At 42.9% G+C, this 288,358-nt stretch overlaps 1 protein-coding gene across 1 annotated transcript; it reads right to left on the reverse strand.

The window, feature by feature from the left end:
- Positions 1 to 48,016: 48,016 nt before the first annotated feature.
- LOC146811155 (uncharacterized) lies at positions 48,017 to 231,773 on the reverse strand. The gene is made up of 9 exons (XM_085618218.1): positions 231,578 to 231,773; positions 228,494 to 228,579; positions 214,162 to 214,227; positions 204,624 to 204,683; positions 160,315 to 160,365; positions 151,559 to 151,612; positions 121,903 to 121,965; positions 102,448 to 102,517; positions 48,017 to 48,212 (listed from the first exon to the last, which is right to left on the reverse strand). Exons 1-8 carry the CDS (start codon positions 231,624 to 231,626, stop codon positions 102,491 to 102,493), a joined length of 456 nt encoding a protein of 151 aa, XP_085474344.1. The 5' UTR covers positions 231,627 to 231,773; the 3' UTR covers positions 48,017 to 48,212; positions 102,448 to 102,490.
- Positions 231,774 to 288,358: the final 56,585 nt, after the last annotated feature.

A 288,358-nucleotide genomic window follows, 5' to 3' on the forward strand; every position in this document is an offset into this window, starting at 1 on the left:
TGCACCCACCCCTCCTGTCTCAGGGCTCTGCTGGGAGGACTCTGCACACACCCCTTCTGTCTCAGGGCACTGCTGGGAGGACTCTGCACCCACCCCTCCTGTCTCAGGGCACTGCTGGGAGGACTCTGCACCCACCCCTCCTGTCTCAGGGCTCTGCTGGGAGGACTCTGCACACACCCCTCCTGTGTCAGGGCACTGCTGGGAGGACTCTGCACCCACCCCTCCTGTGACTGGGCACTGCTGGGAGTGATAGGCACCCACCCCTCCTGTCTCTGGGCACTGCTGGGTGGACTCTGCACACACCCCTCTTGTCTCAGGGCACTGCTGGGAGGACTCTGCACCCACCCCTCCTGTCTCAGGGCACTGCTGGGAGGACTCTGCACCCACCCCTCCTGTCTCAGGGCTCTGCTGGGAGGACTCTGCACACACCCCTCCTGTGTCTGGGCACTGCTGGGAGGTCTCTGCGCACACCCCTCCTGTCTCAGGGCACTGCTGGGAGGACTCTGCACCCACCCCTCCTGTCTCAGGGCACTGCTGGGAGGACTCTCACACACCCCTCCTGTGTCAGGGCACTGCTGGGAGGACTCTGCACCCACCCCTCCTGTGACTGGGCACTGCTGGGAGGACTCTGCACCCACCCCTCCTGTGACTGGGCACTGCTGGGAGTGATAGGCACCTACCCCTCCTGTCACTGGGCACTGCTGGGTGGACTCTGCACACACCCCTCCTTTCTCAGGGCACTGCTGGGAGGACTCTGCACCCACCCCTCCTGTCTCAGGGCACTGCTGGGAGGGGACTCTGCACCCACCCCTACTGTCTCAGGGCTCTGCTGGGAGGACTCTGCACACACCCCTCCTGTGCCTGGGCACTGCTGGGAGGTCTCTGCACACACCCCTCCTGTCTCAGGGCACTGCTGGGAGGACTCTGCACCCACCCCTCCTGTCTCAGGGCACTGCTGGGAGGACTCTGCACCCACCCCTCCTGTCTCAGGGCTCTGCTGGGAGGACTCTGCACCCACCCCTCCTGTGTCTGGGCACTGCTGGGAGGTCTCTGCACACACCCCACCTGTCTCAGGGCACTGCTGGGAGGACTCTGCACCCACCCCTCCTGTCTCAGGGCACTGCTGGGAGGACTCTGCACCCACCCCTCCTGTCTCAGGGCACTGCTGGGAGGACTCTGCACCCACCTCTCCAATTTCACAATATGTACGCTCATGACATGCACGGATGTGGGTACGCTCCATGCATTCGAGGTGGAGGTACGTGTCGTACTTACACTGTTGGGGTGGGGGTACGCTCCATGCATTCGAGGTGGGGGTACGTGTCGTACTTACACTGTTGGGGTGGGGGTACGCTCCATGCATTCGAGGTGAGGGTAGGGGTCGTACTTACACTGTTGGGGTGGGGGTACGCTCCATACGTACGCGGGTGGGGGTAGGGGTCGTACTTACACTGTTGGGGTGGGGGTACGCTCCATACGTACACGGGTGGGGGTAGGGGTCGTACTTACACTGTTGGGGTGGGGGTACGCTCCATGCATTTGAGGTGGGGGTACGGGTCGTACTTACACTGTTGGGGTGGGGGTAAGCTCCATGCATTCGAGGTGGGGGTACGTGTCGTACTTACACTGTTGGGGTGGGGGTACGCTCCATGCATTCGAGGTGAGGGTACGGGTCGTACTTAAACTGTTGGCGTGGGGGTACGCTCCATAGGTACGCGGGTAAGGGTTGGGGTCGTACTTACACTGTTGGGGTGGGGGTTCGCTCCATACGTACGCGGGTGGGGGTAGGGGTCGTACTTACACTGTTGGGGTGGGGGTACGCTCCATACGTACGCGGGTGGGGGTAGGGGTCATACTTACACTGTTGGGGTGGGGGTACGCTCTATACGTACGTGGGTGGGGGTAGGGGTCGTACTTACACTGTTGGGGTGGGGGTACGCTCCATACGTACGCGGGTGTGGGTACGGGTCGTACTTACACTGTTGTGGTGGGGGTACGCTTCATACGTACGCGGGTGGGGGTAGGGGTCGTACTTACACTGTTGGGTGGGGGTATGCTCCATACGTACGCAGGTGGGGGTACGGGTCGTACTTACACTGTTGGGGTGGGGGTACGCTGCATACGTACGCGGGTGGGTTAGGGGTCGTACTTACACTGTTGGGGTGGGGGTACGCTCCATACGTACGCGGGTGGGGGTAGGGGTCGTACTCACACTGTTGGGGTGGGGGTACGCTCCATACGTACGCGGGTGGGGGTAGGGGTCATACTTACACTGTTGGGGTGGGGGTACGCTCTATACGTACGTGGGTGGGGGTAGGGGTCGTACTTACACTGTTGGGGTGGGGATACGCTCCATATGTATGCGGGTGTGGGTACGGGTCGTACTTACACTGTTGTGGTGGGGGTATGCTCCATACGTACGCAGGTGGGGGTACGGGTCGTACTTACACTGTTGGGGTGGGGGTACGCTCCATACGTACGCGGGTGGGTTAGGGGTCGTACTTACACTGTTGGGGTGGGGGTACGCTCCATACGTACGCGGGTGGGGGTACGGGTCGTACTTACACTGTTGGGGTGGGGGTACGCTCCATGCATACGGGGTGGGGGTAGGGTCCGTACATATCCATCCCCACGCTATGTGATGCTTGTGCGGCCCGTACCCAGGCCTTTGTCACGTGGGTACGAGCCGTCCCGCCATTGTTGGGGTGCCGTGGGTGTGGGCGTGGTACGACTCGTAACCAAGCTCTTCAGGCGTGGGTACGGGACGTACATGTCTGGTTGTGTTGCCGGTTCGCGTCGTGACGGACTTCCGTTGTGGCGGTCGCTGGCTTAGCTGGACACGCCCCCACCCCCTCGTAGTGACCAGGGCATGGGAGTCAGGTATGTCCAGGGCATGTGTGCTGTGTGACTTTGGTGGGGGTTTGTGGCCTGCCCTGGTCCTGCCACCCCCACCCCACCCCACTTTCCCCCCTCCCTTAGTTGTTCTGACCTTCTGCGGCGTCTGCGTCCGAACCTGTAGAGGAGGTCGACTGCTATGAGGGCCGGGATGACACGTAGGTTCGGGTCCATGTCTGTCCGTCGCATACGGGTCCTCCTTGTTCGCGTCGTCCTGTCTGTCCGTCGCGTACTGGTCCTCCTTGTTCGCGTCGTCCTGTCTGTCCGTCACGTACTGGTACTCCTTGTTCGCGTCGTCCTGTCTGTCCGTCGCGTACTGGTCCTCCTTGTTTGCGTCGTCCTGTCAGTCCGTCGCGTACTGGTAGTCCTTGTTCGCGTCGTCCTGATTTCCCGGCAGTTTTTGGCCAGCCGGAAAATAATCACCGTGCGGGATGACGTCGGTGCGAATCGTAATTCCTGGTTCGTGAATGGCAGGCTGCGAGCGTCCCGACGTCAGGTCGGCGCTTTCCCGGATCGCATTTGTAGGTTTATTTTGTTCGGTCAGGGTTTTGTAGGATTCGTACGGAAATGGTGTTCCCGTGCGAATCGTAATTCCATGTTTGTATATTTTTACGACCGGGTACGCGTCGGACGGAGAATATGCTCCGTCCGACGGTTCGTACCCGGTTTTTACCGGATCGTGATCGGCACCCTAGTTGGAGACCCAATGCTCTTGAGAAATAAAACCAGAGTTTCACAATTAACCTGAATGCCTTTTCATTCACGCACTTTCACAGGGAGAAATTTAGTACATTCACACAGAATTCTGTCTTTTCCGAGAACAGCAAACAGTCTGTCCTACTACAGAATTATGACACTCGTTAACAAAGTAGCACTTCCCTCTACGTTATCCTTCTAACAAGCTTAGGGAGCACCTACTACCTTTTCAGTGATAAGCATTATCAGAGTACCTTCTGGACTCTTGTTACTTAAGACCAAAATTTCACAGGTGACCTTCGCTACCATACACTCCTCTCATACAAGAATATCTCTAATGGCAACACACGACGATGTCACCAAATCGAACCCAGACAATGTGTTGTGCAACTTCAATCGTCACACGTTTTCCCCGTGTACCTACGGGCAACAACAATTCCGTCTTTCCCGAGAGCAGCGCTTACCTCTGCTCTACTACGGAACCGTTACAAACTTCTGACTTCCTACATCCCAGAAGCCGTCAAACAACATAGAACTCAAAGTAAATCAACATAGAGTGTTAATACATAAACCATTAACAATCAATAATCAATAATCAGTAAGCAATGTGCAAGCAATAATCACCAAACCAAAACAATAAAAACCATAACTCTGCTACCAGAAAAACTGTTGCAGCGCGGAAACCTGGGTAACGGGATTCAAGGCGAAATCCGTACCTAAAATCCTCCTTTCATCACAGTCCAGACGTCACGTCAACACATTCACTCATTCAATCACTGGTGGGGCCCATAACACCAAAAACATTCACACTTCACTTCTTACTGGACCTTCTTACTGGACTGCACTGATAGGAGAGATAAATGTTCCAAGCGCTGACATGGAAAGAATACCTTATGACCTATGGAGAGATAATTATTTACACATCTATACACTAATATTCTTATTTCTACACCTTAAACCTCAACATTAAGATACTCCTCCCACATGATCGATGGATCATTTAGTTAGATTGGAGTGATGATTTATTCCCACTAAACATACTCAAAGATCCTGATCTATCTCTTTTCAACTAATGACCAGACACAATTTCTTGTTAATTAATACTTTTGTTTATCTATTTAATACAAGAATTTAGTTCCATCTAATAAATGTATTAATCATTACGCAAATCACAGAACACCATATTTGCCTAATCTGGCAATCAGTCGTCCTCTAAGTCATCAAAATTTGTTGTCAATCAGTCAGAATTCGAAAGTTCTTCATGCAGCTGGCTACAGTCCCAAAGATTGGGTCAAGGACCAGAGACGTGCAAGCATCAATCAGTGCTCATAGAATTTTGGTAGTCCTTAGTTCATCAAGAAATTGGGCAGCAACTCAGTCTGTCAAAGATTCAGGAATGCAGCCGTCACCGTCGTCTCCGTCAGCAAAGGATAGTACGAAAGCAGTAGTGTGGAAATGTGGATTTTCCTGATCAGTTATGTCCCCTATCTTGGACCCCAACGGTTCTATATGCATGTTACAAGTACATGTATGTTCCCTCCAGTTCCAGTTTCTAAGACGCAAACATATGTGTGTCTACCGTCGACATGTTCTCTGTCAGATCCGCCATCACAGGGCTGGATATTCGATTCCTAAGTATGAAAGGCCACCGACTTTATATGGCTAAGTTACTTCATTTTTACAGTTCAGGCAAGTAGGCCCGATTCTGTCCTCAAGCCTTTCCCTGCTCTCTGTCTCTGACAGCTTCAGCTTGAGCTCGCATCTGTATCCATGAACTTTGTCCTACTCCCTGTGCAGCTAACGGTGCCTGCCTCGGCCAGTTTTCGCCTGTCTGCCAAGAAGTTGTATTTCACCTTCGAATTATCTATTTTGCTCTTCAGCCGATGCATTCCTGTCCAGTGATTTAGGTAAACATTTCCTTTAGCTCACAAGCAAAGGACTCAGCCTTTCCGTCCTCCTGCAAGTGATTCATAGCCCTGTTGCCATGGAAAGTTTTCTATCCCTCGCATCTCATATAGACACTTAGACGCTTGTACACGCACACAGTCAGTATAGAATAGATTCTGTCCGAGAGTCTCTTCCTTGTGGATAACATAGTTCTTTAAACATAGGATGTTAGATATGATTTGGGATTAGGTTGACTTGACCCCCCAGACTTCTCGTCTCCACATGTAGAGCTAAATGTCAAGTCCCCTTCACCCCCTAGTTGCACGTCAATTACACGTCATGCTGCCGCGCGCGCATCTATGCCAAGTATTATCTTATAGATCCACCTATGTCTGATAATTCTAACCAATCATGTTTCTTTTATTCCTTATTACGCCTAGTTTCGATTATGTCACTGTCATGTCACTTTTCTTATCAAATGTTACGCCTTCTACATTCGTTTCATTGTAATGCAGTTATTATAAAAATGCATGTATGTCAATAAATTATTGTACTTCACTTCCTGAACCCTCGTGGTGACGGAACCTGAAGGCCGCGACTCGAGTCGGCCATTTTGAATGGAATAAAGCCCATTAGAAAACCTCTTATACCACGGATTCTGCCTCTTGTTATTTTGAGCTATTTTTACTTTATTTAAGATCCCGTATGAAATTCAGTCCGGTATTTTTATTTACCACATAATGGCGCCCGAACAGGGACACTTTCTCATCTCACGCGCCGGCGGTGCGTTGCAGGCCCGGTCTCCTGCCACAGCTGGACGGACCATAAACGCGTACCAGCAGGATTTCCTGTAAGCTCCCTCCGGTCAAGCGGGGGCGACTGAGGCTGCGATCAACCCAGACGAGGCGGTGAGAAGTGCGAAGTATCCCGACCAGAGCCTAGCTGAGAGAGCAAGATCCGAGGTATACAGAGGCCCACCAGGTTTTTCGAAATCCCGATGTCCAGAGGGTCCGATGTCCGCAGTTATCGAGTCCTGTCCATTCTCTGAGGCCTTCCGTTTCAAGGAGCTACTCGGTGAGTACCATCGCCGGGGAGGCGTGTTGACGCGCACATAGGTTGTGCCGGTCAAGACGGATTTGGGTACACAAATCCGGTCTGCACTGTTTAGCAGTGTATATGTACTGTTTAGCAGTATATCAAGTATTCCGAAGTATTCAGTTATTGTCAAGAATTCAGCGTGGTGATTAGTTAGGCAGACTGTCATCATTGTCGATCATTGTTATAATGTTTAATGTTTAATGTTTAAAGTATTCAGAAAATGTCTTGCATATTGTGGTATGAATGACTGTTCATTGTTCACTGTTCATTTATTGTGTTTTTCGTATTAAGTAAGTTCAAGAGTAAGTATCAGATCAGTTGTAAATATGCCGCTCTTCTCGAAGTTAAGACAGATTACTACCAGAAAAGGGGTGCTTGAAGAAGCAGTTCCTATTCCTCCTAGGGACACTCCAGGGCATTTTATGTACCATAAACATGGCTTAGATGCCATATTGTTTCTTGATCTATGGGTAGATTATACCAAAGGATTACCGGAAAGTCAAAGGTGGCCCGCAGCGGGAACCTGGGATGCAGAGTGCATCATGAAAGTGGAGGAAGAGTTATGGAAAAGAAAGGTCAGACAGTCACAGAAAGACGCTGTTGAGTTATGGCGTAAAGAATCTCATAGACGAACAGAAAAAGCACGTAGACAAGAAGAGAGGAGTAAAGAAAGTTCAAATAAAGTTCAAGAAAATCTATTAATTGAGGAAGGTATCCGAGTGAAATCAGAACAAGTGAATAGACAAAGAAATGCTCTTATGAATGGTATGTATCCCCTTCTAGCCGAAGGACTACCTAAGGCTGCTCCAGAGATGCCAAAAGACTTGCCACCCCCATTATTTCCAATTAAGGTACATCCAAAAGGGCATCCCAGAACCGCAGAAGATGTTTTTCTTTCCTCATATCTAGACGACGCAGCTCCCGAGTATGCTAACGCCACACCACATAGACCGTCTGGCGGAGGGGTTCAACGTCAGGATCAGGTATCTGTCCCCGTGCAACAGCAAGTCCCGATACAAGCTTCGGCAAGCACATCTGTTTCCGCATCTGTCTCCGCAGTCGATCCTATAGGGGTATCAACACCCATAGTTGCTGTGTCACGTTCCACGAATCCATTCACACCCGACGCCCCAGATGGGGCCACGGGAGGTGCTAGCAGTACCTTTACACCACCCAGAATAAATAAACTTGTTTTTCAAGAGTCAGCGCATTCACGTACACCTAAATTCGTAAGTGAACGTACGCTTAAAGAACTCCTTGTAAATTGTAGGTATGACCCAGTGGTTGGTAAAGAGGACGAAATGGTCCTGGCATCATTACGTATCAGGCGAGCCGCAGAGTATTTAGCAAGGTTACCAGGAATGACTACGCATCTAGATAACATATATCATTTTGTTCAAACAGGACGAGATCCAGGATGTATTAACAGAGCTATGGAATTCCAGAAAGTAGAGATACAGGGGGAACTGTTACGTTTCCTCATAAACTGTGTAATCAGAAATCAAGATCGTCCGGGGGTAGACCCGAATGCAATGCTTATTCTTACAAGATGGAGTCAGAATATATCAGAAGGGAGACACGATAAGCAAAATTGTATAATAGCCATGTGCCGAAAAATACGTAAAGAAATAGAGCGTATTCATGAAGAAAGATAGGGAACAGACGAGTTTGAGCCAGATGAAGTGTCCGAATCAGGGAATTCCGCAAGACAGTCAGAGACCATAGCCTATGTAGGCAGAGGAAGATCCTGTGAAAATACTAGATGTTTTTCTGATCCCATACACTCTGTATGTCCAAATAATAGCAGAACGTATCCGACGCCTGTAATAAATCTGAAATCTCCTGAACATTCGTTTCAAGCCGCAGATAAAATACTACGAGAACGAAGAGGTTACCACCTCCTCGATTCCATGGATGAGCAAGAATTAGCCAGATCAGCCGTTCACTGGATTGACAGTCCTGAAAAATACGGTGATGAGACCGTAGCACACACGTTTTTTAACCTCAGTACAGATGAACAACGTTTAGCTGGAATATATATGATTCAGCAACTCCTCATATTATATAAGAGCCAACATGCTGACCCTGGTCCTTTACCTGATATATTAACGGAACTACTCACGAACAGATGGAGAGGTTCTAGTAACAAGCTAATTAAAGAGATATTAGTGTCACGTAAGCAGTATGTCCTTTTTGTAAGTCCGGATTCTCTCTCGCTGCCCCACAGAGAAAGAGCGCCGTACTATATGGATAGACAAAATCCCCTACGAGAAGTGCACCCAATAAAAGGCGAAGACAATGAGTTTCACCGTGTATTTGTTTACACACCCATATCAAAAATGGAATTATTAGAAATGAAGAAAGTAGTACCTAGTCACGACAAGGACCCAGCGGGTTTCCACCGAGAAATTAAAGACATGTTACTGATGGGAGAATACACCTTTCCTGATATTATGACGATATTAAAGGTGCTTTTGCCTGCTGGCATTTATGAAAAACTGAAAGAAAAAGAGTGGGAAGTAGGAGACCAAAAGATAGACTGGACAGCATTAGCAGAGGAAGAAAGGGGCCGAGCTGCAGGTTCAGGGCTCGGGGATAAAGTTAAACTATTACCAGGTTTACTAGTTCAGGTACTGCCACGTTTATTAACTACAAAAAAGGAAGATTGGGGTGCAATCACAGCCTGTAAACAAAAGCAAGATGAAGACACAAGCGATTATTATGCTCGATTTGAAAAATGTTTTGGTATAAATAGTGGTATAAAAGCAAGTAGTGACTCATATCCACATTTATTTGTGACAAAATTAGTGGAAAATGCATTGCCTCCAGTAAAGAATAGAATATTGAAATTCGAGAGTACCTGGCAAAGTAACACTCCGTCGCAAATGCTACAAATGTTACAGTATCATCACAATAGAATTAGGGATGAACAAGAACACGAGCATAGACGCATGAAGGATACAAAAATGAAAATGCTAGTTTCTCAGACAGTACCAGCAGATGGTCACAAAAAGGGTGTGACACATTCTGGTGATTCTGCAGTTCCTGTAAAAGGAACCTGCAATTACTGTAAACAACTAGGCCATTATGTACATGATTGTCCAGTCCTGAAACGTAATATAGCTACAGGTATTGCAAAAGAGAGACCACGATTAGTTAGACAAGATCAGAATGAACAAGGAGCTATGCAGCATGGACAGTCCATGCCAGTTCAGCAACAGTCCATGCCAGCCTCACAGCAACCCATACAGTTTGTGCCAGCTGCACCACCGTTGCCTGCTACTGCCACACAAACCACAACACGACAAATGTATCAGACTGCACAGTATGAATACCCTGAGTATCAGCGTTACGCATGAACCAGCCTAGAGAGGGAAGTTGACTTACCGCTTATCGAGATTCCTGTAGATCAAGAAGGACCTTATGTACATAGTGAATTATTAGGTCAAGATAGAAAATTCTTACTCGATACAGGGGCAAGTCGAACAACAATAAAACGTAGTGAAGTTCCAGGGGCACCCCTCTCAGGCTCTCAAAATGTTTCCCTTGGTTTTTCGGGAAAACCTATTGTTAATGAAGTATCACAGCCTCTACCACTTACGATAGGACCTTTGACACGAACTACAGATTTATTGCTTACTAAATCATGCCCAGAAAATCTGTTAGGAATTAAGACTCTGAAAGCACTAGGAGCCATAATATGTTGTTCTCCGGAAGGAGTAAGGTTGTTTTTGCGTGATTTTAAAGGTCACTATGTGTCTAGAGACATGGATCCCCGACTACAGACTTTACCAGCACATCTATGGGCACAAGGCCCTACGGATGTTGGCTGCATGAACATTACACCCTATCGAGTCACATTGAAAGCAGGAGTGGTACTACCACGAATGCGACAATACAAGTTACCGCATGATGCTGTAGTGGCTTTGCTGAAAATCATTGATGAGCTGATTGCCCAGGGAGTAGTTGTAGAAACAGACTCCAATGTATGTAATTCACCGATAATTCCGATTCTTAAACGAACTGATCCTACTGCCCCACCAGTATACCGATTGGTTATTGATTTGCGTGAACTAAACAAGTGTATTGTACCACAATTCCCTGTGGTCCCTGATATATCATCATTGTTGACAGCAATTGATTCCGAAGCAACATTCTTTACTGTAATTGATCTCAAGAATGCCTTTTTCAGCGTCCCAATAGATCCGGAAAGCCAATACTTGTTCGGATTCAGTTTAAATGGGCGCAGCTTTAAATTCTCACGCGCTCCCCAAGGATTTACAGAAAGCCCCAGCATCTACAGTCAAGCACTGAAACGAGAACTTGACAGTATCCACATGCCAGTCAATACTGCACTGCTTCAATATGTCGATGATCTGCTGATCACCGCGAGAAGCGAGTCAGAATGTGAAAAAGCTTCTCTGACAGTTTTACATTTCCTAGCCGACAAGGGGCACAAGGTGTCCCCTTCTAAGCTGCAATTCTGTGTTCAGCGAGTTATTTATCTTGGTCACTCGCTGTCCAAGGAGGGAAGGCAGCTTACACCAGATCGCATCCAGTTAATTGCTAACATGTCAATACCCCAGACACAAAAGGAGGTGCGAGCTTTCATAGGCCTCACTTCATATTGTAGGCAGTGGATCCCTCAGTACGCATTTCTAGCAAAACCACTCATTCAGTTAACCACACAGGAGGCAGCCACATCGACTGTTCTCCCTTGGACTCAGGAACATACACAAGCTTTTGAAAGCCTAAAGGAAGCTTTATGTCAAGCACCTGTTTTAGCAACACCATGTTATAGCAAACATTTTACACTCTTTGTTACAGAACGCGAAGGTACTGCCTTGTCAGTACTCACTCAGGATCAAGCAGGATCACGCAAGCCATGTGCTTATTTTTCCAGTACATTAGATCCCGTAGCTCAGGCTTTGCCTGCATGCCTGAAATCAGTGGCAGCGACAGCTTTAGCAATCAGACAAAGCGATGCCATAGTATTAGGACACCCATTGACAGTTCAAGTACCACATGCAGTAGAGGTTCTTGTGAACCGAACACAAACACAACACTTGACCATAGCAAGACTTACCGGTTATGAACTGACATTGTTTCAACCACACATAGAGATCCGACGGTGTAATACATTGAATCCTGCTACACTATTACCTGTAATTGGAACAGACCCACTAGCTCATGATTGTGTTGAAATCATTGAAATAAAGACGAAACCTAGACAAGACTTGACAGACGTTCCATTGTTAGATCCAGACCTGACGTTGTATGTAGACGGATCATGCATGAGAGCAAGTACAGGAGATTTAGTGGCCGCGTATGCAGTCACAACAGACACTGAAGTTATTGAGACACATTGTATAGATACTCTGTCAGCCCAAGCAGCAGAACTTATTGCTCTAACGCAAGCCTGTATTCAAGCCACAAATAAGAAAGTTAATGTATACACTGACTCACGTTATGCATTCGGAGTTGTACACGACTTCGGCGTGCTGTGGCGAGAGAGAGGTTATCTAACGTCCCATGGTGCCCACATTCAGCACGGGCCCCTCATTCATGCTTTGTTAGATGCAATACATCTACCCACTGCTATATCGATTATGAAATGTAAAGCACACACGAAGGTTACTGATACCATTTCTCAAGGCAATGATTTAGCTGACAGAACAGCTAAACAGACTGCTCAGAATCGCACATTAGACATGACAAAGCCAATAGTTCAGACACCAACACAGTGTATGACAATTAAGGATCCCGCACTTGACGTAATTGACATACAGACACATGCCACAGCAGAAGAAATAAAGAAGTGGACTGAACTAGGAGGGATCCAGACAGATCAAGGATGGATGACGAAGGAGAAATCTGTATGGTTTCTCCCTGATTCCATGGTTCAAGCCATTATAGCTACAGTTCACAGTCCAGCACATTTAGGAGAGAAGGCTATGCTAGACAGCATTCAGCACATTTGGTTCAACAAACATTTACGAGCAGCAGCTAAACAAAAAGTTCGTACCTGTATGATATGTTGTCAGTTTAATCCAGGAAAGAGTGTTCCCGTAGAGCAGGGTGGATTTCAGCCTCCTGACCATCCTTTTGAAGTCCTCCAGATGGATTATATTCAGATGGAACGTTGTCGAGGATTCAAATATGTCCTCGTAGTTGTCTGCGCTCTCTCCCGTTGGACAGAGGCGTATCCCGTATCAGATTACACTGCCCCGACTACTGCCAAGCAGCTAGTTCGAGAATTCTTCCCACGGTACGGTTTACCACGTGTTGTATATTCAGATAACGGTCAGCCTTTCTCATCCGAATTAATGAAACATGTCTCACTCTTGTTGGGATATCAGTGGAAATTCCACTGTGTCCGACACCCCGAGGCAGCAGGTCTCGTAGAAAGACATAACCAGACACTGAAAATCAGATTGTCCAAAATATGTAGAGAGAAAGGTGTCGACTGGATAGTAGCATTACCAGTTGCACTCTTTTACATGAGAATGGTAGCACACTCTAGAACAGGGCTATCCCCTTATGAAGTGATCTTTGGTAGACCACCGAATATGTGGGGGACGCCTATACCCCGCAAAATAACTGACGTTGACTGTAATATGCTGACAGATTACCTGGCTTCCTTGATGTCTGCACTACAATCTTCTCGTTCACAGGTAGCTGCAGCCTTTCCCGACACCACTGAGGCGAAACCCCATGACGTTGTTCCGGGTAATCTTGTCTTTGTGAGAAATTTCGACAGGAAAAATCAACTGGAGCCCAGGTGGAAAGCACCCAAGTTGGTCCTGTTGACCACAAGAACAGCCGTGAAGATCGAGGGACGCAAAGGGTGGATTCATTCAAGTCACGTCAAAAAATTTCATGGACTACCTTCAGATATAGACACTGTGCCCTGCACTCCCTCACAGACTGATTCAAAACTTCCTTTTGTTGAACAGAATGACTCTCAGTGCTATAAATTAAAGCTTAGGCCCAAACAGTCGAGCAATTTGATTGTTTAAGTCCTCTCCAAGGTGAAGCGGTTGAATTGTCTCCGACATGTATCCCTTGGACCTGAGTAGAGAAAATACCCGAGAAATGTTGAAACGACAGGCGTATTGTAAATCACTGCGTAGCTACTGTATGAGGACATTATTAATTTTGTTTTTATTGAGTATTTTAGTAATTATTACGAGTGTGATTTTGCACATATATCATCCTATCTCTAGACATGTTTATGGTGTTGCTGCAGAACATTCTTTTAGTGACCTACCGCCACATGAATTATCTTATAGACTTGCGCTGCGCAATAACACCTTCATTAGTATGTTACACCATTCCCATCAGACTAGTAATGCGACCAATTGTTGGGTGTGTGGCCGACTTCCTCCCTATCAGAATAACAAAGGAGTTCTGCCTTTCTTTCCACATCCATTCACACACAATGGCTCCTGTGGAGCATGGTTTAGTTTATTAAATTCCATAGACCCAGACACAGCAGTTTATCAACAACATTGGATATGGGGAAATCTGAATCTAGTTTTATTCAAAGTCTGTCACCCTAATAAGGAGGGTCACCCCAGTAGAACAGGAACTGATTTAGAGAATGAAGTGTATAAATTAGGTAATTTTACGCCTAATCTTATGATTCTGAATGTCAAATCCGAAGTTGAACTAATTCTGCCCACTATGTCAGTATTTCCAGTAAAGGGTGAATTATGTGTGAGAAAAGTTGGTTCCATACATATGGGCCATAGTAAATGTGTTACTACAGTAGAATATAGTGATCAAGGCAAATCTTCATTTAGAGCTTTTCGCCATTCTTACTTCATATGTGGTCAGACGGCATATATGCGTCTGCCTCTAGATTGGGATGGTACCTGTTACATAGCATTCCTTTTGCCACCTGTTTTCCTAGCTCCCCCTGATTATTATCGAAATGTTCATTTAGTACACAATAGAGAGCGAAGAGATCTCCCAGTTGTCGATTATACTGAGACAGCATGGGACAAGTATGTAGATTTCAATAAAGGTATCTTTCCCTATATAGGTACCATATCAAATAGTAAGCTGATACGCAGACTCACCAAGACTCTTGAAGCTGTAGTAAACGAGACTATAGCCGCCCTAGGCAATCTGACAGAGGAACAATCAGTGATGAGAATTGTTGTTCTCCAGAATCGTCTTGTCCTTGACGTCATCCTGGCCGATAGGGGCGGAGCTTGCAGGGTCATCGGATCCAGCTGCTGCATATTCATACCAGAAAATTCGCCATCTGTATATAAAGCTATAACACGCCTTCATAAGATTGTAAGCCAGATACACGAAAATCCAGGCACTTGGACGTGGTCCGGGTGGTTTTTGAGTGTGATATCAGCCTGGGGATGGAGAGTTTTATCCTTCCTAGGTATTGGCCTTCTTATGCTCTTCAGTTGTTGTTTATGCCTGCAAAGTGGACCAGCGATTTGTGGTCTGTGTGCCACATCATGCATTCCATATCACAGGTCTCGTTCAGAATGCCGGAAGGAAGAAGAAATGATGCTCCATGAGCAAATCAATGGAATGATGAAGATTGATGTCTCGTGAAGGGCAAGAAGGGGACAAGGAGGGAATGTGGAAATGTGGATTTTCCTGATCAGTTATGTCCCCTATCTTGGACCCCAACGGTTCTATATGCATGTTACAAGTACATGTATGTTCCCTCCAGTTCCAGTTTCTAAGACGCAAACATATGTGTGTCTACCGTCGACATGTTCTCTGTCAGATCCGCCATCACAGGGCTGGATATTCGATTCCTAAGTATGAAAGGCCACCGACTTTATATGGCTAAGTTACTTCATTTTTACAGTTCAGGCAAGTAGGCCCGATTCTGTCCTCAAGCCTTTCCCTGCTCTCTGTCTCTGACAGCTTCAGCTTGAGCTCGCATCTGTATCCATGAACTTTGTCCTACTCCCTGTGCAGCTAACGGTGCCTGCCTCGGCCAGTTTTCGCCTGTCTGCCAAGAAGTTGTATTTCACCTTCGAATTATCTATTTTGCTCTTCAGCCGATGCATTCCTGTCCAGTGATTTAGGTAAACATTTCCTTTAGCTCACAAGCAAAGGACTCAGCCTTTCCGTCCTCCTGCAAGTGATTCATAGCCCTGTTGCCATGGAAAGTTTTCTATCCCTCGCATCTCATATAGACACTTAGACGCTTGTACACGCACACAGTCAGTATAGAATAGATTCTGTCCGAGAGTCTCTTCCTTGTGGATAACATAGTTCTTTAAACATAGGATGTTAGATATGATTTGGGATTAGGTTGACTTGACCCCCCAGACTTCTCGTCTCCACATGTAGAGCTAAATGTCAAGTCCCCTTCACCCCCTAGTTGCACGTCAATTACACGTCATGCTGCCGCGCGCGCATCTATGCCAAGTATTATCTTATAGATCCACCTATGTCTGATAATTCTAACCAATCATGTTTCTTTTATTCCTTATTACGCCTAGTTTCGATTATGTCACTGTCATGTCACTTTTCTTATCAAATGTTACGCCTTCTACATTCGTTTCATTGTAATGCAGTTATTATAAAAATGCATGTATGTCAATAAATTATTGTACTTCACTTCCTGAACCCTCGTGGTGACGGAACCTGAAGGCCGCGACTCGAGTCGGCCATTTTGAATGGAATAAAGCCCATTAGAAAACCTCTTATACCACGGATTCTGCCTCTTGTTATTTTGAGCTATTTTTACTTTATTTAAGATCCCGTATGAAATTCAGTCCGGTATTTTTATTTACCACAGTAGAGAGAGCAGCCACGGTCGGTAGTAGGAGTAACAGCAGGGCGGTGACGTGGGGAGGGGGAGGGGCAGGGTGGGGGGTAGTAAACTATGGATTACGGAGGTTTACAGGTAAGTTTACATATAAATTAATAAAACGAATTTCGTTGCGTGCACTGCATCGCATTTGGGGATGCAGTGCACGCAACGAAATTCGTTTTATTAATTTAAATAGTTTTTTCGTGATTAGAATGTTTTTATGGTCATATACAATATACTGAATAAAGCTTTTTTGACTTGACTTGACTTAAAATATACCTTTTTGGAGGAACGGACCTAATGTTTTCCTTTTCCGTTGTGGGTCCCTTTGCTTAATAATAATTGTTAACAGTAGCTTTATATACATTTGATCATGTTACTGTTATTATTAATGAAATGTGTAAAGCGCATGTAAACCAAAGTTTTTTGGGAGCTAAATGTGTAAACGGGGGGCAGCTGGGCCCTCCCGCCACATGGCGGTGTGGCACTCCCCCCCTCCCCCGGCCTCTCGGTGGAGGGGGTGCGTCGCGGGGCGATGACGGGCGCAGCGCGCCCCCACCACCGATAGGCTGATGCCTCCCCCGTGAACCGGAAGCAGCTGGACAGCTTCCGGGGCAGGGGGGCGGGTCGGCTGGGGGGCGACCCCTGGTGGCACAGCTCCTTAAGAGGCCCATGGAGCGAGCTGGGTGCCCTCTTGCCCCTGGCTCGCTCCCCGCATACCTCGTGTGCCCCACGTTCGGGGCGTTTAATTTTCTTCCTTTATCCCTCTCCAGGTTCGTGTCGTGTGCGTTTGTGCGCATCTCGTGTCAGCAGCAACAGCGGCGGTTCGGGAAGACGGAGCAGCCCAGTGACTTGCGGAGCAGCTGAGGGCGGATCGGCGTGAGCATTGAGAACGGCGTTGTGGTATGCTGAGTGGTGCATACTCCGGTAAGGTGTGGAGGGGTGCCGGTCGAGCAGCGGGACAGACAGCAGGGTGATTGACGGCCCTTTTTTTGTCGTTTTCACGCGTTGAACAAAGACACACTGTTGAATTAAACGAACGTGCACTGTGAATTTTTAATAAGCTGCTTAACGGAAACGCCTAGCATGATTGGTTAACTGATGGCTGTGAGCGTGGGGCTATTTCTCTTTTTGCATTGCTAGTTTGTGATTCTAGGTTTACTACAGATACATGTGCATCTCCGCCCCAGGAGATGGTCAAAATGTGCTCAGGCCTAAATTGTAGCCTCCCCTTTCCGATGCATAATACAGTTTTTTAGGAATGCTCACTGCTCGTAACGTAACCCCTTTTGTGGTGATTCTTTTGGTTCTGCTTGCCACAGAGGACGCAGTGCTTTATTGCACTCTTAATATGTGCGCGCTTCCACCTTTATCGTGTTGTCTGCGAGTGCCCTAGGGAACCTCGAAATAGTTTAGTTACAAGCGTCCCCATTCCGTAAATCGTTTCCCAGCTCGCTTCTGAGGTTTTGGTCGTTCTGTATTGCAGATTTGCGGTATACACTACTTACAAAGTAGGGAAATAGTACACCCTGCTTCCACTAGTCAATAACAATAAACAAAATAAAGCAGAAAATATTCGTATTGTGGGACTGAAAAACATTACATATGTTTGTGCATCTAAATGGGATGTGAACAGTAAGTGCTCCATGGTAGGGGCTAATAAGACAAATAAGAAGATGACATTCGTTTCTTATGTTTTGGTACTTTCTAAAACTGTTTTTATAATTGATTAGCCTACATCGGCAAATCCAGATTGCTACTTTGATTTAGAAAAATAAGACTCTAGCGAGTAAAGAGCAAGTTAGTTAATCTTTTCTTGTAACGCATGCACTCGAAATAGGTCAACTACACAGATGTAGCCAGCACAAATACTGCATTCAAGTAATTAACCTTTACTTCAGTGGTACAGTCCTCAATTTGTGAAATTAGGTGGCTGCAGATGTTGAAAGGAGCGCCAACAGAGTGGACAGGTCAGGGGCCATCATAGAGTGCCATTGATACTAATTCCTGGAAGAATTTAACATTACTGTGTTTTTGGAAGTTAAGAATTATGTAGATGCAAGCATAAGGGATGGCAGCCAGATCAGAACGATTACTTTCTTTCGTTCCCTTATGCCAGTGCCAATTGGCAAAACCCAGCCGCATTAGAAGAGGTTGAATAATGGGGCCCTGACGTCCCTCTTTTTGAGAACCATTTTCAAGATTAACTTTCTACTGTGAATGAGGGCTAAAGCAAACCATCTTAATTTTAATATTACGCCAAAGTCTCTTTCCTTATCAAGGATATTTAACATATCTGGAACACTCTCTCCGGGTTTCACACAGCATTAATATGACTGCAGCCAGCCCCTTTTCTCCATCAGGCCACAAACATTTATGAAAATGTTACCAGACTTGCAGGTCTAGTGGCTTGAATAATCTACTTACACTAAGTATAATGCCCTTCACCCCTAAACTCGTCTCAAATTGTGGGATCCTAGGCAAAACATGTATTTCAGACCTCCTGTAGATTTAAGGGTGGCAACCAGGGCTCCAGGGGGAGAAAGAAACCTGAATAGACAAGAGGAGGGTTTAGTATCTCACACTCCCATTGATGTCATGGCAATGATTCCCTGGCTGAACAGATACCCAGATCACGCAGCGGCTAAATTACTTCAGGAGGGATTTTCTTGGGGTTTCAGGATTCCGCCAGGAGGGTACACAGGTAGGGTTGAGTGCAGGAACCAACTGTCTGTAAAGCATAACCCAGGGGTAGTGGCGGCAAAAATTAAAAAGAATTACGCCTGGGTAGGATAGCAGGACCATTTGATGAGGTGACAGTGCCCAACTTTGTTTGATCCCCACTTGCTGTTGTCCCTAAAAAGAGAAAGGCGAATATAGACTCATTCATAATCTCTCAGCCCCAAGGGGGGCATTCTGAATGATGCTATAGATGAGAAGGTATGCAGTGTAAAATATGCCTCTTTTGAGCAAGCGGTGGGGTTGCTTAGGGGCCTGGGTTCAGGGGCATTGATGGCCAAGTCTGACATAGAGTATGCATTTCGTTTTCTCCCTGTACACCAGGGGGATCACCGCCTTTTGGGGTTCAAGTTTTATGGGAAGTATTACATGGACAAATGCGTGCCCATGGGTTGTTCGATCTCATGTGCCTATTTCGAGACGTTCAGTTCCTTCTTGGAATGGGTAATGAGGCACGCAACCGGGCATCAGCAGGTCATACACTACTTGGATGACTTTCTCTTCCTGGGCGCGGCTGGGTCTCAGAAGTGTGCGCGGGCATTGCAGGAATTTTGCGTGCTCATGCGGGCTTTTGTGGTCCCGCTGGCGCCGGGGAAGACAGTGGGGCGAGCTACTTGCTTAGAATTTCTGGGCATTGAAATAGACTCGGTGGAGGGTTGTTTCAGGCTCCCGAAAGAGAAGGTGTCAAAATTCAAGGCGGCACTAGGCGCGTGCCTGGCCAAAGAGAAGGTCTCTTTACAACAGCTTCAGGAAACAGTGGGCCAGTTGAATTTCGCATTGAGGGTGATACCAATGGCTCGCCCCTTTTCTCGTTCAATCGCGCAGGCTATGAAGGGCCTGCGGGAAAAACACCACAGCACTAGACTGTCGCTTGAGGTACGCCAGGGCATGCAGATATGGATGGCATTCCTGGAGGACTTCAACGGCAGGGTTGTGTGGTCCGGCCCCCCCCCCACTACTTCAGCAGAGTTAGGTTTATGGACTGACGCTGCGGGGAGTGTTGGGCTTGGTGCCATCCTGGGAACCAAGTGGGTCACCCACAGGTGGCTAGACGAATGGGTTTACAGTGAGTTGACAACCAACATTGGTTTTCTGGAGCTGTTCCCCATATGGGTTGCATTAATGGTCTGGCCAGAACTTCTGTGTAACAAATCAGTGATATTCTGGTCAGACAACATGACGGTGGTGGAGTGTATTAATCAGCAATCGGCACGCTATAGGTTCATACTCTGCCTCTTGAAGGAGATTGTGTTGAGATGCTTGAAATTGAATGTTATATTCAGGGCAAAACATGTACCAGGTGTCCTTAATAATGCAGCTGATGCACTCTCTCGCCAAAAAATGCAGGTATTCAGGGAACATCTTCCATCAGCAGAGCCTACACTGATACACTTCCCATCAGCACTCTGGCAGATTGGTGCCCCAAATTACAGGACCTCGTGGCGGCTAGCTTAGCCCCCAAGACAAGGACAGCGTATGAAGGGGCATTTGGTTCATATTACACTTTCTTGGGGCGAGACTGGGAATCCAAATGGGCTCTAGAGAATAGTTTTACAGATTATCTTGGTAAACTGCATCAGGAGGGTCGCTTAGTCGCAACAGCTAACAGGCATAGGGCAGCTGTCTCCTTCTAAGCACAGGCAAAGGGAGTAAAAGACTCAACTAACAGCTTTGTGGTGCGGAAGGGTTTGAGGGGTTGGCGCCGTTTACAGGGCAGCATGGTTGACACTAGGAAACCAATAGGCTTGGGGAGGTTGACGGCATTATTGCCTGCATTGCATGACGTCTGTAGTTCAGACTGGGAGATACAATTGTTTAAAGCAGCTTTCACATTAGCCTTGTATGGTGCTTTGAGGCTGAGCGAGTTGGTTGCAGCCTCCAAGGCAGATAGGCAGGGGGGTATCCAATTCCTGAACACAACTATACAGGGAGACACATGGTGGGTGACAATTTTGAGATCAAAAACTGATCAGGGGGCATGGGGGGAGACTGTGGTACTGCACAGGGCGAGGGCCAATCCTTGCGGCCTGGTACACCATGTGGAGACTTGCATCAGGCAGCGAGGTGGATTGTTGGGTGAGTCGCTCTTATTACACGCTGATGGCACCCCCTTTAACCAAATACCAGTTCAGAAGAGTCATGGAGTCTATTACCAGGGTGGGCCTTGACCCGAAGGAATTTGGCACACACTCCTTTAGGATAGGCACAGCCACTGAGGCAATCACAAGGGGTCTGCATGTGAACAGTGTTAAAAGAATTGGGAGATGGTTACCCAATTCCAATTGCTACAAATGGTATGTGCGGGTACACATGTTGTAAAGTACCTAGAGCTTTTGCTGACATTGGGTTGTTTTTTCTGGTTTTGCAGTTTCTTCGCTATGTGACGCAGGCGCAGAACTCGCTTCGGGTCATCATCAAGATTCATCGGCGACTCATCGCGGCGTGAACAGTCAGGAACACAGGACGCGGTCAGGCAGGGTTTGGATTGTTGGTCATTCATATGTTAATCGTGCTAAACATGTCTTTTTTACAGGCAAGGGTAGAAGGGAGCTAGAACGCAAAGGTTTGTCCATTTCCTTCTTTGGGAGGGGGGGTCTCTGCCTCAGTCAGTTTCGGGGGTTCTTTGCAGAGTTGGTCGCCCAACATGCAGCACCACCAGCGGTGGTGATTCTTCATCTGGGGGGAAATGACCTTGCTAGGCTGGGTTTGAGGGTCCTCCTGGAAGAGATCATCTCAGCAGCAGGTTGGGTATGGAGGGTGTGCCCTGACTGCACTGTAGTCTGGTCCCAGCTGATACCGCGGCTGCAGTGGCATGGGGGTGATTCCGTCAGGGCATTGAATCACTCGGTAAAGAGGATCAATACCAAGTTAGAAAAACTTTTCCGAACCACGCACTTACAGACCATCCCACATGGGACTATTTGGGGGGATGAATTGTACTTACAGGATGGGGTCCATTTGACTGAGGCAGGGAATACATTATGGTGTGATTATATCCTAGCTTGGTTGAAGGGCTTTGTGAGGTAGGGATGACCTTCAGGCAGGAGTTGTGGGGTGGCCAGATCGACGGGAAACAATGCTGGCCTGTGGCGGTAAGGTCATGATCGGTGAGCAGCAATTTAAGGTCCTAGGCAGGGCGTCACCATCCACGGAGGAGGCAGCCCAGGGGGAGGGGCCACTGGTCCCTCCTAGAACTTCAGGGGCAGGAATATCCGCTAGCTGCTAAAGATGCGGGGGAGGGAGTCACGCTTTCCTTAGGCTGGTAGCCACCCCGCACATACATCATGACGTCAGCAAATGACGCAGAGTGTAAGGGCCCTCCTTGTTGGTTAAATGGAGTTCACGATGCCGGCGGGGTAGGCGGTCCCCTGTCGCGCATGTGCACCTGTAGGTAGGGCGTGGCTAGTAGGACTTGACACCGGTTAGCGACCTTGCCGCCGGGCCAGAAATGTTAGAATGCAAAATTCAGGCAGGATATTAGATTCGGATAGGAAACACGCTGTATTAGACTTTTGTTAAGGTTAGCCTTTGATATTTGTCTTCAATACTGTAGATCTAATGTTATGAATTTTGCGGTTCTTAACATATTTATGTAATGCTGATATTCATTCTTTATTGTTTTGTATAATAAATACGGCCGGGGGGTCCCTGACCCCCCGCCTTCCAAAGACAACTTGCCTATGTCAATCCTTCAAGGTGTGGTGTGGGAAGCTGGGAGGGGAGGGTAGCCAGTCGTGGACCATGTGTAAAGGGGGGCCGCTCGGCCCTCCCGCCCACATGGCGGTGCGGCACTCCCCCCCTCCCCCGGCCTCTCGGTGGTGGGGGTGCGTTGCGGGGCGATGACGCGCGCGGCGCGCCCCCACCACCGATAGGCTGATGCCTCCCCTGTGACCCGGAGGCAGCTGGACAGCTTCCGGGGCAGGAGGGCGGGTCGGCTGGGGGGCAGGCCGACTGGGCCGGCAAACCACTGGTGGCACAGCTCCTTAAGAGGCCCGAGGAGCAAGCTAGGCGCCCTCTTGCCCCTGGCTCGCTCCCCGCATACCTCGTGTGCCCCACGTTCGGGGCATTTAATTTTCCCCACCCACCAGCCCTAAAATACAAGCTACAAAACAATGCTAGTCGAAGGTACTATGTAAGTTGACTTAGGCCTTTTTTCCCGTTACATGTGTAGGAAGTTGACGTGATTGTATGGTTTTACATAGGCCCCCATTTTTCTCCTTGGTCATATCTGAACTTAGGCCTTTTTCCCGTTTTTTAGCTGTGATTGGTTGTGATCAAATATGGATGTTGTGTGTACTTAGGCCTTTTTCGCGTTATAGCTGTGATTATGTTGTCATTAAAAGTGTAATATTGTGTGTACTTAGGCCTTTTTTCCCATTAGTACAGCATGCTTTGTATTACTATGGTCTGGTTTTAGTTAGTGTAGTTGTCCTTTAGCGAGTTCTTTTCCCTTTTTCCCTAGGTTCATCGTCGTATTTATTAGGGTTGGTCAGGTGGTAATGTCATGATCGGTGAGCAGCAATTTAAGGTCCTGGGGGGGCGTCACCATCCACGGAGGGGGCGGCCCAGGGGGAGGGGCCACTAGTCCCTCCTAGAACTTCAGGGGCAGGAATATCCGCTAGCTGCTTAAGATGCGGGGGAGGGAATCACGCTTTCCTTAGGCTGGTAGCCACCCCGCACATACATCATGACGTCAGCAAATGACGCAGAGTGTAAGGGCCCTCCTTGTTGGTTAAATGGAGTTCACGATGCCGGCGGGGTAGGCGGTCCCCTGTCGCACATGCGCACCTGTAGGTAAGGGCGTGGCTAGTAGGACTTGACACCGGTTAGCGACCTTGCCGTCGGGCCAGAAATGTTAGAATGCAAAATTCAGACAGGATGTTAGATTCGGATAGGAAACACGCTGTATTAGACTTTTGTTAAGGTTAGCCTTTGATATTTGTCTTCAATACTGTAGATCTAATGTTATGAATTTTGCGGTTCTTAACATATTGATGTAATGCTGATATTCATCCTTTATTGTTTTGTATAATAAATACGGCCGGGGGGTCCCTGACCCCCCGCCTTCCAAAGACAACTTGCCTATGTCAATCCTTCAAGGTGTGGTGTGGGAAGCTGGGAGGGGAGGGTAGCCAGTCACGGACCATGAAATAGACATTTCTGTTTACCTCAAGAGGAAAGGAGGGAACATTCAGAGCAATTTAGAGAACAACCATGTTTTAAGATGTAATTTGTGAAGACATTTGTGATATATGGCATGTTACTGGCAACTGTACTGCTCACTTTTTGAAACTGTTTACAAAACATGTATGTATGCACCAAACGTTTGCTTGAGTTTACACAGTAGTCCAGGCGAAGCACTTTTGAAAAAAATGTAACTGTGTCGGACTTTACCTAAATCTATATAAACATTTGTAAAGCTCACGTTCAACCCGAAGGGCATCTCGGAGCTGGGTGACAGATGAGCACTGATGCTTTCCAGACTGGCCGGCTCCATCACCCGCGGAATGCTTGACTTTCAATAGCACTTATCGGTCAGGGTTCTTCCTCGTCTCTACTTTGCAAGCAAACATGTTAGCAAGTGCCTCTGTCGATGCTGCAGCGCCAATGCATGGATGGTGAAAGCGCCTCGTGTTCCTATCTTAGGCAATGTGAAGCGCATGACTTTTAATATGAAAATATAACGTTAGATTTTAATACTTTATGATACAGTGGCAATGCCTTCTTGGTTTTTGTGCTCACTTGTACTGTTTTCTACTTGCAAAAAAGCATTTAATGGTGGCGGTTGTGTTTTTTTGTTGTTGTTCAGCCCATTTTTAGAACCTACTTTAATTTTTCCCGCTCTAATTCATCATCCTGTTCTTATTCCTCTGGTAACAGCTGGATGTTTGAATTTCTTAGCAATAATATGGCAGTGTATATGCTTTTACCTTGCTGTCTACAGATATAATTGAACTATTACCTGTCATGCAGTTGTTATCATAGTGCACACTTGGTAAAAACATATTGTATTCGTATGACGTGCTACATATTGTCATGATCACAAAAGATTTTAATTTGAATATCTAGATTTTGATGAAAATAGGTGTGGTTAATGTCATTCTTTTCCGCATGGTACGGAGACAGTTTAAGCAGTGCCTCTTTTAAGTTTGCTGTTTTAATACACACGTGATAAAAGTGCCTCATCTTGCTTTAGGCACTGTATTTTATCATGAATTCATCTGCTTTATGCCAAGGTCATTATGTTAATCACTTCACTTTAAGAGCTATAACACAATGTTTGTTTTATTTGGCAGTTAGATTTACTCTACTTTAACTAACATATCCACTAATAAACAGTGTGACGGCCAGTCCTATTGGCTGTGCGGTGCAGTTTGAATGTGTTTCCTGGTGTGCAATTGGCTCAGAATCCCCCCAGTAGCTGTGCTAGTATTGTAAAGGTTCTCTGCTCAGTAAGTCCCCAAGTGACCCCAGCAATGTCTGTAGAGCTGAAACTGGCAGAAGAATTCCCGCCTCCACAAGGAACAGTGCTGAACAACCATGATGTATTGGATGGTTTCTTACCACTGATAGTAATATTTTACAAAGTTTGCGTAAAAGTCCAACGTCCGCTCTCAAATGCAGTCTCTGGCTGCTCAGTCTATCCTCCTAGATCTAATAAATGATGGAGTCGAGACAGGGACTGTGATGCTCTTTCTACTTTATTGGAAAAGTGGCACAAGGAATAGCAGAATCACAAGAGGTTCCTAGAGAATAACGTGTTAAGTCGAAGAAAGAGAAATTGATCCCTTGTGTAGAAAGTTGGAAAGGGCCTGTTTCCACCAATCAGCGTTGTTGCAGAATTCATCAAGTAGCATGAAGACCAGGGGCAGTGCTACCCTGCAAGAGAGAAAAACAGACAATGGTGAATAACTTACTACTGTATGAATGAAATGCAAACCCCTCTAAGCAGATCACTGTAAAACCAACTGATGCAGTGATAGCAGACTTCTTTGTGCATGGTGTGTCAACATAAGCTGGCATAATTTTGCCCTTCATCAAGTTGATACATTAGACAGGGAATGACAGTTCAGAGGGGCATTTAACCGGATATCTTAGGGAATGTGTCCTGATCTGAAAATTAATATACCAGCATTTGTATTTGTTTAGATTGATTGATGGCTTGTAGTGGTAGTGTGCATGCTGCCTACTGAAGAGATTGTCATTTTTAGTTCACGCTCTAGCCCTGTGAATGCACACCTGCAAATGAGTGAACTTTGGGTCGTGTGCACTTATGAAACCGGGTTCTTAGTGTGTTTGACTCAGTTCCCTAATAAACATCATCATTTAGGCTTAACCCAATTAAGGTCGCACACACTTACGGGGGGAGGGGAGCAAGCACTCGGTTTAACACACATGGAAGTTGCCTTGAGACTCTTCAGTCTATAAGTGGCTTTTTAAAGTGACAGCCCGCTCATAAAAGCGTGTGTTCAGTCCTTCGCAACATTTATGAACAGGGCAGTGTTCTGTCTGTCCCAGCCCTGAAGAGGTTATATTTATTCACAAAACGCCGCCTCACAGTGACACCTCTACCCTGCAGTTTTGCTTACATGAGGTGAGGAAAACGATTGGGCATGTCCAAGCCATATATTGTTCTTGCCTCTGAGCGATAGTCCGCTGTTGACAGCGGGGTGTGTAATCACCTAACATTTGCGTACTAAGATGGGAAGCTGTGTTATTCTCTGAATTAACCAAGCATCGGGGTGCTGCCTATACGCTCCCTTTTCCCTTTGCTCTAGCCACCCTAGTCAAACACAGCTTCATTTATGATGACACCGTTGTTTCCAACAACAATTCGTGAGGCTCCTAGAGGACACCAATACAACATTGGATACATAAAGAGTATATTCACAAATCCTTTGCAAGATTACTAGAGTCTGTATGTGCACCCCTGCTCCTCAATTAGGTTTTTATTCATTGTAGCACCACATTGGGCAAGACAGTACCTATCATTGCATGTAGTCAGAATGTAGTGTCTTTTTCTGTTTTTCTGTCGTCCATATTTATGGGCAGAGTCTGGACCTATAACACACCGTCAGAGATTGAGCAATCAAGCTCACAGACGAAGAGTCGTAAGTCAATCTACCTACACACACTGAGCGATCCCCCCCAAAAAGTCACTCTCACACTGATCCTGATGAAGACCCCCTGAACCACAAGGGCGACCTAGGGCAAAACAGGTCAACCAACCACTAGGTGCTCTGGATCACTAACACGTCAACTAAAGCTCAATTTTTATTCTTTTTTAATATTATTCCTTTCTGACTAATACAATACTTCCTACCTGAACTGAGGTAAGTTTAACTCACACTTTTCACTATCTACCTATCACTTAAGGCTTCCTAAACCAAACAGTCTCCCTCCTGGTGGAGGACAACAGATTACCTGGAGAACCCAGGTGATTAAGACCCGATAATGACACTGCTCATCTAACTGAAGGAACGGGGTATAAACATAAACTGCACCCTTGACGGAGACATTTTGACTCTGGAAAACTGACACACGTGATTTATTCCCTTTGATTGTGACTTAACCACCCATTAAACAGCAGAACCCTGATGTTGTTGTGGTGGCCATTAAACAGTAACTTTATGGGGCACATGCATCAATGTAGACTTTTGCGGTTCCTTAATTGCGAATATTAAGGAATCGCAATTAAGCAATTGCAAAAGCCAATGCATGTAGGAATCGCTATGAAATTAGCGATTTCTAAACATTCCTTAATTGTGACTCGCAAATTGCGAGTCGCAAATAAGGAATGCCTTCCTATTCATGAATGGGAGATTGCATACGCAATTTGCGAGTACCAATGTTACTCGCAAATTGCGTGTGCAATTTCAAGGGTGCAAGGGAGTCAAAAGGACACCCTGTTGCACCCTGAAATTGACCTGTGCACACATGCTGCGCATACACATGCCCCAAAAGCATGTGTGAGTGTAACCTACAACTTTGAAAAAAGCACTTTAAGGCATTTTTAAAAGTTTTTGCAAATTATCATCAAGTACAAATTGATGGTAATTTGCGCCCCCATTTAGCAAATTTGCAATTTGCTATTCCATCATGCATTGCATTTAAGGAGTAGCAATTTGTGATTCCTTAAATGCAATCGCAATTTAAGAAATCTAAAAAAAATTGCGATTTCTCAAATTGTGAGAGGCTGACAGTTTAATGCATCGCAGAAGCCCTTATTGCGGATGCAAACGGACGATTTTTTGCGAATCGCACAGTTTGCGCTCGCAAAAATGGTTGATGTTGACGTTACATTATGGTATGGTATGTTATTTATTCTATGTATAGCATGTAGGTAACATCAAGTCAGCGCAAGTCACAAAAATTCATATGATGTTGAATTTATATAACATGGAATTTGTATAATGTCACGTGGTTTAATTTGTATAAAAGGTCACGTCACACCACTTGCCTGATGGCAATGATTATGCAAAATAGGAGGGGGGGCGGGCCGACTGGGCTGGCGACCCACTGGTGGCACAGCTCCTTAAGAGGCCCGAGGAGCAAGCTGGGCGCCCTCTTGCCCCTGGCTCGCTCCCCGCATACCTCGTGTGCCCCACGTTCGGGGCATTTAATTTTCCCCACCCACCAGCCCTAAAATACAAGCTACAAAACAATGCTAGTCGAAGGTACTATGTAAGTTGACTTAGGCCTTTTTTCCCGTTACATGTGTAGGAAGTTGACGTGATTGTATGGTTTTACATAGGCCCCCATTTTTCTCCTTGGTCATATCTGAACTTAGGCCTTTTTCCCGTTTTTTAGCTGTGATTGGTTGTGATCAAATATGGATGTTGTGTGTACTTAGGCCTTTTTCGCGTTATAGCTGTGATTATGTTGTCATTAAAAGTGTAATATTGTGTGTACTTAGGCCTTTTTTCCCATTAGTACAGCATGCTTTGTATTACTATGGTCTGGTTTTAGTTAGTGTAGTTGTCCTTTAGCGAGTTCTTTTCCCTTTTTCCCTAGGTTCATCGTCGTATTTATTAGGGTTGGTCAGGCGGTAATGTCATGATCGGTGAGCAGCAATTTAAGGTCCTGGGGGGGCGTCACCATCCACGGAGGGGGCGGCCCAGGGGGAGGGGCCACTGGTCCCTCCTAGAACTTCAGGGGCAGGAATATCCGCTAGCTGCTTAAGATGCGGGGGAGGGAATCACGCTTTCCTTAGGTTGGTAGCCACCCCGCACATACATCATGACGTCAGCAAATGACGCAGAGTGTAAGGGCCCTCCTTGTTGGTTAAATGGAGTTCACGATGCCGGCGGGGTAGGCGGTCCCCTGTCGCACATGCGCACCTGTAGGTAAGGGCGTGGCTAGTAGGACTTGACACCGGTTAGCGACCTTGCCGTCGGGCCAGAAATGTTAGAATGCAAAATTCAGGCAGGATGTTAGATTCGGATAGGAAACACGCTGTATTAGACTTTTGTTAAGGTTAGCCTTTGATATTTGTCTTCAATACTGTAGATCTAATGTTATGAATTTTGCGGTTCTTAACATATTGATGTAATGCTGATATTCATCCTTTATTGTTTTGTATAATAAATACGGCCGGGGGGTCCCTGACCCCCCGCCTTCCAAAGACAACTTGCCTATGTCAATCCTTCAATGTGTGGTGTGGGAAGCTGGGAGGGGAGGGTAGCCAGTCACGGACCATGAAATAGACATTTCTAAGTTTACCTCAAGAGGAAAGGAGGGAACATTCGGAGCAATTTAGAGAACGACCATGTTTTAAGATGTAATTTGTGAAGACATTTGTGATATATGGCATGTTACTGGCAACTGTACTGCTCACTTTTTGAAACTGTTTACAAAACATGTATGTATGCACCAAACGGTTGCTTGAGTTTACACAGTAGTCCAGGCGAAGCACTTTTGAAAAAAACGTAACTGTGTCGGACTTTACCTAAATCTATATAAACATTTGTAAAGCTCACGTTCAACCCGAAGGGCATCTCGGAGCTGGGTGACAGATGAGCACTGATGCTTTCCAGACTGGCCGGCTCCATCACCCGCGGAATGCTTGACTTTCAATAGCACTTATCGGTCAGGGTTCTTCCTCGTCTCTACTTTGCAAGCAAACATGTTAGCAAGTGCCTCTGTCGATGCTGCAGCGCCAATGCATGGATGGTGAAAGCGCCTCGTGTTCCTATCTTAGGCAATGTGAAGCGCATGACTTTTAATATGAAAATATAACGTTAGATTTTAATACTTTATGATACAGTGGCAATGCCTTCTTGGTTTTTGTGCTCACTTGTACTGTTTTCTACTTGCAAAAAAGCATTTAATGGTGGCGGTTGTGTTTTTTTGTTGTTGTTCAGCCCATTTTTAGAACCTACTTTAATTTTTCCCGCTCTAATTCATCATCCTGTTCTTATTCCTCTGGTGACAGCTGGATGTTTGAATTTCTTAGCAATAATATGGCAGTGTATATGCTTTTACCTTGCTGTCTACAGATATAATTGAACTATTACCTGTCATGCAGTTGTTATCATAGTGCACACTTGGTAAAAACATATTGTATTAGTATGACGTGCTACATATTGTCATGATCACAAAAGATTTTAATTTGAATATCTAGATTTTGATGAAAATAGGTGTGGTTAATGTCATTCTTTTCTGCATGGTACGGAGACAGTTTAAGCAGTGCCTCTTTTAAGTTTGCTGTTTTAATACACACGTGATAAAAGTGCCTCATCTTGCTTTAGGCACTGTATTTTATCATGAATTCATCTGCTTTATGCCAAGGTCATTATGTTAATCACTTCACTTTAAGAGCTATAACACAATGTTTGTTTTATTTGGCAGTTAGATTTACTCTACTTTAACTAACATATCCACTAATAAACAGTGTGACGGCCAGTCCTATTGGCTGTGCGGTGCAGTTTGAATGTGTTTCCTGGTGTGCAATTGGCTCAGAATCCCCCCAGTAGCTGTGCTAGTATTGTAAAGGTTCTCTGCTCAGTAAGTCCCCAAGTGACCCCAGCAATGTCTGTAGAGCTGAAACTGGCAGAAGAATTCCCGCCTCCACAAGGAACAGTGCTGAACAACCATGATGTGTTGGATGGTTTCTTACCACTGATAGTAATATTTTACAAAGTTTGCGTAAAAGTCCAACGTCCGCTCTCAAATGCAGTCTCTGGCTGCTCAGTCTATCCTCCTAGATCTAATAAATGATGGAGTCGAGACAGGGACTGTGATGCTCTTTCTACTTTATTGGAAAAGTGGCACAAGGAATAGCAGAATCACAAGAGGTTCCTAGAGAATAACGTGTTAAGTCGAAGAAAGAGAAATTGATCCCTTGTGTAGAAAGTTGGAAAGGGCCTGTTTCCACCAATCAGCGTTGTTGCAGAATTCATCAAGTAGCATGAAGACCAGGGGCAGTGCTACCCTGCAAGAGAGAAAAACAGACAATGGTGAATAACTTACTACTGTATGAATGAAATGCAAACCCCTCTAAGCAGATCACTGTAAAACCAACTGATGCAGTGATAGCAGACTTCTTTGTGCATGGTGTGTCAACATAAGCTGGCATAATTTTGCCCTTCATCAAGTTGATACATTAGACAGGGAATGACAGTTCAGAGGGGCATTTAACCGGATATCTTAGGGAATGTGTCCTGATCTGAAAATTAATATACCAGCCTTTGTATTTGTTTAGAATGATCGATGGCTTGTAGTGGTAGTGTGCATGCTGCCTACTGAAGAGATTGTCATTTTTAGTTCACGCTCTAGCCCTGTGAATGCACACCTGCAAATGAGTGAACTTTGGGTCGTGTGCACTTATGAAACCGGGTTCTTAGTGTGTTTGACTCAGTTCCCTAATAAACATCATCATTTAGGCTTAACCCAATTAAGGTCGCACACACTTACGGGGGGAGGGGAGCAAGCACTCGGTTTAACACACATGGAAGTTGCCTTGAGACTCTTCAGTCTATAAGTGGCTTTTTAAAGTGACAGCCCGCTCATAAAAGCGTGTGTTCAGTCCTTCGCAACATTTATGAACAGGGCAGTGTTCTGTCTGTCCCAGCCCTGAAGAGGTTATATTTATTCACAAAACGCCGCCTCACAGTGACACCTCTACCCTGCAGTTTTGCTTACATGAGGTGAGGAAAACGATTGGGCATGTCCAAGCCATATATTGTTCTTGCCTCTGAGCGATAGTCCGCTGTTGACAGCGGGGTGTGTAATCACCTAACATTTGCGTACTAAGATGGGAAGCTGTGTTATTCTCTGAATTAACCAAGCATCGGGGGTGCTGCCTATACGCTCCCTTTTCCCTTTGCTCTAGCCACCCTAGTCAAACACAGCTTCATTTATGATGACACCGTTGTTTCCAACAACAATTTGTGAGGCTCCTAGAGGACACCAATACAACATTGGATACATAAAGAGTATATTCACAAATCCTTTGCAAGGTTACTAGAGTCTGTATGTGCACCCCTGCTCCTCAATTAGGTTTTTATTCATTGTAGCACCACATTGGGCAAGACAGTACCTATCATTGCATGTAGTCAGAATGTAGTGTCTTTTTCTGTTTTTCAGTCGTCCATATTTATGGGCAGAGTCTGGACCTATAACACACCGTCAGAGATTGAGCAATCAAGCTCACAGACGAAGAGTCGTAAGTCAATCTACCTACACACACTGAGCGATCCCCCCAAAAAGTCACTCTCACACTGATCCTGATGAAGACCCCCTGAACCACAAGGGCGACCTAGGGCAAAACAGGTCAACCAACCACTAGGTGCTCTGGATCACTAACACGTCAACTAAAGCTCAATTTTTATTCTTTTTTAATATTATTCCTTTCTGACTAATAAAATACTTCCTACCTGAACTGAGGTAAGTTTAACTCACACTTTTCACTATCTACCTATCACTTAAGGCTTCCTAAACCAAACAGTCTCCCTCCTGGTGGAGGACAACAGATTACCTGGAGAACCCAGGTGATTAAGACCCGATAATGACACTGCTCATCTAACTGAAGGAACGGGGTATAAACATAAACTGCACCCTTGACGGAGACATTTTGACTCTGGAAAACTGACACACGTGATTTATTCCCTTTGATTGTGACTTAACCACCCATTAAACAGCAGAACCCTGATGTTGTTGTGGTGGCCATTAAACAGTAACTTTATGGGGCACATGCATCAATGTAGACTTTTGCGGTTCCTTAATTGCGAATATTAAGGAATCGCAATTAAGCAATTGCAAAAGCCAATGCATGTAGGAATCGCTATGAAATTAGCGATTTCTAAACATTCCTTAATTGTGACTCGCAAATTGCGAGTCGCAAATAAGGAATGCCTTCCTATTCATGAATGGGAGATTGCATACGCAATTTGCGAGTACCAATGTTACTCGCAAATTGCGTGTGCAATTTCAAGGGTGCAAGGGAGTCAAAAGGACACCCTGTTGCACCCTGAAATTGACCTGTGCACACATGCTGCGCATACACATGCCCCAAAAGCATGTGTGAGTGTAACCTACAACTTTGAAAAAAGCACTTTAAGGCATTTTTAAAAGTTTTTGCAAATTACCATCAAGTACAAATTGATGGTAATTTGCGCCCCCATTTAGCAAATTTGCAATTTGCTATTCCATCATGCATTGCATTTAAGGAGTAGCAATTTGTGATTCCTTAAATGCAATCGCAATTTAAGAAATCTAAAAAAAATTGCGATTTCTCAAATTGTGAGAGGCTGACAGTTTAATGCATCGCAGAAGCCCTTATTGCGGATGCAAACGGACGATTTTTTGCGAATCGCACAGTTTGCGCTCGCAAAAATGGTTGATGTTGACGTTACATTATGGTATGGTATGTTATTTATTCTATGTATAGCATGTAGGTAACATCAAGTCAGCGCAAGTCACAAAAATTCATATGATGTTGAATTTATATAACATGGAATTTGTATAATGTCACGTGGTTTAATTTGTATAAAAGGTCACGTCACACCACTTGCCTGATGGCAATGATTATGCAAAATAGGAGGGGGGGCGGGCCGACTGGGCCGGCGACCCACTGGTGGCACAGCTCCTTAAGAGGCCCGAGGAGCAAGCTGGGCGCCCTCTTGCCCCTGGCTCGCTCCCCGCATACCTCGTGTGCCCCACGTTCGGGGCATTTAATTTTCCCCACCCACCAGCCCTAAAATACAAGCTACAAAACAATGCTAGTCGAAGGTACTATGTAAGTTGACTTAGGCCTTTTTTCCCGTTACATGTGTAGGAAGTTGACGTGATTGTATGGTTTTACATAGGCCCCCATTTTTCTCCTTGGTCATATCTGAACTTAGGCCTTTTTCCCGTTTTTTAGCTGTGATTGGTTGTGATCAAATATGGATGTTGTGTGTACTTAGGCCTTTTTCGCGTTATAGCTGTGATTATGTTGTCATTAAAAGTGTAATATTGTGTGTACTTAGGCCTTTTTTCCCATTAGTACAGCATGCTTTGTATTACTATGGTCTGGTTTTAGTTAGTGTAGTTGTCCTTTAGCGAGTTCTTTTCCCTTTTTCCCTAGGTTCATCGTCGTATTTATTAGGGTTGGTCAGGCGGTAATGTCATGATCGGTGAGCAGCAATTTAAGGTCCTGGGGGGGCGTCACCATCCACGGAGGGGGCGGCCCAGGGGGAGGGGCCACTGGTCCCTCCTAGAACTTCAGGGGCAGGAATATCCGCTAGCTGCTTAAGATGCGGGGGAGGGAATCACGCTTTCCTTAGGTTGGTAGCCACCCCGCACATACATCATGACGTCAGCAAATGACGCAGAGTGTAAGGGCCCTCCTTGTTGGTTAAATGGAGTTCACGATGCCGGCGGGGTAGGCGGTCCCCTGTCGCACATGCGCACCTGTAGGTAAGGGCGTGGCTAGTAGGACTTGACACCGGTTAGCGACCTTGCCGTCGGGCCAGAAATGTTAGAATGCAAAATTCAGGCAGGATGTTAGATTCGGATAGGAAACACGCTGTATTAGACTTTTGTTAAGGTTAGCCTTTGATATTTGTCTTCAATACTGTAGATCTAATGTTATGAATTTTGCGGTTCTTAACATATTGATGTAATGCTGATATTCATCCTTTATTGTTTTGTATAATAAATACGGCCGGGGGGTCCCTGACCCCCCGCCTTCCAAAGACAACTTGCCTATGTCAATCCTTCAATGTGTGGTGTGGGAAGCTGGGAGGGGAGGGTAGCCAGTCACGGACCATGAAATAGACATTTCTAAGTTTACCTCAAGAGGAAAGGAGGGAACATTCGGAGCAATTTAGAGAACGACCATGTTTTAAGATGTAATTTGTGAAGACATTTGTGATATATGGCATGTTACTGGCAACTGTACTGCTCACTTTTTGAAACTGTTTACAAAACATGTATGTATGCACCAAACGGTTGCTTGAGTTTACACAGTAGTCCAGGCGAAGCACTTTTGAAAAAAACGTAACTGTGTCGGACTTTACCTAAATCTATATAAACATTTGTAAAGCTCACGTTCAACCCGAAGGGCATCTCGGAGCTGGGTGACAGATGAGCACTGATGCTTTCCAGACTGGCCGGCTCCATCACCCGCGGAATGCTTGACTTTCAATAGCACTTATCGGTCAGGGTTCTTCCTCGTCTCTACTTTGCAAGCAAACATGTTAGCAAGTGCCTCTGTCGATGCTGCAGCGCCAATGCATGGATGGTGAAAGCGCCTCGTGTTCCTATCTTAGGCAATGTGAAGCGCATGACTTTTAATATGAAAATATAACGTTAGATTTTAATACTTTATGATACAGTGGCAATGCCTTCTTGGTTTTTGTGCTCACTTGTACTGTTTTCTACTTGCAAAAAAGCATTTAATGGTGGCGGTTGTGTTTTTTTGTTGTTGTTCAGCCCATTTTTAGAACCTACTTTAATTTTTCCCGCTCTAATTCATCATCCTGTTCTTATTCCTCTGGTGACAGCTGGATGTTTGAATTTCTTAGCAATAATATGGCAGTGTATATGCTTTTACCTTGCTGTCTACAGATATAATTGAACTATTACCTGTCATGCAGTTGTTATCATAGTGCACACTTGGTAAAAACATATTGTATTCGTATGACGTGCTACATATTGTCATGATCACAAAAGATTTTAATTTGAATATCTAGATTTTGATGAAAATAGGTGTGGTTAATGTCATTCTTTTCTGCATGGTACGGAGACAGTTTAAGCAGTGCCTCTTTTAAGTTTGCTGTTTTAATACACACGTGATAAAAGTGCCTCATCTTGCTTTAGGCACTGTATTTTATCATGAATTCATCTGCTTTATGCCAAGGTCATTATGTTAATCACTTCACTTTAAGAGCTATAACACAATGTTTGTTTTATTTGGCAGTTAGATTTACTCTACTTTAACTAACATATCCACTAATAAACAGTGTGACGGCCAGTCCTATTGGCTGTGCGGTGCAGTTTGAATGTGTTTCCTGGTGTGCAATTGGCTCAGAATCCCCCCAGTAGCTGTGCTAGTATTGTAAAGGTTCTCTGCTCAGTAAGTCCCCAAGTGACCCCAGCAATGTCTGTAGAGCTGAAACTGGCAGAAGAATTCCCGCCTCCACAAGGAACAGTGCTGAACAACCATGATGTGTTGGATGGTTTCTTACCACTGATAGTAATATTTTACAAAGTTTGCGTAAAAGTCCAACGTCCGCTCTCAAATGCAGTCTCTGGCTGCTCAGTCTATCCTCCTAGATCTAATAAATGATGGAGTCGAGACAGGGACTGTGATGCTCTTTCTACTTTATTGGAAAAGTGGCACAAGGAATAGCAGAATCACAAGAGGTTCCTAGAGAATAACGTGTTAAGTCGAAGAAAGAGAAATTGATCCCTTGTGTAGAAAGTTGGAAAGGGCCTGTTTCCACCAATCAGCGTTGTTGCAGAATTCATCAAGTAGCATGAAGACCAGGGGCAGTGCTACCCTGCAAGAGAGAAAAACAGACAATGGTGAATAACTTACTACTGTATGAATGAAATGCAAACCCCTCTAAGCAGATCACTGTAAAACCAACTGATGCAGTGATAGCAGACTTCTTTGTGCATGGTGTGTCAACATAAGCTGGCATAATTTTGCCCTTCATCAAGTTGATACATTAGACAGGGAATGACAGTTCAGAGGGGCATTTAACCGGATATCTTAGGGAATGTGTCCTGATCTGAAAATTAATATACCAGCCTTTGTATTTGTTTAGAATGATCGATGGCTTGTAGTGGTAGTGTGCATGCTGCCTACTGAAGAGATTGTCATTTTTAGTTCACGCTCTAGCCCTGTGAATGCACACCTGCAAATGAGTGAACTTTGGGTCGTGTGCACTTATGAAACCGGGTTCTTAGTGTGTTTGACTCAGTTCCCTAATAAACATCATCATTTAGGCTTAACCCAATTAAGGTCGCACACACTTACGGGGGGAGGGGAGCAAGCACTCGGTTTAACACACATGGAAGTTGCCTTGAGACTCTTCAGTCTATAAGTGGCTTTTTAAAGTGACAGCCCGCTCATAAAAGCGTGTGTTCAGTCCTTCGCAACATTTATGAACAGGGCAGTGTTCTGTCTGTCCCAGCCCTGAAGAGGTTATATTTATTCACAAAACGCCGCCTCACAGTGACACCTCTACCCTGCAGTTTTGCTTACATGAGGTGAGGAAAACGATTGGGCATGTCCAAGCCATATATTGTTCTTGCCTCTGAGCGATAGTCCGCTGTTGACAGCGGGGTGTGTAATCACCTAACATTTGCGTACTAAGATGGGAAGCTGTGTTATTCTCTGAATTAACCAAGCATCGGGGGTGCTGCCTATACGCTCCCTTTTCCCTTTGCTCTAGCCACCCTAGTCAAACACAGCTTCATTTATGATGACACCGTTGTTTCCAACAACAATTCGTGAGGCTCCTAGAGGACACCAATACAACATTGGATACATAAAGAGTATATTCACAAATCCTTTGCAAGGTTACTAGAGTCTGTATGTGCACCCCTGCTCCTCAATTAGGTTTTTATTCATTGTAGCACCACATTGGGCAAGACAGTACCTATCATTGCATGTAGTCAGAATGTAGTGTCTTTTTCTGTTTTTCAGTCGTCCATATTTATGGGCAGAGTCTGGACCTATAACACACCGTCAGAGATTGAGCAATCAAGCTCACAGACGAAGAGTCGTAAGTCAATCTACCTACACACACTGAGCGATCCCCCCAAAAAGTCACTCTCACACTGATCCTGATGAAGACCCCCTGAACCACAAGGGCGACCTAGGGCAAAACAGGTCAACCAACCACTAGGTGCTCTGGATCACTAACACGTCAACTAAAGCTCAATTTTTATTCTTTTTTAATATTATTCCTTTCTGACTAATAAAATACTTCCTACCTGAACTGAGGTAAGTTTAACTCACACTTTTCACTATCTACCTATCACTTAAGGCTTCCTAAACCAAACAGTCTCCCTCCTGGTGGAGGACAACAGATTACCTGGAGAACCCAGGTGATTAAGACCCGATAATGACACTGCTCATCTAACTGAAGGAACGGGGTATAAACATAAACTGCACCCTTGACGGAGACATTTTGACTCTGGAAAACTGACACACGTGATTTATTCCCTTTGATTGTGACTTAACCACCCATTAAACAGCAGAACCCTGATGTTGTTGTGGTGGCCATTAAACAGTAACTTTATGGGGCACATGCATCAATGTAGACTTTTGCGGTTCCTTAATTGCGAATATTAAGGAATCGCAATTAAGCAATTGCAAAAGCCAATGCATGTAGGAATCGCTATGAAATTAGCGATTTCTAAACATTCCTTAATTGTGACTCGCAAATTGCGAGTCGCAAATAAGGAATGCCTTCCTATTCATGAATGGGAGATTGCATACGCAATTTGCGAGTACCAATGTTACTCGCAAATTGCGTGTGCAATTTCAAGGGTGCAAGGGAGTCAAAAGGACACCCTGTTGCACCCTGAAATTGACCTGTGCACACATGCTGCGCATACACATGCCCCAAAAGCATGTGTGAGTGTAACCTACAACTTTGAAAAAAGCACTTTAAGGCATTTTTAAAAGTTTTTGCAAATTACCATCAAGTACAAATTGATGGTAATTTGCGCCCCCATTTAGCAAATTTGCAATTTGCTATTCCATCATGCATTGCATTTAAGGAGTAGCAATTTGTGATTCCTTAAATGCAATCGCAATTTAAGAAATCTAAAAAAAATTGCGATTTCTCAAATTGTGAGAGGCTGACAGTTTAATGCATCGCAGAAGCCCTTATTGCGGATGCAAACGGACGATTTTTTGCGAATCGCACAGTTTGCGCTCGCAAAAATGGTTGATGTTGACGTTACATTATGGTATGGTATGTTATTTATTCTATGTATAGCATGTAGGTAACATCAAGTCAGCGCAAGTCACAAAAATTCATATGATGTTGAATTTATATAACATGGAATTTGTATAATGTCACGTGGTTTAATTTGTATAAAAGGTCACGTCACACCACTTGCCTGATGGCAATGATTATGCAAAATAGGAGGGGGGGCGGGCCGACTGGGCCGGCGACCCACTGGTGGCACAGCTCCTTAAGAGGCCCGAGGAGCAAGCTGGGCGCCCTCTTGCCCCTGGCTCGCTCCCCGCATACCTCGTGTGCCCCACGTTCGGGGCATTTAATTTTCCCCACCCACCAGCCCTAAAATACAAGCTACAAAACAATGCTAGTCGAAGGTACTATGTAAGTTGACTTAGGCCTTTTTTCCCGTTACATGTGTAGGAAGTTGACGTGATTGTATGGTTTTACATAGGCCCCCATTTTTCTCCTTGGTCATATCTGAACTTAGGCCTTTTTCCCGTTTTTTAGCTGTGATTGGTTGTGATCAAATATGTATGTTGTGTGTACTTAGGCCTTTTTCGCGTTATAGCTGTGATTATGTTGTCATTAAAAGTGTAATATTGTGTGTACTTCGGCCTTTTTTCCCATTAGTACAGCATGCTTTGTATTACTATGGTCTGGTTTTAGTTAGTGTAGTTGTCCTTTAGCGAGTTCTTTTCCCTTTTTCCCTAGGTTCATCGTCGTATTTATTAGGGTTGGTCAGGCGGTAATGTCATGATCGGTGAGCAGCAATTTAAGGTCCTGGGGGGGCGTCACCATCCACGGAGGGGGCGGCCCAGGGGGAGGGGCCACTGGTCCCTCCTAGAACTTCAGGGGCAGGAATATCCGCTAGCTGCTTAAGATGCGGGGGAGGGAATCACGCTTTCCTTAGGCTGGTAGCCACCCCGCACATACATCATGACGTCAGCAAATGACGCAGAGTGTAAGGGCCCTCCTTGTTGGTTAAATGGAGTTCACGATGCCGGCGGGGTAGGCGGTCCCCTGTCGCACATGCGCACCTGTAGGTAAGGGCGTGGCTAGTAGGACTTGACACCGGTTAGCGACCTTGCCGTCGGGCCAGAAATGTTAGAATGCAAAATTCAGGCAGGATGTTAGATTCGGATAGGAAACACGCTGTATTAGACTTTTGTTAAGGTTAGCCTTTGATATTTGTCTTCAATACTGTAGATCTAATGTTATGAATTTTGCGGTTCTTAACATATTGATGTAATGCTGATATTCATCCTTTATTGTTTTGTATAATAAATACGGCCGGGGGGTCCCTGACCCCCCGCCTTCCAAAGACAACTTGCCTATGTCAATCCTTCAAGGTGTGGTGTGGGAAGCTGGGAGGGGAGGGTAGCCAGTCACGGACCATGAAATAGACATTTCTAAGTTTACCTCAAGAGGAAAGGAGGGAACATTCGGAGCAATTTAGAGAACAACCATGTTTTAAGATGTAATTTGTGAGAACATTTGTGATATATGGCATGTTACTGGCAACTGTACTGCTCACTTTTTGAAACTGTTTACAAAACATGTATGTATGCACCAAACGGTTGCTTGAGTTTACACAGTAGTCCAGGCGAAGCACTTTTGAAAAAAACGTAACTGTGTCGGACTTTACCTAAATCTATATAAACATTTGTAAAGCTCACGTTCAACCCGAAGGGCATCTCGGAGCTGGGTGACAGATGAGCACTGATGCTTTCCAGACTGGCCGGCTCCATCACCCGCGGAATGCTTGACTTTCAATAGCACTTATCGGTCAGGGTTCTTCCTCGTCTCTACTTTGCAAGCAAACATGTTAGCAAGTGCCTCTGTCGATGCTGCAGCGCCAATGCATGGATGGTGAAAGCGCCTCGTGTTCCTATCTTAGGCAATGTGAAGCGCATGACTTTTAATATGAAAATATAACGTTAGATTTTAATACTTTATGATACAGTGGCAATGCCTTCTTGGTTTTTGTGCTCACTTGTACTGTTTTCTACTTGCAAAAAAGCATTTAATGGTGGCGGTTGTGTTTTTTTGTTGTTGTTCAGCCCATTTTTAGAACCTACTGTAATTTTTCCCGCTCTAATTCATCATCCTGTTCTTATTCCTCTGGTAACAGCTGGATGTTTGAATTTCTTAGCAATAATATGGCAGTGTATATGCTTTTACCTTGCTGTCTACAGATATAATTGAACTATTACCTGTCATGCAGTTGTTATCATAGTGCACACTTGGTAAAAACATATTGTATTCGTATGACGTGCTACATATTGTCATGATCACAAAAGATTTTAATTTGAATATCTAGATTTTGATGAAAATAGGTGTGGTTAATGTCATTCTTTTCTGCATGGTACGGAGACAGTTTAAGCAGTGCCTCTTTTAAGTTTGCTGTTTTAATACACACGTGATAAAAGTGCCTCATCTTGCTTTAGGCACTGTATTTTATCATGAATTCATCTGCTTTATGCCAAGGTCATTATGTTAATCACTTCACTTTAAGAGCTATAACACAATGTTTGTTTTATTTGGCAGTTAGATTTACTCTACTTTAACTAACATATCCACTAATAAACAGTGTGACGGCCAGTCCTATTGGCTGTGCGGTGCAGTTTGAATGTGTTTCCTGGTGTGCAATTGGCTCAGAATCCCCCCAGTAGCTGTGCTAGTATTGTAAAGGTTCTCTGCTCAGTAAGTCCCCAAGTGACCCCAGCAATGTCTGTAGAGCTGAAACTGGCAGAAGAATTCCCGCCTCCACAAGGAACAGTGCTGAACAACCATGATGTGTTGGATGGTTTCTTACCACTGATAGTAATATTTTACAAAGTTTGCGTAAAAGTCCAACGTCCGCTCTCAAATGCAGTCTCTGGCTGCTCAGTCTATCCTCCTAGATCTAATAAATGATGGAGTCGAGACAGGGACTATGATGCTCTTTCTACTTTATTGGAAAAGTGGCACAAGGAATAGCAGAATCACAAGAGGTTCCTAGAGAATAACGTGTTAAGTCGAAGAAAGAGAAATTGATCCCTTGTGTAGAAAGTTGGAAAGGGCCTGTTTCCACCAATCAGCGTTGTTGCAGAATTCATCAAGTAGCATGAAGACCAGGGGCAGTGCTACCCTGCAAGAGAGAAAAACAGACAATGGTGAATAACTTACTACTGTATGAATGAAATGCAAACCCCTCTAAGCAGATCACTGTAAAACCAACTGATGCAGTGATAGCAGACTTCTTTGTGCATGGTGTGTCAACATAAGCTGGCATAATTTTGCCCTTCATCAAGTTGATACATTAGACAGGGAATGACAGTTCAGAGGGGCATTTAACCGGATATCTTAGGGAATGTGTCCTGATCTGAAAATTAATATACCAGCCTTTGTATTTGTTTAGATTGATCGATGGCTTGTAGTGGTAGTGTGCATGCTGCCTACTGAAGAGATTGTCATTTTTAGTTCACGCTCTAGCCCTGTGAATGCACACCTGCAAATGAGTGAACTTTGGGTCGTGTGCACTTATGAAATCGGGTTCTTAGTGTGTTGGACTCAGTTCCCTAATAAACATCATCATTTAGGCTTAACCCAATTAAGGTCTCACACACTTACGGGGGGAGGGGAGCAAGCACTCGGTTTAACACACATGGAAGTTGCCTTGAGACTCTTCAGTCTATAAGTGGCTTTTTAAAGTGACAGCCCGCTCATAAAAGCGTGTGTTCAGTCCTTCGCAACATTTATGAACAGGGCAGTGTTCTGTCTGTCCCAGCCCTGAAGAGGTTATATTTATTCACAAAACGCCGCCTCACAGTGACACCTCTACCCTGCAGTTTTGCTTACATGAGGTGAGGAAAACGATTGGGCATGTCCAAGCCATATATTGTTCTTGCCTCTGAGCGATAGTCCGCTGTTGACAGCGGGGTGTGTAATCACCTAACATTTGCGTACTAAGATGGGAAGCTGTGTTATTCTCTGAATTAACCAAGCATCGGGGGTGCTGCCTATACGCTCCCTTTTCCCTTTGCTCTAGCCACCCTAGTCAAACACAGCTTCATTTATGATGACACCGTTGTTTCCAACAACAATTCGTGAGGCTCCTAGAGGACACCAATACAACATTGGATACATAAAGAGTATATTCACAAATCCTTTGCAAGATTACTAGAGTCTGTATGTGCACCCCTGCTCCTCAATTAGGTTTTTATTCATTGTAGCACCACATTGGGCAAGACAGTACCTATCATTGCATGTAGTCAGAATGTAGTGTCTTTTTCTGTTTTTCTGTCGTCCATATTTATGGGCAGAGTCTGGACCTATAACACACCGTCAGAGATTGAGCAATCAAGCTCACAGACGAAGAGTCGTAAGTCAATCTACCTACACACACTGAGCGATCCCCCCAAAAAGTCACTCTCACACTGATCCTGATGAAGACCCCCTGAACCACAAGGGCAACCTAGGGCAAAACAGGTCAACCAACCACTAGGTGCTCTGGATCACTAACACGTCAACTAAAGCTCAATTTTTTTTCTTTTTTAATATTATTCCTTTCTGACTAATAAATTACTTCCTACCTGAACTGAGGTAAGTTTAACTCACACTTTTCACTATCTACCTATCACTTAAGGCTTCCTAAACCAAACAGTCTCCCTCCTGGTGGAGGACAACAGATTACCTGGAGAACCCAGGTGATTAAGACCCGATAATGACACTGCTCATCTAACTGAAGGAACGGGGTATAAACATAAACTGCACCCTTGACGGAGACATTTTGACTCTGGAAAACTGACACACGTGATTTATTCCCTTTGATTGTGACTTAACCACCCATTAAACAGCAGAACCCTGATGTTGTTGTGGTGGCCATTAAACAGTAACTTTATGGGGCACATGCATCAATGTAGACTTTTGTGGTTCCTTAATTGCGAATATTAAGGAATCGCAATTAAGCAATTGCAAAAGCCAATGCATGTAGGAATCGCTATGAAATTAGCGATTTCTAAACATTCCTTAATTGTGACTCGCAAATTGCGAGTCGCAAATAAGGAATGCCTTCCTATTCATAAAAGGGAGATTGCATACGCAATTTGCGAGTACCAATGTTACTCGCAAATTGCGTGTGCAATTTCAAGGGTAGAAGGGAGTCAAAAGGACACCCTGTTGCACCCTGAAATTGACCTGTGCACACATGCTGCGCATACACATGCCCCAAAAGCATGTGTGAGTGTATCCTACAACTTTGAAAAAAGCACTTTAAGGCATTTTTAAAAGTTTTTGCAAATTACCATCAAGTACAAATTGATGGTAATTTGCGCCCCCATTTAGCAAATTTGCAATTTGCTATTCCATCATGCATTGCATTTAAGGAGTAGCAATTTGTGATTCCTTAAATGCAATCGCAATTTAAGAAATCTAAAAAAAATTGCGATTTCTCAAATTGTGAGAGGCTGACAGTTTAATGCATCGCAGAAGCCCTTATTGCGGATGCAAACGGACGATTTTTTGCGAATCGCACAGTCTGCGCTCGCAAAAATGGTTGATGTTGACGTTACATTATGGTATGGTATGTTATTTATTCTATGTATAGCATGTAGGTAACATCAAGTCAGCGCAAGTCACAAAAATTCATATGATGTTGAATTTATATAACATGGAATTTGTATAATGTCACGTGGTTTAATTTGTATAAAAGGTCACGTCACACCACTTGCCTGATGGCAATGATTATGCAAAATAGGAGGGGGGGCGGGCCAACTGGGCCGGCCACCCACTGGTGGCACAGCTCCTTAAGAGGCCCGAGGAGCAAGCTGGGCGCCCTCTTGCCCCTGGCTCGCTCCCCGCATACCTCGTGTGCCCCACGTTCGGGGCATTTAATTTTCCCCACCCACCAGCCCTAAAATACAAGCTACAAAACAATGCTAGTCGAAGGTACTATGTAAGTTGACTTAGGCCTTTTTTCCCGTTACATGTGTAGGAAGTTGACGTGATTGTATGGTTTTACATAGGCCCCCATTTTTCTCCTTGGTCATATCTGAACTTAGGCCTTTTTCCCGTTTTTTAGCTGTGATTGGTTGTGATCAAATATGGATGTTGTGTGTACTTAGGCCTTTTTCGCGTTATGGCTGTGATTATGTTGTCATTAAAAGTGTAATATTGTGGGTACTTAGGCCTTTTTTCCCATTAGTACAGCATGCTTTGTATTACTATGGTCTGGTTTTAGTTAGTGTAGTTGTCCTTTAGCGAGTTCTTTTCCCTTTTTCCCTAGGTTCATCGTCGTATTTATTAGGGTTGGTCAGGCGGTAATGTCATGATCGGTGAGCAGCAGTTTAAGGTCCTGGGGGGGCGTCACCATCCACGGAGGGGGCGGCCCAGGGGGAGGGGCCACTGGTCCCTCCTAGAACTTCAGGGGCAGGAATATCCGCTAGCTGCTTAAGATGCGGGGGAGGGAATCACGCTTTCCTTAGGTTGGTAGCCACCCCGCACATACATCATGACGTCAGCAAATGACGCAGAGTGTAAGGGCCCTCCTTGTTGGTTAAATGGAGTTCACGATGCCGGCGGGGTAGGCGGTCCCCTGTCGCACATGCGCACCTGTAGGTAAGGGCGTGGCTAGTAGGACTTGACACCGGTTAGCGACCTTGCCGTCGGGCCAGAAATGTTAGAATGCAAAATTCAGGCAGGATGTTAGATTCGGATAGGAAACACGCTGTATTAGACTTTTGTTAAGGTTAGCCTTTGATATTTGTCTTCAATACTGTAGATCTAATGTTATGAATTTTGCGGTTCTTAACATATTGATGTAATGCTGATATTCATCCTTTATTGTTTTGTATAATAAATACGGCCGGGGGGTCCCTGACCCCCCGCCTTCCAAAGACAACTTGCCTATGTCAATCCTTCAAGGTGTGGTGTGGGAAGCTGGGAGGGGAGGGTAGCCAGTCACGGACCATGAAATAGACATTTCTAAGTTTACCTCAAGAGGAAAGGAGGGAACATTCGGAGCAATTTAGAGAACAACCATGTTTTAAGATGTAATTTGTGAAGACATTTGTGATATATGGCATGTTACTGGCAACTGTACTGCTCACTTTTTTAAATTGTTTACAAAACATGTATGTATGCACCAAACGGTTGCTTGAGTTTACACAGTAGTCCAGGCGAAGCACTTTTGAAAAAAACCTAACTGTGTCGGACTTTACCTAAATCTATATAAACATTTGTAAAGCTCACGTTCAACCCGAAGGGCATCTCGGAGCTGGGTGACAGATGAGCACTGATGCTTTCCAGACTGGCCGGCTCCATCACCCGCGGAATGCTTGACTTTCAATAGCACTTATCGGTCAGGGTTCTTCCTCGTCTCTACTTTGCAAGCAAACATGTTAGCAAGTGCCTCTGTCGATGCTGCAGCGCCAATGCATGGATGGTGAAAGCGCCTCGTGTTCCTATCTTAGGCAATGTGAAGCGCATGACTTTTAATATGAAAATATAACGTTAGATTTTAATACTTTATGATACAGTGGCAATGCCTTCTTGGTTTTTGTGCTCACTTGTACTGTTTTCTACTTGCAAAAAAGCATTTAATGGTGGCGGTTGTGTTTTTTTGTTGTTGTTCAGCCCATTTTTAGAACCTACTTTAATTTTTCCCGCTCTAATTCATCATCCTGTTCTTATTCCTCTGGTAACAGCTGGATGTTTGAATTTCTTAGCAATAATATGGCAGTGTATATGCTTTTACCTTGCTGTCTACAGATATAATTGAACTATTACCTGTCATGCAGTTGTTATCATAGTGCACACTTGGTAAAAACATATTGTATTCGTATGACGTGCTACATATTGTCATGATCACAAAAGATTTTAATTTGAATATCTAGATTTTGATGAAAATAGGTGTGGTTAATGTCATTCTTTTCTGCATGGTACGGAGACAGTTTAAGCAGTGCCTCTTTTAAGTTTGCTGTTTTAATACACACGTGATAAAAGTGCCTCATCTTGCTTTAGGCACTGTATTTTATCATGAATTCATCTGCTTTATGCCAAGGTCATTATGTTAATCACTTCACTTTAAGAGCTATAACACAATGTTTGTTTTATTTGGCAGTTAGATTTACTCTACTTTAACTAACATATCCACTAATAAACAGTGTGACGGCAAGTCCTATTGGCTGTGCGGTGCAGTTTGAATGTGTTTCCTGGTGTGCAATTGGCTCAGAATCCCCCCAGTAGCTGTGCTAGTATTGTAAAGGTTCTCTGCTCAGTAAGTCCCCAAGTGACCCCAGCAATGTCTGTAGAGCTGAAACTGGCAGAAGAATTCCCGCCTCCACAAGGAACAGTGCTGAACAACCATGATGTGTTGGATGGTTTCTTACCACTGATAGTAATATTTTACAAAGTTTGCGTAAAAGTCCAACGTCCGCTCTCAAATGCAGTCTCTGGCTGCTCAGTCTATCCTCCTAGATCTAATAAATGATGGAGTCGAGACAGTGACTGTGATGCTCTTTCTACTTTATTGGAAAAGTGGCACAAGGAATAGCAGAATCACAAGAGGTTCCTAGAGAATAACGTGTTAAGTCGAAGAAAGAGAAATTGATCCCTTGTGTAGAAAGTTGGAAAGGGCCTGTTTCCACCAATCAGCGTTGTTGCAGAATTCATCAAGTAGCATGAAGACCAGGGGCAGTGCTACCCTGCAAGAGAGAAAAACAGACAATGGTGAATAACTTACTACTGTATGAATGAAATGCAAACCCCTCTAAGCAGATCACTGTAAAACCAACTGATGCAGTGATAGCAGACTTCTTTGTGCATGGTGTGTCAACATAAGCTGGCATAATTTTGCCCTTCATCAAGTTGATACATTAGACAGGGAATGACAGTTCAGAGGGGCATTTAACCGGATATCTTAGGAAATGTGTCCTGATCTGAAAATTAATATACCAGCCTTTGTATTTGTTTAGATTGATCGATGGCTTGTAGTGGTAGTGTGCATGCTGCCTACTGAAGAGATTGTCATTTTTAGTTCACGCTCTAGCCCTGTGAATGCACACCTGCAAATGAGTGAACTTTGGGTCGTGTGCACTTATGAAACCGGGTTCTTAGTGTGTTTGACTCAGTTCCCTAATAAACATCATCATTTAGGCTTAACCCAATTAAGGTCGCACACACTTACGGGGGGAGGGGAGCAAGCACTCGGTTTAACACACATGGAAGTTGCCTTGAGACTCTTCAGTCTATAAGTGGCTTTTTAAAGTGACAGCCCGCTCATAAAAGCGTGTGTTCAGTCCTTCGCAACATTTATGAACAGGGCAGTGTTCTGTCTGTCCCAGCCCTGAAGAGGTTATATTTATTCACAAAACGCCGCCTCACAGTGACACCTCTACCCTGCAGTTTTGCTTACATGAGGTGAGGAAAACGATTGGGCATGTCCAAGCCATATATTGTTCTTGCCTCTGAGCGATAGTCCGCTGTTGACAGCGGGGTGTGTAATCACCTAACATTTGCGTACTAAGATGGGAAGCTGTGTTATTCTCTGAATTAACCAAGCATCGGGGGTGCTGCCTATACGCTCCCTTTTCCCTTTGCTCTAGCCACCCTAGTCAAACACAGCTTCATTTATGATGACACCGTTGTTTCCAACAACAATTTGTGAGGCTCCTAGAGGACACCAATACAACATTGGATACATAAAGAGTATATTCACAAATCCTTTGCAAGATTACTAGAGTCTGTATGTGCACCCCTGCTCCTTAGTTAGGTTTTTATTCATTGTAGCACCACATTGGGCAAGACAGTACCTATCATTGCATGTAGTCAGAATGTAGTGTCTTTTTCTGTTTTTCTGTCGTCCATATTTATGGGCAGAGTCTGGACCTATAACACACCGTCAGAGATTGAGCAATCAAGCTCACAGACGAAGAGTCGTAAGTCAATCTACCTACACACACTGAGCGATCCCCCCAAAAAGTCACTCTCACACTGATCCTGATGAAGACCCCCTGAACCACAAGGGCGACCTAGGGCAAAACAGGTCAACCAACCACTAGGTGCTCTGGATCACTAACACGTCAACTAAAGCTCAATTTTTATTCTTTTTTAATATTATTCCTTTCTGACTAATAAAATACTTCCTACCTGAACTGAGGTAAGTTTAACTCACAATTTTCACTATCTACCTATCACTTAAGGCTTCCTAAACCAAACAGTCTCCCTCCTGGTGGAGGACAACAGATTACCTGGAGAACCCAGGTGATTAAGACCCGATAATGACACTGCTCATCTAACTGAAGGAACGGGGTATAAACATAAACTGCACCCTTGACGGAGACATTTTGACTCTGGAAAACTGACACACGTGATTTATTCCCTTTGATTGTGACTTAACCACCCATTAAACAGCAGAACCCTGATGTTGTTGTGGTGGCCATTAAACAGTAACTTTATGGGGCACATGCATCAATGTAGACTTTTGCGGTTCCTTAATTGCGAATATTAAGGAATCGCAATTAAGCAATTGCAAAAGCCAATGCATGTAGGAATCGCTATGAAATTAGCGATTTCTAAACATTCCTTAATTGTGACTCGCAAATTGCGAGTCGCAAATAAGGAATGCCTTCCTATTCATGAATGGGAGATTGCATACGCAATTTGCGAGTACCAATGTTACTCGCAAATTGCGTGTGCAATTTCAAGGGTGCAAGGGAGTCAAAAGGACACCCTGTTGCACCCTGAAATTGACCTGTGCACACATGCTGCGCATACACATGCCCCAAAAGCATGTGTGAGTGTAACCTACAACTTTGAAAAAAGCACTTTAAGGCATTTTTAAAAGTTTTTGCAAATTACCATCAAGTACAAATTGATGGTTATTTGCGCCCCCATTTAGCAAATTTGCAATTTGCTATTCCATCATGCATTGCATTTAAGGATTAGCAATTTGTGATTCCTTAAATGCAATCGCAATTTAAGAAATCTAAAAAAAATTGCGATTTCTCAAATTGTGAGAGGCTGACAGTTTAATGCATCGCAGAAGCCCTTATTGCGGATGCAAACGGACGATTTTTTGCGAATCGCACAGTTTGCGCTCGCAAAAATGGTTGATGTTGACGTTACATTATGGTATGGTATGTTATTTATTCTATGTATAGCATGTAGGTAACATCAAGTCAGCGCAAGTCACAAAAATTCATATGATGTTGAATTTATATAACATGGAATTTGTATAATGTCACGTGGTTTAATTTGTATAAAAGGTCACGTCACACCACTTGCCTGATGGCAATGATTATGCAAAATAGGAGATGTCACGACTTGGAACCATTTCTAGCAGGTATAAACAATTTTGTTTTAATTTGATGTTTATTGAACATTTGAAATGATTTATTATTCATTTAGAACAGTGTATATATGTTGTTGTCTTTTTTTATTTTATTGGATGTTTTTAAATATCTGAACAAACTAATTTATTCTGATCAATTTTCTAACAAGACCTAGGCACACAACTAGATAATAAACAGTATGTAATATTATTACAACAATTTGATTCAATCAAGAACGATCCATAATCATGCTGCAGTAGTGTTGCTGTTTCATTAATGCGATTTTCATTAAGCCACAACAGAAACCAGCCAACCCGTGTTTCGTCGCATGTGGAAAGCAATTCCGCGACTTCCTCAGGGCTGAATATTGAAGTCTAAATCTTTGTATTCGCATTGCCGGTGATAATTCCAACCCGACTGGGCCTAAGCAGTATCTGTGCACAGTTAATCTTGAAGGAACGCCGGGCTGCCGGTTCAGAGGTTCTCCGGCATGCCACAGCAGTGTTCTTTAATATGACCAAAGAAGATAGATGTTGACCGCGCTGCTGGTGAAATAGCTCACAGGCTAGCTAGAAAAAAGTCCCAAGGTGCTGGACTCAAGAATTATTATAGTGACCAATGGTGGTGAATTTCGTTAGGTTGAGGGGGAACGTGATTAAAACTGAGATCGCGTCTTTAGGGTAATCCGAAGCGTGTATGCTGTCAACTCCTCACGGCAGTCATCTGTGTTCCGGGTAGTGGACTATATTTGATCTGATCAATGTCTGATGTGAAAGAGTGGTGAAACTCGATTAGTTCATGGAAATTGCCCTGAGATTGGTTAGAGAAATGCTTGCAATCTTTATATTGGCAGTCAGGCCCAAAACAAGATGACTGCTCTTTCTGATGTGACTACCGCAGCCATTCAAACTCAGTTAGCCAGCTCTATGCCTGGGGTCACTGAAAACCACACTGACAGTTCTGAACAGTATCATACAGCCACGGCCCGTGCAGGGCGTGTTGGTGGGGCGGTGACGTGGTGCAGAGGAGGGGCAGGGTGGGGGGTTGCAAAATGCGGCATATGGCCGATTTCAGGTAAGTTACGAAAACATTTAATAAAACGAATTTCGTTGCGCGCGCTGCATCGCATTGCTGGTATCATAGTTGTGTTTTTCTCATCTCAACCACATTTGGCTGGTGTTAACCTCCAGTTGACAACCAGTTTTTGACCAAATTAAGCCTTTCATCTTTCTCTGCTATATACATCAGAAGTTTTGGTCCTATGGAGAAAGGAGCAGTCTATACATTACTTGTGGAATATAGCTAATTTTCACAGCTTTCTGCAAATGCTAAAGGCAAACCTTTCCATACCATCTGGGCACTTACAAACTGGGACACTTACTAGTTGTGAAAAGAGGCATATATGTTGTAGTTCTGAAACATGTCGACTCTGCCTCTTTATGGATGAGTGAAAATGCACTCTATTAATCCTTTGGGTGGTGTACAAAGGCAACAATAAAATTAAATATAATGATACCCCAAACAATTTTGTCCTTACCAACACCACCCGCTTTACTACAGTATTTTGCAGGATAATCTAAACTAGATAATGTTGGTGGGTCACTGATATTATGTTGCTCTCACAGCCATAGATCACCACACCTTAACATATAGACGGTATCCATCATTTATTTTAGTTGCACTTTCAACTTTGGGTTGAGCTAAAGGTGGCTTCAGCATTTGCACTGTGTTGCTGCACACTCTTTCCTAAAGTTGGACTTGTGAGTATTAACAAAAACAGTATACTATATTAAAAATTACCATTGGAAAAATGATCTTGCATGACAACTTTCACAGCAATTATTTTAGAACTTCTCAATGTATCCATTTTATACAGCTGTCAGACGTGTCTGGCATAGACATAAGGTTGGCCGGGTGCGTAATAATACTGTGCTAATGATTTGTTTTTGTTAGCTGATGATTTCAATGCCAACATTTCTGGCCTGCTGTGCTGTGATTCCATCTACTGAGGAAGGATGAGAGTGGAACATACTGGCAACCTGATCAAACAACAGAATACATCACCAAGAAAGGTTTATGATGGACTTTATAGATGTGTTTGATATGATTATTTAATTTAAAAGTAAGAGGCATGTTGAGTGTCCTTTAATAGTCTCTGTGGACAAGATTGACAGAATTAACTCTTCAAAATAATTTCCCACTGTATCAATGAACATAACCTTCTGGCAGTCTCCTTCTAACTTCCACATTCACCCCCATGCTGATTTACCTTTCCCAAAAATTGAAATAATTATTTGATGTGGCAGAAAGTTATAATGGGAACATAAAGATATGTTCCTAGTAACCTAAAATGTTGACAGGGTATATTTTTGATATAATAAACACCTTCCTTGATGAAGGTGTACAGGAATTTAGTACATTGTAGTCTTGTGTTATTTCTTATAAATCCCCAGTCTCTGCTTTGGAGTTGTTTTTCTTTTAGACAAACTTGGAACCTCAACCTTGCTTGAATGTGGATATATATACACACTGTGCTAAGAATAACAAGAGTGGGAGATTTGATTTTGTCCTGGATCTCACTCCTGTACTTTATCCCCAGCGCCAGAAACAAAAATAATGGGGCTTTTCCTCAAGTGTATATTATGCTGCAAGAAACTCACCATTGTTGCTCACTGTCCGCACTTTTATGCATTAGCTACAGACCGGGTCAGATTAGGACCAAAAAGAGGCCCGGGCAACAAAATAAAAGTGACACGCAAAGCGAATCAGATAGATAAAATATAGTGCCACCTTTGGAAATCATGCCAGTTTTGAACTTGTAACGTCATGCTGTATGGGTATTTTGCAAGGTATTGGACACTGCATGCATTTGTGTTTGCTATGGGAAATGTTTGTGGTAATATTAGGGACTATAACGTAAAATCCAACACACAGGGCCATAAAACAGGCCCACAAACAGCTACACAGCCTGCCCACATGCTGATCTGTCAATAGGTCAGTCTGACACTGGCAACAGAGCCACTAGTGTGTGCATTAAAATAACACAACTCGCAAAGACTATATGACGTTACAATGCAAACAATTAAAATGCATACTTTTACAACGTGGTTTTTACATCGCAACTACCATTACATTGCATGATTTTACAATCCCTATGATTACAATGCATTTTTAGAAATTAGATTCACAATGCATTCCATTACAATGCATACCATTACAACACATACCATTAATACTTTTAGGGTAACAGTAGGGTAATTGTTAGATAGTGTAAGGGTAAAAATTACTATTCTCACTCCAGTGAGTGCAACAGTAGGGTAAGTGTTGGATAGTGTAGAGGCAAAACTTACTATTCCCATGTAGCCCAAAACCCATACCTACCCTAAAACAACAAAATTCTCCATTACTTACCTTAAAATGCATTGTAATGGCATGCATTGTAATGGTATGCATTGTAATGGCATGTGTTGTAGTGACATGTGTTGTAATGTCTGCGCTGTAATGCATGCAATGTAAATGCAGATTCACTGTAAAGGTAGTGCATTGTAATGACTGTGTTATAATGGTTGTTTCCCCTCTCAAAATGTGCATCAACATTTCTCTCTAGGCAGATTACATTTTGTTATAGTTGGTGTCACCAGGTGCGGGTAACTCATGGTGTCACCCCCTCACGACTTACCGCATGGACCTCCTCCGCTCCGAGTCCGTCAGTGGACACAGTTGGCAAATAACGGGACCATACAGAATCCTTAGTAACGTTTGTAAATGTAGGTCCTATATTTACAAAATGTGCCTGTTAACAACAGTGTGATAATGACTCATTAATCAGGTTGTACAGTGGGCTGCCTGCTGGTCAACAGTTTATTGGAATTTATAATATCATAGGTATGGTACTTTGTACTGGTGTGATGTTCCCACTATCCAGCAACACTATATATCAGTGGTCGAAGTGGAGGTAAAAAAGTAGGGGAACTGTGGGTGGAGAATCAGAGGGCGGGAATAATCCAAGGATTGGATCAGTGGGCGGAGCCCTAGGTGTGGCCAGAATGCGCAAACATCCCAATTTTTTTTATTTGTTTGGTTTCACTGCCCAGTTTTATCAACCAATGGATACACATGAATATTTAAGGTATTAATGAGTTATTGACAGTAAAACGTATTCACAAAGTGGGATATGCTTTGAATCACAGAATGTCCCCAAATACGATAAAATGTGGAAGCACAAGCCATTTGTCTCCGAGCCATGGAGTTTCTGTCATCAGCACTTCTCCCTTTTCCAAAACAGCAGTTCAAACATGAATGGCTAACAATCCTAGTTTGCAAATGTTTTCTAAATAATAATGGCTCTTCCATATTTACCTCATAATGCAAGATCTGCAGCATGATCTGACCATTTAAACTAATAAATTGTTTGTAGCTCAAACGTATCAAAAGTTAATAAAAAATGTGACTTGTGTTGCTGCGGAGTAAATGACAGTTAATAGCTCACTGTTCTATGTTAGGATTTTAACTTATAAACTGCAAGTAACAAAAGGATCTCTCTGACAAAAGCAGTAGCCCACTGGCCTATTTACATTATGTGCACTTTGTGATCTGCATGGTACATGTTCTTTGCAGCAGGTACATTAACCCTCTGAGCTACCTTTCCATGAGCCAAATCTTCCATTAGACAAAATTCCGATCTCTCTCTAGGAAGAACATTAATAACCAGAGTCATCATGACATTTTTATTGTTACTGAAAATTGCTGGAGGCCAGGAAGGAGGCAGCAAGCGCCTTTAAAACCATAACAGACTTGCAAAAATGATGCCTCCATCTAAAGTCAGCACCTGGTGCGGTCACACCAGTTGCACCGCCCTAGAGCTGGCCCTTCTCAAGGGTCCTGTGATCTCAGTGACAGGGTCATTGTTGTTCTAGGGTGTGCTGCTTCACAGGCCTGCCCGCAAGACTGGAGGTGAACTTCAGTATGAATAGTGGTGGACAAGCCTTGAAGGTTAACCTACACTTGTCATGCTAGGGTCCACCTTCTGGTGCTACGATACCAGGGATTCTAATGTCTTGCGAAGCCTTCTAAGGTCTAGCATGAGATAGTGCTCTCTCAGGAGAGTGGCCTGGTGGACTGGTTATTAAGGCTGAACCTGGTTCCCCAGTTCCAAATTCAGCAGCTCTGGCCATAGTGCCACATCCTCTCCCCCACTGAACACCATACTGCCCCACTGAGAAAATCTCAGACTGCCTTCAACTACAACCCAATTGTTGCCAGCTATAAACACCTGGATGCGGTTCAATTTAAATTACGCACTGGGCAAGAGCAATATGTGGCCTACAAGTAAAAAGTGACAGCATCCTGGAAAAAGCAAACAATCATAGGGAATGCAAAATTTTGCAAACCATGTGAAATGTAAGCAGGAACAACATGGTTACCTTAACGTTTTTACACTCACTGTTCAGAAATCAGTGAGTGCTTTTGCCTGATAAGTTAAGGTCATAACAACAGGGCCCTGAATGGACCTATTTCAATGACCATTGCTTATATCCTTACAAAACGTAAGCAGTATGGTAAAAAAAGACAACATCCCTAGATGCAGAGCAGCAGTACAAATTTTGTTTTTCAATCGTCACATTGCAGTACCTCCAGGATTGGTGCACTAGTTCCAAGCCCTGGGAAAACAAAGCCAAGACAACAAAAATAGCGCTTCACTGCAAACTCTGTAAAAGTGGCGCTAATGTGTTCGGGTGTGTATAAAATCAATCTGGCCAGTTTGCTACCACTCTGTCTTACTTTATTTAGTTATTTATTTTTCATATTTTTAAACTTTTATTCCCGATGCTGCACTTTGGAATTAAATGTCAGAAAAATACGACATTGATTTTCCAGCAAAAGTGATTTTCTTTTTTGGATCCATTTCACAGGGTAGCAAATAAAAGAAAGGAGAGGAAAGAGAGTGAGAACCCCGTCTTGCAGCCACTGTTTCAGTAAGAGAAGAACTGCCGGGCAAGCAGGCGAGAGGCCTCAGCTTGTTCACAAAGCTGCTGTTCCTGAAAGTCGTCTTCGCAGGCCTTCCGACAGCTCAAAAGATGGGCCCACAATTCGGTGATCAGAGGCAGGCAACCTCGCTCCACACTGCCTTCGCCCTCCCCCTGCGCCCTGCTGGGTGTCACCCCATGTGAGGGTGTCACCCGGTGCGGTCCGCACCCCCCGCACCCCCATAGTGACACCGCTGAGAACATCTAAATGCATTGGCAGGATTAAGAGCTAACTTGATGAAGCACTTGACAAGCTGACTGAGTAAGGTGACCAATGGATCAGCCTCGCTGGTCTCGTATCGTCAATATTAGGATGGTAGTACTAGGTTCTTTTAGTGTTTTGATAACTTGAGGTCTTTAGTAATAAAACTGATATGGGCAGGAGAACATTCCTGGGAAAAATGGAGTACACTCATTCTGCATTATTTAGACGGGTGATTTGGGGGGGCGTGTACAAGATGGCGAATGGGATGGTCACTTAGACGCGGGGGAGGAGTATGTTTTGTGACAGGAGGGTGGCCACTAGATGGCAGGCTGGAACCAATGAAGGAACCGGTTGATGGTTGGCCGGGACCACGATGATACTGAGGCATCCGGCTGTGCCCAGCCACACTGTAAAGAGGAGGAGATCCAGGTGGAGGGTAGAGGTGGCAGATTGGGCTTTCTGACAGGTGTACCCTCATCCCTGGGGAATGTGGTGGTCGGCGCACGCTGTGCTGCGGAGCACAACCAAGGAAATCCTTCACCCAGCAGGGAACGCCAGTAGTGGTCGATGCGGGCTTGCCGGCTTAATGAGGCTCCTGCAGGGAAAGTGATGGAGATGGTGACAGAAGGAGCAGACCACCTCCCCGATAGAGTCTGAGTGTAGCATGAGGTGGCTGCAGAAGGTGGGGGCTCTGCTGAAGCCCAGAGGAAAGTGTCTAATTGTTTTTTGCCCTGCTTGCCCTATGGCTGTCCTGCATAACCCGTCACTGGATTCTATCCCCCTCTCAGCTGCCTGGAGGATTGGGGACGCATAGTTACTGTTGCCTGCCCACTGGTCATTCAGGACATCTCCTCCCAATACCTGGTGAGACAGCAAATTGTGAGGTGCGGTGCTGCAGTACCTGGGCTGGCCTGCTGCCTATGGGGCTATATGTACCAACATGTCATCATAGTCACAGAGATTGTAGCTGCAGTTTGGCCCCCCCTTGTGTGCCACAGGACTGAGGGGGGACTTTTATACCCCTAATAATGCAGGTTGTTCTAGCTAGATCTGTATTCCTGGACTCACTAACTATCCTTCGCAAATAGCTAAAGCCCAGTAAGGGAGAGGTGGTGATATCTCACAGGCCCAGGCTGTGGTGGAACTGTCATTGTCCCTGGTTGAGCTCCATTTTCACAGAAGTTCTCAGAACTGCTGGCGGTGGTCAGCAGCCTGAAGTCCTCCATTGAACCAAAACTGGACTCTTTTATAATTGATATGGTGCTTTTGAAGGATGATCATAAAAAACTGAAAGACTGAGTGCAGCATGTGGAGCAGGCACTGGAGATAGCCCAGCCCACGGTCACAGATCATCAAGCACAGATAGAGTTGCTGCAGAAGTAGGTGGCACAACCACCGGCCCGAGCAGATGATTTTGAATGATGCTCACAATGGAATAATATCAGGGTAGGTGTTCTGCTGGAGGGGGCAGAGGAACCAAGCATGGACCTGTACCTATAAACGTGGCCACCCTCTAGCATCAGGCACCTCTGAGACCGGTGGTAGCATTCTTGTGCTGAAGGCCCTGGATGCTGCAGAACAGCAGGATCACTATTTTCCCAGATTACACCATGGATGTCCGCAAGCTGCATGATGCATTTTGTGAAGTGAATCACTGGCTCCGCACACTGAAAACCACGTACACGTTGTTGCTTCCAGCAAGGTTGAGGGTGGTATCTGACACTTAGACATTGTTTTTCACCACTTCTGAGGAAACGTGGTCTTGGCTTGAGTCTAGGGAGGATCAACAATGCACACCTCCATCGGATAATGAAGGTGGCTGGCAGCCCCAGAGGTGCATGAGATGAGCCACTAAAAAAGGTAGCCCGCACGAGGCAGACCCTCCAAGGCGCAGGCTGGCTTGGGCGTAGTGGAGGTGATAGCAGTGGTGGGACAAACCTTGGCCTTTGACCAGATGTACAGGAACTCTGAGGACCTTAATGAGACTCAGCGAGAAGACAAACTGGTGCTGGAGCTGCCGGAGGAATTGTGGAGTGGTCCGTAGATCACCCCACTGACTGTGGACTTATTTCATTCTACTTGAGTATGGTATATGTCTTCTTTTTCTTCTTCCTTTCTTATTCCATAGCTCTTCCTAACCATTGAGCATGCAGTGCAGTGGCATGCGTGCAAGAGTGGGGATGGGGAGGGATAGAGGCAGTGGTTAAAGGGCAGACACTTGCAGTCCTGCACCAATATTTGTGAGCGAGGGTGTGCTTCGACATAATGATGATAGCGGGAGATGAAGCAGCGGAGGCTTTTGGCTGTGTTTGTATCTGGGATAGATTACCACCAGCAGTGCAGAAGCTCAGTAGTAATAGCCAAATAATTACCAGTGTTAAATGGCTGTGACCGATTGAGGGTGCACCCAAGGAGTGGGAGTTGCGGGAAACAGTTCCATGATAGTTGAAAGTTTATTTGTTGGTGTTCATTTGCTTTACTGCTTAGGTCCTCTGTGGTCTTGCTCACTTTTTGAATGATGATTTGTAGCGCCATTACTGCACTTAATAGGGAGAACAAGACCTTCAGAGAATACATGGTTTTGATCTTTAATGTGAGGGGCATGGGAAATGTTACTAAGCGTCATAGGATCTATTTCTACTTGCGGAGGCGCACTGCTCAGTTTGCTTTCCCTCAAGAAATTCACTTGATCAAGGAGAAACTTATCAGGCTACGTAAAAGGTGGCGGAGACAGGTGTTGGGCACCACATATTCAGCATGCGCCAGAGGGAGCTACTATGGGTTGCTCTGGGAGTTCCATTTGTTTTCGGGCACACTCTGATTGATCCAAAGGGCCGTTATGTCATTGTAAAGGGTATGGTGGATGGTGAACCCTTCACATTGGTGGTACTGTATGCTCCTAACTTGGGATAACCCATGGTTTTTAACTGGTTCACTCCTGCAATCCTGCAGTCAGCCATGGGTCTGGCATTGTGGTGTGGGGATTTAATTGTGATCAAGACCTGGTACTGGACAGCTTGATTCCCCCAATACCGGCTGCTCAATTGCACATAAACTCCAGACAACTGCAACAGTGGGCCCATGAAAAGGCAAGCTGTGGATGTGTGGCATACCCTTTATCTTTGCACCATGACGTTTCCTATTACTCTCATCTAAATGTATTCCACACATGTATTCATTTGATGTATGCTAGTAAGGGACTGAAGCTTGCCTGTACAGGGGCCAAATATTTAGCAGGGACATTATTGGACCCATTGTGGGTAATATTTGGATGGGGCTGAGCTCCATCACTGATACCTAAGTGGTGACTGCAGCCCAGGGTACTAGATGATATACCATACAGGACACAGGTGGTAGAACAGATTACTCAATACATCATGGAAAACAAAGACACAGCTACAAATGTAGGAGTAAAATGGGATGAATTCAAGGTAACGATACAGGGGAATGTATGTCATCACATTTCGGCATTAGGAGGAGTTTTCAACGGGAACTACTCAAGCTGGGGGGTCCACTGAGGGAAGCGGAGTAGCGATAGGAATCAGATCCGGAGTGCCTCTATACACTACAGGACATTAGACACTGCAATGCCTCTCTATCTTCAACTGCAGGTAATTCACAAAAATGCAACATGAACTGGGAGATAAGGATAGCAGTTTACTGGACTGGTTGCTTATCTCTGAGTGACCCCAATTTGTCATATGGGCCATCCAAATGGTGAATTCCCAGTTAGCTTCAACAGGGAATGTGAGACATTTTATTCAACAATTTGCTGTGCACAAGTGACAACACACCCCAGCGACATAGTGGCATACCTACGACCCCTTGATATGCCGAGACGTGACCCGCTCTTGAAACAAGAACTAGATGACTCACTGACACTGGAAGAAATTATCCTGGCTATTAACCAGATAGCTAGAGGGAAAATACCTGGCATGGATCAGTTTCTTCCACATACCGGGCGTGGCATGCCCTGTCTGTTGAAAATGTATAGTGGAGCTAAGAAGCTGGAAGATTGTCAGGCAGCATGAGGGAAGCCTTAATAGAAGTACCCCTGCAACCTGGTAGAGAACCCCTGGAGGTAACATCATATAGACTCCCTCTTTACTCAATCTTATCTATAAGGTATTGAGTAAAGCACAATCCAATGGATTGATGCCTATGGTCCACACAGTAATCCACTTAGACCAGAATGAGTTTATTCCAGGCTGGAACACGTTTTTCAACTTGCATCTGTAATTTGGGATTATGGATTGGGCACACCAGACAAATAATCAGGGATTAGGGGCCTCTCTTGACATAGAGAAGGCGTTTGACACCCTGGATTGGAACTGTATACAGGCAGCCCTGGAAAGCCGGGCCTGGTCCAGGAGTTTTGTAACTGAACACAGGTGTTGTATGAACTCCCCATCTCTACGGTACGCAGTAGGAGGCTCGTTTCTGAGAGTTTCAGGATTGAGAGATGCACCAGTCATGGGTGTCCATGTCCCCCCTGATGTTTACCCTGGCCATGGAGCCACTGGTGTTTATGCTCCATAAGGGGGTGCGTGACTGAGGATATACAGTTGGAGGCCATCCTAACATAGTCTCCATTACACGGATGACATACTAAAATATTTGTAAGCGGACTCTTTCATTCTCCCATGTGAATGTCGACTTTAGACACCTTTGACCAAATATCCGGACTGCAAATTAACTGGGGGAAATTATGTCTCTTCCCATTATTGCAGACCCCTGATGCCCCATTGTTATGGAAGTATGACAGAAACTGGTGGAGGGGAACCTGGGAAGGGCATGATCCTCGATGCGACAATCGCTGCCCTTCTGGACACAACAACCTCTATCACTTAGGGTGAGAGATGTCCATTGCTAAAATTTTAGTCCTTCTGTGTCTCCCGTATTTCTTGATAGTGGTGCAGGTGATTTTGAAGAGAGCCTTTTTTGTGGACCTTCAGTGGTTACTGGCCGCCTTGATCTGGACGAATAAAAGGCATAAAGTGAAACTAGAGACGTTATATGCCACACTAGAGGATGTTGGGTTGGAAGCTAGCAGTTACAAGTTCTGTTAAGCCGCAGTCCAACTCCAGAGGCCCCTCCAATGGATACTGGATGAGGCCAACCCAGAACAGCTTCTGACAGGGACTCTGGGGCCTGCTCACCCTTGGAGTGGCTTTTGACTTCCCCCCATACTGCAGTCACCAATATGCCAGCGTGGACTTGGAAGATATATATATTTTGGGGCAAACAAAATATTCCTTATATGCCTGGCCTGCCACTCTGGCCCCTCCCACAGAACAGACACTTAACCAGGACCTTCCCGGTGGACTCTTGTACAGCTGTTGGGTTGAAGACCTCAGGGGATATAATAGTGAATGGTAGTATCTGCACTTTCGAACAATTGATGGCCGGAGATGGACTCGATCCAGGGCTGTTCCTTTTGTACTCTGCACTGAGGAGAGTGGTGGGGAACCTGAGGAGATTGGAGGGGAACCCTTCACAGATTGCTGGCCCGCTGGACCTGATGCTGACATTGACTGGAATCAGACAGGCTATCTCACATACATGCAGGGCACTCAAAGATCACAGCACTGATGAGAGGATCCCAGGGCTCAAGGTCTAGTTGGAGGAGAAATTAAATGTGGAATTACAAGATTCCACATGGAGGAGGTTGGGTTCAATAAAAATGATTATGCCGAACGCAAGGTTTAGATTTACGTAATTCAATTATTTGCACCACACATACCTTTATCCAGACAGAATAGAAAGTGTTTTCCACGGCACTGGGAAGAGGTTTCCTTGATGCCAACAGGTTAATCCACACCTCCTCCAAATGGTATGGCTGTGTCCAACAACTGAGTTCTTCTGGCAGACAGTGTTTGCCTGCGTGTCAGATGCTTTCATGACACTGCTGATGGGTCTCCAAATGTTGACATTGGTATGAGCAAAATGGCATATCACAATGGCATGGAGGAGTGCACTCACCCCTACCATGATTGTGTAGCAAAGGGAAGTGATTCCATGGGCAAATGCAGAGCTATTGGTTTGGATAGATGCTAGAGCACGGGATGGAAGATGTAATGTCAAGGAGCAATGGAATGAGTATTTAGCCAGGCAAAATGTAATTCTTTCCCTCACAGACAATGCTACTACATCTTAGACATAAGGCTGCTTGTTGGCTGTAGCCGTGAGTAATTTACTGCCTATTGGAGTGTTCTAAGGTTCTGACTCCTAATGTACTTTGAGAATGGATGGAGCTGGGCATGAGCGATTGAGCAGAGATGATGGCTTTTTTCATTTTTTTTTCATTTTTGGGATTGTGCTTATCCATTATGTTAATATTGGAATCATAATGGCATGATTGACATGTTCTGATTTTCATGATCCTTATGTTAAGCATCTGCAGGTAATTGTTTTGATGTACAGGCTGCTTGAAACATACTATAACTAAGCTTTAACCTTTGTTTTTTTATTGAATAGCTGCAAAATGTTTCTGGACAAAGCTATACCTCTCTGAAAAGCTCTAAGAAGAGCATAACACTGTGTCAGCAGTTGCTTTTACTCATTTCAGGTTGGCTTGGTTGGTATTTTAGGAATTCAAAACTGTAATACTGTGCCTGGAGTGGTAAAAGACTTGTGTCATTTTGTAGCTCGGCATGGACAGCACTGTGCTAGTCCTATGCTTAAAGACTTTGCTGTAAAAATGGCCATATCTCGGTATGGATGGCAGTGTACTCCTCCCATGCTTAAAGACTTCGAGAGAAAAGCAGACATTTGAGGTGAGCAGATCTAGAGTGTCACTGGTGTTGAGAGTCTTCTATACAGGAGCTGCTTTCCACCTAAACTTGAGAACCACCCAGAGTTCTCTGTTTCATTTCTGCATATATAATATATATATATATATATACACACACACATACACATACACATATATATATATATATATATATATATATATATATATATATATATATATATATATATATATATATATATATATATATATATATATATATATATATTATAAATTCACAGAAAAAACCATAGGATTCAGGGACGTTATATTTAGTTGGATATTTCACTCGTACAAAACCAGAGAAATTTGTCTGTTACAGTTAGTGGAGCTAACTCTAACTCGCTCCCCAGCAATTCACTGCTGATGACATCACATATTACATCACTCATGACATAGTCAGTGACATCACTGATGACATCACTGATGACATCTCAAATGACATCACTTATGGCATCATCCAGTGAATGTGTGTTTCTGTAAAATTTAAATATGTTTTAGATATGTTAATGCCAAGGTGTTTTGAAGAATGAGTTGGCGTATAAGTGTCTGGGTGGAGGATTTAATAGGTGTGTAACTGACTGTATAAGTGATTGATTCATTGTGTCTTACTGAATGCATTGGTTAGTGACTAAACTGTGTGAATGTCTGTATGAGTCTGTCTGTTGTTGTGTAAACTGCTACATGGGTTGGTGAGTACCTACATGAGTGTCTTTATGGGTTATTTATTGGTTGCATGAGTATCTGTAGGGGTGCCTCAGTTTTTGTGTGTGTGGGTGGGTGAGGGTGTGTGATTTTCTGGGTGGGTGTATGGGTTCAATAGTGCATGTGGAAATAGCTGTATGGGTGAGTGAGTGTGTGCATGGGTGTGTCAGTGAGTGAATTGATGTCTCAGTGGTACATGTGTGAGTAACTACATATGTAAAAGGCAGTATATGTGAGTCTTGGAGTATATAAATGACTATATGTGAGAGTGAGTGATTGTGAGAGCGGCGGTATAAATGAGTGTGTGCTTGTGTCAGTGATTGTATAAGAGAGTAAGTATATGTTAGTATCTGTATGAATATGTTAGGTAGTGAATGTATAACTGTATAGGTGAGTAAATGGCAGTGTTATTGATTCTTTACATGACTAGCTAGTTGTGTCAATAACTTTATGGATGAGTGGCAGTGTGTGAGTGTCTGTATAGGTGTATGAGTGCATATGATAGTGCTGTATGGATGAGTGACTGCATGTATGAGTGACTGTATGGGTGAATGAATGAATGTGTGTGTATACCTAGGAATTAGTCAGTGGTATGTAGTAACTGATATTGGTTTGTCTATGGTTTCAAAAATGGTAGTCTGTATTTTACAGTGGCTGTACCAAAGCTTATATTAGGGAGTGAGGAGGTGCATGCAATTATCACATGGATGATGTCATCAGTGATGTCATTTGAGATATCATGAGTGATGTCATCAGTAATGTCACTGACCATGTCATGAGTGATGTAATATTTGACGTCATCAGCAGTGCATTGCGGGGGCACAAGTTATAGTTAGCTCTTCTAACTATAACGGCCGAATTTCTCTGGTTTTGTACGAGTGAAATATATAACTAACTATAACATCCCTGAAACCTATGTTTTTTTTCAGTGAGTTTCTAATGTTTTTTAAATGCTAATTTCTAACTATAACGTCTCTGAAACCTATGGTTTTTTTCAATGAATTTCAAAGGTTTTTTAAATGCTAATTTCTAATTAAAATATTCATTAAACCTATGTTTTTCAGTGATTTTAAATTATTATTCCTTTTTCAAACTGGTAAAACCAGCCGATATCGCCAGTTTTCCAGCAATAGCTTCCGCCAAAAAAATCGCCACAAATGAGATTGACAACTAACGATATGCAGAGTAGGCGTTCCTGTGCAAAAATACCACAAAAACACCACTTCCCGATATTTTCAATGACCAGCCAAATCTGCGATGAGATCCAAAAACAGGCGATAACCAACGTTAGCAGTAAGAATTAAACATCTGCCTTTTACTGGTATAAAGCAGGACGACTACCTACATTGTGAAAGGGAGCCCAGCCCAGAACCAAATCTGAAGAACAAAACATGTCATAGAGCTACTGATCATGCAGCTCTGACACCCAAGAAGGCCACAACCCCTACCACCCACAGGAGCTCCCCCCAGACCACCCCGCCACTACCACTGAGGCAGCGCAGAACAGGACAGCAGGCCTTCCAAAAACGGCATGGCACCTCAGCCACACAATAGCTGAATGTTGGGAGATGTGGCAACTAAGTATGTGTGAAGGACGCAAGTCACCCATCAATAACAATGCACACAATACCAAGTGTAGAGGTGATGTGCTGGACAGACCTCACTATGCAGAGCAGAAACCTCTTCATGTGGACATATGCTGTGGGTGCTTGTAGTGTTGTGGACAGTGGACGCAACAATGATACCTCAGGCAGTGGGGAAGATTTCGGTCATGTAGTTGTGTTGTCCCCCCTGTAAGCGGAAGCAGAGTGGGCTGGTCCAAAGTACGGCACTCCAGCGTAGGAGTGTGAATAAATAGGCCGGGGCTCTAGGCATGGTTCAATTCTGGGAATGCCACAGCAGAGGCCCTCACCCTGCCACGAGGCCGCCAACGTGATCGCCAACCTCCTCCATAAAGGCCCCCTGTGAACCCAGCAGCACAACACCGCAGAATTATGGCTGTACTGACTACTGCCTTCGATGTACAGTGCGGACAGCAGGGCTCACTATTCAGATCAAGTCGCAATTGCAGATGACGCAGTCGAGTAGACAAGAGACATTGCTCACAGTCCGGCCCGCCCGGACACCGCATCATGGCAAGCTGCACACAAAATGAGTGCTTCAGGTGCCACTAACTCTGTGCACAATAAGTCATTGCCACATAGCCTTATTAAGGCAGAATTCATTAGACAAAAGGCATTGTTACTAGTTTGGCCCTCCTGGACCATGCATCCTCGCAGGCTGCGCACACGCTGAATGCTTCTGGTGCCACTAACTGTGCAGTTCAACTCAATGCCACGTGTCTGCGGGCCCTTGTTGACTGCTGCCTCCGGCCTACACTGCGGACAGCAGGGCTTACAATTCACATCGACTCGCGATTGCAGATGAAGCAATCCAGTTGGCAACGCTGGTTGCTTCAGGTGCCACTGGCTCAGTGCACCACAAGTCATCGCCACGTAGCCTTATTAAAGCAGAATTAATTAGACAAAAGACATTGCTACCAGTGCCTCCCGCACACGCATGTTGCTTCAGGTGCCACTAGCTTAGTGCACCACACGTCATCACCAGGTAGCCTTATTAAAGCAGAAATAATTAGACAAGAGACATTGCTACCAGTGCGGCCCGCCCAGACCACGCATCATCTCAAGCTGCACACAAGCTGAATGCTTCTGGTGCCACTAACTGTGAAGCTCACGTGGCTATGGGCCCTTGCTGACCGCTGCCTCTGGCCTACACTGTGGTCATTAGGGCTCACAATTAAAATAGAGTCTTGATACATTAATTACAGAGTCCAGTAGGTAACTAACTATAACGTCCCTAAAACCTACATAATACCCTTTTAGTATCCTTGCTTCAAGAACTTGTTTTATATCAATTATAGCTTTAGTACAATGACCTAATTCATCTTGCAACTCCAAAGGAACACTGAATGGCAGTCTACACTGCAGACAGCAGATCTCACAATTCGAATTCACTTTTCCTTTATTTATTGCAGAGTGAACTGTACTCTATGTTCTCTGATTTTGTCAAGAAGAAGTCACAAAAAGCATTCCTCGATGTCTGTGCTGACTACGGCCTTGGATCTACACTGCGGACATCAGGGCTCACAATTAAGATCGAGTCACGATTGCAGATGGCGCAATACAATAGGCAGCAGACATTGCTCCCAGTGTGGCCTGCCCGGACCATGCATCATCGCTGGCTGCGCACACACTGAGTGCTTCAGGTAACACTAACTGTGCAGTTCAAGTCAACACCAAGTTGCTGTGGGTCCTTCCTGACTGCTGCCTCCAGCCAATACTGTGGTCAGCAGGGCTCACCATTAAAATTCAGTCTTGATTCAGTAATTTCACAATCCAGTAGGCAACTATTACGTCCCTGAAACCTACACATTTCGACAATGTATTCTATACATATTTCATCTTTTGTTCCATACGCCTACACTGCGGTCAGCAGGGCTCACAATTTGAATTGAACCTTCATTTATTAATTGCAGAGAGAATTGTACTCTATGTCCTCGGATTTTGTCAAGAGGAAGTGACAAAAAGCATTCCTCGATGTCTGTGCTGACTACTACCTTCCATCAACACTATGGACAGCATGGTTCACAATTCAGATTGAGTTATGATTGCAGATGACGCAGCCCAGTAGGCAACAGACAATGCTACCAGTGCAGCCCTCCCGGACCACACATCATCGCTGCCTGTGCATATGCTGAATGATTCTGATGCCCCTATCTCAGTGCACCACAACTCATGGACCCTTTATGATACAATCTTTTGTGTATATTTTCAGATCTGCTGCCCCTACCTCAGTGCACCACAAGTCATGGACCCTTTACGATTGAATCGTTTGTGTATTATTTCACATCTGGTGCCCCTACCATAGTGCAGCACAAATCATTGACCCTTTATGATTGAATCTCTTTGTGTGATCCAATGATTACTGTTGTACTTTTTGCCAGCACCAACCATTCCCTGAGGTCTGGCTTACACTCACCCCACACGCATCCATCACAGACATTACTGGACATGTGACCCTGGTAATAAAAATGAGTTGAGCGCACATGCCCGTACCCAGTTCCACTATCTTTCTAACTCAGTCTGTGTGTTCATTATGTATGCATGATGCTGGCCCTGGGCCCTACCACATTACATTGTGCTGTGGACAGCGTACGCAACCATGTTACAGTGGAGAACACTTTGGTTATGTAACTTTGTCTCGGTCATTTTTATAAGTACATGTGTATAGACTGGATCATTACAGTATTGCAAGGAGAGTATATAGTGAATTTATAAGTGCTTAGGGATTTGTGGAGTGATTGGATAAGTATATATGTTGGTGCAGCCTAACCCCGAGCACGATTTGGCCCTATTTGGCTGCCCTCCATGTGCCAAAAACTGAAATTTGGACATTGTATGGCCCTGAATTGCTGCAGCTGCAACACTCCACTGAATGTGCAATAAACATTCATATCCACACAGATGTGTCATGTCCACCATCTTTCATGTGTAGAAGTATGGATGGATGTAGGGTCTGTGATTCCCCCTACCTTCCATGTTGGCCATGTTGTGGGACTTGGGTCAGAGGGTGACACATTGGCACTTGCGACCTGGGTGGAGGCAGCACTATAACAGGGACACCCACATCAGTTGATTCCTCATACAGGCCAGGACGGAACCACGCCAATAGCTCCGGAGTGATTCTTCACTCCCTCACGCAAGACTGGCATAAACCAGGCCAGCCCACTCCGCTTACACTTACAGCGAGGGATGACAACACTACATGGTCCAGGTTTTCATTGCAGTGATCTGCTGGTCACAGGTCTATTTGTCAGTACGCCACAGCCACTCCCTCACGGCTGGTTTACACCCACACCCCACCCGTCAAGGACAGGCATTACAGGACATGTGACCCTGCCAATAAAAAAGACCATGCGCATGAGCTCTACGCCATTGCCATTGTATTTCAGACTTGCTGGCACCGGATGCACTACGGCCGACACAGGCACACCGCCATGGGACAGTAACTTTCGGTGCACTGAGGTAGGGGCACCGTAAGTGCAGAGCGGGTGTGCAGCCTGCGATGATGCTCCGTCCCGGCAGTCTGGACAGGTCAGGTTTTGTGTGCCCTGCTGGACCGCAGTGTAGGCCTGAGCCATTGAACAGCAGGGGCCTATTGCCATGTGGCATGGCCTCGCTGGTCACAGAGTTAGTGGCACCACAAGAGCTGAATGGGTATGCAACCTGAGATGATGACAGGTGCACTGGTATGTCCTCTGCCATGGTAAAATCAAGACACAGCACCAAATGTGAGACCTGGTGGCCTGCGGAGCGGGGCTGCATGATGTGGAGGGTGCCCTGTCCGTGGACCCCAGGCTTGGTGCTTGCAGTGGCACGTGGTGGGCCCTTTTTTCTACACGCAGGTGATGGAGGTGAGCAGAGATGCTTGTTTACGCAGTGGTGGGCAGTCACGTATGGGCGGTGGGAGTGGATTGTGTGCAGCAGCTTGCGTATGCAGGAGCGGGACATCGATGAAGGCGTGTTAAGTTGTATGTACTCTGCCATTACTGATTCTATACTATGTTTCAGATGAGTGAGCTTGAGGGCTGCAGTATGTCTCTGCACGTGGTTGGAGACACACCGGTGGTGGAAAGGTGAGCTGTGAGGGTTTTGTCCGGAGTGATGGCACTCACACTCCCTCTCCACCTCTCCCTTTCTCTCTCTCACACTCTCTCTCTCTCTCTTCCTCTCTCTCACACTCTTTCCCTCTCTCTTTCTCTCTCTCACACTGTAACTCTCTTTCTCTCTGTCTTCCTCTCTCACTCTTTCTTTCTTTCTTTCTTTCTTTCTCTCTCTCTTCCTCTCTCTCACTCTTTCTCTCTCTCTCCCTCCTTTGATGAGCGCGTGACACAGAATCTTATCTTGTTTTTTGTTTTGCAGGCTGCTATTCACAGATTGTCGACCCCCCTGACATGGGTCTCCCGCCATGTGGCGATGACTTAAGTTCCACTGAGTTAGTGCCAACAGAGCTGACCGGGTGTATTGCCTGCGATGATGCATGGCCTCGATACACCATCTTGGCAATCATGACCGGATTTGAATTGTGAGTTCGGCTAGACTGCGTGTACGCCACACACTCTTCGGCGTTGTACATTGAAATGTTCTCGGGCTACTGCGATATCAAGAACCAGAATCAACAGAATCAAATGTGCGACCTTCACGTCATGGGCCCTCTTGGACATACGCCGGTGGTGGAAGGTAAGCAGAGATGCTGGTTTGTGCAGCAGGCAGTCACCTCTGGGCGGTGGGAGTGGATGGTGTGCAGCAGCTTGCGGACGCATTTGCGGGATAGAGATGAAGGCGTGTGCAGTTGTATGTACTCTGCCATTACTAATTCTATACTATGTTTCAAATGAGTGAGTTTGAGGGCTGCAGTATGTCCCGGCACATGGTTAGAGACACGCCGGTAGCGGAAAGGTGAGCTGTGAGGGTTTTGTCCGGAGTGTCGGCACTCACTCTCCCTCTCCATCCCTTCTTTTCTCTCTCTCACACTCTTTCTCTCTTTCTCTCTCTCTTCCTCTCTCTCTCACTCTTTCTCTCTCTTCTTCTCTCTCACACTGTTTCTCTCTTTATCTCTCTCTTCCTCTCTCTTTCACTCTTTTTCTCTCTCTTCCTCTCTCTCTCACTCTTTCTCTCTTTTTTTCTTCCTCTCACACTGTTTCTTTCTGTATCTTTCTCTTCTTCTCTCTCTCACTCTTTCTCTCTCTCTTCCTCTCTCTCTCACTCTTTCTCTCTATCTTCCTTTCTCACTCTTTCTTTCTTTCTCTCTCTTCCTCTCTCTCACTCTGTCTCTCTTTCTCTCTCTCTCTCTCCTTTGATGGGTGCATGACACAGAATCTTATCTTGCTTTTTGTCTTGCAGGCTGTGATTCACAGATTGTTGACCCACCCCAACACGGGCCTCCCGCCATGTGGCGATGACTTAAGTTCCACTGAGTTAGTGCCAACAGAGCTGACCGGGTGTATAGCCTGCGATGATGCATGGCCTCGATACACCATCTTGGCAATCATGACCGGATTTGAATTGTGAGTTCGGCTAGACTGCGTGTACGCCACACACTCTTCAGCGTTGTACATTGAAATGTTCTCGGGCTACTGCGATATCAAGAACCAGAATCAACAGAATCAAATGTGCGACCTTCACGTCATGGGCCCTCTTGGACATACGCCGGTGGTGGAAGGTAAGCAGAGATGCTGGTTTGTGCAGCAGGCAGTCACCTCTGGGTGGTGGGAGTGGATGGTGTGCAGCAGCTTGGGTACGCATTTGCGGGATAGAGATGAAGGCGTGTGCAGTTGTATGTACTCTGCCATTACTAATTCTATACTATGTTTCAGATGAGTGAGTTTGAGGGCTGCAGTATGTCCCGGCACATGGTTGGAGACACGCCGGTAGCGGAAAGGTGAGCTGTGAGGGTTTCGTCCGGAGTGTCGGCACTCACTCTCCCTCTCCATCCCTTCTTTTCTCTCTCTCACACTCTTTCTCTCTTTCTCTCTCTCTTCCTCTCTCTCTCACTCTTTCTCTCTCTTCTTCTCTCTCACACTGTTTCTCTCTTTATCACTCTCTTCCTCTCTCTTTCACTCTTTCTCTCTCTCTTCCTTTCTCTCTCACTCTTTCTCTCTTTCTTTCTTCCTCTCACACTGTTTCTTTCTGTATCTTTCTCTTCCTCTCTCACTCTTTCTCTCTCTCTTCTTCTCTCTCTCACTCTTTCTCTCTATCTTCCTCTCTCACTCTTTCTTTCTTTCTCTCTCTCTTCCTCTCTCTCACTCTGTCTCTCTTTCTCTCTCTCTCTCTCCTTTGATGGGTGCATGACACAGAATCTTATCTTGCTTTTTGTCTTGCAGGCTGTGATTCACAGATTGTCGACCCACCCCAACACGGGCCTCCCGCCATGTGGCGATGACTTAAGTTCCACTGAGTTAGTGCCAACAGAGCTGACCGGGTGTTTAGCCTGCGATGATGCATGGCCTTGATACACCATCTTGGCAATCATGACCGGATTTGAATTGTGAGTTCGGCTAGACTGCGTGTACGCCACACACTCTTCGGCGTTGTACATTGAAATGTTCTCGGGCTACTGCAATATCAAGAACCAGAATCAACAGAATCAAATGTGCGACCTTCACGTCATGGGCCCTCTTGGACATACGCCGGTGGTGGAAGGTAAGCAGAGATGCTGGTTTGTGCAGCAGGCAGTCACCTCTGGGCGGTGGGAGTGGATGGTGTGCAGCAGCTTGGGTACGCATTTGTGGAATAGAGATGAAGGCGTGTGCAGTTGTATGTACTCTGCCATTACTGATTCTATACTATGTTTCAGATGAGTGAGTTTGAGGGCTGCAGTATGTCCCGGCACATGGTTGGAGACATGCCGGTGGCGGAAAGGTGAGCTGTGAGGGTTTTGTCCGGAGTGTCGGCACTCACTCTCCCTCTCCATCCCTTCTTTTCTCTCTCTCACACTCTTTCTCTCTTTCTCTCTCTCTTCCTCTCTCTCTCACTCTTTCTCTCTCTCTTCCTCTCTCTCTCACTCTTTCTCTCTTTCTTTCTTCCTCTCACACTGTTTCTTTCTGTACCTTTCTCTTCCTCTCTCTCTCACTCTTTCTCTCTCTCTTCCTCTCTCTCTCACTCTTTCTCTCTATCTTCCTCTCTCACTCTTTCTTTCTCTCTCTCTTCCTCTCTCTCACTCTGTCTCTCTTTCTCTCTCTCTCTATCCTTTGATGGGTGCATGACACAGAATCTTATCTTGCTTTTTGTCTTGCCTGCTGTGATTAACAGATTGTCGACCCACCCCAACACGGGCCTCCCGCCATGTGGCGATGAATTGAGTTCCACTGAGTTAGTGCCACCAGAGCTGACCGGGTGTACAGCCTGCGATGATGCATGGCCCCGATACACCATACTGGCAATAAAGACCCGATCTGAATTGTGAGCTTGGCTGGACCGCAGGTATGCCACAAACTCTTCGTCGCTGTGCATTGATATGTTCTCGGCCCTTGCGATATAAAGACCCAGAATAAAATGTGCAACCTTCACATCATAGGCTCTCTTGAAAACACGCCGGTGGCGGAAGGTGAGCAGAGACGCTTGTTTGCGCAGCGGCGGGTAGTCATCACTGGGCGGTGGGAGTGGATGGTGTATAGCAGCTTGGGTGCGCAGGGGCAGGCAGTGATGAAGGCGTGTGCAGTTGTATGTACTCTGCCATTACTGATTTTAAACTATGTTTCAGATGAGCGAGCTTGAGGGCTAGAGTATGTCCCAGCACGTGGTTGGAGACACACCGGTGGCGGAAAGGTGAGCTGTGAGGGTTTTGTCCGCAATCTCGGAACTCACTCTCCCTCTCCATCTCTTCCTTTCTCTCTCTCATATTCTTTTTCTCTTTCTCTCTCTCTTCCTCTCTCTCTCACACTTTCTCTCTTTCTCTCTCTGTTCCTCTCTCTCACAATTTCTCTCTTTCTCTCTCTCTTCCTCTCTCTCCCTCTTTCTCTCTTTCGCTCTCTCTTCCTCTCTCTCACTCTTTCTTTCTCTCTCTCTTCCTCTCTCTCTCTCACTCTTTCTCTGTTTCTCTCTCTCTTTTGATGGACTCATAACACACAATCTTACCTTACTTTTTGTCTTGCAGGATGTGATTCACAGATTGTCACGGGATGACACGCCGTGGCTGTACCTACTTTTAATTTGTTGTTTTGTATAAATAAAATGTTTTATATGTAAATCCATAGATGACTATCATTCTCAATTGGCCAACCTCACATGCATCTTGACTTATATAATTGTACGACATCAGCCAATTTGTTATGTTCCAGATTTAGAAAGGTTGCTATCACATTTGTTTGTGAGGGGTGGACATGGGGGGTCGCGACTCCAAACTTTTTTTTTCAAACGTTCATTTTCATTAATTTTCATTAATTTTCTTTTAAAGGGGAAGGGGGCAGCGTGGCACCCCTCCCAGGCCACTTCTGGCCCCAAGGACCCCATCCCCCTAGGGCCTGGCCTCTCTGTTGGGGACTGTGGGGGGAGCCCCAATGTCCCCACGTTCTCCCGGCTCCCCGACTCCTACGGAAGCCGGCATTGCTTTTGGTCAACAGGAGCTGCTAACATGCAGCTTCCCTTGCCCAAAATTAATTCTCCTTCCTTTATTGAAGCAAGACAAGGTTTTCCTCCTCTTGCTTCAACAACGCAAACTAGGGTTTGCTATCACTGGGTGGAAGCCATGGTCATGCCCTGTCATAGCAAATGGCAATGTCCCGGGGATGCACACCCTGGGAAATTGCAGGAGCGGGCCCTGGGAGGTGGCTATCCCTAAGGCCATCAAGCGCTCCAGGAGGGGGAAGGCATGACCCCTCTCCCTCTATTTTCAAAGCCCTGGGAAAGAGGGTGTCCCCGGGTCTTCGGGTGCCCACGAGGCCCACCCTGCATATTTAATTAAAGCCCCGGAGGGTGCAATCCCTGGGACTTGGGGTGGCCTCAGAGGCCCCTGAACAATTACAAAACAAGCCCTGGGGAGGTGTCAATCCCCTGTGCTGCGGGAGGGCCGTGTGCCCTTCCGCACCTAATTTACATGGGAGGTGGTGGTCCCCAGGGCTGCAGAGGCCCCTCAGGCCCCAGCAATATAATTATAGGATTGCCCCCGGAACCTGGCCCAACCGGGGGATCATTTTAATGAAGAGGGAGCCCCCGCTTCATTTTTTTTTTTTCCGGATTTGAGCACGAATGCTCATTCTGATTAATCCTGGGTAAAGCACTACGCTACGCTCGCGTAGTTTGCGAAGTTTGCGCTACTTCGCACTACGCGAATTGCACATAGCACAGTGCAAACACGTGTAGCGTAGGGTTGCATAGTGCAGCGGTCATTTCTTGCTTGCTCGCGGTCCTCAACGTCAAGTTGGCGACCGCGAGCAAGCAAAATGACATCCCGGCGAGACTTTTTTCTTGTTCGCGATCAGCAACCTCAAGTTGGCGATCGCGAGCGTGGAAAATAATCCTCCTGGCGAGAATCTCAAGGCGAGGAGGTCAGGTTTCTCATTGCGAGTGGTCGCGTATGCTCGCGACCGCTCGCGATGAGAAACTACCAGTCCGCGTTGAGAAAGCTGCCGCTCGAGTAAAAATCTACTCGAGCAGCAGAAAACTACAGCTCGCACTGTAAAAGATGCTGTTTTCAATGATTGCACAGTGCCAGTTGCTTGTCCGCACTGTGCAATCATTGAAAACGACATCTTGCACTGTGCGAACAGGGTACTACGCAGTTCACGAAGTGCTACGCGTAGCTCGCGTAGTGCAAAGTGCACTTTGCGTATTTTCGCGTAGTGCTACTTCGCAAACTATGCCCTGGGTCAATTCTGATGCTTTATTTATAAAAAAAAAAATGTTTAGGCCTGTGGCCCTAGCAGTTCTAGGGTGTCACGGTGTTTCTACCCTGCCCCCTTTTCTTCTCTTTTAATCTTTTTTCGCCTGTTTTCTTGTAACTCGGTTCTACCGAGTCACAAGATGACTGCCAACACTTCCTGGTTTGGAGTGTTCGTAGCCAACGACAGTGAAGCCCGTGGTCGTGGCACCCAATCACAGTGAAGAACGCAGTCGGGAGGGTGCGCGAACCCACCACTGCCACAGATACAGAAACTTTTTTTTTTTATTCCTCAGCAACTACTGAACGAATTTACACCTTTTAAAAAAAAAAGGTTGCTTTCTGAACCAAGCTCTACCTTTGTGCCAAATTTGGTGTAAGTCCATTCAGCAGTTCGGGCTGTAGCCTCCAATAAAATTTCCTATGGAAATTACAATAGAGAAAACACTTTTTGGGACCCCTGTTTTTTCTCAGCCCTCGCTTGACAAATCACCCCCAAAGTTTCAGGATAGGAGCTGACCTGGATAGACCTTTTTGGGGAGAATTTCGCGAACATTTGTCAAACGATGCTAAAGTTATTAGCAAATCAAAAAATGCTTTTCCTATGGAAACTAGGTTCTAACTATAACTACCTACTGGCGACCGCCAGTAGGTAATATATACACACAGATATATCCAATTATCCAGATATATACATATATATACATACATACATACATACACATGTGTGTATATATATATATTTTTCCTTTTAGGACTTCGCCACACATCATCCATTTCTTGGATACAGACGAAAACTGACCCAATGTTCAGTTCGTACATTTTTATTTCATCTCACGCACCTCTGGCACATCGCGTTTCGACCTTCAAGAGGTCTTGTTCACATGAACAATATATGTTTATATATATATATATATATATATATATATATATATATATATATATATAGTATGATAGTAACATATACACATACCCAAAACACATACAAAGTCAGATTTAAATATTTTAAACAAGCAACTCTGCTTTACAGTGAAAAGTGATAGGGCAAATTAATGTGTGTGGCAACGTGCAGTGCATTGCTTGTGTCATCTCCTGGTATCATTAGCAGTTGTGATGGTGGGGCACAAGGGGGGCAAGGACAAATATGACTAGGGCTCAGGTCCCACATGCCCCTTCTAGTACTGCCATTGCACCCAAGGTCTTTATTAGAACTATATGATCTTCACAGGCAGGTATTATTGAAACAAGGCTTATTGATCTGTGGCTTTCAACTGTAATAAAAGCTTAGAAGTACACAAATGTAAGACGATATCTTAATTTCACCTTAACTTGTTGGATTGCAGCAACCATACTATCCTTAGTGACAACCAGACGAAAATGGAGATAAAGGACAGTGTTTACAGAAAATATTAAAACTGAGGTTAGCTTCCGAATGCATGCTTTATTGCTTTCTTATGTACAGCAAATGTATAAGCCTGCGTATTTCATAAATGTTACACCTAGCATCCTTGGATCTTTTCCCCCTTTTTTGCCTACAACCCTCCTGTTTGCTGAATTTGATTTTGCTGGCTTTAGGACTCTGCTCAGTTTACCAATGCTAACCAGCACCAACGCTCTTGTTCTCTCTCTTTAAAACATGGTAGGATTACCTTATAATCAACTGGCATGTTTAATTTACTTAAACGTCCCTAATGAAGTGGTACTACTAAGAGGTTTGCAGCATTCATTGTGCACTAACATAAGTAGTGCTTCAAACATGTCTCAGGCCTACCATTGCCCCCACACCACACCACACTTGATATTATAACGGTATGATGGAGCTTTGAGTGCACAGAATGACTGTGCCAGAAGAGAGAGGTGAACCAGCCTACATCAAACATTAGAATGGCTCCTGCAAAGCCCCCTTTAAACCTACTTTAAAAACACAAAGGCTATGATTACAATGGGCTTTGTTTCCTTGTTTTGGGTTCAGACTTCCATTTGCATATAAATTATGATTACAATATGGCTACACTTTACCCCACCATGGAAGACAAGGAAAAGTTTAAGCAAATTTGCAAAAAAAAAATTGTACCACATGGCATTTTGTGAAGTCAATATTAAACAGAATCATATGTAAATAGGCAGATGTGCAATTACTGGTTATGGAAATTGTAATCAGGTGCAAACAGCACACTTCTAATTTTTCACACATTTCTGACTCTAATGCAAATTAGTGGGCTTGAAATTTGCTGATGATTTTTCCAGGCCCATTGTATTCACTGATTGTGGCTTGAACTTACATGATGATTTTGTAACAATGTATGTGCATGAATAGGTAGTGTATAAATGCATACAACATTCAGCAATGAAAAACAATACTTCAACATAGGATAAAGAGAAGCTATGATATAAATGTCAGAGAGGGTGAGTCAGTGTATGATTCAATTGATATAAAATCCACAATGGGTAATAACGCAATTAGCACAGATTAGATGAGGGGTGCAGGGGCAATTGACCAATTGCATTCCTGTCAGTAGGGGAGTTAGACAGGGTTGTGTTTTCACTCCCACCCTATTCTCCCTTTAACCCCTTCAGTGCCACGCCCTTTCCCCCTCCTGTGCCGGGCGTTTTATTAGTGGGTGGGGTTCATGACGAGATAGTCTCGTCATGGGCACAGCGCTACCGTGCTCCATGACGAGACTATCTCGTCATGGGCACTGAAGAGGTTATACGGATGGAGTGGCCAGCTTCCTGCAAGAAGAACAAACTGATGCACCAACTCTCAGAGGTGATAAGGTACCGACCCATTCATTCGCAGATGACACCCTGCTGGTGTCAAAGACCCCAGTGGGGTTGCAGCATCTACTCAATAGGTTTCAACTCTTTTGCAATAACAGGGGATTGGTTATCAACACCTCAAAAACCACATTTATGGCCTTAAATCCCCATATGTCCTACAAAGGCAGCCCCTTGTTAGGTGGGACTCTCTTGTAAAGGGTTGGCACTTTTGATTACCTTGGTGATCGAATATCAGATAAAATGTTGTGGAAGCCCCAGCTAACAAAGATGCTGAATGGCCACAAGAGGGTAACAGGGCTACGTGGAAAGGAACATTGCTCTTCACAAAGCAGACCGGTGGCCGCTGCATTCCAGGCCGACGATGCAAAGGCAGTCAGTACAGCACTGTATGGAGCAGAGCTGTGGGGATTTGATAGGGTTCACAATCTATGCAGATCTGAGCCTTCATTTTTAAAGGATCTAGTTATTTTGCCACAATAGATTCCCCTCACCTCCCTCATGCTTGGCATGGGTAGGCGATCCATTGGTGGCATTGCGAGGCTTCGTCCCCTGATCTTTTGGGCTCACATTAGGTGGATCCCAGATATCCTACATTATGCAGAAGCCTTATCTGAGGTCATCCGGATAGACACATAGTAACAAAGTAGGCTGGATCTCCATCGTTATGAAGATGATGTCAGCACTAGGGCTCCAAGCACATTGGGTCAAGCTGGACCCACTTAGGAAAGAAGACCTTAAACTTATTTACTGGAATTGGTGTGGAACAACACAAATTTAGCAAACCAAACCACAGAATTGGATCTCCACAAGCAGACCAGATACTTAGAGCTCTTTTCAGATATAATTAACGGTCCCTCGGGACAGGATGTTATATATCCTTTTTAGGTTTGTCACATTTCCCTTTTGTGAGACAACAGCTAAATGGCACCCATGCAATCCAACACCAAGGGACTTCCAATGTTGCAAGGCACCAGTAGAAAGTGTTGCCCACGTTATGTTTGTTTGCCAGGCATACACCGAGGATGAAATGCCTAAAACCGACCTTCCAGCAATTGGGCATATGGGACGACCAGGTTGCCCTGCGCATCCTTAGAACAGCTCCTAGACCACTCTTTGCCTCTAGCATGGCCAAATTTTTAAGCCATGCATGGCTCATAAGGCAGAAGGCTCTAATGGGAATGCTACAGCTTTCGGCAGTATGAGGACCACACGTAGCTGCTACAGTGCTCTGAACCTGGTAATTCATGTTTTACGTATATGCTATGCATGTGCACTTTATTGCCTCTAGTCTCCACACAATGTTGTCCTGAGGAGGGTTCAAAAATCTTAAAAGGTTTGCTGGGGATTGCAAACTGTGTCAAACTGAAGAGGCCCCACACGCAGAGGCTTTGCAACACCCCTTCCTCTTCTCTTATAATGTTTTAATGTATGTTTGATTGTCTTACGCTGTAATAACTGTTTTATCACTGACCTGCCAAATTGCACACTGTACACTTGCTGTAGTTGCTTACCAGGATGGACAGTTTACACTTATTCATTCCACTGGCTTTATATATTAGGTGCCGCTCATTTTGTAATCACTCTACCTGCCAAGGAAGGATCACGGAACGCTGCCCACGGAGGGCGCATTGCCATTTGTTCTGATTACGAAGGGTCGTGCCGCTGGTGGGAGCTTCTCCGCATTCGGCAGACAGCCTGCACGCTCCCAGCATGCACTAGACTCCAGGGCTACCTGTTGGCTTCACCGGGGGACTGCGAGGACCAGCAGCACCTACATCCAACAGCTGGTGCCTCGTCCCCCGGAGGCCACGCCCCCCTCAGACGCCTACTTACTTTTCGCGACACCTGCTTCGCGGGTGCCGCTCATTTTGTAATCACTCTACCTGCCAAGGAAGGATCACGGAACGCTGCCCACGGAGGGCGCATTGCCATTTGTTCTGATTACGAAGGGTCGTGCCGCTGGTGGGAGCTTCTCCGCATTCGGCGGACAGCCTGCACGCTCCCAGCGTGCACTAGACTCCAGGGCTACCTGTTGGCTTCACCGGGGGACTGCGAGGACCAGCAGCACCTACATCCAACAGCTGGTGCCTCTTCCCCCGGAGGTTACGCCCCCTAATTGTCTTATTATAAACTGACCAGCCCCAAACGCAACGCGGGACGCGCGCGGGGAGAAGCGCGGGCGAAGCCCGGGCCAAGGGCGGGCCCGTTTAAGCCCGTTCAAGACTGGGCAGGACTGGACTGGGCCACCCCATTTGCAGTTCGTGTTTTAATATCCTGCCATTGTCATTTCATATTAACTTTTTACTATTGGCTTGAGAATATTCATTGTTCCTCACTATCGTAATAATTTTCTCGGTACAATGTCCCCGAGAACCACTAGGAACACAGTTAAAAAGCAGGCTCAATCCGCTGGCGAGGTCATTGGCCCAATTGACCAATTTATAACTAAAGCCAATGATGCTATTGAGCAGGGCATTATCTTACTGGATCGGAGGATCTCACAGGACCTGATGATTGCCAGACGCTCTTCGATGGGCCTACTGGCCACTGCAAAAACCCCCTTACGTCCTGCTGATCTACCTCCTCCAGTGACAGTGCATGCAGAAACGCACAATGTTCCCTGCACAGTGGACCTTTCTGCATCTTTGGACTTGTCTGATTCCCATCCATTCCTGGAAAAATCTCCTGCTATTTTTGTTACTCAACTAGATAACACCCCCTCTTCCTCAATGGCTAGGGGTATACGAGAAGGAGCTATCCCTAAAAAACCAAAGAGGAAGACAACCACTAAACTCCCCCATTCCACCATTCCTCCTGTCACAACCATCCCTGCAACTCTTCTTGCCTCTAATTTTCCCCCGCAAAACCGTAACCTTTCATCCCTCCATCATTCTCCTTCACTGTCAAATGTTCAAATAGTGGATTCTATTCCTGCTGATCTGAACATCAGCTGCACCAGCTCAAGTAGCAATTACAGCGGAGGAGATATGGTGAATGGTAATCTTACAATCAATGCATGTACCAACGACAGCCTATTGCTCACCAGAATTGGCGATTTATTTAAATTTCACTTGGAACCCATAGAAAAGGCCTTACATATGGTTCAGTCTCAACTTACCCAACTGTCCCTTGCACTATCCCAAAGTACAGGAAACAAGAAGGATCCTAATTTGGCGAAAGGCAGGCCCATTACTTCAAACACTCCAAACGCCAAAGCGCTAAAACCTGGAACCTTCGCGCAGAACCCCAATTCTAACAAACAAAAAGTCCCTGAGAAGCCTACTCAAAATTATTCCCTAGTATCTACAAACAAGCCGCAACCACCTCCTAAATCCTCTAATCCTTTACCACCCCGCCCCGTAACCAATCCTAAACCAACAGCACTTTCCCTACCAAACCCTCCTTCTTCCCTTCTCACCTCTACAGCCCCCACTCCCGCTCCTGTCCAATCCAATAATGCTACTGGATTCAACACCATTCCTAATAATCGTAAGAGAAGGATTCCCCCTATCCATCTCCCACCTGAGGCCTCTCCATATGTAGTAATAATGACTGGGGTTCCGGAACTCCCCCCAAACCAAGATGAACCGGTTTGGTCCCTAAAAAATAAAGTAATCTTCTGGTTGTCCAACAATAGACCGCTTCCAATCTTTATGGACAACAGAGTTACTACAGTGCGTAGAGTGCCTTGGTTAGGCAACCTACCAAAAAACACACAGGGCAACTGTATTATAGTAAATTTTGAAGATCCAAATACAGTCGAGCATATTTGCTCCTGGGGTGATCAAATCTCTACTGAAGGGATAGCTACCCATAATTTGTCGTATTTCTATCCCCCTAATACACGACGTAACGCAGGTCCTCCGTGGTCCTGGACGAGGGTAGGAAACTGGGGCGGAATCAGAGACCGAAACCAGTGGTCGGGGTATGGCTTTAGCAACCCACCACCAGGCCACTTTAGCAATTGGAGAGGTCCACTACTATCCAATCGATATGATTGCCTGGATATGGTGGACTGACTACCATCTCCACCCATGACAGACAGCAGTTACAACTGCGTCTTTCCTAACCCAAAAGACCCCTGTAAGAGCATTCGGGCGGTTGACTCCTTCTCGTCATCTTTGTATGGTACCCAGTTTGAGTCTTCCCCTCCCCAGTACACCCTGACCCAACAGCAGTCATCTTCTCCTCACCAGGTCGCGTGTTACACCATGTCAGCTACCCCCGCAGACCCGTTCCCCAATCTACAATCTACTACTCCCCAACCCAGTGAGCCTAAACCCAACCCTCCTCTTTCTGCTATAACCACTCAGTCTCCGTTCCAACTCCCACATTCCTCTGCTGAACCTCAGCCTCCAAATTCTACCTTTTCATCAACCCAGGACCTTCCAATTTTATTCTGGAACGTAGCTGGCTTAAGATCGAAAATCCATCTTCAGTCTTGGGTGGAAGTAACTAACAAATTTAAGTTAATCTGCCTAGAAGAAACTTGGGCAATTGACCCTATTCATATTCAGGGTTTTAAAACATTTCACCTCCCTTCCTTACCGTCCACTCATGGTAGATCCAAGGGCGGCTTAGCCATCTATGTTTCCAACTTAATTCCCTTTACGATCACGGAAGTTCCGTTAGTCTCGTCAATTTTTCAAATCCTTAAAATAGTTCCAGACAATAACTCCTGTTATTATCTCATCAATATGTATAATAACTCTTCACCCAGCGACTGTGTAAAATCTCTGTCGGAAATTACCCTGTATTTACAAGACCAAAAGCTATGAGTCAAGAGTTAAATTGTCATATTGTGTGGGGTGGGGATTTCAATGTATATTTGTGTAACAATCATAGCAAAGGTATTTGTGGGCTTTTAGACGAGCATGATGTCCCCCTGGCCCACTTCACCCACAGTACAGTGGGTCACGCACTAAATACCTGTATTTTCGCACTAGAACTTGAATTCGCGAACATTTTAGTATGTCCTGCTGTAGAGTTCAAGACGACTTTTCATGGTAGAGGTGCTACTACAACCATCGATTTTATTTTATGCTCTCAATCTCTAAACAACCTATTGAAGCAATTTACAACTGGCACAGACCCCTCAAGCGACCACTACTCAAATAGCATAACCATAGCATTAAATACTCCATCCTCAGCACGCCCAAAAACAAGCCTCTTAGCACAGCACTCTCTGGAGATGAATAAAATTAACGGTTATACTGTTAAGTGGACGATGACCAACCCCACAGAGATCACTAGTAAGATTATCCAAAAAACCCTTCCTTTAATCCGCCACTGTCTGGAGACGTCATCTTCCCCCCAGCTGATTCTCTCCAGCTTTATCAAGATATTAGAAGTCATCAGACAAGAGCTTACCCGTCCCCATAGGACTCACGACAATGATAAGGACTCAAGAGGGTGGTTTGATTCCCGTTGCCGTAAAGCGCAGCGTGCACTGAAAAATGCTCTTCACAATCAGACTAGGGACCAGCCCCAAATCGCCTCCTTAAGGAAAAACTATAAGATGGCACAGCAATCCCGTAAACGGGAAATAAAAAATAATCTCTGGGCCCAACTACACCAGAGCACTCTAACCAAGGACTCCACCATGTTTTGGAGAACAGTTAAGGCCCCTTTCCTAGCTGATGAAACTGCGATACAGCATCTAGATGTGGCAGTACCCGCCGATAAATGGGTAGCACACTACTCGCAGATCTTCGGGGACAACCCCTTGACAACCGAGGCTCCCAGACCAGATGCGGAAGCTTCCACTAGCAATAACATCTTGACCTCCACTTCGATCTAGAGGAGATAATCACAGCACTGACTGCCTCAAAGACCGGTAAGGCGCCCGGTCCAGACGGGGTCCCCCTAGACATATTTGTGAGCAACATAGATCTTTGGTCTCCAATTGTCACACAGGTCATGTCTGCAGTTACCCAGATCGGCCTTATTGACTCTTGGTCTACTTCTGTGCTCCTGCCCATTTTTAAAAAGGGAGATCGGGACAACCCAGCCTGTTACAGGCCCATCTCCCTTTTGGATTCCCTAGGCAAGGTTGCTGGCAGACTAATTCTGGAGCGATTAAGGGACTGGGCCACAGAGAATAAGATCTTAACTGACTTACAGTTTGGGTTCCAGGAGGGCCTGGGCACTGTGGAACAGGCCTTAAATCTGACTTTACTCATAGGCAAATACGCTGGGGCCAAAGGCGGTAAACTTCATCTAGTCTATGTGGACTTGAGTTCCGCATTTGATTGCGTAATTCATTCCAAGCTATGGGCGATCCTGAAAAATCTGGGCATAGATCTTGCACTGCTGAATTTTCTCCGAGAGCTATACTCGGATGCAAAAGCTTGTGTGAGATACGGTATCAAAGGGGAGCTTACTGAATCCTTTAACATCGAAAAAGGCGTAAGGCAGGGATGCGTCCTTGCTCCATTCCTATTTAACATCTATACTAATGGACTGGAGCAAGCGATGTTAGCTGATAGCAAAGATCTCCCCCGCATAAGCTCCCGCCCAATCCCTGCATTACTGTATGCAGACGATTCAGTTATCCTAGCAAGGACACCTAATCAACTTCAGATCCAACTAGAAAAATACTGCGAATTTATGTCTTCTCTTGGTCTCAAAGTCAATAAGTCCAAGACTTTCGTTATGAATATCGGGAAGAGAGCCCAAAAATGTAAATCTCTCTTTATTGAGAAGACCAGATTAGAAACTGCCATTACCTACCCCTATCTAGGTATCCTCATTGATAACCACCTGTCCTGGAAACCTGCCATATCCAGCAAAAAAATGCAGTTTCAACGCACAACATCCGCACTGACTTCGTTCTCTAGGAAACTGGGTAAGCCCGCTCCTACTGTGCTTTTGAAGATCTACCAAGCTAAATGCATGAGTGTGGCTACATACGGCGCCGGAGTCTGGGGCTATGTGTCCGCAGACGAGCTACAAATTATAGAAAATTACTTTCTGAAATACATATTAGCCCTCCCCCATAGTGCTCCTACTTTCGGCACCCATGTGGAACTCGGTTGGGAGTATCTGACTGACATCATTAGTTACCAGCCGATTCTACTATGGCACCGTATATGGACTCAGGAGCAATGCCATCTAACTAGGTCACTAATATCTGACTGTCTCACTTTGTCCCACTGGAAAAAGATTCCTTGGCTCTTATATGTTTCAAAATTTTTGACAGATTTGAATCACCCTGCTTATTTCACTGACCCTGAATCTCTATTGGATATATCCAGAAAATCTTTGAAAAAGCTATGTGCTGACCACCTAAGCGATCTTCGTTTGTGTTCTGAACTTGTCAAAAAGTCAAATGTTCATTTAACGATGGTCCAATCTTCTTATGGCATTCAACCTTATTTGTCATTTTTTCTGTCAAATTATGAGAGGTATGTTTTAACCAGATTTCGGTTTGATGTATTTTATCGCCTTGTCTCACTGCCTGTGCCCTTTGACTGGTCACGGGAACTAACAAACTGTCCCTGTGACGGTCTTACTCGCCAGTCAACCCTGCACGTAACCTTTTTCTGCGGTTTCTATAAATCTCCGCGGAAACGATGGCTGGTTCCATTGCTCCGACACTTAGGACTGAGAAGATGCAGACCGGCCCTTTTGGCACTTCAATACCTAGACACCCCATACGTTGCCAAAACCGTAGCCTGCTTTCTCAAAGCCTGCTTGAAAACTCATTCTCAACTATTGGCAACTGTTTCCTAAGATTTTACTGACTATTGTGCTATTATTCTTGTATATAGAGTGTTAGTGTTTACTTTTAAAATGTCTGCCTTCCTTAACAGTCAATGAGCAAACCGAATTTTTACTGACTACTGTGTTATTATTCTTGTATTTAGAGTGTTAGTGTTTACATGTAAAATGCCTGCCTTTCTTAGCAGTCAATGAGCAAACTGAATTTTTATAATGTTGTAATGTTTTAAATGTACTTTTTATGATTGTAAATTCAATCGAAATAAAGTTAAAAGTAAGTAAGTAATATTAGTCCTCTCAGTAACAATCATGCTCTGTATGAGCCACCTCCCCATCACTCCCAGGAGCAGCTATTCAAAATAGTTGCTGCTGTTCATCGGGCACTAGACACCCAATCCTGCTAGTCTCGATCAGCTATAACTGTGAAGTTTCAAATATCGATTGAATCATAGAAGGTCAAGGTTATAGATCAAGGAAGCCAGTAGGATGACATAGCAAAAATTGTAATATTACACCCAAAATGGCAGCCAAAATATGGTATTGCACCTAGATGGCACAGCTCTCTCTTTGCCTCCCTGTCACCAGCCAATAGGAGTATCTTTTGGATATTTTAAATGCATCACTCAACCATGTTTCTTTTTTTTCTTTTTCAGCAATTGATAAAGGCAATGGTGACGAATCGCGTTTTGCTGAAACAAATTGAGAAACGTGCCTGTGTATTCCTGTACAGTTTCACTACCCTAGGGAGATTTGTTTTGTGTGTGTGTGTGTGTGTATATATATATATCCACACATATATATATGCACATACATATATGCACACACACACACGCGTATATATATATATATATATATATATATATAGATAGATATTACCTACTGGCAGACGCCAGTAGGTAGTTATAGTTAGGACCTATTTTCCATAGGAAATCCGCAACATTCTATTTGGAAAAACATTGGCGCCGATTGATGAATCTTCGCGAAATTTTCCAAACTTTTGGCCAGCTCCGGTCCGCTCCGGTTCAGAAAATTTCACTGTGATTCGTCAAGCGGGGGCCGAGAAAAAAGGGGGGTCCCAAAACGCATTTTCCCCATGCATTTTCCCATAGGACCTGTTGACGCAGCTACAGCCGAACTGCTCAACGGAAATACACCAAATTTGGCAAAGAGGTAGTCCTCAGTTCAGACTTGTGCCTTTTGCTTAAATGGTGTAAGTCCGTTCAGTAGTTCCTGAGAAAATTAGAGTTAAAAAGATAGATATATCTGGGCGGAGCCTAACCACACATCTCATCGTGAGATCTGATTGGCTGTCAGTACTTCATCCAAGAAGTGTTGGCAGCCATCTTGGGACCAATATACATGATAGCGCCTCATTAAAAAGCATTGCACTTAATAGAAGGTTTTAAGACTTTAGTTACATTATAATTCATTTGTTGATGGTACCATACTCATTTTAGGAATTGTGGTGTGTTCTAAGGTGATTTTACATGTGAAAAAGCCTTCTGCTTTGATATCATGAATCATGTTTGAGAGAAAACTATTTTCTCATGCTTTTCCCACAGAGGTTTGGAAGGTGATCTATAAACTAAACTGAGAGCATATTTTCTGAAAATTCACATTATCTTTCTCAGTCATGTGAGAATGAAGTCTGAAATTCTCAGTAAAACATGTACATCCAACAAGTGCAGAGACTGCCAGTTGATTCCTTTGTGTTCTACTGTGGCTTCCCAGAGTGTTCTAAAGAACAACAAGAGCGCTAACAGTCCTGCTTATGACAAATGTATTGCACACCTGAAGCCATCTTGATTGGAATAAAGTGGTAACTCTTTAAACATTTAATTTAAAAAGGAACAAAATGAGGGGGTTCATTTTGCAATAGAAAGTATGATTAGTGCTGCAGAAATACAAATTAGGGCACATTTTGAGTGACTTCTCAAATCCTCTTGTATTTCATTAAAAAATTCTGACATGCAGACTGAAACATGCACTTTCAATTCCAGCAGCAGACTTCCCTGGTGAGCAGTAGCTTTACTACAGTGATCTAATGAGCAGCTAGAGTGCTAACATTCTGAATTTATGGCAACTGTGTGACACATCTGAATGCCTTCTTGATGGAATCAAAGTAAAAAACTGAAAGCATTTCCTACTGAGGAGACTGCAGTAAATGAGGAAATTAGGTAACTTCATAACAAATAAATCTCCCAAGATGGACACCAGAGACAAAAGAGCCCAAATGCAGCACAAATACCACCCAGATGTAGCCCACATGTAGCCCAATGACAGAAGTGTGCAGTTTTATATAGTGCAGACTTGTCAGGTATTGGAGTGCTTTACATGAGCATTGGTTACATCACACAAGATCAAATTCATTTGGGTTGTAGACATGGGGAGATTAAGTGATTTGACCAGAATCACAGAATGTTGAGCTGAAGCAGAAACTCCAACCTGGTTCCCCAGTTGCAAAGTCTGCAGCTCTGGAAGTAACACCACATCCTCTCCCCTAAGTGCAACATTTAATCAAGTGGTCAACTGGATAAAAAACATAAAGATTACAAATAATTTAAAAGTTCTTTGTCACTATTTGAAAACTCAGAAAACATGTCCTCATTTTAGTTTCTTAGAGCACTAACCATAATTTTGATGCAAATAAGACACTCTCATATATGTTATTTCTAAAGGAAATGCTCTAGGTATTACAGTTTTGATTACATCAAGATGACGTCAGGCGTTCCACACTTTTGTAATAAATATAGAATGTTAGCAATCTAGTTGTTCATTGGGATACTGTTGAGAGGAGAGGCCAGGGGCACGGACTCTGAAAATTGAAGGCAGGTAGGAGAGTGCAGAGGCAACAGTTTGACCACACTGGGCAGGCAGAAAGGGCAGTGGCAGCACAACAGACTATGGAGGGCAGTGGAAAGGGGGGCAGGGACAACAAACCAACTATACAGGACTGGCAAGAGAGGCTGTGGCAATATAATAGACCATTGTGGGCAGAAGGAAGAGGCAGTGGTAGAACAACCATACATGCCAACAGACCCGTTTCAGCCAGGAAACTTCCAATGTTTTTAAGCTCAAATGTGCTTTATTTGATCTGTCTCCTGTCTACAATCTCCTCTTTTTCAATGTAACTCAAAGGGGAAAATCAATACCCCAGTTTTTATCAAAATCTCCCTCTTACCAAGTTAAAAATGTTTGCAAGTATGGTACATTGGCTAATGGTAGGCAGGAGGAATTGGGGTAGGGACATGGACTCGGATAACAGAGGACAGGAGGGACATGGAGAGGTGCAGCAGCACAATACACCACACAGGGCATGCGGGACGGGAGTGCAGCACAACAATCCATAGAAAGCAATAGGGAGGGGACAGGACCATGCACATGGACAACAGAGAACAGAGGGGAAAGAGGCAATGGTTGCTAACTGACCATAATGGACAGACAGGAGAGAAAGCTGCAGCATAACAGACCATAAAGGGCAGGAGGGACGAATCAGGGGCATTACAATGGACAGACAAGCCATAAGGGAGGGAATAGGGATCTGCATATGGAAACAGAGGGCTGGGGGCAAGGGGGCAGGGCAGGAGCAGCAAGATGACCATGGAGGTCAGGCAGGATGGGCACTAGAAACAAGACACACCATGGAGAGCAACAGTGAGACTATGATGGCATACACACAGACCATGGAGGGAAGGTAGGAGGGGGTCAGGGGCAGCTAGCTGACTATACAGGGAAGGTTGGAGGGGCCATGGCAGCACAGAAGACCATGCATGGCAAGCGGGAGGGTTAGTGGCAGCACAATGGCTATGATAGGCAAGAAGGAGGGTGCAGGAGCATGCACAAAGGACCATGGAGGATGGAATGGGAGGGTCAGGACCTGGGCACAGACAAGAGAGTTCAGGGGAAGGAGCCTCACAACAGACCACGCGGGGCAGGCAGGAGGAGCAGTTGCAGCACAACAGACCAGGGAGGGCAGAAGGGCGTGGCAGTAAAATAGACCATGGAGGACAGGAGGAAGGGGATAGGGGCATGGCATATGGACAGGCAGGGTGGAGGTGGCAGGGACAGGTTACAGTCATCTGACAATGCTAGGCAGGTGGGAGGGGAGTGGCAGCTCAACAGAACACTCAGAGTAGATAGGAGTGGCAGGTCCAAGGAACATGGTGGTCAAAAAGGATGGAGCAGGGGCATGCACAAAGACATCGGAGAGCAGGGGGAAGGAGAATAGGGGCAGCAAGCTAAGCACAGAGGCTAAGCAGGAGGTCAATGATGGGCCATAGAATTGGGCAATGGAGGGCAGGAGGAGTGGACTGGTACATCATGCTAAATGGAGTGCAGTGGCAGCACATCAGACCATGCATGGCAGGAGGGAGGAGGCTAGTCCATGGATTCAGACAACAGAGGATAGGGAGGAGGTGGATGGGGCAGCAAGCTAACTGTTCAGAGAAGGTGGGTATTATGAACTTTATTGTTTTTAAAATGTGTGTCTGTGCGAACTACTTAAAATATGAACAAGTATGCAGCATAATCTCACTTTTATTCAGGAAGAAGAGGACGTTTGTGACTGTGACTCCGGGCTCACTTGGCAGAAACACCCCCTGACCCTCCACCCCCCATCGCAAAATGTAATGACCGTGAAAAGGGTAGGTGGACGCAGATTTGAAAATTGAAAATGAAAACTAGATATAGTATATGGTATAAACTATGCACCAAAAAGTGTGATATAAGGTGAACCAGGGCGTGAAATATAATATGCAATACATTGTGCGCAATGATAGATTCATTGGAGAGCGCGAGATAGCACAGGCACTAGCGCGTGCTATTGGATATGCGCCTTGGAGTGTAATATGCACAGGGCAGTGTTGTGTAACCTAACTAGTCTCTGAAGTTGTAATCTAAAATATGTGCTGGGGAGTGTAACGTTGCATATGCACTGTGACAAAGATATGGGGCCCGATTCACAGAACTAACTTAAGACAAAATCCTAAACTTACTACCATTTTGGTATTCACAGAAGGCACTTACTCATTTTGGTATTCACAGAAGGCACTTACTCATTTCGGTATTCACAGAAGTTAGGAGTCCTAACTTTAGGACTCCTAAATGCCTTCTGTGAATACCGAAAGTCTTAAATTTAGGATTTTTCGCAGTATAGTTTTAGTATAATTAGGACTCCTAATTTTAGGACTCCTAAATGCCTTCTGTGAATACCGAAAGTCTTAAAATTAGGATTTTTCTCAATTTAGTAGTCCTAAATTTAGGACTCCTAAGTTTAGGACTCCTAAATGCCTTCTGTGAATACCGAAAGTCTTAAAATTAGGATTTTTCTCAGTTTAGTAGTAGTATAGTTAGGACTCCTAACTTTAGGACTCCTAAATGCCTTCTGTGAATACCGAAAGTCTTAAAATTAGGATTTTTCTCAATTTAGTAGTCCTAAGTTTAGGACTCCTAAGTTTAGGATTCCTAAATGCCTTCTGTGAATACCGAAAGTCTTAAAATTAGGATTTTTCTCAGTTTAGTAGTAGTATAGTTAGGACTCCTAACTTTAGGACTCCTAAATGCCTTCTGTGAATACCGAAAGTCTTAAAATTAGGATTTTTCTCAATTTAGTAGTATCAGAACGGCCACAGGGCGCGTTTACACAGTGGTGAAGGGAGGGGACGGGGCCTGAGGTGACGTGTGCACACACGCCCTGTGGCGCGTTTTAAGTTGGGGAAATACTTCCCTTTCAATCCTGAGGGACCCTGGGGGCCAACTAGCCCACCAGGTGCTTCCAGTAAGTGCCACTACTCTGCGTTGCAGAGAGGTGGTGCAGGCCGTGTCCCTTTTTACACCTCTCTGCAATGGCGCTTACTGGACGTACCTAGTGGGCTATTTTGCTCCTAGGGACCCTCTGGATTCAAGGGGACTTAATCTCCCAACTTAAAACGGCCACAGGGCGTGTTTACACAGTGGGGAAGGGAGGGGACGGGGCCTTAGGTGACGTGTGCACACACGCCCTATGGCACATTTTAAGTTGGGGAATGAATTCCCCTTCAATCCTGAGGACCCTGGGGGCTAACGGCCACAGGGCGTGTTTACACAGTGGTGAAGGGAGGGGACAGGGCCTGATTTAACGTGTGCAAACACGCCCTGTGGCGCATTATAAGAGGTAGTTTTAATCCCCTGCCCTATTATATACTAGGGGCTTACAGATGAGGTCATGCTAATCACAGGGGGACCCCAACGCATAGTATTCCCTAGTGTTTGTAGGTGTTTTCACTGTTTTCTGAGTGTCTTTTAACATAGCACTGGCTCTAGGACTGGTTAGTCAGACTCATTTACCACCAGTATCTGTCTGAAAAAGTTGAGGGTACAGGATGATTTTGCAACAAGGCTTCTGCACGTTATCCTTCTTCCTGCACTTTTCTTCGTCTTTGAGGACTTCTCTTGCTTCTTTCTGCATTATTTTTTTTTTCTTTCTGTGCGTTTTTTCTTGTTTCTTCACATGTCCTATCTCTGTAGGCATAGTTAGAAATTAGCATTTAAAAAACCTTTGAAATTCACTGAAAAAAACATAGGTTTCAGGCACGTTATTGTTAGGAATTAGCATTTAAAAAACCTTAGAAATTCACTGAAAAACCATAGATTTCAGGGGTGTTATAGTTAGCTGGACTTTTCACACGTACAAAACCATTGAAATTCCCACGTTATAGTTAGCTCAGCTAACTATAACTCACGCGCCCACAATGCACTAATGATGACGTCACATATTACATCACTCATGACATGTCAGTGACATAACTGATGACATCTCAAATGACATCACTGATGACATCACTGATGACATCATCCTTGTGATAGAGTGGCAGACCTCCTCTCCCCCTAATATAACCTTTGATACACACATTCAAAAATAGAAACTAAAATTTTCAAAACAATGGACATATCAATACCAGTTACAACAACCTATTCAGTAATTCTAAGATCCACATACACATCCACTCATTCACCAACAGTCCTATACAGTCACTCATACATGTACTCCCTCATCATATGTACTCATACACCTATACATCCTGTTACACAACGCCACTCATCCATAGAGTTACTCACACACATAGTCACTCATGCTAATAAAGAATCAAACATTCATTTACTTGCATATACAGTTACACACATACCACCACACTTACTTCAACAGAAAATTACACATACTTAGTCTTTTAAACAACCACTTATAGAAACACATACTTATTCATACAGGAACTCTTCCAATCTCTCATTCTCACATATACTCACTTATATAGACCAATAGTCACACATACTAATTTAAAACATATGTAGTTACTCATAAAGAAACTATTGAGACAGTCATTCACTCACTAACACACCCATGCACACACTTATCAACCCATACAGTCCTGCACACATGCTGTCTTCAACACATACAGTGAGTCAGTCATTCATGCACCTATGCACTATATAATACCCCCACCGAACCATACAGACACTCAGACACTCATACTGATACTCAAAAAACCAACTAATTACCTATATAGACACTCATGTAGCTACTCACGAACCCATGCAGCCACTTATACACAAAGTGAGAGACTGATACAGATATTTACATATTTAAACATTACTCACTAAGCCATGTATTCACTAAGATACACTTAATCAGTCAGTTATACAATACATTTTTCAAAAACAAATCATCCATTTAGACACTTATATACCATTTATTCTTCCATCGATGTTGAGATATACATATATAACAACATATGTAATATTCAGAAAAACACATATTCACTGGATGATATCATCAGTGATGTCATCAGTGATGTCATTTGAGATGTCATCAGTGATGTCATGAGTGATGGCACTGACCATGTCATGAGCGATGTAATATGTGAAGTCATCAGTAGTGCATTGTGGGCGCGCGAGTTATAGTTAGCTGAACTAACTATAACGGGGGAATTTCAATGGTTTTGTATGAGTGAAAAGTCCAGCTAACTATAACGCCCCTGAAACCTATGTTTTTTTCAGTGAATTTCTAAGGTTTTTTAAATTCTAATTCCTAACTATAACGTGCCTGAAACCTATGTTTTTTTTCACTGAATATATACATACATACATACATATCTAAACCCTCCCCGGGGGAAGAATTACATTTTATCTGCCAGGAGAGGAGACAAACCTTACGGCCACGAGCTCAACAAATGAACAACGCAGATGATTTTCCAACTACAAGCGCAGGCAGAGGCGAAAAGCAGACAAGAGGCACGCGCAGACCATACAGAAGAGGTGGCAGAAGAAATTGGTAATACCTACACCACAACTAAATGATAACAACAATACTATAATCAATCTGTCAAATATCAGTTTGACGAATCAAGAAATGAACATGTTAAATCTAGGACTTTCATATGCTCATAAAGTGAACTTTGACTATGCTACAACAAGATTGGACATCTACAAAGGTGTCAGAAAATTGAAATTAAAAAAATATTACTATCTTATGAAAACCAAAAAAGATAATGATGACAAAAAAAAGGTAACTGAAGTAAATCAAATGTCTAATGATGGAAGCAGCAGTTCATGCATGTCACAAAGTGATCAAACACTCCTTCGGACAATGGAAGAGCTATGGAACGAAAATGTTAGCAGTTCGGCAAATAACACTGATTTTGAAACAAGACAAACTGACAATATGAGAGAAATTATATCTACTCCATTTAGAACAAAATCTACCTTCAACCCAATCATGATGAGAGACTCGATTGACTTATTCCATGAATCAACAACAGCAGATATAAAAAAACTAAACAAAAGTGTGGCAGGCAAAATAACCACCTCCAATAACAAAGACTTGCAATACAGAAACCTAATCAAAAAATTGAAAGAAAATGATGATGTTGTAATACACAGTAGCGATAAAGGTGGTAACATTGTGCTATGGCCTAGAAACATGTATGACAAAGAAGCATACAGTCAACTATATATGAAATATAATATGCAATACATTGTGCGCAATGATAGATTCATTGGAGAGCGCGAGATAGCACAGGCACTAGCGCGTGCTATTGGATATGCGCCTTGGAGTGTAATATGCACAGGGCAGTGTTGTGTAACCTAACTAGTCTCTGAAGTTGTAATCTAAAATATGTGCTGGGGAGTGTAACGTTGCATATGCACTGTGACAAAGATATGGGGCCCGATTCACAGAACTAACTTAAGACAAAATCCTAAACTTACTACCATTTTGGTATTCACAGAAGGCACTTACTCATTTTGGTATTCACAGAAGGCACTTACTCATTTCGGTATTCACAGAAGTTAGGAGTCCTAACTTTAGGACTCCTAAATGCCTTCTGTGAATACCGAAAGTCTTAACTTTAGGATTTTTCACAGTATAGTTTTAGTATAATTAGGACTCCTAATTTTCGGACTCCTAAATGCCTTCTGTGAATACCGAACGTCTTAAAATTAGGATTTTTCTCAATTTAGTAGTCCTAAGTTTAGGACTCCTAAGTTTAGGACTCCTAAATGCCTTCTGTGAATACCGAAAGTCTTAAAATTAGGATTTTTCTCAGTTTAGTAGTAGTATAGTTAGGACACCTAACTTTAGGACTCCTAAATGCCTTCTGTGAATACCGAAAGTCTTAAAATTAGGATTTTTCTCAATTTAGTAGTCCTAAATTTAGGACTCCTAAGTTTAGGACTCCTAAATGCCTTCTGTGAATACCGAAAGTCTTAAAATTAGGATTTTTCTCAGTTTAGTAGTAGTATAGTTAGGACTCCTAACTTTAGGACTCCTAAATGCCTTCTGTGAATACCGAAAGTCTTAAAATTAGGATTTTTCTCAATTTAGTAGTATCAGATGGCCACAGGGCGCGTTTACACAGTGGTGAAGGGAGGGGACGGGGCCTGAGGTGACGTGTGCAAACACGCCCTGTTGCGCGTTTTAAGTTGGGGAAATACTTCCCTTTCAATCCTGAGGGACCCTGGGGGCCAACTAGCCCACCAGGTGCTTCCAGTAAGTGCCACTACTCTGCGTTGCAGAGAGGTGGTGCAGGCCGTGTCCCTTTTTACACCTCTCTGCAATGGCGCTTACTGGACGTACCTAGTGGGCTATTTTGCTCCTAGGGACCCTCTGGATTCAAGGGGACTTAATCTCCCAACTTAAAACGGCCACAGGGCGTGTTTACACAGTGGGGAAGGGAGGGGACGGGGCCTTAGGTGACGTGTGCACACACGCCCTATGGCACATTTTAAGTTGCTCATAAAGTGAACTTTGACTATGCTACAACAAGATTGGACATCTACAAAAAAAATTGAAATTAAAAAAATATTACTATCTTATGAAAACCAAAAAAGATAATGATGACAAAAAAAAGGTAACTGAAGTAAATCAAATGTCTAATGATGGAAGCAGCAGTTCATGCATGTCACAAATTGATCAAACACTCCTTCGGACAATGGAAGAGCTATGGAACGAAAATGTTAGCAGTTCGGCAAATAACACTGATTTTGAAACAAGACAAACTGACACTATGAGAGAAATTATATCTACTCCATTTAGAACAAAATCTACCTTCAACCCAATAATGATGAGAGACTCGATTGACTTATTCCATGAATCAACAACAGCAGATATAAAAAAAAACTAAACAAAAGTGTGGCAGGCAAAATAACCACCTCCAATAACAAAGACTTGCAATACAGAAACCTAATCAAAAAATTGAAAGAAAATGATGATGTTGTAATACACAGTAGCGATAAAGGTGGTAACATTGTGCTATGGCCTAGAAACATGTATGACAAAGAAGCATACAGTCAACTGAATGACAGATCACGTTATGAACGTAGCAATCAAGCAAAACTGTCTATGTCATACAAGGAATACTATGTGAAACTTCCTGGGTGGAAACAGGAGAGTCTAATCACAAGAGAATAATATAAATACCTTAGGAATGAACATCCAACTACCCCTTTAATTTACTTCATCCCAAAGATACATACAAACCGAGATAATCCCCCTGGCAGCACTATCATCTCAGCCATGGATGGATTATTAGAACATACTACTAGATATATTGACTTTTTCCTTCAAGACTTTGTCAAAGACCTACCCAGCTATGTTCGGGATACAAGCGATTTTTTAAGACAAATTTCTGAATTTGAGTGGCAAGACGATTATCTGATGATGGCATTGGATGTAACCTCGTTATACACGAGTATTGAACACATGGATGGTATAGCAGCAATAAAACACTATCTGTCTAGGAGATCTATCTCATTGAAATGTCATAGCAATATGTTAATTGACATGATAATATTCTGTTTACACAACAACATATTCATGTTCAATAGCCAACTATATTGACAGACGAGAGGAGTCGCCATGGGAGCCAGTTTCTCTCCTAGTTACGCATGCTTACATATGGGTAAGTGGGAGGAACTGGCTCTCATGGACGTACATAAACATAATATGGTGACTAATGTAAAAATGTGGCGACGTTACATTGATGACCTTTTTATAATATGGCAGGGAACAGAAAGTGAAGCCCATGAATTTGTGCAAAATCTTAACATCAATGATATCAATCTCAAATTTACGGCCACTATAAGCTCTAGTTCTGTGGAATTTTTAGACACCCAGGTATTTGTTGACAATCACAAAATTCAAACCAGATTATTTAGGAAGAAAACTGCAGGCAATTCAACGCTTCACGCAAGCAGTATGCATACAAAACATCTGGTCAACAGTATACCGTATGGTGAAATGTTACGACTGCGAAGAATATGTAGTAATAACAATGACTTGGTGGCAGCTCTGAAAGAGAGCAAAGGTAGATTCCTACAGAGAGGGTACCAGGAAAGAACAATAGACAGAGCCATTGAAAGGTCATGCGAGAAAAGTAGAAATTACATTTTAAAAGTAAAAGAAAAAGGAACAGAGGAGGATACAAAAACACAAGGAGCTGCAGATTTTTGTATGATTTTAAAGTATAATAATCAGCACAAAGAGATTAAGAAAATTATTCACAAAAATTGGGCGATGGTACTATGTGACCCTGTTATAGGCCCTCTAGTGCCTCGAAGTGTCCCCATCACCTATAGTAGAGCACCATCAACCAGGGACAAAGTCGTCAAGACAAATCCTGAAATCATTGACAGAAGCAGCTGGCTACAAATGAGAAGGGGATTTTTTAGATGTAAAACGTGCAAGGCGTGCACACATGGTATTAATAAAAACACTTATAACACCCCTTTCAGCGATAGGGAATACAAAATAGACAAATTACTAACATGTAAAACGGAGTTTGCTGTGTATGTGTTGCAGTTCACTTGTGCCTGCAATACGTAGGCAGCACTGTGTTGCAGGTGCATCAACGCATTCTTCAGCACTTACGTGCCATAACAAATCAAGATAACACATATCCTGTGGCACATCACTTTAAAGAGAAACACTACTCCGACAACACAGCCCTCAAATACTTTGTTGTAGACTCAGTACCACCTAGCAGACGAGGAGGAGACAGTATCACTAAACTGAGAAGATCTACATACATGTCTAAGTTGAAAACTATCACTGTATTATTAGTAAAATTTGCAAGTTAAGAAACACAATGGCAAGAATTAGAAACTGCATAAAAACACTAATTAATGCTTTAAATTGATTCCTTTAAAATGGGGTATACATATTAATATGTATATATTTTAAGTATTTATTTATATATTTATGTATTTATATATTTATCTATATTGTATTGTATTGATATTGTATTTATATATGCCGTAACTTATTGGAATCTGCACATTGCACTTTAAAGCTGCTAAATAGGTTAACCATGTTGAGGTATTCCGGTATCCATAGATATCTTCCTTAAATCATGTAAGAGACTTTCAAAATAGAAAATTATTGAATATGTCTGTAAGATCATAGAGAACTTAGATGCTATTCTTTATGGTTTTAGGTTGCTGATATGCCCAACTCTCATTGCACTTAAGCACATTGCACTTTTTGTACATACAATGCACGGTTTTGCACAGCATAATTTTGCACAACATACTTTGTTGACACGTAGGGGTCCGGACTGTCTGATTATATATTGTGTGCAAACAGGGATTTAACCCTATAAAATGTGACAATGCAATCAGTATGGGATATAAATATCATTTACTATCTGTAACAGCAAGTATAAAATAAATATATATAACTTTGATTGCCAATGAGGCATCCATTGTGTGTATAATTTTAAGTAGAATTTTAAACACTGGGTTTACAAATATGCCGATTACGATAACACAATGATGTCTGTCTTTTATGTCTGTCTTTTATATCTATGACCATGTGATGTTCCCAAAGTGTTGTGCATGACTTTAAATAAGACACGTAATGTGATCAAGGCTCTACGGAGCTGAAACGCGTTATGGCGACGGTGGAATAAACACTTTCTAGCACCAGTCTGGGTCCGTGTCCGTCATTTGGTAAAGAAACGATACCTACAGCGGAATCCACGTTATATATATATATAAATATATATATATATATATATATATGAAGAAGTATAATGAATGGAGTCAGATTCCGACAGCCTCAAGGATTTTTGTTCTATGAACACTTAGCGATATGGATCAGAATCTGCTTAAACAATGACAGACTGATACCACAGATTATTCAATGAAATCAATAAACACACTCATTATTCATGCCGATTGTTGGCAACAACTGAGAAGATCTAGGATTTAGAAAACTCCTTGGAAAAATATCAAGAAAAAGAAGAGGGGAAAAAAAGCCTTTGAGCAACTAGAAAAAAAAATTAGAAAAGCATGAAAAAGAAGCACAACTTCAAAAATGTAAAACATTCAACACAACACAGACTACACTACTGGAAGAATTTCACTTTTTCCAGATGATTTGATGCAATTTATAGCAGACAAACAATGGATCAAATGCAGGATAATAGTAGACCCCCGTCAAGCTTAGAAAGCTCTGAAGTCAGTTCAGGGGATGAAGGACCAGTTACAATGCAGTTAAAATTGTGTTTGCCCAGAGAAATGCGCCTCTTCCGAATGATAATTTGAGGGGAGGCAAGAGAGCTCCAACTACTGGAAATCAAAAAGAACAAGGGGGAGCAGCAAAAGTCAAAGACAAAAGTGTCAGAGGTACAAAGAAGTGTACAGCACAAACATATGCATTTCAGAGGATGATTTGGTAATCAACTTATCAACAAAAAGTTTGAACAATAAGTATAGAAATTTGCTAAACAAAAGGTATCACATTTTGGTCCTGTACAGAAATTAATTTCGCCTCAGCAAGAGTGGCTTGATACAAATTTTGTAGAAAATGAAAATTTAAAAAATACTTTGCTATGAAAACATACATGAGAAGGTCTAGTGCTCCTCAAATATGTATAACTTTGATAACAGAAGATATTGCCCCCATGAAAGTTCTATCTAGCATAGAAATGGAGTCATGCACATCACAGAGAGTTGACCATTTGGAAGAAATATCGGATCAGGAGTATTATTAAATAATGGGAACACAAACCCATAAATTGATCATCAGTAGTTGTATCCCAAAATCAAAGTTATGCTCACAACTTCCACAAGGCAATGCATTAGATCTATTTCAGAAATTGATGGCAGAGGAATTAAAAGATATATCTCTAAAAGAGAGAAAGAACTGTTGCCAACAATGGAGAAATATGGCTGTGGAAGACTGATGGGGATTAAAAGATCTGCAAAAAGACAAGTACATTGTCATAAAAGCCTCTGATAAGGGAAGAAACATAGTGGATCACATTAAATACTATGAGGAAGTAAAAAGACAGCCTACTGATCCTAACTACTATGAAAGATTGGAAGAGAATCTGATTAATAAAATCATGATGGAATTTTATAAACAACTGCAAGATTGGCATAAAATAGGGCTGCTCAAAGATGAGGAATTCCAATATTTGAAGAAGAACCAGCCCACCACACCAACGATATATATATTATTAAAGGTATAATATCCCCCAGGGTGACAGATTGTGAGTTCCTATGATGCTTTATTTGACAATGCATTCAGGTTTGTCGATATCTTTTTGTTCCATATGTAGCAAACCACACATCTTATATCAGGGACTTAATGGGCTTTTTAAATCACATTAATGGCATTATTTGGAAGACAGAATATATAATGCCCATAACTGCATTGTAAACCAACCAACTGCACTACAGAGAACGTTTAGGACTCATAAGAGATTCTTCTGAGGAGAAGGAGTTTGAAACTTAGGTACAAGAGATGCTTGTAAGATTTAAGGCACAAGGCTATCCTGTATCTGTTTTTGTAGATGCATTGAAGAGTGAAAGAGCATGAAACAGAGAGGATTTGTTGGTGCCTAAGACTATCGAAAAGATAAACAAGAAAAAATAACAAGACACATAATGGATTTAAAACCTCTCAAACAATAATGTCCAAAAGCTACAATTTGAATATAAAATGAACAATTAGACCATTAATTATTTGGACATTTAAGCGTACATTAAAAATGAAAAAATGTGAACAAAACTGCATATTAAACCAACTAGTTGCAATAGTATTTTATTTGCCTACAGTAAATATCCAAAGGCACTGAAATGGACTGTGCCCTATTGTTGTTTTTAAGCATGATTCTTTACCACAAAGATTTATCAAAATGTTAAAGGTTGATAATTAACAGGCATTAATGGAAAAGTTAATTTTCTGTTGCATTTTTGAAAATATCATAAACTCTGCTGTGGAAAATTTGTTGTATATAATTTGATTCTGTATAAATGCATTTCCATTGTGAATTACTCAAAACATATTGCACGCAGTGTTCACTGATTTAAAACAGGAAATAACATATGTAGGTTTGTGCTGATTTTAAAGTAGGTGGAGAGAATAAGGGATGTTGTCATTTAAATAGACAATCTAATAGTTACCACTCTATGGTCCAGTTGAAGGGTCCGGCCTCTACACGTAGTCTTATATTGTCACACACGATGCAGCTGGCTGAAAAAAGAAAAAAAAAATATTTATGAAGAACAAATACCGGACTGTGCCATTTTTCCTACTTAAACCTGCAATTGTAAGTTTCTAACTGTGAGTTAGCTGCTTCAGGAATATATATATATTGCATAGTTCCAGCCTGAATCCAACTCTCTGGAATCAAGAATGGCGGACACGGACCCAGATTCGTGCTCAATTATTTTTATTTCCGGATGTCAAGACGCGTTTCAGCTCACACGAGCCTTGTTCACTCGGCATGGCAAGACATTTTTTCAGTGCTTTTAAAGTGGCAGTGCAACAGAAATCCGATGGCCACGTGACCGGCAGTACAATAAAACTGGAGAAAATACTCACAAAGTTAAGTACCTAACACATCATTCTATGTGTAGCCTCCAATGATTCAATAGATATAGATATGTAAAGATAAAATTATCCATGCAAATATTTACAATAAAATGTTGAGGCAAACTAAACTTGTACATAGCGATAACCGAATGGCAGTAAAATACATCATAAAATGCTGTACGGGCTGGTAATCATAATTTCAATCAACAGTCCTGTCACATAGTAAGGTACATAAACTTAATACATTGTCCCTGTTTTTGAAAATAGGGTCGTACTGGTAAGCCACGCGGTCAACAATCAGTGCAAAAGTGTTTGAGAAGTGCAAAGTGCAAAATAAATAGTTGATTTCATAAAAAACAGCAGTTACATTATGGACTATGAATCACACCAAAATGGCACCAAACAGAGTTTAAGTTCATAGCTCCATATAGAATCAAAGAGTGTTTGAGGCCAAATATGGTTTCATATGATAGGAACACTCTACAAGGAGATGTGGAAAAGGAATCTGCTGGGGGATGTGTGCCATTCTGCGTTTCAGGCTTGTTACAGTAAAATACCCGTGATTCCCTGGCATAGGAAGTAGTAGATCCATGTCAGAACAAGAGTTATGTTGGTGAAAGTCACATGGCTCAAAGACTCCCCATTATGTTTTTTTTTCAAATGGTACTGCCTCCTAGTTAGCTTAAAGTACATTTGCGGCTGATATACTTGTCTGTTGTTGCGCAGACTGGCAGGTAATAAATATGTGTATTCAGGTGGGTATAAATATGTGCAAGAGAGCATGTGCAAAAAATAGATGTATAATACATGAAAAAGGACATGTACTGCATGCATCCTATATGTTCGTATAAGATAGGTGGGCAGGATTTCTCACAAGTTCGACGCTAACTCATAGAGCAGGGATATATGAACATATAAATAAATAAATAAATAAATACGGGATTATCCATATCAAAACTATACAAAGAATATGAATAAAATCGTATGTTCATCATAAATATATAATTATATAAATGCATATATAAAATTGAGTTATTAGCTAAAATCATCCACTACAAATGGAACTTGCCTAATAAATAGTACAGTTATCTATAATAAATAGTAGCAATGTAATGTCATATGCACATTTGATATTGTCCTCACCAAGCTTTATTGTACACATAAGTAAAAATACCCAATTGTCTATCGTACTATACAATCTTAAAAACATGTATGGAGGTCTTCAGTGACATTGAGCCCATTGGGGTGCTTGGTGTCAAACTGCAGGATGTATCTGGTTTCTAGCCTCCTGAGTTTGTAATCTCTATCTCCACCCCTTCTGCTGGGAGAAATTGTGTCTATCACATAGTAGCTCAGTTCCTTGTTGTTAGATTGATGTACTTCTCTAAAGTGCCTGGCTACTGGATAAGTGCTGTCTTGGTTTGTGATAGCGCGAAGGTGTTGGAGAATATGCTTGTGTACTTGAAGTTTTGTACTCCCAATATACTTTAAGCCACACGAGCATGTGAGTACATAAACTGCGTATTCAGTTTTGCATGTTAACTGTTTTGTGATCTTATACTTTCTTTGGCAGAAACGGACAGTGTAAGATACAGTATTAACACCATGAATGCATGCTTTACATGTTTTACAATGGATAAAACCCTTGTGTGTCTGCAGCCAGGAGGTGTTTTCAATGATCTCTGGATTAGTTGTGACAAAACGGTCCCTCATGGAGGGAGCTTTGCTATGGGTGATGGACACCCTCTGAGGAAGCAGGGGTCCTAACACTGGGTCATTCAGTACTAGTGGCCAACTTGATTGTATGATCTTGTGGATTTCTTTGTGCTGTCTACTGTATCCTATGATAAGGCCGAATTTCTGCATGGCATTGGGGTTTAAATCAGTTCTGGTTGCAATGGGGGTATTCACCACCTGCTTATCTCTAAGTAGATCTTTCCTGTCAAGCATCTGGGTTTTAGCTATTGCCTGGTTAATGGTTTTGGGTGAATAACCTCTTTCCAAAAACCTCTGCCTGCTCAATTCCAGTGCAATCTTAAGATCAACCTCGGTACTGCAAATCCTTTTGAGTCGAAGCATCTCACCATATGGGATGCTATTCACTAAATGTCGCGGGTGAGAACTGGTTGCGTGCAGTGTAGAATTTCCAGCCGTTTCTTTATGGTACAGGCGGGTTTGTAGTTTGTTGTTCTGTACAAATACCTGTGTGTCTAGAAAATTAACGCTAGTCTCACTGATCGTGGCTGTGAAATGCAAATTGAGGGAATTGCAGTTAATCTGTTCAACAAATTGCAAAGCCTGTTGTTTGGTCCCATGCCATACTAAAAACAAATCATCGATGAAGCGGAGCCAAATTTGTACATTGTGTTTCATAATGTTAGTGTACACCGCCTTCAGGACCAGCTCCTCCCACCAGCCCATGTGTAAGCAAGCATAGCTGGGGGAGAAGATAGCCCCCATAGCAACCCCCCTAGTTTGTTGATATTGGAGGTAGTTAAACATAAAGATGTTATTATGAAGACAAAAGTCAATCATAGAAATAAGCATCTCATTGTGTGACCTGTAAAGTGCAGATCTTTGGGACAGATAGAACTGAACTGCATTGATGCCATCATTATATTGGATACTCATGTAGAGAGCTGATACATCGAGTGCCATTAGCAAATAATCTGTACACCAATTAACATTTGTGATCTTTCTAATGAAGTCACTGGTGTCCCGCACATATGAGGGTAATGCTTTTACAAAATCTTGCAAAAAGAAATCAATATAAACGGAGGTGTTTTCAAGAAGTCTGTCCCTAGCTGTGATGATGGGACGACCTGGCGGTTTAGTGATTGTGGACCTTCGGAATAAAGTAAATGGAAGGAGTAGTTGTTTTATCTTTCTTTAAAAATTTGTACTCATCTTTACATATAAGGTCCTTTTTCCTCCACATTGTAAGTTAGTTGTGAAATGTCTGATATGTCAATTTAAGAGTTGCCATGTTCGAGTGAGTTTAGCATTCACGATCGTTGAGTTGACCAAAAGCCTCAGTTTTGCAGTCCTGCTGGGACCACAGGACTATGTTTCCCCCTTTGTCGCGGTTGCGAATGACTAGAACTTTTTTGGTTTTCAATTTAGTCATTAGTTTATGATATTTTTGATCTTGTTCACAATAATGTCGTTTGGCCATGTTGACTGACCTGTTGAGTTTTTTAATTTTGGTAGTCACTATATCATGGAACGCATCGATGTATTCGTGTAGTGCGATAGGTGTGAAGGTGGATTTGGGCCTGAAGTGGGTGAATTTACTCTTTTCTATAACTATGCCAGTCGTGTTCAAACCAGGGGTAGATGTGAGTTCTTGGCTGGGATTGTCATCCCAAAGGTCCTCTAACTCCCGAACAAGGGAGAGATCCGCCATAGAAACCTCCGACTGGCTAGATGAATCCACACTGGTATTGCTGAGATTTTGCTTGCCTTGTGCATTTTTGAGGATATGATATTTTGTAAGCTTAATATATATATACCCATATACCCATAAGTCCTCCCACAAAAAGGAGTTAGGTCACACTCATGAGAGGTTGTAAATAAGTTCCTTATTTTATTTTTATATTTGTTTCAAAGATAAACGCATTTCTGTCTCCCCTAAGATACAAATATATATGTATAGATATTAATTTATTTTTAATTCATCTATTATTTTTCTACTGGTGTTTCATGGCTTTGGGTAACATTGTAGTATATATATGTTATATGTGTGCTCTGTTTCACTACAGGGGAATCTACTGGTTTCAGCTGCAATACCTGATTTCCTAGGATTCGTCGCTGGTGGTGAGTGAAGTCAGGATGCCAATAGGAATTGGGACGCCACTGGGTGTTTGGTCGAACCCCTCACTGTATGGGTAACTGCATCGGACCTCGTTTCCCAGCATGCAGCGGATCTTAGGCCAGCGAGGTGAACAACGCAGTAAAGCAAAGGAGGAGCTGAAAAACATCGCAATAATGGGAGTGGCTACAACACGATCGCAAGATTTAAACCAGCCCCAGGCGAAAGAACCTTCTTGGAAACCAGACACTGATGAAAGTCTAAGCAGCTGAAACGCGTTTGCCACAGCGTTTCCTGAATCGTGCATACCACGCGCTGCAACAATTTGCTGAAATAAATCCAGTTGTCCTTCCCATGGTGTGTCGGTCTCATTCTTATTCGGGGTGAGCTTTGGACTTTATGTTTTGACCAGAAGGCAGGCACTGGTCTCCAACACCCCCTCTCGGTCTGGTGTGATGCGTGAAGCCAGCAACTTCGGACTATGTACCTAAATACAACGCGTCACCCCCGTGCAGTTATATTGCCACAGTGTCTTAACTACTGTGTAGGGAGAGAGGCTGTAGAATTTTCTACAGGGGAATCTACTGGTTTCAGCTGCAATACCAGATTTTCTAGGATTCGTCGCTGGTGGTGAGTAAAGTCAGGGTGCCAATAGGAATTGGGACGCCACTGGTGTTTGGTCGAACCCCTCACTGTATGGGTAATCGCATCGGACCTCGATTCCCAGCATGCAGCGGATCTTAGGCCAGCACGGTGAACAATGCAGTAAAGCAAAGGAGGAGCCAAAAAACATCGCAATAATGGGAGTGGCTACAACTGTATCACAAGATTTAAACCAGCCCCAGGCGAAAGAACCTTCTTGGAAACCAGGCACTGATGACAGCCTAAGCAGCTGAAACGTGTTTGCCACAGCGTTTCCTGAATCGTGCATACAACGCGCTGCAACAATTTGCTGAAATAAATCCCGTTGTCCTTCCCATGGTGTGTCGGTCTCATTCTTATCTGGGTTGAGCTTTGGACTTTATAAATATATATACACATATATATGTATGTATGTATATATATATATATATATATATATATATATATATATATATATATATATATATATTACCTACTGGCGGTCGCCAGTAGGTAGTTATAGTTAGGACCCCTTTTCCATAGGAAATCCGCAACATTCTATTTTGAATAACTTTGGCGCCGGTCGACGAATCCTCGCGAAATTTTCAAAATAGGTGGGGCGCTACGCTCCGCTCCTACCCTGGAAGTCTCGGGGGGATTCGTCAAGCGGGGGCTGAGATAAAAGGGGGGTCCCAAAATGCGTTTTTCCCATGCATTTTTCCATAGGACCTTTAGACAGGGCTACAGCCCGAACGGCTGAACAGATTTACTTGAAATTTGGCAGAGAGGTAGTCCTCAGGACAAGGAAGTGCCTTTTGTAGGTTTGGTGTAAATCTGTTTGGTAGATTCTGAGAAAATAGCCTTTAAATCAATATATATATCTGAGCCAGCTTACGGTGCGCTTACGGTACGCTTACCGTACGCGTACGGTGGCGTGCGCGAGCGCGATTCTGATTGGCTCTTCGATCTTAGTAAACATTCGAATCGGCCGAAACCCGGAAGCGGCGGCCGCCATTTTCTCTCTCGCACTGAGAGTTAGATTGTAAAATAAAGTCAAAAATCATATGAAGGGGCTGTTTAGACAACTCCCACACACATAGCCATGTTGAGGGAGTCCCCAAAGACCCCCCAAGGGCAAAAATGCAATTTTTATTTTTTCGCTAATTTCGCCGATTACGCTTACCGTACGCGTAAGGTAAAAAAATGGAAATAAAAAAAACACTATCCACACTCACCCCACCCCCTGCGCTTTTGTTGGCCGAAGGTCACCAAAAGTACAGGGCTTATTAGAGCTGACAAAAAATAAATATTTTAAACAAAAATATTAAAAGAAAAAATTATCCACACTCTCTCCACCCCGTGTGCAAATGGTGCCCAAAGGGCACCATTTGTGCATGGCTTATAAAAATTACGAAAAATTAAAATATTACCGTGCACGGAACGAACTGCGTTAAGTGGGCGCGCACGCCACGAATGGCGTAAAGTAACTTAGCATTTAAAAAACCGTACAAAAACACTGAAAAAACCATAGGTTTCACACACGTTATAGTTAGGAATTAGCATTTAAAAAACCTTGCAAATTCACTGAAAAAACCATAGGTTTCACACATGTTATAGTTAGCGGAAATTTTACTGATAAAAAACCAGTGAAATTCCCCCGTTATAGTTAGTGCTGGCAACTATAACTCACGCGACCGCAATCTTCTGCTGATGACATATGTGTCTTTATGAAAAAAAAATATTTGTAATATATGTATAGCTAAAAATGTATGGAAGAAGACATGGGCAAATAAGTGTCTAAATACAGTATTAGCATCAGCAGAGGATTGCGGTCGCGTGAGTTATAGTTGCCAGCACTAACTATAACGGGGGAATTTCACTGGTTTTTTATCAGTAAAATTTCCACTAACTATAACATGTGTCAAACCTATGGTTTTTTCAGTGAATTTGCAAGGTTTTTTAAATGCTAATTCCTAACTATAACGTGTGTGAAACCTATGGTTTTTTCAGTGAATATATATATATATATATATATATATATATATATATATATATATATATATATATACCCATAAGTCCTCCCACAAAAAGGAGTTAGGTCACACTCATGAGATGTTGTCAATAAGTTCCTTATTTTATTTTAATATTTGTTTCAAAGGTAAAAGCAACATCTATGCATTTCTGTTTTCCCTGAGATACATATATATGTATAGATATTAATGTATTTGTAATTCATCTATTATTTTTCTACTGGTGTTTCATGGCTTTGGATAACATTGTAGTCTATATATGTTATATGTGTGCTCTGCTTCACTACAATATGGCTGAATGTTTAAGTGTGGTCTGTTTATTCTTACTTTACTGTTTGTTATATAATGTTGATAGTGATTGGTTGAACGTAATTTAAATACAACTATCATTAGCAATGCTTATGGCAAAATGCATAGATGATAGCCTAGGTCATTAAAACATTGTTTGCCATTTCACTGCCCCTGTTGTTCCAGTCTCTGGTTTAGAGGTGGATTCAATATGTATATATGTATATATATATTCACTTAAAAAACCATAGGTTTCGCACAAGTTATAGTTAGCTGGACATTTCACTCGTGAGAAACCATTGAAATTCCCCCGTTATAGTTAGTGCAGGCAACTATAACTCACGCGACCGCAATCCTCTGCTGATGCTAATACTGTATTTAGACACTTATTTACCCCTGTCTTCTTCCATTAATTTTTAGCTATACATATATTACAAATATTTTTTTTTCAGAAAGACACACATGTTATAGTTAGGAATTAGCATTTAAAAAACCTTGCAAATTCACTGAAAAAAACATAGGTTTCACACATGTTGTAGTTAGCTGGACATTTCACTCGTACAAAACCATTGAAAATCCCCCGTTATAGTTAGTTCAGCTAACTATAACTCGTGCGCCCGCAATCCACTGCTGATGACGTCACATATTACATCACTCATGACATGCTCAGAGACATCACTCATGACATCACTGATGACATCTCAAATGACATCACTGATGACATCACTGATGACATCATCCAGTGAATATGTGTCTTTCGGAAAAGTAAATATTTTTTATATATGTATATCTAAAGGTTAATGGAAGAATAAATGGGTAAATAAGTGTCTAAATGGATGTTTTTTTTTGTAAAATTAGTTGTATAACTGACTTATTAACAGTATCTTAGTGAATACAAGTATTAGTGAGTAATGTTTAAATATTTAAATATCTGTATCAGTGTCTCACTTTGTGTATAAGTGTTTGCATGGGTTGGTGAGTAGCTACATGAGTGTGTATGTGGGTTATTAGTTTGTTTTTAGAGTATGAGTGTCTGTATGGTTCAGTGGGGGATGTTACTTAGCGTATAGATGCATGAAAGAGTGACTCACTGTTTGTATGTGTTTTGAAGACAGTATGTGAGCAGGACAGTATGGGTGGATGAGTGTGTGTATGGGTGAGTAAGAGAGTGAATGACTGTCTCAATAGTGCCTTTATGAGTAAGTGCATATGTTTTAAACTAGTATATGTGAGTATTGATATATATAAGTGAGGATATATGAGAGTGAGAGATTGGAAGAGTTCCTGTATAAATAAGTATGTATTTCTATAAGTGATTGTTTAAGAGTAGGTATGTGTACGTTAATGTAGAAGTAAGTGTAGTGGTGTGTGAATAGCTGTATATGCAAGTAAATGGATGTTTATTTGCATGTGTGAGTATGTGTGTGAGTAACTCTATGTATGAGTGTAGGTGTGTAACAGGATGTATAGGTGTAGGAGTACATATGATGACTGAGTACATGTATGAGTGACTATATAGAAGTGTTGATGAATGAGTGGATGCGTATGTAGATTTTGGAATTACTGAATAGGTTGTTCTAACTGGTATTGGTATCTCTATACTTTTCAAAACTTTAGTTTGTATTTTTCAATGTGTGTATCAAAGTTTATATTAGGATAAGAGGAGGTCTGCCACTCTTACACAAGGATGATGTCATCAGTGATGTCATTTGAGATGTCATCAGTGATGTCATGAGTGATGTCACTGACCATGTCATGAGTGATGTAATATGTGACGTCATCAGCAGTGGATTGCGGGCGCGCAAGTTATAGTTAGCTGAACTAACTATAACGGGGGAATTTCAATGGTTTTGTATGAGTGAAATGTCCAGCTAACTATAACATGTGTTAAACCTATGGTTTTTTCAGTGAATTTGCGAGGTTTTTTAAATGCTAATTCCTAACTATGACGTGTGTGAAACCTATCGTTTTTTCAGTGAATTTGCAAGGTTTTTAAAATGCTAATTCCAAACTATAACGTGTGTGAAACCTATGGTTTCTTTAGTGAATTTGCAAGGTTTTTTAAATGCTAATTTCTAACTATAACGTGTGTGAAACCTATGGTTTTTTTAGTGAATTTGCAAGGTTTTTTAAATGCTAATTTATGTATGTATTATTGTATTTTCTTTATATTTATTGTACAATAAACTACCTTTGTATATAGTTATAGATTGACTGTATCCTGTAATATGGAATGGCTCAGCTCTTTTTTTTAATTTGGATACAGTTGAACAGCATAGTAAATATCTTCTATAAACTCATAAACAGTTTAAAATGTTTTTTTTTTTGTTGGGTTTTTCACCGTGCGCTCACCCGCATTTTTTTTTTTTTTTTAAAGTATTTTTTTTGCTCTTGTGGGTCCTTTTGAGTCCCTGTGACAAGGCCTAGGGCGTTAGGAAGTGTCTTCTGTTACTTGTTTTCACGTTCTTAACTTTTCTCTTTGGCTATCTTCTGCCGCGGGGGTGTGTGCACCGTGCGCGCACCCTGCGATTTTTTTTTATAAACAAAATGTTTACGAGATCCTTTAGGGACCCCCAGAGAAGGTCTAGGGGGTCAGGGAGTGTCTTCCCTGTCTCCTTTTCATGTTTTAGAAATCTGGTTAAAAGTAATTAATTTCTGCAGCGTGCGTGCACCGTTGTGCGTGCACCGTTGTGCGTGCGCACACCGTGCGCGCACGGCTAGTCATGTGATTACGAAACAACACTTTTCATTGGTTCATAGTAGTTTCTGTTCCGAATCTTCAAACACCACACCCACTCCCCTCACTATTTCTTCTCATTTCCTGGGACAAGGAGCTGAACAGCTATCAAACGTTATAGAAAATGGCAGAACAGCAGTCTACTTCAGTCTACTTCAGGGAGTGAGGAGGAGACCTTTGTGGTACCACCAAGGAAGACCAAACAAAAAGACTCTTTTATTTGGAAATTCTTCACCTTTCCAGAGGGCCAAAAGAAGGTCAATGCACCGAAGGTGACATGCACTATTTGTGGAAGTGTGTTGTCCAGAGGAGATCCCACCAAGAAATACTCATTTAGTATTTATTCAATGTTGAGACACTTCAAGACAGTGCATCCTGTACATTATGCTTGAGAGACAACTAGAGCCCTAAGAGACAACCCTCCACCTGCTCAGCCGAGCAGATCATCTGCGGCCGCAGATTCTCCGTGTACCAGGTCACTGGACATCCGCCCACTTTTCCAGAAGGTGCACATACATTGTAATGTGTGCAATGCTGTTCTTTGCTACGGTGAGAGCAGTATTAACTTGATTGAAAACAAAATACAGCAGCACACATGCTCCAGCTCATAATCTTTTTCATTTATTGTTTTTGTTCCTGTTGAACAGTTTTTCATTGGCAGTTTTTTTTGGTGCTTTAAAAAAATCAAAAAAATACAAAATTGTTAAAACACTAAAAAAAAAATACAAAACAAAAAAGACAAAAAAAAACAGTTATTTTCAGAACTCACTTCACTTTTCCAAGAAGAGCTATATTCCTAATATACTGTGTTGTAATTTTATTGAATGAATGTGTAGTGTATACATGAATGATTGAAATGATTGAAATGACTGAGTGAAGAGGAGGAAAGGACTGACAGAATGAGTGAGAAAAGGAAAGTATGATCAGTCATGAAAGGGAAGTGAAAGACTGACTGCAACAAAAGGACTAAGGGTAGAGGATACAGGTAAGAAGAGTGAATAAGTAAGGGAATGGCAGTGAGTAATGGAGAGTGAGGGAGGGGGAGTGAGAAAAGGGGAGTAAGGGACGGAGATAGGAAAAGGGAGTAGCAGATGAAGCTGATGAAGTACAGCAGGGTAAAGGGATTGAAAGTAAGAGAAGTGGAGCGATGGCGAGATAAGGGGTATGAGGATTAGAAAAGGGGGTAAGGGAAAGTGAGAGATGGGGAGTGAGGGGATGGAGGGATTTAGGAAACTGGAGTGAGAGAAAGGGAGTCAGGATTTCAATGAGCAAAGGAGAGTGAGGGAGAGTGAAGGAAAGAATGCGAAAAGGTGAAGGGTTGTGAGATACAGACAGGAGGAAGTGAAGTAGAAGAATAGGAGTGACTATGAGTAAAGGATAGTGACAGTTAGGGAAGGTGAGGGAAGGAGAATGACGGAGAAGGTTAAAAAATTAACATAGATGGAAAATGAGTGATGGAGAGAGGAGGAGTGGTAGAAACAGAGATGTTAAGGTAATTAAGGGTAAGACAGACAAAGGGAGAGAGACAGAAACAGAGACAGAGAGCAAGGAACTGAGAAGGAGTAAGGCAGTTTGAATGACTGAGACATATAGAGAAAGGGAGGGAAACATGGTTGAAAAAATAGTGATGGAGGCAGTAAACCTAGGGAAGTGGTAGAGAAGGAGTGAGGGAGTTACGAAAGAGCAGTAAAGGAAGAAGAGAGAGGGAAGGGGAATGAGAAAAGCAGAGTGAGGAGAAGTGAAGAAAAGGGAGCATGAAAGTGAAGGGGTGAGAAATACAGATATTTAAACTTACCTGACCAACAAAATAACTTAATTAGAAATAAATGTTTTTTTTTAATTGCAAGAAAAATTGATTCAATTTCCTAAATTTTCTTTCTATATGAGAAAGAAACAAAGCAGATCTGGGAACAAAATGTGTAGCAACAAAAAAAGAAATATATTAAGAGGCTACAATATTAGCTTATGTGAAATATAGAAATAAAAAAGCTAATCCGAGAAAAAGGTGAAAGAGACCAATAGAAATAAAAGAATGAAAGGAACGGTAGAGGGAAAGATATAAATAAACAATAGGTAACAAAGAGAACAAAAGAAATGGTGGATATGTAAAAAGAAAAAGGAGAGGGACATAGAGGATCAAGAGAATGGGTACGAAAAAAGTGGAAGAACAGGACAAAGAGCCAAAAGATGATGCCCAAGAAAGGTAAACAAAAAGAGAGCAAAAAGCAGATAGTGAAGGAGTGAGTGAAATGCAGCTATTCTTTTTAAAGAAGACAAGACTGTGAGAGAGGTGAACTGTAACACAACAAGATGAACTGAAAGATAGAATGAGACAAAGAGAGATTGAAGACTGATGGCACAGGTATGAAGCATGAAATGAAAAGATACGGGTGTGAATGGAGAACCTGGAGTAGTAGAAAGAAACTTGATTAAATACAGAAAGAGTGATAGAGGAAAACTTCAAAATGAATGAGTGTGGTTGGCGAGAGAGAACCCGAAAGATACAGTGGTCATAGAGAATACATAGATTTGGAAGAACTCGGAGAAAGATGGAACGATATAGAGTTGAGTAGATTAGAGTGGTGTAAATAGAAATGAGAATGACACAGAGTTATAATGGTAAGAGAATGTGAATGAGATTAACTGAAGAGGGATACTAAAGAGATTTAGATAATACCAAAGATGCAGCAGAATGTTCAAGATAATATGGAACAGAGTTTTGTGAGTTTAAGATATGCAGGGCACAGGAAACTGAGGCTGGGTATAAGAGATATAGAGGTGGGTAGAAGAGCTAGAAGTGAGTGACAGAGAAAGGTGTGAATGAATAAAATAAAAGTGGGAAAACTGGTGATAAGAGCAAACCTTAAGAGAAGGGAAAACAAATCAAAGAGGTAGAGGTACAAGTTAAACCAGAAGACAGAGGAGAGAGACCATCAGAGGTCAGAGAGTGACAGAACATAGCATAAAAGTGTTAGAGTGAGGGTAATATATTTGAAGATAAACAGAAATTAACAGATGTAACAGTGTGCAGACACAGAGGTAAAAGACACAGCCTGGAAGCAAGAGAAGATAGGGAAATCAAACTAGTACATTTTAACATAGGTATGATAAAAGAAGATATGGAGGTAAGACCAGGGCTAAAATGTAAGGTGATGAGAAGATTGCAGTGATGGTGAGAGATGTACTGAGGTAGAGATGTTGGTGAGAAAATGAGTAGAATAGAAAGTGAATGAACAAGAGATTGATTGGCAAAATTGTGAGATAGATATGAGGGCGACACAGCATGGGATTGATATAAATGAATAGTAGTGATAAAACCTCTTACAAAGTGCATTAATCAAATCAAAATCAAATCAGGAGTTTGTTAAGCATGACTACCCACCCAGAAGGGTCTCAAGGCGCTGGGGGGCGTGGGGGGTTACAGGTTCCAGTCCATCAAGGAGGGGGTCTGTCGAAGACCAGGTTCTGAGGTTTCTTGCGAAGATGGGGAGCGATGTTATCTGTTTGAGGTGGAGCGGAAGGTCGTTCCAGGCTCTGTCCGCGCAGAAGGAGAAGGAGCGGCCTCCTGATCTGGTCTTTCTGTTGCAGGGGACCAAAGCGTAGGAGAGTTGGGCTGATCGTAGGGTCCTTTGGTGTGCGTGAAATTTGAGTTGGCTGTTCAGGTATGCTGGTCTGGTGTCGTGGAGGGCCTTGTGAGCGTGGGTTAGCATCGTGAAGTTGACTCTAGTTTCGATGGGGAGCCAGTGAAGTGTGCACAGGTGCTGGAAGATGTGGCAGTGTCTTGGCAGGTTGAAGACCAGTCTTGCGGTGGCATTTTGGACGTTCTGTAGCTTGCAGGTGAGGTTTTTGTTTATTCCGGCATAGAATGCGTTGCCGTAATCGAGCCTGCTCATGACCAGGGTGTGAGTGACAGTCTTTCTGTGTTTGATAGGGATCAATTTGAAGGTCTTATGTAGTAGGCGGAGGGTGTGGAAACAGGAGGACGAGACGGAGTTGATCCGGCGGTCGATTTGGAGCTCAGAGTCCAGGATGATTCCAAGGTCACGTGCGTGGTCTGTGGGGCTGGGCGGGCTTCCGAGGGCGGAGGGCCACCAGGTGTCATTCCAGGCATCGGGGTTTGGGCCCATGATGAGTACTTCCGTTTTGTTGGTCTTTAGTTGTAGGCAGCTGTTTTCTCGAAAGTTGTGTCTGGTGGTGTAGGGTTCGTTGGATAGGGAGAGGATGAGTTGGGTGTCGTCTGCGTATGACACAATGTTGAGTCCGTAGGGACTGACGATGGGGGCGAGCAGAACGTAGGGCTGAGGGAGGACCCTGGGGGACACCGCAGGTCGTGGGTGTAGGATCCGAGAGGAAAGGGGGGAGTCAGACCCACTGCGTTCTGCCAGAGAAAGGAGCAGATCAAGTTGAGGGCCTTGTCTTGGATCGCTTTGTTCACCCTAATTTGGCAGGGTATGCCCAGACGTGGGTCCCTTGCTCACTTTGCCACTTTTCCACTGGATTCAAGATAGCTTGGCTGATGAGGGTTATGAACCCGAAACCGGTCTCAGGATGCATGCTTCCGGTCCAGGGAAGACATGGCTTGGCAGTTCTGGTTGGACTGTTCCCATGAGGCACAGTGTCAGACTGATTTGCATATGGCCATGTCTGAACTGGGGTGGTGGAGTGAGCTAAAGAATGATGATGGATTAAACCCATATCAGTTGACTGGGGGTGAGTGTTTGATTTGCTCAAACGCTCCGTCCATCATCCCCTTTGGTATCGCTTTGTTCGCCCTATGTTGGCAGGGTATGCCCAGACGTGGGTCCCTTGCTCACTTTGCCACTGGATTCAAGATAGCCTGGCTGATGAGGGTAATGAACCCGAATCCGGTCTCAGGATGCTTGTTTCCGGTCCAGGGAAGACATGGCTTGGTAGTTTGGGCTGGACTGTTCCCTTGAGGCTCAGGGTCAGACTGATTTGCATATGGCCATGTCTGAACTGGGGTGGGCGAGTGATCTAAAGAATGATGATGGATTAAACCCAGATCAGTTGACTGGGGGTGAGTGTTTGATTTGCTCAAACGCTCCGTCCATCATCCCCTTTGGTATCGTTTTGTCTTGGATCCCTGCATCGTGGAATCTGCGTATTAGGGTGTAGTGAGAGACTGTGTTGAATGCCGCTGAGAAGTCAAGGAGAATGAGGGCTGCTGTTTCTCCTTTGTCCAGTAAGGTACGGATGTCATCTGTTGTGGTGAGGAGGGCGGTTTCGGTACTGTGTTTTTTTTCTGGAGCCGGATTGGGAGGAGTCAAGGATGTTGTGCTCTTCGATGAATGTGGCGAGTTGGCTGTTGATGGCTTTCTCGATGTCTTTCGCTGGGAATAGGAGCAAGGAGATGGGTTTGTGGTTTTTGAGGTCGGTGGGGTCCGCCGAGGGTTTCTTCAGGAGGGGGTTGATCTTAGCATGTTTCCAGTCGTCAGTGAACAAGGCGGTTGCCAGGGAGCGGTTGATGGTGTGGCAGATCATGGGTGTGATGGATTCAGCGGCTCCGTTGAAAATGTGGTGGGGGCAGGGGTCCGTGGGGGCCCTGGAGTGGATTGACTTTATAGTCTTCCATGTGTTGATCGCTGGCTTTAGGGTGTCGGGGTGTTTGGTGAGGGTTCAGTGTGTTGCTTGTCTTCGTCGAAGTTGTCATAGATGCTCTTGATTTTGGGGTGAAAAAAGGTGCTGAGTTTTGTCGCAGAAGTCTTCTGAGTGAGGGATGTCGGTGGACTCGCTGGTGGGTTGGGCGAACTTCTTGATGATGTTGAGGAGTTCTTTTCAGCTGTGTGCATGAGTGGAGATTCTTTCTTCAATTGCTTTATTCCTCGTTTTTCTGATGAGGTGGTGGTGGGCGTTGGTGGCAGCTCTGAAGCTGTAGTGGGCTTCTGTGGATTTGGTGTTCCTCCAGGCCTTTTCAAGGTGGCGGCAAGTGCATCAGGACCCTTGAAGTTCAGTGGTGAACCATCTAGCTTTCTTGGCGTGTGTGTTGTTGTTTTTCTTGAGGGGGACTATGGTGTTGGTGCTGTCGGAGATGCATCTGTGCATTAGTGCAGTGAAAATACATTTTGCACAGAGGAAGCACTATTGATCATTGGGATGTTTTAGGTGTGTATAGCTGTATCTGTATCTGTTCCAGGGACAGTCAACACTTCACCTGGGATTTCTCCTCTTTGTAGGTGTATATATGTTATAAGTTCTTATAAAGCTCGTGGCTGCCCCAGCACCGGGGCATCCCAGTGCTAAAACTGACAGGAGCATGCAGGGAAAAATTTCACCTAAAGGTTAGAGAAAAGTCACGTTTTGAGCATTTTTCTGAAAGCCCAGTGGTCTTGCGTGCCCTGAGCAGCTAGAGGAATAGAATTTCATAGGACTGGTGCCATAGCCCTGAAAGAGCGCCCACCTGCTCTTACCCTGCGCACCCGGGGGACACAGGCCAGATGCAGGTCCGCGAAGCACAGGGCTCGAGCCAGAAAAAACGGTGAGCACAACCTGTTCAAAATTTGACCTTGGCCATGCAAGATCTTGTGTGTTGTACAGAGAGTCATAAAATAGACTCTCTGTTCTATCTGCAGCCAGTGAAGCAGGCTCAGAAGGTCTGAGGCATGGTAGTACTTAGGTAGTGCAAAAAGCATACAGGCAGCCACGTTCTGCGCCTGTAGTAAAATATTGCATGCTGCCCAGAATACTGAGCTTACACTCAATGTTGTCCAGTAGAAGCAATAAACAAAGCACAGTTGAACTTTGACAGCTTCTGCCACAATCTTAGAAAAAAACAACAAAGTTAAACTTCTGTGTGGTGTAAATAACGTAGTTGAAACTCTAATCTTCTGTGGTGTCCACAGCTAAAAGCCATTCTAATGTACTCTTCCGACATTGCACCAAGCCATGTTAAGTACAATACATTCATTGGGGAAAAGTGGAAGACCTTATGTGGAATATTGGGGTGAAAAGCAGATTCATGCTGTTATATGTGACAGAATGGATACGGAGGCTGCTGGTTCCTGTAAAATGTGTAACACAGGAGTAATGTATAAATGTTGCTAGCCATGATATTCCAGCAGCACCTCCAACAAAGTGGACATCTATGTTTCAACTGGGGAACACCTTAAGTTGCTAGGCTTTTGGGACATTGAAAAATATGATAATACCAACATCCCAGGATATTTGACCAACCCTCTAGATTATTCATGCAAGTCAGACGTATATTGGAAGTACTCTGACATTGGATGCCAATACCTTATGTCATTCTGTTTTCGAGCAACTAGATTTGGTGCTAATACAGTATAGATGAACAACATCTGCCTCAAACTTGACACTGACAAAGCAGAGGTACTCATCTTCGGAAAAGGAAAGGACACACTCTGGAACAACGTATGGTGGCCACCAAAGTTGAGCCCAAACCCACCCAACATGCCTACAAAATCAGCTTCCTCCTCAGCTATCCAGCGTGTGCAGGGGACTGTTGTTCTGTTTTACCAGTGGATATCCACACAGATGGGAGAAGGGTGGCTCTCCCTACCCTTATGCACCACAATCCTCATTCAGTGCCAGAGTATACTTACCTGCGTATTGCCCAGGAGCGCCAATACCCTATAGATCCACCTACCAAACAGTTTCATTATCCACAAAGAAGCAGGTAAGCGCTGTCTCCTCCGCTTGCTTCCTCACCTTCCAAATGCTAAGGAAGGTCATCAGATGGCTACCACCTAACACCAGGCAAACAGTCAAGCAAGCTATCATCACCAGCAAACAAGACTATGGCAACTCACTCTACCTAGGAATAACAGCGTAACTCATGATGTGACTTCAGACTATCCAAAACACAGCAGCCAGACTCACCCTGGACCCCGCCAGATGGACCCAGTTCACCCCAAACCTCAGGTCACTCCACTGTCTACCAGTGGCAATGAGATGCCAGTTCAAGATGCTCACCCATGCTTACATTAAAAATTTCTAAGACTGCATGTCCTAGACGAAGCCTGCACTACCTAAATGACACTCACATGAGTGTGTTTTAAAATCGTTAACAAAATGTCATCAAGCAAACCAACTCAACATTGCATAATAAACCAATGAGCATAAGCGTGAAAATAAATTCTCAATCCAACGTATTTTGTTGCTTCTTTTATTCAAAAGCGTGATTCAATGATGAATGTTGAACTTCACATTGCATTTGCATGTAGTAGACAAGCTCGAGATTTGGTGTTTCCAATGCATTTCGGGTGTATGCTTACATGGCATTATGCAACATAGAACCGGCGTACCTCAGCAATCAAATGTATTTCCACCAACCTACCAGGAAACTCCATTCAAAATCCCTCTCCCTAGTAGCCACTAGACGCATCCTCCAGACGAACACCATCCCACCAAGTGGCTAAGACCTGGAACAAACCTCCCCCTACAACCTCTCACACTTGCCATTGCTCTAGCAGTTCAGGAAGGATCTCAAGACCTGGATGTTCAACCAATAGGAGAACATTCAACATGCGCTCCCAGCACCTCAAGACCCTCATGGTGATGAAGCAGTGCTCTACAAATCCTAATTGGTTGATTGATTTGATATCATAAATCTGATTGTATTTGATTTTCTGATATAGGTATTAGCAAGATAAACAAAAAGTTTCAGCCATTGCTTCTATTGTGGTACAAATATATGTCTTTTGTGCATCCAGTAATTTACACTGGCACATACATGATCTGGAACTGTAACAAAGGAAATAATGGTTCTGGGTACTAAAGCAGACTCTGAAGTAGTGGACTAAACTGGTGGTTATGGGTACTAAGGCAGACTCTGAAGTAGTGGACTAAACTGGAAGTGCCATTTCAGAACTGTTTGTAAAATCTTGAGATTACGCACTGATTTTTTTGAAAAACTGTGTTGCAAGAAAAAACTGTTAGCTCAATTTTTGTCCAAATTTTCTTGACAGTGGTTGCCCAGTAAAGATTCTTAACGGCTCAATTGATCTTAGTTTCTGTGAGGTACTACACCCTTTTTATGGACAGCAGTAACTCGGAGATCTGTTGTTCATTGGATGCTAACTGTGCTGGTGGAACTCCTTCTAACATCATGAGGTTACTGGCTGCATTAGGTTACTGTCACATAATGGAATATGAGTGATTTGGTATGGGGTCCTCGAAATACTTTAAAGAGGGAGAACAAACTTCTGTTACTCTGCTGCTCACAAACTTTCTTTCTCTATCAATTACAAACTACAGACCTAGTTATTCAACTCTTACACCAGACAAATATGGATTGGAGCAGAAAAGACTTTGAAAAGCCAAAGATGAAGAGTGCGGCCAACAGAGCCTTCTTCCCTTGTTTTATCTGCCCAAGTCAAACCCTGAGGTGATTCATGGCAGCTGAGACAGAACTACATTCAGGCGGAAATGCAGGGATTTAGTAGCTAATTTTTAAAGTCAAAACTATTAATTCTGAATGAAATAAGTGGAAATCAAATATGTAAAAAAGCAACATCAGAATCCCCTACATTTTCAGGATAGCCAATGCCAGTATTTCTAAGACAAGCACATGACTTACGGTCAGAGGGCAAATCAAGGAACCTCCCGCACCAAGAACAGTACTGAGAAGCTCTACTCCAACCTGTAACATAAACAAAGAAAAGAAAACGTTACAGGAATCCATCCTCTAAGGCAAAGCTTCATACATCAAAAAGATAATACCTTCACCTTTTTATATCTGTACATTTATTTTAGTACACATGAAAATTGGATTCCATAAGACCTCTTAGGAGAAGTGCTTGTTGCACATAATACTTCCATGCAAAGGAGCATCATTTCAAATTGAACAATTAAATATACATTTTTGATATTACCTCCTGGCGTCTAATAGGCCAGTACAGATACAAGTCAAGTGGCCTAACGATTCAGGACAATTGCACATGAGCAACACTTTTGCTCTTGCTTATCAAACTAGGGCCCAGATGTGCGACCATTTTTTGTGGCCACAAACCGGTAATCGCCCATTTGCGACCGCAAAGTCGGTCTGCCCTATGTACATACCCTATTTTGCGAGTCAGTAACATATGATCGATTCACAAAATTGGGTTTGCGACTCGCTGTTAGGAAGAGCAGTGACAAGGGTGACCCTTCCTAATAGCGAGTTGCATGTAAGATGTAAGATTGTTTATCACCAGTTTTAAATGGGTGGTAAGCCACTCAAAAATGGGACTGGCACTGGAAGTATATTTATAGAGCATTTCTTTAAATGCATCTCTTTTTTCTTTCTTTTTTTTTAAACTACTATATTTAAGAAAGCAGTAACAGACATGGTGATTTGCTGACCCCAGCAAGCCACCATCCCTGGGAGTGCTAGCCATTCCCAATGGGGTCGCAAATTGCACCTGCCTCATGAATATTAATTAGACAGGCAGTTTGCGACCCCATTAGGAATCACAAACAGTGTCTAAGTTTGAGACTCTCAAATAGGGTCGTAAATCTGGCCCCAAGTGTTGGAAAGTATAAAAGTCGAAAAGGAAGAAAATCCTAAATCACAATAGTACCTAAAATTGGCACCATACTTTGATGACTCGCACTAGAATATGTTTCAGTCAAATAACAACAATTCTTAATTTCTCTGCATTTCTGTAAGTACACTACAAATGAGACTTGTTTAATTATTTTTTTCAAATTGATTTGAACGTTTGTTTTTGATAGACTTCTTAAAAAATCCGGTGTGCCAAGATTATAGTTTACAAATAAAGTAGTAAAGTATTGTTTAAAGTTGAAACAAGTTAACTCATCACCCCTTCACATGATTGTGCTCCAAGCTTAACCTTGAACATGTGGACTCTGCTCTCTCACAGGACTGCATTACTTGCAAGTACATTTTGTGGCGTAAAATAGACTGCCCCATACAGGATACAAAATGTGACCTTAGCCATGAAGGCTGTGATAGTTTCTGCCACGTTTCTACTTCCTTATTTGGTAGAACAAACATTGGTTCAGGTAATTGGTTGTGCCTTTCAATTGTGTTATCCTACCTTTTTTCTTTGCTGGTGCTTTTTGCCAATTCTGTTGTGCATCCACAAAAAGAATAAAACATGTCTGCTTGCGGGACCGCATTGGATGTCTGTATCATGATGCATCATGATTTATTTTCATTTTTGGAACATTTAGTTTACTGTTCCAAGGCAAGAAAGTAAAAAAGGACAGACAGGGCGGGTAGCAACATGTTAGCTGGAGGGGGAGGGAGCAACACGGAAAGTGAGGTGATGGGTATTTGAGGGAAAAGCAGCACACAACAGAGATAGCAAGAAAACAGATGCACTACCATGGAGTGGTGACAGAACTAGAAATAAGAAGTTCCCTAAGTATGAGCAGGGGTAAAATGCAAGACATCCAGTCAAAAGGATGATAAAAAGCTGTGCTCCATGAGATGTATAAACACAAGAAGAGATCAGAAAGCCGTCAAATGAGAAGCAAGCAAATGAGGTTGAGAAGAAAGCCAACCAATGGCTGAGCCACATGTGCTATAGGTTCTGCCATTGTCCACCATAGGTTTCCGACAACAGATTCCTAAAAGCTGCCTATAGGTGAGAACTAGAGGCTGGAATTCTTAATACATTTTACAGTCTTGACTGCAAGGCCCTGCAGACGGAACAGCGTGTTGAGCAGCTAGAGTGGACTAAGGGACGCTTTATGTAATTGAAAGAGGAGGTACTGTGAAATATACTCACTATGAAATGTACTGTATAGGTATTTTCCTCCTTACATTTTACGTATTTACAACTTGAGGCGTAGGGGGAAAAAGATTATGTGTATGCTAATGTGCCAAAGCTAGGATTAAAACCAGTGTTTAAGTAAATTCACCAGATCCCATATTTTTCTGTTGCCTAAAAATCATATTTCATTAAAGCAGCCACAATTAATCACTCCCAATATCAGCTACACTTTCTATGGAACAAATAGGTGCTTGAAAGTAAACTGTAACAGTTGTGTTGCACCATCCTAAGATGAAGTGTGCTGTGCTTAGGGAAGGCAGAGCGGTGATGTTAGAAATGGGATTTCTGGTTGGCTAAGGCTTGCGCCAAAGCCAGGCAGAAACCCCCACTCTAGTCAGGACAAGGGAGTTACACGCCAAAGATAACCCCTGGTAACCCCCTTGGTAGCTTGGCATGAGATATCAGGCTTATCCCGGTGGCCATGTGTAAAGCATTTGCGCACGCACACAGCAACAACATCTCAGGCACACTACAAAAGGAACTCCACACAAGGTTATATAAGAAATAGCCTTTGTATTGCCATAAACACATTAGAAACATAATCACCCACTTACATTGTGCCAACCGGCACTAGGAAATATTTACAGGTGATTATATACAAGACGGGGCCCATTGGGCCACGGTCAGAACCATCAGATCGGGTAAGTAAATCTAAAACACAACCAGTAAATACTGGTACCATAATGACCTAAGCAGTATCACATTAGACATGAACCCACACTAGGCCCAAACCTCATCAGCATAAACACCTTACGCAATGGGCCTCACCAGCATAAACACATTATGCACTAACCCCATAAGCATAAACACATTACGCAAATAGGCACTCCCCGAAACATCATAACATGACATTAGGCATAAACACATTAGGCCCAAACCTCATTAGCATAAACCCAGTACGTATTAGGTATCCCCAGCATAAACAAATTACCATAGATATCATGGGCCTAAATCATTCTTTTGGCAACACTCCTCGTAATAGACATATTACGCAATTTGGTAGAGCCTGGCGCTCTTTCAACGTCACCAAACTGCCCCCAGGCCAACTGGCCTTCTCAAAGGGCTTGAATGCCCTATGTCCCAATGTCAGGGCCGGCTGCTCATTCAGCAGAAGAAAGTGCGCACAGGCACTGGCCTAAACGTTGCAGCTGTCCACTAGTTGCTGGGCAGCTGTGGAAAACTGTAGGCAGGGGCACTCCTCTGCCCTGAGTCCCCTACTAGTACTCTCTCCTAACCAACATGCCCACCGTTGCAGCTGCCCACTGTCCAGCGGGGCAGCTGTTGCATAACTGGCCAACACAGGGAGAAGCATGGGCCCTTCTAGGCCCACTATAAACAATTATGCCAGTAACGTTGGAGCAGCCCACTGTCCTTGCGGGACTGCTCAGTCTCTGTGCCCCAACAACAAAGAGCCATCCTTCATCGGCTCTCTGGGTCAGGAATGCCCCCCACTCACCGGGTCTGCTGGACTCCTCCTGTGTCCTCCCTCCAGCCATCTCCACTCCCTGGGATCTTCCTTGCTGGCGGGACTGGCACCACTTCTCCCGGTCTCAGGCGGCATTCACAGGAGAGCCCCCGCTCCTTGGGAGGTCTCGCTCTCTTTTCCTGGACTCCACTCTTCGCATTGCCCGGTCACACTGCTGCATGTGGGGCTCCCTTTACACAACAGGAGCCCCGCCTGGATTATGGCACGGTCGCTTCTCCTCTCTACTCGGGCCGCATGATCCACTGGGCAGCGGGTGGGTCTCTCTCACTCATGAGAGCCTCGCTGGGGGATCCGGCTGCACTTCTCTTGCAGCGCGGGGCTTCCCTTCACTCCTGGGAGCCCCGCGCTGCATTGGCATCCCCGGCCACCTTTACTCTTCACTCGGGCCCCCTCCTGGGACCCGGGACTTCTCTTTGGTGCTTCGGGTGGTGGGGTGGGCTCCCATTCTCCCCTCGCACCAACACAGCCACAACGCCCGGTCCTGCCGCCGCCCCGCCGACGTCGCTCAAGGATTGCCTGACTTCCGGGTCGCATTTGGCAGCGGACCGGCGGTTTCCCCTCGGTGACTTTTCCTCCGCAATATGGGGTAGACTCCCGTTTTCACATAAAGATATTAGTGGGGTGGGCACCCACCGTGATGGAAGATAGGCGGGGTGGGCACCCGCAAAATACCTCACAATGCAGGGTGGACTCCTGCCTCACTACTGCAGCACGGGGGAATCCCTACGCTGGGGATTCCCTCTCTTGCTCTCTCTGAAGCGGTGCACTGCAAGGCCCACATGTTATTCTCCCCTGATCAGTTAAGATATAGTGCTCACGAGGTGCTAGGAGCCACAGCTCTTTGGCAAAGTGCCTGTAGTAAAAAGCATAAGTCCAGCAAGATGTCCTTAAAGATGAAAAGAGCAATGCAGGGCCCAGGGAGGCAAGTCCTCATGGTAGCCCCCCCTGGGTCCCAGCAGCAGAATGCCCTGGCAGGAACAGCACTCCAGAACTGAACAATTTAATGGGGCCACAGCCTCTATATTTATACTTAATTTCCCTTTGTGTCACAGCACAGGGTTTAGGGATACCAGTTAGTACTGGTATAGGGGAGCTTTGGAGCACTTTGTTTTGCTCAGCTCCTCTCTCCTTTGTCAGGTGGGGCTCGGTGATTAGACGCACCACAGGGGGCGGAGCCTGCATTGTGGAGGGAAGGCACAGTCCTATTCAGGTCCCTGGTGCAACTCCTCCCTCCCATCTGCATGCAGATCTCTCTATTCACCACTGGGCTGACTCACCCTGGCTCCTGGAATTCCCCACACCATCCAGCACCTCTCAATCACAAGCCAGACATGCACTCCACATCAGGCAGCACACAGAAATGCCAACTTCTAAAATTGGCAGTTCTCCACCAGTCACCCTAAATCTGCGCACACTATTGCGCAGCATTTATTCTCACGTGTTCGCACATACTAAACCCAACCCTGCACTCCTCTCATACCAGGAATTACCATGGACACACATATCCCCCATGCATTCCTATGGGAGGGCAGGCCCATCTCACCACACATACACAGAGAGCGCACGCACTTTACACTGGACCACAGTGCTGAAGTGCTCAGAGGCCTAAAATCACCACCACCAGGTTACAGAAAAAGGCTAGCAGAATGCAAAAAAGTTTCGGGGTGAACCTGCCAAAAGGGCCAAGTCCAAAAGGTGAGTACTATGTCTAGCTGCAGGATGTCTCAACAACTTAATACTCTGAATGCTCACCACTTACTATGAAGAGTGTTAGGAGTTAAGAGTTCAAATCTGCCAAGCATCCCTCCGATGTTGCAAAAACCAATTGCTATGTAGTATGTGCTACTATCATGTTTTTATAGTGCTCAGAAATATGCAAAGTGCATTATAAAAAACAAGTTATAAGTGTGCATTGACAGAGGATCCCTGTCTCTATAATGGGTTACAGACATGGCAGGTCTCAGTGTGGTTCATTTGTTTTCTGAAACAAAATTGTCTCATCTTTCATATCTGTACAATATGGACCAAAATAATGTGTCACAAACATAATTGACTGAATAGATGAGTGCTGAACCATTTTGAGAAATTTGCTTGGAAACTCATTGATCCTGTTTAGAGGCGTAGGGGGTCACATCTCTGGTTCTTTACACCATTGCATAGCTCATAATTACTCCTATCACTTCATGTTGACGAGTGCCGGACTAGCGTGCCTTGACCCTTCAGTGTGTGGTTTGACTTAAACATAAAGGTACAGCATACTTTTCCCCCACATTCTCACACTCCAAATCCCTCTCTTCCCAGAAAACATAAGTTATACTGAACAGAAGCTCATTGATATTTACCCTGCTCTCCACTTTCAATTCACAGCTAAGATGTTTTGAATAGTCTATAAGACCCCTGATCAAAAAATAAACAAGTGAAGATTTCTTCTCTTAGTGTCAAAAGAGTGGGAAGCACTATTTGACCTGGGAAGAGTTTTGCTACATCAAATGATTTTAGAGTCATAAGGTCTTGATGGATTCTAATAATTGCCTTTGCTTATCCTTTCCTTGTGGAGTGGGAGTAAAAGGATGTGCTGGTCTAGACAAGTGCCTTATAGGTAAAGAGGTATATTTGCTTGAGGTATGAGTGTGTATTTATCCAAGAGAACCCCAGCACACACATTGCCAAATCCAACTCACAGCTCCCAGACCCAACCAGCAACTGGACAATGCATTTATCAGTGGGGAAGAAAACAAGAGAGGAAAGATCAATTAAGAAACCGAAATAAATAGAGATAAGAGGAAGAGAGGCACAATGGAGAAGTAAAAGCAGAATAATTGATTTGGGAGAAAGAAATGGGAAAACATTTAGAGGAAGGCTAAACAAAGAGCAAAAGGTGCACTGAGACAGGGGTTTCGGACATTAACTTTGTTAGCAGCTTCTGATTATCTTGGACAACTTGGTGGGATCCTTGTGACATATAGAAGAGTCATTTTGGTCCCACTGACACCACGGTTACACATGCACCTAGAGTCCCTTTACTTTAGCTCTCTGCTCCCCTAAGGACCTGGTTCTTGTTCCACTTCAACAGCACCCTCTGGTACCTGGGTTCTGTGCCACAGACTTTAGCACCTGTCTGTTTTTTTCTAGCAAAGGAAAGTGCAGAGTGTGTTATGTGGTGGGTGTCTTTGCATGTGTTCTATTATCTCATCGGCCTGAGTTCTATGCTAAAGTTTCTTGTATAGATGGTAAGGTGGGAGGAATTCTATTTTGGTCAGTTGATGCTGGCACCTTGGAGAGGGCTGACACCATGTTGTGTCACCGATAAAGCTAATTGGAAAACCTACCCTAGTGTGCAGTGGCATCTTTTCATCATAACATTTTGGCAATGAGGATGGGATGTGGAGAAAGGTGGTAGACATAACCTGGGTGGTCCTGCAGATGTTACTGCGGGAGGCAATGGTATGGTGCTGATTGGACTGACACCGGATTGGATTTGAAGTGCCGAGTGGACCGTCGTCAGTTTACGTTTGAAGTTGGATGAATATTTGGGAAGTATTCAACGCAAGCCCAGGTACTGTGGTTTTTTAAATACCAACAGGAAGGTTAATTTTCAAACTCACGGATGGGGTGAATGCTTGAATGCAGCCGTGAGAGCACAGGCCTGGAACTTGCTGCTGTAATATAGAGTGTGTTGCCTACATTCTCTGCATCACTCAAGGAATGCAATCTGAGTCCCTGATTTAGCGCGTCGCTGCAACACACCTTACGCTGCACAAGACCGTATTTTGCCATCTAACAATGTAGTGAATCAGTCACAGTGGCATAAGATGTGCATTCCCGGAAGTAGTGGGCCATGGCAGTGTTGTGCATACATCGTTTGCAGTGATTTGCACACCATTTCAACATCATTTGAAGGTCACAGAAATCCCCAAGATTTGTTTCAGCTGGCATGGCTGCTCACAGTAACATTATAACTCCACTATTTCTGTAAATCAAACGGGGTTGCCACCAATACCTTGGAGGATTGGGTGGAAATGATGGAGAATTTTATAATAGCATTGGCTGGACATGACTTTTTGCCAGCAAGGAAGAAGGCATTATATATAAGTGCACAAGGTAAAAAGGAGCAAAGGATTTGTAAATATTTGCCAATAGCTGTGGGACCCTATGGCCAACCCATTGCTAATGTGTCCATAGAGGCAATTAAACGCCTTCGGGGGCAGGTTAGCAAAGGAACTCAATTTGGTCATGGTACAGTATACGTTTTTTAGTCACCCTTAGGTAGAACATGAATCGATAGATGAATTTGTAGCATGACTCAGAGAGCTTTTGATCAAATGATGCTTTGGCACTATGACAGATGAGTTGATTCTGAACCAGCTCATTGTACAGTGCAAAGACAAGAAAATTCAGGAGAGGTTATGGGCAGCAATGAACCCCTCTCCTAAGGAGGTGATGGATTTGGCAAAGGTTATTGAGGAGCCTTAAATATATCTGAAGGAACTTAACGGAAAAGAGAAAGGGGGTGATATTTCCGTCATTAATGATGGAAGTCATAATGGAGAGGACGAGGAGGATTTTGTTGTGAAAAAGAAAGATGGGAAGGGAACAACAGTGCCCACAGGCAAAGGTAAAATTAAGGAGTGCTCTAGGTTAGTTGTACATATCACATTGCAGATTCAAAGCGGTGTTTTGCTATCAATATAGCATGCAGATGATGATGCAGAGGACACTATGTGTATGTATAAACACATACATATATATATATATATATAAAACAACAAAGACACTAACATATGGAACAAGGAATGTAAATCAAAAGTGGCAGTGGTGCAGGAGGCAAGGAACAGTGATTACAGTGATATAATACTAGTTGTAGTGAAGGCACTGTTGAAGAGTATGTGTGAGAAAGAGGTGAAGCTCATGGTGGATTTGCGATCAATGTAAACCATCATTCCGAGGCACAGTGGAGTAACGTGACATTGTCAGCAAAGGATATCAATCCTGGAGGATATCAAGTGGAACCCACTGATATTTTGGGATACATGGAGGGGAGCATGCACTATGGGATGCAAACAATTTTAGGGTGGATGTATCATTTTGACGTCAGTATAGTAATAAATCCCAGAGCAATCAACCAAATAATGGTTATGGAGGATGTAAACTTGAGTGATGTGCTGGACGGTGCAGAGAAGTTGTTTGGAAACACCCTAGGAGGCTTGAATAAGTATATCCACAAAATTATGTTGAAGGAAAATGATGTGCTAATGCATCAAAAACGTCATAGAGTACCTCTTCCTGTCAGAGGTGTCAAAGAGTTTCTGAGTGACATGCTAAAAGAGAGTATAATTGAATCTGGATAGGTTTGACAATGGTTATCTCCAGTTGTCATTGCCCAAAAATCTGATGGCCATTTGAGATTCTGTGTGGATCTGAGATCCCTCAACCAGGAGATAGTCATGGAGAGATTTCCTCTCCCAAATATTAGCAAGCTGCTGGTATTGGTGAAGGATGGCAAGTATTTTTCAACCATGGATTTGAGAAGTTGCATGAGGATTCTTAAATGTTGATAGCCTTTCTCTCTACAGAAGGGACGCATCAATTCACTCATATGCTGTTCGGTTTAGCGGCGGCTGCGAGTGTATTGCACCGGATGATGATGAAAATATTTGAGGAGGTGAAAAATGTTATCTATTTTCAAGATTATATTCTAGTCATGGATAAAACTGTAGAGCAACATAACTTCACGTTGGTGTTGGTACTGAAGAACTGGGGAGAAATTGGTATGACACTTAATAGAGATAAGAGTAAATCTTTGACCGAAAAATAGATTCACTTGGTTACACTATATACTATGATGGCGTCAAACCTAAATGTTCTTCATTGAATGCAATGGGAAAGGTACCTGCTCCAACAAAAAAATATAATTAATATAATTTTCTGGACTCATAGAGTACTATGCCAAATTTGTTGACAGATTTGCGTATAAGACGGAGTGTTTGAGAAAACGTCTTTGGAAAGTGCAAAGGTTTGTGTGGACGGAGGAATAATATGTGCTTTGACAATATCAAATCAGAGATTTACAATGCTGGAATTTTGTCTCTGTTTAACAACAGTTTTAAGTAATTTTACCTTATTTGTTTAAGCAAATACTCTGGGTGGTGGGGAGGTGTCTCTCAAATAATGGAGGATGTAACATTTCATGTGCTGTTCTGTTTGTATTAACAATTGTAAATGTTGTTTTATACCTGTTTAAAACACACTAAAGTGTTAGCATTACTACAACTTTAAACTTACTTTTAATGTGCTACCATTTTATTACCAATATTGTATGCTGCTGTTTTAGCCTAACTGTTTTAGTAAGTGTTGCCTTATTCTGAAGGTGCACAATGAAGTGAGAGATCCAGAAATTAATGAAGTTAGTTGTTTTATCATTGCTTACTGAAACATCTCAAGGCTTTCTGGTGTTCTTGTCTGCAGAAGTGCCCAACACCTACTCATTAGTGACTATCTGTACTCTCTACTTTACCAGGTGCATTGTGCTTTGTGGTTGAGGGTGGCCTGGAAGTAGTCTTTGGCCACAATTAAGGCTGTTTTGGTGCTGCTGAAGTCAGACTGCATGCCATCTAGAAGTTTTTGAAGTTCAAGGAGGCTGAAGATTTGCTTGTTGGTCGTTTTTACCAAGATGTTGCTTGGCTGGAAAGGGTAGCAGCGAGTTGGGTCAGTAGTTGCTGAATTCACTTTAGCTGCCAGATTGTTTTTTAATTTGGGAGTTGACTTTTGTATGTTTCTAACTCTCCAGGAATGTTGAGGTTTCGATGGAGGAGTTGATGATGGATGTGAGCGCATAGCTCATCATGGTTTCTCCTAGGTTATAGATGTAGTGGGGTCATGGGTCTATGGGGCACCAAGAGTGGACTTACTTCATGATAGATGCAGAATGCCTTGGATTTCATTGTGCTGTATCAGTAGATCAATCCTTGAAAGGGGTCCTAATATACAGGCCTCCTGGTGCAGCTGGAAATTTCTTGAAATCCATCAATGAGGCAATCTCCCCCCTGGTTCTCAGATATAATCACTTCTTGGTTTTGGGAGACCTTAACATCCACTTGGACTTACCCACAAAGCCCGAGGCTATTTCCTTGACCGAGTCCCTTGCCATTTTCAACCTGTCCCCTTATATTTCCCATCCCACATACATTAAGGGACATACCCTTGACCAAATGTTTTCAAATTCTGAGATCGAGGTGCATCCGCCCCTTCCTTTAGTGTGGTCAGAACACCACGTTATCGGTTTCAATGTCTACAGGTTTGCAAGGGGTCACCAGTCCTCAGTCACGAAATGGGTAAATACACAAAGACCTTTCCATCGGATCACTCCATTTGCTTTGAGTGATGCACTGGAAAACCACCCTCCATCACTTTGTGGTGATCCTGAGAGTGATGCTCTCTATCTCGAGACCTGGGTGCAGCACTGCACTCCTGCGCTCGTCCCTATGCCCTCCCACTCCCTCAAGATAGCCAGACTCTCTGCTCTCTGGTTTAATGAGGTGCTGAGGCTGAATAAAACTCCTGCAAATGCCTGGAAAGGTTATGGCGCAAACATTTTCATTTAGAGGATACAATTGAATACAAACAGCCTTGAAGGCCCACCACACTAAAATACGGGATGATAAAAAAAGGTATTTTGCAGCCAAAATTGAGACCTTGTGCAATAAGGGCAAGGACATTTTTTAAATTGTGAAAGCCTTTTCCTCTCCATCTTCTGTCGACATGGCTCTTCTACCTTCCTTGGACTGGCTAACCAACTTGCGTCTTTCTTTCACAATGAGCTCAAGACCATTCTGGACCCCTTCGCCAGGGGGCCCCCAACGGACTCCGCCCATGCCATCATTTTAGCTCCTGTGGCACCCATAGATGGCCAAACACTAGTACAGTTTCTCCCACTCCTACCGGAAGTGTCCTTGAGGATCAAAAAAAGCATGAAATTCAGCTCCCCCTTGGATTTCTGCCCAGCTAATTTGCTGGCCTCTGTGGCCAAGTCTATCAAGCCTTCATTGAATAAAGTCCTTAACTCTTCTCTGACGACTGGCCATGTGCCTGTCATAATGAAAAGCGCTAAAATTCTCCCGCTGCTAAAAAAGCCCTCAGCTGACCCCTCGGTGTCAGCTAATTATAGACCCATTTCACTTTTGCCTTTTTTCTACAAGACCTTGGAGAAATACGTCAACTCAGTGATCTCTGACTGCGCTGAAAAACAATTATCTCCTTCATCAGAGTCAGTTGTGTTTTAGATCCATACATAGTACAGAGACAGCTCTTCTTGAAGTCTCTGAGTGTATCAAGGAGAAGTTCGACCGGGGGGGGGGGAGCCATGCTTATTTTATTGGACCTCTATGCAGCTTTTAATACTGTGCTGCATGATAGACTCCTGAACAGGTCGCAGGACTGTGGTCTTGGCGGCACGGTTCTGAAGTGGTTTGCCTCCTTCCTGGAGGACGAACACCAGGAGGTTTGGACTCCCCCTTTCGCTACTTCCATCCCTACCCTGAAAGTGTGAGTGCCTCAGGGCTCGATATTGAGTTCCACTCTTTTCAACATTTACATGCCTATCCTGGCTCCTCTGGCAGAAGCGTGCAGTGATAAAATTATCTTTTACGCAAATGATACGCAGCTTCTGTTCGCCTGCGAGAAGGGAGCAGACTTCAAAGGTGGAAAGATTAATCTATGACTTTCGAAGGTATTTTCCTGGCTGAGGTCGAACCAGCTTAAATGTAACCCTGAGAAATCTGAGGTAATCTTTTTTGTCTCACCACCCGTGGATGAGTGGAAACTGTGATGGCCATCAGATATGTCAGCTCCACTCTCCGCTGTTAGCACAGTCAAAAATCTAGGCATCATGATGGATAGTGCCCTGTCAATGAGAGCGCAGGTCTTGTCAGTTGCTGGCTCCTGTTTTGGGCTATTACAGATGCTTAGGAATTTCCTTTCTCTCTTGCCTCTTTATCACAGGAAGACTGTTGTCCAGGCTCTGGTTGTCTCCAGACTGGACTTTTTTAACTGCTTGTATCTAGGCCATCCTGAATATCTGCTTAACCGCTTACAGGTGGTCCAGAACATGGCCGCACGGGCGGTTCTCCTGCTCAAACAAAGGATTAATATTTCTCTTCACCTGGAGGCCTTACATTGGCTTCCCGTAAAAGAGAACATTTGTTTTAAGGCCTTGGTTCTCTTCTTTAGGGCAGTGCAGGGAACCGGTATGCAGTACCTCAGAAGGAAAGTTACCCACTGTGTGCCTCCTAGAACCTTGAGGTCCTCCACACTGACTTTGGCTTCTATTCTTAAGATATGCCACGTCCGCACAGGTAGCCGCTCCTTCCAAGTGCAGAGTGCACATGCCTGGACCCTCTTACTTTTGACACTCAGGCAGTTGTCTGATGTTAACATATTTAGGAAAATGCTCACAACTTGGCTTTTTTGGAATTAACCCCTGGTCTCCTGCCCCGTGGGGCAGTAATAGGTCTCATTGAGACTTTGAGCACCAGGATACTCTTTCTGAGTAGCTGTGCACATTATAATTGCTCATTCATTCATTCATTCATTCATTCATTCATTCATTCATTCATTCATTCATTCATTCTTTCTTTCTTTTATAGAGGTTGTGTCTTCATTGGTGAGTGGGCTTCAGTTGGTTAGGTGTTTGTCCTTGTTGGTGGTGGTCCACATCTGGTCAGTGAGGTCATCTGGGTGGGGCTAGGGATCAGCGTCCCTGTATATCTTCTCTTTTTTATTGTGTGAGAAATGGTAGATGTTGTTACAGAGCTAGTGGGAGGGGGTAAGGAGGTTGGTTGAGGCTGCAGGGTTGGAGAATCCTTTAAAGATTGGGAATACTTATTTGCAGTTGTCAGAGCTGGTTTCAATTCTCAATGCCGGGGCCCTTTTATTTGATCCCCTTGGTTGGTAACGGGGAGCCTGAGTGCAGGTATGTAGTTGCTTCTGTTGAAGGATTCCTGGCTAGTTCTCCAATTCCTCTCTATATGCATGCAGTAGTGTTTGGATTTCCTGAGGTCATCTAGCTTGCTTGTTAGTTCTCCTTTGTTTGATGATCTTGATGGGTACAAAGGTATTGGTGCAGTCAGAAATCCATCAATTGAATTTTCTTACGTCATTGTCTGGGTTGTTGGTTGTGACAGGTTGGTTGTATTTGACGATGCTGAGAGCGTCCACTTCTGTTATTTTGTTGAAAATGGAGTCTAGTGTGTCTCCAGTGGTGTGCATTGGGCCCTGGACGAGCTGAAAAGGACAAGGTTTTTGAGGCTTTCAGCAGGGCCAGGGAGGTGGGTGTCTCTGGGGTCATCCAGGTGAAAGTTAAGGTCACTGAGAAGGATGACATCCTTGTAGATGATGGGGAGAGGTGCTATGCAGTCTCTGATGCAGTTGCTAAAATTGGTCCGGAGTCCGGGTGATCGGTACATGAGGCATCCTTTGATAGTGGTTTAACCATCTGTTTGTAGTTTGAAGTGCATGTGTTCCATGAACAGTGTGTTGGTGTCTGCAGAGGTGGTACATTTGATGGTGTCCTTGTGAATGATGGTGAGACTTCTGCCTGGATTGTGCAAGTCTGTCTTGGTGCACAGTGTTCTACCCCATTGGGATGGCTTTGGCGATGTCAGGTGCAGATGCTGGTTTGAGCCAGGTTTCAGTGAGGAAGAGCAGGTTGGATGGGTGAGTCTCAAAGAGGTGCCAGACCTCAATGGCATGTCCGCAAAATGGGTGTGTGCTAAGAATCATGCACTCGACTTTTAATGGTGCGTGTGTGGTGTGTGGCATAGACTGTGTGAGGGTGGCACATGTAGAAGTACTGCAGTAGGTGAATTGAGTACAGGTGAAAGGTCCTACTGTGATCTGTGGTGGGGCACTGTAGCAGTGATTGTGGTTTTGTTTTGGGTCAAGTGAGTGAAGGGTGTCAGGGGTATTGTTGTGGTGGGCATGGTTGAGATGCAAACAGAGGCATGCTTGCTTGCGTTGGTTGCACAGCTACTGCTATTAAGTAGGTCCCTGGAGTGGGAATGAGCACAGGGTGCAGTTGGTGGGTCTGGCTAGGGCAGGAAGAAGATGCTGAAAGAAGACAAAAGACTCAAGAGAGCAGGTACTAGCTGTGGAGGCAAGAAGAAAAAGTGCAGGTGGGTGGAGGGGCTTTAGGGGCAAGAGATATACAAGAGAAAAGGTAAAGTCAAAAACCAGCGCAAGATAAGTAAAAGAGTAGAAGAGGGAGAAGGTGAAAAGCGAACATGTTGCAAAAGAGTTCCAACAGTAAGAGAGAACAAGAGTAGAAGGTGGAAAAGTGGAAAAGTTTAGTAGTTGTCAAAGAGCACAAAAAAGCAAAAATCTCCTAAAAGAACCCATAAAGAGCATAAAAGAGCACAGAAAGACCACGAGAGAGCCCAAAAAGCACACAAATTAGCACAAAAGCACACAGGGAGGGCCAAGGGTGAAAATAGAGAAAAGTCGACAATGACAGAGTGAGCAGGCAGTTTGAGGGGGAGGGCCAAGAGCCCAGAAGAGGCAAGTGAGGGTGAGAGAGGTGAGAAAATGCTGCAGGAAGAGCTGGTTGGGGTCCTCAAGGTACAAAAGCCATATCTGGAAGGGCTTCGACTGGTCGGAGGATCAGTCCTAGGTGAGTAGAAGGGGGGGCTGTGCCTTGTGATGTAGAGCATTTTATTAAAGTTTTAGTTTGAAAAGAATTGTCAGCATTTAACATGCATGGATTAGAAAGACACAGACTGCATTAGCTTTCAACATTCATTCAATAAATCATAGGACCTTTAAAGGCATATTATTATATCGCCCACCGGGTCCTAAAAATGGATTTTTGGAGACAGTAGGCACCTTACTTGAAGAAGGATTATGTCTAGAATCCTACACAGTAATGGGTGATTTTAATTTTTATTTAGAAAGCCATTTGGATTCTGATTCTAATCGGTTGGAGCAAATTATGGGGGCTGGAGGGCTTCAATTGTTGGTGAAGGCCCCTACGCATGAAAAAGGACATACCCTTGATGGCATATATTCGAACAACCATGATCTTGTCTATACTTCAGTCCTTCCCATCTCATGGTCGGACTACTTTGCCATTCAGTTTGAATTGAATGGCTATGGGAGCCAATTAGCTAATACTAAACCAGCCCAGGAGATTGGGACCAGAGCCTGGGGAAAATGGATATTAATACATTCGGAAACTCCCTCAGTAGCTCGATGCGATCCCTCCCATGGGAGTGGAAAATGCCGCAGTGGCCTATAATCAATGGCTAGCCATATCTTGCAATCAACTAGCTCCTAGGAAACAGTGGAATCCTAAACGAGCCTTACTGTCAGCTCCCTGGTATTCGGAAGAACTTAGAGCTAAAAAATTGGATTGTAAATTGTTAGAAAGGGCATGGTGAAAAAATTATGGTGAAGCAGATAAGAAAGAATACAAACACTGCATCACTATTTACAAACAATTGTTACTGGAAGCTAAAAGAAAGTTTTTTTTCAACTCAGATAGCATTGGCCAAGTCCAACTCAAAGGAACTTTTTAGCACTATTAAAAAATTGTCTACGCCAATTGCCCCCAGGAGCCATAGCAATCTATCATTTCGCAAAAAAATTGCTAACTTTTTTAAACATAAAGTTGAAATTATATTTTCCTCCTTCACTGAAGCCAATAAAATGGCACAGTTAAACTCTAATATGAATAGATCAGGCAGGAGTGGTCCTTCATTGGAATTTGACCAATTCTCACCACTGGAGGTATCAGAGACAATTAAGGTCCTGACCTTGATACGTTCAGGAGCCCCTAGTGATCCCTGCCCTGCCTGGGTCATTAAACAAATACCTGAAGTGATAGGAATGGCCTTGACTCCCCTGTTAAATGCTGTTTTTGCATCTGGCATATTCCCTACAATCTGGAAGCAAGCTTCTGTTCTCCCACTCTTGAAGAAGAAGAATCTGGATCCAAAAGACCCCAACAACTACAGGCCAATCTCGCGGCTCCCTTTTCCTGCCAAAATCTTGGAAAAGGTGATGAACATCCAACTCAGTGCATTTCTCCATTGTAATAACGCTCTGGACCCATCGCAATATGGGTTCAGGGCAGATCATAGCACTGAGCTGGCTCTGTTGAAATCCACTGAGGAAATTAGAGAGGCCGTAGATGGAGGATGTAGTGCGGTACTAATTTTATTAGACCTGTCCGCGGCCTTTGACACGGTCCATCATAAATTATTGATGGACCGGTTGTCTGAGATCGGTGTTGAAGGCCCAGCATGGATACTTTTACAATCCTTCTTAACTGACAGGTCTCAAACTGTGGACCTGGATGGTAATCCATCTAAACCATCTACACTCCCTTGTGGGGTGCTATTGGGCTCTTCTCTTAGCCCAACCCTTTTTAACATATACGTGGCACCATTGGCAGGAGTTATGATATCTTTTGGCTTCCAGCTCACCTCATACATTGACGACACACAAATAGTGTTGTCATTGACTAGGGGAGGTGAGAAAGAAACTGGGGAAAGCTTCCATGAATGCATGAGTGCAATATCTTGTTGGATGCCCTCCAATTGCTTAAAACTTAATTCCAACAAGACCAAGGTCTTAAAGTTTGGGAATAATCCACAAGTGTGGACACCGGACTGGTGGTCGGAAGAACTGGGCTCCTGCCCTATACCCACTAAGAAGGCCAAAAACCTTGGGGTATTAGTGGACAACAAACTCACCATGGATGATCAAGTAAGCATGGTGACCTCAACTTGCTTTATGATTCTTAGAATCATAAGGAAAATCAGGATCTTCTTGACCGAGAGCAATCTCAAGACAGTAGTCATGGCCCTTATAACGTCACGTTTGGACTATTGTAACAGCCTATATCTGAACATACAAAAACAACATATGTATAGGCTCCAATTGGTCCAAAACGCAGCGGCCAGGCTGCTGTCCGGAACACCTAAATTTGTCTCTGTGAAAGGAGAGCTTAAGAATCTATACTGGCTTCCGATAAAAAAGAGCTCGCTTTAAGGCACTCTGTATTGTTTTTAAGGCCATCAATGGAATTGGTCCTGAGTTTCTTAAGCAAAAGTTCCACTGGTATGTTCCTGGTAGAACGTTACGATCTACCAGTGCTAAACAAGTGCAAGTCCCCATGTCAAAAAAAGTTAATTGGGGAGGCATGAGTTTTACTCTTTGTGCCTCGAGAGCCTGGAATGAGATTCCCTTTTTTCTTAAGACTGCCCCGGATCTTCTTTCATTTCAGAAGGGCCTGAAGACATGGCTCTTCTCGCAGTAGTACTCTTTCAGCTTCCCCAGGCAACCAGTACTTAGCGCCAGGACACCCAAGGGTAATCGCCCGCTCTACAAGTGCAAATAACATAACATAACTGGCTTTCACTTTTTGATCAATCTCAAGTAAACTTAGTTTGATGGAAATGATAATCACATGACTGAGCTAGCTAGCATAGTTGAAAGTACTATTAGATGCTCAATATATTCAGTCCTAGGTAGGATTATTGTTGGCAGACAAGTTTGCGGGATAACTCAAACATTTTAGAGTAAGTCCACTAAGCCAGGTATGGGTTTTTATGTACATGCTATTTCTTGAGTTTTTCTTGTGTACTGTAGTAGTATTTGTAGTGAATGTCATATTTAAATAACAGTGACTATCCCTATTAGCCTTAAAACTAGAAATACCTGAGGTGTTTCAGCTATGTCAGTCCCTGTTGAGGATACTGTAGCTGCACCTTCAAGCATCACAAATGTGGTGAGATTGTCATCAGTGAAAGATTTTTAAGTTTTACGAGATGACATCAGATTTCTCTCTGGACTGTGCCATTCACAGATAAAGTCTGAGCTTAGTTTTACAATTGCTAGGGCCACAAGGAGGGTGGTTTAATTTTGGGCTTGTACTTTTGGAAGTTGGAACAGAGCCAGGTGGCTTCTCTCAATTGAAACACCTTCTATATTGTTAAAACAGTTTGATTTTAAATTGCTTTCTTAGTAAAAGAAACTGTGAGTCATTTAGAATGTTAACACATATTGAGATTATCGTACTCCTGGTCATTTAGAGTCAACATATTCATAGTTGTCTGAGAGTCAGTGAGGATTAAACCACCTCATTACTAAATTGATGCAAGCCAATTCCCTTTGCTAAAATCCCAAAACATTTACATCAAATCTAGGAATAAGCGAGCCTAATTAACATTTATCTAAGCAGCACAGGCTGTCTCTGTCTTTTGGTTTGCCAGCATGACAGTCATTGGCCTTGGAGAAGCACTTAGCGTACTTCGTGTAATGAGCACATGGCAATGCTCATCATATTGCTCCACAATTGATCAGAACATTTAAAGTAGAAACTTCTAGTCCGCACATAGGCTGCTGGTGATGACACAGCATTCCATGATTCTACCAATACCCCACTCTGTTGTCATATTAGAGTGGTTTGGTACAGCATTATTTAAACAGCTTGTTTTTCAGGCCTGAACCCGTGGCTTTTGTGTAGAAATTTCAGCAATAATGTGGTTTCCCGTATCTTTCTTATGTGTCTTGTGCAGGTCCTCTTTACTCTGCTCTTTCTGCCTCCGTGTCTCAAACATAACAGGTCTTTTAAAACAAAAATTTGAAAAGCCTTATTCACAAGCTGCATTTAGTAGTATGAAAGGATTACTACCATTGTACTACTTATTTACTACAAAATGCATCTCACAATCCTACAGGTGGAAATCTGCACCACCATCTTTTTATTGGTGAGATCCCCACATGAGTAAAATTTGTATTTAGACAATAATGTGAGAGAGACCAGGAACTGTGGCAGGAAAATGGTGAATGCCTACAACAAAATAGTAGGGATTTGTGTAGGGACACAGTCATACAAACAACCAGTCACAAAATAGACCATTACTATTCAGAGGCAGCACTTTTAAATTAACTACGGCCTAATATACAACAAAGCAGTTGTACATTTAATCCAGTCCCACCTTGCAGTATGTCTAGTACTACTCAAATGTACTGCAACATATTGCCTTAGAATATAATGGTGACAGGGACTTAAAAATCACCCTATTGGAAATAATGTAAATAATTAAATTATTTTGACTTTTAATGTAGATATATGTATTGGAATTAAATTTTAAATGGTTATTTTAGATTTAAATGTAAACATCATATTGATAACTTAGAAAAAAGCAAATAAAAATACACTTTAAAATTTTTTAAATTAATTAAAAACATATTTACTTACATTTTACTATTATTAACATTTTTAAAATGATACTTATCATGAAATAATATATATAAATTAAACAATATATTTTAATTATTGAATTATTTTATGAACAGTTAGTATGTTGAAACATGTTATTTGATTAGTGCTAGGTTTATAGTAGTTATTTAATTAATGAAAACATGTTTTAATATTTTATTTTTTTATAAATAAGTGCCAGTTATTATTTTTCCCTATATGTATCATAGGGACTTCCCCACACTGGTGGTGGCGGAACTGTGTCCGCTTACAAGTGAAAAAAGCTACTAGTACTAATTTTACACTCGAAAGTTCAATCTTAGATAGCTCTACCCAACACTCCTATGGTTTAAGGAGGTGGAGACTTGTAGGTCTGTACTAAGGTGTACATCTATACTTGGAAAAGATTGCTAGCAACAAAGTATAGATTTACACCTGGGAGTTTGCATACATTTATACATGAGTAAATACACATGTGTAAATGTATTATGTAAATAGAGCCCTAAGTGTCAAAGTTCATATGTTTTAAAGAGTGGTGACTTTCACAATGCAAATGTTCACTATCCATGAGATGATTCTTTATTGTAAATGCAGCAGTATGTGAAAATGATGCATTCATGATGCTTTCTTTTGTAATATCATGAGGTTAACTTTGCACAAAATTAGTATTCTATTATTGTAGATGCTTTAAATTATGTGTTATTCAGGACAAACAACCAAACTTAAGACCTCAATGGCTGAGGCATTTACGGTACCCAGTAAATAAAATTACCCATTGTTGAGGTATTCACAGGACCTGGTAAGTACCATTGCCCAGTGATGAGGTACCTAAGGGGTGAGGCAGATATCTACTTATTGAAGTTTTTTTTTACTTGAAATGAGGTATAACATGGAATTTATAATTAATATATTTCTACATCAATTATAGTGAGGTAAGAACTCATTGAGGGTTGTGGCAGTCAAACATTAGAATGAACAAAAGGACTTGGATAGGACTGTTAGATGTACATCTACTCATCTTAGACATTATGGATGGTGGGGATTGTGCTTTGTTCATGTTACTACATTTCTTGGAGGCCCTTACCAAGGTTGATCACAATATTCTGATTAAAAGAATAAGAGAGTTGATAGAGATTGCTGGGGGAACAGATACATTGGTTCAGTCCTTTTTAGGGGATGGGCTGGTCAGAACTTGTAGAGGAGATACATCATTCTTCCAAGAAAAGGTCATGTTTGGGTGCCTTCGTGGCTCTTGGCTGACCCTTACCTTTCTTATCTTATGTAAAACCATTACATGAACTACTATGAGCATCAAAATCAAATTCTACAGATATACCAAGGTCTCCTTAATATTGCTCTATATTTGTAAATATAAAGTAAATGCAAGTAAAAAGTGATGGAGTTCTCCCTATGGTATAAGTAAAATCATTGTGTTAGGGAGCCTGTGTAATGCATACCCTAGTGTAACACCAACATGTTTCTGCCTCCACACTTCCTACAGAATGATCCCTGCCTCTCTGCTTGAATAGCTAAGAGATAGTACTGCACCAAATGTGCACTTGTTGATTTACTTTCCTCCTTTAACTCACATGAAACCCAAACGCTGACCTTCACAGAGAGAGAATTCATAATTCTTATGATCCAATTTTGAGAGAGGTTTGCAAGTAGAAGAGACCCTGTGAGGTAAAGCACTGTCTTTTCAACTGCATATTGCAAAAGTTTAGTCAGAGCAGGACTATTTTCAGATGCTTCACTTGCAAGTCCATTGCAGCCTGTCAAAATGCCAGCAGCATACAAAGAAGGAAGAAGGTTGCAGCTAAAAGGCAGCCTTAAAGCCCTGCAATAAATGAGTTTTTCAAATTGTGAACACCTGTGCAGATGCCCTAGCAAATAACATTTAAAAAAAAACATTTTTGTATAACTACTGAAACCCCTAATCAAAAAATGAATCTAAGGAAAATAGAACTAATAAAGAATGGAATGCTTGAATTAATCTTAGCCACTAGCAATTATTGGTGCATTTTCCAGTCCATCGAATGTTGATCACCATGCAACCACAGGCAGGATCTAGCCATATACAAATTAGCCTTGGTATTTCTACAGTGAGACAGTCCAGTTGAACTAACATGCTATGTCCCCTATAAAGGTGGCCATTCGGACAGGACTATTCCCATAAAGCAGGAACAAGGATGATTGATATATAGCTGATCTGTGTCTGAAATGGCATCAATGTTGTGTTTTCAAGTCAAATCAAATAACTTTATTTTGGCAGACTGTGCTATAAAAGTATGCAATGAAAAGTAGCACACAGTGTGAATTAATAAAATATTAAAATCCACTAGGCAATACAATCAATATAAACTAATTCTATAAATATATATTTCATAATGAAATAAACAGCGCCACAAGATAGAGAAAGTGGATCAATTCATAAGTGAGATGAGGGTTGGGATTCCAAAGCATACAGTAGATCTCACAGATATCATCAACAATAAGACATAAGAACCTAAAATGCAAAATACAGTACAGTGCATAAAACATTACATTGCCTAATTTACAAAAAAGCCTCTGGTGATACTAAGGAGAAAGTAGCCTTCTTCTGAGGAATCACATGCAACCCAAAAATGTGGCAACTGCACGAGAATCTGATCTAAGAATTCTTAATGCAGTACTATGACTACATGTCCCCAGCTACTTGCAAAGAGGCTTGATCCATTCTTGATACAGGCCAGCATAGGCTGGACAGGTGAACAAGACATGGGCTATGGTTTGATCAGCATTATTACAAACAGGACACAGAGCAGAGTTATCATAAGATGCCCATTTACAGGTAAACGCTTTCAATGGTTGAAAGTAGAGTTTCCTGACCAGTGGGACACTTATACAGTCCCAACAGTGTTCCAGGACACTAGTTATTTTAAAATCAAGAAACCCTTCTGGCAACATGGCTCTGGAATCTATAGCAATGTTACTCTGCATAAGCCAAGACCAATATTGATTTTTCAACAGCAATTTGAGACTGAATCTCCCAGAGCTCCTTCATGCAGAGTTCATGTTAGACTTGGCTTTTTCAGCGTGTTTGCCCCCCAGACTTTTTTGCTTCTTGGCCTCCTGTTTTTGACCCTGTTTTTGTTGGTTTTAGGACTCTGGGCACTTTACCACTGCTATCCAGTTCTAGGGTGCAAATGCTCTCCCTGTAAATTGTGTTTATGGATTGGTGATTACATGATTGCCATATATGATTTATTTACTGGTAATTCCCTAGTGTAGTGTACTGTATGTGCCCAGGGCCTGTAATCAGATGCTGCTAGTAGGCCTACAGCACTGATTTTGCTATCCATATGGGCAGCTATATCAATGTTACTCTGCATAAGCCAAGACCAATATTGCTTTTTCAACAGCAATTTGAGACTAAATCTCCCAGAGCTCCTTCATGCAGAGTTCATGTTAGACTTGGCTTTTTCAGCGTGTTTGCCCCCCAGACTTTTTTGCTTCTTGACCTCATGTTTTTGACCCTGTTTTTGTTGGTTTTAGGACTCTGGGCACTTTACCACTGCTATCCAGTTCTAGAGTGCAAATGCTCTCCCTGTAAATTGTGTTTATGGATTGGTGATTACATGATTGCCATATATGATTTATTTACTGGTAATTCCCTAGTTTAGTGTACTGTATGTGCCCAGGGCCTGTAATCAGATGCTGCTAGTAGGCCTGCAGCACTGATTTTGCCATCCATATGAGCAGCCTCTAAATGTAACTCAGACCTGCCACTGTAGTGTCTGTGCACAGTTTTGTACGGCCATGTCCACATGGTAAGTGCACCCAGTTGCCAGGCCCTAACCTTCCTTTTTCTTACATTGAAGACACCCCGAAGGTAGACCCCAGGTCGCCCCAGGGTCAGGGTGCAATGCATGTGAAAGATGGGACATGTACTGAGGTGTAGGACATGTCCTGATAGTGAAATACAGTGTATTTTGTTTTTCACTATTGAAAGGCTATCTGTGTCATAGGATAGAATGGGAGTATACTTATAACATCTTATACATATAACTTGCTTTGGGACAAGATAGAAAGATGGAGTTTATCATGCCAGAACTCAGAATATAAACATGAATATTTTAGTAACGATGATTTTTATATAGTGTGTTTGAAAATACAATTTTTAGAAAGTAGGTATTTTTATGCTTAGCCCACCTGTGTGCCTCTGTTGGTTTGTGGATTGCCTGTCTGGCTTTGGAGTGACAGGGGCTGGAGATGTGCATTTTCTCAGACAGCCACTGGGGGGGGGGGGTGATGTGTGTCCTGCCCTTCCTGAATAAGTCAGGACTGGACTGAATAGACCTGGGCTGCATTCAGTCTAGTGGGAGGTGTTTTCACTATCACCTGAATAGGCCTGATCTGTATTTAGAGTGGTGGGAGGAGATTTTCCTAGCACATGAATAGGCCCTCTCGGCCTTGTACAATGCTGTCTCCACCTCCTGCCAGGAAATTAGTCCAAAGAGGAAAGAACTGGTTTGGGACCAGTACAGATACTCTGAGCCCAAAAGAACAAAGAAAAACTGAGTATAAACATTGGGGCCCAGACCCCAGAAATGTAGATCACTGCTGAACTAAGGAACCTGCCAGGAAGAAGAGCTGAAAAAGCTGTCAGGAGGAACTGCTACTTTGCTGTGTTCTCTGCTGTGTTGGCCTGCTGATTGCTGCTTCTGTCTTGAGCAGGGAATGGACTGGATTGTACTTTCATCATCCAGCTGTTAGAGTTCTCTCCAAGGGCTTGAAGTACAGCTTGACTCTTGTTGGAAGTCTCAGGGAGATAGAAGATTTCAGAGAATCAAGAAACCTGCCAAAAAGATGAGCTGGAAGAGCTGGACTGGAGGAGTAGTGCCCCTTTGCTTTGTTGGTGCTTTGTTGGGTTGGCCAGCAGTTGCTGCTTATGCCCTGGGCAGTGAAAGGACTGGGCTGAACTTTCTTTACTTGTGATGAGTATCTCCAAGGGCTTTAAGTAGAGCTTGCCTCCTGTTCTGAAGTCTCAGGGACCGCAAAGACTTCACCGACCTCTGGGTTCCTCCTCAGGAACCATGGTTTAACTTGCCACAGAGAGGGAAAAGCAACCACCTCCATCTCTGTGTCCTGAAGGCACCGCAGAGTGCACCAAGACATCTTGCACCACAACCCTGGTCTCACCATTGAATACGACTGCCACCGTCGCCAACCAAGCCATGCTTGCACCGTGACCTGTGGGCACTGTACTCCGCACCACCTCACTTCAGTACACCACACTGGTCTCACCGATGCCATTGCTGCCTGCTGACTTGGACACCTATAAACGCATCGTGGCTGGGGGCACCGCTTTATGTCTCATGAGGCACCTCCTCGTCCCACACTGCAGTCTGGGCTGACCGGTGCCAGCTCCCGCTAACCGGCTCTGTCACTTGCACCATGACCTGTCAGCACTGCAATGAGCACCGCCACACTCTGCATCGTAGCCCTGGTATCAACAACACTGCTGGACGAGCATCACCGAGCCGCTGCCTGCACCATGCCTTGAGGGCACTGCACGCTGCACCGCTATACTTTGTATTGCAACCACAACAGTTACCACAACTGACTCGCGCCAACGTGTCAGCTACAACAAAAAGGTACTGTTCACTAGTCTGCCAACACATGGACTGGAGTGGTCAGACAGAACTGTTGGATTCTGTCATTTTCGGTATCGCGGACCGACTCCAAGGAACTGAATTTTAAGGTTAATCTTGTAAAGTGCATATTTTTAAGTACTGTATGGTGGATTCTTACCGCTTTTGTCTTTTTTGACTATCTAAAGTATTGGATATTTTTCAAAACTTGTGTGGTGTCCTTTTGTAGTGTTTTCACCGCATTACTGTTAGTTATGTGCAAATGCTTTACACACTACCTCTGAGGCAAGTCTGACTGCTCATGTCAAGCTACCAAGGGGGCAAGCAGGGGTTCCTGACTAGGAAGAAGGGTCCCTACTTTGACAAAGGCACAACTATGCCAACTAGAGACTCCCGTTTCTAACAGTTCAGCATTTATTTTACTATGGGTGAATCACATGATTTTGTTGATACTATCAGTGTTCAGAACAACCTGCAAAGCAGCAGCATAATGAAAAAGTTCTGGAGTAAAACTAAATACTCCTCCAGAATGGCTGTGGGCGATACATGGGCTTATCATCTATTGCCTTCCTACCCATATAAAGCAACAATGGAAAGGTTGGAGTGCTCAGAGGAAGGAGAGCTTATTCTTTGCTGCTTATACTAGGACACTGATATTGGAGTTCAATATTACAATATCTGAACAGTAATTCAAAACCATACTTGGAAGAACCCACAGCCTTAGCTTTGTATATCTGGGGAAAGGGTGCTATTGGTTTCCTAAAGGAGGCAGAATGTTCCTTGGAAATAGCACCTGTGATCTGCTTGGGTCTAAGAGTCATTTTCTCAATGTGAGGCTTCCAAGACATGGATAAGGACAATGTGATACCCAGACAGTTAAATGAATCCACCCTCTCAAGTGTCATGCCCCATAGCAGTAATCTACTTTTAAAGGTTTAATGCTGATTGAAAGTAAATAACTTTGTCCTTGCTACTTTGATCTTCAAACCACAGGAGGTGCAAACTACTCAAAACAGTGTAGTTAGTTAGTGTTGGAGTCCACTAAGATTTTTGGAGATCAATTAGGTGTCATCATCAAGTAGCAACATAGGTGTCTTAGGTGTCGCTAGAATGGGGCAGTAGTGGTGTGCTGATATAAATAGTGGACTATATCATTAAGATATAAGGAACAAAGTGGGAGCCAGGACACAGCCCTGACAGACTACTTTATTTGCGGGAATCCAATCAGTAAGCCTGCCCAGGTTACCCCGATATACTCTGGCATAATTTTCTTTTTGCAGACAGATGACCAAAACTATGAGATCAAGGGGCATACCCATTTCTCGAAGAACCTGCCATAATTTAAAGTGGGGAACTAGGTTGAATTCTGACTTGAGATCGATGAAGGCAATATATAAGCTGCCTCTGATGATAAGAACCATCTTCCAAAATTTCTGAATGAATTGAAAACCCTGAACAATAGTGCTAGTTTTCTAGTGAAAACAGATTAAAGGGAGTTATCATCTTGTATTTTGCGACCCAGTCATGGTTTTGAATTTTTTGGATACAGTCTATAAGCCTTATTGGTCCTGGCAGGTAAGGATCTGTCCCCCTTTTTAGAAACAAGAATAATCTCTGCTCCCTTCTATGAACTCGAGATGGAAGCTCCCTCTACTATGGCATTGGCATTGACAAAGGCAAGAATATACTTGGGTCAATTTTCTCAATCATAGACAAATAAGTCACCTGGAATATCATCTGGTCCAGAAGCTCTTCTAGTGGTAATATCATCACTGGAGGGGGATGTGAGTCTCATGCTCACTTAAACAATACCACAATGCTAATGTCGAATTAAGCTAATACAGGCCGTGGGTTGCTTGTGTTCCCATAACTGAAGATGAGACTTCACAGTTTGTTTTGACCTTTCCTATCAAAGCAGGACCAATGATGATTTGTATGCAGATCTCTGGTGGGGCATAGTGGGTAAAAAATGATGAATTGAAAAGTTGACTGCCAGAGTCTGAGACTTTTTCTGCATGCATTATTTCCATTATCTTTGTGTTTTGATGAGTGTGACACTTAATTGTGGCGAGTATGCTCAGATGTGAGTCCTGTATACCCCCCAAGATTCAAACAATTCTTTACTAACAAGGCAAATGTATGTTAAAACTGATATGGATTGGAAGTGTTCTTGTTCAGAGAGGACCTGGCTTGTTATTATGGATGGGACATTTCCTTTTGGACCAAGGTTGATTTTCAGGTACCTTATCTCTGTCTGAAGTGGCACAGTAGGTGAAAAACCATGGACTGGAAAGTGGACTCAACTACCAGTGGCTAAAACTTTTCTTTTTGCAGGCATTTTGCCAATTATCACTGTATTTGAGCTAAAAAATGATGTTGAAGCATGTCCAGTCAGAGTTAAGAACTAAGAAAACCACCATTTTTGTGTTTGGGCATAACAATCAAAGCAGGTAATGCGATATTGTTGCAACATCTTAGTGCAACACTGCATTTAGAAATGTGGCACAGGCTGCCTTCTGCATGTGTTTTACTGTCAATACAAATTCTCTCAGGAAACTAAACACACCCTGGGAGCAATATGTAACTGCAGCACCTACTTCTAGCTTATTATTTGTTCTTCCTTCAAGGTATTTTTTCAAATGTAAAAAGGCTCTTACAAACCAGCTTCAGAGCCACAATGCTATTCATCCGTGAAGATTAAATCTTGATGAGTCAACATTAACATTAGAAGATTACTTTTGGGGTAAACAATACTCAAATTTGAGCCTTAATCTCCTTAAGTTTTTCCTTGAAGTCACAGACATTTAATTTTAGTCAAAATCATTTTTCTGAGATTTCCCTTGTTTAAACAAAAAATAGTATACCCTCTCTACTGCTCCCTATCCTTTCCCAAACCTGAACTCTTTCTTTATCCTAACATATTACCTTTAATCTATCTGTCACCTTAAATCAAGTGACAGACAGGAGTAAAGGGCTGACATTTTCTCATAGGAAAAACAGAACTAATTGCCCAAAGATTTGAAGATCGGAATTTCAATTTTTAAGACAAAGTTGTGCTAGATAAAGATGGTTAGAATTTATAGAATCACCTAATTGAGCAAAAATATCCAATCATTAGATGAAAATACAAAATTAAAGAAAGCAAAAACTGACAAGTGTTGATAACCGCTGATACACATGATGAGGATCAAAGATATTTATTGCCAACCACCTTTAAAATCACTGCTTTATAGGTGAGTCAAGGTTAAGTCAAATATAGCTCATACACTCAAGTATCTCCACTTAGTAAGAACTAAATTCTACCTTTTCTTCTGTCATTCATTTGCAAGATTGATTAAATTTATCATAGAGGATTTACAAGAGAAGCGATAGCAGTACAAACTACTCACCCACTCATGCAAGGCATCATACAAATAAGGACTGGTGTACCTTAACCAACGCAAAACCATTTACCAGCCCACTAGGAAACTCAGATCCAGATTCCTTGCTCTGTCGCATCTGCCAGACATACAGCAGAGGCTGCTCCTTCACCCATCTAGGTGCTAAGACCTGGAATTACCTCCCCCTGCATATCAGAGCCTCACCATCGCTCTTGCAATTCAATTAGGACCTCATGACATGGATGTTCAATCAATAGGAGAACAGGCAGCATTATCTGACAGCGCCTCAAGACCCTCATGGGTGAAGCAGCCACACTCTACAAATCCTGATTGATTGATAGATACGTTCATTTTTCTAGCATCTAGCTGTTAAGCCTAACTTAAACCCTTATGCTGAGCCTCTACCATTGGGCTAATGCAGATAACATTCCTAACAATTCTGTGCAATCAGTCGCCATAGGGTTAAGCCAATGCCTTCCACCATATTGATTGGTAACACACAGCATCCCCACAGAAGGGTATATAGGAATATGTGCTGTATATTGAAAATTGACGCATTTGTCTGTTTAAAATAAACAATTTGCTTCATTTATTCTAGATCGGCGTTTCAAACATTTTGTAAATCAAACACTTCATATATAAAAATAAACTATGCTGAAAAATCCCTAACACAAATTAATTATAAAGGATTTTTACCAGTGACTTGATCAGATTCGATGCTGGATTCTCCACATTATTTACTGTGTTTTCCTAAAACACAAAAAGTCGAACAATTAATGAGTTTATAAAGTACTTTGAAAGCTAACAAGTATATTGACAGTTTTCCCCCCAATCTGCAAAAAGTGCACTAATCAGCATAAAAGCATTCCTTGCATTTGGCTACATTCATATCAGAGTATCAGATAATATGCACCTTGGGCCAAAGCCCAGGCCGGGATTTTGCTGAAATGTTCAGCTCCTCACGAAGATGCAGTTACCTTGCATTTTCTGTTTTTATGTAGGTGGGAAAGAGTTTAAAATACTTCAAAGCAAAGGTGCAACCACCCTGGGAAACAGCCTTTACATTGCATTAATTAGCACGCAGTGCCTTTACCATCCATTTTTTATCACACAAATTTTTACCACACATACGAGTAGTCCTCAGTTCAGACTCATGCCTTTTGCTTAAATGGTGTAAATCTGTTCAGTACATCCAGAGAAAATTAGAGTTAAAAATATAGATATATCTGGGCGGAGCCTAAACACACATCTCATCGTGAGATCTGATTGGCTGTCAGTACTTCATCCAAGAAGTATTGGCAGCCATCTTGGGACCAATATACATAATAGCACCTCATTAAAAAGCATTGCAGTTAATAGAAGGTTTTAAGACATTAGTTACATTAGAAATCATTTGTTGATGGTACCATATTCATTTTAGGAATTGTGGTGGGTTCTACTAAGGTGATTTTACCATGTGAAAAAGCCTTCTGCTGTGATATCATGAATCATGTTTGAGAGAAAACTATTTTCTCATGCTTTTCCCACAGAGGTTTGGAAGGTGATCCTGAAGCTAAACTGAGAGCATATTTTCTGTAAATTCACATTATCTCTCTCGCAGTCATGTGAGAATGAAGTCTGACCTTCTCAGTAAAACATGTACATCCAACAAGGCAGAGACTGTCAGTTGATTCCTTTGTGTTCTACTGCAGCTTCCCAGAGTGTTCTAAAGAACAACTAGAGCGCTAACAGTCTTACTTATGACAAACGTATTGCACACCTGAAGCCATCTTGATTGGAATAAAGTGGTAACATTTAATTTAAAAAGGAAGAAAATGAGAGGGTTCATTTTGCCATAGAAAGTATGATTAGTGCTGCAGACAGAAAAATTAGGGCACATTTTGAATGACTTCTCAAATCCTCTTCTATTTGTTTAAAAAAAATTTGACATGCAGACTGAAACATTCACTTTCAACACCAGCAGCAGACTTCCCTGGTGAGCAGTAGCTTTACTACAGTGATCTAATAAGCAACTAGAGTGCTAACATTCTGAATTTATGGCAAATGTGTGACACATCTGAATGCCTTCTTGTTGGAAGCAAAGTAAAAAACCAGGGGTGGGCGGAATTTGCGTAATCGCGTTACGCAAATCTCCGCGAAACGGTAAAAAAGCCCCGCGAACATGCAGAAATTCCGCGAACACGCGGAATTGCTTGTTCGCGATACTTTTTTCCTGTTCGCAATCGCTGTTTGCGTGCTCGCGGTGAAATATCTCGCGAACACGCATATTGAGAACGCGAACAAGCAAAAAATTTGGCGAAGTTGCGGAACGTAGATTTTTTTGCAATTTCGCGTTCTCCGCGGAACGCGAAATTACCCAAATTTCGCAAATTCCGCGAACGGAATTTACCGCCCAGGCCTATAAAAAACTGAAAGTATTTCTTACTGGGGAGACTGTAGTAAATGAGGAAATTAGGAAACTTCATAACAAATAAGTCTCCCAAAATGGCCACCAGAGACAAAAGAGCCCAAATGTAGCACAAATATCACCCAGATGTAGCCCAAGTATAGCCCAATGACAGAATGTCCCAGAGTGTTCTAATGAACAACTAGAGTGCTAACAGTCTTACTTATGACAAAAGTATGGCACACCTGAAGCCATCTTGATTGGAATAAAGTGGTAACACTTAAAACATTTAATTTACAAAGGAACAAAATGAGGGGGTTAATTTTGCCATAGAAGTTAAGATTAGTGCTGCAGAAAGAAAAATTAGGGCACATTTTGACTTCTCAAATCCTCTTCTATTTCATAAAAAAATTCTGACATGCAGACTGAAACATGCACTTTGAATACCAGCAGCAGACTTCCCTGGTGAGCAGTAGCTTTACTACAGCGATCTAATGAGCAACTAACTAGAGTGCTAACATTCAGAATTTAAGGCAAATGTGTGACACATCTGAATGCCTTCTTGATGGAACTAAAGTAAAAAACTGAAAGTATTTCCTACTGAGGAGACTGCAGTAAATGAGGAAATTAGGAAACTTCATAACAAATAAATCTCCCAAGATGGCCACCAGAGACAAAGAGCCCAAATGTAGCCCAAATATCACCCAGATGTAGCCCAAGTATAGCCCAATGACAGAATGTCCCAGAGTGTTATTATTGTTATTAGTGCCTTAAAAGTGGGGCTGCGGGGGTCCTATGCGGTAGCTGGGCCCAGTTCAAGTAAAGGGTCAGGGTCAGATGGGGCCCCTCTGGTGTGTAAGTTAATCATTACCAAGAGACAAATGACACTCGGTGAGTTTGATTTCCCCTGACACAATGGTGACCACCGTTTTAAGCATGCTATTGATGCTACTGGTGACAGGGCGTGCATTTGTTTGCCCGATGCGCTTCCCCATGATATGTTTTAAAACAAATAAAACAGTTTGCAGCTGTCAGGGTAAGCCAGGAATTTAAACTTGAACTTGGGGGCACTCACCTCATTGCATCTGAAGGCCTCGTAAGGGGGTGGCACTGCCCTGCCTCTTCCTGTCGCTGAAGGACGCAGATGGGCCCACCCTGGGTGTGGCCCGGGCACGCCCACGCATGTCCTGCACTGCTGGAGCGGCGATGTACTTTTCCGCACCGCCTGACACAGACACAGTGATGTCAGTGCCTTCTGGCACTTGGCTTGTGGGGCTTGGAGTCGCCCCTGGATTGTGGTGCTGGCTGTGGCTGTAGCTCTGGTGCTGCCTCTCGCTGCTGGTGGCTCCTGCGCTGCGGGAGCTGCGATGGGCTTTTACACGCCTTCGGGCGTGAACACAGTGATGTCAGCACCTCCCGGCGCTTAACTTGTGGGGCTTGCAGTCCCCCCTGGATTGTGCTGCTGGCTGTGGCTGTAGCTCCAGTGCTGCCTCTCGCTGATGGCGGCTTCCGCGCTCCATGCGAGGGCAGCAATGCGTCAGTTCTGAGCTGAGGGTGATGTACCGGTTCTGAGACGGGGCAGTTCTGGAGGTGATGTACTGTGTTTCTCCATGCAGTAGGGGTGATATATTGATCTTTTCCACACAGTGGTGGCAATGCAGCAGTTCTGAAGCAGCTGTACTGAAGGTGATACTCAGGATCCATGTATGATACATCAATCCTGCTTCTGCAACAGCGGTGATGCATTGATTCTGCTCTCGATGCAATGGTCACTTTAGGCCCACTTCAAAGGGTCCAGGACTGGGGTGCCACACCTTGGCAGGGCACTGTCGAAATGTCGTCGGAGACTGGTTTAAAGTTTTTTATATCCCCGAGACTTCAGATTAGGAGGCCAGCCAGCTAGCCCTTGACTGACTCTGCATTCAAGTGATGCAGCTCCAGTCCTTCTCACCCAGGTAAGAGAGATCAGCAGGCAGCCGGTCAACACAGCAAGGCAGGAATTGAGCAAACAGCAGTCCAGCAGAATGGCTTTCCTTTAGCAGCACAGTAGTTCTTCTTCCTGGCAGAGTGGTCACAGGTCCAGAAGAGTACTCAAGTCATGGTGTAAGAATTCCAGTACTTGTGCGCAGTTGTTCCATTGAAGTGGGGGAGACTTCAAGGATATTTGTATGAAATGCACAGAGGTCCTCCTTTACTGCCCTGGCTCCAGACACACTACAGGAGGGTATATTGACCTTTGTGTGGGGACAGGACACATCCTGTTCAGGTGTACATGTAAGGCTTTGCTCAGTTCCTCTCTCCCATCTCCGAGGATGGCCCATCAAGTCACACTTAAGCTCCCATTACATATGGCTGTCCAGGGAAAATACACAAAGCCCAGCTGTCACCCTCCCCGAACATCTATCAGAGACAGGCACCAGCAACCAAATTGCTAAAGTAGGAAAAGGCCAACTTTCTAAAAGTGACATTTTCAGACTAGCAATTTAAAATCAACTTTACCATAAGTTATGATTTTAAATTGTGAGTCCAGAGACACGCCAATCAAAAAGTATTTCTCTTAGCAATTGAAAATTACACTTAAAAATGTAATAAGGTGATCCCAATGTTATGATAGATAGGCCTTGCATTAGTAAAAAACGAATTTGAGAGCTTTTCCCTACTAGGAAATGCTAAACTTAAAGGTACAATACATTGCATCCTGCCCCCTGGGTTGTCCACAGCCTACCATAGGGGTGACTAATATTCTTAAAAAGGGAAGGGATTATACCTGGCAAGATGTTTATCTTGTCAGGTCGAAATAGCAATTTACATTGCACACACAAGCCCTGCTACATCAGGCCTGAGCCATAGTTAGAGGGCTACTTAAGTGGGTGGCACAATAATTGCTGCAGGACCACTAGTAGCATTTAATTTACAGGTCCTGGGCACATGTAGTGCGCTTTACGAAGGACTTTCAAGTAGAACCAATGTTAACATGTTTACAGGAGAGAGCACAGGCACATTAGCACTGGTTACTAGTAATAAAGTGAACAGAGTCCTAAAGCCAGCAAAAGCGAGGTCAGAAAAAGTAGAGGAGATAGGAAAAATGTTGGAGGGAAGCCCACAATGAGGCAGGCAGGACTAACAGAAATTCATATTTATTTTGTAATGCGGTTTTGATTTCCTTTATCTTTCAACTGTAAAGTATTTTTAATAATAAGTCTCCCCTTCAAACAGATTTTGTACTCATGATGTAATCGGACTACTTGGCGATGCATGTATCTTGTGCTGTAGATAACGCACACATGATAGAAAATGAGATGAGTGTAGATGAAAGATACTGGGTGTAAACATTATGTTCCTGAGCATTATAAACACATGTGGCCCAATATGTCAGTTGACGGGAGACTTGAGTAAAATTTAAATTACACCAAAGATCTGCCCTTCCTGCTGGTTACCTTCTAGTGACAGAAAACTCTTTATGATGTGGAATTACAACTCAAATATGTGCCAATTATCTACAATTAGTTTGAAATATGTTGCAGATGATGAAAAGAAACCATCTAGTAATGATAGCCACTAGTAAATATGTTGCAAAAATCTGAATTTACTAGTATCATTATGTTATATTTAATGAAAATATATTTTTTATTTTAAATGAATTCTTCTCTTTCCTCAATCCTTTGTGAAACAAGGGATAGTTAGTCTACTTTTCAACATTAAGTCAGCTTTGGTGGCCCCATTAATATATCACATTGGAGCGCATAGCCACTTGAACGCTTACTTCAATGCGGCCACCATCTGTCTAGACATATGCGTGCTCTCACTCACCGAGGTGGCACAGGAAGCCATCAACCACTCTTTTGCAGGTGCAGCATGCCACGAGTCATTGCACGTCGTTGCCAGCATGTGCCGCATTTTAGCATAACAATAACTGTGGTAGTCACCAAGACAATGACTACAGCACCTTTTAAGATTGCATTTTATGTTGCTATAATCTATGTGTCTTGTCCTTTTTCTCCCCCGACAGGTTTTTTTGACAAGTGTCATTAAGTACGCTGACACTTACACCACACACCTTAGCGCATGTGTAGGTACCTCACTGGATTCATGTGGCATTTTTCACCTTTGCCACTCACTACTCTCACTCACCTGGTCCTGAATAAAGCCCTATCACACGTCTTTAATGGGCTGAAACATGTATACCTAAACAAATAGTCAACTAACGATAATAATCTCCTGATAGCTGCATCACATATATATCTTTTAACCATATCCTGAGCCGCCAATATTAAAGTCTAAAGGCAAGGATTCTCAGAGATATTTTTAACATAATCAATTCACGTCACATCACATATCTGCACCGCACCAGCTCCGCTGTAACCAGGCATTATAGCACGACCCCGGGGACATTCGGCAAACCGGTTGGGACCTCAATGATGATGCATGACTCCAACTAGGTTGGTGTGTGAGGGGTCTTTTAAGTACACCTAATGGGTATATGTACTTACCACACATAGTGATTGCAACACACATGCATAGTGGGCTCATCCACATTATTTAAGTCTAGCATTACATTGGGGATCAGGACGTACCCCCTTTTCTTTCCCTCGCCCTCTTCTTGTTTTTCCAGTTATAATGTTTTTGCCATTCATTCACATCTCTTACTGTTGAGCGACTCGTACTGTTTACCTTTACCGCTGAACATGCACTCCATGGATATTCGCTGCAGGAGTCTAAAGGGACAATGCGCAACAAACCCAACTGAAAATGGGTCTGTTGAAAGCCCAATCAGAATTTAGTATAGGAATGGGGCTGACATTGCTTCACCAAATTCCAACCTGTGCTATCTAAAAAGCATCACCTCCTGAGCCGGTCTCTAGCTTCAGGCATGCTGCACTGATTTGGACATGCATTGTATGTTCATGGCTTGTAAATGTTTGAGGGGAGCTCACATGTAGCATGGCTCTCAATTCACAATACTATATTCATACTCCTTTCCCATTGCTGATGGCCCTTAATGCTGTCAGCACAGAGACAACAGAAATGAAAGCACTCAAACGAACAGGTCTGTCCGTTCACTTGTATTAATGTTTGCTCCTTTAGCTGTGAGAGGCAACTTCTCTATTATTATATGTATGAGTTGATGCGGCCGTGCTCCATATGCCAAAGCAACCACTATTTTACACTAGAATTTTGTGAATATCTAAAAGTAGTAATGTTCTCAAAATGGTACCAGTAAAATGACTCTTATATCTTACTCACAAATGGAACTACCTTTGTGAATAGCCTACTCAGTCTATTATTTCAACAGGAAAAAGAAAAGTAGAACTATAACAAAGTATGTACTATACTGCACCCTAAACACACTACACAAAGGCTGGCCATATAGTGCAAGCCTATGAGGATATAATGCACAGGAAGCATGTATAACATCGAATATCTTAACTTGACAAGAGTCAAAAGAAACTACATGTTCCTCCTATTGCTGTTTGAATCTAAATCAAAAATTCACAGGACTCCTTCCAACAAGAAAGGTTGACGTGTTTCAGGCAATGCAATTAAATGCCTTCTCAGGACTGAGGAAGTCAAGGAAAATAATATCAAAATGCCTAGGTTAAGGCATAAATACCTCAGGTTCCATATTCGATAGGTGAAAGCGCTTTGCCTGCATGTGTGGTTTGGTCAGTAAGGTAGAAAGATTTAGGAGTATATGAAGGGGACAATGAATTGTAGGGAGGAGTACTTTCCCACCTCCGTGTTTATTAGATTATTATTTTCCGTCATTGACTAGAGAAGACGTGTACTAGCAAGGGAAAGCTGGAAATATGTACATATGACCGTGTGATTATTAGGTGGTCATGGGAACATGCAGACAAACTGAATTACAGGAAAGAGACAATGTGGTACCTTGAAGATGTGGAATTACAATGAGAAGTTAAAAATACAGTTGTTTTTGATAGCTGTACATCTAGTTTAAATCAAATGGATACAGAAGGCAGGACTGAAACTGACTATTGAGACTAAATAAGGGCAATTTAAGATAAAAAAACTTGTTCGATAGGAGCACCAATGATCTTGAAACAGCTAATACTGAGATTGGTATGGAGAGTGTCTGAGAAGACATTGGTTATCAATATTGCACGATAGGAGATGAACAGAGTGTGTGTTTTGGTCAGTGACATCAAATTGGTTAGTCCAAGCTTGTTTTAAAGAATTGGAGATCATAGAGATGAAAAAATGGGATCCTGGGCATATTCCTAAATATAATGGGGGGTGCTTTCCAACCGAAAGAAAAAGAGTTATTTGTCTGGGGAGTGGTAGGAGATATTCAAATACATATGTGTTACTTTACTTGCTGATTATGGTTGTATTCTCTTCAATGCCTAAATGCTGGGGGTGCTTTTAATTGTGAGCTCTGCCTTTCCTGAATTAAAGTAGACTATTGATAAATTATTCTAATGGTGTTCCTTCTCTATGCTTTCATACAGCCTTCTTCTGACATAGAGAAGAAACAGAGGGTAGCAGAGATTCATGCTTCCATTGATATCCAACAAGTCTGTGGAAATGAGTTGAACACTATAAGGGTACACTTGCACTTTTCTACCATCTACCACTTACCTTAAGTCCTTAGAGACCGCAGAGAGACTCTCAAAATAGGGGAAGATTATTCATCACCATAAATGTACATCTAATAGTGTAATTTACTTTGCTGGTTAGTCAAAAAGATTGTCATGTTTTCCAGGACAAGGTTTTGACTTCACAGTGCAATACAGTTAGTCATCTATGGGTAGCTAAGTGAGAAATGGGTAACAGAGGAGAGCAGTTTTATAGCAGCAACACTTACATAGATTCCTATGATCTGTGAAGACCCAGTGAGAGAGGGTGAAGTATATTATGCACAAATGCACTGCCAGGATAGAACGCATAAGCTCCTTGTTTTGGCAGTTGGATCTGTAGATCAAGCAGGCCATACACAAACTACACTATCTATTGGAAAAAATACCATGTGTTTGAAAAAAGACCAGGGTCTTAGATTAAATAAAGATGAAGGACTACATTATGGAGTTGACAAAAATACACTTACCAAAGCTTCAGTTACTGCTTCAAGAACCGGAAGAAGACAACCCACATCTTTCTAAAAGACAATGTAAAATAAATAGTTACAAGAAAGAACAAAAAGGACAACTTCATTTGTGTAAGATACCATTTCAGTTTTCAAAAACAGTGTTAATTTTTTTAGATACATACCTCTTACCTCTAACTGAAAGGGGGCATGAAACATTGTATGATAAATCATTGGCATGTAGATAATATAGCAACAAGGTTTGGGAAAGCCAATAGTTCCCGTCTTTGGGACCTATTGGCTATGCAAGCTGTTTTAGCAAAGCTGTAGAGCATTCCCCAATACTTTTCAATATGGCTAAGGCAGAATATTTTTAAAAGCCTGTGATGCTGTAGCTCAACTTATTTTAAAGGCAAGCAGAACACGTATGCGCCTACAAAATTACAATAGCCTTGTTTTTTTCATTTGCTAATCCAAGTTGAATCGCTAAAAAAAAACAGAATATGTGATAGAGTTTTAACTTTTAAAGCGAGTGTGGGAAGCAACACAGAGGCCATAGTTAGGAGGCAATGCAAAGCAAACGGGTGAGAGGGAGAGGTAGAGAGCAATGTGGAAAGCAGGGGGAAAAGGACCAGGGCAAGAAAGTAATATGGGGAGAACCACATAAGGATAAGCACATCACAGAGTGAATAAAGGGGACAAGTACATTAGCAAGTAAGAATAATATGCAGCATGTAGGAGGAAGTCAAATATACTTAAGCACTCCATGCATTCTCATGGAGTGCTTAATGCAAAAGTAGGGCCCAGAAAGTGAGTACTACATGGGCACAAGTAAATTGACAATGATCCAGGGGATGCATTTCTAGCAGCATTGCTGCTGTTGCAGTGGGACTACATAACCCAGCAGCCCACAGACAGGAGGAAGGGCGCCAGCTATCTTTTGTGCTCTGTCCCGCTCTGTGACACCCACAGCGTGGGACACGCCTGCACCAATGGAGCTTGGAAGAGACTGGGCCCCCTCTCTTGACTACAGTATCCAGCTTTGCCTACAGTCCCCCAAAAACTTCAAAATGGGCAAAAGGAAAATTAATGTGTACCATGCTAGCATCCTTTGCAAAGCATCTAAGTTTATGACTAATAATTCAAGTAATGTTAAGGGTGTGATTGAAAGAGAAATTAGCAGTACTGAAGAGCGCAAACCTACAATGCAAAACTCAACTGAAGAAATGTTCGAAACTCCATCAATAAACTCTATTCCAAATCTACCTGGTAGCAAGAAGGCTGTGACTGAGACGGTATCAACAAACCCAGGTGGTTGAAAACGCTGCTAGTACCTGTCTCACAGTGATCCAGAAAGTTAAGCATATGCTGGGCTTTCAGGGTAAGGTTCACACAAATACACAAAAGAATGGGCCAGTCAGTTGACGTGCTTTCATTGATGAGCCACACCATGGAAAACAGGGTGGAGTGGTCGCCGGGGGCAAGGGTCTCTATTTTCAGCACAAACGTTATATGGTCAGGCATGTTTTTCCTTATCTCAGAGGGGCATTACTGGTAAATTCAAGGGTAGTGCCTTACCTGTGGGCTTCATTTATAAAACTCCAGAGATAAGTGATTTTGCCAACAAGCAGATGGTTGATCAGAGGCATGATTACTCCCTATACAATGTCACTATTATGAATCGATTTGCTGGTCTGGGGTATTTGGATGCAAACGATTGCCTCAATGATCCAACAAACTGACCTTGATGTACTTATGTTGAGCCTTAGGAACAAAGAAATGGAAAGGTTCATGTGTAATAATTACAAGTGTATTAGCCATGATTAAGTAACATCAATCACAAAACACTACCTGCCAGAACACTTTTACTTGTGATCAAAGCAATTGTAATCAGTTAGCTCCAAGTATTACTGAACCGATTTCAATAGCATTGCAAAAGGTTATCTGTCAGAAAACTGCTACTTGTGGTTTAAGTAATTTGAATCAGTTAGCTTCCAGAACCACTGAACCAATTTCTAACCAAAATAAAAAATGGCGCCTTTGGCTGGCGATGAAATAGGACGCACCTCACTGTGTCTCCGTTTCCCTGTGGCCGGACTATACTTATCTGATGGCATTGGGACCTGGGAGGGGATAGCGGGACTAGTGCTGACCAGCTACTAGTTGCCTGCTGCCCATTGTGAGTGCCTGGAGCCCCTGGGGGTGAATTGCTGACCTGAAACATCGAGGCCTGGGAGCCAGAAAAGCCTGGGTTTGACATCTTGAAACCAGGCTGAGGCAGGGGCAAGGGGCTCTTGAGGGCCAGGGGCCAATCTTTAAAGTGCATCGGGCCCTCTGCTGTGGCCACCCTAAGATGCAGATGTAGCCATCCGGCCAGGATTGGGCACACATCGGACCCCCTGTTGCTCGCATAGGAAAGCTCTGGGTGGGCGGCCCATGCTTCGGCTTTCCCCAAGGTGTCTGGGCCTGACTGCAGGGTACAGTGAGGGAGCGGTGGTGAGCCTGTGGGCCCCCTTGAGTGTGCTGGTGTCGGGGTCTGAAGATGTCCCACCCCTGGGTCTGATATTGGGACTGGGGTTCCAGCATTAAGGTGAGAGACTTCCTTGACATGTCATCTGTGCACCTGCTTGCGGCATAGGACTTGCAGTGCCTGGCGGTGTGATTGGCTGCCTTATTGGATGGCAGGTGTTCCCACCGCCTCATCCTGAGTGACCGAAGGAGCTGAGGCCTGCTGCTCAGGACAGATCTCTATAGTTGGTGCCAGAGGCTCGGGAACTGCTCTACCTCATGATGGACTCCTGCCCCAGCAGCCCTGACCTGCGCACTGCTCTACCCAGGATCTCTATATGCCCGGAATGGACAGCTGTACCGCGCTCAAGGCACATGTCCCAGTCCAAGGAAAAGTCGACCTCCCAGGCTAAATAAGACATCATACAGCATCTCCGTTCCATAGATGGCGCTCAATCTCCCACTCATTCTCCTCTGGCCTCTGTGGCAACTTTCCTACAAACACCTTGAGTACAGTTGCAGCCAACTAACATGCTCCACCTGGCCCTTGGTGTCTGCCCTGGTGGCCTCGTCATCTTGATATGCAGACAAGTGATGCACAAGCTGGAATTCCTGGGCCTAACCTGACAGGGCTGTCCCCTGATTGGTTTCAGGTCTGCCTCAGTAGCTTTCCCTCTGCCTCCACTTCCCATCTTTAGAGCGGTTCATGTTTGGAGCTGACCCAATGCTCTCCTGGGTCCAAGAAAGGACTCCTGTGTTATGTGGTCAGCCGCCAGGACAAGAGGCTGGGACTTGCAAAGAAGATTTTCTCAGCCCCTGTTCAACTTGTCCCCATGGGGAGTGACTTCCTCAGAATAGACCTGGTTTCCACCAATGGAACATTCCAGGACTTGAATGGCTCGTTATGGCCCTGTTGGCATTATTGAATTTGTTCTTGCTGTCTTACTCCTCTTTTTCCTCTCCATTTTGTCCCTGAAGCCCTGGGATTAGAAGTAACCCTGGGCGGACAACTAAGTTTGCGTAGTTTGTGCTACTTTGCGCTACACGATTTGCACATAGCACAGTGAAAAATCACACAGCGTAGCGTAGTTGACAATTTTTGCTTGCTCGCGGTCCTCAACATCAAATTAGCGACAGAGAGCAAACAAAACAACATCCCAGCGAGACTTTTTCCTCGTTCGTGATCAGCAACATCAAGTTGCCGATCGCAAGCATAGAAAATAAACCTCCGGGCGAGATTCTCAATGCGGGGAGGTCAGGTTTCTCATTGCGAGTGGTCGCGTATGCTCGCGACTGCTCGCGCTGAGAAACTACCAGTCTGCGTTGAGAAAGCTGCCGCTCGAGTAAAAATCTACTAGAGCGGCAGAGAAGGACAGATCACACTGTGCAAGATGCCATTTTCAATGATTGCACAGTGCGGACAAGCATCCGGCACTGTGCAATCATCGCGAACAGAGCACTCTGCAGTTCGCATAGTGCTATGCGTATCTCGCGTAGTGCACTTCGCGTAGCTACGCGTAGCGCTACTACGTGAACTAGAAGGTTACTGCAACTTTTTCTTGCTACTTTCTTTTGTCATGGGGGCCTGTCAGACTGCCTCCTGCTAAATAAGTGGGATAAAACATATTAGGATCTTTCTCCTATCCTTACCTCTGCGGGTGGCAGTGCTTTCTCTTGTCGGCCAATAATTGGCAAACTACACTCCACTCTGACACACCCCACACAAATACCAATGATACAGGTCAGATTTCTTTCACTTAATGTGAAAGGTCTCAATTCCCCCAATAAGCACAGGCAGGTTTGATGATAACTCTTGCTGCAAGACCCTGAGGTTATTTTCTTACATGAAATGCACCTCTTGCGCTCAGATACACACCGCATGGCACATCCAAAGCACCCAACTCAATACTGGACGACTTTTACATCCAGGATGGCAGGAGTTGCTATTCTGTTTAAGGTGGGTTTCAAATTACAGGTTGCTAAATTGGTCCGTTGCCTTAAAATTAGAGCTCAGCATAACACCATATCCCTTACCTTGATAAATATCTATGCCCCAAGCAATCTCAGGACACATATCTCAGGACACTCCTCAAGGACTTAGCTGCAAAAGAAGATAGACAGCTGCTCTTAAGGGGGGACTTCAATCTGGTTTAGGATCATGAGCTGAACCGTAGCGAGAACTCCTTTCAGGGCATGAGGGCGATGTCGGCCGCTTTGAAGAAGGACATTATGACCCTAGGCCTGGTAGATGCATAATGCTATAAGTCCCCTGATGGAGAGGACTACACTTTTTTTTCCCCATGTCCACCGCTCGTACTCACGCATCAACTATTTCTTCTTATCACATTCACTTGTCTGGTTCCTTGAAGCAGCGAGCATCTTCGATATCTCTATCTCAGCCTATGCACACCTTGAGAAAACCCTGACGGGTGTTGGGGTGGCACCCTGCTCTGCACCGCATTTGCGGCTCCCCTCTCACATCTTAAGTTAGCCGGGGAACATTGCAGAAATTTGGAGAGAGATTCAAGCCTATTTTGAGACAAATGCCCTCACCAACACTGATGAGCATACTTTAAGGCGGCTATCTGCGGCACTGTCACTTCAATCATAATTGCCCATACCAGGGAGGCCCGGCTGTTAGAAAACGGGCTAGCTAGGGACATAAAGGGCCTGGGGCACGTGGACCATACTGCACCTTTGAGGCTGCAAAAGAAGCAGCTGGCCTTGCTACGTGGTCAATTGTGGGCATTGATGGTAAACAAAGCAGAGCGCTCATTTCCTTATATTGAAACAAAAATACTATGAAGGTGGGAACAAGGTCCACTCCCTTCTAGCCTGCTGGTTTCATACCTGAATTTACCGCTCCCACATCGCTAAGGTCAAAAATGAGGATGGCACGTGGGCCATCTCCACAAACGACAAACAGCGGGCATTCCACGTATTCTATTCTGTCCTATATAGCCAAGGGGAGAGGTGGGCCCCTTCCATGCTTCGTGCCCTTGGCCACCTCTGGAGTGGGTCCACAAGCACAGTCTAGAGGCACCGTTTACACTATATGAAGTGTGTCGGGCACTGAAAGACCTTCTGGTGGGCAGAGCCCCAGGCCTAGACGGGCTTACAGTGTCTTTCTACCACTTGTTTGTGCCCCAACTTACAGTTCCTTCTCTGACACTACTAGCTTGATGCCTACACTGACCATGGCTGAGATAGTTTGAATACCCAAGCTGGGCAAAGACCCGTTGCTCTACATATCGTACTGCCTTATCGCCCTCCTTAATCCAGATGCCAAGATATACACCAACCTCCTGGCAAACTGGTTGGAGCCCTATCTACTGGGTCTCTTCGACCCAAACCAGGTTGTGTTCATTTGGCAGTGCCAGGGGGCAGACAACATCTAGCGCCTGGCCCATCTGGTGGAGAAGGTCCAGCAACAAGACATCCTTGCGTGCCTCCTCTACCTGGATGCTGAGAAAGCTTTTGATAGGGTGGACAGTGCCTTTCTCAGATCGGTACTCCTGAAAATTGTGATTAGACCTATCATGATATCCTGAATAATGGCAGCCAATGTCGCTCTTACCATGCAAAGCCGGGTCAGTGGTCTTCTCTCCCGCCTACTGCACATCCGTAGGGGGACCCGACAGGGATGCACACTCTCCCCCCTACTCTTCACCCTCGCAATGGAACCTCTGGAGAAAGCCATTCGTCGGGCGCCCGACATTAAAGGTATCTCCTTAGGATCCAATGAGCACAAAGTAATGCTATTTGCGGAGGATCTTTTGCTTACTTTGACCAACCCCAATGATTAATTTCCCACCCTGCTCTTGCTCCTTCATGCATTCAAATAAATCTTGAGCCTTACGATCAACACAAACAAATCACAAGCATTGAACTTAACACTTCCACCACAGGAGGCTTTGCAGTTGCAGTCACTCACCTTGTTCCAATGGCCAACCCATTCGGTCCAATAATTGTCCGGAGTGTTGGCGCTCTGTCTTAAAGTACCTGAGGCGATGAAGGACCCTCCCTATATTGTGACTTGGTTGCCTAAACGACGTAAAGATGTCACTACTGCCAAAAGTGGTCTATCTTTTTCAGACACTACCTACGCCCCTTCCCCAAATGTCTATCACAGGCCTCCAGAGGAAGGTGAACTCCTTTATCTAGAGAAAAGGTCATCAACGGTTCTCCAACAAGATACTCATGCTAACACGAGATTGGGCAAACTTGCATGCCCCATCCAATATATCCCAGAATGGGTGGTTCGCGAGAGAAAAATCATTGTTTTTTTTATGGGCAGGGTGATGGCATGCAGACCACTTTGAGATCTGGCCTGATTGCCTAAACGGCTTGGACCACGCAGTGCCACCATTGTCACCCCAATAATAACAGTTGTGGACATATGGGACCTCACCTCCCAACACCCCACTGTTTCAGAATCCTGACTTCCCGCCGACACTGCAGCGTCACTCCTTCTTGGACCAGGGGAATGAAAAATGCCACATAATCAGCGATCTTTTTGAGGGAGGAACCTTTAAGACTTTCAACCAATGCACAAGAGACTATTGCCTCCCAGCTACACATGGCTACAATACTTCCAGCACAGACATTGGCTGCACTCCCACCAATACACATGGGGCCACATGTCAGCTTACCTCCTTCGAAACACTTGTGCGCTCCTATGATGTCTCACAAGGGCTTATTTCGCATATGTATCTGGTCCTAAAGCACCCTTTGCCCCTCCATCCTTACCAGACCCACCGGCACTCAGACATTCCAGATGCCATCCCCACGGAGCAGTGGGAACAGTTATGGCACGACATTCTGAGGACCTATCGAAGCACTTCTCAACTTGAAACTGCCTATAAAGTTATGACCCACTGGTACTATATGCCTGTCCAGCTTCAGAGAATGTTTCCTGCATCCTCACCTTTGTGTTGCCGATGCAACTTTACTACTGGCTCCTTCTTCCATATTTGGTGGTCCTGTCCACTTGTTTCGGAGGGAGGTACTGAGTCACTTCAAGGACACGGTGGGGTTTCCCATACCAAGTACACCACAGTTAACCATCCTAGGGATCCGGCCCCAATCTCTCATAGTTGTGACGCACACTGACTGGCGCCTGATCTTGCATATGGTGGGGTCAGCAAAACAAACTATAGCCTTGCTGTGGAAAAGCCCACGACCCTACCTACCTCACTATGGTTCACCCGTCTATGGCGCACTATGACAGTGGACCTCCTAACCTGTCATATCACGCACTCTGAAACAAATGTTACACTTGTATGGCAGCCACTGCTTGCCCACCTCTCGACACTAGAACACTTTAGCTTTACCCCCACCTCCGAGCTGTACAACTATTTGACAATTTCCTCCTTCTGTGAGTGGTTGACCCCTCATAATGCACCGGCCCCTCTAACATAAATTAAGGATCCTTAGTCTTTACACAATGACTTCCTTGGGCCCCTCCCCTTTTCTTCCCTCCTTCCTCCATCCCTCTTCCTTTTGTTTTAAGTGGCATAATCGGATACCTGTCTCTAGATTGCAGGCCCCTCTTTAGTCAAGATGGGGTGACGACAATTTATGCTTATACTGTGTAACGCTTTGATTTATATTCATAACTCTTTGTAACATGGAGCATCTGTATGAGCCCAAGGGAAATAATTATATGTGTATAAGCAGTGCACTGTGCTAAGAACACTTGGTCGCATTGTGGGCCACTAGAAGCATGCTGACAGGATCCGCTAAGTTATTAACTTACTGCACAATTGATCAAAATGATGTATGTGTGATAAAAGTGTGCAAAGTCATTCAATAGTAATAAAAGAGATTTCAACACAAAAATTGAGACTTTTATTTTAGGAATGTAGGTGGTATTAAGAACAAAATCCAGAACCATGTTTTTCTTTCCTTTATTAAGCATTTTGGAATCCTGTGTTTTCAGGAATCATGGGCCACTGTTGATTACCATATCAAATGGCTATACCACTTTTCAAACACCAGCAGTTGCCTTCTTAGCAGGGAGACCAAAGGGAGGCCTCTCAATGTATATTACCACTGTGCTATAAGGGAACGTTTTTAAAAAAAAGGCTGCATTGATCTTACTATCATGTTGTTGGTCTTAAAATTTGCAGTAGCATACATTTTTATATTTCTAATCATTATAATAAAAATTTTACTCCAGAGAAAGCTTTTGCAATTGATAGTATTGTGAGAGAATTTGAGACAGTTTGCTATGTGAAAGGTAGGGATAATCTGCTGGCTTGGGGGCTGGGGGGAATTTAAACAACTGCTTCTGTCCCATCACTGGCAGGGAAATATATGACTATGTAGACCATCAGGGTCTATCTCAAGTTGGTCATGATGCATATGGCGAGCAACTAAAAAGTGCATTTTAAAAATGTTGATTTGGCTTTTGCTAATGAGATCTCTGACCTGCACACTCCTTTTGGGTGCACTTTTATGAGTGGAGACTGTAGTTCAACTATTGATATTAGCTTAGTCACATGTGCTTTTAGATTTTTCATTATGAATTTCAGGACACAGCTAAATGGTTTTAGTAATCCTAATCCACAATGTATAGATATTACTTGTCCGGATAACAAGGCAAAGACTAGCAGCGTAGTTTGCACCAATGATATCAAGGTGGCTACATGAAATTATATATGGATTAAATGGAGCAATGTCATCACTGAGGATTTTCTTTTAAATTTATTCTGTGCAAATCATGCTCAAGTGAATATATGCCTTGATGATAATGCTGAGGATGGGGATATTATAAATGCTTTCCTCTCAAATGGCAGGCTTGTTACAGCCAGTCTGACGCACAACCCACTGAGATCAATTGCAAACCATAACGGATAGTTTGACTCCAAATGTACAAAAGCTATAAAAAAAACTGAAAGAGGCACTAAACAGATTACCTTGAGTAAGTAATGAAAGAGTATCATGAAGGTGGGCAAAAAAGACTGCATTGGCACACAGGAAGCAATACATTTATTCTGTGGCCGGGAAAGCATTAATTAATGCCAGCACTTGTAAAGATAGCTGTGCTTTGTATCAAATTGTAATAATCCATTTTAAAGATTCTGATATTCCAACAGTTGAAGTTGTCATACACCAAGAAGACTGGGTGAGAAACTTTTCTAGTATTTATGCCCAGGAATCCATGGATACTAAGGGAACACCACTCCTTGTTTTTACTTTAAAGGACGTTTTGGATGCTATAAGCGGATCACGCTAAGGAAAGGCCCAGGGACCAAATGGGATGCAATCAATCTCTTTAAAAGTAATTTGGATTTGTGAGGGTCATTAGAGACTAATGATATACGAGAATAATATTCTAAGTCACTTTCAAGCTTGTTTCTGCATCAAGGTTTCAACTATTGATCAGGTTTTTCGATTCATGTTAATATACTGGAGAACTGTATTGATCCATGGTGGCATCTTTTGTGTTGTGTTTGTCGACCTAAAATTGGCCTTCGATATGATTTCTAGACCGAAACTGTGGAGTATTTTGTCTGACTTGCACATGTCCCCCAGGATGTTATCCTTCTTAATCTGCTTACACAAAGGCCACTATGCAAGTAAGATGGGGAGGTAACCAGACTCAGTTGACAGAAAAAGTACCAGTCTGCAAAGTTGTTTGACAGCGATGTTTGCTGACACCCATCCTGTTCCCACTTTTTATTAAGTACATAGCTTCCTTCTGGGTTGAACTGGAGGCAGATGCCCCATTGTTGGCAGGTCTTAAAACTCCAGTTCTTTTGTTTGCTGACAACAACTTGCTGATTTCCAAGACTCCGTCAGGACTCCAAAAACTTTTGGATCATCTCAATAAATTTTGTGATGATCAAGTCTTGGGAATTAACACTTCAAAGAATAATGTGATGTCTTTCAGACAGCATAAATCTTTTAAGGGCTACCTAATCCTGGGTGACTCTTCTCTTGAACAAGTCAATACTTTTACATACCTAGGGGTTATCATTGTCAAGGGTATGCCTTGGCAACCACACATTAGCAAGGCCACAACTAGGCTAAAGCAGATCTCTGGCATAATACTCAAGGAGTTTTCGACATCCTTTTCCAAACCCATTACTCCTGCACTTAATATTTATGATGCCAAGGGTCTGGGCACAATCCTGTATGGGGCTGAGCTGTGGGGATTTGCCAAACAAAATGAGATCACAAGATACGAGAATAGTCTTTTTAAGGAACCTGACTTCCCTCCCAACTAGTTCCTGTTACTCCCATTGTTTAAAGACCTAGGTGTTACAAGGGCCTGATACAAAATCAGTTTACAGCCATTGTTGTATTGGAGGTGCTTGTGGCGTACTCCAGAGCTGGCACAATATACTGACAGCCTGAGGAATGTAATGAAGGATGACCAATTCACCTAAATTCCATGGCTTTCAAATATGAAGTCAGCCTTGCAATAATTAGACTATCATGATTTGTGGCATCAACCTAATACATCCAAAGATGAGCTCAAAAAGAGATACCAGTCGCTTGGAAATGACAAGGTCGTTCGGAAGTCAGCTAGTGCCAAGCTGGCAAGCGACCACATGGACATCAAGTTATGGTGTGGGCGGGAATTATTCTGGGATGTAATACTGGTCCCACTGCATAGGAAATTTTATTTCCAGTTTTGTATAGGCACCCTGCCCCTTAGGTCATTCACTGCTGGTTCGAAGGGTGAAGGAGGTAGCTCCTTCCCTTCATGTGATCATCTGATGGAATGTGTTTCACATGCTATGTATACTTGTCCAGGTTATTCATTCCCCAGAAAAAATGGCTGGCACTGATATGTAGGCTACTAGGCATGCAGAACAACCAAGATGCCCTTTGCAGCCTCAGATCAGACCCTTCCATACAACTGGTCATCACTCTCGCAACGTTTTTGGGTACAATGTGGATTCTCCATAAGAAAGCCCTAGGTCACTTATCTGCCTAGCAAACCACCATTCAGTTTGTCTTATATGTGCTCTACTTGGGTTATCTTTTGCAATACCCCATTTTATTTTTTGATATGCCCTATTTATATTTATCCATTTATAACTGTATATAGATTCATAACCTATATGTTTTTAAGAAAATTACTTGTTTTAAATTATGTTTTATCACGTATGTGGCTATGTGATGAATTGTTCTTTAATGGCACTGGTGGCCGAAATGAAGAGTTTTGAACGGAACTGAATTGATTAATGTTTTAGGATTGATCTGCAGAATAGGTCCTTTTGAATCTTGTTCTTCCTTCATGATAACTCCATTTTTCAAAAAAAGGAGCTAAGGGGAGCTCCAACTTGTTATCAGCAAATTTCCCTGTTGTATTCACTAATAAATGTGGCTGGGAGAATAATACTAAGACAATTGGAGGATTGGGCAAAGGAAAACTCTTTCATGCAAATTAATCAACATGGTTTTAGAAAGGGGGTGGGTACTCTAGAACAGTCTCTTAATTTTAGTTTACTTATTGTTAAATATGCAATAGCAAAGAGATGTTTTATGGGTGGGTGGAACTTGTGAAGTTTTATTCCAATTAAAACATTTGTGAGGTGCTGTGGAGTTTTTCCATGTTGAGCTTCTCACACTTATTTTTAGTGAAGGGAACCAAACAGAGCACCAAAGATTTTCTACTTGAACAGTAGCTCTCTCAACGTGATAGGTAGCGACCTGCTGTGACTGCCTACATTAAGGAATCTTGTGGGAGGCATTCTAGCACTCAAAAATCAAGCTAGAGGATATAAATTCTAGGGTGCACTCGCCAACTTAATGTTTGTGAGCCACGTGCGAGGAAAAACTCTGTTGGTTAGCGGAGTGTTGCCGAAACTTCACACTCCAAGGGTAAAACATTACAAACTCCGCAAGCGGAGCAGAATCTTTCACTCACTCTAATCTATTTGCCACTTATGGACCTCTGCGGTACCTTTGAATGGGTAAATTCTGATAAACTATAGACTTTAATGATCAAGATGGGTGTTGATTTCTCTTTACTGAATTTCAGTATGCATATTTATGTAAATGGTAAGGCCGGACTCAGGTTCGGAATCTTTGGAGAATGCATTGAAAAATTTATGTTAAACTGGGGATATGGCAGGGCTATGGTCCGGACCCTTTTTTATTCACCCTTTCATTAATAATCTTAGCAGGTTCTTAGAGAGAAAGGTCATGATGTTCCACATATCAACCAAAAAGCCATAATCATATTATTGTATGCGGACGATGTAGTAATTATGGCACGCACCCCAAACGAATTACAGAACTTGATGAATAATTTTGTGGAATATGTGGCCGAGATAGATCCAAGAGTTAACTTGTCTAAATCTTTCCATATGAAATATGGGTGTACGGCTGACAAATATTAGCAATTTAGGATAGGAGAAAATAAGCTTGCGGTATCTTCCACCATCTGTTACCTGGGCTTATTGTTGAGGCCCATGGCTCATGGAAACAGCTTGTTTCATCTAGAACCTTGCTGATGAACAGATCTGCTTCAGGGCTCATAGATTTGCAGCCAGATTGAGGGGAACACTCAAAGAACTCTGCACTAATTATGAAGCAAAATGTACCTCATTTGGCACAATATGGGGCTGTTGTGTTGGGATATGTCAACTCACGGAAAATGCATGCTTAAGGAAGTACCTTGCAGTTCTGAATTTTGTATTTGTGTATGTTTGCCATAAAGAGCTGGGACTCCCTTTTTTAGAAGATCTCATTAGGACTCGCCCCTATATTATTGTGGCAAAGAATTTGGTCACAACCTGAGGCACTTCTAAATAGGCTAAAAATTGCAGACTGCCTATAACAGGATTATGCCTTAAGAATACCATATTTGAAATATTTCAAGGCTTTCTTTATAGTTTGGGAAGACCCCCTCTTTTTACCGATCCATCCTTGATATTTCCAAGGCTGAGATTAAACAACTAGCAATGAATAATTTCGAGGAGGACAGGTCTGCCAAGGAATGTGCAAAGGCGAGTGTTGATTATAATTTGTTGTGTACAAATAAAAATACCCAGTTTAATTGAAACAAGTTTACAACCTGCAGCACAGATTGTGCTGACCCTCTTAGACATTATATTATTCACTGTTTTAACTCTATCTCTCGAGTAAATGATTGGTCATCCAAATTGATTTATAACTCAGTGTGATGGTGTTTCGCTATTACAGAAATTTTATTTTAGACAGTGCAGACCTGCAATGCTCTTTTTGCAACTGCATTCCCATAAAGTCCATTTTGCTTTCTCCAAATTTTTGCAGAGGGTTATTTTGATACACGAACAGTTGATTGGGTAAGCTGCTATAAATTAAATGTCTCCATTTAATACAACAATTATATTGCTTTATATTGATTATGTTTTTAAAATATATATACTCTCTATATATTTTCTTTTATGGAAATGTTATTACTGTGGAATATTCTATATTCAATGATCCAGGGAAGCGAAACATAAAATGAGCAAGACAAACCTCCGGATAAGGAGCAGGCAAATGAGGTTCACAGTAAAGCCACCCAATGGTATATAATGGGTGGGCCTCTCTAGTCCACAATATGTTTTGCTCAACCAGACATCTGCACTGTCTGGTAGGCTCAACCTAAAAGTGAGGAATTGATACCAAGGGAGGAAAAGTCAATATTATCCTCGTTACAAAAACTCAATTTCAAAAAGCAAACATCCAATATATGTTAATTAGTAGGATACTAGTAAAGAAAGACAGAAGACAAACCATCAGTGTGGAGTTCGGTAAACTGATCCTTATTTCTCCTTTGTTTGGCAAGGTGGGCAATACCCTGCTGTGAGACTGTAAGAGTTAGAAAGGAGTGCCCTGGGTCAATGAAATTGTTAAAAAGTGAATGGGGCCTTTTTGTAAGGATGATTGAAGCTGGCTTATTGAGACCTTATCTATTAACTCCCCCGACCCTTCTGTTGACGCTCTCTCCAACTCGCTTCACTTATCTACATGCAACTTCTAGCTGGGTTGCTCACAAATCACTCTTTGGGCCATTTCACACAAGGTGAGCACTGTAACTGCTTATTTAAGAATCAGACTCGGCCAGTACAGTGGGATCAATTAGTTGGGTGTCATCGGCATATGAGTAAAACTCAAATCTGACCAGATTAGTGAGGGAAGAAATAAGCACATTAAAACGTGTCAGGTTCAGACGAGAGTTGAGGGGGAGCGACATTTACATCCCTGAGAGGACGATTGAGACGTTTTTAGGTAAACAGGCTGAGTTCTGTTACTTAAAAAGTAACCAAACCATTGTAGGGCTTTAAGTGTAGTCCAGTTTCATGCAGTGTAGTAATCATTAGACTATGTGAGACGATATTGAATGCAACAGAAAGGTCAAGTAGAATCAGGGGAATGGCCTTGCCCTGATCTACTTCTAGTCTAATGTTGTCCAGAACTGTGAGGGGAGAAGACTCTGGGGCATATTTACAAACCTTGTTGTCACCACGACATTACTTTCAACGATGTTGTGCTGGTGATAAGGACTTCACATTATTATCAGGCAGTATTAAGCCACTTAACTTGGCTTAACATTGCCTTATAAATAGGGGCACCCTTTCACACTATAACTGGCCTGAATCGGGAGGGCAATGGGTGTTTCAGTGGGCGTCACACAGCAGCACCCATTGATTTGGATGCTGCCCCATATTTAAAAGGGTGGCGTAAATATCTGGCAGCGGCAAAATTAAGACCAGGGAAAACCTGGTCTTACCCTGTCCCAATGTGGAGAATTTTTACATTTTTCATCACTTTTTGCTGTTTTAATGTGTGCTTTGTTGTGCAGCATACATGGAAAAAGCAAAACGCCAATGATTGTTTATGTGCAGGAAGATGTCCCTTTTTCCACATAAACAATAATTTTTTTAAAAATGATGTTTTGCAACTTTGATGTGTGCTGCATTAAGCTACAAAACACCATTTAAAGATTGTTTATGTGCAGGAAGGGACACCTTCCTGCACATAAACAATCACTCCCCTCAGACAATGCAGGCATCCTTGCACTATGGTGCAAGGGAGCCTGCGTTGGTGCTAGGCAGCAACATTTAGCACCGGCACAGGGGGAAATCCAGAGCTGCAGCACATTCTAGTAAATATGTTGCAGCCCTGAGTTTCTAAAGTAATGGAGTGTGTTGTTAGCCTTATAGGCTTTACGGATCGCTTTGCCACTTTCTTTGTAAATATGCCCCTCTGTGCTGTGCTGTTTTTAGCTCTGAATCCTGTCTGGGATGGCTCCAGCAAGTTGTTATCTTCCAGAAAGGAGTTGAGTTGGGTATTGACAAGACTTTCCCAGATTTTGGACATATAATGGAGCAATGGAGCAACTCTGCTGGTGGAGCGGACCTTTTTGCTTACCCTAGTCATATTTCCCTATTTCATTAATTAAAGCAGATGCCAAGATATATGCATAATTATTGGCTAAACTCTCGCCTCGTGTAGTGAATATTTGGTATGTTCACATTGACGTGACTTTATCCCAAGAAAAGACACTACTAATCGAATCAATGCTGCTATAGCATTATTTGATGCCACAAAAATCCTATGTAGCCATATTGGAATGATATTATTAGATGCTGAGAAGGCGTATGACTAGGTCTCATGGTCTTTTTTGGGGGGAACTCTGTAGTTAACATGCTTTGCAGATAGATATGTCAATAGTGACCAGTGTTTATATCGATACTCATTCACTTATGTAGTTCTGGCTGGACATAGTTCTTTTGTCTTTAAGATCATATGTGGTACAAGCCAGGGCTGCCCATTATCTATGCTCGTATTTGCTCTTATATTGAACATTACTTAAGGTCTCTTATTCATAGTCCTCAGATAAAGCCTGCAGCTTTGAATGGCATTAAATTTTGTAAGGTTTGTAGATTTATATACCGCAACTTATCAGCCATAAGGGTATCCAGGCGCTGTCCAAGATTAAGCAATTTGCCCAGAATCACATGATGTTGTTCTGACACAGAGACTCATACCTGGATCCCCAGCTTTCAGCTCAGGCCACTGCACCAAATCCTGAGATCAAGATTATTTCCTATGTAGACTATATAGGGGTGTATTCTTCAGAACTAGTTCAGGCAATTCAATCTATTGCTAAGGAGGGTGCGAGATATGTGCAGTTTCTAGGTACTGTTTGAATCATCAAAAGACTCTAAACCATTCTTAACTTTACTTCCGCTCCAAAAGTGTTATGTCCATTTTTACCTATTTAGGAGTCAAGATCACTTTGCTGTTACAAGGATATTCAAACTAAATTATGATCAGTTACTTACATAGGCTATAATCAAGATGCACTGATGGAATTAACATCCCATCAGACTTATCGGCCAATGCAACATTATGAAAATGAACATTCTTCCTGTTCTTATAGCTTTTCTGTGCCATTCTGCTTTGTGTACCTAATAGATTTTTTAGTTGGGTCAAGGGAGGAATATCTAGATTCCTATGGGGGTATAAATGGGCCCAGTGAACTCTCAGGCTCTTGAAACTCCTCCCAATCAGGGGGGGTTGTTGTTACTGGATGTTAAGATGTGTTTTTGGGCAGTCTGTGTCTCTTGTATTAGATATCTTCTTGCTGCTTACTAATTGTCAAATAGACCGCAACTCGTTCGTATATGAATTAGGGGCTGGGTCTTACTGGAAAGTTTACCTGTGTCGACACTCCAACCACAATTATTTAAAAAAAGGACTTTTTAAGGTGACAATTGATGACCATTGGATATGGGGAGATATCTGTTCTTCTTTTCAAATCACTTCTTTACATTTCTTTGCACCTCTTTGGGCAAGCTATATCTACTGTCTATCTTTTAAAATTATTTTGCTAGATCTTGGCACACCCATGACATCAACATCCTAGGGCAGGTATTTGAACAGTCGGTTTTAACAATTTTGCTTCCCTTTAGCAAGAATATAGATTTTCTTATAATTATTTTTTTAAATATCCTAAGATTTGGAATTATTTCCAACATAATGTTGTAAGTAAGATCATTAATAATGATTTGGCGCTTCCCTCATATATATATTTAAGTGATAACAAACTCACTATAAGGATACTTTATCATCTAATGACTGTATATAAGGAGGAGGAACTTCATACCCTTGGAAAAAATAGAGTTCCAAGAATGGTTTGCCTATCCAAGTATCGGATATTAAGGGCTCCTTCAAAACTATCTACTTGTCTGTGGATTTGGTCAACTTGAAGTTCCAACAATTTAGAACCCCTGTATGTTGTACTATATGCTGAAAAGGGTAGTTAAATGGGCTTCGAACAAGACTGACAGTAATTGTAGCTTCCTAAGGTATGGACTATGTGCTGCTGATATAGTTCATTTTTTTGTTGGCTCCTTGCGATTAGTTCAGTATTAAAGTGATGCAGCATTACAATTGTCTCAGCTGTTTCAGGTTGAGGTACTGCTAACTGTTAGAGATATTATGCTGGACAGAAAAGAAGATATAGGTCAACATACTACTGTAGCTATCTCTATTGCAATAGTCATAGCTCGCTTATGTTTTGCCATCAAATGGAAGGCATCTGTACCCCCTCACAGGTTACCAATGGTGGGCACTATTGGAGCATATTAGAGAGACAAAGGTTGGTATTCTTCATCTTAGGGGCAAAACGTTTTGTTTGCGTTACCCTCTCCTGATGTAAAGAATGTTTTGGGCTAGTGCTTATTGCCTTATTTTACAAATCTGCACTCTGCATTATGAATGTAGTATTACTATGCAACTAGTTATGTGGAATATTTTTGAATGTGTGGATCAAAGGTTATATTAGGGGAAGAGGAGGTTTGCCACTCTATCACACAGATGATGTCATCAGTGATGTCATTTGAGATGTCATCAGTGATGTCATGAGTGATGTCACTGACCATGTCATGAGTGATGTAATATGTGACGTCATCAGCAGTGCATTGCGGGCGCGCGAGTTATAGTTAGCTGAACTAACTATAACGGGGGAATTTCAATGGTTTTGTAAGAGTGAAAAGTCCAGCTAACTATAACGCCCCTGAAACCTATGGTTTTTTCAGTGAATTTCTAAGGTTTTTTAAATGCTAATTCCTAACTATAACGTGCCTGAAACCTATGGTTTTTTCAGTGAATTCCAAAGGTTTTTTAAATGCTCATTTCTAACTATGGCTAGAGATATAGGACATGTGAAGAAAGAAGAAAAACGCACAGAAAGAAAAAAAAGAAATGCAGAAAGAAGCAACAGAAGTCCTCAAAGACGAAGAAAAGTGCAGGAAGAAAGACAACGTGGAGAAAGAACAAACAGAAACACAGAAAGAAGCCTTGTTGCAAAATCATCCTGTACCCTCAACTTTTTCAGACGGATATTGGTGTTAACTGAGTCTGACTAACCAGTCCTAGAGCCAGTGCTATGTTAAAAGACACTCAGAATACAGTGAAAACACCTACATACACTAGGGAACACTATGCGTTGGGGTCCCCCTGTGATCAGCATGACCTCCTCTGTAAGCCCCCAGTATATAATAGGGCAGGTGATTAAAACTACCTCTTGAAACGCGCCACAGGGCGTGTTTCCACAAGTCACTTCAGGCCCCGTCCCCTCACTTCCCCACTGTGTAAACACGTCCTGTGGCCGTTTTAAGTTGGGAGATTAAGTCCCCTTGAATCCCGAGGGTCCCTAGGGTCCAACTAGACCACTAGGTACCTCCAGTAAGCGCCACAGAGCTGCATTGCAGAGAGGTATAAAAAGGGGCGTGGCCTCAGAACACCTGTCTGCAACGCAGCTCCCTGGCGCATACTGGAGATACCTGTTGGGCTAGTTGGCCCTCAGGGACCCTCAGTGTTGAAGGGGAATTAATTCCCCAACTTACAACTGGCCAGGGGGTGCGTTTGCAGAGTGCTGCTAGGATGGGGCGTGGCCTCCGGCGCAATGCCAGTCTTTTATTTATTTTATTTTTTTAAGAAGGAGGGCTGTGTTGCCCCCCTTCTTTTTCTAATTTACTGGCCCTGGGGACCCCATCCCCCAGGGCCTGCACCCTAATTTAAAAAAAAATAAAAAATAAAAATTCGGCCCTCCCAAGGCCTTAATCGGCCCAGGGGACCCCAACCCCCGGGTCATGGCCTTTTTAAAAAAAAATCTTTAGGAGGGGGCTGCGTTGCCCCCCTCCTCAGGCCACTTATGGCCCAGGGGACCCCATACCCCGGGGCCGGCCTTTGTTTTTTATTATTATATATTTATAGAAACACTTAGCACATGCTGGACAAACCGTATGTACCTATCACCATGACGATTTGCATGATAATCATTAAAAGGCAACTATGCATAGAATGAATCCACATGGAATGTATTTACACAGCTAGTGAAGCTCTGACGTGTCTGACGCCCTACCGTGCCTAATCCAGGCGCCCCCACCGGTGGGTAGTCTCCAAGTAGACACCCTTGTCGTTTATTTATACGAGCATGGGTAGCTATTGACGGGCACATTTAATATACACGCACACCAAGCCATTCAAAGGGGATTCAACAAAAATTCAACCAAACTATGCAAGAAACCCCCCTCACAGTTAATAAAACACACATCCACCGCTGCATGTGTAATACTTTTTATTTTACTCTCTGGAAAGGAGACAAACCTTACTTGAGAGTCACAGCGTGCTCCTGGCTGAGCCCAATGCTGTGTTACACCCACCATTGCCCGCCGAGTGCCTCACACCTCTGTGTTGTATTCCACCAGCTAGTGCGTATGCTATGACACTCTCTAGCCCATGTGCACTGTAACACCACCCCGTGAATATGTCGTACCACACTTGCCTTCGCACGGCTTATATTGCCCCATCTAACGTGCCTTCCTCGATGCCTATGTTATAACGCACAGCGCTATGCCATACATATTACAATCTGGGATCCATATCGTTGTCACAGTGCATATGCAACGTTACACTCCCCAGCACATATTTTATATTACAACTTTAGAGACTAGTTAGGTTACACAACACTGCCCTGTGCATATTACACTCCAAGGCGCATATCACATAGCACGAGCTAGTGCCTGTGCTATCTCGTGCTCTCCAATGAATCTATCATTGCGCACAATGTATTGCATATTATATTTCACGCCCCGGTTCATCTTATATCACACTTTTTGGTGCATAGTTTATACCATATACTATATCTAGTTTTCATTTTCAATCGTGCTCTCAGGACTATGTTCTATATAACACTGCGTCCACCTACCCTTTTCACGGACATTACGTTTTGCGATGGGGGGGTGGAGGGTCAGGGGGTGTTTCTGCCAAGTGAGCCAGGAGTCACAGTCACAAACGTCCTCTTCTTCCTGAATAAAAGTGAGATTATGCTGCATACTTGTGCATATTTTAAGTAGTTCGCACAGACACACATTTTAAAAACAATAAAGTTCCTAATACCCACCTTCTCTGAACAGTTAGCTTGCTGCCCCATCCACCTCCTCCCTATCCTCTGTTGTCTGAATCCATCGACTAGCCTCCTCCCTACTGCCATGCATGGTCTGATGTGCTGCCACTGCCCTCCATTTAGCATGATGTACCAGTCCACTCCTCCTGCCCTCCATTGCCCAATTCTATGGCCCATCATTGACCTCCTGCTTAGTCTCTGTGCTTAGCTTGCTGCCCCTATTCTCCTTCCCCCTGCCCTCCGATGTCTTTGTGCATGCCCCTGCTCCATCCTTATTGCCCACCATGTTTCATGGACCTGCCACTCCTATCTACTCTGAGTGTTCTGTTGAGCTGCCACTTCCCTCCCACCTGCCTAGCATTGTCAGATGACTGTAACCTGTCCCTGCCACCTCCACCCTGCCTGTCCACATGCCATGCCCCTATCCCCTTCCTCCTGTCCTCCATGGTCCATTTTACTGCCACACCCTTCTGCCCTCCCTGGTCTGTTGTGCTGCAACTGCTCCTCCTGCCTGCCCCGTGCGGTCTGTTGTGAGGCTCCTTCCCCTGAACTCTCTTGTCTGTGCCCGGGTCCTGACCCTCCCTTCTATCCTCCATGGTCCTTTGTGCATGCCCCTGCACCCTCCTTCTTGCCAATCATAGCCATTGTGCTGCCACTAACCCTCCTGCTTACCATGCATGGTCTTCTGTGCTGCCATGGCCCCTCCCACCTTCCCTGTGTGGTCAGCTAGCTGCCCCTGACCCCCTCCCACCTTCCCTCCATGGTCTGTGTGTATGACATCATAGTCTCATTGTTGCTCTCCATGGTGTGTCGTGTTTCTAACGCCCATCCTGCCTGACCTCCATGGTCATCTTGCTTCTCCTGCCCTGCCCCCTTGCCCCCAGCCCTCTGTTTCCATGTGCAGACCCCTATTCCGTCCCTCCTGGCTTGCCTGTTCCATTGTAATGCCTCTGATCCGTCTCTCCTGCCCTTTATGGTCTGTTATGCTGCAGCTTTCTCTCCTATCTGTCCATTATGGTCAGCTAGCTACCATTGCCTCTTTCCCCTCTGTTCTCTGTTGTCCATGTGCATGGTCCTGTCCCCTCCCTATTGCTTTCCATGGATTGTTGTGCTGCACTCCCTGATGCCTGCCCTGTAGGGTCAGTTTGGTGCACCTCTCCATGTCCCTCATGTCGTCTGTTATCCGAGTCCATGTCCCTACCCCAATTCATCCTGCCTACCATGATCTAATGTACCATACTTGCAAACATTTTGAACTTGGTAAGAGGGAGATTTTGAAAAAAAACTGGGGTATTGATTTTCCCCTTTGAGTTACATTAAAAAAGAGGAGATTGTAGACAGGAGACAGATCAAGTAAAGCCCATTTGAGCTTAAAAACATTGGACGTTTCCTGGCTGAAACGGGTCTGTTGGCATGTATGGTTGTACTACCACTGCCTCTTCCTTCTGCCCACAATGGTCTATTATATTGCCACAGCCTCTCTTGCCAGTCCTGTATTGTTGGTTTGTTGCCCCTGCCCCCCTTTCCACTGCCCTCCATAGTCTGTTGTGCTGCCACTGCCCTTCCTGCCTGCCCAGTGTGGTCAAATTGTTGCCTCTGCACTCTCCTACCTGCCTTCAATTTTCAGAGTCTGTGCCCCTGGCCTCTGCCTCTCAACAGTATCCCAATGAACAACTAGATTGCTAACATTCTATATTTATTACAAAAGTGTGGAACGCCTGACGTCATCTTGATGTAATCAAAACTGTAATACCTAGAGTATTTCCTTTAGAAATTACATATATGAGAGGGTCTTATTTGCATCAAAATTATGGTTAGTGCTCTAAAAAACTAAAATGAGGACATATTTTCTGAGTTTTCAAATAGCAACAAAGAACTTTTAAATTGTTTGTAATCTTTATGTTTTTTTATCCAGTTGACCACTTGATTAAATGTTGCACCTAGGGGAGAGGAGGTGGTGTTACTTCCAGAGCTGCAGACTTTGCAACTGGGGAACAAGGTTGGAGTTTCTGCTTCAGTTCAACATTCTGTGATTCTGGTCAAATCACTTAATCTCCCCATGTCTACAACCAAAATTAATTTGATCTTGTGTGATGTAACCAATGCTCATGTAAAGCACTCCAATACCTGACAAGTCTGCACTATATAAAACTGCACATACACAAAAAATAAGTGTTTTGCACACTTCTGTCATTGGGCTACATGTGGGCTACATCTGGGTGATATTTGTGCTGCATTTGGGCTCTTTTGTCTCTGGTGGCTATCTAGGGAGATTTATTTGTTATGAAGTTTCCTAATTTCCTCATTTACTGCAGTCTCCTCAGTAGGAAATGCTTTCAGTTTTTTACTTTGATTCCATCAAGAAGGTATTCAGATATGTCCCACATTTGCCATAAATTCTGAATGTTAGCACTCCAGTTGCTCATTAGATCACTGTAGTAACGCTACTGCTCACCACGGAAGTCTGCTGCTGGTATTAAAAGTGTATGTTTCAGTCTGCATGTCAGAATATTTTTATGAAATAGAAGAGAATTTGAGAAGTCAAAATGTGCCCTAATTTTTCTTTCTGCAGAACTATTCATAATTTCTATGGGAAAATGAACCCCCTCATTTTGTTCCATTGTAAATTAAATGTTTTAAGTGTTACCACTTTATTCCAATCAAGATGGCTTCAGGTGTGCCATACTTTTGTCATAAGTAAGACTGTTAGCGCTCTAGTTGTTCGTTAGAACACTCTGGGACATTCTGTCATTGGGCTATACTTGGGCTACATCTCGGTGATATTTGGGCTACATTTGGGCTCTTTTGTCTCTGGTGGCCATTTTGGGAGACTTCTTTGTTATGATGTTTCCTAATTTCCTCATTTACTACAGTCTCCTCAGTAGGAAAAACTTTCAGTTTTTTACTTTGATTCCATCAAGAAGGCATTCAGATGTGTCACACATTTGCCATACATTCAGAATGTTAGGACTCTAGTTGCTTATTAGATCACTGTAGTAAAGCTACTGCTCACCAGGGAAGTCTGCTGCTGGTATTCAAAGTGCATGTTTCAGTCTGCATGTCAGAATATTTGTATGAAATAGAGGAGGATTTGAGAAGTCAAAATGTGCCCTAATTTTTCTTTCTGCAGCACTAATCATAATTGCTATGGCAAAATGAACCCCTCAGTTTGTTCCTTTGTAAATTAAATGTTTTAAGTGTTACCACTTTATTCCAATCAAGATGGCTTCAGGTGTGCCATACTTTTGTGATAAGTAGGACTGTTAGCACTCTAGTTGTTTGTTAGAACACTCTGGGACATTCTGTCATTGGGCTATACTTGGGTTACATCTCGGTGATATTTGGGCTACATTTGGGCTCTTTTGTCTCTGGTGGCCATTTTGGGAGACTTATTTGTTATGATGTTTCCTAATTTCCTCATTTACTACAGTCTCCTCAGTAGGAAAAGCTTTCAGTTTTTTACTTTGATTCCATCAAGAAGGCATTCAGATGTGTCACACATTTGCCATAAATTCAGAATGTTAGCACTCTAGTTGCTTATTAGATCACTGTAGTAAAGCTACTGCTCACCAGGGACGTCTGCTGCTGGTATTGAAAGTGCATGTTTCAGTCTGCATGTCAGAATATTTTAATGAAATAGAAGAGGATTTGAGAAGTCACTCAAAATGTGCCCTAATTTTTCTTTCTGCAGCACTAATCATACTTTCTATGGCAAAATGAGCCCCCTCATTTTGTTCCTTTTTAAATTAAATGTTTTAAGAGTTACCACTTTATTCCAAGCAAGATGGCTTCAGGTGTGCCATACTTTTGTGATAAGTAGGACTGTTAGTACTCTAGTTGTTCTTTAGAACACTCTGGGAAGCTGCAGTAGAACACAAAGGAATCAACTGACAGTCTCTGACCTTGTTGGATGTACATGTTTTACTGAGACTGTCAGACTTCATTCTCCCATGACTGAGAAAGATAATGTGAATTTACAGAAAATATGCTCTCAGTTTAGCTTATAGATCACCTTCAAAACCTCTGTGGGAAAAGTGTTGTAAATTGAAACAACGATGTGATTAAGCATTTACTAAAGACATGAATTCCCCCTTCTTTAGCGCATGTCTCTTCTGTTATGTTGACTGAAGTTCGGACTCCATTTTGTATTGTCATGTCTCCACGTGTTCAACACGAGAAAAGTCCTACCTCCGTGTTAGTTGCTTTTGTAATCTGCCTAGTAACAGTCTATAAATAGCTCCTTTGTCCATCTGGCGCATGCCCAGACTTGACCACATCTGTTACCAGTTAGCCTTGCTTGACCATGTTTTTGCGGGCTCAAGGAGTGTATCAGCTCTGTCCATATATTGATTCAGTATCGAAAATGACCATAAAAGGTAATATTCTCTGTCTTATTTTGTATCCACCCACTTATGAGCCCCTCTGTTGTGTATAAAAGGGGACCATGTATCTAAGTTCTTTGTGCTACTCTATGCAATACTGAAGAGTGTTGTATGGATTGTAGGACCACCCTTAAGGGTTAATAAACCTTGTCTTTGTACTTTGCAGTTTCCGTGCCAACTTCCTTATAGATTCCATTGCAGGAGAGCGAACCCTTGTGTCCTGCGGGCCTAGCTGGGGCTTGTATTCATCAATTGGCGCCCGTCACGTGGGGCTCATCGGAGACTCGGATGCTCGAAGGACTGGTCGCAACGAAGGTGAGGAATTTGGCCGAGGATGTGATCACTGCCAGCGGCGTCTTTTAGCCCTGGCATCCCGAGGTTTTTCTTCCTTCCCTTCCGAGCTGACCGTCTGGGTGGCGCCTGTCCTCGACTGAGACCTCTTCTGTCGGTCCTGCCGTGAAAGCCGTTTGGGCGAATTTTGGAGCTTGGCAGTTGGAATCTGGACTCTTGATTGGTAAGAACCGTTGTACGGTACTTGCTCCGAGTTTTTGAAGCCTGGTCTGGCTATTTGAGTTTGATTTGTGATGACTGGTCATATCTTGTATTGGTTATTGTGAAAATATATGCGTTGCAACACATATAGGCAGGTAATGTGGAGAGATTTCTCCGGAGCTGTGTAACTTTGAACGGCGCAACGATTAAGTGCCATTTTCTTTATAATATTGCATATTTTGCATTATTTCTGAGCATGCCTGCTTTTAGCGCACTCCGTAAGTGGTGCTGCTGCTTTGGAAACCGGTTGAACCTCGAGGAATCTGCTCCGGCTCCCCCAGAGGGGACTCCTAATAGGGATATGTATGTGAAGCATGGTCTTTCTTCCATAATGTACAGCACAGTATGGAGGAAATATACTAAGAAGGATCCTGAGTTACGATGGCCCTTGTATGGATCGTTTGATATGCGTAAGATTGAGTATGTGGAACAGTGTATGTTTAAATGGCGTGCTCGTCAGGATATGTTTGAGTGTGTGCGGTTGTGGGTGAAGGAAGTACGTGAGCGAGAGAAACGTGAGAAAGCGCTGTTTGATAAAGAGCAGCGGAAGAATGATCATGTGCGAGCACAGGAAGCGAAGCGTCGGAGGAAAGAGAACAGACGGAGAGACAAGAGAAAGAGCGTAGGCTGCAAGTCTCGGGTCAATATGCTGTTCGTCAGCCACTTTATCCTGTCCTTAATAATCTTGATGATGATTTTTATTTATTAGATCACTCTCCGCCCCCTTATGTTGGCGCGTCTGCCCCGAGGCCACAAGATTCTGAATCGGTTCCGGGTAAGGTAGACACGCGGTCCATGCTAATGACTGACCGAATGGGTGAGCTTCGGCAAGTTTCTTTCCGTGCACTCAAGGGCAAGGTGTCCCTGGATGAATTGTTGCGCTCTTGGGAGCTGTGGCAGGATAGAGAAAAATTATATTTTTTGGGCCACTTTTCTGAGGAAGTGATTACTGCTTTCCGGAAATATTCCAGTGTCTTTGAGCCGGATGATGTGGTATTAGATGCTAAAGCATTGCGTAACGGTGTTTTCTCTCCCTCTAAGGCGCCTGATGCGGCTCGGCGGCTGTTTGCATTGCGGGACGCGGTGAGGAGCCTTAAAGAAAAAGCGCGCCAACAAGCTGGGGAGGAGAAGCAGTCGGATTCGTGTACCGCAGATGGCCACTCATCCACCTCCCAGTCAGATAAGAGTGATATAGTGCATGTTAAACCAATGCGAGAGGCGGCGCCTTTGTATGTTCCTCCTAAAGGAGCGGGGACTAGTCCAGACATTACCTCCGCCGATGCTAAGGGATATTTTGTGTATAATTGGGTTTATACTCCCTGGCATAGAGCTGATGTTATGGCATTAAAGAATGCATTACCTGACCCCCGCAAGAATCCAGCGGCCTTTTACGAAGAAGTCGAAGGGGCCTTGAATTCTTGCGTTATGACCTTAGCGGATATAGATCTGTTCTTTGGCCTTATTCTACCACCGGATATGTGGCGATCTGTCCGGAAGGTGGATGATCCAGCCGCTTTTAAGGCTCGGTGGTCTGAGCTTGAGGATGAGGATAGGGAGCGGAAGCCCGCGCAGAAACCACCACAGATTATCTTAGATCTCCCTGCTGCTATTCTGACTAAGCTGAAGACAATCATCCCCCCTAAAAAGATTGACTGGAATATGTTAGCTTCATGTAAGCAGAAAGTTGACGAGTCAGTTGCAGACTTCTTTACGCGCTTTGAGGAGACGTTTCATGACTTTAGTGGCCAGTCGCTTACGGATGATACGGGTCGACACCTTTTTGCTGATAAATATGTGGCGAATTTACTGCCGGCAGTTGCGGCCCGTCTAAAGGCGAGTGAGAGTTCTTGGTCCTCTGCGACCCCGACAGCCCTTCTGACTATAGCTCAGTATTATGAACGTCAGGAGCAAGAAGCGAAGGGCCAGGAGGAGAAGAAATCGAAGGATTTAAAAACAAAGGTGATGTTGGCACAAGTATATGGCCCGCCCCGACGGGGTGTTAATAGAGGTAGGGGAAGATTTTATGGTCCTCCCTCGGGCCGATCTGATTTGAATAGGAATCAATGTGCGTATTGCAAGCAATCGGGACATTGGGCTAGGGATTGCCCGGCGTTGCATGCTTCGCGTCAGGGGCATAGTCAGGGTGGCCCGAGAGGTAGAGGCGGTTTCTCGAATTTTAGAGGGAATTCTAACGATCACGCTCGTTTTGACCCTGCCAGGCAACAACGAGATAGACCTAATGCTTTCGATCGACAGAACCAGTATCAAATGTCGGGGATTGACCGTTCTGGGTACCATGATTCTCAGCATGCATAGGAATGCTTTGGATGGGGGTTAGAATCACTTGAGGTGCCGGTTGATCAGAAGGGTCCTTATGTATCAGCTGAGGTTTTGGGCTCTACTGATCAGTTCCTAGTGGATACAGGAGCAACACGTAGTGCGCTGTCTAAACAATTGGTTCCGAGGGCTCCCCCATCTGGCTTAATGGTTACATCGGTAGGGTTTGATGGTACACTCTCCCGAAGCCCTCTTTCGCGGCCCCTCACATTTCAGGTTGATTCTTTTTCTGCACCCTGCCCGTTTTTGCTTGCCCCGCACACGCCGGACAACATTATGGGCCTTGATATGTTAAAGCATTTCAGAGCTACGATCCGCTGCTCCCCTGCTGGTGTGCGGGTGATATTGAATGACAATTACCCCCGGTCTGAACGGATGTGTGTGGTCGCAGAGGATGCTCTGTTAGCTACTCTCCCTCGTGCTTTGTGGGCCACTTCGGATACTGATGTGGGACAGATGGTGATTCCGCCGGTTCACGTTAGTGTTCAGGAGGGGGCGGTGTTACCACGCCTCCCACAGTATCGTATTTCCCAGGAGGGGGAGGAGGCTCTTATACAGATTGTGCAGGATTTGATTAAGGTGGGAGTAGTGAAGGAAGTTCCCTACAACGTCTGTAATAGTCCGATTCTCCCCATTTTGAAAAAGGATACGGATGCCAAAGTTTATCGGTTTATAATTGATTTGAGAGAAGTGAACAAGATCGTGATACCTCAGTACCCAGTGGTTTCTGATATCACGACGTTGCTTACTTTGGTCCCGCCTACGGCGACCACGTTCTCAGTTATTGATTTGAAAAATGCCTTCTTTTCCATTCCCATTCATCCCGATAGTCGATACCTCTTTGGGTTCACTTTAAATAATAGGTCTTACCGATTTTGTAGGATCCCTCAGGGCTATACAGAAAGCCCTAGCATTTACAGTCAAGCTTTGAAAAGACAATTGGATTCCTTTGTTCTGCTCGAGGGGGTCGCCCTCATTCAATATGTCGATGACATCTTGCTGGCGGCCGACACCCCGGAGTTGTGTGAAAAGAGTACGTTATCCTTGCTTTCCTTTTTGGCATCCCACAATCATAAAGTATCTCGGAAGAAATTACAGTTCTGTAGACCAAAGGTGACTTATCTGGGTCACCTTTTGTCTAAGGAGGGGCGTGCACTCACACCAGATCGTATCCAAGTAATTCTGGACACGCCGACGCCGTCCACGCAGAAGGACGTGCGTGCGTTTTTGGGTCTTGTTTCTTTTTGTAGGCAGTGGATATTGGGGTTTTCACACATAGCTAAGCCATTATTAGCCCTTTTGACAAAAGACACGCCTATCCCGATCCCTTGGTCAAATGAGTGTGACGCTGCTTTTCAGCAATTACGACAGGCCCTTTGTTCAGCACCAGTGTTAGGGACCCCTGACTATACAAAACCCTTTTCGTTGTATGTGCATGAGAAAGATGGATGTGCGTTATCAGTTTTAGTGCAGATGCACGGCGATAAGCAGCGCCCTTGTGCATATTTTTCGGCTGTACTTGATCCTGTTGCCCGAGCATTACCAGGGTGTTTTCGCTCGGTTGCGGCGACAGCTGTGTCAATACGCCAACGCGAGGGAATTGTGTTATCTCATAAGTTGTTGGTATTAGTCCCCCACGCTGTTGATGCCCTGCTTAATCAAACAAAGACGCAGCATTTGACCAGTGCCCGTGTAACGGGATATGAGTTGACGCTTTTGGCTCCTCATATTAAGTTGAAGAGGTGCGTAACGTTAAATCCGGCCACATTGTTGCCATACCCCGAGACTCAGTCTGAAGCACGGAAAGCACATGATTGTATTCTTGTGACTGAGGAACAAACAAAGGGTCGTATTGATCTCCAGGATACGCCCTTTCCAGATGTAGATGGAGAACTGTGGGTGGACGGATCATGCCTGAAGCTACCAGATGGTACGACTTCAGCAGCGTATGCAATTACCACATTGCAAACGATAGTAGAGACAGCACGCATACCACAGAAATCAGCTCAAGCAGCAGAACTGATAGCATTAACACGAGCATGTGAGCTCAGTACAGGATTGTGTGTGAATGTTTATACAGATAGCCGCTATGCCTTCGGAGTAGCGCATGACTTTGGCCTGCTCTGGAAGGAGAGAGGGTTTTTAACGTCACATGGAGTACAAATAATGCATGGAGAGTTAGTTCACAACCTTTTAACTGCATTGACATATCCGAAGAAAATTGCCATCGTTAAATGTAGCGCCCATAGGAAAGTAGTCGATAAAGTTGGAGAAGGGAATGCGTTAGCAGACCGAGTGGCACGGGAGACTGCGATGCAGCCCGGTGCTACTGCCATGTATGTAGTGAAGTCACAGGTGGAAAGATGGCATGAGGCGAAGGAAGAAGTGCGAGAAATGCAAAGGACCGCTTCTGATAAAGAACGGGAGCAATGGTCCAGCGAGGGAGAATTGGATGATGAGGGCTGCTGGAGAAATAAGCAGATGGATAGATGGAAATTACCCACAGCTTTTGTACAACCTATGGTTCAGATGGCACATGGGCTAGCACATGTTGGAGCTTCCGCAATTGTGAAATTGCTTACTCAAGTTTGGGAGCATCCAGAGATTTCTAGCACGGCAAAGAGGGTGGTGCAGACCTGTATGATCTGCCTGAGGTATAATCCAGGGAAAGGTACTCGAACTCCAGCAGGAGGATTTGCGACACCTACTGCACCCTTCGAGGTTTTGCAGATGGATTACATCCAGCTTGAGCGCTGTAATAATTTGAAGTATGTTCTGGTAGTGGTTTGCGCCTTCAGTAAATGGGTTGAAGCGTACCCTACGAAAGACAATACTGCAATGACTACCGCTAAGCTGCTATTGAAGGAGTTCTTCCCTCGATATGGTGTTTGTAGACTTCTGTGGAGTGACAATGGACCCCACTTTATAGCGGATGTTATAAAGTATGTTTTGAAGGGCCTGGGCATCACCCAGAAGTTCCACGCAGTGTTTCACCCTCAATCTGCGGGACTAGTCGAGAAGTATAATGGTACACTGAAGCTCAAGATCGCTAAAATTCAAGCTTCAACGTCTTTGACTTGGCCAGATGCTTTACCGCTGGTGTTATTGTCAATTAGATCGGTACCACACTCTCGATCCGGTCTTACACCGTATGAGATTGTCTTTGGACGCCCAATGAATATTTGGGGTCCACCAAAACCTAAGACTGTGTACGATGTACCTTGTGTAATGATGAATGATTATCTGGCACAGTTAACGGATAACTTGGTTTCTATTCATCAACAGGTCCGGGAGGCGCTCCCTGATCGGTCTACCGGTGAAGGACATAGTCTCCGACCTGGCGATTATGTTATGGTGAAGATTTTCGACAGGACGAACAGCTTGGAACCAAGATGGGTGGGTCCTGAGCAGGTTCTCCTTGCAACGAGGATGGCTGTGCGAGTTTCCAACAGAAAGAATTGGATCCATTCCCTGCACTGTCGGAAAGTACCGCCTGGATTGGTGGAACCCGCTGTATTGACCGATCAACGAGAAATTCTGGCTGCAGAGACAGGCCGTGCTACGGAGCCAAACGCCACTGAGGAGCTCTTCCTGGACCACGAGACTCCTGGAGGAAAGCGATATCATCTCAGGCAGGCCAAGGAAGTGAGTTCTTTAGTACCGGGACATGTTGTCAGAACGGCCCTTGGGTTAGTGAAACGGAGAGCCAATGAGGCAAGGGGGGGGGGGATCAGCCCTGCATTAGTGTAGCGACACCCGTCTTGGCCCGCTGGTGAAGAAATCGACCGCTGCCCAAGGGGAAGAGTTCTGACAAACTTTTAGTTTCAGGAAGATATTGACTTTTTATTCTGCCATGGAGAGAAAGAAAATCCTTTGTGCGTCAGGGTTTATGCTGACAGTAGCTATTGTTGGGATAACCACATGGTTTGTGGAGGACGTGACTCCCGCTCGAAAACTACTTGTGTTGACAACCCCGGTGCCTGAGGTGCACTACTTTTATACATTACCGTATCAAGAGTTGAAGCATCGACAGTCTTATTTGAATAACACTTTCATCCAGATGTTGCATCATACCCACATTGCTACAAACGCTACGAACTGTTGGATATGTGGGATGATGCCAGCTCATCAGAAGAAAGGAGGAACGCCATTCATACCACTTCCTTTCTCTCATAATGGCTCTTGTAGAGCATGGTACACTTTGCTTTTTGCCACTCGGAAACCCACAGTGGGACGATTACTCTTCAGACTCAACAAAGAATGTCACCAGGATAAAAACGGGTATCCGCAAGCGAATGGGACAATTTGGGAATGGGAAGAGTACCGACCAGACAATGAATCGATTCCCTATATTTTTACGAACACCAGAGACACTGTGGGAAAGGACAAATTTGTGATTCAAGTGGCACAAGCTCAAGCGAACCTGTGTGTCCAGAGTGTGGGTTTTATTCCTGTTAGCGTTAGTGATTGTATTACCGTTTTGAACATCGATGGGTTGAACAATAGTACCTTCTTAGCCTCCCATAATACATACTTTGTATGTGGAAATAAAGGTTATTACCGCTTGCCAGCTGGTTGGTCTGGGGTATGCTATGTGGCATTCCTATTACCTCCTGTATTCTTAGCACCAGCATCCTATCATAAAGATCTGAAATTGTTGAATAATGTGACTGTAAATAGGTATAAACGTACTCTATCAATTGATGATGTAGATCAGACTGACACCAGTCTGCAACAGTATATTGATTTTAATTTAGGATTGTTTTTCTTTGTTGGAGCTGCCCTAAACAGTAGGAAGGTTCGAAGGTTAACAAGAGTGGTAGCGGCTGTGACAAACCAAACTGCTGCTGCTCTTGGGAATCTTACGGAAGAATTGCAAATTACTAGAATTGTTGCATTGCAGAATCGCATGGTGCTAGATGTTATGTTAGCCGACCGAGGTGGAGCTTGTAAAATTATCGGAAGTAGCTGTTGTGTGTTTATCCCTGATCACACGCCATCAGTCTATAATGCTATTAACAGGCTGCATAAAATTGCAGCTGAAATCCATACAGAAAACGGCACGTGGTCCTTTTCTGGATGGTTCTGGGCATTGATCACTGCCTGGGGATGGAAGGTCTTAACTGGTCTCTGTATCATTGTAGCAGTTTTGTTTTCTTGTTGTATCTGTGTCCAATGTGGTCCCTTGCTCTGTTCCTTATGTGTATCATTCTGTATTCCCGATAAGAAAGCTATTGCCGATGTCGCTTATCAGAAACGTTTAGCTAAAGAAGTCGAAGAAATGATGACAATTGACATATATGATGATTATCCTAACAAACCGGATGTCTTCAGTAAATGCTGAAAGGGTCGTCTGTTGTAAATTGAAACAACGATGTGATTAAGCATTTACTAAAGACATGAATTCCCCCTTCTTTAGCGTATGCCTCTTCTGTTATGTTGACTGAAGTTCGGACTCCATTTTGTATTGTCATGTCTCCACGTGTTCAACACGAGAAAAATCCTACCTCCGTGTTAGTTGCTTTTGTAATCTGCCTAGTAACAGTCTATAAATAGCTCCTTTGTCCATCTGGCGCATGCCCAGACTTGACCACATCTGTTACCAGTTAGCCTTGCTTGACCATGTTTTCGCGGGCTCAAGGAGTGTGTCAGCTCCGCCCATATATTGATTCAGTATCGAAAATGACCATAAAAGGTAATATTCTCTGTCTTATGTTGTATCCACCCACTTATGAGCCCCTCTGTTGTGTATAAAAGGGGACCATGTATGTAAGTTCTTTGTGCTACTCTATGCAATACTGAAGAGTATTGTATGGATTGTAGGACCACCCTTAAGGGTTAATAAACCTTGTCTTTGTACTTTGCAGTTTCCGTGCCAACTTCCTTATAGATTCCATTGCAGGAGAGCGAACCCTTGTGTCCTGCGGGCCTAGCTGGGGCTTGTATTCATCAAAAGCATGATAAAATAGTTTTCTCTCAAACATGATTCATATCACAGCAGAAGGCTTTTTCACATGGTAAAATCCCCTTAGAACACACCACAATTCCTAAAATGAGTATGGTACCATCAACAAATGATTTATAATGTAACTAAAGTCTTAAAACCTTCTATTAACTGCAAGGCTTTTTAATGAGGTGCTATCATGTATATTGGTCCCAAGATGGCTGCCAACACTTCTTGGATGAAGTGCTGACAGCCAATCAGATCTCACGATGAGATGTGTGGTTAGGCTCCGCCCAGATATGTATATGATTTTACTTTTGATTTTTCAGGAACTACTGAACAGATTCACTCCAGATATGCAAAAGGCACATCCCTGACCTGAGGACTACCTCTTTGCCAAATTTAAAGTAATTCTGTTCAGCCGTTTGTGCTGTACCTTGGACTAAAGGTCCCTATGGAAAATTGCATGGGAAAAACGCGTTTTGGGACCCCCCTTTTTTCTCAGCCCCCACTTGACGAATCCCCCCAAGACTTTTAGGGTACGAGCAGAGCGGAGCGCCCCACCTATTTTGAAAAATTTGCAAGGGTTCGTCAATCGGCGCCAAAGTTATTCCAAATAGAATGTTGCGGATTTCCTATGGACACACGGTCCTAACTATAACTATTTACTGGCGACCGCCAGTAGATAATATAAAACACTATCGTCCATCCTGACAATAGGAAAGAACTGAGCGCACTCTGGAGCAACTATAACTTCCAATAGTTTATTCCACTACAGCCAGGATGATGGACATGTTTCGGCTCGGTCGCCTTCCTCAGTGTCAACAATACATTAATTTCAGTCCTTATTTAAATAATGTTTGTAAATGGAAATCAGTGACAGTGAAAGTGAAGGAGTTGAAAGTCAGAGTCCTAGAAGGGATACTATGGTGGCAATCTTGTAAGATATAATGTTTAGGCTTGTCTTAAACCAAATAGAGGGTATGTATCTCAAGCATGGTTCGTAGCAGCTATTGTTACGATATGTGCAACCTTTCTGTTTATATTGCACAGAAAAGTCAACTCTATGTACATAGAGTTCAGAATAGTAAATCTATACTTACTTATTTGCACTTACCTTCTTGATAGTTTGGTCCTCAATATTTTTGACACCATTTTCTGTCCACACAATATTTTGGTTTCTGATATTCTGTCAGTGATCCGTTGCATGAAACATTAGTAAATATACCCTCTGGTATTGGGGTATGTGTGGAATTGTCAGAGATGTGTGCTATCTGGATGAGGTATATATTGTGCTGATATTGTATGTTGTAGATTTTATTGCCATGTGAGGTACTGTGGTGGATTTCGGTGATGAGGGCGGAGTTGGGAGGTAACAAGATGGAAATGATGAAACATGGAAGGTGCTATATTTAGATGGAAAGGAAATAGGGGGATATGTTACAATGGTCAGAACTTAAGCATGTCACGTGTAATTATTTGCATTTACTGAGATTGGTTTAGAGATAGAAAGGACAAAAAATATATATATATATATATATATATATATATATATATATATATGATGTTTGGCATGTGTTTAAGGGGATATTTTTGGATTGAGTACAGATGTATGTATGAAAAGAGCAAGGAAAGTAGAGGTGTGCAGAAGTAAAAATCAGAAGGTGATGGGATGGGGAGATACAGAAAGACGGGTAATGGGAAGGCAGAGACGGAAGAAGATGAGAGACAGAAAATAGAGATGGGGAGAGTATAATAAAGAGGAAGGGAGAAGAAAGCGAGGGGCAAAATAAGAAAACTGCTGAGTGGAAAAAAAGAAAAACAAAATATGAGGTTGAGAACAAAGGAGAGATACAAGAAGAGGTGAGAGGCAAAGAGAGGATGAAGATGAGTAGAAAAGAATGGAAGAGAATAATATACTACAGAAGAGTTGGGAGTGAGACAATGAGAGGGAAAGATGAGGGGAGAAGAAGAAAGCTGGAAAACACACCCACTCTTAGTGCTTAGACTAAAAGGCAAAAATGTATCCCTAAAAGTGAGCAGAGAAAGGATAGAAGCCAGCCAATATATACAGCAAGGTAGATGCAGCCCTGATCTGGGCTGATACTGGCTACCTCCAGCTGATATGTTGATGTACTTAGACTTCCACAGTTCTCACCAGGAACTATAGAGAGAAACTAGGAGACCCTCTACAGCACAGGTCACTCCTGGCTTTGTTTTCTCAGTCAGTCTACTTTCTATGGGGTTTGCCAGGCAGAAACATGCTGGGCTAGTCCAACTGGGCAGTCTCTCTTCTTGCAAGGCCATGCACATTCCTTCTCCCTCTCAATCGTCAACCAAGTTCCTAGGCTTTAGGCAGACACCTAGATCATCCAAAAAATGAGCAGACTATGATCCTCACCTCTTGGATACTTGCTAGTAGTCAAATAGCAACCTTCATCTCACGATAGCCTTTCGAATACTCTGCAGATCCCTTCTTTTCTTGGTCTCTGAGAATATGGAACTAGAACAAAGTTCAGTGGTCTGGGTTCCATTTTTCATATGCCTTTTCTTGAGCACAATGTGGATCCACTATATCAAACTTCTGAACTGTTTTGAGGTGGTTATCTTGAAAGTGTTCTACTAAGTCAACTCTCCAGACGCAATCTAATGTAAAGTAATGTTTTTCACAGCAGGTTGTATTGGGGTGGTCTTCAATCCGAAAACAGGCACACAGAACTATAAGGTTTCTGCATCTTGCTTTGATCAGCCCCTCTGAGCAGCAATAAGGAACAGACAAAAAGGCACACCTGATCTAGAGACTTACTTGCTTTTAACAGCAGAAACTTCAGTCCACTCTTCATTCAAACAATCTACCAAATGGCATTGCTTAGGAAGAACTAATGAGCAGCTCTTTGATAATAAAGTCTTCATTGACTTTTTGAAAGGTAGCGCTGTTTCATTCCTCCTTATTTTGATGTCTGGATATCCATTCAGAGCCACAGCAAAATATGCAATACACTTCCACTCTCTGAGAATGTTGTACTGTTCCGTCATTTAATCTATGTTAAATCCTACTGCACACATACTACTTAATCACACACACAATGACATACACACAGGATGTCAATGCAAGGCTGTTTGTTTTAACATTTCAGCAGAAATTTGCATTAGAGGGATTGGATCAGACTTTTACTCAGATATATAGAGCTGGTCAAGGATATAAGACTACTAAACATTAAATTATGCAACCAACTTCGTACATGCTATAATCCAAACAGGCACAGAATTTCTCTGTTCACTTTGAGGGTACGGGTAGTGTGGCTCATTGGACCACAGCACAGTAGCTCACTTTTTCAATGACTGGACTAGGCCACTGCACACCCAGTAGATTAGCATGATGCCAGGGTCTAAAGTAGAAGTTAGGGTGCTAGGTAGAGATGCAAGAGGCCTTCAGGTCATAGGTACTCACCCATATATTCATATACTATGTAGGGACATTACTATCCCAACAGGATGCTTCAGAACAACCTAAATCAACACCAGCGGTATCTTGAAATGCATCAGGAACCATAATACCACTTCCCCTGATCCTCCCATTCTCTCTGACACTAAAAAGCTTGATACTTTAAGTCTGTGCAGCTAAGTTTAAACAAAATGAACAGACAAGCAGTCCATGCATCAAAGATTGTAATGATCACCAGAAGTGAATAAGACATTTTATCTGTGTCACTGGAGAGAGTCCTCCATGCTCTCTCATGTAAATGTCCTCGTCTCTATGCTTAACTTACCCTTAGCCTATTTCAACTTAGTGTGTAGTGCTGCATGGTTGCATGGATGTGCCAGTTTGTATGTATGCTTGTGAATGGTACAACACATGGAAGACACTGTATTTCAAATCAAATCAAAACACGCCTTATACGGTTCTTTGCAGAAAACCATAAAAGCTTAAATCAAAAGTAGATCCATAAAAATGCACAAACATAGACATTAAAATACTTCAAATAAAATACATGTTTATATAAACAAATAAATAAAGAAGCTCATAAAAATCTATTGATGATAAAGTTTTCCTCAATCTCATAGCGCCATTCAGAAAACATACCACAACAGAAATGAATACTTCGGGTAACAATTGTAAATACAAGAAAGTGGTACACACTTGTCAGAAATTCCGTTTCTTTTAACAATGGTATGATTAATGCCTTCTTTGGAACCTCATAAAAATGACAAAATATTTTAAAATGCAGGGTATCCTGTGGAGACAACCCGTCACAGTCACAGAGGTCAAGGGAGTGACCCTAATTCTTCCACCGGGGATATGTCAACACAAAAATGTAAAAGCCCAAACTTAAATCTAGTCAATAAAAATCACTTGTATGTGCCAATAGAAAGATAAGGATTAATAACAAGGGTAGACTTTAATAAAATATTGTTGCGTATACAAGGTTTCATAGGAGCGCCCTCTTCTCTAGCCGAAGACTTATGGAAAAAAACAAATGATTTGGTCCATTTGCGTTCCATCTTTATGATTCCCTACAGTGAGCTATACAGCTCACACTTTCCTAAACTCTGAGAAAGATCCTTAATATATTGGAGCCAATGAATTTGAAAAGACCTATCAATGGACATGGAGTCTTTTAAAATCTCCTAGTTTAGTTTTGCCATGGGTCTAACCACAACGAAAGTGGGCGCAAAGTCTGTATATAGCCCAACCCTAATTCTTCATGAACTGAAAATGGCAGAACACTGTGCTGAACACATAGGAGACATCTTTTAAAAGAATTTCCCAGAGACTGCAAGTCAGCCTGATCGACAAACTCTCACACTTCACTTCCCTAAACTACTAGAGATACTCTTAGCCAAATACAATTGTAATAGGGCCTGAATTGGTCTCCTCCCAAGTATAGAGGCAAAATTGCACACTGCTGAGTTTGCCCTTATGAAATCTTCCTTTTTTTCTGTTCACCAATGGGTGCCAACGATTTAGGAGTCAAAGAGCAATCTTAAATAGGAAAGAACTCCAGTCTTTGGGATAGCACTGTACCCCAACATAAAGAAGCATGTCTTAGTCTTACGTGGACCTACCACCATCATATAGGATTTTTGAATGTTCACTGTCAAATCCATGTCTTCCATGAAGTTGGCAAATGATTCCAACAGGGGCTATGACCCCTTTGCTGTTTTTACCATGAGCATAGTATCATCTGAATTATAAGAGCACCTGCAAACACAGGGCTCCCACATGCAGGCAATTGCAACAGTGTCGATCAAGGCCTATTCCAAACTATTGATATATAAATTAAAAGGAAATAAGGCCAAAATGCAGCCCAGGCTAACCCCCCTTTTGATAAAACATCTATGGGAACATTTGAAATCACTAACATAATGACCCGAAGCAGCGGTATTCATATGTAAATCTCTTAAGACAAGGACAATATCGTGGTCCAATCCCTTGGACAATATAAACCGACATAATTTCCGTCAATTAACTCAATCTAAATGGATAGAATCTGGGTGAATCATAGTGTATTTAGTTAAGATCATAAAAATATTTAAATACTGGTCAACTAATGAACTCCTAGTGCGACAACCAAACTGCACATCTGGTAGGGCATCATTGTCCTCAGCCCACTTCCCCTATCTGTCCAAGAGCATACACCCAACTATCTTCACAACAGAATCAAGGAAAGAAATAAGTCTGTAACACACCGAGTTGTCCCTATCTCCCTTTTTAAAGAATGGGATAGTAAGAGAACAAGCCCATGATGGCGGCCGTCTCTCCCTCACTGCCACATTAGCCAGTGCGGCTAAAACCGGGGCCCATACTTCGGCATCCTCAATGTACATATGCGAGATGTCATTGGGACCAAGGGCCTTCCTCCTAGTTAACCCTGCTATTCCCGTCTTCACTTCCTAAAGTGAGAATACCAATTTGGAAGTCCCAACTAACATCCCCTCCTCCATTCCTTCAGACACATCTTAGATACAAAACACTACTCATAAAAGGAAACCCAACTGTCCTCTGTGATATGTAACCCCAGAAATCAGAGGCCATGAATGCGCTATTTACAAATTTTCCAGAATTTGAAAATGTTTCTTAGGGTACTGGCATTAAGCAGTTCTTCCCATCCCATGTCCCTTAAGACATTCTTCCTCTGCACAAGCTCTTCTCTATATTGGAAATGACTATTTTTCACAAGGGTGGGATCTCCAGGGTTGGTACTCAAAGCATTTATAAGCCACTTTTGTGCTTGGATAGACCCATTATCAAACCATCTGGCCCCTTCCTTGGTGCCACAAGATAACTGGGCCTCCAGAAAACTAGACGTCACTTTGGAAATAAAGGCAAATACCCCAAAACATCCCCAGGCAAACTGCTATCCTCTAGAAAAACACTGAGTTAATAGCGAGTATATAATGCCCTATAGAATATCAGGGTCCAACTGAGACCATGTCAATCTCCTCCCCTGCCAAATAATGGCAGTAATACCACCTGATCCCACTGGGCATTTTTGAAGCAAGGTGGGCTGACCTAAACACATACACACTGGTTTATTGTCACTGAAGGGGCTCATAGGTATCTCTGTCTTAGTAATTAGTGGGAAGAGCAAAGTACAAACAGTCAATAAATATCTCACAGCCCTGCCCTATAAATGTTGTATATAAGGCTCTCACAGTAGGGACAATCTTCTCCAGGATAAATACTAGATTAAACTCAATCAACAATCTGTTCAGCAAAAAAACTTGAAGTATATGTTCAAGTCAAGTCAGAAATACCTTTATTTTGTTTCAAAGAACCATAAACGTTTCACAATATAAATAAATATTTACAATTCATGGGGTGTATGTTCAAATTGATGGCTTGATAGTAACATACAGGCTGTAGCCACCTCCTGTTCCCCCTCACCCTGAGATCCCCACACAAAAGGACATTAAAGTCTCTAGCCACCACAATGTCCACTGATAGTATGTTAGTACCCTGCAATTTTCTTAGTAACAACCCCATAACCTGAATGTGCTTAGATTGTTTGGGTGGTATTGAGCATTGTAAAAATGTAACAATGTCAAATAAGAGTGACCAACGGTGGTACGTTTTATACCCTGAGTAGTAGGAACCCCACTGTTTGTCACCTTCAGCTTTCCCTTTATTGCCAAGGATACAAACTGGATTCAAATTTGAGAGACCCAGGACTGACTGGAGAAGCATGTAGAAATAGAAGTATTTTCCCCGACAGATTTGTATATTACTGCATTCCTGAGAGCTGGGAGAAACACACCCTGGAAGAAGAAGAGCCAGGCTCTTTAGTACACTTCAAACAGCTTTTGGTTCAGGGATATGTGACTGGAAAGTGGCCTGGGCACATCTGAGGGAGGAGCTGGTGTAGATAAAAGAATCATAAAAAGTAACGCTGTGGCTTGGTGTAGCATTGTGATGAACATACCACTCTGGCCGACATCCAGATATGACCCTCTAGTCACTCCAATGGCCTGTGTTGTGCTGCTATTAGATTTGGAGTCACTCCTGATGTGATAGATTGCTTTCTGGTGAAAAAGCAGGATAGATATTGGGGAAGCACTCCTCCAATACTAACTTCAAAGCCTCTAAATCACATTTTGTGTTTGTAAATGGACTATAGGAAGGGGAGCTTGATGCCCCCAAAATTGTCAAATGTCAAACAGTCAGTTGGGCTGTGGAGGAGGGTAGCTCTGTAATACTTCTGCCTGTGATGGAGGATAAGGCCTGCCAGCCTCCCAACTGGGTATTGGGACATCACTAAAGGAATCCAAGACCACTTACCCCTGGAGCTTGGAGCACCCTTCAATGTCTGTTTTGCAAGATCAATGTGCCCAATGAAGATCAGGAGAGTGCTTGGAGGGAGAGTGTTTCAGACGGGATCCTGGCAAGGCGATCACCACAGTGAGAAGTGAGTAAATAGTTGCTGCAATAATTGGGCCGTAGCCCATGTGCAGAGTGAAGTTGGTGACTCCGTATGTCATAAGGGGCCGCTGTGAACATTACTGTCATGCCAATCGCGGCTTTAGCCTATGTTCAGAGTGAAGTCAGTGACCCCGTTTGTCAGAGGGCGCTATCATGATGATTACTGTCACGCCGATGGGGCCATAGTCCATGTGCTAAGTGAAGCCAGGGACCCTGTTTGCTATAGTGATTTCCGTGAAAACAAATGTACTGCCATGCTGATCGAGCTGTTGCCAGTGTGTGGATTAAGGTCATTGACACCATACACCGGATGGGGAAACTGCGAAGAACAAGGGACGTTGCCTAGTTGAGCTATTGTCGAGGTGAGAGGGTGCTGTGCTGACATGTGCGGGCTTGAGCTCCAACAGAGGATCAAAAGCCAAGTGACTGTCTCCCCCACCAGGAGGATCAGAGGAATTTACTGCCTCACCGGAGGAAGCACCATGGAAGCCTTTCCTCTGTCCATGCAGAGCTGAGTTCTACTCACCATCAGCATCTGCTGCAGCCCTCTGCAACGTATGATGCAGAAATGCTTCTAAGGACTCCAGTAGAGCAACCCCTGTAGGAGCTTAGAAGACTAATTCGTAAGGCGCCAGAGAACTTTGTTCTGCTACATAGTGCTTTGGGTGCTGGAACATGTTTGACTTTTAGAAGAGTCGGAGTGGGACTCCTGAGACTCTGATTACTATGGGGGCTTCACTTGAATGTCACCTATAGCGAATGGGGAATAGCAACTACCAGTAGTGAGAGGTAAGTGGACTCAAGGACCCATTTTTGAACACTAGAGCCCTAACTTCATGAGACTGTGTGTATTATTTGTGTATGCCATGTTATACTTTGTGATTGTATATAAATGCAAGGATTTGTATGGACAATCATTTATTGCTGCTATTGAACATATTTTGAGTTGTTAGACTGTGTTCACCTGATGCATCTACCTAGCCCCTGAAAAGCCTTGGGCGGCTCGACCTACACTACTATTGACAGACAAGTGCTGAAGGGGTACTAGGCTTAGCTGATCAGGATCAATAGAAACCCGAGCTCCAGGACATCAGGAGTAAAAGGCCTTAACCCATATGGATGGTCCCAGTAGCTCCTGCTTGCCCCCAGCCCTCTGAAAGGTGTTATGACACCCATGTGCCATGTGTTTTCAGAAAATTACTGAAATCATACACAAATCACCCACTCTTCAAGTGGTTGTCAATCTAAGTATTTAGTAACTCACCCTTTCATTCAGCATTTGTGTGAATACATGTATTAATGTGTAAAAGTGCATCCGTGAATATGTGTGGCTGTGCTTGCTTGTGTCTGGGTAGAACATATGACATTACAACGCAAACATTTACAACGCATGCTTTTACAATGCAGTTTTTACATTGCAACTACCATTACATTGCATGTTTTTACAACGCATGCCATACTACGCATTTTTAGAAACTACCTTTACAACGCATTCAATTACAATGTATACCATTACAAAGCATAATACTTTTAGGGTAACAGTAGGGTAAGTGTTGGATAGTGTAGGGGTAAAAAATACTTTTCCCACTCCAGTGAGTGCAATAGTAGGGTAAGTGTTGGATAGTGCAGGGGTAAAAATTACTATTCCCACTCGAGTGCGTGTAACAGTAGGGTAAGTGTTGGATAGTTTAGGGGTAAAAATCACTATTCCCATATACCCCCAAGCCCATACCCACCCTAAAACAAAAACAATCACCATTACTTACCTTATAAAGCGTTGTAATGGCATGCCTGGTATTGGTATGCATTGTAATCGCATGCGTTGTAATGGTATGCAATGTAATGGCATGCGTTGTAGTGACATGCATTGTAATGCCTGCGTTGTAATGGCATGCAATGTAAATGCAGTCATGTTGTAAAGGTAGTGTGTTGTAATGACTGCATTGCAATGGTTGTTTAAAGTCTGTGTGTATTGCTGCAATACGCAGACGAATGGAACATCATGAAAGTAGAAAGACATATGCTACAGTAATGACATCTAGTGAAAGTACTTGCATGGGATGGCATTACAAATCATACGAATGGCCAATGCACAATATTGTACTTTTCCATTTAATAGAGCTAACATTTAGAATTCCAAGATTTCAATGATATCAAAGTCATAATACGGTGTGAGTATTGTCTGGATGAGAATCCTGACTCTTGGAGTCATTCCTTCAATTGACATATATGCACACTGAATCTTTAAGAATGGATAATAAAATATTGATGACTTACAATCAAGGCCTGTATTGATTCCAAAACTGCTATTGTCCTTTCCTTTGCTTTTTCCGGATCCTTAAAGAGAAAGATAAGAGAGTTGACTATCCAGAAAATAAAGAATAAAATTACATTTTTGCAATGCATAGCTATACTTATACATAATATTATAAAGAGGGAAGAGGGAGAGATACCAGGAAAGATAAAAAGTAATCAGATACGTATTTTCTGAGAGAGTTTTGGTGATTTATGCATTTGCCTTTATATGAATACTTCATCCTGATTGGGGTACTAGACATGTTCCAATATGGATTGTGGAGCTGATATCATTGTTTTCTTTGTGAATAATTTATGCGAGTATTTCAATTTCTATTTATATATGTGAATTTAACTTGCATCACTTTATTATAAGCTTCAATATCACTGGGATATTTTTTTTTAGTTCTTTATTCACTAATCAGTGTTGTTTATCTATGAGAAAATGGTACTCTATTTGTTCTACTGTGGTAGTTTAATGTATCATTTAAGCATTTGAAATCAGACATGGCTCCATGTGATTAAGATTCGGTGGAGCTGAAATACTTCATAGGATATAAATGTCTGTACCACCATGGAATCGTACAAGTGCCGTACAAACTGCCAAGTAAGATTCGTATGGGAAAAAGTCCATACGAATCGCATTGGGAACATTTCCCCACACGTCCTCGGGTCGGAAAATGTGTCCGACATGTCCCCGGACGATTTACCGTACAAATGTGAAAAGTGAAGTCCGAGCGCGCAAGTACGATCCGTCCCGTGCGTCCGATGTTACAACCGTATGGAAAAAACACCGTACGGACCGAACTCCCATAGCAACCATGGAGACATGTGCCCGTATACGTGCTGAACCCCCCCAGCCCCTGTAAGTACGCGCCGAACCCCCCCCAGCCCCCATAAGTACGCGCCAAACCCCCCCAGCCCCCGTAAGTACACGCTCAACCCCCCCCAGCCCCCGTAAGTACGCGCCGAACCCCCACTCGTGTATGTACACCCCCATACGTACGGACCGTACCCCCACCCGTGTATGTACACCAGTGTACGTACGCCCGTACCCCCACCCGTGTATGTACACCAGTGTACGTATGCACCGTACCCCCACCCGTGTATGTACGGCACAAACCCCCAGTGCACATACACGGGTGGGTGTACGGTGCGTACGTACACTGGTGTACAAACACGGGTGGGGGTACGGTGCGTACGTACGGGGGTGTACATACACGGGTGGGGGTACGGTGCATACGTACGGGGGTGTACATACACGGGTGGGGGCTCGGCGCGTACTTACGGGGGCTTGGGGGGCTTTGGCGCGTACTTACGGGGGCTGGGGGGGTTCGGTGTGTACTTACGGGGGCTGGGGGGGGTACGGCGCGTACCGGGCCCCCTATTCTGGTCGTTTCGCGGGGTACTTCGCTTTCCCGGCACTTTTTGGGTGCCGTAAAAATATTGCCGTCCGGACTGCTGTGGGTACGAATCGTACTTCCTGGTTCGTGAAACGCAGGCTGCATGCATCCCGACGTCACGTCGGCGCTTTCCCGGATCACATTTGTATGTTAATTTTCGTCGGTCGGTGTTTTGTACGATTCGTACGAAAATAGTATTTCCGTGCGAATCGTACTTGCATATTTGTAAAGTGTTACAATCGGGTACGAGTCGGACGGAGAAAATGCTCCGTCCGATGGTTCGTACCCGGTTTCTCCAGGATCGGAATCGGCACCTAAATATGGCATAAAAAGTATTTTAAGAACAATTGAGCAATTACAATATGAATATTAAAATATCGAATGATGTGCAGAGCGTTAGCAATGTTAAAATTGTACAAATTGTAAAATGTATCTCATAATTATGACATTCATCCTTTGCATCGCCCCTCTCTCTATGTAAACAAACAATCATCCATGTTCAATTAATGTGCTATTATATTTCTTCTTCTTATGGCAGACAGGAGGAATGAGGCTACACAATATCAAACAAAAGGGTGTGACAATAGTTGAAGATAATACAACGCTGGGTGTCTTTGGCTAAAATTGAGATTACGCATGAGTGGTAGAATATATCTTTTCCTTTCATCCACGTATAAGTCACAAAAGAACAGGAAATTGAGGTCATTCTGGGAGGATTGACCATCACATAGACAAGGTGGCAGTGCATTACTAGAATATGTGTTGGCAGAATGGCCTAGCATCAAGGGAATACATTGCAACCGGATTTGCAGCAGTATGTATCTATGCTGATAGTTGGAGACTGATGTTAAATATGAAAATATGAAATCATCTATCCTCTGTGTTAAAAGGTATTGGTTTCAGGCAATCTTTTACAATGTCCCTGGTTAGATTGAGTTTTTCTTTTTTCCAGACTGAATGCCAAAGTAAGATAGGGACAATTCGAATCCGGTCTGTAATATAGGCGAAATTACATTTGCAGTTTATATTATATGAAGAGCAGGGTTGTGGAAGAGAACCTAGTCTCCGCAAAAAGTTATCCTCTAAAATTTGGAGTTTAGATATATCACATAGGCCCAATATAGCTGCCCCATATGTTGCAACTGACACTACCTTTGCCTGGTAAATCTTTTTTATAGTGTCAGTTGGTTTTGAACCAAGTCTTTGTATAAAGCTGAAGAGCCCTCCAATGGTTCTTTCCATTTGCAGGCCCCTGTTGATTACCATACTTTGCCAATTATTCTCCTGGTCAAACGTCACCCCCAGGTAATTAAAAAGAGTCCACAACCTCAAGCGTTTCCCCTTTGATACACATTTTGGGATAATTCTTAAACTTTTTGCCTGCAACAAGAACAAAAGACTTTGATTCATTATATTTTAGGGCCAGGTTCCCAATAAAGTTTGTATAATCCCCTATAAGTTTTTTAACTGCACTGCCGGTATGTGCACCAAGTCATCTGCATAATGCAGGATGCAAATAGGGGATGAGTTACAGTGGGGACGTCCCTAGTGGATCCCTTCAGGGTCTTCATGTGTAAGGCAAATAAAAATGGGGCAAGAACGCATCCCTGTCTTACTCCTCGGGTAATGTTAAAAGTGTCTCATGCACTCACCCTCTCTACCATATCTGATGCAAGCAGTAGTGTCAGCATACATACCATGGATAACATTGCATATTGTTACTTCGGCTTCCATTTCTTCCATAACACTTCACAACTTGGAATGGACAACAAAATCGAAGGAGGCCAACTGGTCCACTAAGGCCATGTACAAATGGCCGGTCTTGATTGTGATATATTTAGCTATGATCAAATTAAGATTTAGACATTGGTCGAATGTTCCCTTTCCTTGTCTGACCCTATATTTTGAGGGAATTATGATATTCCTTTCAGAAGCCCAGTCCTCCAATCTGTTTAAAAAGAAGCCAGCCCAATAATTTGGCCGTAGAATCCAATAACAAGATTGGTCTGTAGATTTTTGGGGTGGCCATATCCCGTTTAAAAAAAATAGGTATTATACCTGTCTTCTTCCAAGAGGGTAATACACCCATCCTTATTATGACATTAAAACATTAGTAAGGAGTGGGTCCCAAAGTTCCTGGTTATCTAGGAAGAAATCTACTGGGACTCAATCAGGGCCCGGTGCTTTTAGCCTAGTGCACTGTGTCAAGGCATGATTTATTAATTCAAGATTAAATGGTAGGAGGCTTTGTAAGAGGTGTAGGCAAAGTGGGTACCTCACCATCATTTCTAAATACTGTTTTGAAGTGGGCCACCAAGATATCTTTCGGTACATGCATATCTAGGGTAATGTCTGTATTTACTATTAAAAAATTTGCATTGATTACACTCCAGAACCCTTTGCTATCTAGCATTACGGCTGTTTTTCGTAATTTCTCCCATTCCTCCTTTTTCAATGCCCGTACTCTTGCTGATCTTGCCGATTTGTATTTATAGCAAAGGGATCTCACCAGGGTGATGTCTCGTGAGATCGATCGCAAAGCCGTATGGAGTAATCTTAGGGCTTTTGAACAAACACCAATAAACTACCTTGCCTACCTTTGTGGGTTGTGTGTTTTTGGACAAAAAATACTTTCATTTGATTTCCACTAAAATGTGATTAAAGGCTAAAAGTGTTGTTATATCAAATGGATTTAAATCTAAGCACTAATAAATGTCTTCTTTCATTTTAAACAGAACAACTCCAATAAAATGTTGGGTATTAACGTTTTCCAATTTTAGAGTGACTCAATTTTTCTTACCAATAAGGGGTCGAGGTAAAGGATTCTGAGTGGATTTTGGTCATTGGGCAAATTGGATATATGTAGTGATCGCCGTATGGTCAATAAAAGCATAAAAAGTTATTTTTGTATGCAAGAAACATGCTCTAATAATCGCAGAGGTCAGTAAATAGTCCTATACTGAGTAGTAGGACCCAGAAGAGAACGTAGAATGTAACTGGCCTGTGGTATCGTTGTGGGGGTTAATAATCTCAAGATTGAGGGTTATTAGTAGTTTATTAAGACAATATCCATACTCATTATGTTTAAAATGAAGAGGCCTCTCCCCATAATTATCAATCATATTGCAGGCTGTAGTGGCCATCTGCCTACAGTTATGGGAAATAAAATCACACACCCGGTTTATTTCAAGGTTTTTGGGATGGGAATTAATGAGCAGGTTAATATCCCTTTCCAGGGGGGAAAATAATGTTGGCATATTAATACCTAAGTTGTTGTTGTAGAAATTGATAATAATCCAATAGCACCAGTCCTGCTCTTTAGATACTTCACATAATAGTAGTTGATAGTACGGTGAGGTGGCTACAAACATCTTTATCTTAGGTCCCACTGCATTAGACACAAGGGTTAATAGTCCCCCACTGTGTCGACCAGCAGCAGAGGGTGGTGTAAGGGTGAGGTAGAAGGACTAGCCATCTATATGGATGTCACCAATTTCCCATGTTTCTTGGAAGCATTTGATATCATGCTGTAGTACCAATGCTAGCTAATCAGGGTCAGCTCTTTTCTGATTATAGTCCGCTTTATTCCAGGACATAATTTTTAAGTAGTTTAAATCATTAACTATTTATTGCTATGTTGTTGGTATTATCTGGATCAGATGGTGTTTTTAAGGAATTGTTTAGTCAGTCGCATGCTTCCAGATTTCGTAGTGTTGCAAACCTGTTATAAAGGGGTATTGCAGAATTCATATGGACAAATGAGTGAGTTGAAAAGGCACTTTCACTTGACACAGCACTCCTTTCTAACCGACACATCTTACAATGCACAACCAAATGTTGAAATTAGCATTTACACACCATGTTCATATTACTGTACACCATACTTTTCACTCAAATGTATACTTACACACCACCTTTCAGGTAATATCATTCACGCACTTCCGTACACAGTCTTGTCACCTCACTCGCCACACTACATGAACTATAGCTCACCCCTTCTCCATGCACTACCTACACCCTTGGATATTACCTAAGTTATAGCCTGTGAAGTTATTGGAGAACATAAAACACTTATGACATGAGAAATTATATTTCTAGCCAGAACACAGTGCATGGTAGAGAGGCGAGTAATAGTTAATGTAGTGTGGCAAATAGCTGTAGCTGTACTCTGTATTTATAGTTGCAGAAATTCCGCGAACACGCGGAATTGCTTGATCGCGATGCTTTTTTCCTGTTCACAGTTGCTGTTTGCATGCTCGGGGAGAAATATCTCGCGAACACGCATTTTGAGAACGCGAACAAGAAAAAATTTCGCGAAGTCGCGGAAAGCAGAATTTTGGGCAATTTCGCGTTCTCCGCGGAACGCAAAATTACCGAAATTCCGCAAATTCCACGAGCGGAACGGAATTTACCGCCCAGGCCTAGTTGTAATGCAGCCTGCATTGCAAACAGGGAAGTGTGCATGACTGCTTTGGGCGGCTTGAGAGGGCCAACCAAACAGTCATTGCATACCACCCCGCCCTTGACCTGCTCTGTGAGTAGAGCAGCCCCACACACCCTCCTGCCAGCAAAGTAAATATAGCATGAGTACATCAGAAAATCATGTTATGTTTTCTCTTCTTGCACTGCTTGAAAGCAGTGGGGTGACGCTTTTCTGCCACAGGGGAGGACCCGCCACAGGGGGTGGTCACCCACAGGTGCTTGGCCTGGGGCCGATTCGACACCCGGACCTTCTCCACTACATGTCCCGCCTTCTCCTCACCTGGACATTGGCATCGTTGCGCAATCTGCAGCACTCTCTCCAACAGCCAGCAGGACTCACCCAGCAAGAGCCTCAGCCAGGTGGTATTTCACAAGCCTCGGTATAGCAGTCACCACCAAGTCCACTGGGGAACCTCCCAATGCAGGTGATGCAAGAGGGCCCCATTAGGTGTGAAATTGCAGCGCTCCTGCCACACATTTTTGGTGCAGCTCAGTGGCCTCACCCTCCCCAGCGTCCAGCCAGTGCAACATACTCCGGCCTGTGATGCAGAGAGGCACGGGCCACCATTGGTAATCTCCTCCATGCATCCCAGTGTGGTGGTGGTGCGTGGTATGAGATGCAGACCTCCCTATGTTGGTACGTAGGAGCACCTCTACCAATCACAGCTCAAATAGGCACCAGGCAGTCTTCTCACACAGGTCAGCAATGTGTCTCCGTGAGACCTGGCAGACTTCACCACCAGGTAAGGTTGATTGCCTATGCCTCAATGTCTACCGCCATGGCCCAGCAAATCCACAGCACCTCTGCATCCTACTCCAGGTCCCATGTGCAGGCCCAGCGAGGCCTCCGGACCCCAGAGACTGGCTGGCCTTTCAAGGTTTTAGATGCTATGGTGTTGCAAGGAGTGCGCAATATTAAGTGATGCATCATGTGTTTTCCCCAGCGATGCACCTCTTTCCATGATTGTAGCCCTGCATTTCCTCTTCCTCTGGGACTCTGGCTGGTGATCCTGGCTGCTGGTGGACTTTGGGGGATTGTTGATCTGTGCTGCACTTGGTCCTAGCTGCTGCATTCTGCATTCCATTGTTATTGTTTCCTATTTTTACTTGGAGGTGGACTTATAGGCTATTTTTGCCTTTAGAAGCAAAAAAAAAGTCACATTGGGCTGCCTAACGTGAGTTTTATTGCCGCTATTGGGCCTTTCGTCAGTTTTCACCCACTAACATCAGAATTTGTATCGCCTTCACACTAGTAATAGTGGCAGTTTTCACCGTGGCTACCTGAAACTATCTCCATTTAGCGACATATTGTAAATACATCACTAACAGGGTGATAGTTTTTGGTGATAGGCCGCGTTAAGAAAACTTCTGCTAACTAGCGTTAGCGTTAGTTAGCGGCTGTTCTTGTACAAATACCCCTGAGTTTTGTGTTTTGGTTTGTGTTTGGTATATTGAAGTAAGCGTATGTAGTTATATAGCTAGCTTAACTGCATATTTAAAACTGCAGGATAACATAAAAACTGTTTTTGTATTATGTGTAAGTCAGGAGTAAAGTAGTTGGTGTGTTGGCTAGAATAAAATTGTAAATATCCTTTTTTTACAGAACAATATCTACATAACTACAAACAGTTAGAATGCCTACAAAAACTTGGAGTGAAAAGCAACACAAGCAACTAGAGGGTCTATGCAGAACCAAGACACAAAAGGGGCAAAATGTAGAATAAGTGGTGAAAGAAAAAAGATCTACTAGTAAGAGAACAAAGACATTTCTTTAAAATGTACGCAGCCATTTGCTAAGATTACAAAATAATGAAAGTAAAAACCAAACTATGATAAAGAATAAGAGTGGAAAAATTGTATGGTGCAAGGACAGGAAATAATGTAACAAAGGTGGACACATCTTAACCAAGAGACAGAATCAGTTTAAGGAAATAAGAACCAGGATGTTTTGTATTGGAATGGTTGTAAATCTACTGAAAAATATGAAGAAGTTCAGTAGAAGGAGAGAGGCACTGAAGCAGAAAGAAAGATTTGAGGGAAAAGTGATAAGGCCTTAGCTTTGAAGAGAAATCTTTATATTTGGATTATAAATAGAATGAAGACTTGTTAAAATTGTGTTGTGTATGAGGAGACAAAACCAGAAGAAAAGATTAGTGAATATAAACAACTTTTGTATAGGTTTTAGTGGGGAATATATACATACTTCTAGCATAGAGCATTTATTTGATGAAGCAAGCCATCTCCAGGATAACACATTAGTTCATGCTATTGATAAAACAGGACAATATTATGAAATGAAGAATGGCACTCCTATAGTGAAAGAGGTGATTGTACCTAGAAATGTAACACAAGTTATTGCAGAAGAGGTACAGGGATCGCACAATTAGACCCCTATATACAAATGGAATTGTAGTACTGTTTGTAGTATTTGACAGCAGTCCATTGATATATTAAGAATATTTCTACTTATCTTTCAAAGGTGAAGTTTCAAACACAAAATAAGTACTTTACAAGTATTGGATCCTTGTAAGGTTATACAGCTTACAAATTTACAGGGACAGTACCTTGCATGTTTATCAAGGAAAGTGTGCCAAAGCACCTTTTATCTTTTCAGGATGATAGCTATACACCACTCAACAATGCAACCTTTTGTTAGGAGGCTGTACTTTGTGAAAACTCCTGCTTTATGTTTAGAAGAATTGAAGAGGGCACTTTTGCATGGTAATGTGGCAGAGGTGAGAAAGGTTTGTGATGATGCCCAGTTTTGTTTCTTTGGTCCAGAACAGGACACTAGGGAAAATTAAGAGTTGATAATAGGAGGAGCTGCAGAACAGGACACAGGTACTACAGTTGATAGTTTTGAAGATGTGATTACAAGATTTAAGACAGTGTGCTCAGAAAAAAACAGAGTATGTTTTTTTATGTTGTCAAAGCACTCACTACAAGATTCAAAGACAGACTATTGTCTTGTATTTAAAAAGTGAAAAAGAAGATAATGATAACTGGCAAAAGTTTGGATAGTGGGGGGAAAGCAGGGAAAGTCAAAGGGTACATAGCACCTCAAGCAGAATGTCAAAGCAAAAACTGCTGTACAAAGACCTGCTTCAGATTTAACAGAACAAGTCCTGCCACTAGCATGAATCAGAGTGATTGCTATGGCCTGGCAAAGTATAGTTGACGTGGGCACAGAAATCAACTATAACAATTTAATAGGTAGAAAGTCCTTTGTACATCAGGCCCATTGTTTTGTTATTTTGCAGAAATAAACGCATGTGCTGGGTTTATTTCTAAAGAACAAAATGCTGGGATTTTGCCAAATTATGGCAGCCATCCAGATTCAGGCTTGCAAAAAGTACTTCCATCACATTAGCAGAAGCAATTTATTTGAAGAGATCTCCAACAACATGTGGCATGAAGGGCACTCCTCTACCAGGGTGGGGGGGTCAGCAACCTGTGCAATCCCAAATCAATCCCTTCTTTTGTTAAAAGTATAAAAAACATACATTTGTGTAAAGGCCATCCATTAATTTTATTATCCCTGTCATGCTTGATTTCTAATCGCTATGATCTGAGGCACCATTTCAAATAAAGTTAGAGACTGTACGTAAATAGAAGTAAATAAAAATCAAACTTACTTTCTCCTCAAGTGCGCAGCCGAGCTCGCTGAGCTTGCACAATAACTGTTGGAGGGTAGGGCCTAACTACAAAAGAGATGAAGAAACAAAGTGGTCAGAAGAATTCTCCAAACATTATATGAAACAGTTTGTTTGTTCAATGACTTTACCTTGCAACATTATTGGTACTTTTTATTCTTCATGTTTTGCAAAACCTTTTTTTTTTTTATTTCAGAAACAGGTACTTAAAGTGTTTTTTGCTTTTGATGAGCACAGATTTTGCTGCCTGCATGTTGGGTTTGCTCCTAGTATTTGACTCCCAAGACCACCATGAATTCCTAATTTGTGTTTGAAATGTGGCTAAAGTAACGCAAATTAGCAGTATAAAGCTACTTTGGGCGACTTTCTGTTAAATTCATTCAAATGGATGGTACATATACATTTACAATTAACCAGCCATGAGTTTTGATGTAAAAACCTATCTACTTACAGTGGTAGACTATGTTTTGAGATAAAAACGTATGCCTCTTAAAGTAAGTGTAAGGTAAGAGAAAAGTTTACTTTTCTCGATACTTTTCAAACTTTGCTTGTGTGCTGGAAAGTACTGCACAACTACAAAGAGGGAAACGTATTAAAGCATGATTTTCTTCTGAAACAATCGCCTTCCAGTACAAAACAAATGCTTCAAGGAACACGCACACTTTTTCACTATGGTGCTGGAAAGATCAAGCACTGTTTTTGCCTTTCCCATTGCCGCAACACTGGTCAGCAGCTTTATGTGCTGCTCTGTATTTTGTCAAAATTGTGTAAGTCTACCTCAAAATGAGGATCTATATCTGAAACTGCCAGAACACTTCTGAACCTTTCTCAAAATTCATGATGTAAGAGAAGATCCTGAATGATTTAGACTGCAGGAAAAGTTTACCATGACCAGAAAATCGAAACAACATCTGATTAATAGGAAGGTGAATTGCCCATAAACCACTTTGTATGCAGTTTTCTCTAAATAATAATACTGAAAGAGCATTTCTGTTCCCACCTATAAACAATTCTGTCAGAGATCTAGAGGCGTCGATCCCTTATTGTCGCATGCATTTCTGTAGAGTTGGGAATTAGATGGGACCCATTCAGATACATCTCTCTGTTCTCTGGTATGATGACCTGTGACCATGAAAAGTAAATCTGCAACGCAAGAATGTTCCTGAGATTTATTCAGCTAAATTTGAGGATTGCAGGGGATTCTGGGTAGAAAAAATGTTGGGGGATTTTTGCAAGCCATACTTCCCTGGACTACCCTTAGTATCTGGTTTTCAGAGATTTCTGGGGTTGGTAGGTTTCCCTAGATGGCAGACAAACTCAGGTGAACCCCTTGCAAAACTAGGTTGCTTTGTAATAGGCTACTTTGATGTCTCCACAATAAGCTTTGGGCCCTTCCCTGCCATGGGCACTTAGCCCACCTACACAAATGAGGTACCATTTGTATTGGGACACTTTTGGGAATGCCGGGTGGGCAGATGTTTGTGGATGCACACAGATCCAGAACTTTCCATACCAGAAATGTGACGAATATGAGATTTTTTTTAGCAAAATTTGAGGTTTGCAGTAGATTCTGGGAAGAAAATGTTGGAAGATCCATACAAGCCATACCTCCCTGGACTCCCTTGGGTATCTAGTTTTCAGAAATTTCTGGGTTTGGTAAGATTCCCTAGATGACCACCAAGCCGTGGAAAAAAATCCAGGTGGCTGTGGCCCCCTTGTAAAACCATGGCGTTTTGTGATAGGTAATTTTGATGTCTCCTTCCCTGCCGTGGAATGACTTTGGGGAATGCGGGGTAGGTGAAAATGTAAGGATGCACGCAGATTTCAGAACGTTCCATCATAGTAATGTGAGGAAAGTGTGTTATTTTTGACATAGTTTGAGGTTTGCAAGGGTTTCAGGGTAACATAATCTAGTGAAAGTCACACAAGTCACCCCATCCTGGATTCGCCTAGGTGTCTAGTTTGCAAAAATGTATAGGTTTGCTAGGTTTCCCCCAGGTGCTGCAGCACCTGGGGGTGCAAAAAGAGGTTCCATTTTAAGTGGAAAAATGTGATGTCTCCATGTTGCTTTTTGGGCTGTTTCCAGCCATGGGCACTAGGTCTATCCACACAAGTGAGGTACCATTTTTATGGAGAGAATGTTGGGAATAAGGGAAGCATGGAAGTTTGTAGATCCATGCAGATTCCAGAACTTTCCATCACAGAAATATGAGGAAAATGTGCTATTTTTGACACATTTTAAGGTTTGCACGGTATTCTGGGTAACAGAACCTGGTGAGAGTCACACAAGTCACCCCATCCTGGATTCCCATGGGTGTCTAGTCTTAAAAAATGTATAGGTTTGAAAGGTTTCCCTAGGTGTCGTGGGTGCAAGAGTACAAAATCCACAGCTAAGCACATTGCAAAAAATGGGTCAGTTTCACTGGAAAAATGTGTTGTGTCCACGTTGTGTTTTGGGGCGTTTCCTGTTGCGGGCCCTAGGCCTACCCACTCAAGTGAGGTATCACTATTATTGAGAGACATTGGGAAATGTTAGGTGTGTGTAAGTTTGTGGATCCATGAAGATTCCAGAACTTTCTATCACAGAAATGTGAGGAAAATGTGTTTTTTTTCACAAAGTTTTAGGTTTGTAAGGAATTTTGGGTAACAGAACCTGCTGAAAGCCACGTACATCACCCCATCAGTTTTTCTCCTGGGTGTCAAATTTTTAAAAATGTAAAGGTTTGCTAGTTTTTTCTAGGTGCTGGCTGAGCTAGGGTTCATAATCCACAGCTAGGCACATTGCAAAAAAGGGTTGGTTTTCAGTGGAAAAATGTGATATGTATATGTTGCATTTTGGGCCGTTTTCTGCCACGGGCTCTAGGCCTACCCACACAAGTGAGGTACCAATTTTATCGGGAGAATGTGTGTAATGTGGGGTGTGTGGAAGTTTGCAGATCCATGCCGATTCCAGAACTTTCTATCACAGAAAACTTTGTTTTTGTTTTTACAAAGTTTGAGATTTGCAAGGGATTCCGGGTAACAGAACCTGGTGAAATTCACACAAGTCAACCCATATTGGATTTCCCTGGGTGGCTAGTTTTCAAAAATATAAAGATTTGCTTGGTTTCCCTAGGTGCTGGCTGAGTTAGGCTTCAAAATCCACAGCTAGGCACATAGCCAAAAAAGAGTTCACTCTAAATATGTGATGTGTCCACGTTGCATTTTGGCTGTTTCCTGCCGCGGGCACCTTGCCTACCCACTCAAGTGAGGTCCCATTTTTATTGAGAGACTTTGGGGAATGTGAGGTGCATGGAATTTTGTGGATCCATGCAGATTTCAGAACTTGCCATCACAGAAATGTGAAGAAAATGTGCTATATTTGACAAAGTTTGAGCTCTGAAAGGGATTCTGGGTATTATATCCTGGTGAGAGCCACAAAAGTCAACCCATCCTGGATTCCTCCTAGTGTCTAGTTTTAAAAAATGTACAGGGTTGATAGGTTTGCCTAGGTGCCGGCAGCTCTAGGGTACACATTTCACAGAAAACAGAGCTTGAGAAATTCTAAAACATTTTGGAATTTCAGTTTTTCTGGCAATTTGTTAAGTGACATATCTTGTTTTCCGTTGCTTAGCTTTTGAAGATGGGATGCTCAATTTGAATCCTAAAACCAGCTCTCAGAAAAAGGAAACAGATTTCACAAAAAGAAATTGTAGAATTCAAAGCCAACCCAAAGTGATGCTGGTACACTGCCTTGGGATGCCACTGGAGCAAGAATTGCTGGGGGCATCAATGAGTTGGTGCTGTCATCAGAATGCCTACCAGAAATGAAGTCCAGCTGGTTCCCACTCTGTGCTAGCAATGAAACAGTTTTCATTTGTGTATGTAGGTGAGATAAGAAATGCAAACTAAGCTCCTGTATATTGTTATCCAGGTTGCATCTTGCTCCTGTATTCTTAAGGTAAACAGGCATTGCTTGTCATTGTCACGTGATCTGCATTTTTGCTAAGTTGCAATAGCCCCCAGAGAACTTGCCTGACGGCCTTTAAGGCAACACACTGGATTCCCTTCCAGGTCATTAATTTCAGCCTGCAGCACATATAGACAAGCAGTGGTGAGGTTTCCAGGGGCCCTAATGAAAGTAAGAAAATGGCACCCCTCATCCCCTGGCTTTGTGGTAAGAATTGAGATGCCCGTGTCATTAATTGTGGTAGCTCAAGCCCATCAAATCTAAAGGCCTTGGTTCAACTGCATAAGCTGCACTATTGATACCTACACAACTGTGGACAAGGATATTCACCACAGCACATCTCTTACTACTTCTCTTATTAAATAACTATTTCACATTACCACTACTTAGTTTTGTAAAGAATGCAAGGCCTGATTCACAAAGTTAAACTTGCACTCTTGTGTAAGTTTAAGTTTGTTTAAAATTCCCAAAACTATATTTTAGTCATACGTTTATGAGTGCGGAGACTCCACATTCGGGGCGGAGAACTCCACACATAAAAAGATAAGACACACATTCATTTTATGTGCTGAGTTCTCTGCCCTGACTGTGGAGCCCCACCACGTGTAAACTTATGAATAAAATGCATTTTTATGAACTTCAAACAAGCGTAAAGTTACACAAGATGTGTAAGTTTACTTTTGTGAATCAGGACCAAGGTATATAGACCCCTACAATCTACATTCTATAAGGTAATGTAAATACATTACATCCAAAGTCAAAATAGGAAGCAAGTGTGGACCAAAAGATGTGAAGAGGAAGCCAAATGGGAAGCAGCAGCGCCCTTGAATAAGGCTCCCAAAGTAAAACAGATGTAAATGGGTCGAAAGAAAACTGTCATTTACATGGTGCTGATGATATATTAAAGAAGAACACACAAGGCATCCTTATGGCATCCATGGTTTCAGCTGTGAGGGAACTGATGTGTGGGAAGGAGGGTGGGAATCTCTAATGTCGGACAGTATGCTTGCATCTATGTCCTGTGCACATGAGATATTCCTCTGCAAAGGGGAACATCATGCAGGCTCAGGAATACAGGATCTAAATCCATGTTTTACCCCCTAACAGTTTGTATACCAAGCACAAATCTGCATATATGTGCCACCTGTGGGGCAGGTGGTGTATAGGTGCAGGGCCTTTGGGTAAATATCTGGGTCAGTGGTGGCAGGTGGGTAGATGGGAGGATGGAGAGCAGGATAGGAGTCATCTTGGGGGAGATTTGTCTGCACTGCCCATCTTGTCCTGCCTTCGAATGGGAGCCTTGTTAGCATCAGGTTTCTGTTTGCAGGGGCGTGGCTTAGGCGCCTTCGGAAATGGCCGCCGTTTACGGGAGCTCTGCGGCGACGTGAGGCAGCGGCATCTTTCCAGGCTTTCTCCGTTTCTCTTGGGATGCGGAAACCGCCTCTAATGCTGTATGAAGTGTTGCTCCATCTAACGCACTTCAACTTTTGGTGAAGGGTGAGCTCAAGGATGTCTTTTGGCTCTATATCGGCTGCAATGTACTAGCGGCCGCCATTTTGTTTCCATTTTTAGCGAGCTCCTCGCGTTTGCTGCCACTTTTACCTCAGGGGACGCTGTTTTAATGGAGGGCCTGCCTTAAAATGTTTTTTTTTACCTCCTTTTTGAACTGTTTTTGTCTGACTTATTATATTGGATTATTTTTCAACCTCGTGGTCACAATTTTTGTCATTTGCTCTCCTCACACTTGCGTCTTCTATATTAGGGAAGTGTCTTATTCGTCATAGCACCAGTCTTCCAGGACTTTATACTGTTGCCACCACGCAGAATTTTTGGAACCGTCAGCAACGTCTCATCCTCTCATGTGTATTTCATAAAGTGGCGTTGTGTACTGGCCTGCCTTTAGTAACTTCATATAGTTATACTGTGCTCTCTAGAACTTCTGCTGAAGATTATTTTTTCTCGATTTAGACCATGGCAGCATCTTGGACTAATCGTAAAGAAGCTTTACAACCTCAGGGTGCATCTTTAGAAGATTTCAATCCCTTTAATCTTCTACAGGAAGGTGCAGAGGATATCCCCAGTGACTCTGTGGCTATAAAGGGCTCCTCTCCCTCCACGTCTCGATTGGGCTCCAAGCAGGGGTCCAAGATACCAGCTTCAGCTCCCTTTACACCTGGAAAGCGAGGGAAAACAAATCCGCCCTCTCCTACTGACTCCTCATCGCCCCTTTCGTTAGAACTTATTCTTGAAGAGATTCGTGCCCTCAAACCGTATATGGAAGAAACCAACCTACGTTTGCAGAGCTTGGAGGATAATTGGTCTCACACTGAGCAGAGGGTTGATGGTCTGGAAAGGCGTGTTGAGTCTGTTCAGGAGGTCGCTGTTCAAGTTCCCCTTCTCCATAAAGAAGTTGAACATCTTAAGCAACAAGTTGAACAGTTAGAAAACCGTAATAGGCATAATAATCTATGCATTTATGGTCTGGCAGAAGGTCTTGAAGGAACTAACGCAATTTCCTATTTTCAATCCTTTCTTCCAACCCTTCTTTGTCTTCCAGCATCTCCGCCATTAAATATTCAACGTGCGCACCGTTTGGGCCAGAGTCCCCGTTCTTCTTCTTCCTCAACGAAACCCAGAGGTGTAATTCTGTATTTCCTAGAATACACAGATCTACTTAAAGTCTTGCAGGCAGCAAAACAGCGAGGAAGGATTTCTTGGAATGGTTCCAATCTATTTTTTGCTCAAGACTATGCCAAAATAACTGCTGAGCGTCGGAAGAAATTTTTCCAGATGAGACCGGCCCTTCGTAACATGAACGCTCGTTATGGCTTATTTCACCCCTGCCTTTTCAAGGTGACTTATAACAACAGAACAACCAACTATGAAGATCCTGCTGTGCTTCAAAGATTTTTGGACTCTTGTAAAGGAGTCTCTATGGACATTTCTAAATCATAAACATTTCATGACTATTTTTGTTTCAAACGTTCCATGTCTGTTATTTGTTTCCCCACAATTGTGAATTTCTTCTGTCTCAGTCATATTGTAAGTTTTGGTGTTATCGTAATTTTTCCCATTAACTATTACCTTCTTTTTTCCTTTTTACTAGGTCGTGGTTTCTTTGCTCCCTTACTCTCAGTGTTCTCATTTCGCCTGGATGATGTTCTTTCTGTGTGCCTCTCATCCTGTGTTCTCCCGCCCGGTGTTTGGCCTTTCCTATGTGGCTCCACCTACCCCAGAATTTTCGTTCTTTTGTGGTATGTTTTTCTAGTATTGTACTGTTTTATCGATTGCTAATTTTGTTTTGTCTGTCTTGTTTTTTCTTGTTATCCTCACTTCTTCCTTCTTTCTCTCCTCACTTTTCGGTTTCATCTCAATCTCCAAATTTTCTTTATGCTTCTTTTTTCTATCATCTTCTCTCTCTCCCTCATTATTCTCTCTATTCTATGATTTTATATCTCTCTCACTGTTATTTCTCTACAATCCAGCTTTCTTCTTCATATTTTATTGAATATTTCACACTGTTTTTGCTTTTAAACATGGCGCATTTTTTAAAGAAATGTTGTGATTAATTTTCTATAAGATTTAAATGTTGTTAAATATTATAACTTGGAATGTTAAAGGTTTGGGTTCTCCTATCAAACGTCAGCGAGTTCTGTCACATGTTGCAAACCTAAAAGGAGACATTGCTTTACTACAGGAAATTCATATACCAGTTACTGAAGTAGCTAAGTTAAGATGGAATTGGGTAGGCCATGTTTTTGCATCACCAGGTTCAGGTAAACGCAATGGCGTTGCTATTCTCTGTCATAAACGTTTGGATGTCCAGCTCATACGACAGGATAACGATTCTGAGGGTAGATGGGTTGTTATTTCCTTATTGATTAATAAGATTCCCATTACAATTTTTAATATTTATGCTCCCACTACTCAAGATAAGCTGTTTTGGCCCCAAATCCTTTCCCTTTTAATGCAATGCAATGATGAATATTTGGTTTTCGGTAGTGACTGTAATATGATCATAGACCCCTTTATTGACAGGAATTCCAATTCCAGATTCGTCCCTTCCCTCATGCATTCTCAATTTACTTCCACTATCTCTCAAAGGTCTCTTGTGGACTCATGGAGGCTCTGTCACCCCACATTACAGGAATACACTTATTATTCAACTTCTCATTCTTCGCAATCCCGATTAGATTACCTTTTTATTTCCAAAGCTCTACTTCAGCATATTGCTCACTCAGACATCGGATCTATTCTAATTTCTGCTCATGCCCCAGCTTCCTTAAGCTTAGATCTACTTCCTCCCGTTAAAGGCACTAGATGCTGGAGATTTAATAATTCCCTTTTATTAGACCCTAAGTTCACACCGGACTTTCTTGATTTTGCTACCTTATTTTTAGTAGAAAATGAATCTCCTCAGGTGTCTCCTCAACTTCTCTGGGACTCCTTTAAAGCTGCCTCTAGGGACTTTATTATCTCCTTTGTTGCTCAAAAGCGGCGTGCAGCCTCTCATTCATCCCTGTCACTTAACTTGCAAATTAAAAAACTAGAACATCTTTATTATCTAACAAAAAGCCAATCTACCTTAGAGGAGCTTATTAACGCCAAACTTTCTTTTAATAAAATTTCTACTAATTCTGCGAATTTATGTTTACTTAAATCCAGCGCTAAATTCTATAGTGCACAAAATAAATCTGGCAACCTTCTTGCTAAATATCTCAAAGTCAAAAAAGAACGTACTAGAATTGAGTCTATTTTATCCTCCTCTAATATTACTCTCCACAAAGACGAGGACATTCTTTTAGAATTCTCCAATTTTTACAAATCATTATCTGATGACTCACCTATGGTCCAGTGCCAGGATACCCTTGGGGTGACAGTCGCGCTCAACAAGAATCTAATACATACATACATACATACACATATACTCCTGAATCTCAACCCCCTTTATCTGTCATTGATCGATATTTAGCTTCTATTACCCCGCCTCCCCCTTTGGATGTAGATTTCTCTTCTCTAGAAAGTGATATATCCACTAAAGACATTATCAAAGCTATTCAATCACCTAAAAAAGGGAAAGCTCCCAGACCTGATGGTTTTACTATAGAATTTTATACTCATTTTTCTAACTTACTTGTTCCCAAATTGCATAAACTATTCTTGTTTTTTATATCTTCCCAGAGGTCTGAGGGTTCATTTCAGGAGGCTTTGATTTGTCTCCTCCCTAAAGAGAATAAGGACCATACTTTATGCAAAAATTACAGGCCTTTTTCCTTAATCAATCTGGATTATAAGATTTTTGCGAAGATTCTTGCGCTCCGTCTAAACAATATTTTACCACAATTAATAGGTAGAGAACAATGTGGATTCATTAAGGGTCGTCACCTCTCTGATAACACTCGTCTCTTTTTCAACGTACACAGTAAATCCCACTGCCATGGTTTCTCATTAGCAGCTGTTGCTTTGGATGCTGAAAAAGCTTTTGACAGGGTCAATTGGCAGTTTATTTTTTCAACACTTTCTTGGTTTGGTTTTGGCCCTAAATTCCGTTCCTATATTTCACTTCTTTACTCTTTTCCAAGGTCATTTATTTTAGCTAATGGCCTTGTTTCCTCTTCATTCCCACTTCTCAGAGGTGTTAGGCAAGGATGTCCCCTTTCTCCTCTTTTATTTATTTTGGCTTTAGTACCTTTCTTATCCAAAATCCGAACTAACAAAAATATTACTGTTTTTTTTTATGGCGATAAGCATCTAAAACTCTGGGCATATGCCGATGACATACTTTTATTTATTTCTAATCCTCAGACCTCTCTACCGGCTTTTCTTTCAGAGGGCTCTACTTTTTCTTCAGTTTCAGGATACAAACTCAATGTAGACAAATGTGAAATTCTACCGTTAAATAAATATTGTTTTCATGCTGATTTTGTGTCTTCTTCTTTTCACTGGAGCCCTACTAAGATTAAATATTTAGGCCTATGGTTTACTCATTCTATTAAAGATACTGTATCACTCAATCTTAAGAACCTCCAGTCAACTTTATTTAATTCTACATCCCAATGGCATCCTTTATTTTTATCTTGGTGGGGTAGGCTAGATTCTGTAAAAATGATGTTGGTTCCTATAATTTTATTTTGCGTCATAACATACTTCCTTCTTTCTTAAGAACTCCTCTTCATTACTATCACAGAATGCGACGGACTCATTATCTTTACCTTTGTGGGTAGACATTGAATCTTATCTCATTCACCCTCTTTCTTTTGAGGAATTTTTCTCCATATCCAATACCCCTCAAAAATGTTCTCTCCCTATTCTTAAACATTCTCGCAAAATTCTTCACCCTCTTATGCTGGATGGTCTAGATGACCGAGATCGCTTTCTACAATCCCCAATTTGGTATAATAACCACATTAAGTTTAAAAATAGGACTCTTTTTTGGAAAGATTGGTTCAATCTTGGTCTTAAGTGGACTCATCAACTCTTTCTAGGTGATACTTGTATCCCTTTTCAACAATGCAAATGCGATATTCACTTCCCTCTTCTTATCATTCTAAATATACATTATTAACCCTAGCTGCTCAAAGTTCTTATGATAAGCTTATGGCTTCTTCCACGCAGATTAACCCTTCTTCTGTACAAATTTCGTTTTTGAAATTATCCACTTCAGCTTCTCAAATGTATAATAAATTGAGAACCATTGGTCACAATCGTGATAAGTCCATTGTAGAATTCAGCTGGGAGTCTGACTTAGGCACATCCTTCTCCGTGTCAGTGTGGGATAAAATTTGGATCAAAATAAGGAAGTCTTCTAGGGCAGCAACTATTACTCAAACGTTATTCTTCATATATAATAGACTTTTAATCACTCCGGCCAAATTGCATCAGATTAACCCTCTCATTCCCTCTACCTGCTGGTCCTGTCCAGCTCCTGTTGCAGATCTTAAACATATGTTATTTACATGTCCAGTTATACACCAGTTTTGGTTTACAGTATGGCGTCAAATTAACAACATTTATCACACGCATATCCTTTTTTCTTTTTCTCATATTTTTCTAGGTAGTGTTGCGGAAGTTTGGTCCTCTTCCACTTCCCTTAATACCCTTATCATTGACTTGCTTCTTGCTGTTGCCTTTCAACAAATTACTAAATCATGGAAAAATGCTTCAAATGTCTCTTTTCAAGCCTGGTGGTATGGTGTTTGTTATAATCACAGATTGGATAGAGCTTATGTTCACCCGATTACTCTTGCCATTAAGCGTGACTTGTTATGGTTACCTGTGACTAATTTTCTAAATATGTCTGCTCAATCAATACCGTCCCATATTCCAAGTATAGAAGAAGTTTCCAAACCTCCTTAGAGTATTGTTAATTAACTATTATTACAGTCTGTTCTTATTATCAATATAGGATTGGATTTGTAGCAGTGAGTTGAATATTTTATATAAGTTATATTTGTGTATTATTTTAGTTGTATCAATATAAGATATGCTTATTTCCTGCTTTTACCTCCCTTCCTGCCTATTTTCTTTTCTTTGTTGTCTACAACATATTTTCCATTTTCCTATTATTATATAATGTATTGTATTACTGATGTATCCTAAGCTCCTACCCAATAACATTTTCTTTAAACTCAAAAAAAAAGGTTTCTGTTTGCAGCACTCAGCTGTTCCTGCAGACTGGGGAGGGTGGCATAGGCACAGCATGCAGGGAGTAGATAGTCTTGTGTCAGGCTTGGGCTCTGCCACTGCACGAGTCACATGTTAGGGAAGACATTGTTCATCCCTGGGCTTTGGCAGTACCTGGGAATGTTGCTGCAGGGGATGGAGGATTTGGTGCAGGGGATATATGAGGGAAAGGAGCATGCGTGTTGATTTATCAAAATGCTAGGGATAGCAGAAGTGACATCACATCCCCTTTGCTCTTAATGAAATCACAGGAAGTGACATTATATGACCCTTGACCCTGATTATTTCCAGGAAGACATGTCATGTGATACTAACATCACAACACGTGACCTCGTGGAAGTGCCATTATAATTGGATTATTAGTTTAACAGAATAACGATAAATGTCTATTTTAGATACCACCTATATTTATGATGCTGATGGCTTGATCTATCTTTGAAAGTTCTGGGGCATGATACTAGCCCTAACTTAGAGCGAGCGAGGAAAGTGAATAATGCAGTCCGTTTCTAGCAGGCTTCTCCCTCTTAGAACATTTTGAAAAGCATAGGTAAAACCACGCTTTTCTAAAAACAATTTCCACATAAGTTTGCTAAAATGCCATAGGTGCAGAAAGGGCCCATACAAAATATTCAAATTCTTTCATTGTGGGCAAATCCCAAATATAGTATGGGTGCCCCCTATAAGTAAAAAATGACCTCCATTGTGCCCAGGCCAGCATTTTGTCATAGATGCCCCATATTCAATGACTACCCCCTTATATAAAAAATAACATAAAATATGCCAGTGCTAAAATTAAGTAATGTATGCCGTCCAAATACCATAGATAACCCTTATGTAAAAAAAGTCCTCAGTATGTCAGAACCAGCTTTTGTCACCCTTCCATATGTCAGGTTGTCCACCATTATGCCAAATGTCCCCTCAGTGTGCTAGTACCAGCATTATGCAACTGGTGTACATATGCCAAGCATTTCCTCAAGTATGCTAGTACTTTTCAATGGATGCCCCAGTGCCATGAATCATTTCTAGTACCAGCAAATTTTCCATTCGTGCCCTTTATACCAAGAATTACCCCCACAGTGTGCCAGTGGAAGTATTTTGTCAAGGGTGTCTGCCACGCTACGAATTGCTGCAAGTGTGCTAGGAACAGTATTTTGCCTTGTCTTCCACACTCATTCGCACGTTCATACCCATTCTCTCACTTACACTCATTCATCCTCACGCACCCTCTCTTACACTCCTTTACCCTCATTTTTATTTATGGTCACTCACTTGTATTACATTTTAATCTCACTCTTTCTCTCTCACTCATACAGTCAGGGGCAGGTATATGATCTTTTGTGTCAGGATTGTGACACAAATATAGAACAAATTGTTGGGGAGGATGTATTATCCAACAGAATCCTGGATTTGTGATGGGTAATATCCCAAAGTAACACAATGTTACGCTTCTTTGCATTATTTTGCATCAAGAGGGCATTGAAATAGGTTTGACACAAACCCTTATCTATAAACAGACAGGAACTTGCACCAAACACGTATTCCTCCTTGAGGCAGTTTTAAGAAGGAGAAATATTTTATATGTGCTACACTGTACAGCATACATACAAAGTGTGACAAGCCTTAAAGCATAGTTTTGTACTGGAAGGGTCACCTTTCAGTATAAAACCTATGTTTCAGAGAACACACACCCATGCATTTTGGTGCAAGGGTGTGTGTGTTGGAGAGTAAAAAGGCACCATATCTCAATAGATAGGGCACAATTTTTCTCTCACCCTTTGACGCAAGGCATCGAGAAACTCTGGTGCAGAGTTGCCTTTTGTCAAAGAATAGTAAATCTGGCCATCAGTTTCACCTAATCAATGATTTTCACTCATATTTACTCACACTCACATGCTTACACATCCACACGCACTTACACATACACACGCACTCTCACACAAACTATCTCCCTTAAGAATACTCTCACTCGCAAGCACTCACACAACATACATTTAAAACCATTTTGCACTTCCCACAGCTACCACCAAAGGTCCAGAGTGTGCACCATTTTTTATTAAACTAATAGTAAATAATAGAATATTATTAACTATTAATGGACAGAAAATAAGGAATGTAGGAATTCTTGCCACTGACTTTGTCACGTCTGAGGCCAGGGATCACAAAGACAGTGCCAGGAGTTGCAAGTGGCAAGCCAGGAGTTGCAGTTGCTACCCATGGTGACCCCTAAATGACATCTATTGAGAGGAGGCAGGAGGGAGCATGACTAGTTCCCGTACTATTGCAGTAGATGTGTGGACTTATTTGTTGCTATTGCTAGCAGACAGAGACCTGCCACGTCTCTCTTCTCCAGGTGCCTCCTGTCTTATTTTAAACTCACCCTGAGTTTGCAAATCGAGGATTACTAGGTCCCGTATTGGTGGCACCAGTAATTTCCCAGTCCAAACTACTAGAATACTCATACGGCCCAGAGCAGTATAGCACCCCCCTCCCAAAGGATATTCCTCCAGTGCACCTGTCGTGAAGGCCAATCAGGTACTTATCCCCGCACCCATCCCCAAACACTTGCAGGAATACTTCAGGTTGTCAAAAAAGTAATAAATATTTAATTTCCAAAAATGTAGGTCAACAGTTTAAAAGTAGAAGAATGTTTTTTAAAATAAAATTTTAATTAAAATTTCATACCAATAAACTGAGACATTCATTGATTTTACCGAGGAGGTCACCGACAACAGGTATATCCAGACCACCAATTAATTGAGAAGACACATCTAGAATAACAGAGAGGGAAAACACATAATTAGCGCAATCACAAACAGAAATCCGTTTTACAAATAACAATGAAGAATGTGTTTCCTTCTGTGGTTTCCTCTTTCTCACCTGTAATTACCACATGTCTTATTCGAGGTGCCAAAATGACTGCAATTTTTCATGAGTGAGAATGTGTTTTACATTTGGGGCCCTGTGTTGAAGTGCTGTGTATTCTTCATAAGTGGCGGCTCTGTGGGGTGCTGTACATGGGTCTGGTTGTTCTATGTGTCTGGGGCCTGAAGATGTGTCTGCCCACCTTGCATGTAATGCTTCTAAAGGGTGACCAATGCATGAAAGGTTTTAGGAAGATTTTAGGGCAGAGATTACGAAGGGGGGGGGGGGGTAACAAATGTATTTGGCACCGTCATTCCATGTAAAATGTTTTTAATGTAAAGGAGGCTTGAAATTATAATCTGCGTTTCACTAAATTTGCTGTTTATTATGCAGCCCACACCATTGGATGATTTTGAAATAATCAAAAATGGAGCATTACAATGATTAATATACTTAGATGGGGCAACTCACAATTGCGTAAAAAGACATAATGTACTATGGGAGAATACATTAGGAAAAATATCAACCTTGCCATTTCGTCTTACTCAGGGCTCTTTGGGCGATTGGATTTGTGCTTGAGGAGACGGGCTAGAAAGGCGCCACCTGCTGGGGCTGCTTTGCTGGAGTGATTAATGATGGAGGTGAGGAGAAGGAGGAGGAGCCGTGGCAAAAACGTGTCCCAAAGTTCTCCAATAGGAGAGCGACAGTGCCCAGTTACCATTGAAGGACATGCCTCAAGGAAGGTCAATAAAATGCCTATAGTAGTGATTGCATGCCTTGGCACCCCAAACTAAACGAGGTGTGTAATGCGTCCCACCCTAGATAGCACATGCTACATAGGCTAAACACTATTGTTGCTAGTGGCAAACCCAGGAATCGGAGTTTTCATGATTCTGTTGCCTCGTGCTTGACCCTGATATGTTGGCATTGCTCTTCAATTCTGGCCGCCTAACACACTTTAACCACTCCTAAGGAAGTTGTAACGAAAATGCTTTCTGTTTGTTACTCTGACGACCCGTCAGCAACTATTTTAAGGCTGTCGAAAGAAAAAGAAATTGCAATCTATCTACGTGTTTTTATTATGGCAGCAATCACATTTGTTTGTTGTGTGTTTTTATCAGTCAATTGCAGCTCCTGCTTAATGACGTAACTGGTTGCACGTTCTACAATATAATCCTCCTTTTTATCTTCTAATATTTAACTTTCCATTCAAGGCAAACCTATTGTTACTAATTTGCATATTCACTTGTATACCATTACATTTTCCATCAGGCCCCATATGTGTCCTCTCCAGCACTTTAACCATCTGTAAAGGTACCTCGAAAAAGTCTTCCTATCGGCTCAACCAGTACCTCATGTTTGGCCTCCATGAGAACCTAGGATGTAGCTACCGAGATACCTCCTCCACAGCAAACCCTCTGAGCTTTCCACTGTCTTTCATTTCAAACCTGTTAGCTGGCCTCAGACATCGTTTTGGTGACTTCCAGGAATAGACTGCCAACCTGCCTCATGATTTTTATTTGCTTGGGCTTGTGGGAAGCTATCTTGCTTACATTTTTGCTTATTTCTTAAATGAAGCGTATTGTATGTTTTCTTGGCGACTCTTGATTACAATCGGTTTGCTGGAAAGTCCTGAAGCAATCAATGTATCTCTGGATCATAAAAAGTCTAATCGTTTTAGCGTGTGCTTGGCAAACGCCTAAAAGAGTGATTGAGAAGGAATGATTCCAGAGTGGATTTTGAAACTAGATTTAGAATACTGTCATCAATTTTGTTTACCAAATTGTTAAAAAAAATCACTTGAGAATGTTCAGCAAACGTATAAAGAGAGGGTTAAATAACAATGCACTTTCACAATCCCCACCCTAACTCTCACCCTCCTGCCACACTCCCCTATCAGTTATGATAACGTAAAGTCCAGAGGGTATGGAACATTAAACACGAGAACTCCAACATGTAAAGAAACATATAAGAGAAGAAACTAACGAGCTTCCTATTTACTTTTAAAAATAAAGCCATCAAGCAAACATGGTATGTCTGTATGTGTTTGTTGGGAAAAATAAAGAAAGAAGGGTCGGATTTATTGATCATTATAAATAAGAATATAAGAAGCAGTGGCTTATTATGAAACGAAGGAGAAGTAAAAGTAAATCTTGGATGACTCGATGTAATCATGACACTGTAATTACTGGAATAACCACCCTTGTGAGGGAGTTGAAAGCCGTTGCCACAACACGGGACACCAGTTCCTCACAAAGTATAATTTTAAGGTGAAAAGCGCCCGTGTCAGCACAAGTTGCTTCAACGCTCTTGCAGCACTAATACTCTGTGTGTCACAGAAGTGACAGCTAGGAGCTGGAGGCTATAAGGAAAGTAATGTGTCAAAAAACAACTAAGAAAAAGCGTGTGTCATTGGGTTAAACAGGAGGACCGGCTGGCCTTCCGGAAACGGAGCATTTCTCTCAGCAGGGGCCTCTGCACTAAGAAGTGACAGACAACCTGGTTTCCGCCCCACAGCAGAGGTATAATAGCCGCCCCAACAAAAGGTGCCTCAAATAGTGTCCGTAAAGAGTGTGATGCGAGCCGAAGGCTTCAAATGAGGAGAGTGAAGTAGTATTATGGTCCTTCTTGAAATACTCGGTGAACTTCCAACAATGAGTCAGTTCTGAGCTGAAGTTGGACCTCTGCAGTTGGTATTCAGTTATAGTGGTGTATAGACTGCTCCAAGCAGACATTGTATATATTATTCTAACTGTGGGGCTCTCGATGACCCCCGCTTTCACAGATATTATTGAGTCCTGGAGGTGTGCTTAAGAATTTTATAGAAGTTATTTTTTTTAAATACAGTTCCATTCAAAACCACATTCTCTCACCCCACTCCCTGAGCATAGAATGGACACTCACCAAGGGGGCAGCTGACTGCCACCAACAGAAAAGCGAGAGCGATCTTCATGGCTGAGAGATGGCTGGGTATCGAGATGCGATCTGGAGTACACAAGGTTCAATCTCAAGGTGTCTCTCTCAGCCCAGAGCTCCTCTCTTTATACTGGAAGCGACCAGTCAGTCTCCTCCCAGCAGGTCTGATGTCAGGTCACGTGACAATTGAACCAGTTTGATTCTTGGCCGTGGCATCAATCAATGTTGACTCAACAGGTGCCACCTTCCTTCTCATGTTCCATCTAAAGGGAGGAGCTAAAAACTCTAATTGTCAGGTCTCTGTTTTTTGTTCTAAAGAACAGGACACGTAAGCCTAGGCGGACATTTATATTTACACCAACAAACGATCTCCTTTGCATGTTGTTTAATTTTCTTCTTTTTTGCAATTTTCTTTATATCATCATTGCAGTGGGAAGGATGCATAACCATGGTTTACCGGGCTAAACACTATCACTGATTGCAAAGGTTCTACAAGTTTGCACTTTCGGAAGTGCACACCCCCTGGGACTTGAAATCTTAATGCAGAGCTTCAGAAAAGAAGACAGTACAGTGAGGTTTTTTTGTTGCATATTTATATAGCGCCAACTTGACCCGAAGGTATTGGAGCGCTTTACATGAGCACCGTATTCACATTACACATTCAGGCACGGGGAGATTAAGTGATTTGCCCAGAATCACAGGATGTGGACGCGACCCCGAGGCTCGAACCCTGGTTTCCAGCACCAAGGTCGGCAGTCTAGCCGACGGACCACATCCTCTCTCCAAGTGAGTGCACGCCATGCATGGCCAAACCAAAGTCAAAAAAAATATTCAGGCTTTAGTTCCTAAAATGGTGTAAGTCAGCTTGCTGTCACCCTCATGCAAAAGGATCTTCAATCACCTTCAGGAGCCAAGTAAAAACCACTCTAATTGTTAAGTTTCTCTATCAAATGTTTGCCAGTAAAGAAAACCTACTAGTGTTTTTTTGCATTCCTTGGGAATTATGTGGTTAGCTGGTTTATTCCCTTGCACCCGATGTGCTACACATGTCTAAATAGACCTTGCTGGCAATTTAACATCTTCTCCTTTCCCTATTCAATTGCACTCCATGCCAAAGTTACAAATTCTAGAAAGCAATATCGGGAAAGGCAAAGAGAGCCAAAGAGGGAGGGAAGGAAGAGGATGAGTTATGGAGGGCGTTCGTTCCCCTTCAATGTGCTGTTCTCCTATAGACCCGGGCTTTAGGATCTGCCTTAGAAGATTAAGCTTTTCTTCTAGTTTTGGCTTTAGAGGGAAGGAACCTTTTCACTGGACTTTTAGCTTGATATTACAACTATCGAAACAGAAACTCTAAACAAAATTTTCACATTCCAAAATTAACAGTGTCATGTCTTTTAACTTCTTGGCAGTGCAGAATACTAAGTCTGCGACTATAGGGAAGGTGTAACGCGCAAGGACAATTGAATGACTTTATTCCTGTGCTTTAGCTAACAGCTCTATTAAAAATAATGGAAAAGACAATACATGTTCTTGGAGGTCAACAGTTTCTCGGTGCTTTTAGTGGTACTGGGTGCACACAGGCAATGAAGTAATGCAGAAATATTGATTTCTCATCTCCCATTTCATCTCTCCCTACCAAATAAATGACCACACTCTCTCTTCTAGTCCTGGGTCAAGCCAATCAGACCCCTCTGGATCCCAGCTCTGCAGAGGTTTGTGCATCCAGATCTAGTTTCTCAATCTGCATGCCTCTTTTTAACATTCTTATGTCTCCCCTCATGGTAAGTCACTGTTCACAATATCTTTGAACTAAGTAACTCTGCCCCCTACTGTACCACACACCTCTGCAAGGGCTTCAGTCTTTCCCAGAGTGTCCTCCATCTTTTCATTGGAGAGATTCAAACTTGGAAGAAGGCTGTGCCTACATTGATTTTCTCAACATTACTTATCCTAGCATTGCTTTTAATAGTCTTTTTGCATAGGAGTTTTCCGGGAATATATCCAGATGACCTATTTTTTTCCTCATGACTGCATCTCCTTTTGAGTTTTCCTGCATTTCCTTTTTGTTTGTCATATGTAGCTCAGAATAATCTGTTATCAAATCTTGACCCTCCTAGTTTGCTCATTTCCCAGGAGTCCATGGACTGGTAAAGCAGTCTAAACGTTGAGTTTTCTTCCCAAACATATGTGCCCAAGCTCGTTGGTGTGTTTTTGTGCTGTAGCTTTTGTAGGTGGTGATTTCTTTCATGCTTGCATGTTGTGTGGCCTTCTTGGCTCTAGCAATGGAGTCTGGTCATTCTAGTTCTGATGGCTAGCCTGTTTTTCGTAAGCAGAGGGGCAGAAGTAGCAAACTTGTTGGCACTGTTTTTATTGAAAACTTTAAAGTGTCATATCTTTGGTTCCCCTTTTTGAATTTCTGTCATTTTGGTCATTAAAATATACTTTTTAAACTGTTTTGGTACTACTAAATGCTTTATTTTTGTTTTTTTAACTTACACATTTTCTTACTTTACGCCTGTATGCTCTAGCTAACAAGGGTTGATTGAGGTTTAAATAACGGAAACCTTTACTGAACCTAGCAAGAATAAGGACATTGTCACTTATGTTGGACTAGCATCCACTCCAACTAATAATCCACTTTCTCATAGTGTTCTTTATGCACACTACCTTATATTTGGGACCCAAAAATCTAGAGAAATGTTATATATAATAGCAAATGTCCCATCTTCTCTTGACATAATCTCCAGTCTGTATGTTGTTGACTCTCACTAGAATCATCAGACGGTAATGCACACATGGAGTGTGGTTCTGGAATCTGGATCGCAGGCACTTCAGTTCCCCACTCATATTTGTTTTTCATAGCAATGAATAAATAGCTCTTTGACATTTCTTACTGCAGTAATTAACAGTGATTCAAATTGCCCAGTTTACACGTACTCAATGATTGATTAGGCTTGGTGAACTGTTGTTTAAACTCGTGTAATTTCGCATAATCTTACGTTATGAATATTATGCAAAATGTCATAATAAATAAAGTCACATATTTGGAATGTTGTTTGGGAAACATACTATTGCAGGGGAGCAACACAAATGAATCAATGTGAGCAGCTGTTGGTAACACCGTGAAATACATTCTCGTGTCCAAAATGGACGAGAGGATGCATTTCATTCATAAAAGTACGACAAGATGACGGACGGAAATTGTGCTTAATAACACCTAACTTCATATAGATTTTTATATCAAATAAATCGTGTTACTTTGCCCAGACGCATTGATGATCTGGCTGAGCTGAACTTGTCAGTATTTAAAGAGGTTTCAAGGTGACTCCACGTGTCAGCTATGGCCATTTGACCTGCTGCCCTCATATATCGGATGACGCACAGTGGCCTTCCATGGAGGTTGGCTGATGGGGTGACATGGAGAGAGTTGGCCTTGTTTCCGTGTTTCCTCAACCACGGAGTTACCGAGGAGGAATGACACCGGAGAAGAGACTGGGATCCCGGGAATGCCGGTACCCTTGTGAAATTCAACGATAAGTCCTTTCTAGATGTAACAATAGGACAGAAAACCTGTAGTCTGCCCATTGTGCCTTGAAGCCGCAGGTTATTCGGAGGAGATGGGCGCTTTGGACATGGAGGTATAAATCCTGCATGCCCACCTTTCATAGGAATCACACTGCAAGAGCCCAGGGCCTCTTGCTCTGAACCGAGGCTTTTAATTGATGGACCCCAGGGACCAGATTACTCTCTTTACATTTGTGACTAGTCCTTTACCCCTAAAAGAAACGGGCTGTTAGTGACAGGCCTCCTTTGACACCAGTTGCTGTATCTCTGACTTTGCCCTGCATCCTCACTTTTCATCTGGTCTGAGAAAGGATGCTATAAACTGATTTTACAGGAATCCGGGATCTTTTGATCACGTTGTTTGCAGTATTTTCAAGGAGGGCCAATGTTGATGTATAACTTACCCTCAGGAAGAATTCAAGAGACAACTTTTGCCGTGGATCCACTAGATGGCGCTGGCATAGTGAGGATCGCTGCTGCAGCATTACGGCGGCTGCTGGCCAAGGTTACAGAGAAATGAATACTCGCAAAAGCATAGTTTCCCGTTTCTTTATGAGACACTTGCAAAGAATAATGCGAACAATGACAAACTGAAGAAGCCAACACAAGTGGCAAAGTATCTGCCTTCTCTCATACTGTCAACATGTTTTCCGTAATCTGCTTCAACTGTATTTAATTCTTCATGCAGGGTAGCTTCAGTCAGCTATGGTTTTGTACTGCACCAACAAGCCAGAAGTGTCCCCGTGCGATCAAAAGCTAGTGAAGGGAGCGAACGGGGAATGCGCTTCTGAGGCCACATACAGCACAGCCCTCCATCTCACATTCAGCTCTGGACAGGCGCCCGATTCTTATGGACTGGCCTGTCCGGCGATCTGGCAATGCCTGAAGGGCTTCTCTGACCGGTCAGTGTGAGCGCCCGTTTTCTGACTCTTTCGGGCATATTTTGTGGTGTTGTGAGGCAGTTTTTACTTTGATCTCGCTGAAATTGCCACAAACAGTGCCTACAGCAAGTACACATGCATGCAGTTCACCATACCTTGCAAAACACTTAACCAGCGTGTCTTTACAAGTTCAGAACTGGCCTGATCTTCAAATGTGGGCCACTCTTTCGCTGTATGATTCGCTAAAGGGGCCACTTTTATTTTGGTGCCCGGGGCCTGTTTTCAGTCCCAGTCTGACCCTGCGTTTAGTGACACAAAAAATAAGCCAAGGGACACCCTCAGGCAAGAGAGAGTCCATGCGCTCAGATGTGGCTTACTATAGCGGGGGATTGGCACCCCCGCACCATTGTCTGCCCACGCTCTCTAACCAGCAGTGGCTGGTGGCAGGGGCGGCTGGTGACATTTGAAAGTGGTGCGGCGTAAATACTGTGGCGGGCGAGCGAGCACGAACCACCTACGGTGGGTTTCAGGGGGTCTCCCCCGAGAAAATATTGAAAAAAGTGGGGGGCAAATGTTGCATTCTAAAGCAAATTTGAGAAGGAGGTGGCTTGGCGAACACATTTCTGGGAGTAGCCAGACAAGTCTCTTTGCACTTGCACAGATACATCACTCTCCCTGCATTCACATAGGCACACTACTCACCCTACACTCATAGACCCATTACTCACCCTTCCCTGACATCACTAAGCCTGCATTCACCCATCCACATCACTCACCCTGGACTCTCACAGGCACACTGCTCAACCTGCACTCACATAGACATCACTCACCCTTCTCTGCACTGCACTCAATAGGTTTAATTTATTACAGTCTAGGTATTTGTGATACTATTTAAAAAAAAAAAAAAATTTTAACAGTATACAGAGAATTCCTTCAATTACATTGCTCACGGTGACCATAATGTGCCATATAGACAAAGCATTAAAACAACAGTGGAAATGATAACACCCTTATATCATTCTGATTCGGTCCTGCAAAAATTCAGTCATTCCAATGTTGGTTTTATGGAACATAATTATTTAAAAAAATAAACTTATGTGAAACAGGAAACAGACAAAAAATAATTTACATGTGCAACATCATAAAATCGAATATAGATATCCTGCTTGGATCATAGCTAAGGCAGCAGTCAGCTGCAGCGCTTCATGACTTCCAGCCATGTGCATTGCTTAACTATTTATGCTTTTAAAGTGCCCGCCGCCAGTAGCACCAACAGGATTAAATAAAGCAGAGCAAATCTCAGAAGGCTTTGTTTAAACACAATACCGCAGTCCATCCGCTTCTCCAGGTGCGTGCACTCCTGATTATTGATATAGCGCTGTCATTTATAACAAAGTATGAGGCGCTGAGCAGGAGAGATGTTTAATATCCTGATTAATTAGTAATTGTTACCACAGGTGTGTGTATCCAGCGCTGTGCACCGGCAGCGTGTAAAGGGCTGACCTGTGTGTACCCAGAAGAACGTTATACCCAGCAAGGGCTATTAAGTAGTATAGGCACAGAATTGTAGGTCTAGCGCCGTCTGCACTCCATGGTGTGTAGAGTTGTGTATCGGGCTGCGCTGCCTATTACAAACTGCTTATACCTGGAAGTTATATACAGCAGTGTGCCATTAACTGAACATACTCTTGCATATGTGCTATCAGAATAGATTTTCAAATAGTTACCACCAACATTTACTCACCAGTGGGAATCAGTGGCTGGACGGGGGGAGGGCAATATAAATAAACACACGCTCTCTGTATTTCGGCCAGCTCTGAAACCTTGAGATTAAAACACCAAGTAACCCACCGCAAGCAATGATAATGCTCAGACCGAGCGGTGCCAACTGCCAGAGTCCTCTCAGCCACATCCGAGAGGCTAAGGAGCTAAACATACCAAAAAAGGCCCATTTCCTCCCTACCTACACAGTTTACGTCGTGTGTTCCTCAGTAGTGAACGTGTCAGACTGCAGCAGTCTGCTCTCCACCGATACCTACGGTGCCTGTGATGTATGCTGACCGCTCTCCACGTCCGAGGGCTTCCTGCGTGCAGGCGCCAGCCGGGAGGCGCGCGTGCCGGAGCGCGTGTCGGTGCCCATTGTTCCAGGATGGAGCCATGCATGCTGGGCTTCTATCTTTAGCGCGCTGCGCTCCCAAGAGAGGGGCTGAACTTTGGGAGGACAGGACCACTAACGCCCACTCTCGGTCTTGTTATCTTCAGCAAAGCAAAGGTGTGAATGAGCGGAAAAGTGCCGCTATTTTAATACAGGAAAACTCGCTAACATTCATTTCAAACTGCATACCACAGCCATTTAAATTGAGGCAGAGAAGTAGAGTTGAGTTTTCTCGACCATCAATCACTACGTGCACCCAGTTGCGGCTTGCGGCGGGGGGGGAAGGGGGGTGGTGTATGTGTCGCGCGGGGGGTATGTGTCTTGCGGGGGGTATCGCGCATGGGGGGGTGCAAATACATTTTTAAAAATCCTTATCCTACCTGAGGTCTGACTCCTGAGCACGTCCGCGCCGCCTCGGGTCCGTCCGTTGGCGCCTACAGCGGTACAGCCCCTCTCAGGCTCTCAGCCAATCCTGGCACTGCCAGCAGCGCCAGGATTGGCTTAGGGCATGGTTACGGCTCGCCCGCCTGCCCATTAGGAGACCGAGGTTTGAGCCTTTGCTCAACCCTCAGTCTCCTAATGGGCATGCGCCAACCAGAGCAGACACAAGTGCGCATGACTGGGCACAGAGCGAAAATTTGCTCACCTTCCCCAATCATGCGCACTTGTGCTGCTGCCTGTTGCCCCTGCCTGGTCTGTCTGACAATCATGTCAGTCAACATGACGTCGGTCCGCCCACCCCCGGGTGGGCGGGCGACGACATGATTGTCAGTTCTCCTCTTTGAACTTAAGTAAACTGATTCAGTTTACTTAAGATCAAAGAAGACGCCGATGCTGCGGGCGACGGTGCGGGTGGGGGGGGGCTACGCCCCCACGCCCTAATGGACGCACCGCCACTGGCTGGTGGACAGAGTGCTGTGGAGTGGTGTGGTAGGGCGGTGGAGGAGCAGGGTGGGGGGTAGTAAACTACGAAATACGGGCAAACAGAGGTAAGTAAGCAAATAAATAAATAAAATGAATTTCATTGCGCACGCTGCAATGCCAAATGCGATGCAGCATGCGCAACGAAATTTGTTTGATTTATTTATTTGTTTACTTACCTCTGTTCGGCCCTATTCTGTTGTTTACTACTCCCCACCTTGCTCCTCCCCGCCCTACCCCACCGCTACGCAGCACTCCCTCCACCAGCCGCTACTGTCTCTAACCCAAAGGAAGAGGAAATCACTGTAAATGAAACGGAGTGTGAGAGGGGAAGAAACAGCCAACATGCCCTCCCGTAGCAGCCACGCAAGGAGTGGGCACTTGTAAACAGCTCCAACGCTCAATTTACAACCAGAGAGGTCCAGGCACAGGGGATTCACAGCTTCTATGACATTGGTTGAGATGTGACTGTTAAACCTTCATGTGTCACATAAAGGTTCCCTTAAAGGGCCCGGCCACAGGTAAAAAAGTGCGCAACAAAGAAATCAATGAAAAGTAGACTTTTGGCATGAAGACTGGTATCAAACATTTAGTTCAAAGTTTGAAACAGGAAACAAATAAACAAAACACCCTGGTGAAACATCAGGCATTTAAAGATTTTGAGGACAGGACGCATGATAAATTAGTGGTAAATTTACAAGCAACTGAAGGTGCATGTTATGCTCACGTAAATCACCATCTGCTCTACTGGCTGCAACTAGGATTGTAGGAAGTGTCAGTTAGCTTTTGGGTAATGCGTTCTTTAGTTGCTTTTTAACTTTAGGCAATGTATTCTTTAGTTAGTGCCCCTACTATCTAGGCAAGGATAAGTCACAATGAATTTACATAAATTTGAATTTGGAGAAAGGCTGTTGGGCTTTCCAGAAACGTCTCTTTCAGACGGGACATCATTTGTGTGGTCTTCCCCAAAACCTTTTACCTTCATCCAGCCTGTTTTTTTAATTAGTTTTAGTTGGCTTTAGGTCTCTGCATTTTACCACTGTTCTCTCCCTAAAACTTGGTGAAATTGACCTTATTGACACATTTAATGTACTTGTAAGTCCCTAGTATATGATATGATAGTATGTGATATTACATGTACACAGATCCTGTAAATTAAATGCTACTAGTGGGCCTACAGAAACCATTGTGCCTCCCACTAGAGTAGCACTGTAAATGTCTCAGACCTGCTATTGCAGCCTTTAGTGTGGTTTTAAACTGATAAATCTACCACTTAAGCAAAACCTTTTACCAGTCCTAAACCTTCCCTTTTTTAATACATATGTCACCCCTAAGGTAGGAATTACAAGCCCATCGGGTAGGGTGCATTGCATTTAAAATACATGACACGTGTTCTTAAGTTTTACATGTCCTAGTAGTCAAAAACTCCTAAATTCGTTTTTCACTGTTGTAAGGACTATCTCTCCCAGTGAATAATATTGGATTAACTTATTACATTTAATAAGTGCTATCTTTTTTTTGGGAGCAGATATGAATGTCAAGTTTGGACTCAAATAACTCATAATTTAACCTCCTCCTAAATGGTAATGTCCGATTTTAAGTTGTAGTTCTGAAAATGTCACTTTCAGAAAGTTTATAACCTGACAGAGAGACATACTGTTAAGGAGATAGAGGTGGGATCCATAAGCAGTCAATATATAAAAGAGAGGACCCCATAACATGGATTTGTTAAGAAATTACCAAGGCAGCATTACTGTTACCCGCCTTATTCTTTTAGACCTATGTTACCTGAATTTTTAAAAGGGTTTTCACATATCCCACATATCTATATCTGCGCTACAACCTTATATTGGATGCATACTAAATTGATCAAAACACAAAACAATAGACAAGAGGTGGGTGTTCTTTCTTGTGCGCATATAGACTGTCCACAATGTGTATTCAACTAAATATACATATCAAAATGACAATTGACTCCACAGTCAAACAACAGACATGAATATAAAACATATGCATTTGCATATTTACAAAAATATTACATAAATACTTTCATATAAACATAGAAAAGTGTCCAACATAAATAATATTTTGACAGCGGAGATACAACAGTATCCTCCTGGTGTGTTGTTGTAAGAACAACAGGTGGCCCTATGTGGGTGGGACACAGTAACTTACTCTTAGTCAGTTGTAAGAGATGTATGAGGCCTCTTAATTACTGTCCTTTGCCACTTAATTACCTTGTGAGGGTGTATGTGCACTCATAACAAACCTTTGATGCCAACGCGTTTCATCCTTCTAGGTGTGCCAGACATTTACTTGATGAAGGTCTTCTTCAGGGCTTACAGGCTTTTATGGAGGACACTACATATAAAACAAAAATCAAGAAACGTGTGTCACATTTTGAAAATGAGTGGGAAACCTCTTAATTGTGTACACCTCAGAATTCAGACAGGTAGTCCTAGAAGTTCACATTCCTTTTGGTCTGGGATCATATAGGTCAACACTCAATGGTTATCTCCCCTGTGGAGATAGTTACATTCTGGGTTGTTTGATGGGTTGATAGGGTACTCCGCCTTTAAAGAACAGCTTCTGGAGAGGTGAGAAAGGAGGAAAGAACAGGTGGGCAAATAGTTAATTTGTGACCTTTGTTCTAGTGTGGTAAATAAACTCAGAGGTGGTCAAGTGTATCTTACTTCATGGACAAAGTGGCTTATCTTCTTAAAAAATGCTGTTATATTGAGCCCTGGTGTAGAGGCCCCCTTTTCCAATGTTTCCTGTTTACAGCCTCTACAATGATATAATGCATAACAGTGCATGCTAGTTGGAGCCAGGGGTGATGCCACACATAAACATATGTAAATCTTTCCTGTCCTATCATATTTTATCACCTGAGGCTATTGCTGTGCATGCTCATGGTTCTTTAATTGTAGCGCTCTGAAATCAGCCTTTGCACATGGCGGGGAGACAAAAACAAACATAAGAGAAAATATTCAGCTGATTGCTCTGCCAGTAAAGAAAGGGCACTTGAGTGCACTGTTTTTTCAGGATCATACCTTGGACAGAACATTTTTCTCCTGTCTGTGTTGCCAGAACATTGCTGGTTCTCATGCACACTTGTAATCAAGTCCCTGCTGCATTTGAACCCCTCATGGCTGGACATGATACAGCGGTCACACTGGCTACTTAGGAGAAGTAGCTCTCCATGTCCCTGGTGACTGGAGCCCCATGTTCGCTAAGCTTTGTGTTTTGAAAAAGTATGAGGTTGTAGTTTTTAACTGGTGGGGTGTAGAAAGCTGGACACCTTTGCAGATGTCCCCCCACTCATTGCCCCTATCTGAACTTCTAGATGGATTTGGATTCTGACAGTTTCAAAGTGCTCCAGTGCCAGTTTTCTTGCCATTAAAAACACAGGTGCCGATCACGATCCGGTAAAAAATATCCCCGTGCGACTCGTATCCGGTCTTTTTACCGTACGAATCGTACAAGTGCCGTACGAACTGGCAATCACGATTCGCATGGTAAAAAGTCCATACGAACCGCATAGGGAATCATTCCCCACACGTCCTCGGGTCGGAAAATGTGTCCGACACGTCCTCGTACGATTTACCGTACAAACGTGAAAGGTGAAGTCCGACCGAGGAATCACGATCCATCCCGTGCGTCCGAGGTTACAACCGGATGGAAAAATCACCGTCCGCACCGAACTCCCATAGCAACCATGGAGACGTGCCCGCATACGCGCCGACCCCCCCCCCAGCCCCCGTAGGTATGCACCGACCCCCTCCCCAGCCCCCATAGGTACGCGCCGACCCCCTCCCCAGCCCCCGTAGGTACGCGCCGACCCCTACCAGCCCCCGTAGGTACGCGCCGAACCCCCCTGTATGTACACCCGTGTACGTGTCGAACCCCCCCGTGTACGTTCGAGTCGTACCCCCCCGTGTACGTTCGAGTCCAACCCCCCGTGTACGTTCGAGTCGTACCCCCCGTGTATGTTCGAGTCGAACCCCCCCGTGTACGTTCGAGTCGTACCCCCCCGTGTACATTCGAGTCGTACCCCCCCGTGTACGTTCGAGTCGTACCCCCCCATGTTCGTTCGAGTCGAACCCCCCCGTGTACTCGAACGTACACGGGTGGGGGTACGACTCGAACGTACACGGGGGGGTTCGACTCGAACGTACACGGGTGTACATACAGGGGGGTTCGGCGCGTACGTACGGGGGCTGGGGGGGGGGTCGGCACGTACGTACGGGGGCTGGGGGGGGGTCGGCGCGTACGTACGGGGGCTGGGGGGGGTCGGCGCGTACGTACGGGGGCTGGGGGGGGTCAGCGCGTACGTACGGGGGCTGGGGGGGGGTCGGCGTGTACGTACGGGGGCTGGGGGGGTCGGCGCGTACGTACGGGGGCTGGGGGGGGTCGGCGCGTACATACGGGGGCTGAGGGGGGGTCGGCGCGTACGTACGGGGGCTGGGGGGGGTCGGCGCATACGTACGGGGGCTGGGGGGGGTACGGTGCGTACCGGGCCACCTACTCTGGTCGATTCGCGCCGTACTTCGCTTTTGCGGCACTTTTTGGGTGCCGTGAAAATATTGCCGTCCGGACTGCTGTCGGTTCGAATCGTAATTCCTGGGTCGTGAATCGCTGCCTGAAAGCGTCCCGACGTCACGTCACAGCATTCCCGGATCACATTCGTATGTATATTTTCGTCGGTCGGTGTTTTTTACGATTCGTACGGAAATGGTGTTTCCGTGCGAATCGTAATTCCATGTTTGTAAAGTTTTACGACTGGGTACGAGTCGGACGGGGAAAACGCTCCGACCGACGGTTCGTACCCGGTTTTTACCGGATCGTAATCGGCACCTAAATGTCTAATTGTAACCCAATTGGCAAGAACATTAGCACCCTTGTAAGTCCCTAGCAAATGGTACCTGTGGTAGCCAGTGCATGGGTACTAAAGCGGCTCCCTATGGGCTTCAGCATGTCTTATGCAAACCACAGGGACCCCCTCAAAACCTACATGAAAACTACCATTTCACGATGCATGAAAGGGTGCAACCACTTCTGAAAATACAACAGTGCACACTGCCTGTGTGCAATGCCTTAACACTGCATGAACTATATGTAAGTCACCCCTACAGCAGTACTTAGGAGCCCTAAGGCAGAGTGCATTACAGGTTATGTGAGGACATATCTGCATGAGCAGATATGCCACTGTACTGTACAGTTTCACATTGATTAAAATACATATATATATTTTAAAGAATTCGTAGACTTATAAGTGACTTAATTCATTCTGAACAAAAAGATAAGTGAGGTATGAGTGAAGTGTGAATATTGTTATATCAGGTGTGAATAGTGTGATATAGGATCGCATCCAAAGGGAACATGTTTATTATCAACTACCTTGTCATTCATACTGATGCCAATAGTGGATTTATCAAAACGTGTATGAGGGGGCACCTTGAAGTTGCCCCCTGAAACCTTCCAACCTCTTAGTGCGCTGACTGACTGGTATCTTCCAGCCTGCCAGGACAGTCATACCCCTAAGGTGAGCTGCCTGATGTGCCCCATGAAATAAGGAGTCCGCCACCTTGATGTTGGTGGAAATAGGAGCTCTGGGCCAGGATTATGCCCACTCCCCACTGGAAGTGGTCATATAGGTGGCATATTGACTCCAAGGGCAAGTCCCTGCACTCCCCTTAGTGACCCTAAATACAGTATTTAGGTGGCCCCTTGACACCAGGACCTTAGATTCATCTGACGGAAGATATAAGAGGACAAAGGAGCCAAAAAAGTGAGAACTGCAGACTACTGGTGGACTTTGGTGCCTAATCCTGTCTGCCTACCTGCTTCTGTTCCTATAATTGCAACAATCTGACTCTTCCTGCATTTGTGCTTCCTCCAACAGACTCAGAGGGCCTCCAGCACTTTTCCAAGCTGCAGAAAACAATTGCAATATCCGGTTCACCGTTCTGCTTATCATTAAGTTCACAGACACAGTAGCTTCCCAGGTAGAGGTCATCGTGCTTCTTGGACCCGACAAACAGAGCCCCCCCATTTGGAGCACACTGACTTGTCCCCAAGTCCCCCTCTGCAGCCTGTTTATAGGTGCCCCCTTCTTTCTTACAGTGTAGTATGCAAGGCTACCAACCCATCCAGAACGTCTGCACTCAGGTACTGCAGGGCAGGTAAACTTGAAATACAGGGTGGTACATTTTACCTTGGCCCCCTACACCCTTAACTCCACTTACTCTGTGTGTGTTCAACAATTGCATTAGAACTACCCTCTGATAAGCCTAAACTGTCTGCCCACACTACCACAAAAGAGAGCATTTGGGATTATTAATGTAAACCTTGTAAGCCATTAAGGGTCATCTGGACTTTCTACATACCTCGTTTTGGTATGCTACATAAAAAGCCAGCTTCTATCAGCTGGCATCTCTGACAAATGCCCGTGTTTCGCTCAAAGGATTTATACTTATCCCCTTAGCTGCTGGACCTTCCCACCCACTGTTGAGCCCTTTTTTGGCTATTTGGGGTAGTTCTGACTTCCATAACTTTTCCACATAAGCTTTCCTCGCCAAATTTGTGTTCTTTTTTCCAACACCCTGTGTATTCTAAAGGTACTCAGGGTTTGTCTGAGAGAAAAGGCAAAGTAATAACAAATATTGAGTTTATTGAAAAAAATAGGAAAAAGTGTTCCAGATAAGGCATTTTTAAGAGGTAGTCTATTTTCTAATTTTTTGCTGCTCTCAACCCACTTCCACTTTGCTGTAGAAACCAGTGTGAAATCCATGAGTGATCTAGACAAACTATAGATTTTTAGTAGACAAAATACCCAATACATCAAGGTGTCATATGTGTAGATCCCTTAAGGTTTTCTAGGGCAATTAATAGTTGAAATTAAGAAATATTGAAAATGAGAAGGAAATAAAGGTATTTTTGATAACATTTTCATCTGTAACATTTGTAACAATTAGTAATTTGAAAAATCTATATTCCATTTTTTCCCCATGTCCCTTCAATTTTGGGGGGATATATAGTGTTTGTAGAATCTCCAGGAACCTAAGGTGCACAGAGCCACAACTGAGCTGCACTTTACAATGGTTTTTCAATGAGTACTGGGTATAGAGCAATTCATATAACAACATAGGCAGAGTGAACATCAGGTAAATAGGAAAGCTATGTATTTCTGAAATAGGCACAAGACCTGGAGTTTAGGAAGCGTGTTTATTTGTGCTTCTCTGAACTTGTTGGTACCAGTACTAGCATATGATGTAGTGTGTATTTTTCTACATTTCTTCTTTTTTATACACAGTCTTACATTTGAAAATCACAAATGCAGCAAATTCCAAATGGTAGTAACAACTGTTCTACAGCTCCCACATGTCTTCCAATAAAAATGGTACCTCACTTGTGTAGGCAGACCTAGTGGTGGAACAAAAATTGCCAAAAATGCAACATGGATGCATCTCATTTTTCTACTGAAAACAGATGCTTTTGTTATGTAGGTAGCTCTAGACTTTGCACCCTAGCTCAGCCATCACCTAGGAAAACCTGGCCAACCTGTACATTTTTTTAAACTAGAAACCTAGGGGTATCCAGGGAAGACTGACTTGCAAGGCTCTTACCCCTTTATTTTTTAACCAAGAATCCATTGCAAACTCCAAAAACAGATTATCCTCAACGTTCTCTGCTGGAAAGGTCTGAAATCTGTAGGGAGCCACAAACTTCCTTCCACCCAGAACTTCCAAATGTCTTGAAATAAAAATGGTACCTCACTTGTGTGGGTAGACCTAGTGCCAGCGTGAGGAAACAGCCCAAAAAGCAACATGGACGCATCATATTTTTCCTCCCAAAACCCACCATTTTTTTTCAATGTGGACAGCTCTAGATTTTGAACCCTAGCTCAGCCGGCACCTAGGGAAATCTATACAACCTGCACACTTTAGAAAAGTAGACAACGAGGAGTATCCAGTGTGGGCTGACTTGCATGGCTCTCACCATGTTTTTTTTACCTAGAATCCCTTGCAAACCTCAACCTTTGACGAAGAAGACACATTATTCTTACATTTCCGTGGTGGAAAGTTCTGAAAACTGCGGGAGGACACAAACTGCCTTCCACCTTGCGTACCTTCAGGTCTCCCAATACAAATGCCACCTCACTTGTGTGGGTAGGAATAGTGCCTGCAACAGAAAACGGTCCAAAATGCATCAAGGACGCATCTAATTTTTCTCCCGAAAATTGACCCTTTTTTAGGTTGAGCCTGGCCATCGCATGCGTTGCTCTGCTTGGCATGTTGTGTTGGAGTATGGACTTAAGGCCCCTTCCACTCTCCACCCATATTTGTCATTGGCTTGAGTCATTGTCCTTCATAAATGCTGGCTTCTGATTCGTTAGTAGGCTTGTTAGTCCCTTCTTAGTACCGCTTTGTCTTCATTTGTAACCCCCATGAGGACTGGCCCTTTTACTTTGGTTGTTACACGATATGTCTTATTTCGTCTGTAGGCACTATTTTCTTTAATGAGTTTCTCCTACTGCAGGCACAACATGCTTTCCTGCAACATTCAGCTTGCCATGCGCACTTTTGCAGGGCACTTTTGGAAAAAATTATGTTTTTGGTAAAAGTACCCCATACCATGCTTTCATTTTAATAGCGGACACAGACCTTTCTTTTGAGATGGCTCATCCAAATAAAGGGGCATGGCTTCTATTAATGTGAAAGCGCAGCATGGGGCACTTGCACACAACAAGCATTTGCAATGCAATAGGCCTAGCACTTTAGAAACTTTGACCTATTGGTATTGTAAATGATAATGCCTTTTATTATTGCAGGCTTTTTAAACACAAAAAATGCATTGTCATCTACAGTGCCAATAGCTCAAAATCTCACAATTGTGAGACCTATTGCCTTGCAAGCGCTTGTTTCCAATGTGGGTAGCTTTGAACCCTAGCTCAGCCAACTCCTAGGGAAACCTAGATAGCAAGGGAAGTCTAGTGTAGGGTGACTTGCATGCCCCTCAACAGGTTTTGTTCACCCAGAATTCCCTGCAAAGCTAAAAATTTGCCTAAACCTATTCTCCTTGCATTTCTGTGAGGATAAATCCTGGAATCGGCAGGCAGCCACACATTTCCTACAACCCAGCGTTCCCTGCAAGTCTCCCAATAAAAATGCTTCCTCAATTTTGTGGGTAAGCCAAGTGTCCAAGGCAGGGAAGGACCTGTCTTTGCAAGGGGGACACTTCCCTTTTTGAAGGCCATCTAGGGAAATCTACCAAACACAGACAATTCTGAAAACGAGATACGTGGGGGAGCTCAGGGAGATGTGGCTTGCGTGGATCCTCTATTATTTGCTTACCCAGAATCCAGTGCAAACCTCAACTTTAGCTAAAAAGTCACATTTTCTCCATATTTCTGTGTAGGAAAGTTGTGGGGTCACTGGTCTGCCATGAATTTCCTACAACCCAGCATTCCTCCAAGTCTTCTAGTATAAATGCTAACTCACTTTTGTGGGTGGGTCAAGTGCCCCAAAGCTACAAGAAGCCAGCGTTGAATATGGTGAGCTTTTGGAACACTTATAAATCATTGATTATAGAACATATCTGCAGAAGACCCACACCTGAGCCTATAAATTGAGTGCATTACTGGCTCGAATGATCAGGCCAACACAACCGTCTATCTCAATCCTCACTATAACTACACCACAGAATAGTCAGGTCACCACCCAATTGGAGATGGATACAGCTTCAGGGGGCGATTCTAGTGGGTAGGTTGTCTCTCTTTGGACATTAGACAGATCTTTGACACATTAAGCTGATATTTTATGATTGCTGCTCTCAAGTGCTTCTATTCACATTCTACTTATATCTGCTCAGTGCAATTATTTTTGGCCTCTCCCACATTGAGGGTGCAGACAGGCCAACATATCTCGATTCATAGTTGGTAAATTGCGGCACCAGACCGGGCTGTCCGCTATCACAGCTTCTTTTTGTATTAGTACTAGAAACCTTAGCACAACAAATAAGGCAGGATGTGCAGGATTGAGGGATTCCTGTAAGACCCATGACCCATGCAATATCATTATATGCCGATGATATCACACTGTATATGAAAGACCTTCACACAGACCTGGTGGAAATGGCCCGACTGTTTACTACATTTCCAACAATATCTGGTCTATATATTAATGTTGAAAAATCCTATGCATTCTCGTTCGATGACATCTATGACAGACCATTTTTAACCTTCAGTGAACTGAGGATCCAAGTCATTCCCCGGACAGTCCTTTACTTGAGAATACAAGTTTACTAAGATGCTGTGGATATACTGGAAGTTATTCTCCCAAAAACTATAACAACCCTCAAGTCACAGATTAGTTTTCTGGGTTACTTTGCCACTTCTGGATCGGACTGACTGGCCCCCACCAGGATGGGTATGTTACTGTGCCTCTACCACTTTGTAAAGATACCAGTTATTATCTCTGTTTGTATCTTTAAACTACTTAATAGCCTATTGATTGATTCAAGTTGGGGCAGCAGACACCACAGGGTTAGACTATTCAAACTAAAATTACCAGCCAGCAAGAGAGGGATGGGTGCTCCAGGTTTCTAAATTATTGGCTGGCAGGGCAAGTGAAAAGGCTATCCTCTTGGCTAGATGGATGAAATCTGACAGAGATTGGCAATAGAAATGCTATGCTTAATTGAGTCAAACTCCACATTTTGACCTGCCTGGGCTCTGCCTTGCCTACTGATAGCCTCCTTTACTACAGATCACCCTTGCATATTGGAAGATGGCTTTAAGCTATACTGACCTTCAAGCTCTTTATGCCACCAAAAAAACCTCTACTCAACCTCCCCATAACACATGGGATTCTAATGGCAAACAGGATACACCCCTGGATGCAGGGAGGGCTCACCACTGTTGGTGATGTCTTCTGAATCATACAGATTTTATACATACACAGGGCCTATCAGATATACTAGTTTTAACCCATACTAGCGTCACATGCTATGTAACTATCACTGTGAGGCACCGAACCTCCCACACATGAGTTAGTTTAGGCAATGTATACAATCATCATGGCAGACACTTAGTCCGTTGGTTATACCGTGGCCTCCGTGCACACCCAATAGTCATTCTGAACCCTTGTAGGCTTAAGGGAAGGATTACCTGGCCGGCAGTCTTCATGATGAGGAATGGACCTTCCCTATAGAATAGCCCCATAAAATTTCACGCAGCTCCCACTTCAAATGTATTCAATTCTCCATATTACATTGGGCTTCCCTCACACTGCATCGACTCAACACAATGTTCCTCACAGGCCCTTCCACATGTCTCCATTGTTACACCCCTAACACTATCCGCCTACATATCTTATGGGACTGCCCAGTATTATCCTCTTACTGAAATCAAATCAATGCAACCCTGTTGAAACTCACTGTGCAAAATCATATTCAGTTGGTGGATCATTGTATTTTAGGTTTGTTCCTTAGGCTCAAGGGAAATAAAATGGTGTCTAGCTTTGTAGACTTAGCGCTCTTATTGGCAAAATGCCTCTTGATGAGGAGGTGAAAATTCCTAACGGTGCCCATGGTTTCCTAACAGCAGGAGGAAGTGGATAAATGGGTATTATTGGAGAGTGGTGCACTGCGCCGAGAAGAGTACTGGGCCCTTCGGAAGAAACCTATAGCACTGGAATGGGATACATTGTTGGAATACTTCAAGGCCCTAGATAACACAGATACTTAGACTACACTACCTACCCTTCCTTCAGATAAGCTCTTTAATTTTAATTATAGAGGTGCCTACACCCCTCCTGAAAGCACACCCTGTTATAATGTCCCTGGGACTGAGCTAGGATCACTAACACACATTGAAACTTCTGCAGGCATCTGGCTAACTCCTTGCACCCATTGGTTACTGTGCTACAAAAATATCAATAAATAACAGAATGCCAATACTGATATACAATTTCATCTCACAATGGCCACACAATGAAATGAAACAATGTAGGCACAAAACCTCTGTTTTCATACAAATTAATCAGAATGTATTCATAAACATCATCACATGTATGAATTCCAAGGACACAATTAAATCACATAAAAAAAATTCTCACCACATCACAAAAATCTCCTTACTACAGCATTCATCAACCCAGCGTCACATCACTTGCACACCCATTCCATCCAACCTTTTCTAGCATACTTTCACAAACATCCACTACTTGCACTCCCCACACATTACAGCAGCCCTACACCCTGCCCTCTTTACACAATAACAAAACAATACCCAATGAAAAATACAATTAAATTAAAGGCCAAAAAAGAAAAGGTTTGAAGAACTCCTATACATTTTTCAATTCTTTACATATTAGATACACTCAATTGGCCACACGAAGGTTGACGTGTTTCGAACCCCCCAAATCCGGGGTTCTCCTCAGGACCAGAAAGCTGCAACAAAACACACACAACATTTACCTTCGTTGTTACTAAATAACATCAATGGCCCCTCTCTTCTGCCCTGCCCCGTTTCCCACCATCAGCTTACCTCAATCAAATCGCTAGATCAACCGATCTAAGCTTCAAAACAAACCAAACTTTGTCTGAAAAAACAACAATATGTCTCCAATAAGTATGTTGGTCATAATGTGTTAATAAACAATCTTAAAAAAAACCAAAGGGTCTTACATTATTCACAGCGGTCGGTCATAAACCGCAAGTTGTTCTTCCCGATACATTGTGTAAATTGTTTTCAACTAGGAATCCTTCATTTGACCCAGGGGAAAAGGAACAAGAATATTTACGAATTTAGGATTCACATCAGCCGGGATGGAAAGGAACCAGACTTTTAAAGAGACTACTCTACCTTTTCAGTTGAAAACGCCCGTAGACGCCTGGGTTACTTTTTTTAGAGTTGGGTGTGGCTCGCGTCCCTTTTCCTGTGAAGGAGAAAAAGGACAGAGCCCTATATTAACACATAAACTGGGCACCTGCAGTTTTAAAATCATCATCTTGCTTGATGCTATCTGCTAGATTTATACAAGGGCACTCTGTCTTTAACAGCACACTTAGCTTGTCATGCACAGAAATCTATCATGTGATCTAAAACGCTTTTTCTCTCGGACACACATACCTTAAACGCAAATCAATCCACCCCAAACCTCTCCGCGGATCACCAGAAAGTTTGGTGATAACTTGACATGGAAGCGGAAGCCGGTAATTATCTACGCTCAGGCTTCAGCATTAGTCGCAATGCATGCTGGGACAGAGAGTTGGCTCTGTAAAGCGGAGCCTCTAATGACACATAATACAAATGTGCCTTCTGTTATGGGGACCTAAAGAGGTGGCCATTAAAATCAGGAGGTCAATAAATAATCACGAGCAATACTCAATGATTTTTAGCGGAAGCGCTGGAAATGAGGTTCTGTGATTTCACACTGCATTCTGGATGATGAAGTCATCCATTCTATTAGTGAAACCCCTAGTGCCTCTTAGTTTGTGAGCCAATGTTTCACATAATGATATTCCTTCATGCAAAGTAACATGCAAAGGTTCCAATGACATGCATAGGTGGATGCATTCTTATAAGCCCTACTTTGCCAATGCTGGAATCTATATTATTCTCTCAGATGTCAAAATGCGGGTTGGAACGGTAAGATGGTTTGAATCATAATATGATTTATCTCATATGTGGCAGTAGTCTACAAATCATAATTTAAAAATCTCTGACAATTTGTTCAATCCATCAACCGCCGTATTGAATTTAATAATCAACGTAACATCTCTCCGAATCAGTTTTGCATCCAAATCCCCTCCTCGGCAGTCTTGTTCCACTTTCAAGATAACTGTCCATTTTAATTCCTTATCAGAGTGTGCATTCAATCTCCAATGGTTCACTAACAGTGCTGTCTGGACATTTTTAGGTATCCTCGATTTGTGTTGAGAGATTCTATATCGCATTTCTTGATTTGTTTTGCCTATGTATAATTTCATACAAGGGCATAATATGCCATAGACAAAATTTTGGGATTTACTGTTTGTAAAAGAATCATGTTTCCAATTAATGAAATTATGGGTGAACAACGAGCCCTCTTGCGTAGATTCGCAACATTCACAGGTACCACATTTATGGTGTCCGGGGACTGGAGGCAAGCCTACAAAATCCCATACTGTGCTCTTCCTTGTTTAAGGTATTGCAGCTCTTACCACTTGATTTGAAATGCTTCTATCTTTTTTAAAAGCAAATAGTGGAACTGAAGCTAAGGACTGGTCCAAGTTTTTTATCAAGCCCTTTCTTGTTTTTTGGCAACAATACCAAGGCACATCTACAGAATATGACATAATTACTGCCCACAGTGATGATGTCCAGTTCAGGGAAGGATGGTTGGGTTCTAATTAGTTCTCATACAGTCACAGTTTGCATAACTTCATTACTAAAGGAAAATAATCTACTATATTCTAGTATGTCATACTGTCTACTGTAAAGAAAGACAACTACTGTGACCATTGTCCTACCTATTTCATAAACTGTTTTAATCTATTGATGTTTATTGCATGATGTTGAATGTGTTCAATTTAAAAATGCAATTAAGTTTGTGGACAAAATTGCAATCATACAGCAAACTGAACATCTACTACGTTCTGATAGAGGATGAACATGGCAAGTGGGCCAGGCATTTACCCATAAGTCTCATAGTAATTCAGTATCTAGGTGAGAGAGGCACCTATGGGTTTGAATTTATAGATGAAGTCATGGCATGGGTACCTGTACTAACTTTACTATATGATTTTCTACCTATGCAGTAACCTTGGCAAAGCACACCTACCATAAGCTTTTCCTACGGGTTCATGTCTCTGTCCTCATCAGAGTCCAGAGGAATCCTGTATAATTGCCAAGTGAACCTATACTAATGCCTTCCACCCCAGCTCCTTGAAGCGCAGGAAACCGTGTCTTTCATGCACTATTAGTGCACTTACTGTGCTAAATCCAACTCCTTACAGTCTGTGGATGCAAATTGAGGCCTCATTCCTCAAACTGAGTGTGTATATATACCATTGAAACTAAGGCAAACATGCTGGGAAATACTGCATAAGTACCCTAGAGGAATAAGGCAAACAAATGTCCTGTGGGACTCATTCAGGTGACACTTCTACTTTTGCTTTGACAGTGTGAAAACTCTATTACAAACATGTATCATGCCCAATGGTATTGAAAAAGTGTACAGGACACAATATATTATTTGATAATTTTCTTCACATCTTATCCTAAAGATGTGAAAACAACCATGAAGTGTAATATGTCAAACAGAGGTCCTGTGGGACTTATTCACCAAGATTTGTACTTGCTTTGAAAGTGTGCACACTCAATTAGTAACTTGTATCATAACCAATGTTATTGAAAAGGGGTGCATGACACAAATTGTGAATGAATACATAACTTCCCTAACAAGCACTTAAAAATCTATTCAAGTCCTTAACACTTTTCCACACAGGGTACTCCCTGAAAAAGTGGCATATGTGCTGTCCACCTATATGTCCAGTGTGTGGACTTTATGCAATTGTCAACTGGCTAACAGAACACCTACCACATTCTGACAGCAGGTAAAGGTGTCTAGCAAGCCATAAGGAAATCCATGATTTCTTGCAGTAGAGGAACTAAAATTCTGTGGCTTCTTGCTTAGAAAAAGTAGTGGTCTATGGATCGTAGGTATCCATTCACAGCCATTGAGCGGTTTACCTAATGGCAGCTCCACCTCAATCAATTTCCCAGTACTTCACTTTAGAATGATACACCATAATACAAGCAGAAAAACACATGGCTGGCTAAGATGGGCACTGGGGACAGTAAACATGAATCTCCTGCCTCTTTCGCTGCTTAGAGCAGACTTTACAATGATGACATGGTTGAACCTTTTTTGGTGTTGTAGGAAGGCAATCAGCAAAGTGTCACTCCTGTAGCCTTTCCACGTCCTCCAGAACATATGAAGTAGTGGCTGCTGCTTCTTTACAAGTAAAACTTTCAATAACAGACAATTTAAAGTTAAAAAAATACATGAGTCTTCCTGTGGTAGTTTGATGATAAACAACATATGCATTATATGTTGCCATCTGGATCAGGTGGATAAACAGTGTTTTGAACCAAGTGCAAACTTTACGACTTGCATTTTATGGCTGAAGAATCTGGTTGTTCATATCCACTCTGTCCATGCACTTGTTGCAATCAAGTATACAGGTGGCCATGTGAACTTCAGCTACCTGACCCCAAACTGTGACAGGGGAAGTGCTCTCATCATGAATTGTAGCAAACATGTACACTTCACGCCTATCCAAGAACTTGACTGCAAGTAGTTTGTTGGAGCACAACACAGTGTCCTGGGATTTCTGGAGCTTCTTACAAAAAAAGCTGCTGTGGAAATGCTTTGCAGTGACAATGAACTGTACCACAGGCCATGGTGCCAACTTTGTACAGCTCACCGAACAGCTCTAACCCCATATAGAAATTTCCCCCATAAATGCTATATCCTTTGTGAAGGAGTGACTGGACAGCACCATCAAATCTTACCTTTCTCTCCTAGACTGGAAGGTCAACATACCGTTTTTTTTTTATTTTTAAGTTTAAAGATCTTTATTCTACAGGGTTTAGAGTGGAGTCCTTCCCTGGACACACTCTGAAAGTTTAACACATACCCAGTAGAGCTCTCACACAGCTTGTACAGATTGATGCCATAGTGAGCTCTTTTGCATGCAGTGTACTGCCTCAAGAGTAGCCAACCTTTTGTACATAATCAAGGACTCATTAATGGCTTTAGTTTTTCCAGGAGTATAAATCTTCGGAAACCAGGTATACAAAAGTTCGCGACCAGTCAGATTTTGAACAACCTGTCATGGTTTGTAGGTACCATTAAGATCAGGAGGTCAATAAATAATCATGAGCAATACTCGATGATTTTTTGCGGAAGCGCTGGAAATGAGGTTCTGCGATTTCACACTGCATTCTGGATGATGAAGTCATCCATTCTATTAGTGAAACCCCTAGTGCCTCTTAGTTTGTAAGCCAATGTTTCACATAAAGATATTCCTTCATGCAAAGTAACATGCAAAGGTTCCAATGACATGCATAGGTGGATGCATTCTTATAAGCCCTACTTTGCAAATGCTGGAATCTATATTATTCTCTCCGATGTCAAAATGCGGGTTGGAACAGTAAGATGGTTTGAATCATAATATGATTAATCTCATATGTGGCAGAAGTCTACAAATCATAATTTAAAAATCTCTGACAATTTGTTTCAATCCATCAACCGCTGTATTGAATTCAACGTAACCTCTCTCCGAATCAGTTTTGCATCCAAATCCGCTCCTCGGCAGTCTTGTTCCACTTTCGAGATAACTGTCCATTTTAATTCCTTATCAGAGTGTACGTTCAATCTCCAATAGTTCACTAACGGTGTCGTCTGGACATTTTTACGTATCCTCGATTTGTGTTGAGAGATTCTATATCGCACTTCTTGATTTGTTTTGCCTATGTATAATTTCATACAAGGGCATAATATGCCATAGACAACATTTTTGGATTTACAGTTTGTAAAAGAATCATGTTTCCAATTAATGGAATTATGGGTGAACAACGAGCCCTCTTGCGTAGATTTGTAACATACACAGGTACCACATTTATGGTGTCCAGAGACTGGAGGCAAGCCTACAAAATCCCGTACTGTGCTCTTCCTTGTTTAAGGTATTGCAGCTCTTACCACTTGATTTGAAATGCTTCTATCTTTTTTAAAAGCAAATAGTGGAACTGAAGCTAAGGACTGGTCCAAGTTTTTTATCAAGCCCTTTCTTGTTTTTTGGCAACAATACCAAGGCACATCTACAGAATATGACATAATTACTGCCCACAGTGATGATGTCCAGTTCAGGGAAGGATATTTGGGGTCTAATTAGTTCTCATACAGTCACAGTTTGCATAACATGCTTACTAAAGGTAAATAATCTACTATATTCTAGTATGTCATGCTTTCTACTGTAAAGAAAGACAACTATTGTGACCATTATCCTACCTATTTCATAAACTGTTATAATCTATTGATGTTTATTGCATGATGTTGAATGTGTGCAATTTAAAAATGCAAATAAGTTTGTGGAAAAGAAATACAATCATACAGCAAACTGAACATCTACTAAGTTCTGACAGAGGATGAACATGGCAAGTGGGCCAGGCATTTACCCATATGTCTCATAGTAATTCAGTATCGGGGTGAGAGAGGCACCTATGGGTTTGAATTTATAGATGAAGTCATGGCATGGGTATCTGTACCACCTTTACTATCTGCTTTCTACCTATGCAGTAACCTTGGCAAAGCACACCTACCATAAGCTTTTCCTACTGGTTCATGTCTCTGTCCTCATCAGAGTCCAGAGGAATCCTGTATAATTGCCAAGTGAACCTATACTAATGCCTTCCGCCCCAGCTCCTTGAAGCGCAGGAAACCGTGTCTTTCATGCACTATTAGTGCTCTTACTGTGCTAAATCCAACTCCTTACAGTCTGTGGATGCAAATTGAGGCCTCATTCCTCCTACTGAGTGTGTATATATACCATTGAAACTAAGGCAAACATGCTGGGAAATACTGCATAAGTACCCTAGAGGAATAAGGCAAACAAATGTCCTGTGGGACTCATTCAGGTGACACTTCTACTTTTGCTTTGACAGTGTGAAAACTCTATTACAAACATGTATCATGCCCAATGTTATTGAAAAAGTGTACAGGACACAATATATTATTTGATAATTTTCTTCACATCTTATCCTAAAGATGTGAAAACAATCATGTAAGTGTAATGTGTCAAACAAAGGTCCTGTGGGACTTATTCACTAAGATGTATACTTGCTTTGAAAGTGTGCACACTCAATTAGTAACTTGTATCATAACCAATGTTATTGAAAAGGGGTACATGGCACAAATCGTGAATGAATACATAACTTCCCTAACAAGCACATAAAAATCTATTCAAGACTTTAACACTTTGCCACGCAGGTTACTCCCTGACAAAGTGCCATATGTTCTGTCCACCTATGTGTCCAGTGTGTGGACTTTATGCATTTGTCAACTGGCTAACAGAACACCTACCACGTTCTGACAGCAGGTAAAGGTGTCTAGCAGGCCATAAGGAAATCTGTGATTTCCTGCAGTAGAGGAACTAAAATTCCGTGGATGCTTGCTTAGAAAAAGTAGTTGTCTATGGATGGTAGGTATCCATTCACAGCCATTGAACGGTTTACCTAATGGCAGCTCCACCTCAATCAATTTCCCAGTACTTCACTTTAGTATGATACCCCATAATACAAGCAGAAAAACACATGGCTGGCTAAGATGGGCACTAGGGACAGTAAACATGAATCTCCTGCCTCTTTCGCTGCTTAGAGCAGACTTTACAATGATGACATGGTTGAACCTTTTTTGGTGTTGCAGGAAGGCAATCAGCAAAGTGTCACTCCTGTAGCCTTTCCACATCCTCCAGAACACATGAAGTGGCGGCTGCTGCTTCTATACAAGTACAACTTTCAATATAAGACAATTTAAAGTAAAAAAAAATACATGAGTCTTCCTGTGGTATTCTGATGATAAACAACATATGCATTATGTGTTGCCATCTGGATCAGGTGGATAAACAGTGTCTTGTACCAAGTCAAACTTTACGACTTGCATTTTATGGCTAAAGAATCTGGTTGTTCTTATCCACTCTGTCCATGCACTTGTTGCAATCAAGCATATGGGTGGGCATGTGAACTTCAGCCACCTGACCCCAAACTGTGACAGGGGAAGTGCTTTCATCATGAATTGTAGCGAACATGTACACATCACGCCTATCCAAGAACTTGACTGCATGTCGTTTGTTGGAGCACAACACAGTGTTCTGGGATTTATGGAGCTTCTTACAAACAAGCTGCTGTGGAAATGCTTTGCAGTGACAATGAACTGTACCACAGGCCACAGTGCCAACTTGTACAGCTCACCGAACAGCTCTAACCCCATATAGAAATCATCCCCATAAATGCTATAACCTTTGTGAAGGAGTGACTGGACAGCACCATCAAATCTTACCTTTCACTCCTAGACTGGAAGGGCAACCTACAGTTTTTTTTTATTTTTAAGTTTAAAGATCTTTATTCTACAGGGTTTAGAGTGGAGTCCTTCCCTGAACTCACTCTGAAAGTTTAACACATACCCAGTAGAGCTCTAACACAGCTTGTACAGATTGATGCTATAGTGAGCTCTTTTGCTTGCAGTGTACTGCCTGAATAGTAGCCAACCTTTTGTACATAATCAAGGACTCAATAATGGCTATAGTCTTTCCAGGAATATAAATCTCTGGAAACCAGTTATACAAAAGTTCCACGACTAGTCAGATTTTGAACAACCTGTCATTGTTTATAGGTACTGGGGTAATGCAGCAGAATTGTCATTGAAATGCAGCATGCACTGCAATAGCAAAAAACCAATCTCTGCTCATGTACGGTGCAAAGATGGGGCTTACCCAAACCATGCAAGTATATGAGTAGGACTGCAAGGTTGGTTTTTGCACTAATCTTATTTTGAGTGTAAGACCTCAAAAAATCTTTAACACCTCAAGCGAAGTAGAGTCAACTGATGAGCCCCAGAACGAGGTCCTAGAATGCCTCTACACTCCTTCAAAAATTGTTCTGCACGCAGATTTGTTTGATACACAGTTTGCTCAAGGAAGTCAACTTCCCAAAAGAGATGGACATTGTCAATTAGCAAATTGTTGGGTGTATCAGCCCTACATAAAGTGTCGCCAGTGAAAGATAAAGTTTGGGGAGTACGAAATTGGTGGGCTGCCAAGAGAGAACTCCATCTGTGCTTGTTGTGGCATTTGCCTGCACTCTGTGTTGGTCTAACCTGCAAATGGAGTCCCACTGAACAGACTTTCAATATTGTGTTCCTCGGAATCGCTGGAAGATAAGTTATCGGATGGGAGTGAAATGTCCAACTAACGATAATTTTCCCTGAAACCTATGTTTTTTTTAAGTGAATTTCTAGGGTTTTTTAAATGCTAATTTCTAACTATTATGTGCCTGAAACCTATGGTTTTTTCTGTGAATTTCAATGTTTTTTAAATGCTTATTTCTAACTATAATGTGCCTGAAACCTATGGTTTTTTCTAGTGAATTTCAATGTTTTTTTAAATGTTAATTTCTAAGTATAACGTCCGTGAAAACGATGTTTTTTTCAGTGAATATATATATATATATATATATTTTCTTTTTTATGTAAAGCCTCCTTCAAAGCTTTATGGAAAGGATTGTGGAAGCGGAAGGGACAGTGCTGAGTGTAGGAATGGGTTTTTTCAGATAATTTCAGGAGTTCATTTCATGTAGCTCATAATTCACACTAAACATCAGACTTATAAAAGAGCACATGCATAAAAAAAACATAAATTGTCCGCAATATCAACCCTGCTGCCATCCTCCATACCACTACTTCTCCTCCCTGCCACCCACTCTAATCACCTGAAAGGAAATCTGCATATAAATAAAGATTATATTGGGCGGACCCAAGTCCATGCTTTTGTAATTTTCCAAAAACAGTTCCCTGTATTTTTTGTGAAAAATACAGCCGGGCCTCACCTTGTAGTGCCTCTGCCTGAAAGTGAAAGGAGAGAGGGGCTCCTGGCTGTGTGGAAGGGGTAGAGACCAAAAAAAAAGACAGACCTCACCAGTTTGCTTGCTGCCTAAAAGAAATGTATGTGTGTGCAATTTATTAATCAGCAAATGCAAAGTCTGCTAATGAGCTTATAGAGGTTCAATTGATGGAGTCACTTTAGCTTCATGATCACAAAGATTTATTCCTTTTTAGAGGTAATGCAAGTGTGCTACCAGCAGAATTCCGGAGTGTGTCCTTTTAATGGGCACTCATGAAAATGTTTGCACTAGGTGCAGCCTGATTGTGTTTTACTACAACATATTTATTGAAAACACTTGTATCCTAAACACTACATCATATTGTAGCACCCCATCTTAAACTGTGTATAATAACATTTCAAAACGATGACTTTCAAATTCATAGTGCTTTCTGTAACAAATATCCAAGTCACGGTTTCCCAAAGAGCAATTCTGGATTCACTTCGGTGACTCTCTGGTCACACACACAGACATCTGCAGTGATCGCATGAGCCAATTGAGGTTTTCTAAGATAGGAGTTAATTTCCTAAACATTAATTTAACGTGCATTTATTTTTTGTTTAAGGTGTGTGTGTTAGCAACAAAATAGTCACAAAAAATTCTGTTCTTTTGATCCCATCATCAAATGCACTGAACTAACCCCCATTGAACTGAGGGTCACAGTTCCATTACCCTATTACATAAACTTCAGCTCTGCTTGTACATGAAGACTGCCTGGAAACATGCAAATAAACAAGGTCGCGCTTCCAGGCCTCTTTAGTTTTAGGCATTGCTGAGGCATTTGTGCCCCTTCGGAAATACACCTACAACCCTGCAGGGGCTGGCGCGCCCCACAGTTTGAAGACCTCCAGCTGTAGTGTGAGGTGTGCAAGTGTAGGAAAGAGAGCTATCCAGGTTCGAAGGGAAGGTGCAACAGCGAAAGAAGGGGGCTTTGAAGAATTGCAATGCACGAAGGAGCATGGAGGGTCTGGGAGACAAACTGAAACGATAAACCTGGAAGAGAAATATTTCCATAAAATGATTTAGGATTCCATGCACAGCACCTTGAACACAATGGGTCAGAGAAATCCCACCACGTTTCAACCCGAGCTACTCAAATTCTTGACTGCTCTGCTTCTGCAACGTTTCAAAATGAAGGCCTTAATGGCCAAGAGGCTTTGGTCATGCTCCATCGCTTCCTCTGTGTGCCCACACCGAGGCATTTGTTCTCCCTCACAGACAGCTTCCGCTGTGACTATGGTCACAGAGTTACACTGCTTTGCTAGGGGCAGAACCATTGCATATCATTAATTAACACATTTCCTTGTGAATTGCGAAGTGAGGGGCACATGCCTTTGCTGTCACCTTTTCGTTGAGATTCTCAAGGAAACTAAATATTGACATTGTAAGTTGAAAACGTGTTTGCAACTCGCAATGTCTGTTTGGTACATTTTGTGTTTTAACCATGACAAAATATGCCACTTGGTTCAATAGAGACTTGTGCGGGTGAAGTCACATTCAAACATCAGGCTCCAAATGGTGAAATTAGGCCACGTGGTTCCTTGAAAACAGAACAAGTAATGCACTTTATATCTGCTCCTTGGTGCTGGCTAAATCGTCAAGTGCGATTTGCCAGATTTGGAGGTATTCCATTTAAAGTAGGATGCATATAAGGCTGGAGATGTCTGAATGTATGTGCAGGAAAGCAGTTTTGCTGTTAAAGGCAATTTCAGGTAATAGCATGCAATTTAAATTTAATTCCATTGTGTACACACATTCCTTAATTACATGCATATATTATACCTGAGGTTTATTAAAAGTATGTCTGTATAATAAACATACTGAACTTTTTTTCTATGCAGCAATCCTGTTTTAAAACTGAAATGAAAAACACATCCTCCAAGGAGTAACGATTACCAAATCTATCTCACTCTGAGCGAAAGAGCACATTCCCTTCAGGCTCCCAGAGGTTCTGTCTTTCAAGGTCTCTTTCCCTGGAGATGCCTTTTGGATGCACTGTAGATAGGGATGTTCTTAACACCATGAAACAAAGAGCTCGGCAAGGGAAATACAGCAATAATACTATTGCTACTCCTTTTTGGTAGCAAAGTCTGGAATCTCTCTTACCATACTTGCAGAGGTACATTTAAATTAGATTCACTGTTGACACCAGATTGCAGAGTCCTACTTTGAAAGACGCAGATATACATTTATGAATTCAAATGACAAATATTTTAACCCTTGGAAATACATGAATTAACCATATTTATTCCATTCTATCCACTCACCAATGCAATAATCGAGCAGAGAATTAAAAAGTCAATTACATATAGTACGTAAGTATAACTATGCCACAACCTGGGGCCCGATCATGATGAGATGCGCCGGCTCAGCACAGAGTCAAATGCCCATTTTTGAAGTCTGAGGTGTCTAAAGTTCACAAATATACCTCAGAATATCTACGAGTTAATGCATGAACTTTAGACATTACAGACAGAGAGAGACCCAATCTCTGCTCACCGTTTCCGATTTACTTTGCCTAAAGTTCATATACTAACTTTAGAAATTCTGAGATATATTTCCCTAATAATCCATGAAACATCCCTTGAAGTGTTAAAGTGTTTCCAAACATTAACATTAGTGATGCTCAGGTTTTCAATATGAAGCTCATTGTCCCTCGAGAAGATCGTCATATAAGTATGCCTTATCCTTGCAATCATAATAACGATAAGCAAGTAGCAAACAATCAGAGGCACTTGTCTCTTAAATGGGATGTAAATGATGCATCATTATAACATGGTAAGATTTCCATATAGTCTTTGGCATTGGAGCCTGATTGTGGATCTCTGGTGGATTGCACTTGGCCACTGCCCGGGGGCCTTAGGGGCTGCACTCCATGCTCACCTCACTGGCGCTAGTGCCATCTTGTTGCTCCTTGCACTGTCTCTGTGTGAGATCTATACCTGCACCTTTGCTGTCTTCCGGTACTTTTACAGCACTCTGGCTATCGCCGCCGCTGTCGCCCAACACTCCTCAACTCGACACACTGCAGGCATGTTCCTCTAGCCCGTGCACTGATTCTCGGGGCTCCACTGACCGGCCCGCGGTCCGATTCCGTCCCCGCTGACTGTTCTCTGCCTAGGGGTCTATCCGTAACTCCCACTCTGGGAGTTTATTTCAGAGCTACAGGCACCATATTGTCTCTCCTTGCGGCCCTGTCATAATTATCATAGCCCAGCTATTTCATTTTGGCTTTGCCCTCGGGACCCGGCCCACCCAGGGCCCCGTTTAAATGAAGCGCGGGAGCCCGTGCTTCATTTTTTTAAAATAACTTTGGCGGTATTCGTGACCCCAGAAATTATTTTAAAAAAATGCTTTTTGTGGCCCTGGGGGTACTTGTTGGACCCCCTGAGCAGGTCTAGAGAGTCAGGGTGTTTCTACCCTGCCCCCTTTTCTTGTTTGTAAACAGTTATTTCACTGTTTTCTTGTGACTCGGTTCCACCGAGGCTCAAGATGGCTGCCAACACAGCCTGGTTTGGAGTGTTGGCAGCCAATCACAGTGAAGCTTGTGCTCGGAAGGTGAACCCACTGCTGCCCCAGATATCAAAACTTTTTTTTTTCAAATTTCTCAACAACTACTGAACTGATTTACACCATTTGACAAAAAGGACTCTTTCTGAACCAAGGGCTACCTTTTCGCCAAATTTGGTGTAATTCAGTTCAGCGGTTCGGGCTGTAGCTTTGTCTAAAGTTTCCTATGGAAAATTACAGGGGAAAAACACGTTTTGGGACCCCACTTTTTTCTCGGCCCCCACATGCCGAATCACTCCAAAACTTTCAAGACAGGAGCTGAACGGAGCGCCCCACTAGTTTTCAAAATTTTGCAAAGTTTCGTCAACCGGCGCCAAAGTTATTGGGAAAACAAAAAATGCTTTTCCTATGGAAACTAGTTCCTAACTATAACTACCTACTGGCGACCACAAGTATATTATATATATTTGAACTGAGGCACCGGCACTGGTTGCCAGGCAATGTGAGGAGCTTGCTACAGGGGCGTTTTGTGGAAGCAAAGGAAATCCGGAAGTAGCGGCTGCTGGCTCTCCTGTTACACAAGCACAAACACGTCTGGTATGTCCCGTGTCTACATTTGAAAGCGGCAGGGGTGCTCTGTTCATTGTCCGGCTCAGTTGTGTTTGACTGGGCAGAGGCGTGATTACGGAGGAGGATTGCATGACAGAGTTTTTGATTTATGAGAACGTGGCTGGTTTTGTCACTACCAAAGCAGACTATACAACGACTTGCCAACCAAGTGTGAGGCAATTAGAAAATGGCTCTTCACTGTGACCAACGGTGAAACAAACCAAAGTGGGAGCGGAGGAGGCATTTCAGCCAGCGGAGGTACAACAACATTAATGCAAGACTTATACAGGCTGGAAAAGCTGTATAAGAAGGAAATTAACAGGAGTTGGGAAGTTATTTTGCTCAATAATTACATCAAGGTTGAGCGGGTCCCACGAGGGCTTGGTATCCTGATAACACCTACCTACCAAAATCTGAACCCTAAGATCCTTGAGGAATGGCCAGCTCTTATGGCATCCATGTGCAGACAGATGTTGGATCTCTTGGCCAAATATGCATCTCTCGAGTTGGAACAGGTCGAATCAGAGATCAAAGTGCTCCATGAGATGCTAGACAAGCATGAGTCCCAGAGTGAGATCACATCCTTCTTAAAGGATATGGATGCAAGACTACTGAAGTAGGAAGAAGGCATCAAGTCCAAGAAATGCTGCAAATTTATCAGGGACCGCAACAACTATGCGCAGGGACACATATTGACCTTTGGTCGGAAGTATGAGGATGGATTTCCTACAAACCAAGACAGCATGAATGCAGGAGTCTGAAACCTTGGTGTCCAGCTCAGATGCCCCACCCGACCTGGACGAGGGGCAGGGTGCCGCTTTTATACAATTTTTTATGGGAAACCGTGAGTGGCAAAAAGAAACCACCCCGGGGAAGAGGAAGAGGCGTAAGCAACGCACAAGAAAAAGACAAACCAGGAGAGGAGGCAAAAGCCAAAGACAACGAGACGCCTTATGGGATAGGACAATGGCAATCCAAGCGCAACAAATAATGGGTGAGCAAAACAATAAAAAAAATTCTATTATTAACATTTCCTCACACAACATCACGACTGAGGAGCGCGCAGTTTTAGAACTTGGTTTGTCTTTTTGCCCCACTGCCAATTTTAACTTTCCAAGAGCCCATATTGATATATTCTCGTTTACAAGGAAACTAAAGCTCCTCAAAGTGCACACTCTGAAACAAGGTGGTATCACCCATATGGTGACCCCACAACCCAGTGCCGTGAGTGGGGATGACAACCCTTTGACTATGTGTGACATTGAGACACTCACTACAATCAGAGAGATTGAGCAGGGTAGCAAGGACTGGGGCACGGATCGCAAACTTCTGACAATTATGGGGATTACTACCAATCAGAAGTCTAGAAATGACTTCAAACCTAAATCCAGGTTCAGTCCTGTCACACTACATGATGGCATAGACACATACCATGAGACAGTATTAACTGAGTTAATGGAACTCTGGGAGAAACAAAACAATTATTTTGCTAGCAACTTGACACCTGCACAGAGAGTGGGCTTACAATCTCTCCAACAGACCTTTATTGTAAAGCCCTCCGACAAAGGGGACAATGTTGTCCTATGGGATATTGATAAATACAGGGTGGAAGCCACACGGCAGCTAGAATACTCAGGTAGCTATCTGAGGTCTAGCCAAGAGGAATACAGCAGAACCATTGACCAGAATCACCAACTTTTAGAGACGTGGCACAGGCAAGGGACACTGAGACACAACGAATTTCTGTTACTGATGGTGAAAAAGCTGGTTGCCCCTGTGTTTTCCATGCTCCCCAAAGTGCACAAAAGTGTCACTGAACCACCAGGAAGACCGATCATCGTAGCCAACCAAAGCCTTCTAGAAAATTCTTCCATATACCTTGACTACTTCATCTGTGATTATGTTTTTAACTTACCTTCTTATTGCAGGGACACCATGGATTAAAAAAAAAATACAGGGCATTCCATGGAAAGCCTCATATGTCCTTGCAACAGTAGATGTGGTGTACCTGTACACCTGCATCAAACATGACTTAGGCTTGGAGGCATGTAAATACTTTAGCTGTGACTGATCTATTTCTATGTTTGACCACACTGTGTTACTGCTAGATATGCTACATTTCTGCCTGCACAACAACTGTTTTCTCTTTGGAGATACATGGTACAAACAGTACACAGGTACTGTAATAAGGAGTTGCTTCGCCCCCAGCTACACCTGTATATTTATGGGGTGTTGGGAGGCGGAGCACCTCTGACATCAAGGCAATGAGTGTTATTCAGATAACCTCATCCTGTGGACTCGCTACATTGATGACATTTTTCTGATTTGGGATGGCCCACAGGATTCGCTACACAATTTCATTGCAGGACTATCTACCAATGATTTAAATCTTAGATTCATGAGCGCAGTACATACAACAACAATTGAATTCCTGGATGTCTTAGTGGAGGTTCGAAAGTCTGTTCAGAAAGGCTACAGCCGTGAACAGCCTGTTACATGCACCGAGCCATCACTCAGATGGACTTAAGAGGAGTATCCCTTATGAAGAACTCCTCAGAGCCAAACACAATTGCAATTCATCACAGACACTATCTAGGGAGCAAGGGAACATGATTGGCCACTTTAAAGCATGAGGCTATTCAGGGAAAACCATTAGAATGGCAATACGGAAGGCCTCCACAAGGGACAGGGATAGTCTCCTGACCCCCAAGACACATAACAAGAGCAAACAGGAAGTGAGACTCATCACCACTTTTTCCAACGCTTCTCAGGCACTCCACGAAATTGTGAGCAAACATTGGCACCTAGTTAGACAAGATGTGGTCATAGGTAGGTTATTCAGTCCAAAACCTCATATCACATACCGCAGATGCAAATCCTTACAAGATCCACTAGTGCACAGTCATTTCACGCAACAGTGCAGCAGAACAGGCACATGGCTAAGAGAACTCCCTGGCTTTCACAAATGTGGCCTGTGAAAGGCCTGCGCCAACAGTCACAATCTGAAAAGCTATCAACTGCCCCTTGGAAGAAGCGAGAAAATACTTCCATTTATCAACTGCAACATTGAATTTGTTGTTTATGTCCTGATCTGGATCTGTGGCTTGAACTATGTTGGTAGCACTGTGTTTCCTCTGAGAAAATCGTATACTACAACTCCTGTGCGCCATTAGGAACAGGTATTTGACTTACACAGTTGCTGAGCATTGCACGCTGGAGCATGGGGAAACTACTGATATCAGCTCTAAAATCTCTTATTTTGGAATTGACAGGATTGCAGTGCATCCCCGTCGAGGTGACCGTGAATGCCACCTGCGATGCCTGGAATCAGAGTACATCATTCACCTGCAAAGCAAGGCTCCCGGAGACCTCAATCGTGAGGAAGACCTTCATGTCCATCTAGGATAGAGAAGATACTATATACAAATGATGCCCTAACACCCCCTTGGACACTGTTTATACTGATATCTTTAATATTAGTCTCTGTTTTACCCTCAGTGTATCCCTGTAATTCCCTTCCTTACCCCCGTTTGTTTATAGACTTTTTCTAACACTATGGGACTGCAATTCTTTTCAAGCGGCTCCTTGGACCAGTAGTGTACACATCATCAGGTTCTATATGTATAGCACCGGGTGTGGATTTTCAAAGTGTAGGCCAGTAATATTTTTGTTTTCCTTATTCTTTATTCACACTGTTATTTTATTTTATTTGTTCCATCTTGTAGCAGGACTGTAAAGCAGACATACCGAGGCAGCCGTTACCAGTAGAGTACTGCTTTACCTACAGGCTATTACTTTTAATAAATGCCATATAATTAGGGGTGAAACCTTTTGTTTCCCCTTATCTTTGATACTCACAGCCACTTGCCGCTGCTACTGCATGTGGATGGCTTTATCAACCTACACCTTTATTTAGTACCACTTGGTTTTTTAGTACTCCTGGGAGGCGTCTTTTGAGTTTATCAGTCAATGCCTGCGCTTTACAGATGGTTCATTATCATTCTCAATTTGTATATTTTACTTTTAATTTTAAAAATGTTCTTAATTGCTGTTTTACGTTATATACATATATATGTTGCATTAAGGTCTCTGTTAATACTTATTACATTTGCAGGAATAACGTGACTGGAGTCTGTCTTCATGTTATTTTGGACTCTAACTTTGGTGTATTTCTTTTATGTCTATATATATATATGCTAGGACATGCATTGTTTTTTGGAAACACTTAAATACAGCCGCTTCCGGTTTTGGAAGTGACTTTGACAAAGACCGTGTGGTTGAAATGCGTCAGTCAATAAAACTTCTCTCTACAATTCAATCCTGGGTGCGGCTTTACCTTATTGTTGCAAGACGTAAGGGATTTGCATATATATATATATATATCCTCACAGGTGGTTCCGTTTTACTTTGCTCCGGGCGCTACTCGGCGGGTGCGTTGCCTCGCGGTTGAACCAAACCGCCAATATTGTAACAAATCCTCCCTACGGAAGAAGTAGGTCGCACTCCAACAGCTTTCCAATTTACTTTTCTTTATTTCCAAAAATCCATAGTTTAGCAAAACCAATAGATTGACCAACGCGGTTCGGTAAGCTCCGCTACCTTGCTCACGGTCGTCGTTTTTACAAATGTTAAACAAACTGTTTTAAATAAAGATATTTGAAGGAAGTCCCATGACACCAATTTCCTGTTCCCACCCTTGTGATACCCCACAGGTTTATGGGTCTTGTGGTTCGCATTAGAACATTCAACAGAGATACATTTTAACATTTAATTTTTTTGTTAGTTATTGTCCTTCTGTTTCTTTTGCCAGTAACACCATCGATATACCAAACACATAGTTACATGGGTTCGGTTCATAGACGACCTTTTAATTGTATGGAATGGCAAGGAGGAAAAGCTGTTGGAGTGCGACCTACTTCTTCCGTAGGGAGGATTTGTTACAATATATATATATATATATATATATATATATTTATATGTGACCAAGCTTGCAGTGTCGAGTGAAACGTGTCATGGCAGGCATTATGCCTGTTTTATCTTTGTGGACTATTTACCAATAAATTCACTGCCCTATCCACCAACGTTGCGTTGTAAATCGCAATTTCATTGAGGATGCCTTAGGTTCGTGCCTGGTGGTTCTGTCAGATCTAGTGGCCGACAGGAGTTTTCGTGTGGATTCATTTTTCACCAAAAAGTGCACTTGTGATTCTTTTTTGCAAGGAACGCTTTGTGGTGATCCGTCAACCAGGGCACGAGAAAAAGGGTGTGGGATAAAAAAATTCCCATAGGAAATTTAGACACGACTACAGCCCAAACCGCTGAATGGAATTACATCACCTGAAAGCGAACATTTTATCAATTGGAGTAAATCCGTCCAGTAATTTTGGAAATATTAAGCAAAATCCAAATTTCTATGTAGAGGAATGTGAATCCTCTGGGGACCCACAGTCCCCGTGCCTAAATCTGATTGGCTGCCAACACTTCAAACCAGGATGTGCAGTCAGACATCTTAGGAATTGGCTTGAGCCGAGTCCCACAACAAACAGTAAAAAAATTAGAAGTGGTCAGGGCAGGAATACCATGAACCCATAGGAATCTTAGGGGGGGTCTCAGAGGCCCCCAAAAAAGAAATTCAGCTGGATCAGCACATCTTTTCTAATACTCCCCTGGTATCCTGGTATACATATATATATATATATATTATCTACTGGCGGTCGCCAGTAGATAGTTATAGTTAGGACCGTGTTTCCATAGGAAATCCGCAACATTCTATTTGGAATAACTTTGGCGCCGGTCGACGAATCCTCGCGAAATTTTCAAAACTAATGGAGCGTTACGCTCCGCTCCTACCCTGAAAGTCTCGGGGGGATTCGTCAAGCGGGGGCTGAGAAAAAAGGGGGGTCACAAAACGCGTTTTCCCCATGCATTTTCCCATAGGACCTTTAGTCCGAGCTACAGCCCGAACGGCTGAACAGAATTACTTGAAATTTGGCAGAGAGGTAGTCCTCAGGTCAAGGATGTGCATTTTGTAGGTCTGGTGTAAATCTGTTCAGTAGGTCCTGAGAAAATAGCATTTAAATCAATATATATATCTATGGGCGCGCTCCGAGCGCTTACCGTAAGCTTACCGTACGCGTACGGTGCCGTGCGCGAGCTCAATTCTGATTGGTGGTTACATAACTGTAAACATTCGAATCGGTCGAAATCAGGAAGTGTCGGACGCCATTTTCTGTCTCTCGCACTGAGAAACAAAGGTGGGGAACGTGAAAAGGGGACAAACCTAGTGTTTGTCAGGGGGTCCAAGAAGGACCCAAAAGTACGAAAAATACATTTAATAATTAAAAAAAAAATCACGGAGTGCGCGTACGGTAAGCTTACCGTACGCGCACGGCAAAAAAAAATAAAAAAATAAATAAAGAAGTAACAATCACATTTATTAAATAAATTAAAGGACCCACAAGGGAGAAAAAAACAAATGTTACTTTGTAAAAAAAGGCGAGGCGCGCACAGCATGGACTGCGCAACGTGGGTGCTCGGTGAAAACCAGAAAAAAAAATAAATACATAACTTAGCATTTAAAAAACCGTACAAATTCACTGAAAAAACCATAGGTTTCACACACGTTATAGTTAGGAATTATCATTTACAAAACCTTGCAAATTCACTTAAAAAACCATAGGTTTCACACATGTTATAGTTAGCTGTACATTTCACTCGTAAAAAACCAATGAAATTCCACGTTATAGTTAGATCAGGTAACTATAACTTGCGCGACCGCAATCCACAATGTGTAATTTCAGATGTCATCATTGATGTCATGAGTGATGTCACTGACCATGTCATGAGTGATGTAATATGTGACGTCATCAGCAGTTTATTGTGGGCGCGCAAGTTATAGTTACCTGATCTAACTATAACGTGGAATTTCATTGGTTTTTTACGAGTGAAATGTACAGCTAACTATAACATGTGTGAAACCTATGGTTTTTTAAGTGAATATATTTAGTGAGTAATGTTTAAATATGTAAATATCTGTATCAGTCTCTCACTTTGTGTATAAGTGGCTGCATGGGTTGGTGAGTAGCTACATGGGTGTCTATATAGGTTATTAGTTGGTTTTTTGAGTATCAGTCTGAGTGTCTGCATGGTTCGGTGGGGGGTATTACGTAGTGCATAGGTGCATGAATGAGTGACTCACTGTTTGTATGTGTTGAACACAGCATGTGTGCAGGACTGTATGGGTGGATGAGTGTGTGTATGGGTGTGTTAGTGAGTGAATGACTGTCTCAATAGTGTCTTTATGAGTAACTACATATGTTTTAAACTAGTATATGTGACTATTGGTGTATATATGTGAGTATATGTGAGAGTGAGAGATTGAAAGAGTTCCTGTATGAATAAGTATGTGTTTCTATAAGTGATTGTTTAAAAGACTAAGTATGTGTAAGTTTCCGTAGAAGTAAGTGTGGTGGTGTGTGTATAACTGTATATGCAAGTATGTATGTTTGATTCTTTATTAGCATGAGTGACTATGTGTGTGAGTAACTCTATGGATGAGTGGCATTGTGTAACAGGATGTATAGGTGTATGAGTACATATGATGAGTGAGTACATGTATGAGTGACTGTATAGGACTGTTGGTGAATGAGTGGATGTGTATGTGGATCTTAGAATTACTGAAGAGGTTGTTGTAACTGGTATTGGTATGTCCATTGTTTTGAAAATGTTAGTCTCTATTTTTGAATGTGTGTATCAAAGGTTATATTAGGGTGAGAGGAGGTCTGCCACTCTATCACAAGGATGATGTCATCAGTGATGTCATTTGAGATGTCATCAGTGATGTCATGAGTGATGTCACTGACCATGTCATGAGTGATGTAATATGTGACGTCATCAGCAGTGCATTGTGGGCGCGCGAGTTATAGTTAGCTGAACTAACTATAACGGGGGAATTTCAATGGTATTGTACAAGTGAAAAGTCCAGCTAACTATAACACCCCTGAAACCTATGTTTTTTTCAGTGAATTTCTGAGGTTTTTTAAATGCTAATTCCTAACTATAACGTGCCTAAAACCTTTGGTTTTTTCTGTGAATTTCAAAGGTTTTTTAAATGCTAATTTCTAACTATGCCTACAGAGATAGGACATGTGAAGAAAGAAGAAAAAATGCACAGAAAGAAACAAAAGAAGTGCAGAAAGAAGCAACAGAAGTCCTCAAAGATGAAGAAAAGTGCAGGAAGAAGGATAACGTGCAGAAAGAACAAAAAGAAGAGCAGAACGAAGCCTTGTTGCAAACTCATCCTGTACCCTCAACTTTTTCAGACGGATACTGGTGGTAACTGAGTCTGACTAACCAGTCCTAGAGCCAGTGCTATGTTAAAAGACACTTAGAATACAGTGAAAACACCTACATACACTAGGGAACATTATGCGTTGGGGTCCCCCTCTGATTAGCATGACCTCCTCTGTAAGCCCCTAGTATATAATAGGGCATGGGGATTAAAACTACCTCTTAAAACAGGCCACAGGGCGTTTTTGCACACGTTAACTCAGGCCCCGTCCCCTCCCTTCACCACTGTGTAAACACGCCCTGTGTCCGTTTTTAGTTGGGAGATTACGTTCATTTGAATCCTGAGGGTCCCAAGGGTCCAACTAGCCCACTAGGTACCTCCAGTAAGTGCCACAGAGCTGCGTTGCAGAGAAGTGTAAAAAGTGGCACGGCCTGGACCACCTCTCTGCAATGCAGCTCAGTGGCGCTTATTGGAAGCACTTGGTGGGCTAGTTAGCCCCCAGGGGCCCTCAGTATTGAAGGGAAATTATATCCCCAATTCAAAATGTGCCATAGTGCGTGTTTGCACACGTCACCTCAGGCCCCGTCCCCTCCCTTCACCACTGTGTAAACGCGCCCTGTGGCTGTTCTAAGTTGAGAGATTAAGTCCTCTTGCATCCTAAGGGTCCCTAGGGTCAAACTAGACCACTAGGTACCTCCAGTAAGCGCCACAGAGCTGCGTTGCAGAGAGGTGTAAAAAGGAGCTTGGCCTCAGAACACCTGTCTGCAGCGCAGCTCCCTGGCGCATACTGGAGATGCCTGTTGGGGGCGCGTTTGCAGAGTGCTGCACGGAGGGGGCATGGCCTCCGGCACGATGCCAGTCTTTTATTTATTTGAATTTTTTAAGAAGGGGGGCTGTGCGGTTCCCCTTCTTATTCTAATGTATTGGCCCTGATGACCCCATCCCCCAGGGCCTGTCTCCTAATTATATTTTTTTGACCCCAATCCCCAGGGCCGGCCACTGTTTTTTATTATTTTTAAAAAATATATATTTATAGACACACCTAGGACATGCTGGACAAACCGTACGTACCTATCACCATGACGATTTGCGTGATATTCATTAAAAGGCGACTATGCATACAATGAATCCACGTGGAATGTATTTACACCACTAGTGAAGCTCTGACATGTCTGATGCCCTACCGTTCCTAATCCCGGTAGACACCCTTGTCGTTTATTTATACAAACATGGGTAGCTATTGACGGGCACATTTAATACACATGCACACCAAGACATTCAAAGGGGATTCGAAAAAAATTCGACCAAAACTACGCAAGAAACCCTCCTCACGGTTAATAAAACACACATTCACTGCCGGATGTGTAATACTTTTTATTTTACTCTCTGGAAAGGGGACGAACATCACTTGAGAGTCACAGCGCGCTCCTGACAGAGCCCAATGCTGTGTTACACCCGCCATTGCCTGCCGAGTGCCACACACCTCTGTGTTGTATTCCACTAGCTAGTGCATATGCTATGACACTCTCTAGCCCATGTGCACTGTAACACCACCCCGTGAATATGTCATGCCACACTTGTCTTCGCACGGGTTATATTGCCCTTCCTCGATGCCTATGTTATAACGCACAGTGCTATGCCATACATATTACAATCTGGGATCCATATCTTTGTCACAGTGCATATGTAACGTTACACTCCCCAGCACATATTTTATATTACAACTTTAGAGACTAGTTAGGTTACACAATACTGCCCTGTGCATATTACACTCCAAGGCGCATATCGCATAGCACGCGCTAGTGCCTGTGCTATCTCGCACTCTCCAATGAATCTGTCATTGCGCACAATGTATTGCATATTATATTTCACGCCCGGTTCATCTTATATCACCCTTTTTGGTGCATAGTTTATACCATACACTATATCTAGATTTCATTTTCAATCGTGCTCTCAGGACTATGTTCTATATAACACTGTGTTCACCTACCCTTTTCACGGACATTACATTTTGCGAGAGGGGGTGGAGGGTCAGGGGGTGTTTCTGCCAAGTGAGCCCAGAGTCACAGTCACAAACGTCCTCTTCTTCCTGAATAAAAGTGAGATTATGCTGCATACTTGTTCATATTTTAAGTAGTTCGCACAGACACAATGTTTTAAAAACAATAAAGTTCCTAATACCCGCCTTCTCTGAACAGTTAGCTTGCTGCCCCATCCCCCTCCTCCCTATCCTCTGTTGTGTGAATCCATGGACTAGCCTCCTCCCTCCTGCCATGCATGGTCTGATGTGCTGCCACTGCCCTCAATTTAGTATGATGTACCAGTCCATTCCTCCTGCCCTCCATTGCCCAATTCTATGCCCAATCATTGACCTCCTGCTTAAACTCTGAGCTTACCTTGCTGCCCCTATTCTCCTTCCCCCTGCCCTCCGATGTCTTTGTGCATGCCCCTGCTCCATCCTTTTTGCCCACCATGTTCCATGGACCTGCCACTCCTATCTACTCTGAGTGTTCTGTTGAGCTGCCACTCCCCTCCCACCTGCCTAGCATTGACAGATGACTGTAACCTGTCCCTGCCACCTCCATCCTGCCTGTCCACATGCCATGCCCCTATCCTCTTCCTCCTGTCCTACATGGTCCATTGTACTGCCACACCCTTCTGCTCTCCCTGGTCTGTTGTGCTGCAACTCCTCCTCCTGCCTGCCCCGTGTGGTCTGTTGTGAGGCCCCTTCCCCTGAACTTTCTTGTCTGTGCACAGGTCCTGACCCTCCCTTCTATCCTCCATCGTCCTTTGTGCATGCCCCTGCACCCTCCTTCTTGCCCATCATAGCCATTGTGCTGCCACTAACCCTCCCACTTGCCATGCATGGTCTTCTGTGCTGACATGGCCCCTCCCACCTTCCCTGTGTGGTCAGTTAGCTGCCCCTGACCCCCTCCCACCTTCCCTCCATGGTCTGTGTGTATGCCATCACAGTCTCACTGTTGCTCTTCATGGTGTGTCTTGCTTCTAGTGCCCATCCTGCCTGACCTCCATGGCTATCTTGCTGCTCCTGCCCTGCCTTCTTGCCCCCAGCCCTCTGTTTACATGTGCAGACCCCTACTCCCTCCCTCCTGGCTTGTCAGTTCCATTGTAATGCCCCTGATCCGTCCCTCCTGCCCTTTATGGTCTGTTATGCTGCAGCTTTCTCTCCTGTCTGTCCATTATGGTCAGCTAGCTACCATTGCCTCTTGCCCCTCTGTTCTCTGTTGTCCATGTGCATGGGCCTGTCCCCTCCCTCTTGCTTTCTATGGATTGTTGTGCTGCACTCCCGTCCTGCATGCCCTGTGTGGTGTATTGTGCTGCAGCAAACCCTGATGCCTGCCCTGCAGGGTCAGTTTGGTGCACCTCTCCATGTCCCTCCTGTCCTCTGTTATCCAAGTCCATGTCCTTACCCCATTTCCTTCCATGATCCAATGTACCATACTTGCGAACATTTTGAACTTGGTAAGAGGGAGATTGTGAAAAAAAACTGGCGTATTGATTTTCCCCTTTGAGTTACATTGAAAAAGAGGAGATTGTTGACAGGAGACAGATCAAATAAAGCCCATTTGAGCTTAAAAACATTGGACGTTTCCTGGCTGAATCGGGTCTGTTGGCATGTATGGTTGTACTACCATTGCCTCTTCCTTCTGCCCAAACTATTACATTGCCACAGCCTCTCTTGTAAGTCCTGTATTGTTGGTTTGTTGCCCCTGCCCCCCTTTCCATTGCCCTCCATAGTCTGTTGTGCTTCCACGGTCCTTCCTGCCTGCTCAGTGTGGTTAAATTGTTGCCTTTGCACCCTCCTACCTGCCTTCAATTTTCAGAGTCTGTGCCCCTGGCCTCTGCCTCTCAACAGTATCCTAATGAACAACTAGATTGCTAACATTCTATATTTATTACAACAGTGTGGAACGCCTGACATCATCTTGATGTAATCAAAACTGTAATACCTAGAGCATTTCCTTTAGAAATTACATATATGAGAAGGTCTTATTGGCATCACAATTATGGTTAGTGCTCTAAAAGACTAAAATAAGGACAGATTTTCTGAGTTTTCAAATAGCGACAAAGCACTTTTAAATTATTTGTTATCTTTATGTTTTTTTTATCCAGTTGACCACTTGATTAAATGTTGCACTTAGGGGAGAGGATGTGGTGTTACTTCCAGAACTGCAGACTTTGCATCTGGGGAACCAGGTTGAAGTTTCTGCTTCAGCTCGACATTCTGTGATTCTGGTCAAATCACTTAGTCTCCCCATGTCTACAACCAAAATGAATTTGTTCTTGTGTGATTTTGGGCTACATTTGGGCTCTTTTGTCTCCGGTGGCCATCTTAGGAGATTTATTTGCTATGAAGTTTCCTAATTTCCTCATGTACTGCAGTCTCCTCAGTAGGAAATGCTTTTAGTTTTTTACTTTGATTCCATCATGAAGGTATTCAGATGTGTCACACATTTGCCATAAATTCAGAATGTTAGCACTCTTTTTGCTCATTAGATCACTGTAGTAAAGCTACTGCTCACCAGGGAAAACTGCTGCTGGTATTGAAAGTGCATGTTTCAGTCTGCATGTCAGAATTTTTTAATGAAATAGAAGAGGATTTGAGAAGTCACTCAAAATGTGCCCTCATTTTCTTTCTTCAGCATTAATCATTATTTGTATGGCAAAATGAACCCCCTCATTGTGTTCCTTTTTAAATTAAATGTTTTAAGTGTTACCAGTTTATTCCAATCAAGATGGCTTCAGGTGTGCCATACTTTTGTCACAATGAAGACAGTAAGCGCTCTGGTGGTTTTTAAGAACATTCTGGTACATTCTGTCATTGGGCTATACTTGGGCTACATCTGGGTGATATTTGGGCTACATTTGGGCTCTTTTGTCTCTGGTGGCCATCTTGGGAGACTTATTTGTTATGAAGTCTCCTAATTTCCTCATTTACTGCAGTCTCCTCAGTAGGAAATACTTTCAGTTTTTTACTTTGATTCCATCAAGAAGGCATTCAGATGTGTCACACATTTGCCATAAATTCAGAATGTTAGCACTCTTTTTGCTCATTAGATCACTGTAGTAAAGCTACTGCTCACCAGCGAAAACTGCTGCTGGTATTGAAAGTGCATGTTTCAGTCTGCATGTCAGAATGTTTTAATTAAATAGAAGAGGATTTGAGAAGTCACTCAAAATGTGCCCTAATTTTTCTTTCTGCAGCCCTAATCAGACTTTTTATGGAAAAATGAACCCCCTCATTTTGTTCCTTTTTAAATTAAATGTTTTAAGTGTTACCACTTTAATCCAAGCAAGATGGCTTCAGGTGTGCCATACGTTTATCATAAGTAGGACTGTTAGCGCTCTAGTAGTTCTTTGGAACACTCTGGGAAGCTGCAGTAGAACACAAAGGAATCAACTGACAGTCTCTGCCCTTGTTGGATGTCCATGTTTTACTGAGTATGTCAGACTTCATTCTCACATGACTGAGAAAGATAATGTGAATTTACAGAAAATAAGCACTCAGTTTAGCTTATAGATCACCTTCCAAACCTCTGTGGTAAAAGCATGAGAAAATATTTTTCTCTCAATCATGATATCCCAGCAGAAGGCTTTTTCACATGGTGAAATCACCTTAGAACATACCACAATTCCTAAAATGAGTATGGTACCATCAACAAATGATTTATAATGTAACTAAAGTCTTAAAACCTTCTATTAACTGCAATGCTTTTTAATGAGGTGCTATCATGTATATTGGTCCCAAGATGGCTGCCAACACTTCTTGGATGAAGTGCTGACAGCCAATCAGATCTCAGGATGAGATGTGTGGTTAGGCTCCGCCCACATATATATATGCTTTTAAATGCTATTTTCTCAGGAAATACTGAACAGATTTACACCAGACCTGCAAAAGGCATTTCCTTGAGCTTATGGCTACCTCTCTGCCAAATTTCAAGTAATTGTGTTCAGCCGTTCGGGCTGTAGCTGTGTCTAAAGGTCCAATGGAAAAATGCATGGGGAAAACGCGTTTTGGGACCCCTCTTTTTTCTCTGCCCCTGCTTGATGAATCACCCCGAGACTTTCAGGGTAGGAGCTGAACGGAGCGCCCCATTAGTTTTGAAAATGTCGCGAGGATTCGTCAACCGGCGCCAAAGTTATTCAACATAGAATTTTGAAATTTCCTATGGAAACTAGGTTGTAACTATAACTATCTACTAGCGACCGCCAGTAGATAATATATATATATTACCTACTGGCGGTCGCCAGTAGGTAGTTATAGTTAGGACCACATTTCCATAGGAAATCCGCAACATTCTATTTTGAATAACTTTGGCGCCGGTCGACGAATCCTCGCGAATTTTTCAAAATAGGTGGGGCGCTACGCTCCGCTCCTACCCTGAAGGTCTCGGGGGGATTCGTCAAGCGGGGGCTGAGATAAAAGGGGGGTCCCAAAACGCGTTTTTCTCATGCATTTTTCCATAGGACCTTTAGACAGGGCTACAGCCCGAACGGCTGAACAGAATTACTTGAAATTTGGCAGAGAGGTAGTCCTCAGGTCAAGGAAGTGCCTTTTGTAGGTTTGGTGTAAATCTGTTCAGTAGATTCAGAGAAAATAGCCTTTAAATCAATATATATATCTGAGCCAGCTTACGGTACGCTTATGGTACGCTTACCGTACGCTTACGGTGGCGTGCGCGAGCGCGATTCTGATTGGCTCTTAGATCTTAGTAAACATTCGAATCGGCCGAAACCAGGAAGTGGCGGCCGCCATTTCGTGTGTTTCACTCAGAAAAAAAAGAGTGATAACAAGAAAAGGGGGCAAGGAGGAGAGTTACAGACCCCCTAACATTTGTAAGGGGGTCAAAGAAGGACAGAAAAGTACAAAGAAAACATTTATTGATTTTAAAAAAAATCACGGGGTACGCGTACGGTAAGCGTACGGTAAAAAAAAATAAAAAAAATGAAATGAAATGCAGATTTAAGAGTTTATATATTATGTGGCTCTAAAAAGAGCCATTGTGTTTATGAAGTTATTTTTTAGTGGTACCTACAAGTAAGTACCGATGCAGAGTCTAAGGTTCAAGAGGAAGACTCTGTTCCCTTCATCATTGAAGTGCACACCATCTCCTCTATAAATGTCTTGCATGTCGTAACGCAAGTTGTTGTGGTAAATGGAACCCATACCATAGTCACGGAGGAAAGCAGAAACAGATTTGTTGACGTGCTTTCTTGCTTTGTCAATCTGTGGACAGAAAAGATTGGACCAGTTCCATTTTTGCCTTTGGCATATGTTAGAAAACACAAAGGCGGTTTTAGGGAAAAGTGAAAACAGTTGTGCAAAGGTGTCCTTCATAAGCATTTCCAGACCTACCCCAGTCAAAGTGCCTAGGTCATTGCCACCGCAGTGCACTATTATGAGGTCAGGGTGTTGGTTTTGCATGAAGGATTTCACCAATTGGTGCCACTTTAACCCTCTCTGACCAATCCATTTAATGTCTACATTTGGCAAAGCAAGGTCTCTCACCATACCTGTTTTCTCTGTGTACTTTTCACTCCAGAAGACATAGCTGTGCCCTACAATCCACACTGTGAACATCTTTCAAGGAGATCTGGATGCACTCAGGAGGTGTATTTCAGTAGAATGGTAAAAAGAAATGAAAGACAGTTTGGAAATGGAGGCATACATATTTTTTTCATAAAAAAAAGAACTGATTGGCTGTTTCATACCATTCTAGAATAAAAACTAGGCTGTATGTGTAAATTTATAGAAGCATGTTTTGTATTGGTACAGAAAAATGTGTTACCAAAGAACAGTACTATGGATTTGCTGTTAGGTTTGAAAAGTCAAGCACTCTTGCTCTGTGGAATTGAAACATTGTTTGGCGAACTTCTGACCTAACTCCACACAGCAGTGTTCCATGAGCTGTTGCTATGGTAGCAGGCAGAAGTCAAGTTGGGGGAAGGGTACTAGGCAGAAGTCAAGTTGGGGGAAGGGTACTTTTGGAAAAGGGTTGGTTTTCAACCAATAGAAATGTGTGATTACATTTGAAAAAAAGGGGGAAGCACTGAGATTTGAAATTAACATGTATAAGTGTGGAAAAAGAGAGGGAAAGTTTGCCATTATCTGGTTCTGCTGAGAGGAGAGAGGTGTAAAGAACAGAGATCCTGGCTCTGATAATCTGCTGTTTGAGTGCCACATTTCTTTCACAACTAACTAATTTTAAAGGTGAGTTAAGAGTTTGAGAGGGGATGTATATGGTAAATTAAGAAATGAATAATAGAAATGGATTTCCTTTTGTTGGAGTTGTGTTTATTATTTTCTGTTTTGGGAGAAATTTAAATGTGAGGAACATGTAAAATAATATGGACTATGTTTTCATGATAAATTAAGGTGTACTGGTATAAAAAAAGAATAGTTTAAGGGTTTGAGGTTGGACTCAGTAATGCAAATACATTTAGCATCACTAAGGCTGGTTGCCCTTGCTGGAGTGTAGGCAGTCACCCAGGTAACAAATGGTACTGGTGTGAAAAAGCAGTTTGGACATGTGCTTTTTTAAAAATCTGAAAAGTGGATTCATAATGTGTCAGTCTGTAAAAGTGATTATCACTTGCCAAAAAAAAGAGTAGTAAGTGTGCTTTCAAATTGGCAAAGAAATTACGTTTTGTGACTAATGTGAAAACATGACTCTGTGTGCAAAGAGGAATTACAGGCAGAGATTTATTGCGTATTGCTATGGTGATTTCACAGTTGCATTAGATGGAAAGGGGGAGCCATTTTTTGGTGCAGAAGCAGACTCTTAGCACACACCCAGCTGCTTAGAATGTGGAATCATGCACAGTATTCACAAGCGAGTGGGGTTTGAGGTTTCAGTCAGTAATGCAAATACATTTAGCATCACTAAGGCTGGTTGCCCTTGCTGGAGTGTAGGCAGTCACCCAGGATACAAATGGTACTGGTGTGAAAAAGCAGTTTGGACATGTGCTTTTTTAAGAATCTGAAAAGTGGATTCATAATGTGTCAGTCTGTAAAAGTGATTATCACTTGCCAAAAAAAAGAGTAGTAAGTGTGCTTTCAAATTGGCAAAGAAATTACGTTTTGTGACTAATGTGAAAACATGACTCTGTGTGCAAAGAGGAATTACAGGCAGAGATTTATTGCGTATTGCTATGGTGATTTCACAGTTGCATTAGATGGGAAGGGGGAGCCATTTTTTGGTGCAGAAGCAGACTCTTAGCACACACCCAGCTGCTTAGAATGTGGAATCATGCACAGTATTCACAAGTGAGTGGGGTTTGAGGTTTCAGTCAGTAATGCAAATACATTCAGCATCACTAAGGCTGCTTGCCCTTGCTGGAGTGTAGGCAGTCACCCAGGTTACAAATGGTACTGGTGTGAAAAAGCAGTTTGGACATGTGCTTTTTTAAGAATCTGAAAAGTGGATTCATAATGTGTCAGTCTGTAAAAGTGATTATCACTTGCCAAAAAAAAGAGTAGTAAGTGTGCTTTCAAATTGGCAAAGAAATTTCGTTTTGTGACTAATGTGAAAACATGACTCTGTGTGCAAAGAGAAATTACAGGCAGAGATTTATTGCGTATTGCTCTGGTGATTTCACAGTTGCATTAGAAGGAAAGGGGGAGCCATTTTTTGGTGCAGAAGCAGACTCTTAGCACACACCTAGCTGGTTACCATGTGGAATCATGCACAGTATTCACAAGCGAGTGGGGTTTGAGGTTTCAGTCAGTAATGCAAATACATTCAGCATCACTAAGGCTGGTTGCCCCTGCTGGAGTGTAGGCAGTCACCCAGGTTACAAATGGTACTGGTGTGAAAAAGCAGTTTGGACATGTGCTTTTTTAAAAACTGAAAAGTGGATTCATAATGTGTCAGTCTGTAAAAGTGATTATCACTTGCCAAAAAAAAGAGTAGTAAGTGTGCTTTCAAATTGGCAAAGAAATTACGTTTTGTGACTAATGTGAAAACATGACTCTGTGTGCAAAGAGAAATTACAGGCAGAGATTTATTGCGTATTGCTATGGTGATTTCACAGTTGCATTAGAAGGAAAGGGGGAGCCATTATTTGGTGCAGAAGCAGACTCTTAGCACACACCCAGCTGGTTACCATGTGGAATCATGCACAGTATTCACAAGCGATTGGGGTTTGAGGTTTCAGTCAGTAATGCAAATACATTCAGCATCACTAAGGCTGGTTGCCCCTGCTGGAGTGAGTAAAGGAGTATAATAGATTAAGAAGAAGCTATGCTCCTCATTTAGGTCAGTATCCTGTGTTGGAGAAACGTGTAGTTTCTCGTAAAAGGAGAAATGAGAATATCTGTAATGAAGATGTAGAGAGGAGGAAAAAAAAGAGGAGTGATGTAATTGCAAGCAAAAAGAATAAGGAAAATGAAGAACAGGTTGTAGGATGTCATTTTGAAAATAGCTCTGGTGTCAACTGCTACGCTAATGTAGTGCTGAATGTTGCATTTTATCTGGAAAGTTTGCAAGAGCAGATAATAGTAAATCAGGGAAAAAGATTGTGTTCTGTGCTGAGTCTCCTTTTTCAAAAGCTGAGTAATGATAAAACTCAAATAGAAAGTGCTACTGAAATTAGAAAACTTTTAGATGTATGTTCAGGACGAACACAGTTTTCTCAAAATGTACAGCAAGACGCACAGGAATTCTTGATGTATTTTCTTCAGGTACTGGAAGAAGAAGGGGTTCCCATTGAAAATGTTTTTGGTCTCTCTTATAAATGGGAACATAGTTGTGAAAACTGTTATAATATATGTGGCTCTAATGTTGATAATGAAAGGTTTATTTATTTAACATTGCCAGAGAGTAAAACAGTCACTTTTGCTAAATTAGTTAAAGATGCTAATCATAGCATGCAATGCGGTGAGTGTAAATCTGAAATGTTTTCAACGTTAATTTTAAAGGAATACGGACAGTATGTAATTTTAATGATGCAACGATGTAGAGCTGATGGTTCAAAATTGGATACTTTAATAAAGAAGTTTACAGGACAGCAATTATCAATTTCAGGAAAAACAGTTGCAATAATTTTCCATGATGGACCTACTGTAGCTTCTGGTCATTACACAGTTTATCTTAAATGTGAAAAAGGCTGGACACTGTGTAATGATTCCCAATTGATTTTTAAGCAACGTTTGCCTTTTGATTTAGCAAATTCCTATCTAATCTTCCTGAAACCTAAATTTTAGAGAGACTTGGCAACATCTGGACAAAACAATTTTACCATTTTATTGGATTACCATTTGGAATTTACAAATAAAACGATTTAACAAATTATCATTTGGCCTAATGGAAAGGTAACCAATTGTAATGTGGAATTTTTCCATTTTTTAAGGAAACTTTGGAAAACCAAAAATTTAGAAAAAAACGGTAACATCTGCACAATTAAAATTTTGGAATGTTATTGGATTGCCTTTGGAAATTTTTTCAAAAAAGATTTTTAAAATTACTATTTGGCCATGAGGAAAAGTAAACAATTCTATTGTGGACTTATTTAATTATTAATACATTTTTCGGAAACCAAAATGTTACAGAGAATCGGTGAGATCTGTACAATTTAAACTTTAGAATTTTATTGGATTACCATTGGAAATTTAATCAAAAAAGAATTTTAAAATTACTATTTGGCCTAAAGGAAATGGAACCAGATGTATTGTGGAGTTATTTGAGATATATTATTGTGATTATACTTCTGAAACAAAAATATCAGACGGTATTTTAAAGAAATAAGTATTGATATTAGATGATATTTTTTTAGAATATTATGCATTTCTATAATGTTATGTTTAAGTAAAAAGAGATTCTGGGCTTTTTTAATACAATCTTTGAGATTGTTATTTTTTTTTTGCCCGCTGTTAAATGATGAATGCAATTGCTTTCACAATTTATAGTGAAATGCAATATATTCTGAAAACAGCAAAAATAAGGCAAAAATATTTTTTGATAAATATGTAAATATGTGTACTGTATTATAAAATGTTTTAAAAAATATTAATACTTTTTTCTTTTTTTTCAGATTGATATAGAAAATTTTCGAAAACTAGAACCATTTTTAAAGCAATTTAAAAAAAAAATGAATGAATAAATATTTTTTTGAGTGGGTATGGTAAGTCAATAATATCATGATTCCTTTTTTTCTACTTCTCTAAAATCACATTTTCAGTTTTTAATTGTAGTCTCTCAAGGACCTTGTAATGTGATAATTGATTTTTAGTGTTTTTTAAAAAAAAAAAAAAAAAATTAGGCGTACCGTACGCGTACGGTAAAAAAAAAATTAAAAAAAGTTTTAAAAAACATATATAAAAAATAGATGAAAGGTAAGGTTGGCTCCTAAAAGAGCCGTTGTGTTCATGCAGGGACAGAGGAAAGAAAGATTGGGAATATTAGTCTCTACGACAAATGTGCTGATCTATTTTATTGTTCACTAGGGAAATACTGGTCTCCCTATGACAAATTAGATCATGACAAGTGGCGCACCGTATATCAACCCTCAGAAACCGAGGGTTAATTTCCAGAGGGCCAGAAAAAGGAGATGCTCCCCCCACAGATGAAGGGCTCACCTGACCTGCAGAAGAAGGACTCGGCCCTGCAGATGATGGTCCAGGCTGAGCTGCTGTGGATGTGCTTGGTTGATTTACTGAAGGGTTACCTCCAGTAAGTCGAGCATGTGTCCTTCTGTGTACATCCTTAAGGTGTCTCATCATGGTATGATTCCCAAAGGAATACTTCCTGTCAGGATTCCCTCTTGAAAGTACACGCTTACACAGCTTACAAGTCACTAAGGGTGCATTTACCTTTTGCTGGCCTTCTGGAAAAGTAAAATACTCCCATACATAAGAGGTCTTTTGTTTCCTCGCTCTCTGCCTCAAGGTAGTGCTGCTAGCCTCACTCTCAGAAGAGCTCTGCTGTTCTGCCATCGTATCACAAAGACAACCCAGCTCCTTCTCCTAAGGGATCACAAGCAGAAATGAGGGGAATGGGTGTGGTGTAGGAGAGTTCTAGAACTGAAAGTAGTTTCAACCAATCAAAAGTTGTGTTTCATGATCACAATACCTACCGTATGCTTACGGTACGCTTACGGTGCGCTTACGGCAAAAAGTACACATGCGCGTAAAAAAGACACGCTCACGAGCACATGCGCAAAACTGGCACGCCCCTTCACTTCCGCGTAACGTGCGCGTGCAGCGTACGCGTTACGCGCTGTGCGCGCGTGACGCGCGTCTACGCAAATTAAACGCAAACAGCGTAGAAAACTAGCGTAATTACGGCACGACGTGCGCTTACGGTACGCGCACGGTAAAAAAAAAAAAAAACGTATTGCTAATAAATTTTACCTGTTTATTTTAAAAAAATTGTAAAATAAAAACATATTGTAGAATTTTTAAAATTTAACCATAGTCTTTAAAAAAGAATAGACAATTAAAATAAAAATATGTAAAAAAAAAAGAAGAAAAAAAAAAAAATACCATTTAAAAAACCTTGCAAATTCACTGAAAAAACCATGGGTTTCACTCACGTTATAGTTAGGAATTAGCATTTAAAAAACCTTGCAAATTCACTGAAAAAACCATGGGTTTCACACACGTTATAGTTAGGAATTAGCATTTTAAAAACCTTAGAAATTCAATGAAAAAAACAAAGGTTTCACACATGTTATAGTTAGCTGGACATTTCACTCGTAAAAAACCAATGAAATTCCCCCGTTATAGTTAGTTCAGCTAACTATAACTCGCGCGCCCGCAATGCACTACTGATGACGTCACATATTACATCACTCATGACATGGTCACTGACATCACTCATGACATCACTGATGACATCTCAAATGACATCACTGATGACATCACTGATGACATCATCCTTGTGATAGAGTGGCAGACCTCCTCTTCCCCTAATATAACCATTGAAACACACATTCAAAAATATAAACTAAAATGTTCAAAATAATGAACATATCAATATCAGTTACAACAACCTATTCAGTAATTCTAAGAACCACATACACATACAGTCATTCACCAACAGTCCTCTACAGTCACTCATACATGTACTCACTCATCATATGTATTCATACACCTATACATCCTGTTACACAACGCCACTCATCCATAGAGTTACTCACACACATAGTCACTCATGCTAATAAAGAATCAAACATCCATTTATTAGCTTATACAGTTATACACACACCACCACACTTACTTCTACAGAAACTTACATATACTTACTCTTTTAAACAATAACTTATAGAAACACATACTTATTCATACAGGAACTCTTCCAATCTCTCACTCTTACATATACTCACTTATATACACCAATAGTCACATTTACTAGTTAAATAGATATGTAGTTACTCATAAAGACACTATTGAGACAGTCATTCACTCACTAATACACCCATACACACACTCATCCACCCATACAGTCCTGCACACATGCTGTCTTCAACACATACAAAGAGTGAGTCACTCATTCATGCACCTATGCACTACATAATACCCCCCACCGAACCATACAGACACTCAGACTGATACTTAAAAAAACAACTAATAACCTATATAGACACCCATGAAGCTACTCACCAACCCATGCAGCCACTTATACACAAAGTGAGAGACTAATACAGATTTTTACATATATAAACATTACTCAGTAAGCCATGTATTCACTATGAAACACTTAATCAGTCAGTTACACAATCAATTTTTCAAAAACAAATCATCCATTTAGACACTTATATACCCATTTATTCTTCCATTGACCTTGAGATATACATATATAAAACATATTTAATTTTCTGAAAAATACACATTCACTGGATGATGTCATCAGTGATGTCATCAGTGATGTCAGTGACCATGTCATGAGTGATGTAATATGTGATGTCATCAGTAGTGCATTTCGGGCGCCCGAGTTATAGTTAGCTGAACTAACTATAACGGGGGAATTTCATTGGTTTTTTACGAGTGAAATGTCCAGCTAACTATAACATGTGTGAAACCTTTGGTTTTTTCATTGAATTTCTAAGGTTTTTAAAATGCTAATTCCTAACTATAACGTGTGTGAAACCCATGGTTTTTTCAGTGAATATA

This window comes from Triturus cristatus, chromosome 7, assembly GCF_964204655.1.
Source record: "Triturus cristatus chromosome 7, aTriCri1.1, whole genome shotgun sequence".
Taxonomy (NCBI): Eukaryota; Metazoa; Chordata; class Amphibia; order Caudata; family Salamandridae; genus Triturus; species Triturus cristatus.

Bases quoted from the DNA above. Each gene is read 5' to 3' on its own strand.
- LOC146811155 (XM_085618218.1), bottom strand. From the start codon at position 231,626: ATGAAGATCGCTCTCGCTTTTCTGTTGGTGGCAGTCAGCTGCCCCCTT. The intron at 228,580-231,577 runs GTGAGTGTCCAT...CTGTTATTCTAG, and splicing joins GGCAGTCAGCTGCCCCCTTG to ATGTGTCTTCTCAATTAATT. The intron at 102,518-121,902 runs GTAAGTCATGTG...TTCTTTTTTCAG, and splicing joins CCTTGATTTGCCCTCTGACC to CCAGCTGCATCGTGTGTGAC.